Below are 281,300 nucleotides of genomic sequence, written 5' to 3' on the forward strand. Positions count from 1 at the left end.
AAACCCACACCACGTCAAACAATGTGTGATGGACGGCAAGGCGGTGGTGTCGGGCAGAGTTACTGTGTGGCGGTTTGGTTATTAATTAATTTAAGACGGCAGAACAGCCAATGACGAGAAGATGCCGCCGGCGCCCGTAGACATTGACCTCGTAAAAAGTGTACGCAGCCAACCGTGGGCTCTGAGGTATTATTATTCACGACAATCTGTAATTAATTGTAAAGTAGATTCAATTTGCCAACAAAGAAGATTGATAAATGCCATAACTTTCATTAGAATAAATATTTTCATATTTTAATTTTACTTTTATTCGGTCCAATTGTTAAATATATAGTATTTCACATAAGTTTTGGTTTGTTGGTAGGTGGCGCCATCAACCTTGGAAACTACGTTGTTATGTTCCTTGTGCCTGTAGTTACTCGTACACCAATACTAAGTATTCCTGTTTGGCGGTAGAATATCTGGTAAAATACTAAGATACGTTCACGAATCAATAACAATGAGTTACGACGATGGTCACAGTGAATAATTTCGACACCTTGATATTACGAGTATATTATGTAACAACAAATATTAAATTCCAAAGAAAAACAGGAAAAAAGATAAGTAAACCAATTTTACCTTCGATTGCATAACGTCACAGTTTGGTTAGTTTAAAAATTTACTGAGACTTTGAGAGAGACGAATGAAAACAGTGTTTGTTGATACCCGCTTACGAGTGCCGGACTCAGGTGCCGATGTCAATAGCCGAAGTGACGGCCGCCCGGTGCTAGTCGCCTACAGCGGATAGTCAAATCAAATCAAATCAAAATATATGTACTTTATTCAAGAAGACTCTTTTGTAAAATTAAAGCTACCACCGGTTCGGAATGTAGATGAACCGGTAAGCAACTCCGTAGTTACTCTTTTCCGACGACCAGTTCCACACATTATTAAACACAATAATTAAATTATTACTTATTCCGCATATAAATCTTAAATCCCCACATTTTTATCATCTACATAACCCTTTATCGATCTGTATAGGAGTGATCAATTAAATAATAAGGATATGGACAGGACAGGGCCGTTTGAAATATATCATTATAAATTAGAGTAGAGCTTAAAACTTTAATATATCTCACAAATTGTAAATGAAATATAATCACCTAATCTATAAAAATGCGCTTTAATATACTAAAATACTTACTTATGTATTTAATTTGACGAAGAAATATTTGTTAATTCATTACATTAACCAAGGAGGTCATGACCGTGACGCGGTAATCTGTTTTATCAAATGTTAAACCGAGAAAATTGAGTATCACATAAAAATATAGGTTTGGATCGTTAACTCGTAACTCGTGTTTTGTATATTCAAACCGAATAATAAACATTGCGTCGAATAGGTAATGAAACAGTTAGGTCCCTTTTTCCCGTTTCTATTGGAACGGAACGATCCGTGGGCGACGTAAATACGACGCATCCGCTCCATGATGCAGGGAACCGTAGGTTTCCGAAAACAATTGACATCGGAACCGTAAATAATAAGGATATATACATTATACACGGTTGCAAAATATAAATAAAACGTTATACTGTACATTTTAAAATTAGTAATTTTATCATTCGCGCTCTTACTAGCGATACTCACGAGTTCAGCCAGGTTACATTAAGATTATACAAACTATAATATCAACAAATATTTAATATGATATATCAGTAGATCGTTACATTGAGCAAGGACAGTAATGATCAAACAACCTTAAAACCAAAACAAAATAATACGACAAAAACAAGAGCATTACCTGTTGTCTCTCCTTCCAGAGGCTCGTTGATCTCCTCTTCGCAAGTCCTGAACCAAATGTTCATATCATAATTAGGGTAAAGCTTTTTCGTCTCCGTCATCTTTAAAGTTGGTTAACTAATGTCACCGACAGCTGCAGAGAGAAACGCTCGCCGACTGACGTTAACACCTTCGTGACCTAGAAATGAGTACTGTAACAGCCCCAGTAGGTTCTCGGTATAAGTAAACACACCGCACAAGAGCGAACGTTATAAGTACAATATCATAATAATAGCTAACTGCCGAAATGAATATGAATATTATTACTGTGTGTTTTTATCGAAATAAACGAATAATTGCTATAATAACGAATAATAAATGTATATGTAGCATGAGTTGATATGTTGAGATTATAAAGAAACTATTTCGCTGTAAAATTAACCTTATTGTTTGAATTCGCTTTTTGTATCACTGTTCCACTATCTTACTTATCACTTTTTACTGTTTAAGAATCTAAACAAAGACGTCACATCCAGTTTCACACAAAGTCGATTTATTGATTTAATTTCAATTAACCGGTGCCCGAAAAAAACAATATCCTTCCTTGGCGTACGTATAACAAGCACGCAGTCGGTGTGCGTGTTTATAGTGTGACGGATCACCAGTTACTCACTGTGAACACACTCGTGTGTGAACATCGTCCGAAAATACATCTGGCGTGAATGCCCTTAAAAATATTTCAGCGCAGTAATACGTTTCTCATTCAGGTATAAATTAAGTATATTATTTTAATTAAACAATAATCATCCCATTTCTAAAACAATTATCCATATACAAAATGAAAACTATTTTAATTTACATATTTTTCACCTATCGATCGTCGAAATTAAGATATTATAGAAATAACTGCCTCGTTTTCTCTCTACTGACTTGTAAGGTTCTGTCCGGAGTTTGAAATGTTAAGCTGAGCCCGGAAGCGCTCGTATCTGAGGCCTCGCGTCTGCTCTCTCCCCGGCCGTGTCTTTCCGTGCCGTTAGTACCTTATGAGTGAGAGAGGTGATACCACTACAAGTACAATATCTCTTGAGCAGTAATCGTAAATTTTGGCCAACGTTGCCCTAATAAATTTAAGTATATAAAAAAAAAACATTGAAAAATTGTTTTTTTGTTATAAATCAAAGTTTACTTTTCTTCTCAAACAAAGGCTGTAATTGTAGTTGCGGGACAGCAGGATTTGACTGCGATGATATCGCCCTCGAAGTGTTCATTAATCTATGGCAATAAAGTGTGTAATCAGTGTCTGATTGCCGAAACGGCGATCAGATACATTTATCTGTCTGTGATTTCATCACTTTTTTGTCTGCGAGATTGTTTATCAGTTTATCACGCTTTATTTTTTATTAGTCGCGCTCACAATTACCTTATACAAGAAACAAAGAGACAAGCGATTATTATATTGCATTTCCCCTTTGTTTCCAAGTAGTGCTGCATGTCGCAACTCCTAGCGAGCTGCGGCCGACAATGTTACAGAGCGATTGTCGACTTTATTGGTCGAAAATGCCAAAACGTATATACATATATAATCTTAGTTTAATAGCTTTTAGTTGTGCCGACAGGGCACAGATTATTTCGCCAATGACACGTAGATCACGATGCCAAAATGTATGACAACCACATAATTACGACGTTTCATCACGTGATTATCAATTGGCTCAAATTAACAAATACCATGCATTTACGTTATACCGATTCCAGCTGCAAAGTTGTTTGAAGCCGATCAGGACTGACATGATGATAATAACACCACACAACTTAATAATTACTTAGTATAATATCCAAATGCTTAAATTAAAAAGTTGTAATATATTTATTAACATGAGAATTGATAACATTAAGTCCTTAAATAGATACAAATATGAATTAAAAATAGTTACTGTATAAATCTTGACCGCGTGGAATGGTGGCAAGAATGCTAGCAGCATATCCCCGTTGAATCGCAATTCCGATCCTCTGGGCTAAAAACCAACCAGCCCTCCTGTCACCAGTGGAGGCAATAAGGCGAGGTGTTATACTTTTGATAAAGCTTTTTGCACCACTACTCCGAGGGCCAAGTGTTTCGGCAGCAAATGGGACAAAAAAGTTATTTGACATAAGACACGAATATTTAGATCTTTTTTTTTGCTTTTTCCGCAGCGGCACCGGCTCTTAACATTGTTTCTCGGATATGAGACGGGACTAACGTGTCATCGCATGTAGCGTCCCACACAAGGGCCCGTCCTCGTTCTCAGGGAAATGCTTAAATTAGTTTAATTTTCCATTATTCCAGTGACTATGAAAAGTTATTCTAAAACTGCTACAAGACTATTAGAAAAAATAATAGGGCAGGTGAGATCGTCGTATCCATTTGTTTGTCTGCGCGTGTTGAACACACTCCCGTCGGCTAGTCACACGCAAAGTACTTACTGCTGATACGGTCGTAATTGTGGGTGTGGTGCGGAACGACGCGTCTTTTGTTAATACGTCAAGTTTTGTCACTTTAATTATGATTCATTATTGACGTACTAACAAAATTCCGCAAACTCCATCTGCCTTGACTCCATGTAATATAATATCTGCGAAATTATAATTCAATTCAGGGAAAAAATCACTGGCAGGAATCTGCATTATTTCTGACTGCTATAGGGTATAATAATATTTATATATCATAACTGTTTCTTTATTAATAAATTGCACCCATGCGAAGCCGGGGCGAGTGGCTATTTTTTTTAATCTGAGCAGATATATTTGCAGTTTCAGATGCATCCGTTTTAGAATAAGATTATTCATGACTTTCATAGCTAACCATGTCACGGTATTGTGTTCGTTGCACTGCTAGACATATTTTTTCAAACGTACTTTCTTTTTCTTTGAATAAATAAAAATAAGATTATGAAATGTGTAAGCTCTGGAACAACAGCGCCTGATTAAAAAAACTTTTTCCAAAGGTACATTAGTCCAAATGATATAATATATTAGCCAATCTCATGACGATATTCGTCCACTAAGTCGTGCATATTAAAAGCTTTCACGACTCCGATAATAGTAAAGTCGGGTTGTGACTCGTGAAGAGGGCACAAATAGCAAGAGACTACTACACTAGAGAGATTCTAGATTACAATCTCAAAATGGCGATTTATAATAGAGATGAAATACCACCCAAACCAGCTGAGGAATCCAGAATCCCAGGATAATAGGACTAAGGACGCCTACCACACAAAGACAAACTACGAGTCAATAAAGAAGTCGTCATCGTAGCGTTCAATGCAAATTATTCGACATTAATTTATGATCCAAAAATTTACATTGTGGTGCGACTTGGTCATAATAAAAAAAAAAATTAGTAAATAATAAAGCCATAGTCAAATAATAATATGCTATAACAACGGACGGACGATACGTCTGCGGAGAAATCGGAAGAAAATAATGTATGGCAAAATTGTTCCTCACGAAGAGTTGTAAAAATAATTTCACAATAGCATCCGTCTGTAGCGACCACATGGTGACGGGCTGCGAGCGATGCCACCATTATATCCAGTTTGTGACGCACGAAAATAGGCGGAGCCAACGGACCGCGGAGCGGCAGTCGACTCTATCCATATCTTCGAAGTACCGCTTACATTATTTGCGAGACTTTTTTAACCGAAATGGTGTTAATTAATGTAACTCTATATTAAAACTCTGGCGCAAAAAAATAATTATCGTGACTGTCACTGATGACACGGCGGGACTAATCAGCTCGGAGGCTGGAGCGAAGGGTGTCGACGTCATATCATAATATACAATATTGGTAAAAAGAAATGTACGAAAAATGTACCAATAAAAGGCCCTCGGTGCCATGGCAGGAAATTGTATGTTGTCAACAGTATTGAAAATTATCATAATTTCTAATATTACTTTGGAGAAATAAAAAATAACCTCAAGCTAAACATCGATGTATATAAAAATGCTATATCTTGTTTTGTATCAAATAAGTATCGGCATGATTTATTTAGCTGTTTATTTGAGGATTAAAACTCGAAATTATATCTCTCAATCAGAAAACAATATAATGTAGAATACTGTATATTATATTATTATTTTACAGAACTCGGAAAACAACGATACTGAGTATTTCTGTTTGGCGGGACAGTATATGATGAGTTGGTGGTACCCAGACGGGATTACGCCATGCGAAGACGCGGCGGGTCGCTAGTAAAATATATAAATAGATATTAATTAGAATGAACACGTGTATAATCAGGGTTAAGTCGTATTATAGCTGTAAGGATGATTTATTAGCTACAATTATTATCTTTATCGCTTCTGACTCGACAAGAAATCAATTATAAAAATACAATTGTTATTTTTCTTACTATGTTGATAATTTATTTGTTATTAAAACCGTCAGACGGATTTTGCGGTTTTCGGTATTTTTTCTATGCTTTTGCTACAAGATATTCCTTCTAGCCAAATATCATGATTCTAGTTCAACGGACAGTACTCTGTAGATTTTGATTCCCTTTGAGATTGTGCGGGAAATGCGACATAAATAGACATATCTTTGTTGTTTGTGATTGTGTTGACTTAAAGGTTTGATTTTTTGACAACTTTAAGCAACTCCGTAACTTGATGGTCTGACATACAGACAACGAAGTGATCTCATACGGGTTCTTCTTTTCCTTTAGAAGTACGGAACCCTAAAAACTACTACATAAGACTTCTTATCGGAATCCTATACTTTTTTAAAATTTCAAATAGCAAAGCTGAATATGGAACGAAATACTTTTTAACAATAATTCATTTTAATACGAAATGAAATATTGTAATTTGTAAATATTATAACATTTAGGTATGATTGTATTAAGCAATGATTACTAGATATTTACAACTACCACGATTACAAGCCGCAATGAGGTGTTTTTTTAATCAAAAGCCTTCTATAATAAATACAGATTTTTTAACCTAAAATACCATAGTACAATCAATCGTTATGACCTGAAGCCGGCCGAGCATGTCACTATAAAGGAAAAAGAAATAATAGTTTGTATGAATTAAAGAAAAGTAATCTTGGTAACAAAATAATAACTTAAGGACGAAAACCGTACGGAAACATCGATTCGAGGTTCCACTTAGTACGGAACATTTAAGACAAAAGGTTTTGGTTGTCTTTATCATCACCAAACCTATCCCGAGATTTTATTACTAAAATAATTCATTACAATAATAAACGATGTAAACAAAATATTATGTAACATATATTTGCTTTAACCTAATTTCCTTAACTGAGTGCGTTAAGCAATACTTCCACGTGGTTATTTTATTTGATATCGTTCAATTTGCTTTAACGCTGTCCACTTGGTTCTGATATCGTTCAAATAATCAATTCCAGTTAATATCAGAGATTTCATTTTCATTTCGTTTGAAGTTTATACGATTCGCAGACCGAAACCATGAATTAACATAATGAGTAGGTCTTTCATTTCAATTTACCACAATTACTGACGGTTCGTTGTGATTGGAACGTCGCTTGCAGTCTTGGGCTCCCACACCGTGTCGTCGACGTACTGATTAGGTACTTTGCGCCAGACGTATTTGGAACTCCGCTAGGTTGGCGCGAAATGGCTCACTGGCCTCTTAAATTTGAAGAGGTGTACAAAATATCCACAAGATATATGCGCCTGAATAATTCTCACCCATTCATAGCCGATCGAAACAGGTTTTGGTTAATAAAGATTATATTTTTCCGTGTTATCGCCTTAGTTTGCTTCGTATTCCTTGTTAATTCAATCATAAATCACGATGTAAAAGCCAAAAAGTATACTGAAGCCATTAAGAACGGCATAATGGCAATAGTCGCAGTGACTGTGACCTTCAAACACGGTATCCTTGTGCAGCGGTATCGTTCAATAAAGAATCTCATCAGCTCAATCGATAGAGATTACAAGTTAGCAGAAGATTTATCGGATGATGAAAAAAATATTGTTTTATATTACGTAGAGAAGGGAGTCCAAATCTGTCGGTTTTGGCTCGTCGCAGCTGGGCTCACCAGCTTAATGTTCCCTGTGAAGGCGCTCGTGCTGATGGCATACCATTGCTTGAAAGACGAATGCGTATTGATCCCGATGTTTGACTTCACATACCCGAAGGGTATCAACGAGTACAAAGATGTATTGTCCGTTTATTGCGCTACGTTCCTTTTGTGTTTCTCGTTCGACATATATTCTATGTCCGTTTACATAGGCTTCGATCCTCTGGTGCCTATCTTTATGTTACACACTTGCGGACAACTGGACTTAATAAGTAGAAATCTATCCAAGGCACTCAATGAAGCTTCGACCAATCAAGAAAAGAAAGAAAAATTAAAACGCATTAATCTTAAGCTCGTTGAAATATACAGGTTTGAAATACGAGAGAAGTTGTTTTTTTATATGTTTTAATATGTTTTTAATTATTCGAGTTTTATCGAGTAAATCTTGCTTTACAGATTTGTAAAAAATGTGCAAAAGATCTTCGTCATACTCTACGAATTTAATATGAAAACTACAACTTTTCTCATACCGTTCTCTGCTTTTCAAATAGTTGAGGTAATATTATAAAATATTATCTACACAATGTTATTTTGGATCTTTAAAGTAAAATTTACGAAATACATTATTTCAGTCGCTACGTCATAAAGAAATTACATTAGAGTTTATTTCCTTCTTCTTTGGCGCAATATTACACTTCTATATCCCTTGTTACTACAGCAATCTCCTCATGGTAAAGGTGAGTAAATACTTCTTAAGTAAATTCTTCCTTATATTGAATTCTTTGAAACTTATTCTTAGACTCAAAACCACTTTCTCAGACTAAAAATACCTCAGCTCTCATAAGTTGTTATAGAGTTCAGGTTCTGGTAGTTATGCGAGGGATACTATACTATACTATTTGCTATCTCTCTGGAACCATCAAGCTGTTTGCTCCTTGTTTCAGAGCGAGTCTCTGCGCCAAGCTATATATACCTGCGGGTGGGAAATGGAGTCTGATATACAAATTCGCAAGACAATACTACTAATGCTTACAAGAACTTCAGCGCCACTGGTCATGAAAACTGTTTTCTACCCCATATGCTTGGACACGTTTGCGGAGGTATATGCGTTCAAATGACATAGTTTCTCAGACCTACACTAACTGCGACTTACTACTGCGGCACATTTAATAATACATATTGTATATTAGCTGGTAAAGCTAAATGATGTTAATATTGTTATTAATATTTTCTTTCGGCTCTATTATTCAGTTCTTGTTACTGATTTACTCACAACCATCTATTACAAGCAGACGAAATTGAAAAATTCATAACATTAAAAAAAGAAACTAAAGAGCACAGACAAACAATAGTTTTCGCCATGACACCTTTAACAATACCCTGAACTAGTTTAAACAATTATGGCGTCTTCCACTGTAATACATATTTTTGTTTGTTTTTACGGTGTCTATCTAAATGTAGACTTATCCTAAAGTACACGAGCGGGTGTAAAAACATTATTTCATTCTCGACTTCCTCGATCACCTTGGCCGGCAAACATTTTTTTTTTTTTTTTAAATCTGTTTCTTTTATTTAGAGGGTTTGTTCTATACAGTAGAATATGCCACCCCCATAGTAGCTATTACAAAATATTACATTCTACGTTTACAACCTTTATGAACCATCTTGTATAGCATCTTAGCCTCAACTGAATTTGGTGAGGCCAAGATACTATTGCAAGATGCAAAATCAAAAAAATAAGGTAAAGCAGCTTCAATTTGCTTCCTCTCTGCTTCGTTCCGTACACATTCCAGCAATATGTGATATACATCTTCTATGATTCCGCACTCGCTACAGTTAGGAGATGGAACCTTCTTCATGAGGAAAGCAAAACTATTCAGAGGGATGTGTCCGGATCGAAGCCTCATTGAAGTTATTACGTCACTCCTGCTCATATTGGAATTCTCAAACCAAGGTTTCTGCAGTAGACATGGTTGGACTGTTCTGTACCAGATACCTTTGGTTCGCGACCTTTCGTTAAAATATTCTGACCAAAGATTGAAACAGTATTGTTTGGCTAAATATAAATTTTCGGAGCAACTTGGTAAATAATTTATAACGCAACCATCAACAATAGCTTCTTTTGCTAGTTTGTCAACAATTTCATTGCCAGTAATTCCAATATGAGCTGGGATCCATTGCAGTTTTACATTAATATTTACCTTGTGAAAATCCTTTAAAAGGTTTAAAATAACAAAGGCTATTGGAATTCCATTATAACCCCAGGAGCACCTTTTTATGTGTTGAAGTGCGCTTTTCGAGTCACTTAAAATTACGAAGTTTTTACCTCCGAGAGACTTAATATACGACAGACATTCAAAGGCCGGCAAACATATTGAGCATTAATATGTTCAACACGCACGCGCATTCACCATAGAAGTTGTCTTTGGTTTCAGATGGCCCGTCAGGCTTACGGCATCTACAATATTATGAATGCGGCATGGGGATAGAAATATATTTTTAATTACAAAATAATCTACTATTAATAATATATTAAAGTATATAATCGCAACTTAATATCACCCTTTTCGTGTCACGAACCTCACTTATTAAACAGATTAGCGTGTATCGTTGTAATAAAATATCTGCAAGTTATAATATGTAATTTTATACATCTTCGTTTTAATTTTAGTATTAATATCGTTTCAAACATCCGCTAATAAGGTCAACTGTATTCAATTTGTAAAACGAAATAGCTTTATATTATTATTTAAATTTGTCTTGATAAATAAATAATGGAGCTAAATAAACTTTAATAAAATAGTAAATATTGACATGTGTTTTTGAACGTAAAAGTTGTTACTGTAGAAAATATAGACAAATGCTGTTTTACACATAGAAATAACGCAAAACATAAAGCGCTCACCAAACTATAATTCTGTCAACTGTTATTTTGTTTTACGTTTATCAATATAATGAGCTCACTCAACCTGGGTTGGTACTCGCGTGTAGACACCTGACTGATTACAACGTTATAATGTTTCATGAAGTGAGAACCTGGCGGCTGACATATAGACCAGGAGGCGGCGAAACAACTTTAAAACGTATGAATTCACAATATAACATAAAACAAGTATCCTTCATTGTAATCCAAAACACAAGAAAAACAACTAAGTCTGTTACGACTGCATTATTGCTGCCAGCTTCGAAGTCTTGGATTATTTGCTGGTGCATACATGTCAACTAAAATCATAATATATTCGATTCCCTATTTAAAAGCTACATTAAAAGTATAACTCCTCGCCTTATTGCCTCCACTGGTGACAGGAGTACTGGTTTGTTTTTAGCCTAGAGAATCGGAATTGCGATTCAACGGGGATATGCTGCTGGCATTTTTGCCACCATTCCACGCGGTCAAGATTTATACTTCAACTATTTTTAATTTGTATATATTTAAGCACTTAATGCTATCAATTCTTACGTTAATATTTTTTTTTATTTATATACACGACATGCAACCCAAAGTTCAAAATGTAAATAAATCTATCTATCGAATTGAAATCATGCAAGTGTATGAAATTCAAATGACAACACAATGATTTGGTATCATCGAAGTGATCTGCTGGCGCCAAGAAGTGAACAATGAATCTCTTCTTTGGATATTAGCAATTTAACTCTTGTCAAAGAGTCCTGTGAACTCTATAGATTTTTGTATTATACTTCCTTAACTCCTTCAACTCCTCGACTACAGTGCTGGATATCAACTTGTAAAGTTGGTTAACATTCTGCTATCAAGTAAATCTATTTTAAGACAAGTCGCTCGTGTCGTCATTATCGATGCACGTTTACTTTATATTATTCAAGTAAGAAAAGTTGATTATAATTAATCCGTCTGAACGTCTTTACATTACTTTGTGTGTTATAATGATAATTTTATTGGTTTTCTTAATAATATCATAACACATATTTTCGTTACCATTAAGAAAAACGGCACGCAACTTAATATTTATATTTTCTATTAATTTTAAATTTATTATTTTCTGAATTGTTGGCTTCAAATCTAACTAATAAAAATAACTTGGAAACTATTTTCAAGGTTTGCTGAGGCAATCTTGACTAATCTTCCAGGACTCTCAACGTGGAGGTTCACCTTGCAAGTTTGAGAAAAATTACAAATTAATACCGAAATAATTGGATTTAAGTTTTCCGATCTCAACATCAGGCTATCGCTACCACTACTACGCTACTTTACGTTTACGTTCCTTAGTACTATTAGATGCGCATTTTTTGATTTTTTGCATGCAATGCTACACAAACTTAAATTAAATTGATTTTAAAATTTAATCAATAAAAAAGTGTTTACATGTAGTTAACTTATCAATCTATTTGTTGAACATAAGACTATAATTTTTCATTTTTGGTTATAGTGTAAGTAATCGCTCATTCACGGGTCGCGGGCAGGAACCAGCCGTGCAGACACTTGGGCGCGGGCGAGGGCGTGCGGAAGTACGCGCGCGCCCGCTCCCGCAGCTCGCGCGCGTCCAGCAGCAGCAGGCACACCTCGCACTCGTCCGCGCCCGACACCAGCGCGCTCAGCACCACGCCCTCGTCTTCCTCCTGCGGTAGCTACGCTTTAGTTCATCGTCTTTCCTCTAAACTGTGTATATTTCTTGTTACTCGACCACATTTTTATTAATATTAATTATATTATTATTACTCTAATACCATACTCTGTTACCATTACTCTAATAATAATAATTATAATAAAAAAACACTAACAAAAAGATAGGAAATTTTGTATATAGCATATAGTGCACGCTTACGGAAATACGGTCCGATACGGTCTTTCTCAAAAAGGCGGCTCCTCCAACCTCCTAGTTTAGTAAGGATTTTGTTTCTTTATGTAATACTGAATACATGGACGTATAATCGATATAGGTTGCTATTTGATGGTTTACAAAAATCAATTAAGATGATTGTACCACACAAGGGGCCAACTTAGTAGTATCTTAAATATTAAACTTGAGTTAAACGAAAGTCTCCATTGGTCATGCACCAACCCGCATTGAAGAGTGTTGGAATAAGTTCCGAACCTTCTTCTCAAGAGGAGAGTTACTTTTTTAATAATTTAGTACCTTAGCGTGAGGACTGGGGACAAAGATAGGTTCACTGGGGTAGCAATCTTTTTCCCACCACGACTTCGTCTCGCCTGTCACCGTATCCACTTTGATTATCTAGAATATATTCAAATAATTAAAAAGCACGGCAGAGCAACAATGATGTCAAAACGAGATTATAAAAAGCAAAAATGACTGATGTTCATCAGCCATTTTCATTTGTTCAAACTACTCATGCGTGACAGTGTGATTTAATTTCCTAACTTATTATAGACTCATACCGTTCCAGGATTTTCAGCGTCAACGTCCGAGCTGACAGCGTAGAAATATCTATATGGTCGGCCTAGAAAATAATAAAAATAGTTTTTAGTAGTCATTATTAGTATCGATACTTGTAACTGTACTTGAAAATTGACTTTTTTATTATACAGATAGGCGGACAAACAAATTGCCTACCTGATGGTAAGTGGTCACCATCGCCTAATTGACAATGGCGCTATAAGAAATATTAGCCATTCTTTACATCGCCAATGTGCCACCAACCTCGGGAACTAAGGTGTTATCTCCCTTGTGCCTTACACTGGCTCACTCACCCTTCAAACCGGAACAACCGGAACACAAAAACACTGGGTACTGCTGTTTGGCGGTAGAATATCTAATGAGTAGGTGGTGCCTACCCAGATGGGTTAGCACAAACCCCTTCTACCAAGTAAACGACGTAGAAACGTGTCTATTTTCAATTTTGCGCTACACATATCTGTCACGATCGACATCTGATTCTGGAGATAAAGTTACATTACAAGGTGACATCCCAATGGTGGACGTTGCCGTTAGCGTCCGAAAATGTGTTTGAAATGCATTTTCGGACGGCTACGCAATATAAGGCACCGTTTTATTTAATGAAACTTCATACCATTATGCAAATCGTAGTTTATTCTAGGGGTTTCACAACCTAGATCTGCCAGCAGCTTAGGTTCCACTCTAGTCAGCGGAGGGGCGGCCAGGCTCATCTCGAGACGCTTGGGTCTGCCTCGAAACCATTCAGCGTAATCAGCATTACTTTGCATGGACTAAAAGTGTTATATATTTTTAATCCGACCAAACCAAATAGAATCTCATTTAATTTAAATTAAGTAATAATATTTGCTTATATGAATAAAAAACGTACTGGTGTGTTTCGATTTGCAGAACGAGTGAGTTACTGCATCTACAGAAACAAGGGACGTAACATCTTAGCTCACATAGTTGGGGGCGCATTGGTGATTGGTGATGTAAGAAGAGCCGAGATGGCCCAGTGGTTAGAACGCGTGCATCTTAACCGATGATTTCGGGTTCAAACCCGGCAGGCACCACTGAAATTTCATGTGCTTAATTTGTGTTTGTAATTCATCTCGTGCTCGGCGGTGAAGGAAAACATCGTGAGGAAACCTGCATGTGTCTAATTTCAACGAAATTCTGCCACATGTGTATTCCGCCAACCCGCATTGGAGCAGCGTGGTGGAATATGCTCCAAACCTTTTCCTCAAAGGGAGAGGAGGCCTTTATCCCAGCAGTGGGACATTTACGAGCTGCTAATGCTAATGCTAATGGTGATGTAAGGAATGGTTATTATTTCTCACAGCGCCAACGTCCATGGGTGGTGGTGACCACTTGCTATCAGGTGGTCCATTTACTGGTTCATTAACTGATTATATTTAAAAGAAAACTATATTAAACGGTCCAGAGATCCTTAAAATTAATATTAAGGATCTCTGGACGAGTATAGACTTCTTTCATCCCTATCCATCTTTTCTCTACTTTCGAATCATTCATTCACAAATTATTAATCTAAAGTAAATACTGGCTGAAGTTAAAGTTAACTATGTAAAGAGAGGGTGAGCGGGTACTTCCAGCACTACCGGGCACGGATGCTTCGATAAGTACCTGCACGGGATAGCGCGGCGGGAGGTGTCACCCTCCTGCCACGAGTGTGACGAGCCAGTGGACACGGCGTACCACACCGTGAGTGTGCTGCACGGTAGCATGCGAAAGCGATACCGTGGCGCCCACCGATGAGACGGAGAGGGTACCGCTGGTTTTTTTAGTGGGTATCTCGGTGTACCGCCAACATCTTGGGCACCGGCGAGTCCCACATACCCCGGGATTTATTAATTAATTAAAAAGGCTACTATTATTAATGCTCTGTCATACATAACACAAAAATGCTCATTTGCCGGTTATGTACTTATTAATTTACCTCACTCTAACATAAAGATGTAAGTTCTTTGACTGAAAATTACGTATGAATTATTATATTAATATATTATTAAAACATTATTTTCTTACTTACCTGTCCTAAATTTAATTTATTGCACAAATTAATTTTAGTGTTTTTTAACCTTTATTTGGTATTTAAAACCACGACAACATTATCACGTTTAGCGATTTAAATAATCTTGTGTAAAACTATTATTATCAATTCCGGTAGAATTGATACAAAAGGATAAAATTAATTAAACAAAAGCATTTTTTTATTATAAACAACTCTTAATAATTAAATAAGTTTGTAATTTAAAATTATTTTTTTAAATTATAATATGGGTTGCATACGAACAGGAGGCTTACCCGATGGTAACCACCACCTATGGATATCTGCTACACCGGGGCGCTTACAGGAGCATTGCCGGCCTTACTCTAAGCAATTCTTCGGATCCCCGTGAAAAACGCGGTAGAAGATGCAGAGTGATCCAACATCTCTACGCAAAGCCAAAGGATCAAGCAGGTCGGAAAGGGTTTAATCGCCGATAATTCGAGCCGCTCTCGTTGAGTACGGTCAAATGAAAGAAGCTGGTACAGGGGAGCACCTCCCCAAAATTTAGGCGATGGGCCAAAGAAAAAGAAACAAAGTAACCGGAAATCTAGTTGCTTTAATTCCCGGGAAGCCCATATGAAAGCTTCGAAAGAAGCGCTTTGAGCCATACACGATCGAAGGCCTTCGCTATATCCAAACTGACTGCTAATGCCTCCCCCTTAGACTTAACTGCTTCCGTGTCAGGCAAAATAGAAGATCGGCACCGGCAGTGCGACCCCGACGGAAACCATATTACTCATCTAGGTACCACAGGAGCTGGTAGTTAATAATGGGTTCTATTATCTTAGAGAATAAGGAGGCTATAGTCCAATAATTAAACAAAACTTTCAGCTTTTTCCGGTATGAGCCAATGACTGACCGTCCCTAAGCGGCTGACAGCAATTTCTTAAGACAGCCTTAACGTAAGACCAGAACGCTCGTGTTCCTGAAGGGCGCACTAGTCTTCTCTTTAGCAATGACTATTTTGAAGGACCTAGAGGCAAAATGATGTTCTTTTCTGAATGCGCTTGTATTTACAACACGAGACGCGGATGAGTTTATCCACAGATTTTTGGAGAGTATTGTATTAAGTTATAAGTTTATTTACAACTTTTTGTTGATGTTACTATTTATATTCTGTGGTATGATTTGTTCCGTATCGCGCGTTTCATTGGTTTGTTCAATCAAGCAATGAACTACATTGCAGATTTATAATAAGGTTTTTGTGTACCTCGGTTGTTCATTTCTCGTTATTTGATTTATTGACAGTTTTGATTCAATAATCACGAGTTTTGAAACACAGATTAAATCATTGTTTTAACAGTCTTTATTATGAACTATGATATGATAGTGTAAGACCTACTTTTGTAGTTACTCAACATTAAATTAAACACATTATATTTAATCAGTAATCTGCCCAAAGGTTGCATGGAAGATATCGCTGTTTGAGCGATAAGTCCGCATGTTGCACGCACGCGACTTTTTAATCAATTTGTAATAAATAAATAAATAAATAAATAGTACCTACATATATATCTATAAAGTATTCGTGATTATATACATATATACATATCATCACGAATATATATATATATGATGACGACTAGTAATAATACTACCTAGTATTTAAATATAACGTTGATTTCTTATCACTAGTTGTATTGTACTCACTTCGATCGCATGAATATACATCGCGTCTATAACTTTAGCGTCTTTGTAGGCGCAGACGTCGACCACAACGTTACCATCATTCTCAAAACAATTTATTATATGCAGGAAAAACAGCGTCTCGGTCCGATATCTCTTCACTTCTTTGCCGCTTTCCCTATCTAATAATACAATGTGAGTCTGTGAAAATAGATTATTATTAGTTATTTGATTGATGTTTTGTTTATTATTCGAAGATAATATTCAAGGTAAAATATTTTTTACCAATATGTAATAAAACTGGGCCTAAAATAGTATTACATAAAACCGAAATGAAGTTCAACGAATTGCCGAAGCACCGAGTATCGCCCACCTCACACGTCTGCATTCATAACTCAAACGTCCTGTTGGCCAATTGAACTGAGGCTTTTCTCGAACCTAATCCTTGGATCGAGAAGGATAAGGAATGGAAAACGGGTATATATCGCAGGAAATGGAAATCAGCAGGTCGGTGGGTGACAGGTTGATAAAGTAAAAGTAAAGTAAGCCCTTGTGATTATGTCACGTTAATCTCACCTCTGGTTCCGGATACCAGTCCAGACTCGAAGAAAGCGGCTGGTCGGTTAACTGACTCCATACCAGACCGACGAGAGATAGTGATAGCGGTTGCTCCAGTATCACAAAATATTTTTCTGTCATTCCTGCATATTTATTAACGCTTCAAACGCCTAATTATAGTAATTATAGTACAACCAACAATAATCCAACAACAATTCATAAATATGTATTTTGCATAAACAAAGTCATGCATAGTATTTTATACACAGTGACATCTTAAAAAGCTTCTCTTTTGATATCCATCATAGACTAAGTAGGTATTTTTTCTTGCAAATGCTGTTGTTTCATTGGTGATGTATTTATTATGTATGAGTGGTAAACACCGTGTATAAACATGGGTGCTATAAGATATATATTATAATATAGCAAATTAACCATTCCCTACAATGACCACCAATGAGCCATCAACCTTAGGAACGAAGATGTTTTTTATCTTGTGCTTGGAGTCAGTAAACGTTCACTCTTTAAATAAGTATTGTTGTCTGGCGGTAGAATATCTGATGAGTGGGTGCTACCAACTCTGTGGATTTTCAATAGTGAAAGTTGACAGTGTTCCTATTCCCCCGAAAGCCATAAAGTAGAATGTGGCGCATTGCCATATCTATTAAGAAGTTCGATAATCTTTGAGTATTGTTACCGCGGCTAAAATCAAAAACAAACGCAAGGACAACAATGTTTAAAAGTACAAACATATTTTGAAAATTAATTAGTTCTAATTTATCTTTATGTTATAATTGTATAGACTATTTTTAATATGAAGAAGTTAGCGCATAATTACCAAATGTGTGCATATACGCTGGATTTATCGCCCATCGTGGCTTCAAGCTGGCGACGACACGCGCCTCCGCGAACATATCCCCTAGAACCATTTTATGCTTTTATTTACTATCTCTCTACTACTTTACAAGCAATTAACATTTACCTAACCTAGCGACAAACGTTTGAATGTTTTATGAAACTTATTTTATTTCTTGTCGTTTAATAACTCTCGTATTCCTCCGACTAATTAAAATTAATACAATACCACAGATATCAATAAAGCATTGTCTTACCATTTTCAGTGAAGGGAAATTTAACAATAACGTGTAGCACTCGACCTCGCACGACGGACATGCCAACGTTGTAAACATCACCTAAAAAGATCAAGTAGGCTTAGTGCGTAGTCCACCAAATCAGGTAACCAACTCGAGATTTGCGTTCACCGCCGAAAAATAGATGATTTATAAGCACATACAGCACGTGAAAACTCAACAAGCTGACCAGGTTGAGGCTATTAAAGCTATGCTTTTATTTTCTTACCATTGGACATAACATGAGGGTGGGAAGTATGATGGAGAAGAGCTACATTTTTCGTTAGATTTTTCCTTTCCATTGTATCGAGTGTGACGGGATTAATCCTGCACAAAATAATATTTTTCTCTAAAATAATTGTTTATTTTAAAATTAAAAATAATAAACCTAAAGGATATTTTATGGCATAGGTTGGCAGACATATGGGCCACCTGCTTCATACTTAAGTAAATGAGTCCAGGAAGTTTTCATTAATGGAATAAAGTCTTCTGGATCTACATTAAAAATGGGTGTTCCACAAGGATCAATTTTGGTCGCTTTCTATTTCTAGTATATGTATATGATCTCCCTTTCTATGTTAAAGGTATTTGTGATATAGTGTTGTTTGCTAATGATACTTCACTGATTTTTAAAGTCGACAGGAAAAACTGACTATAACGAAGTGCATTATCACAGCTACACGATTGGTTTACAGTAAATAATTTAGTTTTGAATGATCAAAAAACAAAGTGTGTAGTTTTTACCATAACTAATGTTAGAAAGCAAAATTATACTATATCTTTAAACGGTGGCTGTCTTGATGTAGCTTATACTACGGTGTTTTTAGGAATAGAATTGGTTTCCAAAGTTCAGCGAAGTCCTCATTTATCGTCCCTGACAGGAAGACTCACCGCAGCATACGCGGTTAGAAAAGTTAGATAACTAAGTGATATTGATACCGCTCACCTAGTATATTGTGATTATTTTACAGTATTATGTCATATGACTTATTAATTTGCGGTAACGGGTGGAGAAATTGAATCTATTTTTATTTTATAAAAGAGATCAATCCGGTCTATTTATAATCTTGGAGCTAGAGACACTCTTCGGGATATTTTTAACAAAGTAGGAATACTCACTGTTGCGTCACAATATATTTACAACAATATAAGGTATATTCACAGTAACATTGATCACTTTGATAAAATCAATGATAATCATTGTATGTAGGATAAGTACAAGGATAAGCTTATAACACCAAGTTACCGACTATGCAAAGTCAATAAATCCTTCTTGGGGCAAGGTATCCGTTGCTGTAATAAAATTCGGTTTTTTTAACTTTGCCGTTTCGTAAATTAAAATCATTTGTAAAAAATACATTGGTAAAGAAGGCATATTCAAATTCATATGCATAGGCATACGTGGAGTGAATACATGTTGACTTCCAGGCATATAACCTATATTACATATATAATTGTATTTAACTGACTGTACTTTAAATATTGAAAAAGAGTAACTACTGAGTTTTTTGCCGGTTGTTCTCGGTAGAATCTACGTTCCGAACCGTTGGTAGCTTCACTTAATATAGTTTTTTAAATGACAAGTCAAAAGCACTTGTAAAAGCCTATTTGAAAAAAGTATATTTTGATTTGATTTTGATTTTGACCTGATAGGCTAGTGGTCACCACCGCCCATTGACAGTGGTCCTATAAGAAATATTAACTATTCCTTACATCGCCAATGCGCCACCAACCTTGGGAACTAAGATGTTATGTCCCTTGTGCCTGTAGTTAAACTGGCTCACACACCCTTCAAACCGGAACACAATCATACTGAGTACTATTGTATGTTGGTAGAATATCTGATGAGTGGGTCTTACCTACCCTTGCACAAAGCCCTACCACCAAGTATCACATATAACTATTAAAATAAGCAACTACTAACTGCTGGTGAGTAGCAGTTGTAGAAGTTTAAAATAGTATAAATAGTCAACTTATACTTTACCTATGAATGACTGGTCCTTCCGTAAAGGCATATATTTCATCTCCGAAGGAATAAAGTGAAATCATTGCATTATCTGAAATGGACTCTCCTGGCTTGAACAGTGCAGCGATCCTAAAAAATAAAAAAGAATCTAAGGCGTACTACCGAGCGTAAAAGGGATCTATTGAATTAATTCTAATGTAGAATTAAAATAAAAATAAAATAAAAAAGATTTAACTCAAAGATTTCGCTGGTATTCGACAATGCCTATGGCTTAACCTGGACGGTATGCCTAAACGCATTACCCAATGCTATAAAACAGTATAACATCCCGTACCTACATACCATAAAAAATAATAAATAATGGCATATGGATAACATACGTTCGACTTATTAGTACGTTACACTACTACACAAGGACTGCAATAATTGTAAAAATTTGCGTTTTCATGTTTAGGACATAATAACAAACCACTACCTATGGAAAATAGTGTGACAAGGATCAGGCACAGCCGCGGTGCCGAACTCGGCGACCACGATGCGATTCGCCGCGTGATTCTTCTTATACGTGTTCGATTGTAGGAACCGGCATTGATAGGTCACGTGACCGTTGTGAATGCAAAATCTGAAACAGGAGGAACTAGTTTTCAAATACAATAGAGCAGAGCGCCCATACGGTAACCATACGCTCACCTGTGCAGCAGAGCTGAACTGTCAAACAAATGCTGAAACCTCATGGAACCGACTTTAAGCGATCCGGGCCCGTTCCTCAGCAGAGTGCCTTGCAGCCACGATGGAAATTCTCCTGAAACATCAATAACTGTATAATGTAATGTGAGAAACATTTGAAATTCAATTATATTTTATTTATGACGAATCATTCAGATTTCTCACTTTTACACTTTCTTTTTACATACCACCGAGTAAAACTCGGTACTTGGTGCTTCAGTCGATCAGCCTTTGTCTATATTTACCAGTAATCAGACCATCGAGAGGATCAGTCACTTCTACCTCGCAGGATCTCAACCAGACGTTGCCGTCACAGTTTGGGTAAAACTTCGTTTTGCATTCCACCATTATTGTGCAAGCGATCTGTTTCACGCAAGATTAGTACAAGTTATTTAAATGTTTTATTCATAAATTACAAGTAATTGTAAAAATTTCATATACTTTAAATGCACTCAATTTAAAGCAAATAAAAGTACCTACTAATAACAGTACCTTTTAGTAAATAACTTGAATAACTGAAAGTGAATATCTGACAATGTTATCAGCGTCGTGAAAAATCACCCAATCCAATTAAAATTAACCCTACGTTGGTAAAACCTACAAATTCATAGCTAATTAATTATGTTCGAGACTGATGGCGATGAAAACTGATATTTATTTATTATTTATTTAATTCTATCAATACTTATAATAATAGATTGTTATTTAACAATCTATTATTATCAGCATTGATCGAATTTAGATCCTCTATATCTAATTCAATAAGATCTTAATTACTAGGTATAATCCGAGTATTGCATAGGTTACACGTGTTCATATTGGGCAACGGATGTTGTGAAAACTTACAACTATTTTCGAAACCGATTTCAGTAAGACCTTAATCTTAAACTATATATTTTTATGTCCAATAAGTAAAAAAAGGGCGAGCGGGTTGTAAATGTTGACCACCACACCACCGTATATAGTATAACAATTTCTCATATCACCGCCACCATCCTTTGGAACCAAGATGTTATGTCCCTGGCGCATCCACCGCTCAAACCGGAGCACAGTGTATAAGCATACTTAGTATTGCTTCGATTACAGGCCTTTCTGAATTCCTGACAACCTCCCACTCATATCACACTCTACCGCCAAACGGGAATATCTAGTATTTTCGTGTTCCGTTTCTTAGTTCCCAAGGTTTGCGAGGCATTGGCGATGTAAAGAATGGTTAATATCTCTTGCAGCGCCAATGTGAGTATGTGTATTGCCTACCACTTATCATCAAATGGCCCAAGAACCCGTCCGATTATCTACATAATCAACACAACCATTCTGTGGAACCAGCTTTCGCCGGCGGTTTTTCCGATCCGATACGACTTGGGAACCTTTAAGAAAAGAGCGTACTTCTTTCCTGAAAGGCCGGCAACGCACCTCCAAGCCCCCCGGTGTTGCAGATGTCCATGGGCAGTGGTAGTCACTTTCCATCAGGTGAGCCTCCTGCACGTTTGCCACCTCTGACATAAAAAAAAAAGTTAATTAATTATTGAAGTACTACTACTACTTACTACTAACGCCAACTTAATTCCTTATTTGTAAATATTAAGATTTTGAAAGGTTTTTGTTGTGTCGGTTCACAAGAATAAATTACATTTGAAAACACCACCGGTTCGGATTAATGACGAAACATACCTCAGTACTTTTCCAAGAATTAAATTGCATACATTATTAAAATAAATTAAATATAGTTAAATCTGATATATTAATAGCGTAAGCCGGTTTTTGTTCCAGCGAGTGAGGGACGACAGCTGCATATAAAAAACGCTAATGGTCTCATTTTGAAGAGCTCCAGCCGTGTGTTAAAGAGCAACCTCGATTGCAGTTTACTAAATTATTATGATTTAACAAAGAATAAATTTATGAGAGCGGAAAAAATACCGCTCTCATAAATTTATTCTTTGTTATTTATTTATCTTTGTTATTATTTATAAATTATTTAGTATAAAAGTCACTTTTGTGACTTTTTATACTTAAAATAAATACTTGGCACTTTTGTGGCAGTAGCTTAATAGAATGTTAACTGGTTTTATTAGAGTAATTTCGAGTGGTAAATTTTAATTTTAAAATTCTGTTTTTTGTGTTGTAAATTGTAAATTTAATTTAACTAATTATTATTTTTCAAATAATTTCTAAATGAAATAATTTATACAATACCAAATGAGTTACTCGCAGTGTACAACGAAATGAAATTAAAACAAAACCTGTCACAGGTTTCGAAATTTAAAAAATATCTGTTGAATTAACGCAAGTTTTGCGGGCCACCCCCTAGTTAATATTTATAATGCGTGCAGATGCGAACGAATGCGTGCTTTTTTATCGTCTATATAATCTTTTACCGAGTAATATTATGTATTAATCAAAGCGTTTTGACAGGAGATTTGTTATCATGATAATTTATTTGCTGAATTATGCCATTGTAATTATTTTACACGAGTAAAATCTAAATCAATGATGAGAACGAAAATATTATGTCATCATCCGATCAGAACCATAAAAGCCGTTTGCTATCATATACTTATAATAAATATGTTTTGGCAAATGGTTCGAACGAGAATAAAATTATAACTGCATATTGTCGAATATCAAGAGAACATGATTCTATGACTGTTTAACAAACTAATAGATGGGAAAATATTTGGTTAATATAATAATAAGTGGCGGACTAACTAGGGGGCGGAAGGGGCGGCTCGCCCCGGGCCTCCAGTCTTTGGGGGCCCCAAATGCATCCGAGTTCCCCTGATCAAATCCTAAACAAGACTAAGTTGTTCCGGGTTCAAAGGTGAGTAAGCCAGTGTAACTACAGGCATAAGGGACATAACGTCTCAGTTCCCATGGTTGGTGGCGCATTAGGTGAGGAAGTAATGGGCAAAATTTCTTACAGAGCCATTGTCCATGGGCAGTGCAGACCAGTCACCATCGCAGGTCCCATTAGCTCGTCCGCTGACATACGCCATAAAAAATTATAGTATCAAATTAGATTTTTGAATTGTTTTTGCTTCCAAAAGGTACTATGTGTATGAATAAAGATGATTTGGTTTGCTTTTTTTAAACGAGAACTTTTGCTTGTATTAACGGACTTTGGTTGTGACTATTATCTGTGATTGGTAAATATTACAATATCGAGGGTACGCGCTATTTGTATTAATCGACTATATTGAGCTGTATCCATATTCGGATTCGCTAAATTTTTCTACGTCACTTGAACTAACTTGAGCTTGCGGTATCTAAGCACTTTTTTGTCGCTTAAATCATCAATCAACTTAGGTAGGTGTAGTTGGAGTGTGATAGGATTGATGTGACGCAAATTTTATACAATTTTGGAAAAGATGAACTTCGTACAGATTTTGGGATTTTAACTTAAGCTGTTTTTCCTGGCACAAATTACGTAAAATAGGGCATTTGAATCTTTATGCCTGAGTCTGAAATCCATAATTAATGTCGCTTAAACCCCAGCCCCAATAACGTGACGAGGAACGAGATAAACTTTGTCATTGCAAATAAAAAACATATATATTAAAAGCTATCCACGTAATCAATAGTTTACTGGTTTATAGGAAGTCACCTTGTAGGAGTCGCTCTAAATATCGATTTAAAAGTGAAAGATCGCGAATCATATGGTATTGTGTAACAAACAAACAAACGCCTACAACATTCCAAGCTAATCAAGTACTGTTCCGAATAAAATGAATTGAAACTTCGAAATCAATTCACTGCTATAGAATACGAGGTGGTATTGATCAAAACACCTTCTAATCTTCTTAAAGTTCTTATACTATGACATAAAATTTCCGCAGAAGGGGCCATGTTCTTCATGTATTGTTTATCACGCTCGGCAGAGAGGGGTTTCCGTCAATAATGGCCGCCATGAAAAACCCCAGTATTCCCTATGTGGCTCACTCCACTAAAGTAAAGTCGCACGCGTCTTATATACTTTACTAACATTTGAGTGAAACAATAAAACACAATGCCTAAAAAAAAAATATAGCAAACATACGGAGCGACGAGTACGTGATCGCACTTATCTATTACTTCAAATAAATTTTCTTACACGAGTCGTAAAATATAATTAGGTACATTTGAAATAAACAAGTACGATAACGTTGGCTAGTGTGTTTTATTAATTAAACATTGAACAGCTTTTATTATCTCTACATTTTCGATGAGTGTAAGTAATAATCGCTCATTCACGGCTCGCGGGCAGGAACCAGCCGTGCAGACACTTGGGCGCGGGCGAGGGCGTGCGGAAGTACGCGCGCGCCCGCTCCCGCAGCTCGCGCGCGTCCAGCAGCAGCAGGCACACCTCGCACTCGTCCGCGCCCGACACCAGCGCGCTCAGCACCACGCCCTCGTCTTCCTCCTGCGGTAGCTACGCTTTAGTTTATCGTCATTCCTCTTCGTTTAGAATATATAAATTGGTAAACAGTAGTAAAATTGTCTGTGTCGAAATCACATAATCACACTTTGATTAGGTTAGTCATCTATGATATGACGTGGGGTCTGAGCCGGAGGACATAGTAATAATAATTAGCATACGAGTATAAAGTTAAACATAAAAGTTATAACAATACACACTTAGATGTGTGTATTTTTTTGTTTCTGGATATTTTCATATCATTTTGTACATTTATTTTAGAGGTGATTTTTGTAATTAATTTTTCAAAGGGCAATGTAAAATTTTTTTAAACGAATATTTAATTGCAATATGTTTCCTAGTTTCCTATAATGTTTGTTCGGTTATGTTGAACTCACTTGAAGATCTAATTACTGGTGAGCCAGTCGTTTCGCATGTTTTCTTACAAAAAAGCATCGTACATCAGGAATATATTAAATGTTAAGCACCGACTGTATATAAAAGTTAAAATTGTTTTATATTTCATTATTCTTATTAGAATAGGTCGATCGATGGGTAAATGGGCTACCTGATGGTATTAGATCACCAACTGGTCACTAGCATTCAATACCTTAGCCTGAGGACTGGGGACAAAAATAGGTTCACTGGGGTAGCAGTCTTTGTCCCACCACGACTTCGTTTCGCCTGTCACTGTATCCACCTTGATAATCTAGAATATTAAAAAAAAAATACAATATTACTTTTGCCTTGTAACAACTCATCTTAGTCCGTGTCATAAAATGGTAGTAACAATTGCTCAATACTTATACTAACGAATGGTTGATGATTTAGATTTTTTGTCGATGTCGGCACACGTGCGGTATCTCTTCCGTAATAGTTATGACGGCGCATGATGCGCCATCTTGTTTATTCATACTGGTTGGAAAAGAGTGTCAATGGGAGTTGTCGATGGTAGCGAGGCGGCCATCTTGGATCGACATTTACATTCAAGATTTCCCGCGCACCACGTATGCGACGAATCGCTAATTTCCAACATTATCTTTATTCGGTGATTTATGTGCGTTTGTGTATATGATTTATTAACGAATCGATATTGATGACTATTGTGAATTTATCCGTGATAATTGATTTGTTTAATTAAAAACTTATTGAATTTGTGAATCGTTCAAATATAAAATCGTTTGAATATACGCCCACCCATCTTGAATAATCCTGATATTCCCAATAAAATGTCTATAGGTACATAGAATTAACAATGTCTTATTTAATTAATTATAATATGTATCTCCTTTTTTATTTAACTTAAAAAAATGTCATCATCACAAGTGACTAAACTTAACTAAAATTCAAGTGACCGACCAGCAAACATTTAAACCTAACAAATGACACCAAATACTCATTCGATCCTTTCCCGTAAGAAATATTTATTTAAATCTCTTAAAAACGATTACAATTGTGAAATAAGCATTTGGCCACGATTCCGTGCCGAGGAGTGTATTTTACACTGCGTGTTCTCCGACATTCTACTGATTATACTAAATATGAAAGGGAATATGAAATTAATATGAAACTAAATGTAATATATGAAACTAAAATGAAAACAAATTAAAGTAAACGCAATTCAGGACTAAAATTGCAGCAATTATTTAAAACAATGCCTGCTAACTTATATCTTACCGATCCAGGATTTTCAGCGTCCACATCGGAACTGATGGCATAGAAATATCTATATGCTCGGCCTAGAAAATAATAAATATGTTTTTGAATTATAATTATCAGTACCAGCTGTTATTCGAAGGCAAACATGTTGAGAAGCCAATGAGTACAAAGCTTCCTAATATAATTTATTATATAATATATTATTTAATATAAATTAGTGGATTTTGTTATATTTCTCAAAACATATTGAAATTTAACTGAAGTTAAAATTCAATATAATTTGTGAAAATGATTTATTAATACTCCTAATTTTTGAAATATTTACATGTTCCGCAAAAACTTGTGTTCGTCTCCATGCCGAGCCAACTTGAACTAGGTTACATTACTTTCGACTATAATTATGAATGCGAATTTAATCGGATTATAAGACGCTCTTTTATTTAATGAAACCTCATACCATTATGCAAATCGTAGTGTATTCTAGGGGTTTCGCAACCTAGATCCGCCAGCAGCTTAGGTTCCACTCTAGTCAGCGGAGGGGCGGCCAGGCTCATCTCGAGACGCTTAGGTCTTCCGCGAAACCATTCAGCGTAATCAGCATTACTTTGCATGGACTAAAAGTTTTATACATTTTAAATTCTTTAAAATTACAGAAATTTAAAGAGATATTACAAGAAATTAAAAATAAGTTAAACGTAATTAAAAAAATACTTGATGCGTGCATTAAGATTAAAGCTAAACAATGAGCAATTTGTTTCTTACAAGGTGTTGACAAAAATATTATTGGGTAAAATTCGGAACAATTAGTAGGTATTTAAATTAAACGTTTACTTTCTTAAGTACTCACTTCAATAGCATGAATATACATCGCGTCTATAACTTTAGCGTCTTTGTAGGCGCAGACGTCGACCACAACGTTACCATCTCTCTCAAAACAATTTATTATATGCAGGAAAAACAGTGTTTCCGTCCGATACCTTCTTTCTTCTTTGCCGCTTTTCCTACCTAATAATACGATGTGAGTCTGAAAGTGGATTAATTTTATATTACTGTTAAGGCATACTTCAGTAACTGCTATACTTTTACGCTGAGACGAAAAATTTGCGTTTTAATCGGTTTTAACGATTATTCGATTAGACATAATTTATTCCAAGTCGAGGATAAATAATATCGAGATTCGCTTTTTGCACATTTCAATATTAACAGTTATATAATTAGGTGTATGGTTAAACGTCGTGTTTACAATAACTTTAAATATAACGAACATGTTGCACGATACACAATCCGCCAACATTTCTGTTAAGTCGTCAAAGCTCCTTAATTTCCTTTAACGTCTCGAAAAAAAATAAAAGGTCATATAGAGTAGCTCTATTTTGTTTTAATGGATTAAAAAAAAAAAATTATACATAACCCGAGCTCTCCGTGGCTCTGTTCAACTCTACCACAAACAACATCATCTTTGTATAGCTATATCGTGATATTCTTCTAGAAAAACTTAAATATTATGGAATCAAGGACATTGAAAATAATTTCTTCCTACCTTAATGAAAGAGTTTTAAAGGTTGTTATTAGGGGTAAAAATGGCGCTCTGGCGCAAATGGGTGTACTACAGCGTTAAATTTTAGTACCTCTGCTGTTTTTAATATACGTAAATAATTTACCTTATTTTGTAAATAAGACTTGCGGCAATGTACTGTTTGCAGATGATGCAGATATGATTGATGATTATTAAACTCTACAGAAAAACCTATGACGTTGTAAGCAGTGCTCTGTCGCGGGTTCTTGGTTGGTTTGACATAAATAATATTTGGTCCTAAATGCAAAAAAGACTAAATGTATTGTATTTTCCTTGGCACATGTCAAGTCAAACTCTTCTGCGGTTTGTTTGGATGTGACCTTAATGAAAGACCTGAGTTTGTTGAGTCGACGGTCTTTCTAGGGATAACGCTTGACTGCAAACTTCAGTGGGGCACCCATTTGTATGCCCTAGCAGGGAAACTAAGTAGTGCCATTTAGGCAATAAAAACAATTCGAAAACTCACGGACATAAGTACTGGGAGACTAGTTTATTTTAGTAATTTTCATAGTCTTATTTTATATGGAATTTGGTTTTGGGCTAATGCAGCAGATATAAAATAGTATTTATTCTGCAGAAAAGAGCTATCTGAACTATTTACAATATTAGCCCTAGGACATCATTACACTAAAAAAAGGAAAAAAAAATAAAGAAATAGGTGAATTAACGGTTGCTTCACAATACATGTATTTATGATAATATAATGTTTATAAAGAAGAATATACAAAAATATTCCATAAAAGCTAATATACATACTATGAATACAAGAAATAAGAATAAACTTGTAACCCCTAATTTCCGTTTGCATACGGTAACGTTTTTGGGAAATGGTATACGCATATATAATAAGATACCGGAAACACCTGGATTTCCATCTCGAGTTCCATCACAGGACACTAATTATTGTGAAAAACAACATTGTAAATCTGTTTTTTAAAAAGAGCAACTATGCGAGATTCTTGCTGTTTCTCCTGGAGGCTTTTCGAAACGGTGGTAGTGTTTAAATATTGACGATTTAACAACGCTTCATTGTGAAATAAAATCGATTTGATTTGATATGAGAATGTGTAAATCAACTGGCGGCAAGACGTCAGGTTATAACTTTCCGACGTTATCGTATTCATTACTCTTATATTTATGTCGCATTCATCTCACCTCTTGTTCCGGATACCAGTGCAGACTCGAAGAAAGAGGCTGGTTTGTTAATTGACCCTTTACAAGACCAACGAGAGACACTGACAACGGTTGCTCCAGTATCACGAAGTAATTCTCCGTGACTCCTAATAAATATGTTATTAAGGTTTCAATTGCTTAGACGTTACAACTAATGCAATTCTTTGTTATGAACAACGCTTACTTGCGAAGTATATTTCACGCAGCTCATACTTTGATAAATTAAGAAGTAGCATCCTGTTAATATCGAACCACTCCGCTCAAGTCAAATTTCTGCTATATATTTTACGAAGTTACATGATCTTTGAGCGTTCCCGAAAAATTCGTAAGCGTAAACTTGGTTTGACTATTAATTGACTATACTTTAGCATGTACATTCAATGCAGGTGTCGCTTTAGACATTGGATCTATTTCTGTTCTTAGACAATGCTTTTGTTTCATACTGCATGTATACATACCAAACGTGTGCATGTATGCCGGATTCATTGACAAACGCGGCTTCAAGCTGGCGACGATATGCGCTTCTGCGAACATATCTCCTAGAACCATTATAAATTGTCTGATTCAGAATATTAAAAATCTGCTACTGTCTAGTGTAATTAAAACATAAAAAGGAAACATAAATAATTAAAAAATCTCACTCAGTTATTCAAAAATAAACATCAGACAAAAAATATAAAAACATTACATACATTTAGAAATCATCATCTAAGAAGAACCGACGAAATCAGAGAAATATTACGCAGTTTCTCTCAATAAATGTTTAATTTCTTTTTAGAAATCACCACAAAGATGCAACTCAATAAAACCAAAACAATTCTACAGATTAGGTCAAAATTATCTCACCTTTTTCAGTGAAGGGAAATTTAACAACCACGTGTCGTAATCGACCTCGCACGACGGACATACCGACATTGTAAACATCACCTGAAATCGTTCATTTGCTATTTTTATTAGATAGTAGTAACTAGAAACAACCTGTCTTCGTTTAAAGGCAAAGGCCTATTATCTTGAGAAGACTCAGAGCATAGTCCACCACGCAGGTACTACCAGACAGAGTAAGCTGAATTATAACACTTTTACTTTGAAAACATACTTGGATTAATTTATATTTTAGTGCCTTACCGCTGGACGTGACATGAGGGTGGGAAGTGTGGTTGACAAGAGCTACACTTTCCGTTAAATTTCTCCTTTCCATTGTATCAAGTGTTACAGGATCAATTCTGCACAGAATAAAATTCCCCTCTTAAAATATATCATAATTAATTTTAACAATAAAAATCCGAGCATTCTACTCGCTGCATATCCTGCCCATAGTCAACTTATACTTTACCTATGAATGACTGGTCCTTCCGTAAAGGCGTATATTTCATCTCCGAAGGGATAAAGTGAAATCATTGCATTATCTGAAATGGACTCTCCTGGCTTGAACAGTGCAGCGATCCTAAGAAATAAAAAAATTAAAACTTTAAAATAGTATTTTAATTAAATATAGATAGTTAACAGAAGAATAATATAGAACAAACGAGGTAACTTTAGATGCAACTTCCTTAAAAATAATACCTTCAAAGGAAAGGCAACGTAAGCACAGTGATCGAAATGTTCAGCATCTGCAACCGTTCCTCGCGCCGGAGCTTGTGATACGAAATTCTCTTCGCGAAAAGGAAGTGGTGAAATAAATTCCTTCCCATTTAAATTTAGAAAAAACTAAGGCGTACTATCGAGCGTAAAAGGGATCTATTGAGTTGATTCTAATGTAGAAGTAAAATAAAAATAAAATAAAAAAAATTTAACTCAAAGATTTCGCTGGTATTCGACAATGCCTATGGCTTAACCTGGATGGTATGCCTAAACGCATTACCCAATGCTATAAAACAGTATAACATCCCGTACCTACATACCATAAAAAATAATATATCTTGGCATATGGATAACATACGTTCGACTTATTAGTACGTTACACTACTACACAAGGACTGCAATAATTGTAAAAATTTGCGTTTTCATGTTTAGGACATAATAACAAACCACTACCTATGGAAAATAGTGTGACAAGGATCAGGCACAGCCGCGGTGCCGAACTCGGCGACCACGATGCGATTCGCCGCGTGATTCTTCTTATACGTGTTCGATTGTAGGAACCGGCATTGATAGGTTACGTGACCGTTGTGAATGCAAAATCTGAAACAGGAGGAACTAGTTTTCAAATACAATAGAGCAGAGCGCACATACGGTAACCATACGCTCACCTGTGCAGCAGAGCTGAACTGTCAAACAAATGCTGAAACCTCATGGAACCGACTTTAAGCGATCCGGGCCCGTTCCTCAGCAGAGCGCCTTGCAGCCACGATGGAAATTCTCCTGAAACATCAATAACTGTATAATGTAATGTGAGAAACATTTGAAATTCAATTATATTTTATTTATGACGAATCATTCAGATTTCTCACTTTTACACTTTCTTTTTACATACCACCGAGTAAAACTCGGTACTTGGTGCTTGAGTCGATCAGCCTTTGTCTATATTTACCAGTAATCAGACCATCGAGAGGATCAGTCACTTCCACCTCACAGGATCTCAACCAGACGTTGCTGTCACAGTTTGGATAAAACTTCGTTTTGTTTTCCACCATTGTGTGACTAAATTATTTGCATAACGGTTATACTGCAAACACATATTTTCGAATAAGACATTTTAAAGATACTATAATTCAAAGTCTTCTCTAGATTAAATAAGCCATTCTGGGCTTAGCATCACAAAACTTTATTGAATAAGATTTCTAATCCCTCACAATATTCGTATGAGTAATTAAGAATTCCGATTTCTTAACCATAAATTACGAGCACTTAAATAAACAAAAATTTTAATTTACTTTGGATCCACTCAATTTTAAAATTTCACTTAAAACAATGGTCACTACCGCGGTACATACAATGTAGATGAAAATAAACTGAATAACTGGAAATGTTATCGTTATTTAGAATACAATTACATGCCAAATGCAATAATTAAAACTTGACACCGCACTTAGTAACATTTATAAGCTTCATAAATAAATGCTTACTAAAATTCACCCCCACAGCGTTAACTCACCTTTGATTAAGACAAATCCGAATATCGCATACATTGTCTAATTATATTTATATTTCCAAATTAATTGTTGATTTGATATCAGAAAACAATTCCCGGCTAGCTATTGCTTCATGGAGGAATACATTTCAAACTTCTAAACAAGTGAACAGCGCAAATTCGACTGAAATAAGAGACTTCAGGGGCTACGAACATCACCCCCCGCGACCTTCAACAAGGCTAAACTTTACGTCGAAATATGAGCGGGAACGTCGCCTACGATTCAATGAGCGAGTTTTGTTTGAAGCGATTTAATGAAACGGTGATAGAAGTGAAACAGTTGTAAAGTATACCTGAATAAAATACATTGGATTTGGATTCATATTTAATTTGACATATGATAGAACGCTAGGACTCTAGTCACACCAAAACCAAGTGGAGTCAAGAGAATGTTGGTTGAAAAGTATGTTAATGTTTACTGTAAAATAAAATCCATTAAGATATATTGCCTTAAGCTCGAACGCGTCTCTTAAGTTAACAATTTGTTGGAGATTTTCCTATAGGTATTAAACTTTAACTAATCTCTACAACAAACTTTATCGAACTCCGCTCACACTGTCACTGCGCCCTCGCTAAACTCGTGTGTCAATTAAACACGTGCATAGAAATTGTATTTTCCATGATGTTTATAAACAAAAATATCCATTAGAGATATTACAAATACACGGTGGAAAGTAATAACCGATTCAATAAATTCATGGTTCTTTAATCTCATTAACTAGTATTATATTCAATCTTATATTCAGGTACATATTTGTTATTTCTTGACTTTGTAATTCTATGAAATTTGTTCACTACACTTTCTTAATTGTCACAAATAATTGTGTAATATATTTTTTAAATATAAAGGATATTTGAAAACAAATAATCAGATTTTTCGGAACAATTTAACTAAAATGCGCACTCGAAGTAGAAGAAGTTAGGAAAGGTTACATAGCCATTGGTCGAAGTTTGCGTCATTGCAATGAACTTTATTAATTGACAGTCGTCATTGCGAATTATTATCTCATTAAACTACTATTAGTCCATTAAGTCAAGGTTTCAACTTCATTCGAGCGAGGGTAACCTAACGCCCGGACTCCCAGGAATCTGGACACGTCCTTAAAAATCTTAAGATAATATAATTCTGGCAATTATTTCAGTTTGAACAATGTCTGTGAACGCATTGTGGATACCGGTGCTGAATCGTAATTAATTTAAAGTTTAATAAAAAAACCACATAATATAGGTAACACTTTGATGTTGATTTCATAATAAAATGTTCACGATCAATAGTTAAGTACTGCTATATCGCACCGGACTGTTTTCAATGTCCTGTGCGTCAACTGGCCTTATGTAGTAATCTTTTATTCGTTTATTAATAGTTTTTATAGATGTAATAAAATAGGTAAAGGAGACAATATTTTTTGCGTTTCGTAGACACTTTTGAATTTTACACATCCTACTGAGCTTTCTGATACTTGAAATAATTTCGTTCGTTCAGAGATCCAATGGTTTTGTACATAAAATTATTCGGGTATAGTCTTTCAAGTCAATCGGTTATTACATATTATTCAATTGCGTGGCAACGATGTCACCGTGACCATTGAATGTATAATGTAAAAACAATTAGCTTTCGTATTATATAAGGGGCACAATTAGTAGTATCGCATATCATTTATAAAATACAAACATACATTCTCGTAACTTCCTATGTTATGAAGATTCTATTTCTGTTGGATCAACCTAAGCAGATTTCGCTATCCAAAACAATGATATTCATACAAGTCTGTTTATAAAACATGAACGACCTACGTCAATACGTTACAACACAAAACCGAAGTACCGCCCATTACATACCTGTCATATACATGTGTAGTGTACTACAAGTGAACTTCGAGTTACGATGACGTGTCGCCGGGCATCACAAGCCACAAGTCGTGTGGTCGGTGCCTAAAAACTTTTTAAAACAGTATGGTAAAATATTTAATAATGAGAAGGCAAAGGTCTTTTAATTAGTAAACTTTAACTCGGCAAAGATAAAATAAAAAATAAACCTATGATTTTAAATTCCTCCGTTGTTTAAATCAATGATCTAAGTATGGGACGCTCCTGACATTGGAACGAGGAAGGGCAGGAACACAGACGTAATACAAGTCATTAGCAGTAGCGTCACGTGTTATACCGACTCGTTCATTCGTGAATCGAAAATTGTCGTAAGGTTTTTAATGGGAGAAGTATAAAAATTATATTACTTGAATAACAGTTATCGTCGACGTGAAAAGAAAATCAAACTTTTTATTAGAAAATATATTATTTGCAAGGAAAAGGTGTCTAACTGTACGGCACCAAGATCAGGTACAAATACTAGTATATATTTAGTGGAATGTTTAATATCTCAGACGAATTAAAGCAAGTAACAATTTAAAAAAAACTAAAAAAAGTATATTAAAGCTTACAAAATAGGTAATAACATGTATTCGTTTTGAATGAATTATTTGCTCGAGTTGAATAGAATTAATAAAACGCCGACCGCTCAACACCTGAGGAAACGTAATCCGTTGAGGATAATCCAGGCGCAGTAACCACCGCGTCCTCCAGCAGCGGCGGACAAGGTCACGCGGCAAGTTCAATATGCGCGAATCAAACCTACCTACGTACATACGTAGGTACGAGTAGCCACCTAAACTACGTAACCGTCCTTTTTTTTACGACATTTATACATTAAAAGATTTTTTAAGCAATGTCAGCTTCTTCTTCGATCCCTTTTTTGAATAGTAGTTCTTCTAAATAACCGTCTGGTTTTGAGCTACTTGACACACTACTATTATGAATATGATGAAAGAAAATAAATTCATATGAATATGTGTGTGTGAAATGTCCTGACTCCTTACTGATTCTTATAAAGAAATAAATTTACAAATCCTCAGTACAACGACGATAAATAGTCTTAGTTGAAATAAAAATCTGTATCTAATTATAAATAAATTTATTGGCACAGGTCTTATTAACAGAACAGTTTTTATAAACGAGAGGATCACTGTGAAGTGGGTATTCATTTATTTTTTCGTCTCTTTTCGCTTTCATAGCAGGGTCTGCAGGTTTGGCACGGGGGACACACGCAGCAGGGACAGATTTTATCTGGATGGAGGCAGTACTCCTCGCCGATGGCGTGGCATCGGCCAAGATTCAACATGTCTTCCAGATCACATCTGTAATTATCAACATCAAACTATTAAAGGAATCAAAGTATTGACCACAAATAATAATTTACGGTACACGCCCCCTTTTTAGCCGTCGGAGTGTTTCAAGGTCCTACTTTCGGTTACGGTTACTATTCTATTTGTAGTATTATGCATCTGTTAATAATAAATACTATATTATACGACAGACAATCAGCGGTTCGACGTGTTCATTACGAACCCATCATTTTATCGACTGAAGCTGAGGCTCTTGTCAAAGTCCAGTTACTGATGACCTTACAGCTCGATATTAATCAATAAGGCGATGCATCTGCATTTTGGACTATAAGTTGTTCAACTTTATTTTTGATAACATGACTTCAAACGTGTCGTTGAATGATAAGCGATTTCACGACGGCGACGACGTTGCGTTGCACCTCCAGTTCCAAAGTTACCCACAGTAGGTCAAACTTACATGACAACCGTTAACACAAATTCAAGACCGACAAGACCGCGGAGCCCGTCTAGTTTGTACAATTTATGATTTCGATCAGCGGGTACATTTACTTGCTATCCTCTAAGATTCTAGTTTCGGTTTGATTAAGGCTGGGCACCGCGTACTCCACCACGCCGCCCTTACTGATGGTGACCGGCGTGGCGCAAACGCTCATGTTGTAACATTTTTCTGGGTGAGCTTGTTCGACGAGCGCACTGTCTATGAACGTCGGTTTTTCAAATAAGCCTGCAGGAAAAATCCTTAAATATTACTAATGTAAATACATATGTACATGTAGCATTTAAGCGAGCGCTGCGTCATAGAATAATTCCAGGGAGACAACCAATTACACGGCCAGCCGCATGTTGGGGAGTGACGCCTTCCCTGACGGCTCATGGACTGCAAAACGCATGTAATATCACCAACCTTCGCCTTTTGTATTACGAGAAGTATTTGTAAGTATATCCACTCCTTATAATCGGTGGTGTAACATTCTTAAAAATATCGATCGAATTACACCGACTATCGGTTTAAAATATTATAGATAAATCGTAAGAAGCAAAATCAAACCTTTCATTATATTAATAACGAATCTGGCCGTTGAAAATCCCAACGACAAGTGTCCCTGTTCGTTATTGCATTTAACCTTGCAGATGATGTCGTCCGCCTCTCGCACCAACCTCGTGAGGCAATCTACCTGAGTCTGAATATGTAAAATGAGTTAAAAATTCTGCCTACTATAAACTATTAATGTTTTTTTTATATCGTAAATACAATAATGACGTCAAACATATTTGACTGACTGTGAGTCCCGAGAAGAACCGGCAAGAGATTCAATAGCTCGTTTTTCGTGAAATAGGTACATTGCAAGCCAATCGAGAAATACCTAAATGAGCACGCTCTTCATTATCTCATTACGGCCTAAAGGCCACACGTCATCCGAGTTCTTATCCAATTAATTTCATTGCCAAGGTATGTAATGGTTGACATTGAATTTCGATACGAGTGGGCCGCAAGGGAAACCACTTCGTTTGGTATCTATTACCCTTAATAGTAATTCCCTTAAGGTTCGTAAATAATGAATTTTCCCGAATTATATAACTTAAATATCTGTATTATATGAGTATCTAATAATAATTAGTATCAGGCAATTCTTATAATTCTAGAATTATTTCATTATAAAAAAAGTATTTTGTCTGCGATCTTATCTGTTTCAATTGGATCATTTATTTATGGTCCCTATCGTATAAATTATATTGCCTACAAGTAAATTGTTATAATATATTAATTCAAATTCAATTGTAACTTTGGTTCTACCTGCTCTACACACGGACGACAATATTTAAAATAATTGTACCTAATAGAGACAGATTTAAACATAACCTGGGGGAAATTTCCAGCTTTAGCAGCAGAGAACACGGGCACCCTTGTGCATCGTCCCGTGCCGCATACGACAGGGGTGTGACACTTCGAAGGATCGGAACCCGTGATGGAGCAGAACAGCTGGTTCGCCCGCATCGAGTTGATTGCGTTCACGCCGAGAACTTTGCGTTTATTATAGGTGCGCGCTAACTGCAAAGTCTGAAATACAGGATACTTCATGCCTCTAAAACTATTTTTTTATCCTATGCCGATAATAATACTGTAACTCTTTTTTCATGTGATAGGTGGCAAACGGGCAGGAGGCTCATCTGATTGAAAGGGGGCTACCTCCGCCTATGGACACTGCACCACCAGGGGGCTTGTAGATGCGTTGCCGGCCTTTCAGAAAAACCCACGGAATTGTACCGTTGTCTCATTTTGGTATTCGCTTTTATATGTTCTATAACTACATTACATAGTGGCGATCGATTTGGTAATATAAGTATAACTAATTAACATACTAACGTGGACATAATGAAATACTAACGTGGATGCAAAGGGCGAAGTTACAATCAACCGGCGGAGTCTGTATGGCGATTATAGCGTGGGGACAGAACTGCGCGCAGGCGATACTGACCGTGCGCACAAGTTGCATGTTCTCGAAGAATAGTTCTCTATCACTAATATCGCAGCAAGGAGGCAACACGTAGTGTCCGCCGCAAATGAGAACTACGTCCGCATCCTTTTAAATCACATGAGGCCTGTCGTAGTTTATATTAAGAAAAAGCCTGTATATCTCCCATTGCTGGGCTAAACCTACATCTTATTTTAAGGAAATGGTTTTTTCTACAGTACGGATCGATGGATTGCCAGGTACTATGTTATGATTTTTATTAGACAAAATATACCGGTTTCATATCGATGTTTTCCGTCACAAAACGCAATATAAACAAAGAAATGAAATAAAACTCAGCGGTGCTCGCCCGGCTGCAGCCATCTCGGCCTTTATATTGCTTTTATTAATAATTATTATTTACTAATTCTTTTTTATATTAAAAATTGTTAACATTTAAGACAAGAAACCCCGATTTGGCTTTGCTTTGAAATTGATATTTCCAATATAATTATATAGATGTGGTTCATTAAAAAAAACATACTTCTCTGAAAATCATAAATTATTGCGTTAAAAACGTACATACGTATCTATAGTAGATACGTACCATGAGTAACTGTTACTAGATAATAAGAAAAAATATGTCACCAAAAGTTGTTTTAACATTACATAAAGAGCATTTCGTAAATACACTCTTCCTTGGTAGGCCTCCACTTCCGTGCTCGTGTCCATGTGCGCCAAGTCGGTGGCCACGCCCAGCACTTTATGCTCCGGCTCATCATCGTATAGAGCTAAGATCTTGATGACCTTTTGTTGTTTGAGAAAGAGTGAGGCGATGCGTCCCACGTCGCTGCCGGCCCCGACCACTGTGACCTGTCCGAGGCGTTGGTGGTGTATTGATAATTTATTCATATAATTTATTGCACATCAATGGGTAACTTAACTATTTATACTAATCAAAAAGCCTCATCGAATATGAAAGGTCATTGCACATCCATCACACTTCTAAGTGCTGTGATAACTACGGGTTGATACATAATTATTTATTGTGGCCAAATTCCACTCAACACATTTCGGCCACTTCCATTTTTATTCAAATGTTATGACGAATTATCAAACCTTTCTCGGAGGAAATCTTGGAACCGGGCAGAACTTCTCGCATTCTCGTTCCATCTGCGCTAAGACGTCCGACATCACGTAGTTCTGGTAAGTGGCTCTAGGCATCGCTTGGCAGTTTGGACGGATTTTATTTAAAATTTGCCGGAACATTGTTATATTTTATTACTATTTCTTAAGGTTGAAAATAATTATTATGGATTATTTTATTTTGTTTTATATATGTAGCATTTTAGACAAACATTTTGTTGATAGGACTTGGACAAGTTATGCCAAAAATATCTTACGTCAGATGGTAGCGATTATATTATCTTTGAACAAGAAGTATAAATTTAAATCTTATGGAGGGGGACCTTCTTGTTAAGAACCTACAACCTAAGTGTTTAATAAAATTCGACAATTTTTATATGATCTGATTATCGATGGGACTTATAAAATCCCAATCTTCAATTGAGTTTTACGTGATAATATTTTAAGATTTGTTTTTTTTACACATTATTTTAGGAAAATACAAAATAAAAAGGCCAAGAGAACAGACATCAAATTTAATAGATAAGTTTCACCTATATGATATAATAATATATTAATAACATTCATATTGATTATTATATTGTCTACCCATATACAGGCATACTTAATCGTGTGTACAACAACACAGGAATTAAAAATGACTAGAACTATTCAGTGTGAGAGCCGCCTAGACTTCTTTTCTCAACGTAAATCGACACGGACGAATAATGTCGGCGCAAGTACGAAACAACCGACATATTTCAATTTCATAAAAGTGGCAATCATTTAATTACTAACACGTTTATCATACAACAAGACACGAGCGATGAATGATATTATAATCTCGCAGTGTGTCCAACGAGCGTCACGTGACCATAACTCGAATAGTAGCCGACTTCTGTTCATATGTTCCTCTCTCTCTTTCTCTTGTGCGTTTCTGTGTGTTAGTTCATCAGCTGTGTAGGGGCGCGTGTAAATGTGTGAGTGTGTTTGCGTGTGCGTGTGTTTGTGTGTGTGTTTGTGTGTTTGAGTGTGTGTGTGTGTGTGTGTGTTTGAGTGTGTGTGTGTGTGTGTGTGTTTGAGTGTGTGTGTATGTTTATGTGTGTGTGTTTGTGTGTGTTTGTGTGTGCGTGTGTGTGGGTGTATTTGCGTGTTTGTGCGTGCGTGCGTGTGTGCAGGTGCCTCATGCTCCCTCTCTGTGCGTATACATTTAGATTGTTTAACTATTTATTCATAACTTAAAAACATACGTTGCCATTTGTACTTGCGTCCTCATTATTTGTCTTTTGAATATTTATATCGCATACTGCAACAAATATTGCGCAGTTAACAACAATGACCTTAATAAGTACAGTTTTAAATGTTAATATGGCAGTTAATAAACAAATACCACTTATTACAGAAACATTATCATTTTATTTTATATTTCAAAAACTGTAATACTTAAGTTTTAAACCTTTATAAATATAAATTATATTCATGAAACAATAAATCGTTCTGAATTTTTTTAATTTATGTTGACAATGTTTACATGCTTACGAAATACAGACGTGCATGCGTATTGTATAATAAATTTTCAGGTAAATATAAAATCTATTTGACACAATGTTTAAAATAAATCGAAATCAACAAAAACAACAATAATCTATGAAATGATAACAAACGTAAATCACAATAATCTAAACACACGGATGATAAATGCTATGATATCTTAATGATTACTTAATTACCAGAGAAACGCAACTCGTGTGGAAACCTATCAGTAAATAAATATATAACGTGAGCGGTGCGTATCGTTCCTGAAAACATTTAATAGTTTGTTATTATGGACACAATATCGTAAATTCCCTTAAGGGACTCCGATGTAAGTGACCTGTCACGAAGTCGTAATCGTGGAACAGTGACGTATCTGCAGATTCCAATATCACAGGACGACATGCCCAAGTCTCATTATGAGTTATTTATGCCGACTGACTGACTTTGTATCTTAAAATATTAAAGTGACCTCGATTCTGTTTACCTTCAACATAACATCGATTTAATCCGAAGCGCTAGACGGCATGGGTAAAGCCGAGTTTCCATATGGCATTACTAAAAGTATATTAACAAGTATTAATGTCGGTATGTGACCTAAGCCTAAGTCCTAACTGGCAATCAGTGGAGAATACTGCGCACTATGACGAGAGGTATATCGAGTGTATTTTAGTTCCGCAAGATTACTTCAAAATTCTATAATCATTTTTACTAAATATTTTATTAATTATTATTTATGATTAACTCAGTACATCAGTAAGTTGCAAATGTGACCGTATTACATAGAGGGTAAGGTTCAATTTCTAATAAAATGTTAACATGAACGACCTTTACTTCTTACATAGCTTACGTATTATAGTTTTGTAGATATCGGAAACGCGGCTTAGGCTCCGGTTTCCCGTTCCCCGAGCTGCAGTCAGTCTGCAGCTTCGCACGCACTCCCTTATGTTCACAACCCAACTCGGAATACTTACAAGTACATCATAAGAAGTGTGTTAATCACTAGACTCACTCCGCTTGTCTCGTTTAACTTTTATCTTTTGGAAGAGAATGGCAATAACTATTCCATTACAAAAAAGAAGCTAAGGTACGAATTCATTAGATTAATCAAAGATTTTTCTTTAGCAATAGAAGAATTGTATGTGCTACAGTTAGAATCATTTTCCGACCGAAATCAATGTTGACCGACTATACTAGCAAACTTAACCGCTCGCTCGGACGTGCAGTGACGTCATCGAACCGACAATGTGAAAATACAATTTGAGTTACATTAATTGTGCTGCCATGAATAAATTAGACTTGATCGGTTATCCCCGAAGTGACACGTATAATAGTTTTGTCCTGTATCTTATGATAACTCGTTTTGATCCTTCCTCGAAATAAAAAATCTAATTGTATCATCATATAATACATAAGTACATTCCCAGGATTTACAAAAAATGCACGAACTATTATTATAGGAACTATGAATAAATAAGTAATGTACCAACACACCTCTTTCGGAAAGCAAGCGAGCGGTTTTGTATTTTGAAGAGCTTAGACTACAAAAGTTCAGGTATATTTATATTTTCATGACACGTAGTACAGTGCAGGGATCGGAAGTGTCGTACCTGTAGCGCGTACAAGCGACGACAAGCGGAGTGGACGAATCTTAGAACTATATTTTTAATAAAATGATTATAATCTTCACAAACAGTTCTAGAGTGGACAGAGAAGCTTTGTAGAAGAGCTATAAAATCTTCCAAAAATCGCTATCAATATACAAATTTCGAATAAAAAATAAAATTTCATTGAAAGTTTTTAGTTAGTCTAGAAGTTAAGAAATATGTTAAAGTAAGTGTTCATAACTCTCGTGCCGCGACCGCACATTCGAGAGAGACATCGTAAAATATTTTTTTCTCTTGACCGAACCGGCGATATTTTCATACGATTAAAACTTCACACTTCAGCTGCGTTTAACGAACTACTACTAGAGTACACTTCCCAGTAAAAACGTGTAGAAATATGTAATAGTGAAAATATAAACCTCTAGACACGTTACGGTCTTTAAACAATTATAATATCCCTACCAATCTCCTCACGCGTTTTTATTAAACGTTTTTACGTAGGGGAACATTAAAAAAGAGCTGTCAATAAGAAAAACATATATTTATTGATACATCCGTCCCTACGTCGCGATCGAAGAGACGCTCCCGTCACTTGAAACTATCGTCCGAGGCGCACCGAGACGAGTCGCGGCGCCGGCACTCGGCCGCGGGGCGCGCGGCGCGGGGCGGGCGGCAGGCGGCGACTGCGCGGCGGCGACTGCGCGGCGCCGCACGGCTGCGAGCCGCGACGGACACGTGAGGCGTCGAGAGGTCAAAAGACCGACTCAGCAGTGAGAGTCACCGTTTATCTTATTCCTACGAGTGTTTAGACTGATGGTAGACATATAATTAAGGAAAGTAAAAATCTTTGTACGATCGTGTCTGTGCGGAACGCTTGATTTTCACATTGTCACAAAATGTAAACATAGTTTAGGAGTAAAGTTAGACGCTTACGTGTAGAATACGTATGTGTATATGTTACGAGCAAACCGAAGCTGCAGCTGATGATCTACTAGACGACGCTTACACGCTAGCAGGCGAAGTATACGACGCTATAAAATATTAAGTACTTAGATTTTTCGCAGCGATTACACGATAAAGTAAGATTACGACAGACTTGCGACTTTGTATCGTTATTACACGTGTAAAAGTTAATGTCGTCTTTAAACGCGATTTATTATCTTAGGTATTATTAGTAAATATTATAATCAAATTTGTTGCGTATAAATACTTCATGTTGTATATTCAAATATTACACGAACTAATGTTACTTCTACAAAGAGTTAACAGTGAAACGTAAATCGAGAAATACTAACGCATTTTAATCGAGGAAAATGTTTTTTTTAATTTCTCATAAGATGCGACGATAGGCAACCATCGATAAGTCAACGATTGCTTCGCAGACGACGTGGCGGGGCATACCGACGCGTTATTAAAAGAGAAAGTACCGACAGTATCAATTAGGCCTTCGATATATTTGACAAAGGAAGGAAGACTATCAATATCAGTAACAGTAATTTTACTTCGATTAGAAGATACACCATACCTACTTACTAATGACAAGTATTATTTTAATTCAAGGCAAGAACGTGTGTCGCGTACATTCGATCAAACTACTCGTAACGTTAATTACTCACTAGCTACGCGCCGCGGGTCGCCGCGCCGGGCGCTCCGCGGCTCCACGTCACGTGCGCACCGCAGCGCTACGTGCTATATTTTAAATCTCTCTTTAAACATGGCTGCCATTACTATCTTAAAATAAAAAATAAAAAACTATATAAAATAATGCGAAACCCAACGTCAACGATATAACAGTACTGTACTGTAAACTGACTGCAGTCTAAGCGACGCGAACGAAAAAATATAGTTTGAAACCAAACTCGACCAAAATACAGTTAAAACTATATCTATGTATATAGAATCCCAAGTGACTCGAGTGCCAAATTTGCGCAGAACTTATCCTCCAGTCCGTGTATCGGACACGGCTGTTTAACGAAGATCGCAAAAGTTTAAAGTAAGTTTAACCCTGACAGAGTGGGATAAGGAGGACTCGTGACAGATTCTACTTTGGTCCTCACTTTGGCCTCATTATTGCTTTTACGAAATTACTTTAAATTATGATGCGCTGCAGACATTTATACATTTAGAGAATAAATTATCACACATACAATAAATAATGATTAATCGTTTCTAAAATGCAGCCACCTGGACGTGAAGCCTTTTGTGTGAGTTGTGTTTCAAATGCTGCTGTCATACAAGGCTCCACTTAACGTGTCCCTAGCGCTCCACTCACACCCCCACACGCTCCCTCAAGCGTACGTAACATTCACTAGGCGGTAGAATATTTCATGAGAGAGCAAGAGATTCCCTGTTTTTGTTTGTTAGATTAAATAGAAATGTAAATTCGGGAAAGAATTACGAAATTGTAAATATTTAATCTCCTTTAACGTGGCACGACTTGTCCCATTACTCTAATGGCGACCCCACTCTCGTCAGCCCGCTGGCGAGGCCGCGCAGCGCCGACAGGGGTGTTCCGCTGAGCTCGCTCGCCGACGAGCCCGACCATAAATAATTATTGCAGGTGAAAATTATTTCCACATATCGCGAACACATAACGACTTACGAGTTAAGCGTGCTGTCCTCGTATTTATACCTAATATTGCCACATTTCATTTCATTTACGACGGAACTTATTTGTAAATTGATAATAATCAAGGAAACTCTATTAATAAACTAGTTAACTTATTAAAAGATTAAAGATAAGATGCCATATTATTATATCGGAATACGCGTTATTTTAATTAAATCATACAATATTACAATGTCCGCGTGATGGCTTCTATTTGTGACAATCGTTAACATTACGGGTTACTTTAAGGGAACGAATTCGAAAGACAGTCGTGACGTAGCTTATAATTATGATAATACTGTATATACAACATAATCGTACATTCTCTAGCCATCACACAAACGATCACATCGATATCCGAAGATATTTTTGTGCACGAGAATCGTTTCCTATAGAGATAAAACTTAAAATATATCGTCCTATCAATTATATTTTCACTTTAAAGGATTTGAGCAATGCATATATTATTTTAATAAAAAAATCCACTACACAGCGGCGACTGAATATATTCAGTTATATACAACACGTACAGTAGAAACAAATTTGAGTAACAACCTTTGTGACCGAAGTTACCTAAAAGTATTATTGTGCGAACGGTGGACTTTCATTACAGATATATTACACAGATCACGACTCCGTCAAACTTGTCGTGATAATGTTCATCTTGAGCTCGCGAGGGCAACATCATTGACTACTTAAGTAAATTGAACAGCTTCTAACATAGCATGTGAAATAGTAAAAAAGATACATGAGGTCACATCACTGTCCAGTGGCAGCAGTGTGTGGTAACATTCGGTCCCTCACGCGGACAAATCGGACACTCGAACTTGGGGCCGATTGCGAGTCGACCATGATATGATCACATCTTTTGTTTTAGTGATCGTTTCACAATCGATACAAATAAATTGGTTTAAAAAAAATCTACTAGTTTCTCGACTGACGTTTAAAATAACACGGTACAACTAAAAAGGTTAAAAAATCAGAGAAAGTCTCGACCTACTCACTAAAATATGGAAGCTTTTACGTTACTATCATTAACCTACGGCGCGCATCGAGGGACGACAGCGGGGACCGCGGGGGCGCCCCGCGCGCTGCCGGGCTGCGGCCACACCTGCGCCCCGGCCGCGCCGTCGGCGCAGATGGGGCCGCGATCCCCGAATGAGAACTTGTGCAAACTTGATTGAAGCGATTCCACTAAATTCGAAAGAACACTATCACTCACAGAGTCTACCGGCGAGCCGGTCGAGTCACTCGCTCGTTCCATACATACACACTATACCGTACACCTTACGGTTTGAGCTCGGAGTTCGTTTTCGAAAAACGATCAGATCTTCAGGGCAGACTAGATTTCATCGCGCGTAACGAACTAAGCATTGGAATGTCAATCTACGAGCCACGCCTACGGAACGGCTACGAAATAATATTAAACTCACACCACCGGCCACTCCGCGATGCGAACGAACAAAATGGAAAACATTCGCCGCGCCGACTCCGACTCTCGCTCCGGGGCGCGCGTCGCCGGCGGCCTCCTCCTTAGGTGGTAATATCACAGATTCCGAGACGCGCGGCGGCCGCCTACCCGTCGGGCGCGCCGCCGCACAGGCGCTCCAGCTCCAGCAGCTCCTGCGGACACGGCGCGTTAGAGGCGGGCGGGGCGGGGGCGGGCGGTGCGGGTGGGGCGGCTCGTGCGGGCTCACCTGGTCGCGGCGCAGCAGCAGCGCGTGGTGGCGGCGCTCGTGCGCGCGCGCCAGCTGCTCGCGGCGGCGCGCGTGCGCGTGCTCCAGGCGCGAGCACTCGGCCACGCCGCGCTCCACCGACTGCACACAGCGCGCTACACTCGCTACTCTCCGGCCGCGCGGCCGCCGGGCCCACGCGCGGTGAGCCGGGCGGCCGGCGCGGCCGGGGGTGAAGCGATACGGGGGGATGCGGGGCACGGGTCGGGTACCTGCGAGTGGATCTCCCTCTTTATCCTCAGGATCTCGTCCTTGTCGCGGTTGGTCTTCTTCGACAGCGCCTTGACGTCCTCCTTCCGGGAGTTCGCCAATTTGTTCAAAATTTCCTTTTTTTCCGCCTCCAGCAGGTCCTGGGGAGTGAGTAGAATGTTATCTTTGAAAGAGTTCCTTTCTTGTGAGTGCGTGTTGTCGCCCAGTGTGTCAAACTGAATACGAAATGTGCCGAGCACTAGCTAATCACATTAGAAAGCTCTAAAATTATCAATGCTACTATATTATGCGTGTGTAATACATATAAACTTTTCTCTTGATTCTCCCTATCTATCGCAGAATTCAATTTCGTTGCTTTTTATTGTGATGAAAGGCTACCGCACCCGCTGTAGGTAGTCTTCAAGCATAATATTGCCTTCCATGTTTGATAGTTATTTTTCAACGTGAGCCCTCGCTGGCTCTTACCTAAATCATTTAAGTGAGTTCAAATTCGTTATGAAATTAACGAATCATGTCAATTTACATGCGTACATCTGTCAAAGTTGCAGTAGCCCATGCGGCATGGAGCCATGGAGGTCTAGGCAAAATTGGAAGGTTTGAGATGAGCAAACTACATGACTCAGATGTACGTAAAAGTTTCCAACTCGAGTTGTGCAACCGCTTTGCTGTGCTCGATACTGCATCGGATACACTAGACGAGGAGTGGAACCGCATTAAAGTGACCTATACAGAGACCAACTCCGGCGTCTTAGGGCACAAATCAACTCATTTTCGGGAGGACTGGATGTCACAACCCACGTGGAACCTAATCGAAGATCGCAGGAATCTACATCTGAGACTGCTTGAAACCCATGAAAACTCCATGCGAGTTGACCTTTTTTTATGTCAGAGGTGGCAAACGAGCAGGGGGGCTCACCTGATGGAAAGTGACTACCACCGCCCATGGACATCTACAACACCGGGGGGCTCGCAGGTGCGTTGCCGGCCTTTCAGGATAGAGTACGCTCTTTTCTTGAAGGTTCCCAAATCGTATCGGTTCGGAAAAACCGCCGGCGAAAGCTGGTTCCACAGAGTGGTTGTGCGAGGCAGAAAATGTCTTAAAAATCGCACTGTTGTGGATTTTCGGACATCTAGGTGGTGCGGGTGATATTTGGAATTTTAACGAGATGTCCTAAGGTGAAATTCAGCAGCCAGGATTAATCCGAACAATTCCTTGGAACATTCCCCGTGATAAATTCTGTAGAAGATGCAGAGCGAACCAACATCTATACGCACAGCCAAAGGATCAAGCAGATCGGAAAGGGCTTGATCGTCATAATTCGAGCCGCTCTACGTTGGATACGGTCAAATGGAAGGAGTTGGTACTGGGGAGCACCCGCCCAGAGGTGAGAGCAGTATTCCATGTGAGGCCGAATTTGCGCCTTGTATAGTCTTAGACGATGGGCCGACGTGAAATACTGTCTTGCCTTGCTGAGCGCACCAAGCTTTTTTGATGCCAATTTGGCTTTGCCTTCCAATTAATTTAACACTCAATACCGCCAGAAACGCAAGGAAATTTATCGCAGTACCCGCAAAGATAGGAGGCAGTGGGTTCCCCACCATCCCGACTTCTCGACATCAACACGGAACCACCGACAGCCTCTGAAGTTGCGGAGGCAGTTCGCTCTTTAAAACAGCCAAAGCACCAGGACTCGACCTGATAACTGCGGAAATGCTGCAAACCGACTTATCCTCCGCTGTCGACGTTCTGACGTTGCTACAAAGCATATACAATAAGTACTTACTACTACTACTAACTTAGTCGTTCTTGACGTAATTATGCTTCGTATCTTAGAACACAGGTGCCGCGGCATAGAGTGGGGATTATCCAACGTCTTGAAAGACTTGGATTACGCTGATGAGCTATGCCTGCTGAGTCATACCCACACCGATATGCAAGCTAAGTTAAACGATCTTAGTCAGGAAGCGGCAAAAACAGAGCTTAAAATCAACATCTGGAAGACCCAGGAGATGAGAACTGGTGTGAAGAATCGCTCAACGTTGCTGATTGGCACAGGGGCAGTGGAACGCGTCCACAAATTTACATACCTCGGGAGCGTCGTGTCAGAGACTGGTGGAAGTGAAGAGGACATAGCTTCACGGATAGCCAAAGCCCGAGCTACCTTCGCGCAGCTGAGACCTGTTTGGCAATCGCAGAAACTGACCCGAAGTATTAAAAAAGATATTCGGGTCCAACGTGAAATCCGTGTTGCTTGACGGGTGCGAAACGTGGAAGGTTACAAAGGACACCTCACCCCAAATCCAAGTTTTCGTCAACCGCTGTTTTCGTCGCATTCTCGGTATTTACTGGCCCGAGACCATCTCAAACTTAGAGCTGTTGGAGAAATACCATAAGAACCCGATCGCAAGTGGAGATGGATTGGACACACGATCCGAAGGGACCCCGACCATATTCCCAAACAAGCTTTGGACTGGAATCCCCAAGGGAAAAGAAAGCGTGGCCGTCCCCGTCAAACCCGCTCCGTGTTGGCAGAGGCGGCGAGCATCGGAAGCGTGGAGCGAGGTGAAGCTAAAGCTCAAGACCGATCGCGATGAAGGACATCTGTGGACGCCCTCTGCCCTATCTAGGGGATCATTACACTAAGTCGTCTTGTAAGCACGAGCGTCACTCATACTACTGCGCACCTACGGGAGTGGACTTTCTGGTGCCGGTATACTCCAAACATATTAGCGCCAATAGCTCACCGTCAAAGCTTTCATCTGCTGCTGCTGCTCGTTGCGCAGGGTCTTCTCCAGCGCCGCGTATATGGCGTGGTGGTACCGCAGGCGCAGCTCCCTCTCGGCGGCGCCGGCGTCGGCGTCGTCGGCGGGCGCCGGCTCGCTCCTGCAACACGCACGCGCACTCGCACACACTTCTCACGAAGAGACTCCGACACGCCTAGCGAGAGATGTACCGACATGTTTCGCGTGGACAGCCTCTTGACGAAGAACTTGGCGGACACGGGTTTGGTCCTGGCGCTCTTCCGCCTCAGGGCATCCAGCTTCCGCGCCAGCTCGGCTCTCTTCTCCCGGACCACTTTGCTGTTCAGGAGCGCGTCCAGCGCCTCCGTGAAGTCCTCCTCCGTGTTTCCGCTTCCGTTCCACTTCGTCTCCGCTTCGTCTGAAATTTGATCACAAAGATGTCCATGAGTGTGTGATCCCCGGGGTTGCCGTGTATCGAGTCAACTACGCTATGTTTTGTGCGAATACCTTTTTCACCTTGAGTGTCTTTTTCGGGATCAGTCGGCTGCTGGCTGTTCTCGGTCTCGTTCGGAATCTTCTCTATGCTGGTGTCCACTTTGTTCGGGCTGCCGTCCATACTGCAATCTGGACGCGTCTGAAATACCAAACATCTTCTATTACATATCCCAGTTGACTTTGCTGCCCCTACAGCGTGCGTGTACTCACGGCGGCCCCGAGGTGCGACAGCGGGCGGCGCACGGGCTCGGCGCGCGCGGGCTCGTCCGTGTCGTCCGTGAGCACGGCCAGCTGGTGCGAGCGCTTCTCCATGTCGCTCTGGTACTTGATGGGGTTGGCCAGCGCCTCCGCCAGCTCCGACAGGCGGTCGGGCACGTAGTCCTTGACGCGCACGTGCAGCAGCAGGCTGGCGGGCAGCGGCAGGCCCAGCTCGGCGCGCAGGCCCACGTGGCGGTAGCCGGGACACAGGCCCAGCACGGGCAGCACGCGGTGGCCCAGCAGGCGCCCGCTGTCCTCGTGCGCCGCGATGCGCAGCATGGCCAGCTCGGGCAGCACCACCTGCGGCCGTCGCGACATTTGCGTGGTTACGGTACTTGCCCGATGATTTCTACTTTATAGCTTCACCGTCCTCTAGAGACAATCTTCCAATAGGAATTTAGACTATTTCCACTAAAACAATCGATCTGACATTCTGTATACACTTCTGGTACTCGTACTATTATTGTGAATTTAATTTAGTGTAGTACATAATGTTTTTTTTATTTTATGTGTATAACTTTATAACAATTTATTTTGAAATAAACTGAGCATGTTTAATACGATTAACCAGCACTAGTAACTGTATTTAATCCTGACCGATTAAGCGACATATTCATGACGTTTACCATGTTTGGATTTTTTTATAAAATCATAAATTTTTACAAAACTTGCTCTAAAATGTTGGAATTGTCTTAATTTGAAACTTTTAAAAGGCACTCCGACGAGGACGTCGTGTAACCGTCAACAATACAAATGTAAACTCTCCCCGGCGGGAAAGTTTGTGCGCTTCTGGCTTTAATAGCTATTCGCGCGGAGTATACCGACACTCGGTAAAACTTTGGAAACTAAAATAATAATAAATTTTCACAGCAATATTGATAGCAAAAATTAAAAATGTTGAAGGATGAAACATTATAACAAACTCGAATGTACATACTTTATATAAAGTACGAATTTGTAAGTAGAACTGAATAAAATTGACATCTTTAAATGTAACATCTTATCTTTGACATTGTCTCAGTTCTGCTACTAGGAAACATTTCCAATGTACACGACAAACTTTGCACGTCTACGACTTTCTTGCAAAGAATTAAACATTCTAACGATGAGCAGTATCTTCATGAAAGGACAATTTAGAATGAAAATTCTACAAGAAACTAAAAGAGCTGAATCATTGGGTTGTTTTGTAAAGGTGACAAATATTAGGTCCTTACATATGAAATTGGCGTTTTGTACGGGAGAAATATAAAGTCAATTTTATTTTGTAAAATATATTTAATTAATCAAAGTATGCACCGTTGTTATCAATGCACTTTTGCTATCTCATAGGTAGTTCATTGATCCCTTTACGAAAAAAACAAAGGGGGCGAGAATCAATAAACTTTTTGAAGGCGGTTTGGCCTGCGCATCGGAGTTAATTTTTTGTCCTTGTACGAATTTGTCCAAATTCAGGAAAAAATGGAAGCTGTAGTGAACGACACGGGCGCTAGTTCACCAAACACTCAAAAATAAGTTTTTCTGAGTAAATTTTTCGTTTAGGTTGGACTGGATCTCCAGGGTTCAGCCATTGCGACGAGCGCTTCCTATTATCGTGCAGTATCCACTTTTTATCACAAGTAATTATTCGTTTTAAAATCCCTTAATTATTGTGTCGGCTGAGCAAAGTAACACAGCAGTCGACGCGTGTTTGCAAGTTCGATTCACTCAATTCGTGAGGTCCCATCGTTTAAGTTTTTTTACTATCCCGATTTGCTTCAAGTTGATTAATACAATTTTATCACTTACCCCGAAGCCTGCAGATATCTCTGAAGCGCTTCGTGATGAATCCGCTTCCACAAATAATAAATAAATAATAATAAATATTGGACAACATCACATACATTACTCTGATCCCAATGTAAGTAGCTAAAGCACTTGTGTTATGGAAATCAGAAGTAACGACGGTACCACAAACACCCAGACCCAAGACAACGTAGAAAACTAATGAACTTTTTCTACATCGACTCGGCCGGGAATCGAACCCAGGACCTCGGAGTGGCGTACCCATGAAAATCGGTGTACACACTACTCGACCATGGAGGTCGTCAAATAGCCTTTAATTCTTCATTTTCCACTTTGGTCTCCACGGGGTTGGTTCTGAAGGTCGAAATATCCAGAACGAAAACGTTGAAAGCAAAAACGTCCCGTGCTTTGTTTTGAAACTCGAACGCCGTACACGTCATTAATCCTTCGAGCTGTTTCTGCAGCACCGGTGCCACGGTAGAACTCGTACTCGTAAATATACCGATATTTCATGTTTTCCATCGTGCGGTCATAAGCGACGCCAAAGAATAAAATAATGAGGAAAAACAAATGAATGACTGTTTTCAAAACTCAAATTTAACAGCTAAATGAATTTGGAATTCTTAACCAGAGGAGATATTTCATACCAAAGTGGTCAGTACGACAAAACGCTAATTTCATATGTCAGGGTCTAATATAAACACAGACAGTATACAGATAGTATACAACAAAGCTCACTTGACACTCACATTAACGAAACAAACTTACCTTCTTGAACACAAACGGCTCGTCTCCATACACGGGATTGATGCCATTGTTCGGAACCACCTTCGTCCGAAACTTCTTCCGGACTGTGTCGGCCGGCAGACCGAACATGTCCACTTCCACATAGGTCCCCGTCCGCTTGTCGGTCAGCAGCTGCCCGGACACCACGCTCACCGAGAGCGAGCCGGCGATTATACCGTCTACTGTACTTTCCGCGAACGGATCCAAGCGACGATCCTGCAAATGAATATAATTTATGTACCTTCGCTGCTTTGAAGTATAAATCTTTTTTAACTCTCCGATTCCTAAAATGTATTTTATAAAAATATTATATTACCAAAAGTGACCACATTTACCACATTTTGTGTTAATTTTGTTTTTTTTTTTAATGATAACTATATACCTTTCTTCTCATAAATTCCGGTTTAAGTAGATATCCACATCGACGATTGTATTCAAATGTTCCCAAATTTAGCTGCATCGCGAGGTCTAACGTTTGATAATTGAGAGCCACGAGCTGGCAACCTGCATTCCAGAATACCTTTAAAAAACATTTCAACGATTAAACCAAAACCTGAAAAATTTATCTGGAAATGAAATTAATAACTCTCTTGTTAAAATATACTTTATTCAAATTGGCTCCAAAAAGCTCTTTGGAATCGACGTTTCACAGGATTATGTCAAACCTAAACCCATTCGTAAAATGTAGATTCCGCCCATCGTATATCAAACCTAATGTTAGAAAATAACAATCAATTTTTTTATCGTGTCTGCTCTTCGAAGTGCTCTTGGTCGTGTCTCGGCGTAGCAATTTTAATTTAAACGTGTAATCTAAAGTCTTGTAAGGAAACCATGTACCGACCTGTGGCATAAAGTTCGACGAATCGAATCGAGTCCCCGCGGGGTACACGCGCGACAGTTGGTGCTTGTTGTAGTTCACGAACTCGATCGGCCGCTCTTTGAGCAGCGTGGTCGCCTGCTTCTCGTCGAACGATGACATCTCATAGAATCGGTTCTTCTCTGGTTTAAATGTATTACGACAGTGAATATGAGAGTTTACAAGTACACGAGGATAAACAGCGCAGATCGCATCCCATCCCATATCCATGTTGACTTATTTAAGCACAGGAGCCCGAAGTAATCAACTAATTCAACTAATACGCGCTGACGAACAGAGTACAAAAAATGACTGCAGCTCGATTGCATTATTTGACATCATGTTTCGTTTAAGACTTCGGATACGATCTTTTCAGATCGTCTGTTTTTCATTTAACATAATATATAATAAAGCTCAATGGTTTATTTGTTCGAATGCGCTAACCAGAACCAGTAGCCCGGTTCGAAAATCTTCTGAGAAAGACTATACACGACATAACATCACAAAACGACCGAACGGGAATTTATAAAAATGATGTCTACATAAAACGGTAAAGTTTAACCCGATGCCGTAGATTAATATTTTACATTATCTTGTGTGTCTCTAATTGAATATTCACAGAGTACGTGATAATAAGTTTACAGCACTTTAATGAAACGCGACGTGAAGTTAATTTGTAAAGTCCAAAGTGCTCAAAAACGCAGTCTCCGTCATCCTGTCACCGATCGTTCTTACGTCAAGATGTTATCCCGACGACTTAGCGGGAACGTTTTAATCCTGTGCGAAGCTAAACTCCTCCAGCTCTTGACCTAAATCCGGAGTTCCTACGAGATACGCTAATTAAGACATACAATAGTGAATCAAGTTTCAGCGGACTGGAAGCGAGATGAATCGAATGAATTAGAAAAATTTCAATTCCAGACGAATGTAATGCTGCAGCTGATTTTGTTTAATTGATCGTTCTTAGCATTATAAAGCGCCAATATCTCGTTCTGTAAGGTATTCAATCAAAAAACCAATTATCGATAAAAATACTAAATTCTGTTATGAATAATGCAAAAACGACGGGCGCGGTGTGCGTAAGCGAACCGAAACTGCACTAATTTCGCGCGGATGTTATGTCGCACACTCTATAATCAAGGACGATGGCTACAGTCACAAAGCGCTCACTCTCGGCGTTCTCGAAGGAGGAGAAGTGCACGGGCTGCACGTAGTTGACGAGCGCGGAGATCTCGGCGGCCGCGTGCGTCTCGCGCGCCTCCTCCGCCGCGCCCTCCGCCTCCCCGCCGCCCTCCTCCTCGCTGGAGCTCTCGGACTCCGACGACGACGACGACTCCTTCGAGCCCTGGCGGACCAGCTGCGCCCACAGACCTTTTTATAGCAGAGTGGAACGGGGCCTCCCAGTCTCCCCCCGTCGTCGACGTGGGAGCCGACTGAAGGATTATTGTGAGCGAACCCATTTGTATGATATTACAAAACGAACTGCACCAATGTCAACGGTCATTGAATTTTAATAGAGGTCGATTGCTTGGTATCGATTTTGGTACTCGATGTGTTGCAGCGTCGTCTAGTGAGTTACGACACATAAAAGTGGTCAATATAGTAACTTTCTGTGTACCAACATTCACGGAGAGCGCCGGTTGGTGGCACAATATAAACGTTTCCATATCGTTATGCTTTCGAATATCTATATTAAACATAAATACAGTCATAATTTTGTATAGAAAAATAATATAGACAGAAAACAGAAACATATAGAAACATGTTTCAGGCCACACGGCACACCTGGAGCGGGAGGCGATGACAGTATGTACTCAATCACTTTTCCCTTCATTGCAGTCTCTCATCAAATAACATCAAGGATTCACATTTTCGTTCGCATGTTTGTAAGCAAAGCTCTCACCGGCCCGTGCGCAATCTCTCCGTTCCCCTGCGGCACTGCTTCGCTCTTATCGCCCTCTTCCACCACGGGCTCCTCTTTCTTGTGATGGTGATGATGTTTCTTCTTGTTTTTAATTATAATTTTGTTCTTGAGCATCGCTGGCGGCGGTAGCTCTCCTCCTATAAATAAAGTTATATGAATTAAGCTCTGTTTACTTACATTTTTGTTGAGCTATATAATATTTATATAGTTCAACAAAACTATACCTGTCGGGCATATCTTTGTTTACAATAAGTACTTTATTTTAAACCGAGAAATATAAAACTTAAAGTTATATGTACGAGGAGACATAGTGACGTCATATTGATATTATGGGTTGTGGACACCCCATACGCAACATGATTTTTGTCGGACAAGTTGACCACAATTAAATTTCATTTTAAAAAAAATCACAAAATATAAGTTGTATATACGGAGAGTCATAGTGGTCAACAATTCCAGAAATCGAGCATTCGAAAACGCAGCAGCGCTGAAACTTTTCGCGTTTGAAAAGATTCAGCTCAGCAGTTTAAATTTCTATGTGTCAAAACACAAGGTCCTTGTACTGGGGCCTAAAAGCCATATTTCAGAGGGACAATATTAAATGTACTACTTATATTTAGACTGGTTTCTGGTCACTATCAGAAAGCTTATATACCGGTCAACTCCCCTAATGTATGTTTATCTATCACGTGTTATAAATGCATAAATATTTTACCTTGAAGGAAAGACGATTTCATTTGTCTGAAGAACGTACGTACGCGTAGACGCTGAAGGCTGGCACGCTTCATAAGTGCATAATCACAACCTATTTGCGTACCGTTTCATAAAACTATTTATGGAAAGTAAGGCGACGCTTCTTTACGGCTAAGTTGCGAAGAAAGTGCATTTCTTTTAATGTGCATTGTACTCTCCACGCTCTATTTAACGCTGCGGTGACACACGTGAGAATCACTTGCATATCATGACATACGCTTCACCGTATACGTACCGAATGCATGTATACACATACCTATTACGTAATCGATACAATACTTGTTTTATTTAACGTATACTACTATGAGAATAAACTAGCGATTTATATAGTTTTGTTACTATAGCCGAGCTAAACGTAGACTTACGGCCGTTTTCAATAGCTTATCTATCCCTAACTCCAGTAACTAAAGAAAAGCAAATCTGTTCTTTTGCTCGTACTCTCTTTTCAATAACCTATCATCTGTCATCTAGTCATCTGTCACCGGGAGGACGGATAGCTAACTTGAGATAGGAACGTTCATACAAATCGTGCTTACGAGCATTTCAAAAACAGTTTCAAGTTACTCTCGGATAGAAGAAGCTATCTCTAGTAACGTCATTCGCTTATCTGTCAAAATCTGCCGATAACTTTAGTTTTTCGCAAATAAAGTCTGTATAATTTGTATTAATTATGGAATTAAACAGTGATGAGGAATTATTTCGAATATTAGATTATGATGCAGACAATGATAGTGATACCGACAGCGTACGGCCACAGAAAGTGTAAAAGCCTCTTGCGAAATTTATGTCTAAATTAAATCATTCCGAATTTGCATATAGATCTAGACTGAACGACTTGCGTAAATGTATTTAAAAATCTAATACAACCCTATTTGAGTGTAACAGATTAAAAAGTTTTGTCATACTAATTTCCTTACACTTATGTAGGTAACTTATATCAGAATTCAATAATATTTTAACTTTTTCAGAAGTCATAGTATATTCATATCATCGTCAGATATTTTAGCAAAACAAACTGCCGAAAAGCAAAGTAAATCAAACGAAACTAATCTATTTATGTAATACTTTATTTGTATTTTATTGCTGAATTACTGGTTTAAAATAAGAAAAAAATATATATGTGTTACTATTCTCTACATATTATTATATGTATTTAAAAAGGTAAACTAAAGATAAAATAAGTTAATTGAGATACGATGCACACTATTACCTCACCTCGACTAAAATACTCAGCCACATAATTTACGAGACTTACGGGAAAATTAAATTATTACGGATGAAGTCGCGGGGACTTAGGTAATAATAAACACATAAAAATTTACTTAATAGAAAAACATATATAACTTTTGAAGGAATCGATGACAACAGCTCATCGGAGAGTCAAAACTGGAGGTATGGGTATAATAGTACATACATTGTACTTAAATAAATCGCTCTCTAAAACTATCTAAACAATTATCCGATTAAACTCATTAAACTTTCGACTTTGGCGAAGTTTATTTGATTTAAATCAAAAATAGGATTAGACACTTTGAAATGTTAATTTAATTCTCGTATTAGATTTGTTTTACGTAAACGATTGTAAATTCAATTCAATTCCACAAATGATAAAATATGCAAATCAAACTTCGTTACGGGAGACGGTTATTTTGAAACTTTGTGCTTCGTAAACAAGAATTTATTGGAAGCTCTTTCAAATTAACACCTCAATTATATGGTTTTAACGTAAATTTTGTTTGTTAAATACAAACAAATAATTAATCATTTAGCATTCAACAAAAATTTTAATTTTGAGTGCTCAGAAATCAAATATTTGGTTAATATTTTGCGGTCAGTTAAACCTTGCATGCCAGCGACCTGCCCCACCATCATACGAGGAGCGCATTCATTGCTAGAAAAAAACTCTACTGTACCAACTATAAATACCAATATACAATAATATGATATTTAATTAAGAATTTACAATGTCATAAATATGTTAGCCAATTTCCACCTAGTCATAAATATCAACTCTATCTAACAATTTGATACTAGAAAGAAACTCATAAACACGTAGCTGTTAAAACAAATCAAACTGTCCCTGTTTACACGAGACGACCCGCGACACGCGACACTCGACACTCGACCCTCGCAGGCCGTCTCCGATGACTCACCGCTTGATCAAACGCCAGCAGACGCACGTTTCGAAGAAAATGAGCCGTAATGGCGTTAAGACGAGATTGATTTCTATTATTGGAAACGTCGCACCTTTACCGCTCCCGACTCTAATTAAAGTCTATGTACCGCGGGAAAGGTCAAGTGTGGAGTCAGGCCGTCTAACGGATTATTCAATTCTGAATTCGATATACTATACAATATTACATCAGTTCATTGGATTTCAAAAAAATAATTAATTCCACAATTTTTTTAGCATAATTAATTAATTAATATTTACCAAATTTTGAGATATATTCATAACTTAAAAAGACTCCGTGAGTTTTTTTACTCAAAGTCTGTAACTTTAAGACTATCATTGAAATTTCAAGATTTTACATAATCAAATTACAGATCTCTGTCTGAATTTATATGTTTTATTTTATATAGGTTTGGCTTTCTTTCATTTTATTTTTATAAACAGTTAACTCGGGCGATTGAATATTGATATTAAATGACCAACTACACTTAATTTTATATTTTAAAATAAAATAAACAAATGTTTAAACAATTTTAAATCATAAAAAAACTCATGTTTCGTGAGTAAAACATTAAAGTTTTATTTTGAATAAAGATAGCGTAATATAAGATTTGTTTTAATGAATTGAAAATTTTTGGCAAACTACCGTAACAATATATAATAACTAAAGCTATTGACGCCACGGTATGCATTGAACATAAATTTGAAAGAACTTGTGTTTAGAAAAGTCCAAGTCAAAACAAACAGCGTCTCGCTGCATGTGTAGAATACAATAAATTTATTTATAATATTTATACATTAAATATTGTTATTGTATTGCGGGAGAAAGCTAAAGGTTACATTTGGGTTACATTTAAGAGGTATTAACATTTTATTCAAAAAACTAATAAAAAAATAAATAGTTTATGCGAATTTCTTGTTCAAATAGATGCTTTCTAGAAAATAATAAACCTTCCAATTGTAGTGTAGTATTTATGTTATAATATTATTATACATCAGCATTAATTCATGAACTCGGTCGATGTTTTTCTCGCATATCGATAAAAATAAAAATGTACTTTATTGAAGTAGGCTCTTGCGAGCGCTCTAGAGTCGTCCTTTTACAGGATTAAATTACACTTAACACTCCGGAACCGACGGCAGCTTTGTTTGAGCAGCTATTAAAAAAGTATTTCTATATTTAAAAATAAATTTGCCTTGTCTATGACCGTATAGAATTAAAATTCCATATTGAGCTTTAAATTATGTCCTAAGATTTTTCCACGACGCGACGGCTAAATTTCTTAGACAATTGTGCAGGAGGTATCTTGGTCTAAGACCAGATGAAGACTCTATTCTTTCACACTGACAGTCGCTTTGACCGGAAATTGATCAGACACAGGACCAAAGGTATAAGGCGCTTTCTGTGACAGAAGAGTGTAACGCAGAAAACTTTTAAGCTCCTCTTACCTCACCAATGTCCTTGGTATAAAACACAATACAATTTCCAATATATAGATACAGCAGCCACAAAAGTTAACCACTAGCCCAACGAGGCAGGACGATTTAATTCAGGTTTTATTAAATAAGCAACGAAGTATAAAAGTTCGTAATAATTCCTACAGAACGTAGTAGCGAGCAATAAACAAACATAATAGCCCCATTCTCTTATCGAAACCGACACGTGATTGAAGCACCTCGGCGCACGCACGGAGCGCCCGCACGCGCCCTGCACAACCGTAACGCACGTTACGTGCGTAACGCGCAACTTGGTTAATTCCAGTCGTAGTTCATATTTAATTAGTTTAAACAATAAATCAAATAACGCTTAGAAATCATTTATATTGTTATACCTACATAACGAGGCATAATAATTACAGAATATTATTAAAATCTTACCTGGTTCGAGTGGATGAGAATCTAGTGCTTTGTCGAGAAGCATTTCTCCGAATATATCTCTACAGTAATTGGCAATTTTGGCCTGCTGGCGCGGGTTGCAGTGGTTCTCGAAGCTCAGTATTACGGGATAGTCGGAGGTCTTGAACGCACTCTCGGCTATCGCTTCCAAGACTTCTTTGGCGCTGATCTCTGGGACGAATGTGTAGCCATGAACAATGACGGGTTCTTCTGTTCTGCCATTCCAAAAGTCCAGCTCCACGCACCTGGCAATATTATTCTTTAATATAATTATATATCTATAAAAAGTTTTTTATTTAACATTACTGAAAAATAATTGTCTCGTCTTCATCGTATATAAAAAGTACCTGAAGACGTCTGATTGTGATAGCTATCGACGATTTCTTTTTACTGTTTTGAATAATTTGACATTCAAATGAAAGCACTACACACTGAACAAGCGCTCATTTTCGGAGCTCATCGGTCCGGCGCTAAAACATGTTTGATATTACTTTATGTTACAAAAGATGCCGTTCCATTTCTCAGCTCGCTACATGCAACGGGCGACGTAGAAATTATATTAAAACATATTTTATAACACTATGTAACTCTGTCTGTCTGCTTGTCTGTTGCTCTTTCACGGTAAAGCCACTGAACCTAACTTGATGAAATTCAGTTCGGTGATGAATTAAGCTCGAACTCCAAGGAAGAACAGGCAATTTTTTTATACTTAACACCTGACGACCAACCCCTAAAATACGAGCGAAACCGCGGACGACCACATGTGTTTTATCATATTATATTTATAAAAGTTGAAATGTAAAAGAGTATTTGTTTTTATAAAATTTGATTTTTCAGATTTAAATAAATTACATTGACATTAATATCACTTCTCACATTATTTTGTTTATCGACTCGGTTTTTCAAGAACAGTCCCAAAGAATATGGCATTTCTAAAAATTCTGAAAAATAAATCTGATTTTCGCAAGTACATCGATCGTAAATAGAACAACTTTTAGAAGTCATTTCAAAAAAGCATTGCTTCTTTGAAAATGTAAAAGAGTAAAATTCAACCCACATTCACCCAATTCGCTGTCACTAAAGCAACATGTCAGATGCAGTCGTGCTCCGTGGTACGATAAACGAGAAAATCTCCGCGGCATCTAAACTACTGTTCCAAATCAAATATCGAAAAGTCATGAAATAGACATTCGAGTTCCCCATTCGAACGCCAACAAGCTCCGAGCTACGACTGTTGACAACTTGTAAGTACCAGCTTGTGTTAGGAACATCCAATTGTAACATTTTAATTAAAATCCTTTAGATTGACGTTACTTGTGTCTAAATGAAACAAATGCCTGTGCCGCGCAGACATCGTCAAAGCTGAGACATTATGATAATTTAAATTTAAAGATTTCTCGCAAAATATACATAGACATTTTTCTACCAATACCTACCTTATAATATTTTATTTTACTACTCTATACATTTGGTACATACGAGTATAATGAATTATTTGCAAAAAAGTAGTAAGTTTGCAACCGGATATAACTGTATCAGTTACTACTTGTGAGCACGCTTTGCACGCGGATAAAGCAGCTCGGAAGCGCTTTTTTTGCTGGCTTGCATTATAACATTACTTACTACAGGCAGATATGATAAAGTAGCATTCCAATGGTGAAAAAAATATTAAAAGTATCGGTTCCAGGGTTTATCGAGTTCAAACAAATCTTTTCTCTTTATAATATTAGCAGATGTGTTGTGGTGCAACAAAGTGTGTGTCACTTCCGGGAGAACTATAACGAATGATCGTTTCAAACAGCCTGATAAACGTTAAACAAGATTGATCACACATTTGATAAGATACGGGTTAATTAATAATTGCGCCCCTTTTTGCGCGGTCACACTACAGTCAGCTGATTATTTTAAGCATATCCCACATCTATTCGTGGCGCAAGTATGCCACGTTTAAGCTAACAACTTAAAAAAGGTATATTTAAATAGTTACAATACCTAATCAAATACTACAATTGTGTTAATTCTTTCAAAAGGTTTTGGTTCGCCTTATTTGCCAACGCAGCTCACCCAACAGTTTTCTTCCTATTAATAAAGGTTATATTCCAATATTTTCTTAATTTCAAATGAATGTCGACAAAATACTAAAGAAACACATTCTGTAGTATTATGAGAAAACTCGGTCTAAAAACGATAAGAGACATCTTCAAGATCGTTTGCCGACAAACCCTCTAAAATGTGTTCCCGTCAAAAGCAAATTTCATAAAACTCTCTCACATATGACATTCCTCTGCCGTAATAACGAGCACAAAAGAGAATACGAGGTCGAGGCTAACCATCGAGAGCTAATATCCCGAAATCAAAAAAACGTTACGAAAGCAATAAATATCGGCGGTAACCGATAAAAATAATATCGGACAAGCAGTTAACGCTCGCATAAAAACCGATTCAATAAAGCGAGCCCGTGTTTATGTTTACATCGCCGTCGCCGTCGTCCGGCGCGCCGCGGTAACGCGTATTTATATTAATACGTTACAGCATTAAAATCGCATTATATTCGTTTGGAGATCTCGTTCGTTACAAAATGAAAAGATAACGGCTCTGATAACGGATGCGATGCGACTGCGAACACGTGACCATGCGCACAAACTCGATAGTTAATATTATAAGAAGCAGGATTCACGTAAACCACTGATCAGATCGATATGTAAGCACATCGTAATCGTATCGTGACTATTCTGCAATTAGAGTTGTGCTCTATCCGCAGGGTAGTTCATAGTCGAAAGAAGTCGGACAAAGGCTTTAAATTAAGTTAAATATTTAGTTTCCTTTTTATTTATTTTTAAAACACGCGAAGCCAACTTAGGTTGCCAAACATCGGATCGAACAAGTAAGGAAATAGTGTCTGTGTTAGTGAACACACTTGAGCCGGTCGTCCCGTGACTGCCACAGTTTTTTGGCTACCTTTTTTATTTTACTTATTCAAGTCTCAAACACAATTCTTGCGTTTAGACAAACGGGGAAAATTAACGTCAATTTGTAAAACCTCATTAAAATAAATGACATTCAATTTAGAATAAAAACGACGACTCACTTTTTGGAGATTTTTTGTTATAATAGGATACTTAAATGATACATTCAAAACATTTAAGACCCATTACTTTTATCTTAAAAGCCCTAACAACTGCGAAATTATATCTCAACAATAATTCCACCGGCTCACTCATCATACAGATCGAACACAGCAAGACAGCGTTGATATTTGCTGGTAGAGCAAATGGCGAGTGGATATCAGCACAGGCCCGCCTACGTGAGCTCTAATGCCATTACACTCAAACATGCCATAAAAATCAACGGCACACAAATTGAAACTAATAAAATGTTCGATCCGTACAGACAGACGCCGATATAAATACGAACTTGATATTTCTTGTCTAAACGTTTGAGTCGTTAAAAAGGACATGATTTAACAGTAATTTATTGAAGCAATGTTTGGAAAATTGGGAGCCGGCGTATGAAACCTTCGAAACAGCTGATTACGGGCGACCTCGCCGGCTTGTAATCGTAACAAAATTATCTTATGTGTTACGTCTTGATTGTTAACTTTTAAAGGACGCATTTGATCAATAGTCGTTCGTGCGCACTTGCAGGATAGTCCTTCATATAATGTGTTCAAAAACGTTATTTGTGATTGCTATTTAATGTATAGGTGGATACAAATCCTATCTCTAGGTCAAACAAAATGTCATACACCTATATATACATAAACGTACAACTGCCTGGATAAATACAGCCCACTCATCATATATTGAAACAAAAAACAGCAATATTTAGAATTCTTATGTTCCTGTTCAAAAAGTTAATGAACCAATATACGAGTAACTACGGGTACAAGGAACTTAACATCTGAGTTCCTAAGGTTGGTGGCGCATCGACTATTCCGAGAAGGGTAATATTTACAACGGTGCCATGTCCACACGCGGTGGTGACCGTTTACCATCAAGTGGGCCATTTGCTCAAGTGCCAAACAGTAAACGAATCCTTACCTCACATGACCATTCTGCGTCTACGATATATGGAATAAGGTAATTACCTGCAACCCGCTAGAAGTCCCTGCCTGTAAATCTCCACACTCGACTTCCCCGTGATCTGGTGGCCCGTGAGGTACGTGTTGTGCGAGCTGTTGATGAAGTAGTGCGCGAGCGGCTGGTCCATGTCGTCACACAGGTCCAGTTTGTTCGGAGCCACTATTGGATTATCTTCCGACATTAGAAACCTATAAGCATTTACCTTGTTAGGAAGTGACCTTACGTTATAGACGGAGATGTGTTTAAAGTTACTTTGCATGCAGGTGCAAGTCGAGTAGCTTTCACGTGAAATTGAATCAAAATATACTTTATTCAAATACACTCTTACAAGCTCTTTCGAGTCGTTATTTTACAAGATTATACTGAGCTAAACTTCCATCGGTTCAGGTATAAATTGTGCCGAGAACCGACAGAAAACTCAGCAGTTACTCGTTTCACCAATAAATACTTAATTCACGGCGGTGAGAAATACGTGAGAAACGCTGTGTTTGCATAATTTTACCGATAAGCCTCAAAAGTACTCGAGGGTTGAGGTTTTTCCATCATACTACTCCGATGCGGAATATAATCTCGGGTTAAAATTCACGTATGGTTCTCACTTCTTTCACTTCACGTATGTGAGAAGATAAGACGTGACAGCGTAACAAACACACTCGCTTTTGCGTTTATATACACGGCGTTAATGTAGCTCAATATAGCTCAACGGCGTACGAGATGCCTAAGTTGTGTTGTACAAGACGCATTCGATATGACCCCTTTGGCTGTCGTCGTCTCCCCGTAGCTCAAACTCAATACCCATTTGTAGGGAAAACAGGATAACAGGAATACATTGAACTATTCAAAACAACATTACGCGCTAGTAGTCTAAAGATAATCAACAGTAGGTTTCCTTCTTGAATTATGAATTATGTTCGTAACTGACACGCCACGACTACTATTGATTGACCGCAGCTAATTGATGTCACTGATACAGTTGACATCAATTAATATATCAATTGTAATTAAATCCGGAGCACTGAGCTCTTAAGGACTATAATAAATAACTTAACGTTACCGTGACATTTAAATCTGATTCTTTTAAAACGCATTAGCATTAGCAGCCTGTAAATTTTCCCACTGCTGGGCTAAAGGCCTCCTCTCCCTTTGAGGAGAAGGTTTGGAGCATATTCCACCACGCTGATCCAATGCGGGTTGGCGGAATACACATGTGGCAGAATTTCATGAAATTAGACACATGCAGGTTTCCTCACGATGTTTTCCTTCACCGCCGAGCACGAGATGAATTATAAACACAAATTAAGCACATGAAAATTCAGTGGTGCCTGCCTGGGTTTGAACCCGAAATCATCGGTTAAGATGCACGCGTTCTAACCACTGGGCTATCACGGCTCATCTGGGCCATCTCGGCTCTTTTAAAACGATTAATGGTTATTCTTTAAAAAAAGGCAGGACAAGATGTAACATGTTACATACTATCTTACTATTAGTCTTGTAACATGACAATATATGAAATATACGTAGAGCATATAACGCAATAAACACCGCGGCTAGCCGTCTCCCTGTAAACAAACGCAAGCAAGGAGCACATAAACAATCCGGGTCGATGGTGTTTACGACTTTAATGTTATCAGAATTAAAAACACTATAGGGCACGTTTTAGTGATACTAACCCATCTTCGTACGATTAAGATTTAATGTCATTTCTTGAAGACATTACCATTAACTATCTTATTCTCGGTGCGTCTGTCCAATTTACGCCCCGACTCTATTCGGGCAGTTATTTCTTTATTTTAATAAACCTGTTGCTTGAGACATTTACGAATCGTCTAAATAATGCAGAAAAAAAATATATAGATTCCGCAAATATGAAATTTTTAATTAACAAAAGTACCGAATAAAAAGTAAAAGATAACCTTGAAAAAAAAATTAATTGTTTAATATATTTATAAAACAATTAGTTTTATAAATGAGAACAGAACCATAAAAAAGCGCAGAAAATATATCAAATTCAAGTTACGTAATTTCACAATCTGCGAAACAAAATAATTAATTTGAGACCATGCTTAATATATTTGTAAATATTTTATTTTTGCTTCTTGGCGTGTTGCGATTTATTACTATGAAATCAAATACCGCGTCACTCTGAGGTGAAGTTAACGATATTTTAATGGTAGCTTATGCTCTAGAAGGTAAAACAGTACAAGAATATAACTTTACCAGAATATACGTTTACTTGGTGTTAGGGCTTTTTATAAGCCCCTCTGGGAAGGTATCACCGACTCATCCCATCTTCTACCGACAAGAAGCAATACTAAGTGTTATTGTGTTCCGATTGGGAGGGTGAGTGAACCAGTCTCACTTAATTCTAAAGGTCGGTGTATTGACAATGTAAGGGATAATTATTTTAACGGCGCGAATATCCGTGGGCGGTGGTGATCACTTACTATCAGATGGCCGACTTACTCATCCGTCTACCTGCAGTTTAAAATAAAAGGTCCAGTTCATGGCCTGTGTAGCTACTTGTTGCTTCTTCGTAGTCAGTTAAAAATGAAGTTACGTTTCCGATATTGTTCGAACGCGGAGTGGCGGGTGTGTGTATAATGTGTATATCAGTCGCCGTTCTACTTCTAGTATCAACATGCGAGCGGCGCGGCGGTGTTTACTCGGTGTAGCATTCTTGCTTACTTTTGCCGACGGCGGCGGTGAGGATCGTCATAATCTATATTTCGTAGCGTTCGATTGATGTGTTGGTGTGTGCGATACACTTCATTTGTTTAACTTCTGGTGTGGTATTTCTATTGGAATATATTTTGTACATTAAATATACGTACATATTAAGTATACTAATATGATCGTATATTTTATACAATTTCAGCGCAGTTAACAAATCAATATAAGTGTTATATATCAAAAATATTTTTTCATCACGAACGCGCGATGTGTATTAACTATTATATATTACCTCTTATATAACTGAAATTGTTTCCGGCTGACTCGGTGAGGTTAAGCTTGGACGTAATTTTAAGCAAAAGAAGTAAGTATGACCACCGCTAAAGTGAAACTTATGCACAAATGAAAATTTTAAATATAAACTATTTCTTTGCAGAGAACAGTTTAATAAGAATAGTGAATATATAATTTACTGAGAGACATTTTATTTTTACTGGTTTCTTCTATTCGATGTTACTATATTATACATATATATAATAAAGTAACTAAAATAAATTTACAATGCCGATCCCTAAGATATCGTATCGACGTAGTCTCGCAACGTAGATCTATACGTATAGTAAAATCGTAACTGATCGGAATCTGTACATAAAATATATTTGAGAAAAAATAGTAGTGGGGGTGTTTAGTAACGAAATAGATCACAAATATGTAATTTTTTTCAGAGCCGAGATGGCCCAGTGGCTAGAACGCGTGCATCTTAACCGATGATTTCGGTTTCAAACCCAGGCAGGCACCACTGAAATTTCATGTGCTTAATTTGTGTTTATAATTCATCTCGTGCTCGGCGGTGAAGGAAAACATCGTGAGGAAACCTGCATGTGTCTAATTTCAACGAAATTCTGCCACATGTGTATTCCGCCAACCCGCATTGGAGCAGCGTGGTGGAATATGCTCCAAACCTTCTCCTCAAAGGGAGAGGAGGCCTTTATCCCAGCAGTGGGACATTTACGGGCTGCTAATGTAAAAAATGTGATTTTTAGATTTTTTTTCTGTTTGTGAGATGTTATGGAACCGGTGCTGATGAGGTTAAAACCTTTTTAAAGAGTTCCAGTCGTGTTAGATCATCCCTTTGCATTTGAAAATAAATATACTATAAGTAAAAATGGGTGCGGCGCAGATGATTTTATGTTTATGCCCCGGTTCCTTCTCAGAGAAAAAAATATCGTTTACTTTTAAGCGAGTCCAGTGCAAACGGCTAGCATTCTGTGACTCTTGTGGCTCTGTCGCGTGTTCGCAACTACAAAAAAATATTTGCTATAATCCCCGACGGCACTACATGTAATATCGTGTAATATTCAGTATGCCGTTAGACAAATACTTTTTGGGAACTACAACGCCACGAAAGACTAAGAGATACACAGATATGTCAACCACATAATACTTCTACTTTTGAGGCTCAAAATCACGCGAACGGATTCGGGGGCACCAGCTAGTGAGATAATATGTTTCGATGTGTCACGGCGACCCGCGGCGAGGTGACGCGGTGCACGAAATTACAAATCAATTACATTTTCTTAACAGTTAAAGAAACATTTAGTTTCTGATTCACGTTCTTTAATACGTTACGGCACAACCTAAAAAGCAAATTTTTTGTACAAAAGCAGGACTTAATGGTAAATGCATAAGTCGTAGCATACGAGCTAATTTTAGCAACAACAGTGTGCAACAAGTGCAACAAGTGCAACACGGACATTTGTCGAAACGCAAAAAATTAAAATAACATCTCTACTACATAACATTGTTTTATTTACAGGACATCGACCTTTCAAATATCACTATTGAAAACGCTGTCCGTCTGCGATCATATGTCTCACCAAATCTCACCAAAAGCATAGTACAGATACCACGAGGTAAAAGTCGAAGAACTGCATTATTGTATATATTGAAAGATAAACCGTACAATAATGTATTTATATGACAAATAAATGTTCAGTTAACATAGCGTTAGCTTTCTTTAATTAGATTTTTTCTAAAGTAACGAATATTTAAGCAAGAAGACCAATTATTTTTGCGTTCTACGATGCAAGGCAATTTTTAGTTGTAATTAGTCGGCGGAAAGAGTCACCACTGAGTCCCTTGCCTTTTCCCGCGACTGAATCTACATTCCGAGCGGGTGGTGGCTTAAAGGCTAATTAAATCAACGAAATGACTATGAATGACACGAACGTTGAAAAGTGCTCGTTAGAGATTACTTGATTAAAGTATATTTTATAAGATTGTATTTAATTCCAACTGTTAATACTTTCAAGTAGAATCTTAAAAAAAAAATTAAAACAGTTCCAGTCGATCGATTGAGCTGAAATTTTGAAAACAGAAAACACAGTCTCGATTCTGATGATAATTAACTTAATTACTAAATTTAATTAAAAAGGTGTGTTTCGAAAGATATTAATAATGAAAAAAATATACCTTAAAAATCCGTCGAACGTTAATTGCGAGCGCTGCTGGTGATATTTGTTGTGCTCGTAAGCCTTTATAAGATCTCTTGCTCGCTGAATATCGGCGTAAGGATGAAGAATTTCATTTAAACGTGGATCCCTTTGTACGTCGTTGAGGAAATCGACCAATTGGTTGGCCGACAAGTACGGCTTCCCGTCGGTGCTGCAACAAATACTCTGAATAATTGATAATCCTCGCGGAATGTTTTGAAATTTAAAATTGTGCGCCCTCGCATCTCTGCGTAATTCGTGCTGAACTAGTTTCTTTCTATAAAGTATTTTATTTTAGTCATCGCTATCTTCTCTTTTTATTTGATTAAAACAATGCTTTAGCAGTACTTTCCGCCAGTAGCGAAACGATAGAGCTGGTTGTAGCTATTGCGATTCTAATTTAGAGCAGCAGCAGGTACATTGTTAAGATAAAATATTAATCAACATACAAAAGGTATTTTTATACAAAACAAGTAATCACGGACCAAGTTCAGTCGACAGGCTTTTGTCGTCCGAGAAGCGGACGGACCAGGGGTAATGAAATATGGGAAGCGTACGTCTAATCAGTCTCGACGACGACGTCCCCACTGCGAGCCGGGAGGACTATTAGCAAAGGGAAACGAGACTAATCATTAATTTTACCGTAATACTCTCGAAATTACGCAATCAGTCATTTGAGTAAAGTTAACTTCTGTAATTTTACCGAATCGTTTATGAAATATCTACTTGTTCTTTCTTAGTAGAAGGCGCGAGACGGTGCAGGCATAGTGTTAAACTAGGTTACGTGATTACAAGTAAATCGATTATCATTTCGTTTTGCTTTCGTATTGCATATCTATCGATTCATAAATGAACCATTACTATTAACTTACAGATTATTAAAGATCTTCTGAACTTCCGTTCGCTGGGTGAGGCTTTTGTAGAAGGCAAAGAAATCCTCAAACTGGAACTTGGATTGACTGATGGTGTCGTTCTTCCCCGTCGGTAGCCCAGACTCGCTCAGCGCTTTTTCAACGCGCTTCTTATCTTCCTTGTTTTGTGCGAACAGGCGGACGATGCTGGCGGAACAATTCTTGTATAAATCATTTAATACTTTAAGTATTTAAAACGGGATATTTACTATGTTTATTTGGTGGTGCGTCTCGTGAACAAGACTTTCGTAGGTAATGTCGAAATATCGAGCTCCACCAAATAAAAATAAAAAACATGGTAAATGTCCTGTTTTAAATACTGTTAGTAATAAAAATAACCATGTTAATTCAAAAACATTTAATACTTATTTATAAAATTAACCACATCCACTAGAATTGGCGCAAAAAAAAATAAGAAACTAAGTTTTTTTGTGTTTCGGTTTAAAGGGACAAGGGACGTAACATCTCAGCTCTCAAGGTCGGGGGCGCATTGAAATGATGTAAGGAATGGTTAATATTTTTACTGCGGCAATCTTTATAAAGGGTGGTGACCACTCAGCAAAATGTAGCCCATTTGCCTGCCTACCTATTACTTGAAGTAAATAATAACTAAATTATCTTTTAAGGAAAATTTTATGTTTATCTGATAACTGGCCAATGGGTCATTAAATGGTATGAACAGAAAAAAATCCTTACACCATATACTCATATATGTCACCGAGAACGAGGCCCAAGATACAGTCAGGTCCCGGACCCTGTATCCTGGGCCTCGTTTTACCCTGGGCCTCGTTCTCGATCCCTTATAAAATATAAGTTATTCTCGGTTTCTGTAATTAAACGGGAACTTCTCACACAGTAACGAAGAATTCAAGAACGTCGCTATGTTATAATTTTTTTTTTCAAAAAGTTATATTTTTCAAGTTATAATTTCGTCCATACACATTTTTTTTTTAATATATAATTTAGTTAAGTGTCATAAATATACATATATTTATGACGATATTGTATTTTATGTATGCTAAATTTTTCTATTAATTAAATGAAGATACATGAGCGAATAGTTTTTTTTTTTTTAGTTTTTGAAAAGTAAAACATTTTTATTTAAAACTATAAACATTTTAGTTCAATTCGATCTATTGCCAGAAATAAAAAACCCTTTTGTTTTAAAATAGTAAGATGACTATAGCAAAAGATAACATTTCAGATTCAAATAAGGAAAACAAGTTGGCTTTAAAAGCGTCCCCATGTGTACCCTTCACCCGCCAGCCTATCAGGCTGCCATCGGGGAAATCCTTTTTAAATCGAGCTTAGGTAAATCTACCAGTTAACATTTGCATGCGAATTGAATATGTGCCGCCGAAGCGGATACGTTGGAAAAAATATTAAGGGTTTATGATCGTTAAAAGATTCTTATATGAAATATAATTATAAAAATATAACAATTTAGTACTTCAGACCAGAACAAGTAATAATACAATCGTAATATAATTGCTGAAATTTTTAATATCTCTCGTCAAGCACAAAACACACCAGAAGTAGTCAGTAATTCTAGAACACGTTAATCAGAGCAAATACTAATCCGAATGAAAAAAATATTTTCACGAACGATATTTAGTTTATTGAGGGAGTTTATATCATAATAAAATCATAATTAAAGTATGAAACAGGCATTTATAATCCAACCGCGGGTAAAACCACGTAGCACAGCTAGTTAAAAATTCAAACAATAAGCAGAATCGTTTCATAAAGTCTTTCATTTGAAACAAAATGCCTTTTTCCTTAACACCTCTCCTTAACACTTATTAAAACAGCAATGTACACCAATAACGAATTTATATATGCTACGAACCATCAACGCTACGAATCTCGTAGTAAGCAATGCTACAAACTTAATTGTCTACGAAGTTACCTCGGTAGCGAGGGGCTGTAATTGTGTCTAATTGTAAATTGCACATTGCCGTTTGCTGAGTGACTTCGACGGCAGGTTTATTCCAGAAGTCTGCTTATTAGAAGACTAAGCTTAATTTCTGATTAAAATTTATTTCGTATTCGGTGGTAAATAACCATATAGTGAGGAAATCCCCATCTGGCGGGCGAGTGTACCATTGCAGAAGCGGGGTGAAGTGAGATCCTCAAAAAAGAGAAGCTTTGCCCAGCAGGGGGACAGTTCTAATATTTTACTTTAAATGGTATTATTCACGTGGGTGTTTATTAAATGCTACCATGAATGTAGATTATATCGAGACCGGATAAGAACCTCCGAGAATCTTAAGACTTTTTCGTTTTTCGTAATGAAATGCACGGTCGACTGATTAGACATATATATACATTAATTAAAAAATAAAGTATAACAATACAAAAAAATAAAAAAAAATTATACATTAATACTTCGATATAATTTGTATTACATTAAAAATTGTCTTTAACTTGAAAATATTGCTTTAAGTAAATACTATTATTATTCATAGTCACTGGCTCCTCTCGATATAACTTTTATCGAGTTCCATGATGAAGATTTAAAGTATGGAGACTTTAAAATAAGGTTTATCCGGAGCGAATTTAAAGTGAAACTATTTAACACTAAAAAATAAGATCGTTAACTCGTTTGAGTAATACATCGACTAAGTTTACGATTAATTTCATCTCAGTTTATTGTTATTTCTTACCAAACCCGAGATTCTATCGATTTGCAGCGCGTGGACGAAAACTTTGTGATCGATATAATATATTTTATTTAAAATCCATAAATTTCTAATACATTTATCAACAAGCGGTCAACGAATAAAATACTCCTGACGGTTATCTACCAATATGAACACATCCAATTAACAATTAACGGTGCACTCAGATCGGTTTACACAATTATGGTCGGACTGAAAGGAACCATCCGCCTTACCGCGGACGAAAGCTGGTTTGCCTCACTTGTTTTGTTAAACGATAAAACGAGCGTTAGCGTTACTGCGTTTTTAAAATTTATTTAATTTACGCTATCAATTAACGTTTTTCTTTGACAAATGAAGCATTAAGTCAGAGGTTGCGAATACAAAAAAAAGTTCACCTTTCTCCAAAGAATATTTCCGAGATTATATAAATTTCATTGTATAATATGTTTATTATCAGTAAAGTATATAGTAAATATAATGTATATGATTATTGCAAAAATAAATACGGATTTTTTAGCGGTTTAATTATATTGCAAAACGACGTCACTTAAAGTAACAGACTATTTATCTAAAATATATTAATTATTCCATTCAGGTAGGTGTGTACTCAGTACTAACTTTTGTTATGATATAAAATAACATTTCCTGACTGACTGATTAATCATCGCCGAGCGTAAACTATTAAAGTTAGGGTGAGTAGAATCTTTTTATTGAGTTTATTGAGACACCCACTAAGGAAGGAATTTTGGAAATTCTATCCCTAAGCGGGTGAAATAGGGTTTCAAATTTTTATAGAAGAATGAAACTTTATTTTTGGGCTACTGATTAAAATTGAGTAGATACGTATTTAAGCGTTCCTGTATATTCTACCCTAAGAGGTGAAATACACACCAATGTTGAATACAAAAAGGTCTTAAATTAACGTAATATTTTAAGTTAATCTGTAAATATATTCAACTTCCACGCGAACAAAGCCGCGGGCAACAGCTAGCTATATCTAAATGTTCCGGTTTCACTAACGTTACCTTAACGCCAAACACGTTTCACAAGGACTACGGACTACCCATCGTAGTGGACGACAAATATTCGAAAATTATTTTAATTCACTATAAAAATTTAGTGTGTATTTCAACGCAAACGTTTAGTTTAGATTTTTATTTAATGATAATAATCATCTAAGATAGCATGTCCCTTGTGCCCGTGGTCACGAGTCAAACTGAAATACAACAACACTATATACTATATATTGCTGTTTAGTGGGAGAACATCATGAGTGGGTGGTTCCTACTCTAACGGGCTCGCACTAAGCCCTACTCATAGTTTTCAAAGTACATTAAAGCGTCAACAAACAAATGTTATTCTTAGTTATTTTATGAATGTAAATTCCTTCTTTCCTTTTATTACATACCAGTCAGATTTAGATAATAGTTCAAAAGGGTTTCAAGTGCTTAGTCGGAAATATTTTTTTACATATTTTTTTAATAATATTTACACTCCTACAAAAACCATATAAAATCAATGGGAGAGTTTTTACTTTTGATGAGAATGAGAAAGAATACAAAAAGCTACTTGACGTAGGATAACCTCAACTAATGAAATACGAATTTATAACCTACTGCGGACATATTCATATAAAAAACCATAAATATTGTTGTAGTTTACGATAATGGTATGGTAATGCGAGGACATTTAGGGACGTTAGGATTATACTTTTCACGACTGAGTCTATTTGTAAAATACGTATTTTATCCAGCAAAAAAAAATGAAAAATGTTTCGTGTATAATAACATTGCATTATAATATCAGCGTAATGTTACATATTAAATAACCAAATTAAATTTTGAATCGGAAAGTTTCTCGTGTCTCCCAGCTTCTTATAGGCCGGTCTAGCTCAGTTCCCACTGTCAGCAGTGTATGGACAGTGTAAAGTTGGAACAGCAGAAATCATAAATCATCCATGATTTCTGCTGTACCAACGTTTAAGAATCAAGATGGTCACCTAGCATCAGTAGTTAGATTATTATCAACAATTATTTAAAACATATATGAATTAAAAAAAGTCTGTATAGTATTTAATGAGACACCGTAGGCTTATCGATCAATAGATTTCAAATAAATATGAAATATACTAAAACATAGAATCCATCGAAATAGATTTAAACAATTATACATATTTTTAAACACTGATCCATATTCATTAGAATCATTTGGAATATGAAACTCGAACGAACATTAAGTGTAAAATCTTCATCCCACCATAAACATTTTCGTGTCTCATGTAGAAAAGCTTCTAACTCTATACGCTTTAACTACATTACCTAACATTACAAACTACACCTTAGTCAAAATATGTGTGTAAAAATAGGTAGGTAGTGCTTTGTACTTCGCTTAACTCGTCATGGCGGAGGCCCTGCCGTGCCACCAGATCCGCAATTAAATTAACTGAATTTTGTGTACACAAAACGTCTAATCTTAGCAATTGGACCAGAGATTACTTTATTTATTTATTGACGAACGCAAACACTCGGACAGCTGCAACAGCACCACTCGCCAGAACAAGAACAAAGTTAACGGAAAGTCGTTTAAGGTATCCGAAGTTGTTCGATCGATGAAACGAAATAGCCGGAGTCGGCAGTGGTGTGTTGTTTACAGACGGCCGCCTGTGACGATGCCACAAAAGCTATTCAAACGGATAACTCTTTTTAAACGGCTGACTGTCCACATAACTTTTTTTGTTTCAACTAAAACTAGTTTAGTTACAATAAACTTCAAGCTGAATGCAGAATGGTGGTATGCAAAATACGAGGCCCTATTTTTGTTTAAACTTTTATATAACTTATAACTTTTGTTGTTTGTAAAAGTACAGAAAAGTCCGGAGACTAGTCAATCCAGTTAGGAACATGTTTTCATTTTTGTATGGCATAGTACTTTCTCATCTGTAAATCTATTTTTATATAGTTTCTTAGTATTGGTCAGCCATCGCGAGTGTGATTAATAATGTATATGTATCAAAATGATTATGGAAAAATGTACGTAGGTACTCATTTTAAAGCGGTGATTGGCTGAGATTGTGAAATAAATTAAAAATCTAATATAAATATTTAATACAAAGTAAGACACTACTTTTAGGTATTCTATTTATTCATTTATTCTTAACCAATCTCATAACATATTTTTTATGGCATTGGTTGGCGGACGAGCATATGGGCCACCTGATGGTAAGTGGTCACCACCGCCCATAGACAAAGGCGCAGTAAGAAATATTAACTATTCCTTACATAGCCTTGGGAACTAAGATGTTATGACCCTTTTGCCTGTGATTACACTGGCTTACTCACCCTTCTAACCGGAACACAAAAATACAGAGTACTGTTATTTGGCAGCAGAATATCTGATGAGTGGGTGGTACCTACCCAGACGGGTTTGCACAAAGCCCTACCACCAAGTAAAAAGTATTGGGTTCACGCAATCTATCAATATGGGTACTTAAAACTAAGGAAGCGTTTTTAATTTGTAATGCGTACCTGGAAAACGACTAAACTAATATACATTAAACTTATATCAGAAGACGCTACGCGTTTCGGAGGAGGTTTTATTTAACAATGTTATAATAAACGGCTGCGCATCACAGTTTCACTCGCTACACATTAAGACTATGGCCGTGACAGCGGGAATTTCGTGTTCGTATTGTTTATATGTTAAATAAAGGTATATACAGCGGCCATAGCATCTTAAATGCCATGGTTGTAACGGCTTAAACGTTGTAAATGTAGTCCATTCTTCTTACAGTGGTAGAGTTTACAGGCGACAAGTTTTAGACCATTCGAAGCTACGCTTTTTCAAAATTAAAAAATAGGCAGCTTAACCATTAAAGTCATTTCAATCAGCATAAAAACTACTTTAGATTTTCGTAAAAACTTCACATAAAGAATCTTTGTCGGCGCTTCGTCACTCGACCTTGCTCGTTGTTGTTTCTTATAAATCATCAATACAATACACGAATACTTAAAAACACAAACACTTGTGTTTTCGTTTAATAAAGTATAGAAATAACAAAGATCTTCGTAAACAAAACTACGTTACACGCGACAGACGATATAAACAATACGTTCGCTTAAGCAAAATGTCAGACAGCTTACTGAAAAACAACATTAAAGATTCATCGAAACTTTAAATCAAAAGTCATTGTGCCTAAGGTTCTTATATTCTCTTTCCCACGAGACGACACGACAGACAGATGATTTACAGAGACGTTTACAATTGCATACATAAATCTTCAGGTCAGGGCAAGTTCAAGAGAAAAAAGGCGTGGAATACATTCAATAGCTTTAGTTTGCTGTCCACTAAATATATAGCACTGTATCGCGCTCACGATACCAGTCACGACATAACTGAGGTAAAATCATCACCGACCTTTTTTTTATCGCTTCGAAAACTCGTTAGGTTTTTCTCTCACGTGAAGTAAAAGGTATTTGGGATTTGCCGGAGCCTAGGATGCCAAGCACGCTTTCTAGTACACCGGAATAGCCACTATAAATCAGCGATATCCTCTCCATCTCCTAGGCGGGGGCCACGGGATCGCTTTTGCATCCTACCGTAACGCGTCACCGCCACCCATCGACTTTGGTGAAATGTTAACTTCCATACACCGTCGAAACCCCGCCACCATGGGTAAGCTAAAGTCCGTAACGCATTTAATTCAATAATTCACTTTGTAAACAAAGTCATAGCAATACAAAATACAATAAGATTTTCGATAGATTAATAGCTGTGCCTTTACCCTACACAACGCCATCGGTAACTGTTTCAAAAAACCCCAATAAATCTACTTTACTGGGTCGCAGGAAAAAGCAGATTTACTGGACGATCACTCTTAGTGAAAATTGAATAATAAATGCGAGACATCGTTTTGATGTATTCAAAATATAATCGAATCTTGCAGCGAAGAATATCAGACATTTTAATTTCAAAGTGATTCGTCATGTTGGTACAATATATAAATTTGAATGAAGTATACTATTTAATTTTTAGCACAGCCAATTAATAAATTTAAATCTCGTATAAAAAATCATTAATGAATAAAGGTTATTAATCGATAGAAGATTATTTTTACGATAAAAAGTGTTATGTTAGTATTTGCTAATTTACATGCAGGATAAATAATAATTTATCGTATTTAACTAACTACGTGCTAGTACTAATTAATATGGATTTGTTTGAAAAGTGGAATTTTTGTATTTTATATACCGGTGGTAACGTTAAATTACATTAAGACTTTTAAAATTCAATAGTGTTATATGCACAGGGTAATGAGTAGTAATAGGATATCCTTGTATATGTGCCGTTTTATAGCATCTTCAGCTTAAATTTTTAAAGAAAATATCGTGACTTAGCAAAAAAAAGGTTTTTTACTATTTATTTAGGCTAACCACTCACTACGAAACCACACCGAGCTTTTTTTAAACTTTTAAGTTTTCGCGGTTTAAACGTACCTACAAAACCATACAAAATTTCTAAATCCGAATTGTTTTCGAGTACAACATATACCACACTGAGACACTCATCAATATGTAACTCGTACCGCAAGTAAATGCACGATGCGTTTTGGTTACGCCGCTTCCATTCTGCAAATTGGACTTCGGTTCAGAGCATTAGTCTAATCGACTGACTTAAGTCAATAGTGACATATTGGACCGCATTAACATCGTGGAGGAGGTTTTATCTTAAAGTCGGAAGCAGCGTTCAACGGGAGTGACAAAACTGATTAGATTTTTCGTCAAATTAGGAAATCGAAGAGTTCCGGGAAGTGGGTATGGTATGGACTCGCTAAGCTGAAACAGTAAAAATTACACTTAAGCTCACTGTATCTGTATTTAAATTCGAAAAATCGAAATCGGACTGTCACTTATAGAAGCGGTGAAAACCCTTTTAAGAATTAATCGATGCCCGCATTCAGGATTCCTATATCAGATACATCAACATTTTAAAAATACCCCGACAGAGATAGAGTGAATTAATAATATTTTATATTTTTATTTTTTTGAAAAATGTTAATTACCTATTGTAACGGAATGTAACTGTATGTATGTTAGATAAATCTTTGGTACAGTTTCAACTAGTAGTAGTCGCAGCACAAGTGAACAACTACAAATATTAGTAATGATTTGAGAACCGATGTAACTACAGCTGCCCTTCGGCGGAGTTAGGAGCTGAAGTGCATAAGCAACACTGACAATTCGGTCATTCCATAGTCCGTCACGACGGAGAACAGATCAGGTGCAGGAACTTCGACTTTATGAGCTTCTGAAAGCTCGACCTAAGTGGCTTTTAAAAACATGATTTTAATTAACAATATTTTAAGGCATAAAAGTAAGTACCTTTCATTAGGTATTCGCTTATGGTACAGCCACGTGTAATATTATTTAATATGAGAACAAAGAACAGAAACACTCATTAAACGAAAACAAAACCCGTTCATAACACGCATAAGGGTTATTGTGGCGGAGTCATTAGGCGTTTGGAACTGTCTTTCTAATCTATAAAACATCAACGAATAGAGAGTAACATTTTAAAAGGAAAAATATTAAATAAAATACGCACGTTTACGCATAAAATATTATATTGGAAAACATGCGCCGCTTTACTGGATTTAAAAACATTTCGTTTCAGTTTTATTCATGAATAAGCAATCAGGGAAAGAGTTGCAGACACTCACGACGAGAAGAGTAAATTATTTTCTAAAAAAATGTATTTGTAAAAGTATTTGTAAAAGATCGACGGTACCTTACACCTGCACCCCTCGCCCCCTTCACACGGGCGTAACAAGTCATTACATAGTATAAAACAAAGTCGCTTAGTGCTGTCTGTCCCTGTGTATGCTTAGATCTTTAAAATTACACAACAGACTTTGATGCGTTTTTTTTAATAGGTAGATTTATTCAAGGGGAAGGGTTTTATGTATATTACATGCACAATATTGTAGAGAAACACTGTTAATTTTAGGGTGATGTGTAAGACATTCTGTAGCATTCTGCATTACACTCGTGAAGTCGGGGCGGGTCGCTAGTATTAAATATGTGATAGTTCCGAGAAACAGTAATTCGGAGCGACTTTAATTGACGCCGAAAATCCGAGACATGATCAAATTTGCGGAAGCGGCAATACGAGTCGTTCTAATTTGTACAGCAGCTCCTGATTCACGTTCCCGATCGCTACCACGTGTTCACCGTGTTCAGTATTTCACATTACATTATATTCATTAATTGTGTAATAAGTTCGCTGTTTCGATTGCAAACACTCGTCTGCATAAGCTACGAGCTTAGAGTCTTTCAGTTTAAATCATTATGTAATTTTTCTGACATCATTAGGCATACTAAGGAGAAAAATTAATAGCACTCGCGCGCGAGATGTAATTTGGCTATCCAACAGTCCGTGACGTCAAACAGGAATATCACTTCCTTTAAAAATATACTAAGTCGTTGCAGTGCTTTGTAATAGAATTAAGAATTTGATAGAATCTTTCTTTCCTATATATACACCGAACAGGCCTTTACTTGTACGTCTGAACATTCTTCGGACTACATCGGTAATTGAGAGTTCATTTGGCCCCAACACAACTGAAGGTGGACACTGCGCCCAAAGTAGCTTATAAGAACATCTTTATCACCGTAGACCCAATCCTATTACTCTGCTTGACACGTACACAGACACAGCCACTGTATATCGCTATGCAAGTAAGAAAACCACTTCCTACTCGGCCGAAAATATTATCTAAGATGTTTCATCCCTTGTCTCTTCAATTACAATTGGGCATTTGGCTCTTTCACTTCATTAGCTGAAACACAGCAATAGCAAAGTATTGTATCGAAATCGAATCACTAATGAGAATACCCGCCCGCACAAAACCTATGACGGCAGCTATTGAGACCAAAAATATTTGGACATCACTTCATTCGACTTTGTGAAAATAATAATTATTATTACCTGAATTAAATATACACGAAGTAAGTTTGTTTTGATGTTTTACTATTACGCAATCTTTGTAATGTTCTAAACCTCTTATTTTGGTACCGATCGCTATCAAATTTGGCACATTTGTTCTCTGACAATCTGAAGGAAATAAGATATCATCTCCGAGGAAAGCTTTTAACATTTGTTACACATATAAATGTTTTCTATCTCGAACTTGCACTTTCTGTTTGTAACACATTACAAAAAAAACTTTAAAAGCACTATTTTTTTGTGTTATGGATGACAAAGTAAATTACTGCTAGAAGACGTCTTACGCTATCGACTACACCGGTAACCATTTTGTATATACGTACTTGCAATGTTTTATAAATAGATTTATTTACATCATCCGAGATATGTCACCTATGTGGTCACTTTACCGTCTATATCCTTTGCACGGTAAGAAGTATACACATCTTACACAGCCAAAGGGATTTCAACCACGGTATCTAAGTGGTGGTATTTCATCTGTTGTGCCTGTAGAGATATGCGAATTTTCACAGATCTAATGTATAATAACTCAATCTATATCAAAACTTTGACAGAGTAAATTACGAAAAGCGGAAGGATGTTTATAGATCCCTCCACTCAAAGGGGTAGGCACAAAGCCCTCCCACCGAGTAAATCATTTAAATACTCAAGAATTATAACAAATAAATACAAAGAGTGTATGTATAATTACACTTGCTCGCATCCTTAAATCGTCGTAATTCCAAAAGATGGTTGTCTAACCAGAGCTCCATAACAAGAACCTAATGAAATTACACCGAAAGCGTTCATACGGGAACTAGCGTCGAATTAGATTAAAACGTTAATTGAATGTACTTAACAGGTATATTGTATCGACTTGTCTATCGACAAAATAGATTTACACTTGGATTTGATGATACACGTTTATTTATTTAACGATTATTCACCCTAATAGTTTGTTTACTTGAACGTACCGATCTCGGTAACAATCAGCCCGATTTGAATATTTATTTATTTTTGCGATAGATAGCACGTTTTTTTGGGAAAACTTATAAGGTACTATTGATTTAAGCTGAGACACTGAGGAGCAAAACATCAGTTTATAACAGGCATGTTTAATACAAATGAAACCGCGGGACCCAGATCGTTACGTTGTGTGTGTGTGTGTGTGTGTGTGTGTGTACTGTGTACTCGTCTGTTTGCTTAGATAACAGTAATCGACTGATTATATCTATTTTAGACAATCTATATCAAACCATTTCAATTTGTCATTCCGTTGTTTCACCCGCTGTGACCCTAATTTGATATCCTACTGCTCCAACGGTTGGAAACAAAAAATAATTTCCTTATAAAAAAAATATACTATCAAAGCATAAACTAAATTATATTTTAAAAAAAAGTTTCGTTCAGTAGCGTACACACAATATCGCTCCTTAATGTAATGTAAATAGGTTATAAATTACGACGTTGAATGTTCACATAAACACCGTCGGATCTAAGAGATTCAGGTGGCCCCAATAAAATTATACAAGATAAATAAATATACTGTATAGATCGATTATAGCAAATATTGGTATAAAACGAACGCGTGTCGACGATCGAGGCCATTATGTCATGCGTGCAAATACGCGAAAAAATGCGTGTTAATATTTACTCTTGTATCATTATGTATACATGCATATATTATATCGACTTAATATTATATAATCATTATACATATCTTATTTCATTGTTTAAATTATCGACTAATAAAAATAAATTAGTATCATAAACAATAAAAATATCTCGGTCGTTGCTATCCAAAGAGAAAAAGAATATCTTCTTTAACGAACTGTTTACGGCAAAAATGTCTGCGGTCAAAATGATCTAAATTGATTTCTTGGGTTCCTAAAAGAGCATTAAAAATGTTTAAACGTAAAACTTATTTGATGTTTGTTCTTATTGAAAGCGACTTAATCTTTAATGTTGTTAGTTTAAACAAGTTAAACTATTATCGATAACACTCGCGGTAATTGCAACGTATCGAAGCGATTGATTACATCTTCAACATAAACTGTTGGAATCGACGAGTAATAAAACGTATTTTGATAATAATTTAAACGAGTCTTTAAACAAGCTTCTTGTGAAAAAAAAACTATTTGAAAATTATAGCTCTGTGTAATAAAGGCAAATCAAACGGAGCGACAGGATTGAGAGAGTGCAGCGTCCCGCTCGATGCAAGTAAAAAGTGCTTCGTTTATATCATACGCGTGTGGTATTGCAATTAGGAACGTAAACCTTCGGAATTGAAATTTTGTACAGTTGTTATTGACACTCACGTGCAGCACAGGCATGTTGGTACTACCAACGTACCACAATGTACTATAAACTAGCTGCTACACGCGACATCACCCGAGAAAGATCGACATGAAAAATAAAACTTTATTCAAAAAGGCTCTTGCAAGCAGTTTTGAACAGTCTTTTTACATTATTAAAAAAAATTAAAGTCTCTGCGCCCTGCGGGTCGTAGCGTCATGTCATGCATCTTTCACCAGCAAAGGCTCTATAGAGGTCTATCTAGAGCAAAAACAGAGCGCATTTAAACAAACGAACAGACTCTTCGCTTTATCATATTACTATAGTTATAAATTATCCATCGCGCAAGTTTGAAGTGTATGCGTGCACATAAGTATCATCGTACCTGTTGCGCCCACCTCTCACAGACCACGGGGAAGTTTCGCATTAGAATATTACGTTTCAAACCAGATTATATGTATTATCCAACAGTGTAAGTTAATGTAGCGAGTGTATAAGTGGAGCAAGCGGTCTGCGCTGTATATTCGCTTCTAAGGTCTTTGCCTGTTCGCCCCTGAGTACAAACCTAACCTAGTTTTAATATATTATGCACTAGATGTCCCTCGCGGCTTCGCTCGCGTTATATGGGTTTCATCATTTTCGATTGAGTGCTTTGACTGCGAAAGGGTAATAAATATATAATATCAGCATAAATTTAATTAAAACACGAGTGATTAAATACAAATAACTTTAAGCGTTATACTACGAGTACGAGCGTCAAACATACGACATTTTATGTATAGATATCGTCATATTAAAAAATCTATTCAAAATCAAATCAAAATATACTTCATTAAAGTAGGCTTTAACAAGCATTTTTGAATCGTCATTTAACAAACTATATTAAGTGAAGCTACCACCGGTTCGGAATGTAGATTCTACCGAGAAGAACCGGCAAGTTAGTAGTAGTTACTCTTTTTAAAAATACAGTCATGTAAATAAATACAGTTATTTATGTATGTAATATATATTCGATACAAGATTATATTATCATCTATATAATCTTGTATCGAATAATATGCCTTCTTTACCAAAGTATTTTTTACAAATGATTTGAATTTATGAAGCGGCTAAGTTAAGTTGCGGAGTTTTATAATAGTTATAATTTTTATATATTTTATTATAGTATTCAAAACAATACCAAACATATGAAGAATGTATATATGGTTTTATATGGAGATTTTTAATTATGAATGGCCTACTTGTGGCACGCGGTTGCTCTCACTTTATTTAATTTTTTGATACGCGCATGTTTGGCCATCTCATTAAATACATTCGTAAGTTGTGTAGAAAAATAAAAGCACAATATCTTGTTCAGTTTGATGATTAAATTACTAAAACATAAGAAAGAGCCCTCGACCCACTGCGCCTTGCTCGCATAACGCACTTGCCTCCACTTTGCCAGATTAGTCGACGTTTATGGTTACTGCTCCACCCCTTAAGGTCGTAGCGTGAAGTTATATGGCCCGTAACCTGTCTCAATAAACAGGCCATCCTACGCAAAAACATTTTTATATCGGACTGCTAGTAACTGAAATTGGTGCGAATAATCATAACTCTTTCTTTTCACTTAAGAGTTCGAGTGTATAATATAAAAAAGTAAAATATTTGTTTCCAAACTCTGAACTGTTTAGTATAATATGTATAGTTTACAGAATGTAAAATTTTTTTTTACCATAAATAAAATATAACATTCATATCAATGTACGATGAGAGAATGTACAGGATATTCGAGGCGGGCAACGAGGGTGTCTCAACCACTATAGATACAGAAAAGCGGCCTTACGAGACTATCTATAATTTGAAGATTTTAGATTTGTATCTATAGATAATAAAAAAAATAGCCAAGCCATGGCCCAGTGGTAAGTTCCCGTGCATCTTAAGCGATGGTTGCGAGTTAAAACCCAGGTGCTTACCGATGAACTTTCATGTGCTTAATTTTTGTTTATAATTCATCTCATATTCGGTAGTAAAGGAAAACATCGTGAGGAAACCTCCATGTATCTAATTTCAATGAAATAAGACCAGCCGTGTGACATTTAAAATCTGGTACTAAGAAAAACAAATTTTGCAATTTTTCTTTTTAAGACCCAAGTCTATGTAGATCAACTGAAGTTATGTTACTAGAAAATTTAATAACCACTCATTCAACTACAAAATGTAAGATATGTTTATTATTTAAAGTCGTTTATTTTGTCGTGTGGTAAAAACTCAAAGAGTCAATTTATCAACCGTCAGTTAAAATCTGTCTGTAGAACTATTAACATTTCCACAGTTATTTTTTATTAGGGAACATCCGTCTCATTATATGTTAACTGGCGGACAAAACCCTATTACAGGTACTTTATAACATTCATATTGAATGTGATTGTCTAGAAATCACTATGATGAAAACCAAATTCGAAACATGATACCCGCCCGCGGGTGCGATCTTATACGCTCAAACTTTGTTTAAGGATTTAAAACTTTTGGCTATTCACTTGGGACGCTTTCATAGTGTGGTACAAGGCTTACAAAATAACTTTAAAAAGATACGAAAAATAGAATCTATACATATCGATATTTGTGGCGGAACCTTTTTGGCGCGATAAAGATAAATTCCTTGTACCACTTTCAGTACGTTTCTGTGTATCGTTTGTGGGAACAGTTGTCGCAATTATCGCGAAGAATTATTTTAAACAAACATTAAGCGCGAGGTTTTTTTTTTTTTTTTAATTCTAAACATATTTATTGAGGGTTTGTTCACATTTTGAATATGTCACCCTCATCATTACAAAACTAAAAAATTACAAGCGACGTTTAATACCAATTTGAACAATTTTATAAAGCCGTTTTAAAAAAGCGCGAGGTGTGGGCAAATACGTAGCACAATTTGACGTACAACACTATCTATAATAAACTACTGAAAACGACGATTAGTAGATGGTTGTAGGCTTTTCATTTTTTTAATCTTACTCCTTTTTTGTCTATTTCTAGTTTTATGTTTATATATAATTTTTATTTCTATATAAATATATATCTAATATTAACTTAATACAAATAATGCTAATACTCACTTCTTCACTAGTATTTTCCCTGATTTGTCTGCTTTCAGGACGATCTTCGTGTGCAGCTTTTCTAGAAACTTTATCGTAGGATTGTTGAACTGATTCAGATTGTACGCCAAAGTGAAAAGCTCCTCCGTCCACATCTACGGAAAAACGACATTGTGTGTTAGTTTATTCTTCTGTTTAAGTAAGGACTCTATCGGACCACCCCGCCTAACAACCACCACGTCGTTCTATTTTAGCTCGTTCTTGGATGGACCGACGTGGCCTTTGGCTTGACTTATTTATCCCTCTTGGGTGGAAAATATTTCTTTTTTTAAATTATTATACATTAAAAAAAAACTTTAAAGTATTAAACTAAGTCGATGGTCGCGTCTGTCCGTTAGCAAAATTCGTCTAAGCGGTTTACATAATAATTTAAGTGTTTATACAAGTAATGTATTTATAATAGTAGAGTAGTTTAATCGAATTTGAATAATTGATTACAATTTATTCGGAACAACAATTGATTATTATGGATTTAATATTATCTTTATATAAAAAAAATTAAGCATTCTTTTTTAAATATAGATCTCTGATCAAACTTTAACTTTATATTAAATTGTGATGACTGGGTGGCCGAGATGGCCCAGTGGTTAGAACGCGTGCATCTTGACCGATGATTTCGGGTTCAAACCCAGGCAGGCACCACTGAAATTTCATGTGCTTAATTTGTGTTTATAATTCATCTCGTGCTCGGCGATGAAGGAAAACATCGTGAGGAAACCTGCATGTGTCTAATTTCAACGAAATTCTGCCACATGTGTATTCCGCCAACCCGCATTGGAGCAGCGTGGTGGAATATGCTCCAAACCTTCTCCTCAAAGGGAGAGGAGGCCTTTATCCCAGCAGTGGGACATTTACGGGCTGCTAATGACTGGGTGGCAGGCGAACCTACTCAGACGAGCTTGTTCTATGAACTATAAATAAATATATATATATATATATATATATATTGGTTCTATTCGGAAAAAGGCCATCCGACGGGACGGTTCCGTTTGACAATCCAAACGTGGACACTGAATAGGAGATCCAATTACTAGATTTAACTCCATAAAACACATCGTAATATTCGGATGTTATCGAAGAACATGTGTGCAGCTATTAATTGTACATTAAACTGATCATTAAAATTTTACATAAAACTGTAAAATTTCCGTTCATTAAAATACTATTGATAAACAAAATGAGTGAATAAACAAAAGCATAAGATGTAACATTTCAATAATATCAATTTAAATTTGAGTGACTTCACTGTTCTTGTCTTTAGAAAAAGGAATCCTTCCAAACGAAGGCAAGGATTGTTTTATGACAATCTCAGTGAGTACGCTTCATATCCAAATGTACCTTTTTCCATAAATAAATCTCATTTTATTATATTTCATTTCAAAAAAAAATCTTGTCTATATTTAAGAATATATTCTGAAAAATAATTCTAACGACGACCTCTGTGGTCGAGTAGTGTACACCGATTTTCATGGGTACGCTACTCTGAGGTCCCGGATTCGATTCCCGGCCGAGTCGATGTAGAAAAAGTTCTTTTTTTTTTTTTTTTTATTGCCCGGGAGGGCAAATGACTCTGCTCCACCTGATGGTAAGTGGTAGCAGAGTCCAAACGCGACGACGGCTAGTGCAGTTGGGAAAGGTGATCTGCTCTAGCCGCCCCCGCCTTGCCGGCCCGCAAGATGCCTCTTCACGCCTCGCTTGAAGGAACCCAGGTCATAAGAGGAGGGGAATACGTGCGCTGGTAAAGAATTCCATGTTTTGGAAGTGCGACAAAGAAAAGAGTTGCCAAATTTCTTTGTACGCGATGGAATTGATGTCACAGTTAGGCGGTGACATCGAGAACCAGCACGCGTGGACTTGTGAAGGAAAGGGGAAGCAGGAATAAGGGAGAATAGTTCCTCTGAGCACTCGCCGTGACACATTCGATAGAAAGCGCTGAGTGCCGCTATCTCTCGACGCAATTGTAAAGGCTCGAGGGTGTTGGTGACCTTTACATCGCCAATAATGCGAACCGCACGTCGCTGCAACCGATCCAAGGCCTCCAGTAGGTACTTAGCGGAGCCATCCCAGAGGTGCGAGCAATATTCAACGCAGGACCGTACCTGTGTTTTATACAGCAGGAGCAGTTGAGCAGGCGTGAAAAAACGCCGCACCTTGTTCAGGACTCCGAGTTTACGTGAGGCTGTTTTTATAACAGCCTCGATGTGATCCCTTGGATTGAGGTCGCACCGAACGTCGATTCCCAGTATGGCGACTTTGCTATGTATCTCCAGCGTGGTGCCACAGAGGGAAGGAGGAGGGGAAAATGGTGACTTTTTCGCTGTGAGAGCGCACACCTGTGTTTTCTTGGCGTTAAACTCAACAAGATTGTCAGAGCCCCATTTAGCGATGAGTCCTAACGTCCTATCGAGCTCAACAACAAGATCCCTCCGTCTCTCCTCAGTTTCCGCCCGTCCAGCCGCTGCGCGTCCGTGGTATCCCCCGTGCACTGTACTGTCATCTGCATAGCAATGTATGTTCCCGAGAGAGAGCATATCATTGATATGCAGAAGAAAGAGCGTGGGGGATATCACAGACCCCTGGGGGACTCCAGCATTCACTACATGGGATTTTGAAGCGCAACCATCAACTAGAACGCGAAGGCTGCGCTTGTGTAGGAAGCTAGCAATCCAGGTGCAGAGCTGAACCGGCAGACCGTATGCCGGCAGCTTGGAGAGAAGACTTCTGTGCCAGACTCTGTCGAAAGCCTTGGAGATATCGAGGCTGACGGCCAACGACTCTCCACGCTTATCGATAGCTTCACCCCAGAGGTGTGTTACGTACGCTAGAAGATCACCTGTGGACCGTTTTGGTCGAAACCCGTACTGACGATCATTAATTAGACAGTGATCTTCTAGGTAATGGATCAGTTGGTTGTTTAAGATCCGTTCCATCACCTTACAAAGAACTGAGGTGATAGCTATTGGCCGATAATTTGCCGGGTCAGATCGATCCCCTTTTTTGGGAACCGCTTGCACATTAGCTTCTCTCCAAGAATCCGGCACACATCCTGTAGAAAGAGACAGCTGGAACAGGCGCGTTAACACAGGAGACAGCTCCGCTGCACACTTCATCAGCACTATGGCTGGTATTCCATCGGGACCGCTAGCTTTCCGCACATCAAGTGATTGTAGCTCTGCACGTACATCACGTTGCCTGATTTTGATGTCAGGCATCGTGTAGCCACATGAAGGAATTGTTGGTGGCAGCGCACTACAATCATTGATTACGGAATTATCCGCAAAGAGTTTTGCCAGAAGATCAGCTTTCTCCTGCGGACTGTGAGCTAGCGATCCGTCCGGATACCTGAGCGGTGGCAGCGAAGGTTGACAGAAATTGCTTTGCACAGATTTGGTCAGACGCCAGAAGCTACGGGAGCCTCTAGGTTGTGAAATAAGGTCATGGCCAAACCGCGCAATGCGCTGTGCATCCGCTCTTGTGTATGCCTTCCTACAAGACTTGGAAGTTTTATTGTAGGTTGCTTTCAGTGAGTCAATGTTAGATGCCCCACTAACGCAGCCATTGATCCACGCGCGATAAGCCGCCTGCTTAGAAGACACAGCATCGGCACATTCGCGAGTGAACCAACGGTTACGCGTACCCTTACTGGCGAGGTCTGAGTTAGGAATGTAGTATTCCATCCCCAACAGGATCTCACCAGCAATAGCAGCGGCGCTAGCTGTCGGGTCATTCTCACTGAAGCAACGCTCCTTCCAAGGGACTGACGCATAGTAATCGCGCAAACCGTCCCAATCTGCCGACTTATAGTGCCAAATGCGACGTTTGCTTACCGTTGGTGGCGGCAGCTTGGCCTGTGGCACTTTGGTAGATATCAGGCAGTGATCCGAAGAACCAAGTGGAGCCCGAACCTCAACCTGATATTCCACCGGGTGGCTAGTCAGCAGAAGGTCCAGTAGGGAAGGCGCTTGCCCGTCAATGTCTGGGATCCTGGTGGGCTGATCAACCAACTGGGTCAAGTCATGCGTGAGAGCGAAAGCATGGGCAGTCCTTCCTGCATGGTCAGTTTTGGAGGACTTCAACCATGATTCATGGTGAGCGTTAAAGTCCCCCAAAAACACCAGTTCCGCGTTAGGAAACTGCTCTTGCGCAGCATCTGCCACCCGACTAAGATGGTCAAATAGTCGGCTTGTCTCCAAGTCACCATTGTGGGATCTGTAGAGGCACACGTAGACCCGACTCTGACGAACCAAGTCCACACGTACCACTAACAGGGAGAAGGAAGGGTCCTCCAAGCAGCGCAGACGGTGACAACAAACATCCGTCCTGACGAACAAGCATACTCCGGCTTTCGCTTTGAAGGATTCTTCAAGCATGTAGCCGGGATAATTAAGGTAGCTGGTATCGACAGGACGGAGTATTTGAGTCTCCGTCAGAAACAACATTGCTGGCCGTGCTGTCTCGAGATGGTGGTGGACAGCATTGAGGTTAGCGTGGAGTCCACGGATGTTAACGAACTCAACCTCAAACAGCGTGGGAATGGTGGGGGTGTGCACCGCTGTACGACCGTCATTTCTTTTATGCACTGTCATGGATAGGGGGAAAAAAGAGGAAGAGACGTGAAGCGAGCGATGCGTTGCCACGATAAGGACGGTCAAAGTGTGGAGCTGTGTTTCCCCAATAAGTTGCCAGAAGAGAAAATAAACCGACCCGCCGGGCGGAAGGGCCCCCGAACCCTCCCGGTAGTGGCCGCCGGGACCCCACCGTCCGGTCACCAACCGGCACGACGGTCCACACCGGGATTATGCGTGGCCTGGTGGGGCAGCCTCGCGAGCTGGTTAGGAACGCTTGGGCCCCTGTACTCTGCCACGGGCGGCCAGCGGAACAACCGTTTCTACGGGTCTCCCTGACCGGCGGGTCAATATACTTTCCTCCAGCATTGGTTCAACAGCAACATCCACCGGACCAACACTTATCGCGACAATGCGCGCTCGGGCACTGGCTGTACGCCGGCTGATCTCGAAACGCGGCTGCAAGCAGCCACTTCACGAGTGTTTCACCATGCGTACGGTGGTAACAAGCCAGGCGGATGATTGACATCCTACCACCAGATGAGCAGATGGTCGCTCAGATGTCCCTTAGTCGCCTCTTACGACACCCATGGGAGAGAGAGGGGCAGTGAATTGTATTCTTACTCCGTCACTGCACGGAAAATATATAAAAATACTTAATATCATAAGAGAACTATCACTTTGTACAATAAACTACACCTAGGACCGTCGCGCGGAAGATCTAGACTGAGACATAGGCAAGATTAAACTTCCTATTTCTCCGCATAAATGCATAGTGAAAAATACTGTAAAAAAATACTGGCCTTAAATATCTGTCACTGTTATAATAAGAAATATATTATGCAATTCTATAAGTTTAAGTTCCTTAATTTCCTATGTTGTCTTGGGTCTGGGTGTTTTTGGTACCGTCGTTACTTCTGATTTTCCATAACACAAGTGTTGTCCAATATTTATATATTTATATATAAATGTAATAACTAAATATGTTTTGACCGATAAATGATTATGATACGATCTGATCTTAAACAATAAAAGATACAAACAAATTGGCTTTAATAATGTTTATTAAATAAAATATAAATGACACTTTGCATTAAAATAGATTAAATTGAACTATTTATTATTTATAACATAACCGAAAATGCTTTACAAAAAAATCGTAAATTTCAGCCCTAGATTATGTATAAATATAATTATCCAGTCTGTATCTCAATAACCATATTAAAAATAATATTTCTGGTAAAAACATAAAACAAATTAGCTTCGTGATTTTTTATCGATAAAATTGTATTCTTATCAAATTGCATGGCCGTTAATCTGGCAGACACAATGGCAAACAGGGGTCACGTGTCACGTGAATTTCATCTAATCCAGTATGGATTGTATCGCTCGTGGAGCGAAACATTGAAACCAATTTACGAATATTGAAATCAAATATTATAATAAGTTGGAACGATGCCAACTTAAGGCGCCTAAAAAGTCGCCTAACAATGTGAAGGTCGCAGGTTCGACCTTATGGACTATTGCCGACTTGGAAACAAGTACGGCGAGTGGTCTTAACGCGAGCTTTGTGCGTAATTGTAGTGAAAATGAAAATATTAGAAATTTATTAGAAATAGCCATTGCTGGTATTTGTAAAAGAAAAACTTAGCATATAATTAATCCAAATTAATTGCCATTACAACCTTTAAGCCAATGCCCTACGGGGCGAATATAAATGGAAGGAACTACGAATCTTGACAAGAGAGTCGTCGCTGAACATCATTTCACATTAGATACCCCGAGATACTGTATTTCTTATACATCGAGTATGAGTGCAAACGAAGCAATAACGACGAAATTAAATTAAAAGCAGTAGAAACAAAACTTGCTTCACTTTATCTGGAAAGTCAACGCAAGTCGAGTTACCTTTAGTGATGGTGGTGCCGTAAATCATTATACGCCTGTCGAATACGAAGACAATTATGAAACCTTTTCTTGTTCGTCTGATTTACTAAAGATAATATGGATTAAATGAGCTTGTATGAATAAACTTCTCGTTTTATTATTTTAATAATACAGAATAATGTGTATATTCATTTTGTACTGAACTAAGTTTAAAGAACATTTTTTTTAATTTCTCCAATTAAAGAACATTTTTTTTCTGTCTCCTGTGCAGATGGCTTGTCTTAGTAATTAGCGTATTCTCGGACAATCGCCTTGCCCGACTTTGATTGATTTGACTAAAAAACTCAGCATGTTTTATGACTCGTGATCTGTGCACTTGACCAAAAAAGCAATTATTTTATATATACATATTGGCATCGTGGCTATTGTTGAAAATAATCCCAATACAATTTTTGGTACTAATTAAGAGTGTTTCGTAGATCAACGATCACAACGCATGCCGTACAATATTTTCTTTCCAACTTAAGTTAATAAAGTAGTCGCTGATAAAGATGACAATCAATTCGAGAGATTAAATAAAAAGCAGTGCACCCCAATCCGAATTCCACAATCGAGCTAACAATACAAAGGATTTTCCTTAAATTGATATAAAATATACTTAACAGAGCACTCTGCGACAATAGAACAGCCGCAGGGAAAGTTTGATGGCAAACTTTTCAATATCCATCGACCGAATTCGAGAAATACTTATAATGACTTTAACACCGAGTCGTTATATCGAGTGGCTTTCCGTCTGCAGATACATTTCTCTATTGACTGATCAAGACAATAGGAGTAACAAAACATGCCTCCCAATTAATCTTTACATTCGATCTTAGTTTTGAGGACGGGTAAAACGTAAAGATCGGTCCACCAGCGGCCGTTATAATTTAGATATGACGGTAAAAACATTAGCGTTTTACCGAGCAAACAAACTTATACCAAGTTTGTATCGTACCTACTCATGTATGTACAATGTACATCGATCAATTTAGTTTGTATACGATATGGCCCGATTACAAGCTAATTCATTAAAAATATTTTTCCTTTCAGTACCAATATTAAAATTAATGCATCACCTGTCCCTACAATTAATAAATTAAAACTAAAAAAAAGCATTTATATAAATGCGCTAAATAGAAAATATAAAATTTAACACGAAAACTTTTACTGTCAGTAAAAACTTATAACGTCATTTCACATTTGACACAATTCATATGATATGTTGTTGTTTATCTTTTTAGATTTTCCTGTAAAACTCTGTATTTTATTACTTGAAGCTTAGTTTCAGAGAATTATGATTATATCCCTAGCTTTCTAAGTATCTATATGTTGAGTATTTTCTATCTTTATTTATAGCCTTTGGGTTGAATATTTTTAAATGGGACCATTCAAAGTCATACATACATAAGTTAAATGAATTAAAATCGGTTCGGATAAAGTAACACAAGAACAAACCTAGATGACTGCTTTGTTTGAAGTAGGTTCAAAAGGGGCTGTTTTAGTTAACATTGTCGTAATAATTAATTATCGACAACAGTCAGATCGAGCGAGGCACAATCATTATTTCTAATATAATATTATGAGAAGTAATATATTAATTAATATTAATACAGTCAATTTTACAAGTAAAATCTAACTGATGCTATTGGACTTTAAGTTAGAATCGACTTGAGAGTAATGGTCGACTTATAAAACTACTCTGTGAAAGTCCATATCGGAAAACCCAAAGGATTTGATCGATTCGAACTGTTAAACGTTTCAAAGCCGTTCAAACTTACTCGTGAATGAATCGTTAAGTTATATTATAAGGAGTTCATATTTATTATATTTAAACGCCAATATCGACTGACTTCGCAATCACGAGATAGAAATATAAAATACACACATATTTCTAGTTGGAACAGAGCGACTTATCAAATATAAGTATTAATAATGGTAACTTTTATTATAATCTGTCTAAATCCGTCTAGAAGTCACCACATTATCCACGCTGAGCAACATAATAATACGCTTTTAGAATTACCTTTCATTTTGCTTGCTGTTTTTTAATTTTCTTTTATTGATGTACTGAAAATTACAGTTCATAAATACAAGTTATATATGACATAGGATCTTGAAACTTTATTTCGCCTCGGAACTTCGGGGTACTTCTTATTTTTAATTATCTAATGGCTACAACAGCAAGCAATGAATTATTGAAGTAGTCGAGTTCGCCTCCTCCTCCCCATGACGTGGCGAGCAAATTCAGATTACCAGTTTCCATAACATTTCCCCATCGACTGATATATTAAAAATACATTAAACGACCCACGCGACCTTTGTTACAATGTTATGTATAGATAACAAGGCGAGACGTAGCACACGTTTCGAAGGGATTATCCTGCGATGGAAAGGCGGACGGTATTCTAAGCCGTTCATTAAACTTCCATCTCCGTTCGTTAAATTATGTATAGAGCCGAACCTTTAGAAGCTACGGAAACTTTAAGTTTATAAAAGCTAAAAAATTACTTTTGTAGCGATACACGGTTCTACGTTCTATATTCGTTCTTCCAACGAGGCGGCATATAGCGTTTAAAATGTCACTTTAGATTGCGGTAAGGTGTGCACCGTTTAGTGCCTCTACCCTCAACCAAAACGTAACATTTGACACCAAAATTAATTAATGTGACACACGCGGTGAAATATAACGTAGTCTGTAACGAATATGAGATAAATGTAATAAATTAGGGTAAGCCACGCTCTCTTCTCAAAACGACCGCGCTTTGCAAATCCAGTCTCGACATGTGATAATTACGAAAAATATGCTTCGGGACGTTTTTAAATCAGCTTGGATTATTTTTTAAGCTCAATGCACCGTCTATAAAAATTATAAAATTTTATATTCTGCAGTGTTTTCGTTTATAAGTCTTTTAAAATGACTACGTCATAGGTCTGGTTAAAACGAGCAAATATAAGTGATACTTTCGCACGCTCACAAAACAAGTTTAATATACAGCTATATGCATATAATATAGTTAGACATTACAAATGAAACTGCGACCCCGGGACTAGGCAATATATATATATCAACGAAAAAGATTTCATATCAGCTCGAAGTTATGGTAGTTGAAACTGTTACTGTCATAAACACGAAAAGCTGGGCCTGGGCTTTAATCGTTCTACACATTAGAGTGAGTGAGCCAGTGTAATCACAGGCACAAGGGACATAACATCTTAGTTCCAAAGGTTGGTAGCGCATAGGTGATGTAAGGAATGGTTAATACTTCTTACAGCGCCTTTGTCTATGGGCGATGATGACCACTTACCATCAGGTGGCCCATATGCTCGTCCGCCAAAAAATGCCATAAAAAAAAACAATAATTATACAAGTCAAAAGTCTCGGAGCGGTTTTAGCGTCAAACCAGGTTTTTAAATTTAGAAAAACACATAATAATCCAATATAAATAAAGTCCAGAGATTTCTGTTATATGTATATATATAATATTCTGGTTAAGCAATCCAACGCGCTCATTTATAGTTTGATATATATATAATTATATATATATATATATATATATATCAAATCTCTTGAATTAACAAATAAAATATATGTATCTCTCACAGAATACATTCCATTTAAAACATACAAGTAAACATAAATCGATTTTCTTTCTTTGTACCTAAAAAGTTATCAAATTTAAACTTGTGACAAGTTATAAAACTTATCTGCACAAAAAGATTAAAATTAAATATTATCAAAAGTTTAGTTTGTTTTATTAGAATTTGCGAGTTCATAAGATATCGTGACAGCAATTACCTGACAACTTTTAGTAGCAATTAATTTTATCTAAACTAAAAAATACTCGCCATGGAGACATCGGACGTCGAAAAAAACTTGTACCTACTCTCCGTTGATTACATGAGTTTAAATAATAATTGGTGAATTTTTATATCAAACTTATTTATTAGCATTTTTTAACCTTTAATATATAAATCATTCGCAACAGAACTTTAACATTGGGGTCGTGATACATATAACATACAAATAGTTTTTTTTTAGAATTTTAATACATTTAGACCAATTGATTTATATATTTTATTTAATGTTATATCTCGACGGAGAGACAAATGTGCCACCGAATGGTAAATGGTTACCACCGCCCATTGACATTTATGCCGTACGAAATATTCCCCATTACTTTCATGACCTTCGCGCCACGAACCTCGGGAACAAGACGCTATGTTCCGTGTGCCGGCACCAATGACTTTGGCTCACTCAACGAGTATTGCTGGAGGTATAATAACTGATGAATGGGTGGTACCTACACAGACCGGCTATCACAAAGCCCTGCCACCAAGTCTATAATAATTGCAAAGTTTCAGTTATCTGTATAAATACAAAGTTTCAGTAGTCTACTAAGGCATATTAACGATTTCACGTTGCACGAAACTATTTTTTTATAAATTTAGTATTGCATAACAATCTACCACTGTGTGAAATGGTTGGTACCTTCGCTATCTCCTTCCTCGTGCAGCAGAAATTCACGAAGGTGATGTTAACAAAGTCAGCGCCGTAGCACACGGTGACCGTTTTCTCCTCCAGCGACCCCTGGGATCCAATAAGGACCACATTCCGCGTCTTCTGATCCTGTGGACAACGAGATAATGTTACTTTTGTGTTTTTACTCTAATAATTCCTTTCAATAGATGTATTAACTATTTTCACGTCCATTTCACCTCATAGACATCTCGTTTGTTCGTCTACTTAACGTGTGCGAGTATATACGTGGTATCAGACTTGTCTGATATAAACGCCCCGCGGACCGTAGGGCTTAAATTGTTTTAACCCCTAGGGCTTACGTTGGGTAAAATAATCCTCTGAATGTATTATTTGAATATTTACTAGAATAGGTTTTTAAATAACTTCTCTTATGTTGACGATCACGTAAATCTGACGAAAACACACAAAAACAAATCAAGAAAGCCTAATCGATAGTCATTACATTAATATTAAACGATAAATCAGTGATGAGGCAATTTTATGAATATAATAGAGCCTCGATGGCAGTACGTAGGGCTCTGCGCGTGTCTATCTAGGGAGGTACCGCCCACGCATCACATATTCTACCGCAAAACACCTATTCCTAATATTGAAGCATCTTATTTGAAAGGTGAGTGAACTAGTCGATAGCGTTTTGGCGATGTACTTGATGCCTAACAATAAGGTTGCCTTTTTAGTCATTTATATTACGTCTACATAATATATTTATTTTTGGGGATGAAGATAACACATCGTAACTAATTCTGCAGGTGTGTATACTTAGCAGCAGAAGATCGTGAGATTTAGCGCGATAGACTAAGCCTTCATCTTGAAATGAGAGAGCAGTTCGCTGATTTATTTTTATTTTTAATTCGTCTTAGTTTTACTTGCGTTCGATATCAAATCAAAGAGACTAGTAAACTTATTTTATAGAAGGAGTGTCACAAAAGATAACAGTAGAAGCCTTTTGAAACATTCTCGGCTGAAATCAATTCTAAAATCATAAAAAGTTGAATTTCTCATACTAACTTAAAATTAAAACAAGTTTTTTGTTGGTGTATAATTTTGCAAATAAAATAATAAATGTAGTTTATTATTCAAAACTTGAACTTTGAAATGTACCCGAGAGAATGAATGTAGTAAATTTCAGTGAGTTCGTAATTTCGGCAATAGAAAAGTCTTAAACACTTGAATAATTTTATAAAGTAATATTTTAAAATTTGACGGAGACAGATTTATTTTATATTCAAACAGTAATTCTGAGATTTACAAATATCGTATAAAATCCTCAAACACAGTCACAACGGTCGCGATTAAACTCATAATTAAATGTTGACTCCGCTAATTATAAGATATGAAATCAATCCGCGAAGATCTAAGTTCAACTCATGATAAACATCAAATAACACATTCAACTACAAAATTAGTGTTCACAGTTTGTATCATACTCAGTGATGTCGAAAAACCAGTTAATATACGGAGCATCAGCGCGGTGGGAACGAGTGACGGGGAGTGGGTGGTAGTCTCCCCTGAACAAGTTAAGATGTCTGCCAGAAGTGGGACATTACCAGACTATCACTTAAGTAAAATTAGAACAATATAACCATCTACTTGGTATTCCCTGTGTTTCTTGACTACGTTGATGCAATTACTTTGTTTCAAATGAAACGATTAGTCCCTTTCATAATAATTACACTAACCCTTGTCTTTGTTATTAAATTCTTCTATCATTTACCAAAGATCATAGACAAAGCATATTATCGATGCCAATTAAATATTCAAATGTAAAAAGCGGACGGTATTCATAGCGGTTATATATATGTAGCTGTAAGTATTGTTCATAGCTTTACAATTAATTTCCATTACATATGACATTGTAAATATATTTACCTAAATTCCAAGCTCGTAAAAGCTTGTATATTTCGAATCATTATGATTATTTGCTACAAGCGCAGATTTCATAATATCAAAGCGATGTTCATTACGTATTATTTCCTGCTTGAGTCTGTCACATTAACAAAAAGTCCAATCCGATTCTAACAGAACCCTATTGAAAATGACATGCCCATCCCTTGACATATGAAATCATTTGAAAAGAGGAACCTTTGCTAATGAATGATTGCACAGGAAAACTGGCGAAATAAAACTAAAAAGGTGTATTCGACCCCAGTCCTATTTTGGGTCTGTCTTTCGGACGACAAATGGGCAACTTTGTGTACGGACAGAAAGTTTTGTTAATAATAAATTGAAAATTAAAAAAAAAAAACGCCTTCAAACAAACATTCGGAAACTATAACGCACAAAATAATTGGTAACATTTACATATGATTTCCTATCCGAACCTATAACAAACAGTGATTCTATGTAATGTACGATAAACTATTTTAACACCAACCTGATTATAATAATAATTAATCTTTAATTACCATTTGAAGTCAGTGCCTTAGATAAAACAAATACAAAATTTTACTACTCAAATACAATAATAAATGGTGATTAAAAATAAAAAAAGCGTCTTTGATAATTATTTGATAATCGGGGAAAATATATAAAAAATATTCCGAATAATCGAGAACCTCCATTTTTTAAGTCGGTTAAAAATATATTATGTAAAGATTTACAGAGTTTATATCTTATGGGAGGAGTTGATGTAAACTATAGATTTTAATGCAAATCACTATGAATATTGTTGACAATGTTTTATTACCATGGCTAGTTATATTCCATATACTAAACCTAATGACAGACTAAACGTAATACGACATTTCTATGCGGTATCCTAGTAAGATTATTATATTTCATTGACTAGTCAATTTAATAATCATTATTATTCATCATTCAGTCACCACTTTCTTACATTAAACGATCGACATCTGCGGTAAGTTTTGAGTTTTACATATGTACATATTAGCTCCACTGTTATAGGTTCGCGGTCGCAAGCCGGCTAAAACAAATTACGAAGTAAATTGAAAAAACAAATTGTCAAGTTATTATAGTCGTGTCATCTTAGTCAAAATTAGGTACATATGTATCACCGAATTCGAGATACCCAGCGATAAAACTTGTTCAAACTTAAAAGTTTTAATATACTAAAACTTGTCGCTAAACCTTTATATGGTAGGGTACGTAACTACCCTTGAATAAGGTCAAAATCACAAAAATTGATTTTTTGGATATTTTTTGCAAAATTGTCAATATCGTAGAAGATACAATTATATAAATTGACATTGACATTGATAATCTTCAGCAGGATACTGAAATATCATGTCTCTGTCTCAATTATTTACAATGCGAGATCATCCCGCCAGTTTAAACAATTATTCAAATGTACTTACGCCTTTAAGCGCCTATTGCAAACATTGAAAACAGTGACACCTAGTGTAAACTATCACGAAACTATCCAAACGTAAATGTCATTATTGTGCTTAGAGCTACAAAGAAATCGTAACGTACGAAGACATTTAAGACTTATTTTTAGTGATAAAGCAGCAATAAAACAAAAACATCTGGAACGTTGGAAGTCGTATAGAGTTTCCGGTATTTTCCTTATATTATTTGTCATTTTTTTATTTGATAATGGCAATACTTTATATTGATTTTTTAAAGTGTAATTTTATGTTGACGTTATGTTAGAATGAACATTAAACTCAGGACTTAAAGCCACAATAGAAAGCACGTCGCATCGCATAATCGCCATTTAATACGAAGCATAAGCACTTAGCTAATTAATGGGAAGAGCTCTGCTAATTAATAACAGTAATGACACAATTTCCTGTTAATGACAAAAATGTTTGTAGTGCCATAATAATACAACTTGAATTAAAAAGAAAATAATCTTTTACCGAGATGACAATTTCAGTCAACGTCTTGTATTACGTAGACAGGGCAACGTTAAATTTGGGTACTCATAGATATCAATTATATTTTAATTAATAATTTGAAAATAAATGGAGAACGGACGGCAATTCATCCAACAATGCTAGAGGAGATGTTATCCACAAACAGCTTCCATGTCTAATTCATATTGAAGTAGAGAAAAGCAGTAACAGTATAGAGGCGATATCCATTATCCCGGCCATTTGGGGAAGACGTCTTGTTATTTTCTGAACAATCGGCATTTGCGGCACGCGGAGTAATTGGACAGGAAATGACAGCGACACGGCACACTACCAAAACTATATTTTTGGCAGGTTAATAAATAAGTAGAAATGCTCGTAAATCGAAATGATAATCAGATTAATTCAAAATGAATCTTTGCAAACATTATACATAGTCATTTGATGAAAAACAAAAATTAGCTCACTGACTTAGCGTAATTTTGTTAATATTTATAAAGGTTCTTTGAAGATTCGGTCGCTGTAAGCAGAATCGCTCGTAGCTACGTGCGATGGTAATTAATAACTGCGGCTCATTTTTGTAAAGTAGCGATATCCTAAGGACATTTGTTAATTCTGTCTGTACTCAGAGACGGTAAACTTGTGACCATGTGTGTGTGTAAACTTGTGCATTAAATTGTTTCATACTTTACATTATTATCAAGTTTAATAATTTTAACACGTAAGCGGACAAAATATTATCTGTAAGCAAATTAATTCTTATAATCTCCTGCCTATTGAGGTTTTTTGTTTACTGAGTAAGACGAAGATTTCGACCTCGTATTCCTCTTTGCCAAACGATATACATTTGTTCTAAATGTTCGACATATAGAACAGTAACATAACATCCATTTAATTGCAAATGTATGATAAATCGAGTTTTGTAATCGGTTCGTGTCTGGAGGGTATTCTCGGTTATAAGATTTATAAACGTGACAACGGCAGATGTTGCTATTATTGCAATTTCATCTATTTATATGAATCGAGTCACATAGATCGGATGTGTTTTATACATGCGTCATTCGCATCGAAATGTACTCAGTAATGATATGAATAAAATACAGCATTCGTCGAGTTGATACGAAAAGCAAATGAATTATAAATAAAGAGCGAGCAGAAATTAATTCGAGAGCATAGAACAAAAGATGCGGTGAGGCGCGGTCGACGCTCGAGCGTCTTGTCTTCTGGAATCGCTTCCAGCCAGCGAGTAAACAGTACAGTGCAGTACCGGCGTAATTGTTCGCCACATATTGCCAACCGGTAATCGAGCATTGTCTAAAAAGCATTCTCTACATCATTTTCCAGCACAAGATCGAAAGATACTTTATTCAAGTAGGCTCTTACGAGCACTTTAAAATCGTCTTTTTACAAGTTTATATTTAATGCAATGCTGCCACCGGTCCACCGAGAAGGACCGGCAAGAACCTCAGTAAGCAAGGAAGTTTTCTTGGCTGGCAACGACTGCAGAAATAATTTATTAGGTATTGTATGTATTTCAATGTTACATATTGTCCTCATAAATTCCCTTGCTACTTTATAGAAAATATTATGTTTTAGTTTTCATTTCATTTGTAAATACAGGAATAATTCAAATCAAGTTCAGACAGTTATTTTTATAAATAATTGATGTATTAAATTTTTGTGATAAGATAAAATACTATGAAACTATGTTTTCAATTTTACCAACATTCTTATAACAGTCATACGTCGTACGCATACGCGCCCGTAATAGGTAATACCAAATACTCGAAATTTTCTGCTTAAAAAAAAAAAGAGGGACTCAAAAAATCGTGTAATAATCTGAATGATGAATGAAGGTGACAGGAACCTTCAATTTTCAATGTGGAAATTGTATTTATTTATTTATTAAATTATGGGACAAAATAACGATCATCGATTTTCTATGGACACATATACAATTATGACGTTTTATACCGGATGAGCACCATGGGACCAAAACAATAGTACCATATAAGATAGACTTGAATAACAAAAAATATATAAACTTTGACCAATACCGGGAATGCACATTCTTATAACAAAGTTGACCAACTTGGTCCAATACAGCTGAGTATCATATGCCTTGAGCATGATAAATGATGAAGGAAAACACGAAATAACTTGCATTTACATATAGTATGAAATCCCACCACGTATATTTCCAATAGCGAACTTGAACAGCGTATTGGAATAAGCTGCCAAAACGTCTCCTCAAGAGCTGAAGAGGCCGTTGTTCGGCAGCGGGGTATTTAGTGACGTTTACTTTAATAACGAATTAATCAACATTTTGTCGAGGCTGTTACGTCATCAAAAATGTACGTAAAGATGTACCTACACGATTAAGTAAGAAAATAAAAATGTACTTTATGACTTAATAAAAATAGCTAATTAAAACATTAAACATTTATAGAAAGACGCCGCAACGCTCCCGCAATTTCGTTTTAGTGAACATTCAATTTGAAAATAAAAATATTTGACCACCATCTGAGAATTCTTACACGAGGTATGACTGTACAGAATTTCTCCTGCGTGAAAAAAATGGAATAAGTCTCCTGCATGCAAAAAAATTCAAAATATATAACAAGTTTTTCAAACCCACCTTTTTAATCTGGGAACAAAAACTATTCTAGCAGCGGTAGGTAGAACAATCTTTACTGTAAGTCAGCGCATCCTTACCAGTTAAACTATTATAACTGTCTTAAAAAAAATGGGCGTATTTGAATCTGCGACACTCGTTTATAACAATTTATTTTTCTCTTATTTACTTTACTACATCGAGTCCGATGCATTAGTATAGAAACAGCAATAAATAAATACTCAAAACTAATACATTATGTATTCCAGACCTTGACACTTCCAGATAAGAATTACAGTTGTTCCAACGGGACCTTGGCCTCTAAAGATAAAAACCGAACTACGTAATACATGAATATCGTATTCGGTCGCTTAAGTTTAAAGGCCGAGCCCATTTCCAAAAAGTAGTCCCAGTAAGGTATCGTGACTTGATATTGAAATGGTCGCAGGTCAATACTGTGCCATGGCGAAATTATGAAAATGAAATCATCTTATTTAAAATATAGGCGGAGGAGCAAATGGGCCACTTGATGGTAGGTGATCACCACCACCCAGACAATGGGCCTGTGAGAAATATTAATAATTCCTTAAATTGTATATTATAGCCTTTGCGCCTGTTGTCACACTGACGCACTTAGCTCTCGCTTCGAATTAAAACTCAGCAAATCTAAATGTTGCTGTTTCGCGTTAAAATATCTGATGAGAGCTTAATGGTAGCTACCCAGCCTGGCTTGCACAAAGCCCTACCACCAAGTTGATTGAAATTACTTAACGCCAACGGTCTAAATATCATCATACGCGAATAGAACTTGCGAAAACCAACGGCAAACAGCAAATTATTATCGTCATAAGCTTGTCGTGGCTAAAGTCAACGACCAAAGATCAAAGTATCTTTATGACCTACTGGACAAACTAAAGGCAACAACCAACGCTAAAGTTTGGCGACCGGACGGAACGGGCTATAACACTCACGTGAATATTTAAAAGTGTCACAACAATACAAAAATATAATACGAGCTATTTTAGTAATTGGTATTTTAGTCGACCCACTTATTCATTTATCACGGTCGTGTGACATATCAGCGATGTTCCGGTCAAACGGGCAAACCACAGCCGAGATTACAAATGTGCATCGCAAATATATTTTTAAGAATTTTACTGACACAATTTAATCTATTTAGTTTCGTGAAGTTTCGCGATCAAACAAAATGTACTTCATTCAAGTAGGCTTTTACAACCACTTTTGAAATCGTCATTTTACAGAACTACATATATTAAAAGTAAGCCAATAAGGACTACACTAGCGCTATGAAAGCATGGTCCTCGAGAGGTGATCACGGCGTCGGCGCAAGCTACCACTACACCTCCTTTCATTTTCTTTAAACGTCTTCGAAGTAAAAAAGTCAATAGCAATGCTTCCTCGTCAGGTTCCACCACACTCCTTGTAAGTACGCTTCATGAATAGGTAAGCACGATCAGATATCTCTATTACTAGTTCTTTTTAAATTTATTTCCTTTAATTAAGAAAATTATCTTTACGTACACAAATCTTTTTAGTTGATTTTGTTGTTGTATTTTATAAATAATTTTAAAATGATTGAGTTTTAGATTATAATAATATACATTAGCCCCAAAATATTTAATTCGATCATATATTTTGTGTAATGTTACCCTAACTATAAAATAATTGTTAAAATACAGCCTGTATATATACATATCACGGACGCACGCAATCGAATTTTACAATAATGTATATAAAAAAAACTAATTTCTGAGTCAGACTAATACGTTTTTAAACTAACTATTTAAGGAAATTACCAAATAAAAGATTATATTAAAGATAAAAAAGCCTTGGATTAGCCTATTTATTGATTTCTAGGCAAGATATATAAAAATTTAATTGTTCTTTACTGACATACTGTGTAATTAAAATTTTGGAAAAGAGTAACTACTGAGTTTCTTGCCGGTTCTTCACGGTAGAATCTACTTTCAGAGCCGGTGTTAGCTTTAAATTTAATTCAACACTTCCTTTCAAAAGTGCCTTGATGATCCTACTCGATATTTTGATTTTGATATAAAAAAATATCAATTTTCTGAATGTAATATACTCTAGTAGGTAATATAACAAATTATTCGACCGTATCGTAAGCGGTTCGACACGAGCAAGATCTAGATAACTGAATAAATTACTACATATGTGTGAAGTATTCAGTCGTACTTCTTATATAAGATGTTAAAGCGTCGACGCAGCAAAATTATCGAGCGTGGGATAAGCGGAAAATAATAATCATATAATAAAACCACAAGCGTCCGAGTCGTTAGGCCACACTGAAGGAAATCGCTCGAGAGGCTAAATTACCGACAGAACGACGGGGGTTTTGAGCGGCAAATACTTAAAAGCAAATTAAACAAAACCAACTTCAAAAAGCATTCAATAAAATCCCGGAAACATTAAAAATCCAATTCATAAGGCGATCAAACTGAATCAGGCTCTTCGCTGGATTACGTCTTAACACTTTGCGGAATTTATTCATGAGACAGCAAAAATAATTCAGATGTTCCCATTTCTTAATCTTTAAAAATCGCATCAAAGATGTATTCGTTATGTGATTCAAGAGTTGTATTTATGACATGGACTTATACAATACGAACTTTTCCTTATACAAAATTTGAAGTCAACTTGTTTTTATGATTAATAAAAATGACTGTAAAGTTTGAAGACGTACAACAATTTCTAAGAATTATTTTTTAAAATGTTTCCACACAAAAAGAAAATGCAATAACAGCGTAATGATGTGCTTATTGTTATATCATTATGATCAATTTAAATTATAATTAAAAAATAAGATAAACCCCGTTCCCGTTCGCAGGGATCAATTGATTAAAACGAGACAGCTGATACTCACTCAGCTTCTATCGATAATTGAGTGTTATCGATCTGATGTGATACATCTAGTTCTACAGAATTAATACGGCAATATTTCAGCGGCATTGTGTTGTTGAAACGAAGCAACTTTAACACGTCTACATGTTGTTGGAAAATGTTATTCCAAATTGCAATTTCATTATAAAGAGAAAAAATAGGAAGTCAAACTTCGAACGTAAAATTTATCAAAATTCACGACTCGTATTCAAAGCCAATGTTTTCATCCGCAATTCCTGAAATCGAACGAAAGTTATTTTAATCGAGAACAATAACCCTTCGAGCGAATTGAAAGTCATACAGCGTCTTGGTCCTGTTGTATCGACGCTGCACACATTCGTTGCCGAGATAGCACGGGATAGAATTTTCTAAAATTAATTTGTGACCTAGAATCGATAACGATCACGGCTCCGCTCGACCGATCCCAAATTGCGTTTATTGCAGAAAAATCAAGCTTATTTTCTTTACGTACGATTTATTATTCGGTTTGCAAATTGCGTTTTTATTTCATTTACATAACATTTTACGTGTCAAATATTTCATCCAATCCACAGCCTACATAGAAGATTATAAATAAAATAAAAATCTATCTTTCAGCGCCGCCGGTAGTTAATATCGACATCGTCATTCTCGATGCATTTAAAATTCCACAAATACGCTCAAGTTTAAATAAACATATCAAACATTCTGATCGTACCTCCAATTCATTACTCAACGTTTCGGTCGAATCTCGCTCGCTAAACTTACAAACCCTGATGAATGTTTCGACACGAAAAAGCTTACACATTTCAGTACTACAGTTCCTATAAGAGTTTTTGAGTATTCGGAATCATTCATACTGTGGCGGCATATTTCTATCAAATCTAAGTTTAAAGCACGCGTAAAATGTGACCATTATAATAAATGTAAGAGTTTGTATGTCCGATTATTTGACACGTCATCAATTACGGTGCTCTCAGAATATCAAAAGCTTGCCAAATGTCTTTTCATTATCAACGTATAAAGATAAAAGCTTTATATGATATCATGAAAATAACTCTTCTAAGGCTGCGATTTGAAATTAGTTCTATGACATATTAATAAAGATCAAAAGAGGTGGCGCCAACAAAGAAAAATCGAAACAAGCTTGAATAGCTTAACAATATATGAGACACCTAGCGATTTAAAAGGTTAGAAAATGAACCCTTAAGCTATTTTCGTAGCCATTCTTGTCGTAGAGGAAAATAGAAATATCAATAACTCGAACGGAACGGGTCCAGACAATACGCTTAAAATAAAGGTTAAAATGTAGCGATCAACAGTTTATTCCAATAGAGCTTAAGTGCAAAACTCTACCAGAAGGCTACGAGTATATGCGTTTTTCTTTGCTATGAATAAATTACACTCTAGAGACGAAACCGCATTTAATGTGCAGATGAGTTTTGCGACAAATGTAACCTATTTTTAGAGTCGCACTATTCAGATAAAAAGCTGCTGATTTTAAGAGCACTTTACAGTGATAGAGGTTTACTTTTGTGGGGATGTCAGACCGCTTTCATAACATACTATATAATATACCTTTATTATAAAAAATATATTTTTAGCGACATTTCGCTTGGAGGTAAGTCTTGCACAAAGCCTTACCTCCAATTTTGCGAAATTTTTGAAATTTGAAAAACATAAAAATTACTTTGTCATCATTTTATTGTAAAACATACATCAAAATAAAAAGTCCTGACGGGGAAAAGACGTAAAACATCACCGATGATTCAAGAGTCATCATGAGTTCAAGCCCGGCAAGCGTCATTGAATTCATGTGGTTAATTTATACTTATAACTTATCTCGTGCTCGTCGGCGAAGAAAAAAATCGTGAGGATACCTGCAATTGGTGGATGAGAATCCACCATCAGGAACATCGTGGTGGAGTAAGTTCCAAACCTTTCCCTCAAATGGGAAGATGAGGCCTTTGCCAAGCAGTGGGACATTAATAAGCTTTAACTTTTCATCACAGACTTCAAGGTGCCAAGGACTAAATTTTTTTGTTCCAGCGAATGAGCACGAAAAATTTGTTGTAAATAAATTGGAAACAATTATATCTTCTAAAGTATTCATTCGAATGTGATATTGTAAATGACAATTTAATTATAGTAATTATGAGTGCACCTTAGGAGATAGACACATACTATCCGCGTAATTTTTGGGTAGGTATTTTATCTAAAACCTCAAATTTCTCGTTTATCGCTCTTTCTATTAGCGAAAACCGCATGAAAATCGGTTAAGTGTTTAGAAGAAATAAGCGGAGATACAGACAGAAAAAGAAAGCGACTTTGTTGTATTTATGGTTATATATGTTGATATTTGTTTTCACGTTACGATTGTATTCTCATTGTTTTTAAACTGAGCTCAAATACCGAAATTACTGACCCTTTTCGGAATACTTTTGCTGGTGACTTCAGTTCACCGAAACGATACGTTTTTAATCTTTAAATGGTCTGTTTCTTAACTTGACGTCGGAGACTTTTGAAACGCGTTTAGACTTTAAACTTTGCTTTGGTATATGAAATACGGGTCAAGAAATCTTTCTTTTAACCTTTAATATATTGCTATTCTGTTTGTTTCCTTTGAATTTTAAATAATTAAACACATTTAAGGAAATAATACTGAAGAAATATCCAGAGTTATACCTGATTTAACATACATATGTCTTTCTGACTCTAAATAAATATTAATTTAAAAAAAAACGGTAATTGTTTTTTTTTCGTTTCATGCCTCAGGGAACATATTAGACTATGGCTCTTCGTTATCAAAAAACCTGATACCCGTTATCGCTTTTAGCTGTTAATGGATCTGCCCTAATATGTTACTTGTTCGCCGTTAATAACATTACTGTACTAGTAATTATATTATGCCATGATAATTAGAGACGTCACAAGTAACAAGACTATTATATTGACAAATACATACTCTAAGTATTTGTACGCATCGATTGAATTATATTAAGCCTAATAATTATATTTTATCATAAATTTAAAACAATTAATTTCGTTGTTGTGAACGTTAGGGAGATAGTCGATTCCCCTCCCGACCAAGATGCATTATGTTTACACTTTACCGAGATAATAAAAGTAAAATAATGCGGCAAAAAACAAATACTTTAACGGCAGTAACACCTTTAAAGAGAGATATTATTTTGCTTGTATTAATATCACGCACCAAGTTTCGATGTTGATAACTATTTTTACACTTAATACTAAAAGTATAACTATTTATTTTTTATTCTCATTAAAAAGTCACAAGAAACAATAGCATAAACAATTCATCAAGGCACTTACTTCATAAATAATTAATAAACGAAACTACCCAGAAAGCGTCTACACAAATAGGTATAAATGATCACGGTAATTTCTAAAGCTTTCCATCGCTAATGGCGTAACGGTATTCTCCGACAACGTTTGGTAAATGTATCGTTGTGAAAACGGCTATAAAGACCACTCCTTGTGATAACGTCCAATGACCAACACTTCCATTAGAAAAATGCCGTAATACCGTTATGGAACCGAGATGAATTGTGGATATACATATTTCTTTCGGATGTTTGTATCAAAGAGGTTTCCCTACTTTGTTTTTATAGTGAAATGTAGTAATATAATGTACAAAACAATATTGTCGATATCGAATTCTAATCATGTTATACTTACCGTTTTATCGGGCACATTATTTACCAAAGTCGCGACACAGTATCCTTTTACCATAGACATTGACTCGATAGGTGTTGTATTCTAACAAATGAATTTGAAATACTTAGCATGAGTCAGTTATTACATTTCCAAAATATATAATGGTTATTTAAAATCAAATACCGATACGATGAATTGACTGTGACGAACAATATTATTTTAAATGAATGAAAGAATAACATCTTTCTTGTAGATTTTGATTCAGTGACTTGTTTAAATGGGACTGCGTTGAAAATACAATGTCACTCTATTGTCTCGTGTTGTGTGTCAAGGACGGCATTCGTTGAATGGGAGCTTTTGTTATCACATGGAAACCAGAGTTTATACTAGTTACTTTAAAACTATACGAAAACACGTGAACCCCCTCAGGAAAACTTGGAACATTACTTCGACAATTCTTAAATTAGCTGTTCTAGAAAACTCTGTTTTCATTTAGAACTTTATTTACGGACAACATTTTATGAATTCACGTCAAGTTTCTTATAAAATCGATAGGGTTAAATAATATTAATATAAATGAATACAAGAACTCAATACGGTAACTAATTTTTTTAGCTTTGAATTAGCTCGAATAATGTTCGAAAGATGATTGTTAAACTACAATTGGTTTTTCTTTAAGTTAGTGTCGTTAAGAGCTCCGGCTCTTCAAACATGATAACTATTTGTAGGTAACATGACTTTATTATAAATATCTAATTGACTGACAGCAATTTAATTGACGGTAAAACTTTGTGCAACTATTCACATCTAATATTCTGCCGCCAAACAATAATACTCCGTATTGTTGTATTCGGTTTGAAGGGTATCTTCCAACGCTGGTGGCAGATTTGCGATGTGTGGAATGTTTTGTGTTTCTTACAACGTTAATATCTATGGGCAATGGCGACCGCTTACCATCAGGTTACCCATAGCCAGTTCACCCACTTTGAACATAAAAAGTCGAATAAATGAAACGGTTTGACCTAGGATTTAAAAACTAGCAATTTACTTCAGGTTATATCTTATATTCTGCCCAAAAATCCATAATTAATGTATGCCAAAGATTATGGAGAAATAATTGTTGTTTACGCAGCATGCCAATCTAAATGTAATAGGCCACGGAGTGTATGCTACGACGTTTCGTTGATAAAACTAACACATAACGCTCGCCCAGAATGCAATTACAGTTCTTCATAACGATAAACTGTAATGCTAATATCATCTGTAGAGATCAGCTATTCGATTATTTATTTATTTACGGACTGAAAAATGGGCTCATTAAACATAAAATCACATGGCGACACATTGCCAATATTAACCATGCAATTTAAGATGGTATTTGTTTCTTCTGCCTAATTACAACGGCTCAATCACCCATCGAAGCAAAGAGACAGCATACAAAAGGATGTGTTTGCCGATAGAAAAACAATTTAGTTAGCAACCCTACTGATACGGCTTTGCTCTGGGCCCTACGTAATGAACACGTACGTTTTACCGCGTATGCGAAAGACAATTTTGCTTCTTTAATTTGTAGTATTTTTAGAATTTTATTAGTCATTACATTATGGAAACTCTTTTATAAAACTAATTAAAATTCACAAAACATAAATACAACACCATAAAGAGATAATTCCTTTGTTAGTTAATCTTAGTCACACGCGACACGTCAAGACAATAGACACGAATAAGTTATAAACTATAACCGTAGAACACACCGTAGTTCTTATCTGTACTATTATTTAAATTGCTTTGACCAACTGTCATATTAATGTAGCAGATAGCTTTAACAATCGAGACATGAATACCACCAGTGACTGTTATACTATTTATCAATGAAATGAATGCTGTTAACAATTATGAAAAAAACCGCCGTATTTATTTCGCAGTTCGTTTTAAATCTAAAAAAATTGTTATGTCGATTTAATCGGCGATTTTTATCACAAAGTACGCTAAATGTCAAGTTTATTCATCAAATATATTATTTAATTTAAATATTTACAAACTAGGCACTATAGTTGATGGATTCATTATTTAATGCCAGTATCAGTAAACTTTGAGATACGCCTTTAGTCCACGTTACGCGATAAAGTTCGGAATAAAATTCAAAAAGTGAAAAGAAACGGTTTCTTCATCTATCAACCGGATAGTCGTAGTTTACATCTCTTAAAAATAATAGAACTCTTTTAAACAATTGATGTTTTCGCATAACAATCAGGCACCAGCTGAGAAAACAGACAGTTGAGCAGCCGCCCATTTGGAAATGAAGGGTACTCTCTTGGCTGCTTTCACGCAACCTACATTTGGCTGCGTGAAAATTGTAAATCTGTAAGTGTTTAAAATAGGTTCTTACCACCATTGACAATTCTGCCCTTATTAAGCTCTTTAGAATTAGTTGTAAAAATAAGAAAAAAGGTAACTTAGATATTATGAGGCACTACATAAATTGGCGCACTGAAGACAATGTTAAGGGCCTCCGCGAAAAATACTGAAATCAACAAACTCTGCCTTCACTAGTTGAGCTCTACACCATATTAGGGCTGATTACTTAACCACCTAAACATCGCAATTCGAATTCCACGGGGAAATGCAGGTAGCCAGCTTGTTTAAGTCCTCAGAACTTTTGTTATTGGCATATTCAATCATGTTGTATACATATTGAGTATATACAAGATTGTGTGATCACCTTTATTGGAAGGGTATTACAAAATTATTGTTTTATCGCATTATTCGAAACTATTGTATTAAATAAATTAGTTAAGTTTAGAAAATTATATTAAATGCTAACCCTTCAGTTTTAAGACTCCAGTACCTTGATAATAAAGAATACATTACATAGTTTATATTATTATTTTGAGACCTTACCTTTGGCAATTTAGCATAAACTCCAGTTCTCACATCTCTAATGGTTGCAATGTCCAGCATCTCCACCTCCATGTTCTGATCGGTCCAGTACAAGAAAAACCCCTTAGGGTCCACTCGTAGAGTGACTGGGAGGCCCGTCCCTGAGTCCTGTATTGAATGATTTGTGATTCATTAATTGATGAACAGAAACATCCATATTACAGTTATGCAATAGTAATAGGCCTGTTTCAGTTTGTTATATATATTTTTTAAATATAATTGATTTCATTTTATGTTAAAACATACATACAAATTACATTATTTTAAAAATTTTTGTTTTTAAAATTTGCATAATAATTCAAACCACATCATACCTACTTCTAAGAAAAAGATATAATACCATTTTTATTTGTATATTACATAGGACAGAAAGGTAACTGCATATAACATGCATGTTCCATCTCAGCTAGATTATAATATACAAACTAATATATGTTTGTACTAATATTAAGTCATTGTAAAAGGTAATATTAACCTTGATCAAACATAATTATAATGACCATTGCTTTATTTTCATAATGCAATTCTGTAATAACGGTTAGTAATAAAATGTAAACTATATAAATAAGGTTGTTTTATATTAAACTAAATGTGTTCAAAAATAATCCTTATTATCTGATAGCTGTAAACCTTATTTGTGATTTGCTTGTTAATTTAATACAGAATGATTCAAAACCATTTAACATTTTTTCCTAATAATTATTTGTCAATTATGTTTATAATTTATTCATTTTGTTGTCAATTTAAGTTAATTATTGAATAATTAAATTTTTACCTTTTTTACTAAATAGTTTTCTTAATATGTCTGTATATCTAATACATATTAAAAAATCCAGTATTAATAAGTACAAATAAAAAAAAACGAATCATAACATGTTCAATACATATTAGTCAAGCCAGCTAATTAAATATTAATGAAATAACATCATAACTTTATTCTTCTATTAAAAAGACACGAAACCTTAAGTTTTGTTTACTGTTGTCAGTTAAGATATATAATTCAGTCAACATTCAAATCCTATTTCATTACTGAGATACATACCTCATCCCACTTAATAAATTTCTCTCCTTCTTGCAAAGCTTTAGGTACTTCAATCGGTTTCAAAGATACTTTAGCCGATTTTGTAGTCGTAGTCATTTTGAATAATAAACACTATTATACAGAAACCATAACACTATCGTAGATAAAAACCGTCATCTTCCTCCCTGGGCACAAATCTGTCTTAGATATCTAATGAAGGTTCACACACACGAAAGGCACGGTTTTTTTTATAGATAACACAAATGACTTAATTATGAACAACTAACTTAAATAACTACGTTTGATATAGTTTTTTTTTAAGTCTAAAACACGACCATTTCCCACATACTCTCTTCTCCACGACGAAACGGAACCACCGAAATTTCAGAAATGTCAAAATTTTATCCTATCCACTGCCATTAAATCGGATACATTGCATAAATAAATGGAATAGAAACACTGAAAAATAATGACTACCTTTTCTTTCGTCCTAAGTAAAAAAAGAATTATCTTATTTTTAAGAGAGAACAAAACAATTTTAAATAAAGTGATTAATTTTATACCTAGAATTTAACAATTTGCGTTAATTTTATAAATTTCTGGATGAAATTGAATCAGCAACTCTATCTCTTGTGCTTATTATAAACAGGTTTTTAAAGCAACTACCAGTTTTTTTAATATACTCATTTCATTTTATATTATTAGTTTCTTATTACTTTATTAATTTCACTTAATGAGATCCTAACCTTTTCTTAATTCATTACTTCAAACCGTCAATATTATGAAATATGAGAATTGTTTCAAATTGAATGACTTTGGCAAATTTAATATCATGCTTAAAATAATTTGAAAGAAAAAAACATTCGTAAAATTGGTTGAACTATGTTTATTTTTGGAATAATATTCCATAACAAAATTTTAGTATTCACAATAAGGAACATAGAACTTCCCGGAGAAGGTATCCGAAACCAAAATTGATGGATGTGAAATGACAGTTTGAAATATTGAGTTATAAACGTCATGGTCACCCGTCACAATCAGAGAAAACTAGAGTAGTATGTATCAATTTAGAGAACGAAGTGTTTTTTTATTTATATAGGAAACAATTTTAGAAATGAATTAGAGCGTTTGTTATTCACACTCATTGTTAGTGATTGAGATATTCCAGGGAATAGTTTGTTTGGATATGTTGTAAAAGCGTTAAGATCTCCATTTACGAAATGGCAAATTCTGTAAACATATCAATTGAAGCTCCGATAGAAAACCAAATACAAGAAATAACTTACGATGGACAAGAAATATATCAAGCGTAAGTATTAAAATTTGTAAAAAAACTTGTTTAGTACTTTGTATTTTTTAATTTTTGTTGTTATAGATCTTTATTAACATTTATTTAATCTATTTAAATGGAGCACCAGCCGATATACAATCATGTCTCATGACAGTAGTCAAACGTTTTTGTTAAAAACAATTAGTATACATCTTTAATTACTATCAGTGGTGTTTAGTTCGTTTTATTTACTTAGTGCAAATTCTTACAAAATCAAATGTTTACTCGAGGCTTTATTCTTTCATTCTGTTTCATTTACAGGCCACTGTCCATGTCAGAAAATTTAGCTCGTCTTGCACAGAAAATAGATTTTGCAAAATCTGATGATGAGTTCTGTAACATCAAAAAAGAAGGAGAAAGTAGTTCTGAAGTGAAGTCTGAAGAAGACAAAGAACCAGGATATCAATCAAGTCTCTGGCCGTGGGATTCAGTCAGAAATAAACTCAGAAATGCTTTAACTGAAGTATGTGTGCTTGCTGATGTGTTAAGCATAGCCAAAGAGAAAAGATACATGGTAAGCTCCATCATCAGTGCTATGGAAAACAATTACAACTCAATTTTAATATTTCAACATAGCATTGTATTACATTCAAAGAAAACAGCACTTCTAAAAATAAAAGCAATACAGACAATATTTTATCTTAGACAATAAATTTTTGTTTGTCTCAATTAATTTTTAATGTGTAATATAAAAATGAATTAGTTTTAACACTACAGTGTTATTATATTAATCATTAAATAATTATGAATTTGATTATGTATATAATTTCTACCCATTTTTAGGTCCTGGACCCAATACAACCAGATTCAATAGAAAGCCGACCAATGGTTCAAGTTTATGGTCGTAAAAAGGCTTTATCAGCAGCAGGGGCTGTTCTCCTGAATGGTGTTGAAAGACTGAGAGCAAGTGAGACCATGCGAATGACACGAAACATGCCAGACTTCCACATTGATTTACTCCGACTGAGACAAAACTGGAGGCTCAAAAAAGTGTCAAATACAATTGTAGGAGACCTTAGTTACCGAACTGCGGGTTCCAAGTATAGTCAGACAGGAGTTTTTGAGGTATACAACTACACTTTACCTATGTTAAATATTTAATAATTTAAAAAATTGCAATAGAAATTGTTTCAATTGTCAGTTATTAATCTGACTGGTACTTTTAAAACTAACTTACTAACTAAATACAATTATGATAGAATATGATTCTAACTGAGGTCAAATCAGTTCATACAAAATAAATCTTGCTTAAGATGCATACTTTATGTACCAAAGAAATTGAAATACCAAAATGACATTTCCCAAACAACATTTTATAAATTGTATATTATTAAAACATTTCAGGTAACAAAGGCTCCTGAGGAACAAATTGCACAAGCCATGAGTATGAACGCAGCTGGACCCACTCCCTCAGCTCTGCGTGTTACTGTACCGCCTGAACTGCAAGGAGTCGCTTTCATATCAGTGGTCTGTCAGAAAGGTAACTATAATGAGCTACAATTTCTGCTCATTCTTACCTTAGTTTTGTTTCTTATTAATTAATATGTGAAGAGACTCCTTTGTGCCTTAAGCATACTACGCACACAGAGTAGTGAGTAAGATTTGATATATTTTAAGTTTATATGAAGAAGGAGGGCAGGAAGATAAAATTAATATATATAAACATGTGCTACAAATACATACATCAAATATATAATAAAACATTCTAGACATACATTTACACTGCCACTAACAACACAGGTATCTAACTTGATAACATTAATGCATTCTATTACAAAATCACAGGTACTTTTATGAAAAGAATTTCAGTTTTGGTTTTTGATCGACAGAGGTTTTGTTGTTTTGTATCTCATCAAAAAAGAAATATTATAATCTCAGATTCATTTTTAGTCCACATTTCAGACCAACGGATAACCCCCAGTTTGACAAAAATCCTTATTTTTATAAATTGAAAATTTTAAGAAATTAAAAGTTTACGTAAATTGGATCAATTCATTCGTCTCTGTTGATATTCTCATAACCAATCAAACATTTGAAGATGGGCGATTAAATGACACACGTACTCCACCTCGACAACAGAACAGGAAGAGGTCGTAACGGCGACGCTGAGCTCGTCGGCGCTGAACTGCCCCGGCACGCTGCCGGGCGACGGGGCGGAGCTGCACTGGCAGCAGAAACTGGAAGCCGCGCAGAACGTGCTCTTTTGTAAAGAGTTGTTCGCGAGGATGGCCGCAGAAGCAGTGCAGCTCGACGCTTCGATACCACACATGGTTGTCGGGAATCAAATAATGGCTACAGTGAGTAATATTTGTTTAATGTTCATAGTTTGTTTCATAAAAATGAATCATTATGTGCGAGCTCGCCTTAAAGCCGATTTGATTTGACAGAATAGAGTTCAATCCACGATCCGCTCCGTACTATTTCCGTTCGTGAGGCTCCGGCTGGAGGCGGCGGCCATATGGCCATGGTGTCGTTAACGTCACCGGACACATGAGGGTGGTTGGGGACGTTTTGAGATTCCATCTGAACCACAAGTTCTCTAGAACACCCCACAATAGTCCCCATTAGAACCTGTTAAGCATAAATCCACGAATTGAAGAAATCTATTGCTCTAGGAGACTATGCGCACTATTAGAAACTATGAGAAATTGCGTTTATAGCTTACGGCGCCCCTCGGTTATACATAAAACTTGTAGCAGCACTTTGTAAGACGCCGTCGTTGAAACAAGATTAGTCCCGAAAAGGACTGTTTTGCGCACCGCGTTTATATTTCGTCGTTGAAACAAGATTAGTCCCGAAAAGGACTGTTTTTCGCACCGTGCTTATATTTCGTCGTTGAAACAAGAGTAGTCCCGAAAAGGACTGTTTTTATTATTACGTCATGTTCGATTGAAACAAGAAACGGCACGCAAGATAGCTCTGATAAGAACTGTTTTTAGATTCGTTTATCTTCATATCTCTTCAAGCATCTTCATCTTTCTTCAACACTTCAAGAACTTCACTTCACAACACATGGCGAGTCGACACGGCGATCTTCGGTGCAGTCGTCCTTTCTCCGCGCGGCGCTCGAACAAAATGGCCGACGCGACGTGCCGGAGCGTAATTTATAGCTACGGTGTCGCGGGTATGCGAACTAGCATGATGCGCGCGCAGCTCGGCGCGTGACGTCAGCGTGCGCGAGCAGGACGGAACGACATCTCCCGCCTCTTTTGTTACTTATTGTTTTTATATACTGTTTTTTAATTGGCTAATTGATTTTGCAATTTTTGTATATATACCGGTGCAATTTTCGATTAAATCATTCATTCATTCATTTCGACCACTCATCAAGAGTATTATTCAAGAAGCCTGAACTCTCCTCTAAAAACTAAACAGATTTTCTGTGGTGACACTTACTTCGGTCAAAATGGAAATATTCTTTTACTTTTTTATAGTGGTACTGCCGCGCTGCATACCTTTGGGTTGTAGCTTGGTACTTTGCGGTATGCAAGTTATATATTACAGAAGGGGGGGCGCCCGGGGAAGTACCATTCTCTCACAAAAAATCGGCGTAAACCGACAGCTAAGCTGCCGCGTTTCATCCGATAAGTGAGAGTCCTGGAGGCAGGAACCTCGAAAACCCTAAAACGTGATGGTTATGCAGAATTTCGTTTGATTACCCCAGGAGTGTATCATAAGCGATTGCAGTGAAGAAACCACTCAGGACGTATACTACCTGCACAGGGATGTCCAGGCGGCCCTTCGAATTCTGTCGATTTTGGGCAAGCGGAACTGCCATTATAACCCTTTTCACCCTCGCTGTGGACTTTTGAAACATAACGGGGCTGAACTCCAACTGGAATGCCCATCACTTTTACCTTGATGGCGAAAGCGGCCTTGCTTTTTCATTTCGATCCACTTCGGCTGATACTACTTTTATAAAGGCCTAGAGTCACCATTGACATACCTCTTCAATTAGACAACATTATTGGAATACTTGAAGTTGATGTTTCGAGCCTCGTTTCGTTAGCCAAATTAGCATCTAGAAATAATGGTGTGCTCAGCAAAGATAGACGGTACTTCACGTCAATCTATCGCCTAAAACTATACAAGGTGCATATTTGGCTTCCCAATATCAGCTTCGTCCACTTTAACGTTTTATGGCTTTATATCTTCCATATTCATTGCATTCTTGTGCAGAATTACTTCGAAACGTTCTTTTCTACGTTTTTAGAAATTGTGAAAGTTATATCTGTATTAAGGGTGTTGTTTGCATCGATATATTTAATGCAGTCCTATCACTACTTTATGTGTTTTTACGGTGTTTTCATTATTTTCAGGTTCTGCCAGGCATCCAACTATTAATAGGACTCTGTCACAACAATGGACAAAATAATAACAATTCTGAAGCAGTTAAGGTATGTCTAACATCTAGTAAGCTATAGTTTATTAGTAACAGACATCTAGAATTAGAAATCAAAAATATGTTATCAAACTAAAGTAAGGCTGAAATTTGCAATGCATTATTTTAGAAATCTCTCACGTGTCGTCTCTGGCCACCAACAGGAGCGATAAATTTTATATAATGCAGTTAAATTGAGATCACGAAATAGCGCGATCGTATCCCATTTATCGTTTGAACAAAACAAAAAAACTGAAAAAATTGTGCACAACTAATACTCGAAACCATCAGACCGACTACAGCCGCCACGGTACCCGGACGGTACCCGCATCCCGGACGGGATACGGGTACCGTCCACCGGGGCTCGCGAAACTCACGAATCCTTCGTCCCAGACGAAAGTCGTAACTAGTGTGTCTCGATGTGCTCCGTCGCCGCAGCCCGAGGAGCGCGCCAACAAGAACGAGCACGACCACGTGCTGGAGCACTCGCTGCACCAGCTGCTGCGCGCCGTGCACCACGCGCACACGCACCACCCCTTCCCGCACCCCGCCACCGGCCCGCTCGGGCCCTCCAAGCGCCGCTCGCTCGCCGGTCACTGTTATATTACTCTTGCTAGCTTTGGTCTCTCATTGTACCTATTAATGTGTCTTCTTTGCGTGGATACATTTTTAAAGATGTATTAAAAGGCATTTTTTAAGACTATAATATATTTAAATAAAAATAAACAATGATCGTATATATTTTGCAAGAAGTTTAGGTATATTCTGTCTAAACGTTTATATTTAAAACAGGCCCGATGGCAGCAGACCGCTACGAACTGTTGGATATGAGCAAAGAACAATCTCTTCTAGAGCAGATCATACAACAAGCGCAGCACTTTTTTATGCGCAGGCGCAGTGAATATGTACTCGACACTATCGCTAAAGAGGTGAGCTATGTGTTGACGATATTACTTCATGTTAGTGAGGAATTATACAACTGATAAAATAAGAAATATAAAGTAAAATTAATTTTATTTTTTAATTCTTACGTTTTGAAACAAGCAACTTCCATTGAGAGCGCTTATTCCAATTGCCGATTCTCTGTTTCTGCCATTTTATGCTGGTTGTGTGTATAATCGAAACTACTAGTCAAGCCAATCGACATAAACCCTCGTGATGCTTTTACAATTCTACAAAAAAAATACCCTAACGTTTAGACACTGATAGTTTAATTATAAATGGCAATTAGTTACGAATGAAGCCAATCTGCTCTATAAAACAGTGTTCAATTTACACTGAAATGTAGAACATTTTGAAAACATGCTTTTTAACACATAATTTGACAAATCATTAACACACATTTGTCACATATTTTGTTTGTATTTGTAATGGTTATTTAGGATTTTTATATAGATTCTATTAAGACTTTTTTACATATTTTTTTGTTTAAGTAACTGATCAATATTTGGCTCAAAATTCCTTTAAAAAATCTCGTGAATAAAAACGGCTTATGCGGCATTTTAAGCGATCTTAATAAACGTTCATTTGAAAAACTAATTTTAATACTACTTGAATATAATGAACAAATATTTTATTGATAAATTTCTATGTAAGTAAAGATATTTTATAATTATTTATATTCGGGTCAATAAGGTTTTCTAGGTATATAATATGACTCATGATGTGTTGCATTGGTTTTAGGTAAAAGACCCTCTAATAGTTTCACACTGGAACGCATTGAACAGTCCTACGCAGTCCTGTGTGAAGATTAATATTATGGCTTATGGGTAAATAGTGGCAGCATTTTTTTTTATCATTAGCATTAGCAGCCCGTAAATGTCCCACTGCTGGGATAAAGGCCTCCTCTCCTTTGAGGAGAAGGTTTGGAGCATATTCCACCACGCTGCTCCAATGCGGGTTGGCGGAATACACATGTGGCTGAATTTCGTTGAAATTAGACACAGGCAGGTTTCCTCACGATGTTTTCCTTCACCGTCGAGCACGAGATGAATTATAAACACAAATTAAGCACATGAAATTTCAGTGGTGCCTGCCTGGGTTTGAACCCGAAATCATCGGTTAAGATGGACGCGTTCTAACCACTGGGCCATCTCGATTCAGGCAGCATATTATATTTTTAACATTGTTTCTTTCCAAGATTTTTTTTTTTTCGTTTTAAGTGTATTAATGTTAATATACTTTGTTCTTAACTTTTTTTGTCGTACAAATTATATTGCACTTGATAATAGTAAAAATATTTGAAATATACAGGAACCATCCAAGGACCACTTCACTTTAAGGGTAGAAATAAAGCTAGCTCTTTTATGGTTCGTTTTCTTTCCTATTACCAAACAGATACGACGCCGTCTGCAGAACGTCATTAGTTGTTCACGTCGGGGAAAAGACACTGAAGTGCATATGTCGCGACGGAAAAGTGAGACATTTGTCTTACGAACTCCAGGAGCTACGAGACCTCATCTATTGTCAAGTATGTTACTTGTTGTATGTCATTATATCTAAGCGGGCGGGCTAATGGGCCCCCATGTGAGTAGCCACCACCGCCCAGACATTGGCGCTACAAGAAATATTTATCATTCCTTACATCACACCAATATGCCACCAGACTTGGGAGCTAACATGTTATGTCCCTTGTGCCCGCAGTTACCCTCAATCTGAAACTTAAGAAGTTTGTATGATTTTGATGACTATGATCCGAACACTGCATTACTGGAGGCTTTGTGCAAATCCATCTGTGTAGGTGTTGCGGTATAACTCAGCGGCCGTAATCCTAATCCTAACTAATATTATAAATGCGAAAGTGACTCCGTATTGTTACCCGCTGCCAGCGGACGAGCTGTGTGGTGTGGCCGCGGTCTACCTTCTCGAGTCCGTGGTTGCCGGTGCGCCGTCGGTGTATATAATTGTTCATATTATCCCACAATACAAATGTATATCCATTATGTGTTCAGTTACTACCGGGTGGCTCATTGCCTCCTAACCCTCCAATATATAAATACAATATACCTTTGTTTCCTACACGAAAGTACCACTATTTTCGTCCTACGTTCAGTGTTAGTGTTCATGGCGAACACATATGAACATGAAAAAACTATATAATCTATCCAAAATAAATACCATTGGTTCTTTGAATAATAATTTGCTCTACAAATATAATTGACAGCATAAGCATTCATGCAATTATGTTCAATATTTACTAGACTACATATCCAACTATTGGGAGGATGGCCTGATAGAATTCAACTAGCTTTTTTAAATAATGAAAATATATGCTTATATACAAACAGTGCAATTTTCTATTCATTTTGTAATAAAGCAATATTATTTAAGATATAATGAATCCACAGATATACCAGCATCAAATGACTGCAGTGCAGGCAGTCGGCCGCTGTATGGGCTGGCAGCTGCTCGCCAGCAGTTCACATCTGGGCTCCGGCCCTGTCGAACCGCTCGGGAATGCTTCTTCTTGCCTTCTCGCGTCTCCCAATGGTAATTACTTTACAGGTTAAATTAAATCTGTTTTATTTAATTTTTCAATATCAAATCTTTATATAAGAATCAACTCTGATCGATCTTTCCGAAGTATTTTTAAAAATTTTGATTTTTACATTGATGCCATATTGATGTTTTTTTTATAATTCGAATGTAATTACATTTTTTTTAACGTTGTAAAAATGTTCAAATAATTGATTATTATATGCGTATTTGCTCGCTTGCGAATTGTAGTCGTCAACACTTAGATGTCTTCAGTGAATCTGTTGGTTCTCTTAAAAATAAACTTAAAACAAAATCACATTATTTTATGTAATAATTAAATAATTAACTAATCAGTAATTACACAAGTACTGTTCTTGTTAACTAAGCAATATATTTTTTAAAGCATGCTAGGTTTACATCCAGAAGACTGCAACTTCATTACACTCTGTTTAGCTTAGATATTACTTTGTATGCACTAGTTGTAAGTCAGTTTTGTAAACTTAAATAAAAAAAAAAAAAAAAAAAAATTTATTGATGTTTCAGGTGATAGGATGATAGCAATAAGGTGCGAACCGTCTGTTGGAATCCAAGTGTTCATAGCTCAGTCTCCTAGAAAGGACTTCTTTGTTAGTGAATTAGTTCAGGACAAAAAATGGGAAAATCTCGGTGGTGCATTTAAGGAAGTAAAGTTAGAGAAAATGGAGGGCAAAAACTTTTTAAACAAAATGGAACTGCTAATGGCATGTTTAAGTAGCCCCTCATAATTAATAATATTTCTAGGAATAATTATTATTTGTAACTTTTGTCTTTTCATAAATTAAAAAAAAATACAAACTGGAATTTGTGTTTTCATTTATTTATATATAAGGAAACTTAGCCCATAAGGTGCTTAGGTAAAATGTTAAAGATATACTGAAGATTGTTCATTCATTTGCCTCGATGTTATAGAAGACTCGAGATTAGAAATTATTCCGAGGACCTGAAACAAACAAAAATATCCATTACAGTGTATATCAAATACCAACGGTAGATTTGTACTCTATTTTATCATTTATTAATTTAGTTTTTTGGTTTACAATGTTTTTTACCTAAAAAGTGTCAGTTAATTGTTTGGTAAAATTTTTTAGTGTTTTATGATATATCATACATTTTACACAAACCTGGCTTCTTATACTGTCAATTAAATAATTATTGTGTTAATAAGTGACATTCATAAAAGAATGTACCTGTGATTTTAAATGTACATAATTAATTAAGAAACAATAGATGACGCAAGGTGTTAGTGTCGCGCGTAAAAATTTGCACATTGAATAAATAGAGTTCATTACAAGTTAAATTTAAGGCTTTATAGATAAGGTCACACACAGACAGCCTAAAAATGTCAACCTAATATTATAATAATATTCAAACAAAATAATCGTTATTTATAAAAATGATGTAATAAAGAACTTTTTATATATTTAATAAGCGATAATTGACCGACATATTAGATATAAGAGTGTGTACACCTAAATTGTAGATAATATATTTAAGCAGCTATTTGCGCTTGTGCAAACATGTGCTTCTAACTTTACCAGTGACAATTTCATATTATATATCTCTACTTTATATATTTCAAATTATTGAACATGATAAACCTAACCAAAGGAAATGCTTGCTTCAAAAACTATAAAATCTCACAAATATGTAACACAAACAAGTGTGCAATCTAATTTGATGACCTTAATTGTAGATAATATAGATTATACTGTTTAACCAAGAAAAAAGGCTGTTTAAAGTCTCCAAAGCAAATGTAATACAACCAACAATGCCAATAATACAATTCATTCTTATATTCTGATGGAGAAATATGTTTAAAATGAAAACATAAAAAATTAAAAAAAAAATTTACTAGTATATGTATTACACTATTATATCAAAATACTAAGTGTGAATAAACAATGTCTTTTTCATTTTTAATTTAATTAAAAAGAGCTGCTTCTGTAATTGTTTTTAAATTATTGTACAACTCTTATATTGTAGTTAATGAGACACTTGTTTAAATAGCAGACTATTGATGCCTGAACAGAACGATAGCATTCATTTGATATGTGAGGACATTTTAACACATCTAAATTATATTTTCAACCACTTCCATTCGTAGACAATACAATCTACTACAATCTTAAGCACCGAAGTTTGTTTCACAAGTTCAATTACTTATATATTTTTTATAAGTTTATCATACTGTAGGTTTGTTGTAATACTATCAGGATATACATTTAATGGATCAAGTCGGATAATTCGACTTAATATATGACTTGACCCAGCAAACTTGATCCTGTATCCCACCCAAATGCTAATGCATTATAATTACACAATTGAGTAATAGCATAATTATTACAATCTTTGTTAAACCCTCTTAACAATTAATTCAGCTTACTATACATTTAAATAAGTCAATAACAGATGTTTTGCAACAAAGCATTTCTATTACCGCTGTGAGGTTAGACAAAATTGAGGTTATGTTTATAATGTTTGAATTAGAGCAACTTCTGTACATTGTGTTGTTATTAAATAACGATTATCTGTTTTATACACTTTTTAACTGTTTCACTTTAAATTTGTTAATTATTATAAAGACAAACATGTTGAAGCAAAGCCTTGCGAGGTCCACATTGTTATCACATTTATTTTTTATGGTATTAGGTAGGTAGAATTATTTTTTTCTATCTATTAAATCTACTCACACTCGATCTTGCGATAAAAGCGTGGTTAACCTTACTATGGACGAGACAACAAAAATTACTAGAATATAACCACTAAGGATATGTCTTTTAGTAATTGAATTATGCAATGCATATGTAGACTTGTAAAGATTTTCCTTCTTTAGGACTATAAAGCTAAAAGTAAAAAAATGTTATACTTTACCTCTAATTCCTGAGACATCAACTTCATTATCAATATTTGAAGCATTAACCCCCAGTATTAAACAGACATTGAATTTTTAACACTTGGAAGGCTTCAGATTACGATAACACTAAACCTAACTAAATGCTAGAATTAAATTAAAATCGAGAGAGTGGTGACCTAGATCTGAAATTTCCACCGTTGCCTGAACCATATCCGTTACCTTGGCTGTTACGGTTAAAAGGTCGCCCGCCCCCGAAAGATCGACCACCCGGGGAACCTCCGAATGAGCGTCCTCTGAAATTACCCCCGCGACCGCCTCTAAAGTTACCGCCGCCGCGACGAGGACCGTCTCTTTTTCTCGATAACTCTACTTTTAATGTCGCGCCTAGCATTTCAAAACCATTCATCGCGCTACAAGCGTCTTCAGCCTCCTGCATGTTTTCAAATTCAATGAAAGCAAAGCCTGGAGGGTTAAGTGCGACCCACACGGAGTTGAGCTTGCCGTATTTATCGAACTCTCGTTCCAAATCTTCTTTTTTGATACCCTCCACGAGACCGCCCACATACACGCGAGTTCCTCCTGAGCTCATGGTATTTATTTCTATAATGAAATTTTACACTATAAGAAATAACCAGTAAAGTTTGCGACGAAATACATATATACAAAGACTAAACAAGATGTCGTCACGTCAATAATGATGCCACGACACCCGAAATTATAAATGAAGTTTATAACCACAAATTTTGAGTACTTACATATTTTAAAACGTTGAGTGGACGTGAATTTTATTTAAAATTTTATGTTCTATTTTATTTTATGATACTGATCTTAAATCTATTTTTATTTTATTCAAAATATGAAAAACGGATCAATGAAGTTGATGATTGAATGGTAAAGAAAGAACTTAAGGAACGAATGAAATTGATTGACTATTGCTGGCTAATGTTGCCAGTATTATAAATAAAAATGAATGATGTTCATTTGAATGTTTAAATTTATATTTCCAAATAATATTTTTTTTTTTAATAAAAAGCTTTTGAATAAATTATATATTATAAACCCATATCATTAACTTAAAACTAAGAGCAAACATAACTGAACGGAATTATACTGACTGAGTGTAATTTAAAATAAATGAATGATAAAGTGAAAGGCGAATGAATGAATTTATCATATCGTGTGAACGTATTGTATTGGAACTTGAAGGGTGGGAGGAGGCTTTGGTAAAACAAAAAGGTAAGAGGAAGGGGAGGGAGGAGGAACTCTTCGTACAATACGAAAACCGGCCGAACTACTTTGTTCAACGGTCGCCCGGTGGCGCGTGTTTTCGCTTATTTCTCGTAGCTACAAAGCCCCACCTTTGTTTAGTTGTTTTGGTAGTACTTTATTTGACAAACACGACTACAAATACAAGTAAGACACTTATTCCTCTATTTAAATGTAGAAACAATTTCCTATCAACATGTTTTCCAAATATTGTGTACCTGTGTTACTTTTGCTGAGGTGTAATAGTTGTTAACAACTAGAAGTCAATTTTATTAGTGAAATGAATTTTAGTGTTTAATAATGTTTAAAGAAATGGGGGTGCAAAAGAGACATAGTCAGTTTAGTGACACGAAATACAAGTGGCGGACACTTTTGGTGGTGATTTTGTGTTTTATGTGGTGTAATGGTCAAGAGTTTCGCGTGGAAGAGACGGACCCATACATGTTAAACAAATCATTAGGGCTTACTGAGTTGTCCGGTGGTGTTGTGGCCGGTGGCAAAACAGTTTGGAAAACCGAAGGTAGCCCGTATCTTCTTAGGGATGACCTGCTCGTGGAGAGAGAAGCTGAATTAGTGGTGGAGCCTGGAGTAGAAGTGAGATTCGCCCCCATGATTGGAATCACCGTGCGTGGAAAACTCGTTGCTGTTGTAAGTAAAACAATTTTATTTGTTGTCTTAATCCATACTGCATTGGGATCAATACACTCGGAGCCTCGCCGATGATGGTTAAGTGTTGGACCAACGGTGAGTCGAGAAGGTCTCAAAAAAATTTTTGAGTTGACTCCCTCACCAAAACAACTTACCTGGGCGCTTATAGTACTTAAGATGGGGCCGTGTTGGCCTGTATCACTAATAACATAGCTTGCTATTTAGTGTTTATTCAGTCATAATTATATTAATAAAATAAGTTAAAAATGTTTCCTTTTGGCTGGGCCATAATACACAAATATAACTACCAACATTGGTTTTCAGTTTTTACGTAGTCAATCGGTATACAGTATTATGTGTCTTATATTTTTATTTGTCTCTTGTCTCTTATATGTTTTGGTTTTACAAAAAAAAAATATGCTTTTAAAATATATCCAGTCTTATAAAAGTCACTTTCTTCAACATTCGTTATTAGTCACGACATTGAATCATTAATTAATTATTTATAAACCTTAATCACGTTCCGTGAGACTAGGTCCCGAGACTAGCGTCATTTCATTTCAAATTCGATTCCAATAAGATAAAAATAAGACAACGTTGTAATGACTCGCTTTACCTAATCAAAACATTTTAGTGTTCATATGTGTCAAGTCGTCTGTGAGTCACGAATCACGATGCTTATTCGGCCGTTTATTTACATGAGTACAAATTTAATGATTACAATTAAAAATTGCAGAACGTGTTGTTTTTTTAAAATATTTTTGTTGTAATTTTAGCTAAAATATGTTTTTATATAATATAATATCAAATCATGAGACTAACACACAGTCCCTTCGTTTGATAACACTCGATAAATAATATGATTCCTTGATAAGGGCACGCACCGGCCCTGATAGCGGTATATCGCACGCTCTATTGATACGTTCACCTGTTGCACTAAAGCAAACACTTACTTCATATTATGGGCAAACAATTCACAATGCGAAAATAAATATTTTGCGATATTGTCTAAGATACTTTACATATTTTTTTTATTCGAAGAACTCTGAACCGTGTACATGTCAACCTTTAAATTTCTGTCTATATTAAAAAACACGAATGAAATAAATATATTTATCATTTTGATATCCTCTTACGAAATATTTATTATATTATTTCCAATACTATACTCATCTCAGGTACCTACGAATACCGATACACTAGGTGATTATACTATTGGTGTCAAAGAAGGCTCTTGGAACGAAACTTTTTGTTTTGTCACATCTTAGAATCGCCAGCTTGTGCATTTGAGTAGTAAGAACACCCCCGGTCTAAACGTTCCTAGTTAAAGAGACGTGAACTACTTAAAAATTTACATATGTGTATATATATAGCAGATCGGAAACATATTATACATACAGTAAATCTTTAGAATATACAACACAGAATAGGTATTGTAGGTACTCAACGTATTATCTAATTAAATAGTTAGGTGTAATGTGAAGACATGATCTTTACTAAAATTCGATTTGCATTTTAATTCAGTATTGCTTAAAGGAAAATAATGACCTCAAAAATTAAAAAGACACTAAAAATTTAATTACCTTATATAGATAATATAGTGCCCAAAAGTCTGCCTACACGATAACGTTGTTAAATCACATCATGAGTCATAATCACGTAGCAGATGTTCAAAGACACCGTTAAGACCCGACCTAACCTCAGCATCCTTCCTCTAATTCAATCAAGTCGGATCTTACTGACGAGTGACGACAGTATAACCTCTCTAATAGCTTTACTAAGTTGGGTGAAATGATCAAGACAATTGGATCGTGGGTTGCGATTGGTATTCCAGGAATAGATGATTGATAAATAAGCAAATACTTGCGACTTTAATAACGATCGTGTGCTTAACGGGACTCACTGACGCAGTCGTCATGGAAACAGGACATAATTAGCTTTTATGATCCTCTATCATTTACAAATTTTCCATATTAAATTTACCACTAACAGTATTTTTTGGTTGTTGTCACTTATAACAACTATTTAGCTTACGCGTTTAACTAAATAATCATCTATCTAAATCATCATCGTTATCGTTCGCTTATCCTTCTTCTTTCACTTTTCGCACTCGTTAACCTGTATCCTAGTCATGCTCGTAGACGTAGCCTTTTCCCGCAAAGCTTCGTGGTGCGGTCTTCCTCTTGTATCATAAGTAACAACTAAGGATTTGAATCATTGACATGCAAGAATGATGTGACAAAAATGCGGTACTTGTATTCTTAAGCCAAAGAATATGATCAAAGAAAAATAAATGCATTGATAATATTAATAATTTACTTACTATTAATTATTATTAGAAAAAAATCGAATTTAGAATAATGAATACGTAATTAGTAATTACATATCATTGTACCGATTACCGAGTTAGAAGCGCAAGTTTTTTTTTATGTAGTGACGTCAGTCGTAAATGAATAAATGATGTAGGTGGTTATAGGTGTAAATGTTTACAAAAAATGATACAGTTTTTTATGTAACGGCTAGTCTATTGGGATATGGCTTCATATAAAGAAAAGGGTTCCTTTCACTATTTGTCGGGGTGAAGTTTTTTTAACGAAACCGGTTTTCGATATACGGATAAAAAACCGATGGAACGAGACACAAAAACCAAGCGAATAGGAAGGGTGAATGATCACTTTTATTACATGACCAAAGAATTTCGACTCTTACTTTTTAAATGTTAACGTAGTAAACGATGAAACAAAAAATCTTAGCTTATTTTCTGGTAATTGAAATCAATTAGATTACTTGGTTATTTTATTGCTTACATTTAAGTAATAAATCGGTACTAATACATCTGGTTAATATAGTTCTCAGAAAATGCAAATAAATCGATACGATAAACGTAATTAAATGTATGTTTGTTTATAATTATTGCGTATCGAAATAAGCTGGCTCTGACACAAAGAGGTTTCCTTTGTACGAGTAACGCGTGTGTTCAAATGTTACATACCTGTCACGAAAAAAAAAATCGATAAATAAATCCAAATTTAAAGAACGCTTAAAAGAATGAACAGCCCGTGCAAATATATGTATGTTCACTCTTTTGAAACAAGTTGTAATTAAATATGGATTATAAAAAATATTTATCCTTTTTGTTTATTTTTAATAACTAACTTTTAACGTAAGCTTAGCGTAACTTTTTTCTATATTTTACATTTTATATTTATTTAAATGTTTCCGCAGAGTAGTCAGATTTTGATGAGTCTGTTATTAATCATATAAGTAATTGTTAACTTTTATAACTAAAAGTAAAGTTTACAAATTATGAAATTAATGTAAAGCAACGATGTCGATAAAGAGGTCCGTCTGCCTAGGAGTTAAAAAAACTAATATAACTTAAAATATCTAGACTAAGAAACTCGGAAATGTTATTTATATTAGTTTAGTTTACTGTCTTGTCAGTAAAGAATTCTAATGTATAAGATTACATATCTTAGTAGTTGACAAACAAATAAACCTTAATGTGAATGCTAGTTAAGATTACAAACTTTAAATACATAATACATTGAATGTTCTTTTATCAGTAAATTTATTAATTCCTGACCAAACCATACGAGGGCATAAAATATCCTACATTTTTTTCTTATAGAATAGCACTGATTAACCTTCCTAAAAATAATACTGTTACGATGATAAAAAGTTTAAGTAAACTAGTAACCAGGAGTGCCTACGTAACCACCGAGAACCACTCAGAAAACTTTTCACAAAAAAATTAACTGTAGTTGCGTATGAATTCTTGAAAAGGTACAAATTCAGGTCACGACCTTTCCTTAATATTTATTTATTTATTATTTATTGCACCCAAACTTAAAACATTGCTTAATGCTTAAATTACAATATTGCTACACAGAGTTGCATGAGGTGCAACAAATATATTATATAACAAAAAAAACACAATTGGTCATCATCCTAATCGTAAGTAAATACAGCATGGTCTTTCGGCGGCAAAATAATCTGACAACGAGCATTCCGATATGTTCCTGTAATCCACGCCACGAGTAAAACATCGAGGTAGACAAATGTAGACTTCGATGGAAACCGTATCGTCACATACAAAGGATAGAGTTATCTTTGTTTATAGATCTTGACACGATTTTGATAAAAGCCCTAAATAAACTCAACGTTGGGCATCTTCGTGATAAACGGACCGAATTTAGGTGCTTCAATAATATAACGAAACGCTTATTTTTAAATTGTTATACTTATTTGTAGGTATATATATACATTTGTCTTATGTTATGTCTAAACAGCGACGATGAATTATAATACCTTTTTATAATTATCAATTACTTCGTCGATAGCAATTCCAAGATATTTTTAGCTATTGGCCCGTGTAGTTACTTAATTAGACCACAGATCACTAAACTATATTGCTTTATGATTTGATTTTTCTGAGGCTTACCTACAAATGTCTGTGAACTCAAAGACTTATGTACAGTTAAGTCGCGGTTGATTGGTCTTAGTAATGTCTATTATCTGATAGTATTTATAACCTTGAAACGAACTGGCGCCTCTGATTCATCAAGTACGGTTCTATTATACGTCAATAACATTTCCATAGTACTTAAACATAGTTTATTTTATTACTTTATTTGTAGATGCTATACAAAGGAAGTATTAGAATTCAGCATATTCAGCAGCGGCTTTATCCATCTTATCGCCCGGATGCCTATGAGCGAAGTCGACGTCTCACATACGTGGTCCCTTTTTGCACGTCTTAAATAAATAAAGGAAATATCCGCATTCAACTGAAAATTTCAAGAAGTAAGGTTAATGAAGATTTTCCTTACGTTGAAACATTATTTTGCGTTCAATGCAGCCAGCGCTAACATTGGTGCACCTACTTCCACAAATATCTTCTCATGCATACTAAATAGGCAATAAATAGCGTGAATAAGAATGAAGTAAAGGGATACTCTGACCATATCCAATTACACGGCAAAACTCATTCAGTCTCAATGCGTAAAGTTTTTATTCCCGAAGTGGAAACCTTCAAAAAGGCACCCGGGCCAATGGCGAGGAATAATCAGGTTATGTGTGATTCTAACCCACTAAAACACTGCATTACCTTCCCGTAAATGAATAACTTCTAGTATCCGAACCGACTCTACTGCATAATCGTAGCTGTAGTGTATTCTAACCACAGAAGAACAAAATCCATGTAAATAATATATGACATGATTGATTGATGATTGACGCAACATCATTGAGATCATTTGCGACAAATTGCATTTTGAACGTCGACGAAACTGTTTTCAGAACTTTGGAAGAAAAATTAAAGATATGTTAGCCATGAACTGTTAATAGGGCACAACATAGTTGGGTTATTAGAAAATTTCGTGGTATAGCTACCTAAATCTAAGGTCTGTATATATATTTTTTTCGATTGGAGTATACTATGTGTGTTTACATTAATAGCTAGTTTGTCAGGCGGTTGAATGACTCGTATACGTTACAGGTATTATCATACTAACAACTCAATCTTAACGTGTTATGTCTAGCTACTCGTGAGTATTTCTAGCGTCGTATGCCTCACATGTAGACTCAATGATTCACAAGTAAGAGTGAAACGCGAGAGTTCATTGTTTTTCTTTTATCAACCTCGGCGTAATGAATTTTAAGCTTTGCCTTAAATTAATATCCATGATGATGATGATTTTCTTAGATACCGAATATTGAATAAAAGGATGTACTTAGTATTGAATGAGAAGAGAGAAATTAGAATGTCATATTCTCAATTACACACACACGAAGCCGTTTATATTTTTATTGTTTTGTTTTAAAAAAGTTTTTATTGATGGGAATTGGACACACGTTATTCATTACTAAAGCCGCAAACACAAAGTAATAACTAAATAATTCTCCAGATGAAATAAATATATTCGTTTCACTATTTTTTATAATATTATATTTATAATAAAAGTGAAACTAAAATCAATTGACGTGTCACTTGTCTGTTCCCGACGTCGCGCGTCGCTCCCGCGTGTTATTCCGGGACAAAAACCCACTGCGCCGATGTTGCGTGAGAGAAGTACAAACCTATAAACCAACAAACACACTTTCGCATTGACAACATTATGGTCTGTACGAATAAGACTGTCGAGACAATACTGAACGATACAGTCATTAGAATAAGACTACCACTTAATTCTTTATACATTTATAAAACACAACGAAACTTGTATTAAATAGGATTAGTAATAAATTGTAGTAAAAAGTAAATATCCTGCTCTTCTCTTAAATATAAATCTTTCTTTACCACGATGCTCTAGTGGATACAAATGTGTCAAAAAGTCTATCGACACGAAAAATTCCCAAAGTTTTACTCTACCGCCTAGGTACCAAATGTAATAAAGGCAAATTAAGCCCATTCAAACGCATTGCGTATATAATGCGTATTTCCACTGAGTACTCGCGGTTATTTTAAATTATAGATTATGATTAATTTTCTTTATTTCATAGTGAAACGATTATTATCGATATCGCATTAAATGTCATGCATGAACGCATTCTATAGAAGCCCATATTCAAACGATACTAATATTATTGCTGTACCTTATAAGAACATTTACATCGTATATACTCGTCCTATTCGGTAGCAATTCTTAATGTGGAATGAACTGCCTTGAACGTTAGGTAACAGCTACGAGTAGTTAGCGCGGTATGTAACTGTTTAAGGTATTACAAAGGCCGTTACCTGAAGTTATATTAAATGGATCTTTGTTTAATGTGTCTGTAAATTTAAACAACATTTTAAAATTACTGTAGTAAGTTCTATAAATCAGTTATTGACTAAGGTAGATACATTATATCAATTAAGAAACGATACTTTATAGCAAAATACTACAAGATTATTCTTGTACTATTTTATATCGTAATATGTAACGAATGATAACGTATTTACTGTTTAACTGACAATCTATATACTACAACATCGCACAAGCGACGGCTTATCATTCACAGAACATATCAATTATTAAATATAATTATGAACTTAACTATGAATGAAAAATAGGTGACGTTTAAAATGAGAAGTAGTAAAAAGAAACATGATTCATCCGTTATCAGCATTGTTTACAATATCACGCGACACTGACTAACTCGTGGTGTAGTGTTACTTCCTCTGCTATCTTAATATTTTATCAACTACTACTCATTTAAAACTGTCACAGTTCTTAGACCTATAAAACAACCTGCTGCGACCGTGACTTCTGAAATTGCCTTTAATGTTAAATATGGAAATGTAACCTTACCAAGAATGTACAACTTGAAATACCGTGGTACTTTTTGCGAAGCCTGTGGTTAAGTTTCAATGTGAATAGATATCTTAGGAAATTTTAACGACTTTATACCAGCTCATCCAAAATGGAGAAACGTGGAGGATAAGCTATGCATTACGACGCTCTCTAGGTGCGTTTTTGGAGTATTGTTTATCACATGCCTCAAATAGATTAGACTAACAAAGTCGACAATGACTGTGTTTTATAACGTGTCGGATTACTCCGGAAGTTGACGTATAAAGCGCATATAACAGTGGACTTAGGACATATTTTCTGACATGAAAGAAATATATTTTACTAACTAACTTACTTTCACTTGATAACGATTAAAATGATAGAGGGGCGCAGCCGTCCTGAGAGGTGAAGGAAATCGTGCTGGCGACGCATCTAACAAAGGCTTGCATTTAGAACGTCGAAACTCGAAAAACATTTTTACTTGGCGTCAGACTGTGAGCCGCGATGGATAAAGACCGCACCGGGACATTTAACGATGTTCATAAATACTAACATGAAAAATAGTAAGCGATAAACATTTATATGTAATTTTTGTACAACAAATACTGTTATAGTTATCTGATATCGAATTTTGATCTTAGAAACTTTATACATAGCAATAACTTACTAAGGTTAATGAACCCATTGTTAGCTTCTAAGGTCACTTACTGAATCCGTGCAAACGAGTACTTGCGTAAAATGTATCTTACCTCTGAATAGCATTTTAATGTATATTTCCACTTAATATTTAAGTTTATTCTATTGTTTGGACATACACACGCCATGTCATGTTCTCACATTTTTATTTCATACAAAATATACCAGCTGTTCAGTAACACTCGTGTTGAGTTGACTGTCACAAGTCCCTGTGACTTATAACAGTCAACCTATCCCGAATGCGACTTGTACAGCGTACAGATATATAAGAGCATACTTATTATGTCATGCGATATTCAATAACTTGTAATTGTGGTTGCAAACCGAAAGTGGAATGCGCTCTTAAGCAATCTTCACGCTGCACAACCGATATATTTCTAAAGGACAAATTACATTTTCCCATCATTTAAACATGGGTTGCCAATTCATTAAACGAGGATGTGAGCATTATAGAATCGATGGATGACAAGTGAAATCAAAGTCTTTAAAAAAAACACTTCTATAAAGTTATATTTTTATTAGATTGATGATCTTACTGCATTTCCCGCAATTTTAGTTCTAAAAATGATAAAATATCAATGACACAATAACATATTTTTAAGGTTATACAATAAATAATATAAAGTAGAACAGTTTTATTCCCTTCGTGGGCTGACTATTGTTTATCCAAGTTAAAGCAGTTTTCCAGTCAAAGTTAGTGCAGTGATTAGCCGCGGATAACATTTAACAACATTTTATCAAAGAGAAAATATATCGTCGGTATCTTAATCGCTTGGAAAATAACATAATTAAAATGAAAGCGGTGCGTTTTGTCCTCTGTCGATCTGATGGACTTATGAAATTCGATCGCATTGAAATCGCTTTTGAAAAATATTTAATTTTTAATTTAAATACGACGTTATCACAGGTATGTGTGCATTTTATTATTTAATTTTATCTATCTGATCACATAAGTAGAGTTGTTTATGCCATTAAATTAACTCCTATAATCATATGTAGTTTAGCATGTAATTGTGATAATTCTGCAGTAATACAGCAGGCAGATGTTTTATGTTTTTATTTCATCCGTAAGATGTTATATAAACCAGTCCACTCAATTGTCAAGATTGCCATCCGACTAGTTTTATTGCAACCAAGGCTCATCCAGTAGAAAGACTGCAATTACACCGTACATCGAATTCTTATGTACAAAACTACGCCTACGAAACACTCAGTCTTAATCTTTTGTGTCTAGTTGTAAATAAATATAAAGTTGAATTTCGTTGAAGTAATTCGTAGTAATATGCTCGTAATTAAGACATATAAGTTGAAATGATATCGTATCAAGTGTAATTAAAAATAGCAGCCATGGTTTCGATCTTTCTCGTTTCAGACATTACGCAATGGTGTTAATGATGGTAACCGGTACAAATAAGGCCAATGCCCAAAGATATCTGCGAGCGCGATCTTACTGGAGTGCTATTAGATTCGCTTCACGTTTCCAAGGCGACGCGACGCGTGGGAGGCGCCGTCTACATGTTGATATTGACATTGACATTCAAAACTATTCCATTTATAAAAAATAAATCAATTATTTTTCTTTTTAAATAACAATATATAGAATCATGGAGAGAACTATCGATGCTTTTAGTAATATTTATAACTGTCTCTTCGAAATACGACCGCCAACAACCTGAGCGGTCAGAATCAAACAGGCTGTAACATGTTACAGCAAAAAATATTACACAGTCATGACTGTGTAATATTTTTTAATTATATAAAAGTCACAGACAGCCCCGCGGGCTGGTGGCTGGCAATGAAACGAGACCGGCGACAGGTTGACGTTGCGTAAACCGCGACTCGGTTCGTGCAACTGCAATGCGACTGTTCTTTTGTTACTCGAACTGTGGTTCCTCTGAGTATCGACTTTCGAATCGCTTGTCTTTATGCCTGATTTGTCAAAGGTTTCTGCTCGCAAATTCATTCAGTGTACGTCTTATCGCACAATGATTTGAACTGTGTTGCTTTTGAAATTATAAGATCTTGCAGATGCTAAAGTACGCACAGAGCATCTATAGTAGGATACATTGTTGTTGTATTTACTATCACGAGCAACAACATTTGAAGATGATGTCATCCTGATTGATTTCGGCCATGGTCATTTCGAAGTGAGACTGGCCAGCTGTGCAACAGATATTGCAGTGCACAAGTGTGTGCGCAAAAACAATACGAGTGCACTCTCTATACCTCACTCTCATAATAAAATCCTGCGCGACCGGAGTGAGTTGAAAGTTTGGAAAGACTCCAAACATGCTTTCCACGGTACGGTTGTGTTTATACAAATAACTTGGCATTGGAAAAAAACAGTAAAGACCCGACCTTGAGTTTGAACGCAGGACTTTTGTATGTGCAGTCAACCAACGCACGAGTGAGTTAAGGAGAAAACAATTATTGTATGTAGCTGTTAACAATGACTAAGGGGAAAGTAACAAAAAACTATTGTTAACTATCTTAATCGATGGCATGTTGCTGTCATATTTATTAATCGCACCCCTCACAGTATTTTTTTTTTCATTTCTTGGTAAATTACCCTTACCCTGATCATTTGGGGTCGGCGCAGTAAACAGTATTAAAAAATAAGTAATACTATGTGAATATCATAAGAATAAGTTTAATTAAAACACCTTTACTAACAAAAGCTTTCATTTCATCGCTGTTATAAACCAAAAAAAATATTAGCTTACTAGTTTATACTTTGCGCCATCTTATAAATAAATATTAAATTATAATGTAAAACCTCAAGGCTAGGATATCGTTTGAAATGTAGTATATTTGAATTCTAAATGGCTCATCTCTATGCTAAATGTTAAATGACTTGGTCGTGAGGTTGTTAACGGTGTAGGCATCGTTGAATTGCGTAGATATAATGCCGACGTGGCATTATTTCTTATATATTTCATATACATATGTATGTACAACTTACCTTGTGCATTTGATATAGGTCAAAATTGTCTTCTACACCATAAAATTCGACTTTACACTTTAGAAAATGCCAACGTGTCTTATATATGCAAGGACAAAAAACGTTCATACGGAACGGGTGTTTGGATAACTGTCTGTAACAATAAAATTACTATTCATATTTCTCATTTATAACAAACTTATAGAAACGAATAAATAAACGTTGTAAAATAAAAACGCCTAGGAAACTACTTATTGTTAAAAGCATATCTCATATTTATTATTAATAAATTGCACTCGTGCGAAGCCGCGGCTGGTCGCTAGTGTTTTCATAATATAAACAAGTCTTAATGCAGTTGGAATGGTTTATTTGTACTAGTGTTTATAATAGGATGAAATTATCGCTGGATGTATTCATTTTATAAAAAAGGTTTTTTTACTATGACAGCGACATGGTACTGCCATGGTGTCACAAACATTCGGTCCAAGAGATACCATCGTTTCGCTCTGCTTGTGATTGTGAAAAGCGTGACATCTTTGTTTAGATAATAAAATACAGCTGTACTCAACCTAAATATATAGAAGTAGTTTTTTTTTAAACTTTTTATGTTTAATTACGAAATATTATAAGCATCAATTTGTGAATGCTTCATTGGTCTAGTGGTGCTCGTGCTTTAGATCCGGAGACCCTGAGTTGATATTCCCGGGTCAAGCCAATTAAACCGTAAAAGGTTTTTCTGTAAAGGATTTCGCATTAATCAGTAGCAGCCCGAAGTTTAACATACCAATAGACTTCATATTGGGAAGTTAACAGAGTTACTATTCTAAAAAAACAAGTCTTATTCATATAAAAACTCAAGCCCATTATAGTCTTACAATGTTTATAAAATGTGTTGTCCTTAAAACATATATTCACTGTATCATTCGGATAGATCTATTATTAAATAAAAGTAAATGCAATCGTATATTGCATTAAGCACTCGGGTCATTAACCTATTGCATGCGACGACTAAAGTCGTGACTAGCTTGTTTAATTATTCTCACCTTGATAATAGATGTATTATATAATATCACATAACTAATCACATTCATATACAGCTGCGTCTCCACAAGAGACATTGCTTACTTTTGTGTTGTCCACACGTGTTCGTTTAGATGTGTGTTAAAACCTTAAGTAGTCAGTAAAATTATTATAAACATTTGTAGTTATGCAAAGTTCAAAATTGCAACGAATGAATTTTTAATAGTAACCAAAATCAGCGTTTTTTAATAAATCTGTAACTCTGCATTCCTAAATATTTTTACAAAGCGTTCATTTCTTTTATTAAATTCCCGCAGGCATAAAATATGTAGAGTCATGCATTTCAATGTTATGTTAAAACAATATTAATGTACTTATAAGGTACAAGATTATGTTGGTTACAGAGATTATATAACGTTTTTGTTATACGATACATAAAACGTAGTCTATTGGTTGGTTGATAAGTGCAATTTGATTTAATTGTATCCTCCATTTTCAAATTGATTGATTGATTAGTAATTATTTCTATTATTCCAATAGAAAAGCACCAAAACAGTCCAGTGGTTGTAAAGGCTGACGTGAGCTTATAGTATAAACTATAATATATTTTTAGAATACCTGATTATCAACAAAAGTATTAATTTGTCTAATAAAAAATTGAACATCACGTTTTCGTGCTTCAGCGTTTCGAGCTAGATAATTTAGCAGAAAGTCAATTGTGATGGAGAAATCGCTCGAATCACGACCGGCTTTTCCAACCGAACGCAATGACCGTTTAAGGAATAACATTACGATGTTTGTGACGTAGTGATTAAACAAAAATAGCTTGGGCTATGACATGACAAACGAACGTCGATTATATTCAAATTGTTAATATTTTCAACGACTGAGCAGTTAACTTATTGAATAACGGTTTTTTATTTTCATAATTGCTTCATTTAAAATGTTAAAATTGGATCCTCAGATTATTGGGAATCGTGTTCCACAAATATTTTAGCTAATCTTTGATATCAATGTCAACAAATCTCCAATACAGCCCAAATATTGGCAAAGTGAAGTGACTGGATGACTGAGTGAGTGAGTATGTTCCTTTTAACAACGCTCATTTAATATTCTACGCGACATGCCACGGGGATCGCATTGTTTGCCGGAAGTCCAAACGACTTGGAATCTGTCGGCCATTACATGCTCGATGCTTCGCAGGTGCTTCGAATAAACGTTCAATTATAAAGAGGAATATATGTGTGTAATTCATGAAAGTAATTATGTAATATAATTATTTATATGTTTACTAAATGAGTTCAAAATATTAGCAAGAAGTAAAGGTGGTGTGCATGACCATAAGCTGCAAGATGCCAGATCCCTTTAGCCTGTTACGAATACCGTCTATCATCTTTCTAAACGAAAATCACACACACCGTATTCCTGACTGGTTGGAGAATGATAGGCTCATCCACCTAGGCTTTAAAAGGTCCTTAAACGAAGATTGCAGCTTCAAACCTTGTCATACATGTGTTTTCGTGCTCGGCGATGAAGGAAAGCATCGTTAGGAAACTTGCATATGTCAAATGAAATTTTGCCACGAATACTAACAAGTATTGAATTACCGTGATGTTGTAAGCTTCACAAACCTTCTAATGTTGCACGCGCGCAGCATATTTACAAGCTGATATTTTAGTTAATGTCGGAAAATGCTATAATTGCGTGTCGCTTTTCTTAATTTGTTAATCGGATTAGTTTACCTTTGTCTCGAATATTTGCGTATGGATTCCTAAGAGAACGCACGTGAAATAAGTAAACAATGAAGAAAATAACAATTTATGTTTTTTGAACTAATTGAACTAGTAGGCAGAAAATCAATAACAATTACATAACTTGGTAACATTATTAGTTGACAACAGATTTACAGTAGTCACAGAAACATTTTTCACCTGCTTATATTTATAACAACAAGCTTATTTTCTTCTCATGTAGAATGTATTAAAGAATCTTTAATCTGCTAGGCATCTAACGAAATATTCCTACTCAAGCTAGTATTATATCCATCGACCCGCCTGACTCATGACACTCTCTGATACGTCCTTGCGATGTCCTCAGCCCATTCGAGTCTGTTCTACTTGTCTCGTAGGGTTGCCGACCGCCCAAGTCTTTAAGAATCAGTTATAACTGTCTTATGTTAATATTTAATAATCAATACGCTACTTCGAATAGAGTAACGATAGAAAAAATAATGAGGCTAAATATGGTTCAATAAAGTTGTTGTTTTGGCGATATTGTTATATAGCTATGTCCCGAGACTTCGTCTGCATCAACTTTATTTTACCCGCAGATTCAATATTATTCTTATCAAAAATCGGGCGATGTTCTTTCCAATAATTTTAAAGTTGGTTCATTGATATTATAGCTGTGATGAGGTAATAAATGGATAGACTGTTACTTGCGCATTATAACATTAGGCTGTAATAAAATGTAGCTTATTCCATACATATACAGGAAAAGCCAAATAAACATAATTTGACATGATCAATCAATTGACGCTATATCGGTCGGTCGAGAGCTTGAATAATAATTTACGATATTCATTATGAATTTGCGTTTTGAACATCGACAAAAGCTGTTATCGGAACTTTGGAAATAAAATTAAAGTAGTTAAGTAGAATAGTGTTGTGTTGGAAATAAATATATAATAATCAAGACCTATTAGCAGCACTATATAGCATGGAAAAGGTAAATCTAAGTCTAAATCTCAGTTTGCTTCTCTTCAATCCTTCTTCGTTCGGAAATGACTATACAAATAATATTCGTCCGAGGATTATATTCACCTAGTATATATATAGTTCCTTATATAAAGTATGATTTTGTTAACCCTACACGATATCAGTCAGCCGCGATAGCTTAACGGCTATCCGACCTGCCTCAAAAATTACACTAATGACAAAATGATGTCTACGAATGTTCTTTTTTCTGTGGTTGAACTTACTCAAGGGGAACGTTTATAGAGCCGTTATAGTTTTGTATACTATGAAATGGTACTACGAATTATAATGTAACTAAACGATTTACTCACTATTCAGTTGTCATAATATAACAATATGGATGGTGCAAGCGAACAGCAATAATTACATGACTCATCCGAGAAAGTTGAAATTCTGAAAACCCATACCAGTATTCATCTAAATCCTCAAAAACTCGAAACTTTCTCTTTCAAAAAATATCGTATCGAATCGTTTTATAAATTGATTAATAATTTCTGTAGTAAAAAATAATAATACTATATTTCGGATACTTCTTACAAACTACATACATATAAATGGACGGAAATATTATAAATGCAAAAGTTTATTTTTTTATATATTTGTTCCTCGCGGTCAGACACAGCACGGTTGAGATGATTCGAATCGAACTTGCTATGTTTTTGGAATATATCTTAGAATACGACGGGGGACACTTTGTATTTATTGATTTGTTAGCAATAGCAACATCAGTAGTTAGTAAGATTCTCTATGATAAATCCCTTCAAAAATATGTCATGTACAAAAACATGTCATCCTATTATAAGCACAATGTTCTTTATATTTTATACAAAAATCTGAAATAGATGAGAGTCTATTATAATTATGACACATACATTCTCCAAATAGTCCGGTTTTTTTCAACCTGTCTATGATGAAGTTAAAATGTACTCAATAAGGTCGCTGTGAATTACATTATGGAGGAAATGGAGAGTTGATCAATATTAAATTTATTATAAATAACATAAACTTATAAAAATAAAAGCTTAATAATGATGTCATACATCTGTTAGTTGCCTGCGCACGCGCAGCCCACGTATCCATGCGCCCTTGCACTTCACGTGTATGGCTTCCTGCCTTTTCACAATTCCCATTCATACCGTCACGAACGACTGACCCCTGGTGCTGATGCGTATGACGAAATATTTGTAATGATTCTTAAAGGTTTCACTGATAAAGTTGAATTTACAAAAGCACGTGCACTGGACTCAATCACGCTTTAGTTGAGTTACATTCCTCATGCCAGATTTATTCACCTATGCCTAATATCATAATTTATAAAGAAAATCAAATCCATATACAACCGTAATCTTATGTATAAATAAATATTTTTATAACGTGGTTTTTAGATTATATAATAGTATGGATATTCTTTCAAGACTGCTAAGTACTGTTTTATAGATAAAATATTTATCGCTGCTACAGTCGCGTTCTGCAAGACCTAAATTCGATTAATCGGGTGATGTAAAGCGGGGGCGATTCGTATCGCGAATGGGCGGACGTGCGAAACGGAAACGTTCCGTTCATAAACGATAGTTTGCAAAACGTAATATTGTTAATAGAAATGGCCAAACAATGGGAATAGAAAGATCATTAAACTTAAAACAAAAACGCAATGTAGCGATACTTAGTCACGGCCAGTTGCTGTTTTTGAACGATATTTATTAAACCATAGATACCAAGCTTAAATTTTAATAAAGTTTATGCTCGGTTTGTATTCTAACTTGTATTTTATTCAAACACTACTTTTGCATCGCCAATCGCTATCGTATACACAAGTATTTAATTTTGAATATTGTTTTTCAGGGAGAGCCTGGAAGGAGTATAACATTTACGAGTACAGAAGAAACTCAAAAACAATCTAAAGCATTTCCAGACATACGTCTTGTTGACGGCCCATCTATATTAGCTGGCAGAGTTCAGCTTTTACATCGAGGACAATGGAGATCCGTTTGCTCAAACTCAAGAAAGTAAGATCATGCGATTGTCTATCTTCATTAGTTCTTCAAATAATTCCCGTTGTTAGAATTCAGAACTTCGAATGCTGTTTGATTTAGACGATGTATAAAATTATTTTCTATTTAATTCCAGTTGGACCATCAACGACATGGAAACAGCGTGCAGGCAATTAGGCTTCATGGGCGGAACGTTTTACAATTGGATGGATCGACAACCAGGCAGGCGGGCGCGACTGTTACTTGAGGAACCCAAGTGTAAAGGCACGGAATACGACCTCTTCCAGTGCGATTGGAATTCTAGACAACTGGGCTCAGGCGTATGTGACTACCACCCTGACCTCGGTATCCAGTGCCAACCCCATCACGACGATAATGAGTTGAGAAATTCGGGTGTGCATTGGAGGGGTATAAGATTCGAAAACGCCGTTTATGAAAGGTTACTTACAGCGGCTAATACTCTTTACGTTCCAACATCGATGTCAAAATTGGTACATATAACTATTAAAAATGCAGGTTTAGGAAGAGATAATAACGCAACGAGCACTTTGGATATAATAGGCGTCCCCCCTTTAATGGAAGATATAGAAATATCAAATTCTGCCTTTAACGCTATAAACGTGACATCACCCGACGCTCCAATCATAATAAACAACTGCACAATACAAAATAATAGAGGTTACGGTGTATATGTTAATTCTACGTACGGAATGACAAAGATCGAGAATTGCCTGATTCACGACAACGGCGGCGACGGGGTCAAATACGTGGTGCACGAAATGAATATAGATGAGAAGTTCGATCGCAGCGAAATCTTTGATTTGTGTACTCTCGCGTCTACACCCAGTCAAACATTCCCCATTCAAATGTCCATAGAGCAATCGAGATATTCCAATATGGAAAGAGATTGCAATCAAAAATTTTACACGAGACCTGACCACGTCCTCACGCTCAGCTTTATAAAGCTATTGACTAATAAAAACGATACCGGGGAAATATTCATATACGACGGTTTAACGGCAAACGATAAACTACTATTGCAATTTAATATACGAAACCACACTCGGCCACAGAGTGTCACATCCACGAGAAACAGAATGTACGTGAGGTTCCGTGCCAATACACGAACGGATATTGTAGGATTTTTGAGGTTAATGTCAGGAATAAGTAAAACTTACGATTTGAATGTAACTGACACGATTATTTCCGACAACAATGGCAGAGGTGTTGTTATCGAGAACCTTCGTTCTCAAATTCACATCCACCGAACATCCATATCTAATAATAACCACGTAGCTGGTCTTCAAGTACTGAACGGTGCAGGAGATGTTAACGTAACGGAGAGCAGAATCTCTTTCAACCAAGGCGATGGCGTTAACATCACTGTGACAGGAGGCAATCGAAACATCTCAAGAAGTATTATAAGTTCTAACCAAGGTTATGGTGTAGCAGTTTGGTTGAACAATACTCAGGAGACTGAATACATACCAATAAACCAAACCACCGTCGTAGAATATTCAGAAATTTTTAAAAATTTAGATGTTGGTATTCTCCACGGAAACTTTTGTGGTGATAGTTGGGTGAACGTAACCGGAAATTGGTTTAATTCTAGCGTGGAGAGCACCGTGGAAATAAACACATGTTGGAGATTTAACGATCCGATCAAATTGCTCTACTTACAAATAGGGCACAATAGATTTTATCAAAATCAACGAGTGCCTTTAAGAATCCAACCAGCACTAAATGTTATTGGAAGAATTGAATATAATTATTTCGAACATGGCGAATATGGTGCAATTGCTATACTAAATAGAATCGAAGGAAAATATCTGGAAGAATTCGAAATACTACCGGCTAGATTCGATATACAACATAACTATTTCTATGGCAATAGAGGACCATTCGTAGTAAATCTTGGACTTTCGCCATACAGTGATATTCAGTATATCTTGTTTACAAGAAATTATCTTCGCGAAAATAAAGCAAGAGAGCCATTTGAACCATTGGAAGGTTTATCGTCCCGACTTACTCCTAGAAGTAGGGTCGCTGCAACTATAGTTTTAGCTTCAAGTAACATCGACGTTTTCAGGAATATTATAAATAATCCCGAGGCACAATATGAAATTGGTTCACACGTCGAAGATCAAAGTAAAATTCTAAATTGTACATTTAACTGGCTCGGATTTGGAGAAGAAGAAAAAGTTTATAAGAGATTGTTTCATAGAAAAGATAGGTATAATTTAGCTAAAATTATTTATATGCCCTATCTATTGCATAGTAGTAATCCTGGTGCCACCCAAATTAATTATAATTCACTGCACGTACCGCAGTTTAATGTACCTGGATCTTCCACCGTTGGAGGTGAAGTAGAAGGAATTGAAATATTGAGACAAGGAGAATACGATGTGGATAAAGACATCAATATTCGTCCCGGAGGCAGGCTGATTTTGCAGTCGGGAGTCACGTTGAAATTTCCACCTGCAATGGGAATGATGATTGCTGGAAAAATTGAAGCAAAAGGAAAACGGCCCAATGATATTACGTTTACCTTGAAGGAAGAAGTAACTATGACTAATGATAGTGTGTATGAAACAGATTCAGAGTTAGAACCGACTACTCCAGGCTACCAAGAGCCAATCGTCCCAATAAGACTTTTAGGCGGCAGAACACCTCACGAGGGAAGGTTACAAGTTCGAATAGATAATAAATGGGGAACGATATGTAATTATCGTTGGAATATTGTAAACGCTGCATTGGTATGCAATCAACTTGGTTTGGTATTAAATCCTGATGATTGGTTTTTGGAACCTAATGAAATTCCCAATGCTGGAATATCTGAAGATATTGTTCTCTCGAATGTAGAATGTACAGAATTTGATAATGATATAACTAAATGTAAGGCTGAAACATTAGAAAGCTTTGAAAATTCTTGTACACATGAAAATGACGTTGGGATAAGATGTTATGAAACAAGTTGGGCTGGAGTAAGATTCAGTGTCATCGCTGAAAGAGCTGATCTACAGTACGTAAGCATAGAAAAAGCTGGACTCCTTGACTATTCCTCAAACTCGTTCAAGCCTGCGCTTCAGATCGATTTTGCTCGGCATAGTCTAGATAGTGTCAAAATCGCCAACAATTACCACGACGGCTTAGGAATTTTATATTCTGATTTATACGGAGCTGACGCCATCAATACAGTCAGAAACTCTGAATTTAGCAACAATAAAGGTAGCGGTATTAGTTTCAAGCAGTTAGGTTTGAAGGTTTATAGTTCTGTTATAGAAAACAATGAAATTGCTGGGATTTCTCATAATCCACATATAACCGGTCCACAACAGAGAGAAATATCTGGATGGTTTAATCTGGATCCGAGTTTCGACATGAATGAGTCGAACTATCATCCTATAATGGTGCCTGAGTACGAAACAGATATATCCCTAGTCAATGGAGAAACTAGGCATATCGTTTTTACAAAAAATAACAATGAAAATATTGTCAAAACTTACAATATTAGATGCAACCCTGGCTATGTACTTGGACTTCAAATTTTAAATCCAATACATAATTTCTCAACAGAAAGTATATGTATATATGATTCACAAAATATTAATGAAGCTAGCACTGCATGGTGTCTCGATCGTGACTTGTCTACATTTCCAACAACGAGTAATACTTTCGGTGTCGTATTGAAATATGAAAGCGGTGCCAGAGCTTTAGGTGGCGTAGTGCTAGTAGTTAGTACAATTATAGCACCGGTGCAAAATATTAGGAACAGAATTGTAAAAGGGCCAGTTCCAACTTTGCTGGTTACGAATACAAAAATAAAGGGAAACACGAAAGGAGTAAAAGCACTCTATTATAATCGTTATTTAAACGAAATCGGCGATCACTTCTTACGTAAAGCTAACGAAACTATTAAGTTGATCAATTGCGAAATAGCTCACAACACAGAAGAGGCAATCTACATTAATACTCCGTTTTGGGATATTCATGAAAGCAACATTACGGAAATAACTATTATGGTAAATAATAGTTTAATTACGGATAACGGTAAAGGTATATTTCATTTTGCTAGAGATTTGAGAAGTTCCAACAATTTGTATCATTACGTGCTCCAAGATAATACGATAGAAAGAAACAAATATGGAGGATTCGATATAGGCTTGCCTTATGTTTGGCAGTACAATGAAAACTTCACTCATTCTACTTATCTACATAATAACACTTGGCGTAATAACCAAAACTTTGCATTTGTTGTCGACGGTCATTTTGCGGAAGTTAACATTACGAAAAATGTGTTTAGTGATAACAATTGCAAAAACGGATTGATATCCATTCGAGGCATGGAAAAGAAAATGAAGATAGATGGAAACTTCATAGAAAGAAACAATGGGCAATATATGGTGCAATTCCACATGGATAGTCAAAGTGAGATCATGGGATTCGTTTTCGCCGTATTCGTCTATAATCAAGTTAAAAATAATAAATATATGGCGCAAGTAAATCGTGGAGCCCTTCTAAGAAGCTTCGATCCCACTTATGTTATTGGATTTAAAGGAATTCAGAAAGTAAAAGTTAGCCGAAACCTGTTTGGAAATAACGCCATTCAATATACTTTACTAGCTGGTATCAAAACTGCGAAAATAAATAATCTATTAGATGTTACAGAAAATTGGTGGGGAAGTTCTGATGAAAAAGAGATTAGGAAACAAATATTTGATTTCGACGATTGGAATAACCACGCTGTTGCCACATATTTACCTTACTTACTTGAAGATAACTTTGATGCAAGTGTATCCATAACGTTCAGTCATGACAGTATGATTGATCTAAATGAACTTGGAGGGCGTCTAACGTCTGATCTTACATTGGACGCTCGAGCAACGCCTTACATCGTGAAAGCTGATATTACGGTAATGCCAGATGTTACACTCACGATTAATCCAGGTGTCGTCATGGAGTTTGCTCCGAATGTGGGTATACTGGTTATGGGTATCCTTAATGCCATCGGTCACGGACAATTACCTATTATAATGAAACCGATGCCATACACCTCTGAGGTAGAAGTTAACAAAATTGAGAAGAGAGATATCGGACAATATTCACCTGCTCACCGCAAACATAAGCGACAGCTGGAAACCATGACGCTGTTAAATTCAATTCGCTTATGCACGGGTAGAAACTGCTCGATCAATGACAACAATAACGAAAGAGCCAATGAGGGATTTTTGGAATATTATAATAAGACCACATTGCAGTGGGTGCCGATGTGTGACAATCGGTTTACAGAAAGAAATGCTCAAGTAGTTTGTCGCGCATTAGGTTTTGACCCGATAAACGTATTTTTTGCGCACGACAGACGAGTAGAATACCACAGCAGTTCCCTTTCTCGCATATGGTCTTGGCCTGAGCCTTTGCAATGTGTAGGTACCGAAGACCGGTACGAGGACTGTCCCATTCGACTGAATGGTCAATTATATGGTCACAGACATGATTGTAAATGGAATTCAGAATTCGTATTTATTCACTGTGGCTCAAGAAATCTGGATGAAAATCTTGAATATTGGGGTGGAATTCGTTTTGCTAATCCAGAATTTGAATATTCTATGTACGAACATAGAATTCACGATCATCATACTCACGAAACATTAAAAAAAGTTGAGAGCAGGTTGCAGCACATGCAAATTATTGGCGCTGGAATATTACATAACGAAAAATCGCCCGCTATTCAAAGTATTATAAAAAATCCAATTATTGAAAATGTTAATATCAGCAAATGTGCTTACCACGGCATCAACTTGATTTCTCCAACAGATACAATAAATATAATGTTTAACTCAATAAGTAATACTTTAGGGGAAGGGATCAGCGCTATCTCCTTAAACGGGGAGGGGAGGGAGTCTGAAGAATCCAGTTTTACTCCATTGAAGGACCTCAACCTACCTTATCACTTATTTTCACTAATAGACATTTGCGACAGCACGAAAGTTATAACTGTTGAAGAAAGAGTCATTTTGTATTACAAATATGATAATAATCCAGTCAATTGTGTAAAAATATTCAAAAGTATGTTCAGAGTAAAACCGTTTGGATTTAGGTTATTACAATTTAACTTATTTAACCACACTCTCAACTACGGAAAGCGTGACTCGCTGACGCTCTACGATGGCGATATTTACAATATAACTGCACCTCAAATCGGATACTTGGAAAACGGGTCACCGGAAGAGAAGAAACTTTTCAGAAGCAACGGAGCTAGCTTAAGCGTCAAGCTGTTCGCTAATGGTGCGGCGTCTGTTCACGGGTTCATTGCTGAAATTGTTACTTTACCTATATCTGCTATTGGATTTAGTAAGTATTATCTATTTGTACCATTATTTATACTCAATTGTTTTACTTTTTTAATAAATGCATTATAAAATTGTTTTCTTATAATGCTTCTCTTTTAGATCGTGACGTTCAGCATAACATATCAAGCAGTGAACTCACCAACAACCGCGACGGTGCTATCACCTACCAATCCGTCGGAGAAGTGAACCCCCTGGTGGCGATCAACAGGAACGAGATCACTCACAACTGTCTCAAGCTTTACGGGAACTTCACCACGTGCCAGGCCGCCGTCAGAGTCGATGTGCAGAATACACAAACTTTAGTATTTAGAGTAAGTTGGAAAAAACTTAAATTTTTACATCCACGTCTAGTATATTTTAGATACAAGGATTTGGTTTGAGTCACACGGACGATAACCTGCCTGAGTACCAACGCTTAGAATTGCACTTTTGTGCTTTGGTTTCACGACACCATATCTGATGCTTTGTATTGATGATGTTTTATTTTTTGCGCATAATTCTTCGTACTTTGGTTCAAAAGTAATTTCTAACGCAATTTTCTACAAATTTTCAGAATAACTTAGTACGAGATAACGTCGGTGGCTTACTGATACGAGCGGATTCGAGAGGCTCGGCGACATCTCTACGTGGATGGATCCATAATAATTTATTCCTCGCCAATCATGATATGCCGTGTCTCCAAATCGAGGGTAACCTACCTTTCCAGAAATGTCAGAAAAATTTACAACGTTTAGGACTCATTGCATAGATTTTGAGAAGTTTAAATTCGAATAAATCTCGACGTATTGAGACGAAAATTTATGCCGTCTTGAGTTCCAAATCGTGTTTAAAGAAATAGTCTGTGCGAGCATGTACGTACATCGTACATACATATATTACACCTTCGTCAAAACATTTCGACAAAGCGTCACCAATTCTATGGCATTTCATCGCGCCACCACCCCGCAGGGCGGCAGTCGTCGCCGTACCAGGAGCTGACCATCTACCGCAACTACTTCACGCGCAACCGCGTCGCCTTCCGGGACGTCATCGTGCTGCGGCAGGTGGTGTCCAACTTCTCGCACAACTACGTGCACGCCAACGCCGGCCGGCGCATCCTCGAGGTGTCCGGCTTCCACCGCGTGCGCCTGCCCATCTACCAGACCACGTCGCACAACGGCTTCTACAGGTACCAACCCCCCCCCCCCCCCACTCAAGTCAAGCAAGTCGGGCTGGCGGCGCCGGCGGTAGTGTTACATGTTCCGGTGTCGTTTCCAGGAACTCTGCCTCGGACCGCGAGGGCCGCGCGACGGTGGTGGCGGGCACCGCCGGGCAGCACTACGTCGATAACATATTCTTTAACCCCGATAACGATTACGAAATGATCACCGTCAACAGATCCATGTGAGTGACATTATCATTACATTACATGTTATTATCTTAAAGGGAGAGGGTATTCTTTGTGGGTTTGTAGTCATAATGGACTCCTTTGAGGTACGGTCTTAATTATGATATAATCATACTACAGAATTGTGTAATATGACTTCGATTAATAATTATAATTTCAAATATTATAAAAAATATAAAAATTATATCCATATGCATTATATATTATATCTTATGTACTTGCTATTTTTATGCTTAAAAGTAAAAAAAATCATTAGACAATATATTAAATAAGAGTAAATATGTATACTATAGATTGATATGTAAACTAATATAACATTTATTTGACTTGCATGTTTTCGTTGCATGGCTGGCCGGATTCGTAGCTTTGTTGATTATAATCCGAATGTAATAAGGTGAGTTGCCATAAAATATATAACTTTATTGAATAACATGTCAACAACAATCAGTAAATTTACTAACAACGAGTAGTTTAAAATGTTCTAAGAAAAACTCATAAGTTAATGAAGATTCATTAGTAATCGTATTCTACAAACATTCGAACGATATATAAGTTACTACTGCTAGATAATCAGTCAATGACAGTTCGTTAAATATTTTTTATTCATAGTATGGATTAATTATTTCATTTGGTTTATTACTTTCTAAGAAAAACGACTGTTAAGTATTTATTTTTGTTTATACGGGTGATTAAAAAGTATAGAGATATATATGGAGATAAGATCCTCACGTGTACTGCAATAAACGTTATTTAAATTAGCTTCGAACAATGCTTTACCCAAATATAGTTAAACACGCTCGTTAGCAACGAAGAAAAAACCAAATTTAATAAAAAAGTTCAGTCGAAAGATAACTGTAGCTTCGATTTGATCGCAAGCATGTCTAATGTGCACCCTCCGCAACCCGCATGGCGCCCGCGCAGCGCGCTGGACGTGTGGCGCTCGCGCATCGACGCCAAGCACAACTACTGGAGCTACAACGAGTCGCTGGCCGTGGCCGGCCGCGTGCGCGACCGCGCCGACGACCCGCTGCTGCTGGAGGTGGACTACCGGTGACCAGACCTATGTTACATATGTACCTAACCTAATCCACGGGATGCCTTTGGCTTTATACGATTAGTCTAAAGCATTTGATTGCGTGGACCATACTTTTTTCTAAGTACATTTAAAATATTTCGGTATTGAAGCTAAATCTTGTGATCTCGTTGGTTAGTACATCGAGTCAAGATTACAACATATTTTCATGTGGCTACCGGAAATGTTCTTGGACTAAAAATGGGTGTTCCACAAGGAATTATTTTAAGTCCTTTTCTACTCTTAGTATGTATAAATGTCTAAGCTATTTGTGTTATTGACATTATTGTGTTGTTTGCTGATGATATTATTCTTTTTTTAAATGAAAACAAATTAAACATGACGATGTAAACGATTCATTATCACTGATACTCAATTAGTTTACAACAGCGATGTGATCACAGTAACAGAAACATTTTGTTTTTAGCATTAAGTTTTAATCTTAGTAGCTCGATAGTAGTGATGTTCGAGTTACGAACATTGGAATGTATTATAAGAATAATTTTGGAAGCACGATTGCAGCACGCGTGTCAAAAAAAATTATATAAATGACATAGAGCATGGAGTCAGTGTTAATGTATTGTCCGCCTCGTTCGCAGGCCGTACCACATGAACAACCGCTCGGTGCTGGAGGGCGGCAAGTGCCCGGCGGGCTGGGCGGCGCTGGCCGACACGTGCTACATGTACGTGGGCGCGCCCATGACCTACGACGACGCGCGCGCCTTCTGTCTCGTGAGTCACCACCCCCCCCCTACATACCACCGCGCCCCACCCCCACGCGGGAGCGGCCTCGTGGGATGCTCAAATAATGTACTGTTGCAGTCCGACAACGCATCGATGCCATACGTCAGCGGCAAATACGAGGCCCTGTACGAATTCATCCATCGTCAGAACCAGTGGTTCCAGTACGGGGACAGGGTGTGGGTCAATCACATCGACTACGTCAGCCAGTGCACGTCCTTCGCGTTCACCGCCGTCGAGATCACGGACTGCCGGCAGAAGAACGCCTTCATCTGTGAAATGGGTGAGCCGAATCGGTCGCAATAACTCCGAGGTCGATCACACCCGACACACACCCGACACACCCGCCAATCCAACGCGCCTCTGCCCCCAGACCCGCGGGTGAGCATCGACCCGCTGTCGTGGCGCGGCGACGCCGTGTCGGTGGCGAGCGTGGCGGCGCTGGCGCTGGGCGCGCTGCTCGTCGTGCTGGCGCTGCTGTGCTGGCGCCGCAAGTCCAAGCACAGGTACGGGCTGCGAGCGGACCCTATTCATTCTCCTAGAACTCCATCGGCGAGCACCCCCCTCGTCGTTCTCCTTCTACCGACTCGTCGGTCTAGGGGCATAATGTGAGGCCGCCGATCCCGAGTTCCCGGATTCGAATCCCAGGGCGGGCCGATAAAAAACATATGGGGTATTTAAATTTCGGTGGCTCCCCGGAGTCCTGTGCCTGAGCTCTTTCCGGTCGTGTCGAATTTGCCGTCCGATCGGATTATGAGAAAGTGCGCCCGTTTTGCGCACACACTCGTGCACTATATGTCCTGCAGTCGGCCGGCCTCCCTTGAGATTTGTCGCCATTTTCATTACTTGTCTTGAATATATTGCCCGCACGTAAACGCGTCGTACTTTAATTATTATTAAAGTTCGTTACTGACTTTAATTTATATATTTATATAAATATTTTTTAGACACATTCAACGGCTGGAGAGGAGAAACTCGATACGACAGTCCTTGCACTCTGTGCGGTCTATTGGTAGTATAAATGGTGGTTTTCCTGATACGCCTTACAGGAGAAAAATGACGACCCAAATGGTGAGTGGCATTGCTGAATATCCATAAATTATTCTTAATCGATAAAAAACTAAAACGAGTCGCGGCACGCCGGGCAGATTTAAAACATCCAATGTTATAGAGTCGCAGTCTCATTTACTTATGACAACGCGTCACCACACCGTATTAGCCGTTTCATATATGCTATGAATAAATTTTTCACGTCAAATTTGAACTTTTAAATTTAAAATTATATCTTAATGCAATTCCAGAGTACGCGCTCTACGGACACTCTTACCAAAGGATCAGATTACCGTAAGATGTTGGCTTCGACGACATCAATGGAATCGATGGAAAAAAGCCAATTCAATTCATCAATCGAGGACAATCAAAGTTTCGATATCTACGAAGCTCACAATCCGAATAACATAATTCAATTGAAACACAGCACCTTCAACAGAAAACCCGCCTCGCCAGAATACAGCGTACCGCAGAATAACAACACGAGACCGTTCGATCTTGCTTATAAGAATGAAGGTTATAGAGAAAATTCAGGTGCCAGTGGAGCGCCATCTATGAATACGGTAGCGACAGAGGAGTTGCCTATAATTCACCACCCAGGAGGCCTCCAATCCCCGCAGGACGATGACACAATATCTCCTCAAAGTGAAACACAATACTTCACATCGGACACGTTACCTTTACGGGGCATAGACAAGTCGGATGATCCGCTGTTTATGAAACGTGAGCTGGAAAAAGAAGGGAAGATGTACGGCCCATATGGAGCCCCTAATCACGGTGGGCAACCAAAACTCTCTTTTTTGATGGAGTTAAGGTCGAAAATACCAGAGCAGCCACAACCTGGAGCTATGCCTACCACGACATTTGGTCAGAGAAATATTCCAGGTAAACTTGTTTTTTTTTTTATCGAGCAAAGGATTTTATTTAGATGTCATCTAATAACACTAAAACTGTTTGCTTTACAGATGAACCTCAATACTTCGACGATCGGTTACCCAGTCCTCCCGGATATTCCTTCGACACCAGTTCCATGAACTCACCCGACCCCCCTTATACACCTGATCTACCTTATTCGCCTGAACTCCACAGTCGCTCCAGGTCCGAAGCGTTACTAGAGACTAACTTTGACTTCGAAAATTCACAAGGCCATCCAATATCCGAAGACAGCAGATCGTATAGTCAACCATTAGAAACAGCTATGTAGAATAAATGAAATTACCAAAAAATCATGTAAAATTAATTTTTAATATGACTTGTTAAATAGCACTTATTAATATAAAAAAGACTTCATAGAATTGGAACAATACGAACAAGTAGTGATAATAGATTTATTAGAAACTCGAAAATAATTATAGTAATCTATAAAAATGGATACTTTTAATGTAGGATGTACGAAATGTCTGAATGTACCTTTACGGATGCTTCAAATACTTGCATTCCATTATATGTCTGTTAATATTAAATATTTGCCTTAAATATTACTAAAAGTATTTTAAAAAGTAAAAGTTTAACAACCGTCCAATATGGTGGCCTTATTATGTAAATTTAAATATATTTATCAGATTCTTCAAAAAATCGTGACAAATTATAGATAATCGTAAATATAAGAGGCGTTAATCTTAACATGTGCTCTGGCATTTACTACAATTTATTTTTATAAATAATTCATACTTGCTATACATTTACTCGTTTCCATTACAATATTTTCGCTTTATCTTTCATTTTATTTAAAAAAAAATATATAAAGTAGCATGTAGTCTATATACCACGATCTCATAATTTGTCATTTTTATTGTTGGTAACATTATGTGTAACAAAATCACAGAAAATAGTTGATACTATAATTAATTTACGTATTATTTACATTGTTACCTGGACATAAACAATTTTAGTGTTGTTGGTGTTATTGTGATTTCTGTTTATTGATTTTACAAAATATATAAACAATTTATGACAAGTTAAATACAAGATATGTACTTGGTAAAGAATGTGTAGTTGGCATGAACTAATATAATTAATTATCTTTAGTTAAAACTTAGTTTTATTACAATTGTAATGTAAGAGATCATTTATAAATTAAATGAACATGTATGTCCGTCCCGTATGTAACATAGTTAAGTAGTCAAATAATACATAGGCTAAGATAAAATTTATACTTTTTTATTTACAAAATATTATTTTCTGATCTATATCTACTTGAAATATTTATGTCTAAATCCTATTTATCTGTTTAAAAAATATATTTTCTAAACTTACTTACATAAACTGTTAATGATGCTTTAATTATAAAAAACGTACAAAATTAGGCAGAATGACAAAATAAAATTATAATATTTTCGTATTGAGTTTTATTACCTTATTATAAAATAACAAAGTTTTATATGCAGAACACAAGAATGGGAAATAATTGTTAAATAAGCTTAATAACTTAAAATATAATACAAGATTTTACACAATAGGATAAAATTTTAATAAAATTTGATACAGTAATTTCTAGCCTGTTTCGTATTTTGTCATCCAGTGCAACTTAATTTTGTTACCTCAATTTATTATTTCAATTGAGTTTTCCATAATCCAGCTCAATATTATAAATTCATTCGCACACGATCAGAATGTGATGTGACCTTTTGAAACTAATACGCACGATCCACGCTCTAGCGGTAGCGTCAGCAAACTACATATTTTAATTACTTAAAAGGGTAAATTCTTATTAAATATATATACATATAAACATTCTGACTCGTATATATTATCACATAACCACCTAAAACTATGTCCCATTTTTTGGTTTTGCTAGATTATTCAGTTCAGAAATTATTTGCTGAAGCTCTTTCGCTTTAAAACTAATATTTTACGGTATAGAAAACATTTCCGCCTCATTCACATTTCACACAGCACGCGAACAGTAAAAGCAATTTTTTATTTCTCATGAAATGCCTCATGCTGTTGGCCTTAAGGGCCTCTATAGCGTCACCGAGCTGTGACGACATTTTTGTCTTGGTTTGCTACCTTCTTTTAAATAAAAGTTAACATGTTATTCATGTCTTATCAAAACATGGCCATCCTGGTAAGATAAATATTTTATGCTTCACGCTACGACCATATGGAGATATATTTAAAAGGCAAAGGTAATGTTAATTTAACAAAGATGGTATTGTTTATTAGACATTTTACTTTAATTTCAATCATTTTGTGAAGCTTTTGTATTATATTGTCTTAAATATTAAAGACCTGTTACTTATATGCTTAATATTTGTAATGGTAACATTGAATCTTATGTCAAAAAACGAAACGAAATGTTGATTGCAGCTTGTAGAGTTGCACTTCGTCGTGATTTTTATGATGAAACCACTCAAATTAAAACAGTTTTCCACATAAATTGATAAAGCGATCACGTCTCAATGATCGTTAAATATACAAGTATTTATATTCGTTGATTAACGAAAAAATCGAGTACAGAAAAATACCACGGTTCAATAACATGGATGTGACAGGATCGATTAACAATGAGGAGTGTATTGAAAGTGTTGAAAACGAAGAAGATGCCGACTATTCGGAAGAAAGGGAATTAGTGAACGATTCCTGCTCCACAAAAGTCTTAGATACTTGTGAGGAGCCTCGAGACAGATATTGTATCGTATACATCTTGTTTTATTTATTTGGAGTAACATCTCTAGTACCCTGGAACTTCTTGATCACAGCAAATGATGTGAGTTTGATTTACTTTAATATCTTCTAACACATAAAATATAAGAAATTGATAGTAATAAACGAGTGGAGTTATTTTTTATGTAAAGGAAATTAATAAGAGCTGTTTTGAACAAATATTAATAATACTAGTCCATCGTTTTGTGTTTTTTTTTTATGAGAATTCTAACAATGTACTAATGTTAGGCCATAAGTCAGATACAGTCAAAAGTCAATGTATGTTAGTAGTTAGCCTAAGTAATGGCAAAGAATATTTAATAACATTTTTTGGGCAATATTATTTTATAGTTATGAAGAAAGATTTTGCTAATGTTGAACAATAATATAATGTGTGAAAAGTAAATTTTGATCATTGTCCAAAATTGACCAAAAAATGTGAACTACACAACCAAATGTAATTAGCAAAGCATTTTTTTTAAACAAAGTGATAACTAATAAAGTTGTCTGCGAACCTGAGTCACCATGTAGATAACAAAGACTCATTTATGGTGAGAGAGTTATATATATTACCGTAGCATTACTAATGAATCTGTATTTACTATGATTATGTATTTAATCTTTAATATCCCAATGTATTAGATACACTTATCAGATAATTAATTACTTTTATACAAAATGATCACTTTCATTGAATCATTGAAATTATCAGAATCGGTTATTGTGCTATTTATAAATTCATATATTAAAATACTGTAACAAAGAAACTTATAAGTTGTAATTATACTAATGTTAAAACTAATATCTAAATATTAAATAGTTTATTTTCAAGTAAAAAGAGTTTGCAGTGCTTTCTTACATACATGGGCATTTAAGAACTCAGTGATTAATTTGCATTATGGATAATATGCTAAATGATAAATAATAAAATAACTCATTTTGTAGTGAAGCAAACATTAAAAAATGCATGCACAGCCTTCTTACTTGTTTTCACAAGAACATTAAAGTAAATGACCATTTAATGACATCATTTGTAATGGGAAAAAATATTTCTTTTCTATTAAAACATTAGTAACAGAGTTCTTGACTTCATTAAAGGCAAAAATTAACTCACTTGTATTGGATGTTTATGTTGTTTTGTCACAATGTCTTTAAACTTTAATTGAGTATGGGTAAAACTAAATTACAACTGTTTATGATTAGATAAATGTACATTGGTTTCTTTTATATTTTAATATTTTGTTTTAGTACTGGATGTACAAGTTCCGCGAAGTCACACCCAACAATGTTACGATGTTTGTGCGCAAAACACAGTTTCAGGCTGAGTTCACATCCTACCTCAATGTGGCCACTGCTATACCCAACTTGATATTCCTCATTCTGAACTCCTTGTATGGGCATTTGTAAGTATATTTTCATTTTCAAACAAGTCTTACATTACACATTGTTTTTAAAAAGCTTTATATTCCTGGGAAAGTGTCAGTCTAATATTACAACTAAAATTTTAAATGATTTGACATTTCCCACACCTTATTGGTGGCAATACAATACAAAGTATATTAGACATATTTAAAAGCTTGTTTCTAAAATGTAGTTTAAATAAATTAAAGGCAGGTGTATCAGTTTTTAAATTTATGATAAAGTATTTTCAAGGTTACTACAGCCTGTTAAGTTTATACAAGTAGGCACACCTGTCAGGTGTGTACTGGTGTACAGTTTTCCAGCTAAGTTGACGTTTATCTGCTCTGCTTGTTCGGGTTGCTGCCTTCATTTAAGTCTGCAATAACAGAAGTATTCAAAGCAAAAGTTTTTTTTAAAACACGACTGTTCATTTATGAGATTATCGCATCCTACAATGTAAACTCTTCAGCCGCGTTAAACGTTACTGCTTTGACCTGCCTAACCTTTCTCAATGGCTACAAAAAATATATTATTAAATATCGCTGGTACATTCTGAGTCAAACGCGTTCAAATAAACAAACACACAGATTTAGTGTATGTACATTCATAACTATAACGAAATATAAATGTAGATAAATATTAATTTAAGGAAAACATGCGGTAAGAGGTTTTTAGATGGTAGATAAATAAAAATAATTACCAAAACAATAAGCTTTACACGAAACTTCGGGTTTTACTAAAATAGTATAAAATACGATATATTTTATTGAGCATCATCAACATTTTTTATATTACGTTTGATTGAAAAAAAATACGATAATAGTTGAAAATAATATGGTTTTGTTTCACGATAACAGCTATTAAAATCAAATATGCTGTAATCAAGGCCGCAAACATCAGACAAATAAAAAGCTTAACCTCCCCTTGAGACAAATGTAGGCCAAACGACTGCCGCTACTGTTAAACTACATATCTTATCAAAATACCAAAATTAGTTTTAATATAAAACTCCATTGTCCACTACTGAGATTATAAAATAGAATGCAGACCGATAATATTATTTACTATTGGCGTATTGACAATATTACATCTTTTGATTTTATTCGCTTTTTTTGCTTCATTATAATGTTCCATCTGCCTTTTAAGCTCAGTTTTCCTGTATAATGTGCGATATTTGAACTCTTTCTAAGGACAAGATTAACGTGTGCTTTTTAGCTTAACATCATTTCGATTATTTCTTAAATCCGTTTGATAAATATTTTATTTATATGACAAATTTATCCGCAAGTGTGTTGACATGAAATGATCCTTCATATTATTTTATTCATAAGTTGATTTTTATAGTAAAGCAGTTACTGTAGGCCTTGAACTCCTTTCATACCTAAAATTAAAATCATACGTTCAACGTTTTAATCGTAAAAGTGTGGCCCATAGACAGGACTTATCATCGCATGTAAAATAATAATTACTTTATATGTACAAGGTACAGTAGTAACACGTGAAATCCATCCCGTGTGAGAAAGCGAGATCGAGTGAAAGAGAGTATAATTGAGACGTCGCTGTCCGTGTACACGATACCAAATAAGTATTTTTTTAAGAAGAGCAATGTCAGTTTTAATTATTTATTTTATAATAACTATGTCATCCTCAATAAAAAAAAACTACTTTCAAGATTTAAATATTGTGGTCCATTACAGAGTCACGGTCAAGACCCGACTGCAGGGCTCCTTGATAGTAGTCACTCTGGCGTTTCTCGTGACCACGTCGTTTGTACAAGTGGACACCGACGAATGGCAGAACACGTTCTTCATAATAACCATGGTCACTGTTGTTATTATGACGGGTAAGTTGTTTCCTGAATATTTCGTTCATATATTGTATCTTGCAAATGCAGTAACCGTGTACGAACCACCAGAAAATCAGAAACAATTAATTACACGACACTGCGACAATGTTTGTTGACAACTTCGGTTTCTGATCCAACTTGAAACCAAATCATCTCATAATTTCAAATGTGTGACTCAACCATTTAGATTTTAAAATATATATCATTTGACTATTGCCAGGCGCCTACCAAGACCGGATTGTACAGTCGGTAAATTAAATATTATATTTTGTATTGCAATGGTTCGATTTAAGTGGTGTGAGCCAGTAGGTACAATTAAAGGCACGTAACACAGAGATGGCGGCGCATTGGCTACGAATGGAATGATAAATTTTATTCACGCTGCCAATATTTAAAATGTCTTCGTCAGCCTTCCTGCGTGGCAAGTTCACGGCTGACATGACCTTTAAAAATGATAAATTGTCTATTTGAATCATAATATATAAAGTATTTTTTGTTTACTGTATTGAGAAACCTTTAAATTTTATAAAATAATGTAGTAGACGTACTGATCATGACATATTATAAAATGAAGTCCTTCCGCCGCGTCAGTACGCGATAACTCAAAAACAACCAAAAGGCTTTTGGGCGGTGATTCGTGACTGAGGTTTAGGTGTATGATTAATTACGGTTTTGTGTAAAATATGACTATTTTTTAAGCTGTCTGAAAAAATATACTATGACATAGAAGTTTTGTGTAGACCCTTATTCTACCCGTGTGACACCGGGACGGGTAGCTAGTTATAAACATAAGTTACAATGTATTCGATTTATTATCTAAATATTTATTTCGCCGGGAACTCCTCGACCTGTTATAAACAATTATAAAGTTATTTTCGATGAAATATGTATGTCTTGTCTTAATGTCACACAACACTGACATTTAAAATTAATAAACAACTAAAAATAAATTGTATAATGTGGGTTCGATGACACACGGATCTACCATTTTAAATAACTTGAAATCCCGAAGCATTATGTTATTTTATTTTTATCTGTATCCTTTTATGTGGAGCTGGTTGCTTAAAATCGCTTCGAAAATAAGTCATTATTTTCCGTAAAAAGTAAAGGATAAAAAATAGTTATTGTGGGTTATCCCTAAGAGATAAATATACCATCGCGGACTTTTTTGAAGACCTTTTTAATTCTATTCTAATCTATTGTACGTCACAATATTGCAGTACATTATTTTGATCTATGATCTATCTCGTAGGGTGTTTATTTACGGCTTGACTTTAGAAACCTCTAAATTATTAGTGTTTCTCTACTATACTGTGCATCTATTAAACATATAAAACTTCCTCTTGAATCAATCTATCTAAAAAAAAAACACATCAAAATCCGCTGTGTAATTTTAAAGATCTAAGCATACACAGGGACAGACAGCGGTAACCGACTTTGTTTTATACTATGTAATGAAGATGAATCACTAGTTTTTATTCTATACTTAGTCCAGATGCTTTGACGAAATGCAAACTCTTATGTCAAGTTACTCTTGATTGAATGTACATAGCCGCAGTTTTCATTAAATTTTTCTTAAAAATGTGGAGTGCATTTAGAGGCTATTTGAAATAAGTAATTTTAATTTAGACAATACATCGACAGTAAAAACGTAATTATTGCTCGCTTCACCACGCGTATAAGCTGTAAGGCTTAATGTCACATTTAGATGGTTTTAAAACCTGCTACTTAACCGATATCAACTTATGTGTCATGACTATTATGTTCTTAAGGATAACTAGTAGCCAGTTTATGAATCTTTATATATACATATTTAACTGTTTATTAATTATTGGTGTTGTCCTCGCGACTGATCGCGTCCACGATAGACATCACCGAGAATTAGCCGACTGTTTTAAAGTATTATATTGTATTCTATTATTCTCATTGACCGCTGAGACCAAATCGACAAACTTGCTACCACCAGACTGACAACAAATCCTACCCAGTAACTTATCAGTCCGATTCAGGTCAAGCCCGAAACTGAGGCTACTAAGCTACCACTTCTACGTCGAAGAAGAGAATATCATTATATACTTATTCACTATTTGTAAGTATTAAAACAAAAGGTTGGCAAAATACAGTTGGGCGTGTGGTAATTGTTGATGGCGAATTCTAGATAATTTTTAATTGTATCATTAGATATTGTCGTCATTATCTGCGCTTGTCTTTGTTTTATGAAACTGGGTCATATTCTTACTTATTCTAGAGCCCGTACAGAATCTTCTGGATAAAGTTTTATTTACACACTAATAATTCAGCTTGACCGGTATGACGCAACGTTTCGCATCAGAATTTTTTTTTAAAGGACCAATGAGTTTTCTTTACAACAAGATATAAATTCCGTCGTAACATCCTACTTCTCATTGTTGTCATCTCCTATAATCTCTTTGTACATTTATCGAGAGAACACTTGCTCTCATCTTCTAAAACAATACAAGAGCACAGCCTGTATCGGTGCGTCAGCCGATATCGTTAACACAATATTACAATTTCAAGACTATAATTGTTCAAAATATTATTGATTTGATCAAGTGTTATCCGAGTTTAGATAATGTTTGCGTTTGTATAATGTTTCGCTTTAATCTGACCCTCTATGCAAATGTCGCGGGTCTGATGTAGGTCATGCGATTAAATTTACTGCAGTCGCTCGATTTTACTATTTTGTATGTGCAAGTTTGATTACGTAAGAGATACCGATTAGGTAAAGTGTAAGGAAAATATTAGGAACCTTAGAATACCTAATACCAAAATTTAATTTATTTTAAAGCAGTAACATTTCTACCACATATTTTTTGCTGTCAATTTGCTGCGGTAGTATCGGTTGTTTTCTAGCCGTGTGGACCTTCCACACTGCCAGAGGAGAAGAGTCTTAAGTGTTACACTATTAGATCTCATCAGCGGTCTCTGTGGAATGATACCCCCTCTTAACTACCTAATTTTCACGTTGAGTGGAATTGCTAGCAGAAAGATATACCGCTGACTCATTGCAAATAGTGTAAATTTATCGTATAAGGCTTTTAGTTTTGAATGTATCATTGATTTGGTTATAACGATCGTCATAAACGAAGGACACACTAGCTAGGTACTTTACAGAGTGGATCGCAGCTTGAAATCATTACTACTTAACTACGCAGCTGCGACGGTTTAAATATAATTATTCATTATTATTATTTTCATTAATTACGTATTAAGTCGACCACGTGTATTTTCTTACAAAAAACGTGTATTTTCTTTAAAATTAACGATACAAATACTAGTGTACTAGAAGCAAGATAAAAGTAATTTACAACACGAGCAAATTGATCATTGACTTAGGTGACTGATGATCACAACTATTCCCTAAATATTCAATGCGATGCGAACCGAAAATTGACGCATTAAAAACGCAACATGAGTAAAAAGACAAATAAACAGCTTTGATATGGAATTACACACACCACACTCGTGGTGTTAGTTTTATATTAAAATTAACTTTGTAAAATCAAGATTCAAAAACACAAATGCCTACACGAATGAATATTTTGATTAAAAATAAATCGGGTAATACTTTGAAACCACTTTTCTATCGTTATCATTTTATACAGTTAGTAGTTCCGGTTTAAATGTTTTCTATCCAATATTTAACGTTGTATTTAACGCGCTATCACTATTCGAGATCTTTGAATAATTTAAAGTGTTCACTATGGAAGTAGATTCGCGAAGCAATACGTTTTGAATGTCAGAAATATGGAAGTATAATTAAAGTGGTTATAAGTAGTTGAGGTGAAAGTGTTGTATTGTAAACTCTCTGTAGTGCTTAATATGTCGCTGTTAGCAAATGCATTGCATATTCTACTGGAGAAGAGTATGAGGATGCAACGAAAACAAAAATACAGACGAATTGATAACCTCCTCCTTTTTGAAGTCGGTTAAAAAGCCACGCAAACCGAACGAGGCATTTGTTTGGAATTATGAAGAAATAAGATTTTCTATTTTCACATAAAACTGTCTTTCTATGTCCATAAAGTAGAAAAAATGTAAATAACAGGAGAAGAATCGCATCTTATTCCACCACGCTGTTTGCACGCGGGTTGGTGGATCATACAAGTATATAACAACAATAAAATGTAATAATTTTTACAATTGAAGTCTTAAAATGCTTGAAAAGATAGGTGCCCTGACTTATCATTTCTTAATTGTTCGGACATTTAATAACGAATCACAAGAAAAACAATAATTGTTATTGATTATTGATAAATAATAATTTCTTATTTCAGCTGCCAGCGCAGTGTTCATCGGCGGACTGGTAGGTATCGCCAGCAGATTCTCCAAGGAGTACATGGCAGCCGTCATCAGCGGACAATCCCTGGGGGGGATCATCGCCGCCGTCGCTCAGATCATATCGCTCGCCTTCAAGATATCGCCCCTCCACAGCGCGCTCATATACTTCTGCATAGCCGACATCATGGTCATCGCGTCCTTCATGTCCTACGTGCTCCTGTACAAGATCGACTTCTTCACGTACCACATCCTGCGGGGCTCCGGAGGCATGGCCACTAACCGCCACCGCGAAGTGTCCATGTTGCTGATTTTGAAGAAGATCTGGGTGTACGCGTTTAGTATATTCGCCGTGTTCGGTATCTCCATGGCGGTTTACCCGGCTGTGACTGTACTGGTCGAGTCCCATCCCATCACTTCCGGAACCGACTGGAACAGTGAGTATTGCACAGATTTTAATATACAACTTCTTACTATCTAAAGTTTTAGAAATTTCTATTGATAATTCGTGGACTTTTTTTTTTTAACTTTGCGTTTGAATTTAAACAAGAGTCTACTAAAATATTTGTGCTACTTTTTTTACCTCGAATAGGAGAATATCATTTCTAGGGGTCTGGACGGCTTAGAACCCGAGCGACGTTTACGAATGTTTGTGTTATTTTAGACATATTCTTCGTGCCAGTCGTGAATTACCTGATATTCAACTGTGGAGATTACGCCGGACGGTTAGTTGCAGGATTCCTGTTACGGGTAAGTGTTTATTCTGATTCGAGATTGAGATCGCATATTATTTGTGTAATTCACTTAAGATTACCAAAAATATCGACATTCCAGCCCAACAACCAGTGGGTCATAGCCGGAGCGAGCGTGCTGAGGATCATCGGCATACCGATGTTGATGCTCTGCAACGCCCAGCCGAGGAAGCACCTGCCCGTCGTGTTCCTGTGGGACTACGAGTACATCCTGATCATGATAGTGTTCGCCTTCACCAACGGCTACCTGACCAACATCATCATGATCAACTCGACGAGGTGAGTTCGTCGACCGTCACTCGCGAGTCTCCCACTCGGCGACACTAACGCACATCGCGTAACGCTCGGCAGGGCGGTGGAGCTGCACGAGCGCGAGAAGGCGTCGTCGGTGGTGGCCGCGCTGCTCAGCGGCGGGCTCACGGCCGGCGCCGCCGTCGGCATGCTGCTCGTGCGCCTGCTGTGAGCGCGCCCTCGCCGCTCCGTATGACGTATACGTTATAACTAGGCTAACGTTTTTATCATTTCATTCGGCTGTGTACACTATTAATATATTTTAAGATTTTAGAGACACGGAAACACGCCGGTAATTTTTAAAATTTGATTAGTCTCTTAGTGAGTATGCTGTGACATGTAGATATTTTTGTATCGCTTTATTATTATTATCTCTGAATCGTTTTCAGATTTAAAATGTTATCGTTTTTAATTCGTTTAATTTGATAAATCATAATATTTAAAATTGTAGGGTATAGGGCTGACCTCTCTAATATTTTTATTGGCAAAATAATGTTGTGTATATATTATATGGGTGTGTTGTCGTATAAATACGCAAATATATAAAAAAAGTAGTATCTTAACAATATTAATAGTATAGTATAGTAATAGTTTGAATAAAAAAGTTAGCTTCAGCTCGATCCATGTTAAGGAACGGTTTGTTGAATGTAAAGATTATTCTTGAACATACTATGATTGTACTTGACGAAATGCGCATTTGAATTATTTTTTGAAAATTCATTTCGTTGGAATTGACATATGTCAATGTCAACGTCAACGTCAACTTGACTGTCGGTACTTGGTTATTTATTCACTATATAAAAACTAAAAATAGTATAATGTAATATTAGTAGTTAATACTAACTTATAATATAAATAATGGCCTTTGACTATCCTTTATGGTGTTGTTGTATATTGATCATTTTTAAACAAATTACGATTTGCGGCCCGCGAGCCGACTCTATTAAATTTCTCCGGTCGGCGGCTTGTAACTACTCAGACCGAAATGTAATCTCTTAGTGAATAATTAAATGTAATCGTTAAGAAAATGTAAATATAGATAAAAATTCAAACGCAAGCCGACACTCTCATACAAATATAAAACGTAGATTGTAAATATTGTAGACTTATGTTGGTGTAAAATAATCGTTTAAAGTGCGCGCCACACGCGCGTGCGAAGTAGCTCGCGTGTTGGCATCGGTGGCTTTAGGAGGGACTACTTTTGTTTGGTTGACCATGAGGTGAACCATTTGCGAGTGTGTTTTACTAATACAGTTAAAAAAAAAGCGTTCTATTTTTAAATCTGTCATCACCACAGAATGTGTCGGTACTGTCATTTTGTATGTCACGTGTGCCGTTTATTACTTTAACTCGACCTGCATTTGAAGATGAATAAGTTTTAAATTATTAAGTCAGTAACGAACGCTTGCAAAACATTTGATAACGGTGCTTTCTATGATTGCCAGCAAACACAGAACACAATCGATTTTATTATTTTTTAAGACAAACGTATAATCAAATGTATGTGTATGTTTTTGTTTAATCGATATAACGACGAGACGTGCATTGACGGCGTTTAAAACATTCGGATCACATGTAAATGTATACAGAATGCTACGACTGTAATTGTATGAGTTACAATAAAGTCGTAGAACACGGCGCTAAATGATAACGTGGACTTATTTGGTTTGAAGGAAATCGTAACTGTTTTAAATATTGTTATATTTCTAAATACCCATTCCGTCTTAGAGTAGTATTAAATAGTGTGATTGTATTTTATCTAAAATGTATATCAGTGCATTGTGCATTCGTAAGATGTAGATCTCAAATTTTAACATAGACCTTATTCCAAAGTGGAAAATGACATTTATGAATAAAATTATATACATATAGTATAAATATATAATAATTTTAGATTTGATTTTAATATTCATCGCTGAAAGGAAATATTATCGTCGTGATAATCACGTACTGTGACGTATTTGTAAAAAAAATATATTTATTTTTTCTTTACGAATACATTCCAATATTTAAGCGCAGCTTTTGGTGTTGCTTGAACAAAAATAAAAAACGCTTTCGTAACAATAACTGTTTTACCAGTATTTGGAATTTATTTTTTATAATTTAATTACGTGTTGAATTCGTTACCAAAATGAATAGCATAAATAATTTTAAGTTTTAATATAAGTTTATTACCTCTTTGACGAACTACAAAAGATCAATACCTCGTTTCGAATGATCGTCTCAAATATTTGTATATACCTGCCAGGTGCTCCATCGGCGTAGTCTTAAGCAAATATATTTTTATTTTTTACGAGCCATTATTAATGTCTTTCTTTACATTACTTTTTGTTAAATAATGTATCGAAGTGGTTTTCCATTTTAAATATCTATGTTATGTAATAATAATTATATCATATGAATGTAATGACATATCCGAACGTTTGTGTCAATAAAACGTTATATATTATGTTGTTGTATTATTTTCTTTATATTACAGTACACCATATACTCAATACTTACATTCAATGCGACGACATTTGACGACCCACTCGTCAAATATTCTACCGCCAAACAGCAGTTCTCGGTATTGTCGTGTTCCGATTTGAAGGGCGAGTGAGCCAGCGAACTACAGGCACAGGGGACATAACATCTGAGCTCCCAAGTTTGATGGCGCATCGGTCATGTAGGGAATGGTTAATATTTCTTACGTCGCCATTGTCTAAGGGCGGTGGTGACCACTAACCATCAGGTGGCCCATTTGCTCGTCCGCCTACCGATATCATAAAAAAAATACGGAATTCTGTATTTAGGCAGCCGTTTATAAGTAAACGGCTGTTGTTAAACGTTTTTGAATTTCCATCCCATAGGGGAAATAAATAGGGGGCAAAAAATTGTCTGGACGTTTATTTTTTACGTATGATGTGAAATTGGTGTTTGGGCTTCTGCTTATGAGTAAAAGGCAGTAATAAGTGTTTTTGAAAATTCGTAACTAAAGTAAATTCGGGATAAAAGTTTGAAACTGCCCTGGATATTGACGATGAAGATTTGCACACTCCCTCGGATGAATATGAGGATTGAAAAAACTATTATGAGAAATATTTTATTTAAATATTTATAATTTAATTTGTCACACTTGGGTATTGATTTTTATTCCAACCGTCTGTTTAAAAATATGATCCGCTCGAGTGGGTATTTAGATACGGCCATTATTGCGGTTATATTAGATTATTTTTGCATTTTCAAAAATTTGCTACCAATTTGCGTCACTTCCGAATCGTCAGTCTTTTGAATGAAAGCATTTATAAGGTCCATTTAACATTTCGTCTGAAAATCTGACGCGTCTGAATTTTTTCCCCTATCGTGTAGCCCACTTCACCATGCAAACACTATTTTGTTATCAGAGGCACAATGGGCACTTAAACGATAATAACTAAAGCGGCCATCGTATCTGACACGCTCAAGTAATCCATGTAATTTCTTTAAACCTGTAACTTCCCTACTGCTGGAAGGTAAAAACATTATATAAACTTTTATTTTTCTAATCATGTTATTTGCAAAATCCAATTCTTCTCTTCGGGGAACATTACTTTTAATAAAACAAAATAGATCAGTCAATTCCTTTAATAAATTATGTCATGTAAAAATAAAATCACAATTAACGACTATTCAGAGTGAGAATGATCTTTATAACTATACTACGATTAAACATTATGTGTAGCGATAAGTAATTACATGTCACCAAACATTCCAGGCACCATTGGTCAACGACCACTACAAAATGTCCCTCGTCGGAAGTGAGATTACGGACAGCAGATGCTTTATCCTTTCCCCGAATATTTAGGACGAGTCTCCAGTTGTAGCAAACGTCCTCATCTTAAATACACTGACTGTATAATTTAGTTTTAAAATATTGTATTAATTATAAAAAGATTTGGAACGATATATTTTACATCATAAAGTTGTATCCAAATTAAATATATGTTTAAACCTACTGTCGACAACGTGCCGGGAGTCGCGCGGCGTTTCGTGTTTAGCGCGTTAAGTGATGACGTCACGACCTGCCGTTCACATTATGTCTGATACACTCGTAATTAATTTATTTCTAATTGTATATCATAAAACACACATGTCAGACACGCAGACCGATCTATTTCAATTATATATTATTAGTGTCTGTGTTTGTATTTAAATATACAAGTATCTCAATTTAAGAACTATTAATTAATTATTACGAGCACCCTTAACATTTTCATGGAAACAGAATTCCGTCGCGAGAGAACATTTTGTAGCGATACAATAAATAATAATTAAGAACATTAACATTGTACAGGTGTACACAACGCGCTCGCGGCAAGTGTAATTAAGCAACATTTGCCTACGTCTTACTCCTAACGGTGACCACACTCTATATACCGGAAACGAATATCCTCAAACAGCCCTTACTTCCCACCTTAACATGACATACTTGTATAGAACCAACAAAACATTTCAAGCTGTTTCGTTTATGTGAATATACTTGGTGAAACATAAGCGAATGGCCACCAATAAATAAACCCCGTCCGGTTCCGCGACCGGGCCGCCGCCCGCTAATCACACCGATATATACCGGTATATAACCCTGTATCAAACACAAATATTAAATTACTTTTTGTTTATCGCAACGATATGTTTCGATCGAGAATGATCCAAGGCGCGCTGAGATAAGCGGGGTCGCTTCCATGGAACGTTTCATACATTATATTTTAATTCTATCCCCATATTACAGTCCCGTCACATTATATACATATATATACGAGTCGCCCCACACGGGCGTATCCGGGGTCAGGCGTCCTGCCCCAAACGTCTGTTTAAATTTTTATCAATCAATGATACTATTTTTTACACATTATATGGGCACACTTCACCCGGATTAGCGTAGTCATAAAAATATTGTAGCGATTTATACTAGTTAAAAAAGTAGAAGTAAATGTACCACGAAAAAATCGAATATTAGAAAATGAAACAAAACAGTGAGCAACGCAACCGATGGCAGCGCACTCGCAGAGCGGCCTCACGTGTCGGCGCGGCGCCGCGCGAGGCGGAACAGCCCGTTGGCCAGCGCCACCGCGCCCGAGAACAGCCGCAGCGGACACTCGCTGCGGACAAACGCCTCGCCTGATCAATACTGCGCTATTCGGCTGTTAGCGAGTTCGTTTGATGTTAGTGAAAAGATCTTTCTTTCCCTGACCCTTCAAATATAATCGACACATAATTGAATCAGTCGGCAACAAAACTCACCTTCCCGTGACCGGAGTAGCTTCGTTCCCGCTCAAAATAAACACCGGGAAGAAGATTGAGAAGACACAACCACTGAAACAAAAAAAACAATAAACATGTGAACCGCAGCGAATCGATTTTCCAGAAGTGTTCCAAAACATAAGCGAATGTAAGCTGATACATCATACTAATATCCCCATGTCGTTTGCTCGCATGTCAACATAATCCCCTTGAAAGATACTTATAATTTATATTTTTGATGTGAAACATCTCCTGGCGCGCCTTGGGCGGTGAAACAGACTCGTAAGCGTTGCCGGAAAACGGCGTGCCGCTCTTCTATGCCGTAATGATTCCTCTCTACTGCGGGGTCTGCGGGGTTTGGCCATAGCTCGTACCAATATAAATAAATACTCCCGTATCTATAATTTGTGCTTTCATGTGAACACCTGACCGTGATGAAACTCGCATTGTTCGTATAACCTTCAGTGACAAGTATAAACTATACAACTCTTCACTGAATTCTGCTGACCAACAAACCAACCTTCGCAGTTAAGATGTTAAGTCCCTTGTGTCTGTAGTTACACTGGTTCTCACTCTTCAAGTCGGAACACAAAAACTAAGTATTGTTACTTAACAGTAGAATATCTATTGAGTGGTGGTACCTAAAGTAGCCAAAGTACCCAACTGTCCTATTTTGAAGAGGACTTTTGGCAAGCTGTGAGATATTGTACTGATTTTGGAACAGGTATTTTACGCAGCTTACGGTAGAGTGAACTGGCAGAAATTGTCACGTGACGAAAAGCGTTTGCCCCCCCTCCATGTTTCCTTCTCTTTCTCTCTATCTCTTTCTATCGTATATGGTTTGATATAATATTCACACGGGATTTTAAGAACATTTTTCATTGTTATTTAATTATTCTCAAATGTTTTTAATTTATTTTATTGTCTGTTATTTAGTACATAATATATCAAAAGCAAATTCGTTCCATACGGCTATCTCACGATACCCCTGTTATTTTATGGGTATATTTTTAGTGTTACCTATACACATGTAGGTATTATTTATTAATTCAATTATGTATATTATTAATTATTAATAGTAGAAAGTTAATTACTCTGAATATTGCTGATACCCGGTAATTATTACAATTACGATAAGATACGAGAGCAAAGTACATCACTTATCTAGTACTGAAGTACGATCGGTGTTACAATCGGCAGTTAGAAATCATAGTGGAATATTTACTAGCGTCAAGGTTGTCGCACGCGCCACGCACTCCGAGTATTCATTTAACTTGAATTAATTTTTTGAAGCAGTTGAACTAACGAATACGATTATACACAAACACACACATATGTATGTTAAACTCGTATGTAACGCGTGGCAGAATATTTATGGACCATCGTGAAATTATTATATACTTAATCAAATCAATGACACGCTATTCTTTATTTTATTTAATGATCTCGTGTGATCTATTGATCATGTTTGCCAAATACATATATATAAATGTAGAATGTTTGTATGTGTATTTGTGACTGTAGTTACACGGGCTAACTCGCCCTTCAAGCGAACACAACAATAATAAGTATTGCTATTTCGCGGGAGATTATATAATGAGTGGGTGGTGCCTACCCATAAAGTCCTATCACTAAGTATGCCACTCTTATTATCCAATCCGACCGCAAATCCTATCGGAATGAGTTGAGCTACAGGACTTACGGTTTTACGTGCTTTTTGGAGCATCAGAAGGAATTTTTGAAAAGCATTCTAAGGGGATTCATCTATACGGATAAATTGGAGTCTCGGGCTGATTTCAAAGAAAGCAGTAACTGCATTACATTTTTGACTACGTTTTCTGAGCCGGTCACCAAATATTTTTATTGTGAAACACAATAACACGACTATCCTATTGCATCGGCTGATAGTGTCGGTATCGCTACGGTGTATAAATTCTCAGAAGGAATGCGAGAGGTGTTAAATTCATTCATAAAAGTTGAGTTGTTACAAGAAGCGTCCCTAAACTAAAATTACTTAATAAAATTTTAAAGAAACGGATATAAAACGCACAGCCTGAGTCGGTGGGTCAAATGGGGTGAAATATTGCATTTTTTTTTCTGTAATGTAGGTGAGCACTAAAATTTTATATTTGAAAATTCATATGATACGGGCGTTAAATGGCGGATGTATTGAAATTCGTCGCTTATAATATAAATCGGTGTTTAGGGTTCTTATTATGAGTGAAGCAGAGCGTTACAGCGTTTTTGGAAATTCAACACCCAACAGGCTGAGTTTAGCTTAATTAGGGGGTAGAAATGTGGAAACGTCACCTTTTTTCAATGTTTCAAATATGGAAACCGGTTTTAAGTTTCTAATTGTGAATAAATATAGTATTTTAGAAAATTCAGGCCTTAAGGTGTGGAATAAATGTTTGTATCAAAATTCCCCATTTTTTATGTGAGAAATATTGAAATTTATATTAAGGCTTAGTCATCATAGCACTTGTGAATATTCATCAAAGGTGTAATAGGGGTTAAAAGAATGAAAGGATTTAATATTTATTATGAGAAAACCACCACTGGTTTCTGAATAATGTTTCCGATGGAATATATCATGGAGTACACAGCTACTATAATTATCAACTTAACTCTTAAAAAGCTTGTTCAAATACTTTTGATTGTAGTGTTGCATTATTGTGTGTGTGCATTATTCCTTCTCCAGCGAACATGAACAATGAATACGTAAATCATAATAAAGAGATGTATTGCACTATGTTCAGATTGAAAATTTATAATTACCAACTCACCTTATTATATAAGACTGGGGAATCTGTGTCAGCACAGCTAATGGTAGACCGAAGCCCAGAAAGTACGGCCAATTGGTTTCAATGAATGTAAGTCTCTTGTGTAGCTCCCAGCCCATGTTGAACCATTTGTATTCAAAGGAGTACAGAGAGTACAACAAACACATGTGTACCAAGCATAACAGCTCACCGATGTATGTTATGGGTAACATACTGACTAGCATACTCTGGAAAACAAAACGAAACATATTGGTAACATTTATATATGTATTAACTACCATCATCTCAACATGGTGTGGTAAGTGGTCACCTCACCCGTGGATTGCTATGCTGGAAGTTTCAGCCAACGTATAGACATGTATCTGTCATTACACTAGCTTAGTTGGTTGGGTAGGCAAAGTGTTAATATGTAACTTGCTTAAACAAAGGCTTAGGGTAAATCAAGTAGTTACATACAAGTTGTGTTCTGGGAAAAGATGAAGATGGTTGATGATGGTTACAAATATTACCTGAACTAGAAATAGAGCTTGCACCAGAAGACTGAATAGTGAATCAGCAATTATTTTACTGACACTTGACATGAATTGTGGACGACCTCTACGATGTCTATATGCTGAGTCTGCTATATCCTAAAAATATTGTTATATATATGTAATAGAGATAAATAGGACATTAACAAATTTTTTTTTAATTATTATTTTGTATCTATATAGTCTTATAAGAGTTAAATTATGGCAGAAAGATAATGATAAGTTAGTTGCTGTTTTCAAAGAAAACTAGTGTATTGAAAAATCACATAAAATTCTTTGCCTACTTACTTGAAACCACAAGCTATTGACCAGCTTGCTCAGGAGAAAGAGAGGTAGCACCCATATCATCCTGAACGTCATGGAGAGGAAGGGTTGCATCCAACCCCACACATTGTGCGCCACACCGGGGTTGTGACCAAACACTAGTATAACTAAGTACTTCACTGCAGGTAGGAGGCCATACTCAAATATGAGTATGCTTAACAGAAATATAAATCCGTTGAGGATACATGATTGTAAAACCCTAGTAAGTACTTTTGATTCCCTGAAAAAGTAAATTAAAATGAATTTTATCTAGTCAACCTGATGGCTAAGTAGGTAGTTAAATCTGTTGATCTACACTATACAAACCGTAACATTAAAAATTATGTATTAAAATTGTTATGATTTTTTTTTGAGATCAACAAGACAATGAAGATGCACTTAAAGTAAGCAAGTGTAAACACTCAAATGTGTGATTTCTCTGTTTTACTAATTCATTATAGCAAAAAAAACTGTAACAATTATTATAGCTTATACTAATAATTATTATATCATTAGGTATACATATTTTATATAATTTCAATGAATGATTATAAATTTTATAATAAATATAATAAAATTATATTTTTATATATAAATAAAATTGTGTTGATGTTAATTTTAATTTCAGGATCCGTAATAATAAAACAATTTAGTTCCAATATAAGCTACATAATGTTAGAGTTAAAAGGTAACAACTGAACCAGAATAAATATAAGTAACTAACTGTTTCACTTTTGTTTGCTTCTGTTTACTGTTTTCAAAATCAGCTGGTGGCGATCGACTGAGAGCTCGTTCATTTATTTCTCTATCTAAATACAATAAGACAGTGACTCCTCGTAAACTATCTATAAAACCTTTGATAAGCGATACACAAAAATTCTGAAACAAAGAATACTTTTGTTATTACAAAACATAACACTTCGATTTCACAAAGGTTTGTAAAAATTTAAAAATATAGTTACAGTTACGCTTTCCATTTTGTAAAAGTTATTATTGCAAATCTTATTGCTTCATTATAAACAGTATTAAAAAAAAAGTTTTGTTACATTATGGAGAAAATATTTGACGTAATATTGAAATATTTGTCACTTTTTGAACTTTAGTCTTATATTATGTGCAATCGAGCTGGTGTTACCAGATTCGATTTCACGAGGTAATAATAATTATATGTTATATTACTAGACACTGCATTTGTGCATAAGTTTCAGTGTATGATTTCAGTGCACCCGTATAAAATAAATAAAATAATAAATAATGTTTTATTTATTATTTTGTCTTTCAGGACTTTTGGTTATCTCACTGCGACTGAGTTGAAAGTTTTCCATAATTGAATTTTGTGTATGATTCGAGAAATAACGACTTGGTTTTTATAAAACTTGATGCACATATGGGAAACTGTCTCATTATGACTGTGAAAAACATATCTTGTTAGTATCGAAGAATATTAAACAAATTCCTTACGTCACATAAATATTTTAATATGTTTAAATATTTAGTTTTATAATAATTGAAAGTTGTTAGTCAAACTTTTGCTTCACAATTTAACTACTGTAAATATGTACTATGACTAAGTATTAAAGTACGTTTCTCCTTCTGTTTCTTAAAGAATAAATTATTAAAATATTGTTAAAAAATCTGCGTCAATTTTACAATTGTTTAGTGTGTGTACTCTATAAATCTTGTAATTCCAATTGTCATTATAAGGCATAGATTAAACAATAAATATGACATTTAAAAGTCACACAACACAATATTTATATTTAATCTATAGCAAATGCACGCACTATTTGTTTTCATAGTAAATTTTCATTATAACATGTTGTGTTGCGAATGTTGTGAATTGTGATATTTTTGAATTAAAAATTACATTGTGGTTTTCTGGTAGTATTAAGTGTTGGTTCTCTAGAAGCTATAAGTGTTATGAGCTTGGATAACGATGGATAGCAAGTTTCTTCTGAATAACTTTGGGTAACTATTTATTACAAATCTGAACGTAAAAGTTCTCGACGTAGCCATTTCTCATGACCTCTTTAAGAGTATTATTTGCTCTTTACCATTAAGTTCATGTTATTTGTTAGATTTTTTTAATAAACAATCTATATACATTTAGATTAAATCAAACCCCTTAAAAACATGACAAAAATTATCATTACAACAATTATTGTCAAAGTATGTACTTATTAGAAAGTTTTTGTTGATTTTAAGCTGTGGTCGTAATTGTATATAAAAAAAACACCAAAAAATTATCATGTTCACATTTACAGAGATATTTATTTTCCGAAATCCTTAATTACCTTCATTATTAACACTGAACTTTAGATGCTATAAATGAATCTGATGAATCTTTAAGGTATAAAATTAAATTCGGGTTGATTAAAATAGTCGTACAATATGTTACTGCCTGTTTATGGTATAAAACTTGTTTATAAGGTATACAAGATGAATGGCATTCTACTTGACCTTTGTCTTTATAAAACCTTTGACATACTAATTAGTAAAGTCAATGGAAATCTGAGACATTTATATTTTTCAATGTTAAAAACTACATTTGTACTACCAGTTAAAATAAATGTACTTCATCTTTATTATATATTTGCAGCGGTAAACTGAAACCACTTTTAATAGATTTAATTTGTCTTTATTAAGTAGGTCAAAGTGGCTGATATATCAATTTTCTATAATATAATATAAACAGTTGCAAAATTTTCATTACAAGGGTTAGTGATATTCGTAAAAGATTGAGTTTTAGATATACAAGTTTTAAGCAGCTGTTAAATAATATAGGAAATAAAGAAACTACAAATAAGTCCAAAGTTGATTTTTATATCTAGTTAAATTTGTAAAAATGTCATAATAAAATGGTGTGAATGATAATTTTTATTCTAGTGATTAAAAAATAATCATCAGTCAATGATTCAACTGATTTGATTTCAACATAATGAAATGAAATCTTTTAATTTTAATAATTACAAATTTCTTAAATATATTGAATCATTGTTTATATAAATTGTTTTATAAATGTACGAAGCAGCAGAATGTCTGATAATTGCATGGTTCAAACGGGATTACTCGAAGCTCTACCATTAAGTCAGTTGTATCCTAATTAGATGTTTTATTGTTTATTTGTCTATGTCACACTTATTCATAATTTTGAAGAAACTCTTATCATTGAATAACCCAATCTTTACACTGCTCTTTAATTTATGTTTATATATAATTTATGTTAATATAATATATGTTGATTGATTGTTGGATTCCAATCCTGTCACATATTTTTGCATTTACTCATTTTGGATCATGTGTTACCGACGACAACACTACATATTGTTTTAACATTTGTTAGAACCATACATATATTTGGCATAATGAAACTAACTTAACTCATTCTAAGACCAAAAAATTTGGTCACAAAATTACCTCAACTCAAAGTGAGTTTAATAAATAATTATTTGTACAAGCATATAAAATAGATATAATTTGTGTCAACAGTAAGTTGCAACTACTTGTAAAAGATTTTTATTAGATCAATATTACCATGACAATTTATTACATCTAATAAAAAAAAAATCGTTCTAATTAAATTATTCTATAATGTGACGCTTTAAAAATGTAGGTATTTACTTCGTAAAAAAATAATTTTCATCGATATAGTTGTGGAACCCTGATAAAACATATCCGCTGCGCCGGCGCAAAGTTCAAAACTCCACCGCGACGTCACTCAGCTCGCCCAACCACTCAGTGTGTGCGCGAGCGTGCGGCGTGTCGCGCGTGTATTGCGCTTGTATTTATTTCCTTTGTGACGTAGGAAATGAGAGTTTGACATCTTAGTTCACAGCTCCATTGTGTAAAATATAAAAATGAAAGTTGACAAAGAGGCATGCCTCACACTCGAGGAATCTAAACCGATGATATCCGGCAGGGAGGACAGCCTGAAGGTGACCATCACCCCAGCGCAGCCGAAGACCCTCACACATCTACCCAAGAGACCGCCAGTCGATTTGGCTTTCACAGACCTGACCTATAGGGTCCAGGAAGGGAGAAAAAGCAGTAAGTATTAATATTTATACAAGGATTTAGGGTCTAGTTCGGATATCCAAATTGAATTTTGTAGTTATGAATTTTGTTAACTAGTTGTAAGTTATTTTGATAACATGCGCTTTGTGATATTGTATATCTTTGTTTACGCAGATAGTTGTTTGTATATATGTATATAATATATTTAATCGTTGAAGTTGAAAAATCTGTAGTACAAAAGATACGAACTTTGATCATTCTTTGTTTCCACTTCATTTTGTTCGCTCGAGGATCTTCTGCCGACGGCTTTTCGTAATCGTATTGTTTGACGATCATTACGCCGAGATTTAGAGTTATTATATATCTTAATTATGTTTAAAGAGGTTTTTATCGTTATTCCAGTGAATAAATATTTAGTAGGTAGGATCGAAGGTTTATTTTTGTGATTGTTTTTTTTTTAAATTATATATTAATAAAACTAATTTAACACGAAAACGTTTCGGTTCAATATGTAACAATTATATTTAACTGTTGCACGTTAACTCAACTAGTCACTTGAACATGTCCTTACACGAAGAAATAATAATTCGTGTTTCTTACCGGTTTTAAACTAGCTTCCTTAATAATGCTCGTCTTAAAATCAATTAACATTAATTGGTTGTTAGAAGATCATTATTAAAATGATGTTAATACTTAAGTAATTAGTAGCTGACAATCTGTAAATAACCCACTGCTGGGCTGGAGTTTATTTCACCTGACGGTCCAGTATTGGTTGTGGCGTAAGTTTGTAGCAGTATTTTCCGACCCATGAGATTTCAAACGACCCGCGGCGTTTTCCTTTAGAGGAGCACGAGATGAATTATAAACAGAAATTACGACTGCCTTGACTCCCAACGAATAAAATTATGATTAAAGTAATATTGTAAAAAAAAAACAAGAATTAAATGTATTAATATCGGTCGTGTTAATATAACACAAATTGAAAAATCATAAAATTTTCTTTCATTATTATTCCTGATAGACAAATGACGTCACTTTACACTAAACATATGGACAGTTGATTTCATTGTTTGTAAAAGTTTTCATTAGTGGTAAGAAAAAATATACTAGAGGAACGTACATACGTTCTAATACTTACAACTTTGTACTTACGTACGTTTTTTAAGTTGTATTACTTAACGACAAACATCACAAGGATTGTGCCTTCTGTTGGTAATAGATCACCTTCGCCAATAGACATTGCCAATGCGCAGCCAACCACGGCACTCGCAATCACTCAAGGCTCACTCACCCCTCAATCCAATTACTGATGACTGATGATAATAGTTCTGTTCTGTTCGAATGCACTCTGTATGTCACTTGTGACATGTTTCGATGCGTGTCTCCAGCACCGGAAAGAGAATTTTTCTCTTCCACCGGTGTTTCAATATTTTTACCAAATAAATTATTTTAATAAAATAACTGTATGAAGGGGCCTCCATGGCCGTAGCCCAGATGACCTCCCCAAATTGACCCTTTTTATCTCTTATAAATGTCATACTTATTATAGACAAAGTGGCATATAACTTTCTGGTATTTCACGCTAGTGTTATGCGGCACAATTCGAGTTTGTGTTTATCGAATAGGCCAACGTGATGATTCGCTTTAATCCCTAAAAGACTAATGAAATAATATTAAGTATTTCAGTTTACATATTGAATACTACACTATTTAGTAATGAAGTGAAAAAGTCGTTCAGTCGTTGAAAAAGTCACGCTACTAGTACTTGTTAGTATTCTCTAATTTAGAGTTAAGTAAAGTTCGACGGATATTGCAAAGCACGTTTTTAAAATAAATAATCCAGATTTAAATTTCACAATATCCTGATAATACATTTTGTCACAATTGGGACGTCTGGTATTCCCATCAATGACTGCGCAAAACTTTATAGCGTACATTTGGCACGTGTTAGTCTGAATCACGGGGAATATGTATATTTGTAAATAGTTGAGGAAACCAAAGAGGAAAATATATTACGATAAGTTATTTGTTCCCGATAATGTCATGAAGTGGCTCACTTTTTTTAAATTTATTCTTGAGATTTTGGGACAGAGGACTTTGAGGAAAATACGCCTCTAAAAACGACTTACAAGTTTATGTTATCACTGACAATATCAGTGTTGCGGTTACTTCCTCATTCTATAACGGAAGAAAAAAAAAAGTTTAATTTTTAATTACACAAGTACCTATTTTTTGTTTTTAATATTAAATATATTTTTATTTATTGCAAGTCATCACGTAAACATTACACGTCCTTTTTTTATAGCGCTGACAGACATGGGATGCAATTTTCTTGTCCTTTGTTCCTCAAAGCACACTCAGTTAAATCGTTGGTATAATTATTATATATTTTTCAATTCTTACGATAGGAAAGTCTAATATATTTTGGATAATATTTTACATTAATAAGTAATTAATCGGGTGTTCATAGTTCCGAACCGAGATGGCCCAATATATTTAAAATGATTAAACTACTGATCATAATTGCAGAGTAAAAACAAAAATTTTGTTTAACATGTTATTTTTTTTTAAAGAATTCAAATCTTATGCTAAAAACCTTGATTAATAAATCGAATTACTCGATAAAAGATTATATCGATGATAAAAAGCGTGCATTCTTCGATTTCCATACATTATAAATAATAATTCAATAGTAATTATTTTTTGTTATCTCTGTATGGTAATCGTCGGAAAAAAGACTAACAACTAAGTTTCTTGCCGATTTATTTCAGTAGATTCTACATTCTGAACCGGTGCCGGTGTCAACTTTAAATTTAATTTATTCTTGGAACGAATGTACGAAATAGTTCGCTACTTAAAATGTTTTCATTTCGTTTTTTGTAAATATTTTAGTTCGGAGAAGGCTTGGATTGGATGAGATGAACTATAAACACAAATTAGGCACGTGAACATTTAGTAGGGCTTGCCCGGATTTGAATCGGCCATCTTCAATTAGGGTTCACTCGGTCTAACTTTACAGAATACTAAGTACCTATTGTATGATAATGATTTTCCCGCTGTTCTCTATTAGAGCCAAGTAACATGCATATAATGACTCATTAAAAGTAATTGAATGATTATAAAATAATAATAAACAATATTTTTTTGCTCTTACTGGCGCTTCGACACGTAGTTATAAACTGTATATTGTTGGACAATAATATATGTTATAAGTAGAATAAAGTTTGTTTATGTATATATTTTTAGAAGATTGTTTTTTCACCACCACCACCATTTCTTCACCTACGGGTAACCACCGCGATTGACATTGTCGCCGTGAAAATATTGCTCACTCCTTATATCGTCAATGCGCTACCAACTTTGGTAGCAATTATGTTATCTCCCTTGTGCCCATAGCTACGCAGTCTCACTCACCCTTCGGAGCACAAGACTAAGTGTTGCTATTATGTGGTGGTATGTTGACGAGTATGGCTCCTACCCAGGCTACCCAATTTACTCAAAGCCATACCATCAAGTAAGTTGTTTGCAAGGAATTTCTAATATACGTAATAAGTGTACAATTAAGCATAATTTTTGTGTTAAGAGTGGTGTAGTAACCCTTCGGTTGGGATTGAACTATATTACTTCTTATCGCTAGGTGGTCCTCATACCGTCGATCTATTAAGGAGTTATTCAATAAAATATCCTAATTCGCAACTACGAACTATTTCCATTAAAATAGTTGGCAATCCAAGTTTGTAAATGTTTGCAAAGAAAATCTCTACACTTAAAATAAGTTTAAAAGAAGTCCTAACCGAGGAAAACTTTGAACAAAACATACATGTATTTCTCCGTTGCTAACCGCATTAAATGCTAACGTGATTCTTGACATTTATCTAGGTACAAATGTTGTTATAAAAGGGAAAAATTGAAACATCACCGACTCGTACAGACATCACAAAATATGCTTATCTACCTTTTATAGATACTCTTATGATGTACGATAAACGTTTCGATAATGTCGTATTATACTTTAGAAATTGAGTTAAAATTGACAGGGCAATGCTTAAACGCAGTGGAATTTCTTGGTTACTGAAACCTGACATTGACAGAACTGGCTCGGCTACTGCCGCTGAATTAAAGATTGTTTAAATGTGCAGTAATTCCTTAGGCTCGCTTTGCATATGTATAAAATCATGTGGCACGTTATCCTTGGTTCAAATTTCAAGGTTTTTTAAGTAATTACATTAAGAGGAAGTGTTGCAATGATAAGCGATTTTCATCTTTATGAATATAAAAATAAAGTTTGTTATAAAATTGATTTCCATAAATACGTTAATTTCTGTTATCATTCCTTTATAGGACCTTTGGTTTTTTATTATTTAATAATATTTATATTATTTTCTTTGAATTGTAATTAGTATTTATAATAAGATAGTGCAATGTACTGCATAATAATCCGTAGCGCGTCAAGTGGGGCCCGTGTTTGATAAGCTGTATCTCACAAAACATGTGACTATCATACTAGTTACAACAGAGCCAACCCTTAAACTTACATAGGCTTTTAAGGCTTTCGTAATGTGAAGAGTCAATGGCATAGATTTACCGCAAATACGGAAAACGAAAAAAGTGTACGTACCTATATCGACAGATATATATAGATACAGATATAAGCTATTGACCCTTGATGGCAATATACTTACCGGTTTTCCTCATCAGAACTTATTAACAATGCCATCGGTCCACGTAATCTCAATTTGAAAAGGTTAAATTGTATTCAATGGATTTTTAAACTTGTATAATTTGAATGGTACACGAGTTGAAATTGTTCATTAAATTATTATTTACATTATCGATAAGTAGTGAAAAGTTTTTTTAATGTTCAAACGGGTTAGCGTGGTACTTATTATTGACATAGACACAAATATGCTCATAAAAGTTTTATGTGTAAGGTAGCCATTCGTCGTGTGGTTCGTATTGTAGTAATAAAGTGAACCAATCAGAGCCCGTGGGTGTCGTAAGAGGTTTTAACCGCATCCATCCAGTTTCTTGATCTAAATATCGTTCTGCAGAAGTATACTAAGAGTTCGTAAAAGTCTACCAAACCTTGAGTTTCAGGCGCTGCTCGTATGGGCCCTTGCACACTGCGTTGACCCCTAACAAATGGGATATGAACAAGCGAATAATGACGTAGTGTATACATTTAAATATAATATCGTATACACGTGCATACATACAAGTACGATTTCATTTCTATTACTAATTATGCGGTAACGATTATTTTCGTACTTCGTGATTAATAAAACCATAATGTCTTATGTAGATAATGCCAAACGTGGAAAATTTTAAGTAACGATAATATAAAAGCAAATTGAAATACAATACTCAGATTATTTTAGTGTCATTTCTGTTATGTTCATCTGAGGTCTGAAGAATGGCAATGGCAAATAGCGTTTAGATATCAATTCACGTTGGTGATAGTTCATGTAGTCAACAAAAATTGTTACAATAAGGCTTTCTGAAATTCATTAATTCATTCATGTCAGCCGAAGGACGTCCACTGCTGGACATAGGCCTCCCCCAAAGATCGCAACCACGACCGGTCTTGTGCAGCCCGCAACCAGCGTCTTCCCGCGACCTTCACCAGGTCGTTGGACCACCTTTGTGGGGGCCTACCCACGCTGCGTCTTCCGGTCCATGGTCTCCACTCGAGAACTCGTCGGCCTCATCGGCCATCGGTTCTGAAATTACAAACACATAAATTGCCAATATTTTTATTTTTGAATACGCACATGAATTTTCTTACATTTCACAAGTGTTCATTAATCAACTATTTTTACTTCACTAGCAATATAACTCTTCTTATTCAGATTATGTGTGTTATACGGTTGCTTCGGTTCTTCGCGTAATTCTATCCGTCCTCGAGCGATATGTTATTAAACGTGTTCATACGTAAGATGTATTTAAAACGTTTTAATTAAACGTTGCTCACGCGTTCAGTGATCAGAGTACCTCTAGCTCCGTCATCATTATATGGCAGTTGACTGAAGGCTCATTGTCACGCGCATTATTACACACTATTTGTAGTTAAGAGTTAGTAGGTATTTTTAATGGGTGGTTTTAAGTACTATACTGGTTGTAGGAGTTTGTGCAAGCTTGTCATGGTCGACTTTCGTCTCACACAAGTTTAAACAATGGACGATATCTAAGGTTCCATAGGGAGTGTTAGGTAATATTTTAATGTCAAAGGGCGTTGGCTAAGTATTTAAGCATCAGTTGACGTATTTTCTTCTCAATTTTCGTTCAGTATTCCGTGGACCATTCTCAACTTTACGTATTGCCAAAAGTATAACAATCTTATTAAAACATTTCGTATCACGACAGCTCTATTAGTTTAGTATCACTATCCATACTGATTTAACAATCTTGAATTCTTATACATATATTAATGACAACCTGTGTGATTTTTTAATTTGTCTTTTCAGCTATGACATGTTGAATTGCCACGTTCAACAAACATTAGATTTCCGTTTCACGTTACGGGTTGTTATGGAGATAAAAAATGTACGACTTTATTATGTTTTTTTTTCAACCGCAAGACCAATCACCTCTGTCGGTTCGAAGTGCCCTTAAAATAAAGGTCTTTAATGTGACGTCTATTACCTGTTTTTCCAATCAAATTAATCATATAACATTTAAAAAGGCTATCCAAATTATTAATGGATTTACAGTTCGGACAAGATTATCCGTTCTGGACGTGTCAGAAATGGAGAATTTCTAAAGGTAGATATTAGCCTCCTAATATCTACCTTTAGATTATCAGTAGATCGAGAAGTTATATATATATATAGAGGTTTATATATAAATATTACAGACTTGTCTTATTGTGTGCGCTTCAATTTTTACTTTTTTATGAAAGTACATTAAAAACAGCGATTAAGTTAGTATGTTAAGGTTTATGATTTATAAAATTCAACAATTATACGAGTTAGGAACATGTTTCACTAATAAATTATTCAAGAATTGCTAGTCGTGAAGAATACCTACATCAGTTGTACAGCACGTGATTACTGCAAGAAACAAATATCAAATTTACTGGTTTGCGTTTAGGTATTTATAATGTAACGTTAATATTACACCTGTATTCTATCTATAGTAAGTATCAGTTTATTTCGGCAAAAGCGAGGCAAGGGCTTCGGTACTATATAGATATGACAATTTAAGATGTTGCTCTTGTAATATTTACATCGACGTCTTTAATGTTATTATTATTACGTTTTTAGTAAGTTAACATACCCTTCTATTGATGTAAATTTCACGTTTTTGTTATATAAGTTGTAATTCATATAGTAATCCCTTCTTCATTACATGCAGCATCAGCCGGTATAAGTGTTAATGTTCAGTAGTTATTTCCATTTAGGAATTATAATCGTCCTAATTTATTCGTTTATATAGATTATAAAAGTAGCTTCGCTTCGCAGTCTCAACCAGATTACAGTTTTTTCGGTTCAGACCGTTTTCAAACTGGTCACGACAAGCTTGAATATTATGTCGTCGTAGCTTGAAATTTCCTTATTGATCTGTTGGTTCAGTCATCTCACTGAAGTCGAGGATTTAGTGAATGGATAGAGAATTAAAGTGATATCGCAATAAAAACGAACTTATCCGATGTTATTAAAGTCTTTGCAATTTAAACCGCGTTAATGTCACTAAGAATAAATAACATACAGAAGGTCGTCTAAGAGGAAATACTGTGTTATCTTCATTGATAAGCCGAGCTGGCCCCGTCGATGTAACCCGTAGATGTCAACCGAAGGTCGTAAGTTCAAACCTGGTCACGCACTATTTGTTGTATGGTAAATTTTGAATTTGTAATTAATCTTCTTTTCGACGGAGAAGTTTGTCACAAATAAACCTGTTACAAGAAATTCTACCTTAATTTTATTTTTGCATGATTATATTTTTAAATTGAATTCGGGGTTTTTACAGAGATCGACAATGTAGTGCCAAATAATACTAAATGCCTGGTCGCGGTTAAACCCGAGTATAATTAATAAAATATATAATTATATAATCACTATATCAGAGCCGTGTTGATTTATTAGTAAGATCACGTTAATCTTAACTGTTCGTTGTGGGTTCGAACATGGGCAAGTATGACTGAATGTATATGAAAAAACATCGTTTGGAAACCGCGTGCCTGATGGGAGTCTGTCACATGTGACTCCAAACATACTGAATTATTGCAGTAATACTTCCCAACACGTTAAAATTGCTTAGACAACCCACTCCGATTAAGGAATAGAATTAATTAAGTACCAAATGCTTATGTTGTGTATATCTCGATATAGTGTCGCAATATAAAAGAAATAAAACAGACGAACCAACTTTATTGTCATGGCGTGCGTGACAGCTTGTCGTGACTTGACACTCGCCAAACGACGTAATAATTTACTAGTGTGCCTGTACTTAGTGGCCAACTGTTGGCCACTATTTATTTCGAAGTGTTTTAAATTTTTTTAATCTACCTAGACTATAAATAATCATAGACTAAATGTATAAAACAACATCGAGATATTAGTTAAAACATGCGACTTGGATTAATTGTGTGTTCGACTTCGAATAATACATATGTAAATGTTCATTAACATTGTAACATGTACGTATATTTCCAAATGGAGGCCTTTGATCCGAAACTCGAAACCTGTAATAAACGAGCTCGAGTATTGAAATAATAATTTAAAGATTGATTAATAAAGTCGATCTTACGGAGTACTTAATGCTTTTAGCATATTTATTTTTTTAGCATTAGCAGCCTGTAAATTTTCCCACTGCTGGGCTAAAGGCCTCCTCTCCCTTTGAGGAGAAGGTTTGGAGCATATTCCACTACGCTGCTCCAATGCGGGTTGGCGGAATACACATGTGGCAGAATCTCGTTGAAATTAGACACATGCAGGTTTCCTCACGATGTTTTCCTTCACCGCCGAGCACGAGATGAATTACAAACACAAATTAAGCACATGAAAATTCAGTGGTGCCTGCCTGGGTTTGAACCCGAAATCATCGGTTAAGATGCACGCGTTCTAACCACTGGGCCATCTCGGCACTTAATGCTTGGTAGGATAAAATGAATGTTTGTATATTTGTCGTCTACGCGTAAGTGTTAGTTAATCATTCATCCGAATGTTTCTTTTTTGTACTTCAATGTCAAACGTTTTGAGTAAACCCTGGGTGATAATATAATTACATATTCATATGTTATATCCAAAATTCATTGCACGATCACTATATTCGCTTGTAATTGTACACGAAAACAGAGTTTTCATGTGAGCAACAAAATTAACGAGACTTTTTGTGATGTGTTTATAATAAAGAGGAATTACATTTTTTATATTGTTCATTTACATGTTTTTAAGTATATTATCGAGTGCAGCCATTTTGAATGTATAATTTGTTTTTTTACAGTCGACAAAGGTACCTCTGTGTGCTAGGGATTTATTTTCGAAAAATGTACAATGGAGAACGTTACTTGCATAAACATTTAATTGATTTTTAATTTGGTGTACGACAACGAAATATGGCTGGATGAGAAAATAATTCCAGCATACAATTCGGCTTGTAACAAGTATGTTTTCGTGGTTTAGCCATGATTCGTCTCTACAGGCAAATTCTCAAAACTTTGTTCTAAACTTGAAACTCAGATTACTTTTAACAGATCAATACTTGTTTATTAATAAATAATTATTTAAATATTTTTCTGTCTATTTATATCTATTGTCATGAGATATATATATATATATATATAGGTATTAATAGACTAAAGAATATTTAAATAGTTCTTAACTTTTTTCTTTTACTAATAATATTACTTATTAAATTTAGACTAATTTGTTTCAAAAAAAGATTTATAATTATATATAAAGTTTAAATAAAAATATTAATTAAATTATTAATAATATTATTTTAATACCTCGGATCATTAATGCACGGTTTATTTAGTAATTAAAAGGTAATTTCAATACAAAAATACAAATCAGTTCTTTTTTTATTGGTTCTTGGATGTGTACAAAAGGCTGTTTTTATATGAAGTGATTATTTTCAAAATTTCTACAATCACGGGCAAATAAGTACCAAATATTATCTGTGAATATAATTACTGATATCATTATTGATACAAATTACTTAGCAACATGCTGTCCGCAAGAACGAAAAAAACATAATTGGGTAATTAATCCACTATGTATACGAGTTGAAATAATTCGATATGTCAATATCAAAATAATCGAATCGATGAATGTTTCTCTCGTGACGTTTCTGATATCTTTTATTAATCTCAACGAATATCACGTCCGTGTTTATGTATTTTATAGAATTCGAAATACGAATAAGAATAACATCATTACATCTACTTCAAATTAAAATATATTGAATTAACTGACTGTCATACAACGTACAACCGAAACCGGATGGTGTGACGGGATGAAATTTTGCACAGGAATTCTTAAAATTAATATCCTAATGGGATGAAAGTTTTATTCGTTATTTCAGATGTTAGAAATATGAAATTGCAGCCTTTCGTCTCATGTTAATAAGTTAAAAAAAGCTATTAAAACATATTTGGAAATTCATCACCTAAGAGAGCGAAATTTAGGATTACAGTCGTTTTTGAAAGTTATAAATATGGAAATCGGTACGTTACGTTTATGAGTAAAAAACTACTCTTATGCCGGTTTTTCGTTACCCAGGAGGGTAAATTTAAGGATGAAAGTTTGACAAGAAGTTGACCTTTATTGCTGCTAGAAATATTTAGAAACAGTATGAGTGTAAAACTATTTTTATCGTTATTTTTATATCATCTAAGAGGGTGAAATTGGGATTGGGTTGTCTGAAAATACCGTGATCGGTCGTATTATAGTGTATGGTGATGAAGGTTGCCACAAAACTATTATTTAAGAATACTCGGTGGGCTTCTTAATAATAATTCTGATGGGATTTCCTAACGAGTAGGAGGCTTGTGTTTTTGTATGTATATTTTGAAGTTCAAAATAATATTATAATAACTGATTGATAAATGTTACAATAAACATTCATGGTTTATTTTTTTATTTTACAGCAAGCAATATTCAGGTTTAAATAAAACTAGTCGTGCATCGTAAAGTAACGTATAAAGAAGTAAAACGTATATGATAAGATTTAAATTTCTTCTTCGACATCACGATTGTCACATTGCCTCGAATTTAACGTTCCATTTATTTAGCCGAGACAGTCCAGTGCTCAGAACACGTGAATCTTAACCAGTAATTGCGTGTTCAAGTCCGGGACAGCACCAATAGTTGTCATATATTTTTTTGCAAAGGTATCGACTTGACAAGAAGCGTTGAACCTCGTTTCGTCTGCTCTGCTCAAATTAATTTCATCCGACACGTGCCAGTTATCTCTCGACGTTACCTCTTCCCCGCCGATCCTGAGTTTATAAACAAAGAATAATCATACGGTAACTCGGTGCTGTTTGTCGTGCGATTTTAAAACGTCACAACGTTATGGAAGTCATTACAAATATCGAGATATTCAATTTTGATGAGTATCATGTGTAATAGAAATGATTTTGTTATCTTTATCTATTAAATGACCTTTACTTGATTGCGTTGGCTTGTGTTGATAAATAAAAAACTCTATTTACTGATACGTTTTCATTTGATTTTAAATTTCCTAACATTTTTTTATGGTGACTACCATATAAGGTTTTAAACAAGACTAGTAACATTAAGCAACTAAATGTTACATTCTGTATTAGATAAAAAATATTTAATGTATAGTATCTGTAGCTGCTATCTACTACATTTCGCAGCTTTGCAGTTGAGTAGTGTGAAGTGGTAGGTATGATTTGTATTACACTGGCTCACTCACCATTCAAACCGGAACATAACAATACAACAAAACCTTTACCACAAAGTAAATTCGATTTGAATAATTGTCTTTGTGTTGTATTTATTATCCGATAATTGAGGAAGATAATAGTCATAAAAAACAACTATTCTGTTAAACTGTTGAGAAGTACTCGTCTCGTGTCTCGCGTGTGATGATATGATGTGCTTGTTAGAGATTTAAACTAATATTTTTGTTCTGGTGTTGCTATATAAAATATATAAGACCGAATTGTATGAACCTTGTGCTGATTGTGCTCGGTAAATGGAATGCGAGTGTGACTAATATACTCCGTTTTCAATGAAATATGATGTACCACACAATTAAAAAAAATGTTAGTAGTTTATAGATGTATGCAGGTATTTATTGATTATTACGAACAATTTTAGGAGTTTCGTTTCGTTTTTCTAAGATAAAGAGAAGAGTAATTCATCATTTTATAATAAAACCTATATATTGTACTAATATTCTTATTATTATTTACAGATGTTAAGACAATACTTAAGTCGGTTTCGGGGAGGTTGCGCTCCGGCGAGCTGACGGCCATAATGGGCCCGTCAGGCGCCGGAAAGTCGACTCTTCTGAACATTCTCACAGGATACAAGTAAGCGACCTTGAATAATTACCCTTTATCTATTTGGATCGGATTTTTTTATTATTCTATTTAAGAGATTATCGCGTATATCTGTGTATAGTCTAGTCCCATCGAATGCGATTTGATAATAACACTAACTACTCTTAATTTAGATATCTTTATTTAAAATACAACGCTATTCCACCTGACTACTTATGTACTCTAATTTTACTTCCAAAGTTCCGATAACAGTTTCGTCGACGTTCAAAACGCCATTTTTTCACAAATCCATCCATGTCAAATGTTAATGTCTCGTGGTTGGAATATACTATAGTATATATATTTGTTTGTATTTGTGATGGCTTGAAAGTACCTTGTCGATGCCACCCGAAGATATATACAATATATAGAATGTCAGGTGATCACTACCAAGTACTTACTATATTCTGCGAGAATTGTAGATTTCCGAAATCGTTTCCGAATGTCGCGTGAAAAGCATATATTGCACGCAATTTTAAGTGCATTTTATATTTATGTTAATTAAAATAAGAAACTTGTTTATGACACAGACATCAAGTGTAACCTTGTACTTTTACCGGCTGTTGTTAGCTTCCAAATTGTGTGTAAATATGTATATTATTTATATACTGCCTACATAATGTTTATTTCACGTAAATTAAAAAAAAAAAACGCATTCAAAGCAATAAAGTGATACATGCACTAGGCACAGTAGGCACCTTTCCGCTTCAGAAAGTGTAGTAAGTAGGCGTGGGTGTAGAACCTAAACTAAAGGTATGTTAGTTAGTATCAACAGTATACTATATAGTATATATATGTGAAACGAGAAAAACGAGATGGGCTTGACAATTCACAAACCTTGTTACCTCGTGAGAGGAGGGCTGTGCCTATCAGAGGGACATTTACTATGACTTTACATTTATACATATTCGTATAATTTAGTGTATGTACACTGGCTCTGAGGTAGCGAGCACATCGTTGTGCTTGATGGAACATTGCGATAACTGTACTTGCTGTTTTCACTTCGGCGTTTTGTTGACATGCTTCTGTCACACTTTCTCTTCATATCGCAAAATAGCCTAAAGTATCACAGCATCTCGAGTGACGTCTTACTTTTACTGTAACGCTTTGGATTAGAAAATAGTCAAATAATTTGAGCAACGAAGTCTCAATAACATTAAATGCATCTGGTTCGCCGAGCGATCTGTTGCAGATTCAATCTCAACTTACTGCCTGACAATTTGAAAATCAACGCCCAAATATATTGACTGTCTATAAAAAAACGTAAACATTCTTATGATCAATGTGTCGATACTCAACGTGTGGACCAAATATGTCACGTCCCTTATGCTCTACTATAAACCATGGTTCGGAAAAAAATACTGATTTGACCCAAGGATTTTTCAATTTGTGATTGTTTATTTATATTCAATATAACGAAGAAATAGCCAGGAGCCAGCCATCTTTTTATTCAGATTAATTATAATGATTCACTCATCGTTAAGCACTGGCGTACAGTCATGCAAGGCAAACAGTTTGGTAGTAAAAAATCAGGTATATAATAAATAGTCACCGGCCGCTCAAATTACACGCTACCTTAGCCGGTATCGTGTTACGCAAACCGTCTCAGCTGAGCCTAGTCTGCGCAATCTTAGTAAACATCACTTACCACAATTTAGCGACGGAACCGCACGGAACCATACACATTTCGCAAGATTAAAACTACTTACCATTGTGATGAAAGCCTAGCCGCCAGACACCATATAGCTAACATAATATATTCTACATCATATTACATATGTTAATTCGCAAAACAATATATTTTGGTTTTCACAACAGAGAGGGTTCCATATATTTGCAAATATTCCTTTATATGACTTGCATAGAACGTAATGTCAGCATGACGAATAAATTTATTCCAATCTAGTAACGCATGGCTACGATGCAATGCCTCTTTTAATGTTCCAAGTAAATAAATATCGGACACGATTTGTGCGCCGCGCACCCTATTCCAATCAATGAAGGTGTGAAGATAAACAAACTTTATGTTTACAAATTGCAAGCGGGTTGCTTGTATTATGCACTACAGATAGTTCTTGATTAATGTATCTTTAGTAACATAACACTATATCATTTCACGTATATCCACTTTAATTATTTCCTAAGTTCCGATGATAACTTCGTCGAAAAGTCAAAAATATATAATTTATATAATAGATTATTTAAGATCTCGACCAATGGTTGCGTTAATTTGATGTCAAAGTTGTTTATTTTGCTTTACACCTTTCGTGATTGGAGTCGTCTAAGCATATGTCGACTATACTGTAGCGGATACCGTTGTACATAGTTTCAATTCAATCAGATGGAAGGCAACGCATCCAGCTATATATACATATGTGGTAGGTATATCGTATATGGTTCTGTTCACTCACAACGTTAACTAACGGTTGCGAAAATGTTAGAAGTATTACAGAAACAAAATATAATACGTTTGTCTTTTATGGATACTTATGGATTGATATAACAAGAAATAGGACTGGAATATTTCCGTGGCTAGGTTTAATCAATTAAATCATATAATTGTTAACAGCGACGGAAAGCTGTTTTTTTTTAATACGGTAAACAGGCAAGGTGAACGAGAACAAGGCGAAGGCCGAAATTATTATTTTAAGAAACGACTCGTTTAACATAATGTACGTCTTTAATTGAAATATTAACTTTTAATTTAGCGGGACTCGATTACGGCAAGAGTCATGTGGAGACGTAAGTTACGGGACATCGTCAAAGTTATTTGCAACCGGATCCTTGTTATCAATTAGTTACAATTAGGTCACGCGGTCAATTGGAAGTTATACGCAATGTAATAGACGCCTCGATGCTATCAAGGTATTTATTTTGTTATCACACTAGCTGCTCTCCGTGAATCCGTCTGTATTCATTTTATTTTTACCTTTGACAGCGGTTTTTCTAAATTCCGTTATCATTGTAATCAAAATAGCTACGTTCTTATCCAGATTTCTTCCTACTCGTATGTCAAAGTTTCGTGACGTTCGGTTGTGGTCTAGTCGATAGATTTCAGATGTTTACGAATTTTGGTTCTATTGTTGTCCTCTGGATTGATATCTTTCCTTTGTTACGATATCGTTGACATGTTTCTGTATCAAATTTTGTTTGTTCCTCAATCTTACAATGACATTATGCCATAAATCGAATATCAGATTATTTATTTTTCGTGTCATAAATGTTATACTTGAAATTTCTTTATTTTAACGCTAAGTTTAATGAGCGAGCGCTGTTCCATAATAATAATAATTTTCTTTTAAACTATTTCCGACCACGGTGGTCAATATGAAAGACAAGATACCTGCTCTAGTTTTACCATATTGCTCAAATGTGTGTGCAAACTCGTTCTTACTTATGCTCTCATAACTGGATAAAAGGGAAAATCTGATGTGGCCGGAGATAGATAGATAGAACTTTAAATGGTTTAACATTTTATTCGAGACATTTTAACTACGAGCTGCTACGGAAAGTTTTTTTTACAAAAAACGGTACCTCAGATTAAGCAGTCGTATAAGGTTCTATGAGAAGTAGGTATAATATACTACAAGATACCATTTACTTATGCACGAACTTCTTAAACTAATTTTCTATTTTGAGTATTTATGATGGAATAATTTTTTGATGTACGATTTTAAATAATACCTCACATTAATATCGTATAAAAAAACCATCCGTAAGTTATATTATTCAGTAAGTACTTGTCACACAGGGCCTCCAGTACGAATTCTTCACTGTTTGCTATTGAATTGTAGCCGACATGTTGATTTTAAGATTTATAAAATTGACGTTTGAATGTTATTTACAAACCAAGACCATGTCAGAAAATATTCTTAATACTTTTTGATGTATGTGTATTTTTATAGCAATGTTCAGATATATCAAATGTATGTGAGATATGGGTATAATATCGAATACTACGAGAAGTAAGCACCGTTTATGGTCTTGGTCGTTTTGCGTTCGCATCACATGGAAGCTCTTGAATTTTATTGAATTTTAATATTATTTTATAGTTTCTGTTCTACGTTATATCATTAAAATAATATAAGTGAAAGTAATGTAATAATTTGAGATCTGAGATGTGATATAAAAGATATGTTATGTGTAATAAAATAGATTTATGCCATTAACTTGCGTAATCAAATCATTTCTTGTTAGACCGACGCGACGTACGACGTGTATTATTAGATATTTTTTACCAACTAAATACGTTTATAGTGTCTGTTGTACTTTTCGGTTGCATCTTGGATGACCAGATCGGGAAATAGGTTACATCTCCCAAAGTTTCGGCTTCAAATTCCGCATCGGAAAAATAAAATCTATTGTGTTTTTTGTCAAGTCATTTTCAGTGTCATCCCGAAGTTTAGAATTTGGGCAGTCCCGTGACAATTCCTTGCTTCAGAGAGCACGTAGAGCCTTTAATTACTACGGCACTTGTAATCGCTTTAGTCGTTTCGGATTTCCGTCCCGTAGAACTATGAATGAGGAAATATAAAGTTCGTCTGTGTCTGTATTTACTTACACTTCAATAATTTCTGCGCAGTTCGCACCCGTTAAGATTGGTCACTGTGTTAAAAATCAATCAAGACAGTGGTTTACTTTTAATTAGTCCATGTTTTAAGTGCCTGTAAATTTTAGTTTTCTTTTAATAAAGCATATTTTTATTTAGATATTTAATGTTTCATCTTAATTCATTCATTTATCCTGATTGTAAAATAAACTTGTTTTAAATAGATGGAGGGGATTACAAAATTATTTTGTATCATCACAGATAGTATCTAAAGTTATCATAAAGAATGCAGTAATTAGTCTCAATGGCTGAACATTTACTATACGCTTCTAGTTATAATGACGGAATTATATTTTTCAATATTTAGCCATAATAGTTATTCGCTTGTTAGATGTATTTAGTAATGTTGATCGAAATGTCTGCTTCCGTAGACGCCAGAAATTGTGTTTACGCAAACACTAGTGCTCTGTAATATTAAGTCTCACGCGTATGGTTAGTCTCCATTAAGAATGTCCGAAATCAATCAGAACACCTTCATGATGATGATGGTGTTTGAAATGAAAAAAAAAAAACAAATTGTGAACCTTCGCTATTACATTGCTTTCTCATAATCTCGCGAATCACTCTACGAAGTATAAATAACTAAAAACTCAACAAAAACAAATACGATAAAAGTATTGTGTGATAAAAAGCCTCGCGAAAACTTTGTTTTTTTTTTTTTGTTTTTTTAATTATAATTGATTAAGTAAATGGGTGACATGAACTCAAAGTTATATTTAGACGAATCTAAAAAAGGCGTAATTAATATTTGATATATTCTCATTATTATAAGATTTAAAAAAAGAACAATGCTAGTCTTCAATTCTGTGTATCATTTTTTTTATCAGTTTTGTGTCAATTTAATTAATGTTTGTCGTATTGGTCTATCCATTCCTAAATGTTCTTTCAACCAGAAGTATCCCTAGACATTAAATCTACATGCGATTTTATACAAACGACCGATGTATTATAGTCGTATTGTGAACTATTTGAAGTCCATAACAATCGAACTTTTATAATGATGATGGTAAATATAAATGATTTAGCAAAAAAAAAACTCTGTCAAAGGCCTCGTCGACTACACTAATTGCCTTGATAAATTGTAAGTGTACTTTACGACATTGTTCGAAAGGAATTTAATTTAATGATAGCAATTTAAATGTCTCGTTTTCTGACAAGTTTCCTTATCCACTCGAAGAAACCAAGTTAGTTATTAAAACGAACAAAAAATATATTATTCTATTCCGAAGTATTAATAAATACCTTTGTCAACTCACTATAAATGCGAGAGACTGACGACTGACTAAAGAAACTCTATCAATATCATCACCTCTGGCTACAAATCTGGAGATTACCAACTATTTTAACCTAGCTAGCTGGGCAAGCCTACCTGTTAGAAATATGGTAAAGTCAATCACTGTACTTGTGTTAACTATGTTTTTTTAAAACATATTCGGTAGATGAGCTTCTGACTCCTTTCACCATAAGTATTGCAATGCGCCACCAACCTTGGGAACTAAATACTTCGGTCGTTTATCAGACAATTTAAAATGTATATTCATTATCACGATTAGATATATAAGCTGGAGCGGGGCCGGTCGTATGATTTATTTTTATATTAATTCTATAGGATTTTATTTCTTTGTCATTTCGGTGATAATTTGGATCAATTAATCTTTCAAATTCAAGGCATTAAATTGGGAATTTTTTATACTAAATAGTAGGTAGGTATTTAAATAAAAAAAAACGTATAAGATTTATTTGCGTACGTGTGTCGGAGAATGGTAAAAAGATACATTTATTTCGTGGTTATAAGGATTCTTATATAAAAATTATTAAATATTTATCTCGCGGACTTTAGCTAAGTTGTCAAATTATATTACGGAAGTTTAATTAAACCAAGAACCTGAATAAATTTAAATTTATTTTACGTTTTGCTTTTTTTTAAAGTAGGTTTTAGTGTCGACGACAAAAATTCAAGTTTTTCTTTTTCTTTTATTTATTTTAATGGTTTAGGTTAGCGGACGAGCATATGGGCCACCTGATGGTAACTGGTCAACACCGCCCGTAGACGATGGCTCTGTGAGAAATATTAAGCATTCCTTACAGCGCCAGTGCGCCACCAACTTTGGGAGCCAAGATGTCATGTCCCTTGTGCCTGTAGTTACACTGGCTCACTCACCCTTTAAGCCGGAAGACAACAATACTGAGTACTGCTGTTTGGCGGTGGAGGCAGTAGGGCTAGTTAAACATAAGTATAGTAAAATATATTTTTTAACGATATTCTTGGGCGTTTCAAGAGATCGCTTCTCAATGTACGTAACGTTCATATATTTTTTTTATTATTCTAACACATACATACACACATACGTCTAAACCTCCAGAATCCCTCCAATCGTGTTAGCGCGATTGTGTTACAAATATCCAAACACTTTTTCATTTACAAAATCAGCTCGATAGATAGAGAGTACAGTAGAATATAACGTCGAGTCGATCGTCGATAATTGTAATTACGAAATGTACTATTGTAGTATAATATTACTCGCGCTGAAGCAATCCCTGCTAATCACCAACAAGCTGATATTATAAACGTGATAATTTGATTTTGCAATCTCGGATCAGCGGATACGATTACACGTGTGAAGCAAAAGGATCCGTGTGTCCATTTATGTACGCGTCATGTTTTTGTTTCAATTTTGTAATTTGATGTGTATGATTTGTAGCAATACGCCAATAAATGGGTCACCTGACGTAGTTACATTCGGCCGCGAGACAGCGTCTACGGTGCTTACATATAAATCATTTTTCTATTGTTTTATGCTTATCATATTTTTAACATTGTACCTACTTTTTAAACTGGAGGCCATTAAGAGCCGATTGAATGAAGGTTGTTTGGTTGGTACTTAGAGATATTACCTTACCGGTTCACGAGCCGCATAGCGATGAGAAAGTCGGGGGTCGATCCCAATCCCTCGGGTTGTTATAGCCCCCACTCCTAGAGCACCCACTCTGCCCGAGCGAGGGCTTAAGCCTAAGATCTTGGGATCTTAGGCTTAAGCCCTCGGCCTTATGTCCAGCCATATAAACGAGGAAGACTAATAACATATTAACTGTATATATACAGCATTGTTAAATTTACTCGTTCAAAGTATATAGCTGTAGGAAGTTGGTTCTAAGGTGGCCCAGTGGATAACATCATTGATCGAAACCTCAGAAGATCGAAGTACGGTTAAAATAAGGATAGATCAAATTAAGGTTATACGGGTTATAATTTGTCTCGTGCACAGCGATAATTCTCTCAAGCAACCCGTGAATAGTTGCAACCGCTCACAATTATATAATCATTATAACTGATTTTTGTATACACGAAAAAAAAAAACTACAATGAAATGTTACCTTGCCAAAATTTATTGTCTCATGACTTATGAATATGCAATAATTTATACTCACGGCATATATTGTTTGTTCCGCTGGCCTTGGTCGCTGCGATTTCGACTCGAATCGTTTTCATAAATCCTTTTTTTTTAATACTCTAATTGTTAATTAATATAATATTTTAAATAATTAAAAGGCAGATAAAGTATATTATATCTATAGGTATCTGTAGTCTTGCATTGTGCACCGCTGGCCATTTGACTTGACATTTGACTTGTGAATTGCTCACGATGTCGTGTGAGCGACAATTTCATATTTGTCTTAAGCAAAATCATTACGAGTATTCTTTAGCGATGATGATAAGGAATACAATAATATAGGGTGTCTTTAGTAAAAGTAACGTTTATGTAAATGTTCTCAAATTAAATATATTTTTATATAACAATAATGGTATTCGACTTTAGTCATAATTAGGACAAAAAAATATTCTGAATGTAATAAAATACTTTTTCTTTTAAATTTCTTATTATTTTTTTGGTCTACTTAATTTATATTTAATAAACTTTTTGGTTACCAGGACATCAGGGATGGAAGGCAGTATAACAGTGAACGGTATGGAACGTAACCTATCCAGTTTCCGAAAGCTGTCGTGCTACATTATGCAAGACAACCAGCTGCACGGCAACCTCACCGTCGAAGAGGCAATGGCGGTGGCTACGGCCTTGAAACTACCCAGTGCCACCACAAGAGAGGATAAAGAAGAAGTGGTAAGCTTATACTCAATATAAATAAATGTTCTTATGCAAATATGCCTTACGTTATGTGCAAATGGCCTTAGTTGTGAGGTCAAAGAAATTGACCCCATAACTTACATTGTTCATCTGATTCATGATGATATCTATGATGTACCTCACATTACTTGGTGGTAGGTCTTTGTAGTCAGAACCTGCTAAGCAAGTACCACCCACTCATCCTTTGTCAAATAGCGATAACTTTTATTGTTCTTTTCCGGTTAAAGGGTGACTAAGTCAGTGTAACTATACTCTTAAAAGACATCTGAGTTCCCAGGTTGGCGGCCCATTGGAAATGTAATGATTACATTTTTCATAGCGCAAATGTCCACGAGTGGCGATGACTACTTATTAAAAATTATTACTTTATAAAAAAACGTCTCTTGTTCCTGCAATTACTCACTCTCCCAACCGGAACACGTCAATAAAAAGTATTCGTGTTTGTCGCCGTGACTGAGTGGGTGATACCCACCCGAACGAAACCGAACCGATCCGTCTACAATTGTATAATACTTTAGTTCAGTAGTTTTCATATAATAATTGAATTGTGTTTACAAGGTGCGAAGAAATGTGAAATGAAATTAAAGGTCAATGTAATTAAACATATATTTCTGGTGAGGTCATAGGTAATGGTGGTGATGCTCTCGTTGGGTACTTTAGCTTGTATACATTAAACTCAAAATACTTTATTCGGTTGCACTTTTTACATAAAAATAATAATTCCTAATAAATGTAAACATAACTGGTTACTGGTGAAACAAGGATATGTTTCAACTGAGTTTTCATTTTTAACTCATTAACTTATTAACTTATTAATACATAAATATACTTTCAGATTCAAGAGATATTGGAAACTCTAGGCTTATCGGAACATCACAAAACGATGACATCAAATCTATCAGGCGGTCAGAAGAAGCGGCTCTCCATAGCTCTGGAGCTGGTCAACAATCCCCCAATCATGTTCTTCGACGAGCCAACATCAGGCCTGGACAGTTCCTCCTGCTTCCAATGTATCTCCTTGCTGAAAACTCTCGCCAGAGGCGGAAGGACGATCATCTGCACCATTCACCAGCCCTCCGCTAGATTGTTCGAGATGTTTGACCATTTGTACACGTTAGCGGACGGCCAGTGCGTCTACCAAGGCAGTACAGGGAGACTGGGTAAGATAAATGAATAACTCCCCTGTTCACAAAAGCGATACCTCTTACAATATAAATTAAGAAAACAATCCGAAGGCAAGTGTCTGCGTGGAGGTGGCGTAGACCGGTAGCGGGCGACCCGGCGCTCTCTCCACGGATGCGTGTAGCATAAGAACAACATATATTTAATTATATTTAAAAATCAAAGGTCATGTCGTTTTTAATGAGTACATATATGTCGTTTTAATGAATAGCATTCACAAGACAGATAAGATATACGTAAAATAAATAATATAACGTCATAAATTATAATCAATAGATTTGCATTAATCAGGAAATCGGCTCTTATAAAAAAAAACAAAATTTTAGTGGAATAAATGTCTACAATCTTGCGAGCGGTAAATATTTGCGGAAGGAAAAGTCTCAAGTTTAATTGTATCGTAACGGGCCGAAGAAAACTTTATATGCAAGTACCAATATCGAGTTATGATAGTAAAATATTTAGACCTTGCTGTCTCTTATTGTTCAAGCTGCTGTTTTCACTTTCAAATTATATGTATTTATCACCCGTTCGTAACATTGAGTAATATTATATCTCCATATATATGTATGGGGATTGAAGTCTGTATTGATAAGGTTGATGTTGGTAGCGCGTATAAGGAATATTTCTCATAGGTATGATCTTCTATCTTATAATCTTAGAAATAATAACGTAACGGTTCTAACACATATTTCAGAAAATTTGACACGAAAGCTTCAAAGACATCACGTAGCAAGGGAATTTTTACTCTTCCTTTACTATGAATTCCTGTGGGTATCGTCGTCCCTCAACTGGAGGGGCGTGGCAATAGTAGTATAGTAATTCCTTAAAATGGGGTATTGCTAGTGTTCTCTTCAAATTCAGTAATAATTCGTAAAGAGCATAATCGAGTGCGGTGTGTCCGCAGTGGAGTGGCTGGGCAGCCTGAGCCTGCAGTGCCCGTCGTACCACAACCCGGCCTCCTTCGTCATCGAGGTGTCGTGCGGCGAGTACGGCGACCACACCGGCAAGCTCGTGCGCGCCATCGACAACGGCAAGCACGACATCCGGTGAGCCCCCCCCCCCACCTTACTGAACATGTCGAAACTTTCTGTGATCGGTCTTGAGATTAAACGTCACACTTTTAGAATGACTTACTTGATCGTTCGTATTTATAAAACTATTTACGGTTGAAGTTAATTTAAATCGTCACCTGTCGGCGATAGACATTAGTCTATGACGTCACTGTGTGCCATTATGTATGTGCATATAATCGATGGATTCAATGTTTTGTTATATTAAATATTTCATAAATAAATATGGAGAAATTTTAATATGACATTTGTTTAGCCCGTTTTATATAATTCTGTTACATATTGCCTTTTACAACATTGAATTAACAATAAAGCAAAATATACTGACTCTTGCTTGTGGGTGATGTACCCCTCCCCTTAACATCTTAACGTTACCAACCATTTGGGCTAAGATTTCATGCCCCTGTGCGCGGTACTACTGCCTGGCTAAAGTGATACCATTTGGTGGTATGTGTGGTGGTAGTGGATGATTGTAAGAATATATAGTTGTAATATATAAGTAACACTATCACTCATTTGTAAAAACGTAGGAAGTTACAAATCATAGCAAAAATTTGGTCATGAATTATATAATATATATTTGATACATATTACAGAACGGGATTGCCTCTACCGAAAATGGCGGAATACAACAACAAGAAGGACATGGAGAATTCGCTGAAGAACGACTGGAACAAGAATGACGCGTCGCAGGTGCAGGACAAGATGGACGCCAACGCGGCCAACGGGGCCAACGGGGCCAACGGGGCCAACCTGCACAACGGGCTCATTCAGTTCGCCGCCAACGAGATAGCCAAGGGCAAGGGTGAGTCCCGGTGCAGATAGCAGCAGCATCACACATTTTGCTGATCTGTAATCCTCTTCGTGCGCCTCATTTGTGCTAATGTCGGCTAATGTTTGGTGGGACAACATTTTGAGGAAATCGACATCTGTCAGATGAAAGTTTGCCACGTCAGTATCCACCAACCCGAGCCTTTTCTCGAAAGCGGGATAGGGGCTGTTCCAGGCCAAGAGCGAGATCTTTATATCCTGTAAACATTAACTTTCATGAAATCATCATCTTATAAGTAAATGATGTCTAGCGTAAGAAATTGCGGTATAAATGTCATTGCATAAGAATCCTAATCAAACACGGCGTCTCCAACCATTCAAATAGTGTTAATTATTCCTATAAAGTTTACCGGCAGTGTTTATTTTTTTATTTATGGGGAAGGGATAAGGTCAGGATCAAATTCCAAAGAAATCATTTATACAGAACCAACATTAAGAACCCATTCAATTCAGTCTAATAGTGTGATATTTAGACTAAACTATATTTTTGTCTGAGATTCCAAAACACAAACATGGCGTCCGTTTTTTACTCTATTATGACTCTTATAATCATACAAATAAGGAATAACCTTTTTAACGAAGCGGCTGATAGCGAGGTCAGAGTAACAGATAAGCTTCCTGTATGAGCAGCCCTCGAATAATGTTTATTAAATATGTATGTATTCATATGAAGTTTGTTTGTGTTAAAGTTAAACTATTATGATCAGGGCCATTTTTTGCTTTAGCTATAATATTTTATGCCATTGGGTTTCGTAATATTTCTTCAAATAAAGAGTGATAAAGGTGATACGAGGCTGGCATATTTTAGTAATAAAATTAAACTTAAGCTCAATTTAGTACATGAAATGGTTAGATCGTATTCGTCAGAAACTTTAAATATAGAAATGTAGACCATAAATTCTTCCATGTAATTTTAGTCACATCGCTTCCAAAGAAGTTTCACTCCAATGAATTTTACATAAATATTTGAAAACAATAGTGTGACGTCACTAATAAGTTGGAAAATAATGTTAATTCCAGGAAAAGAATTATCACGGCAAAAAGTAAAAGTAACAGCCTGTTTATGACCCCCAGCTGGGCTAGGGCCTCGTATTCTTCTGAGGGTCTTCGACCAGTGATTATAATTTTTCGTAACAAGAACTGTGTCGCGTTGTCTGAAATATAAATAAATCTTTTTATAATTGTGGTCTATAGGTATTTTCTTGATTACCAATTCCTGATATTCGTGATATTATCTCCATTCATTTTGACGTCATTAGCTATATGTACAAAAATATACTCATACGTTTGGTATTATGTGTGGGTCAGCACACCGCCATTAAAGTAACACAGCTAAAATCATTCCCAAGGAGTGGTTGAAGTTAGGCCGGCTTCTAAAGTCTGCCAATTCCTATTTCCTTCAGATCACTCCACACGTCGACACAAAATTTAATAACAGGTGAACACAGATAGTAAAAATTACAATGCCTTATTCACATTAACCTAAAGCTATTAAGAGTGTACCTCTGTAGGGTAATTATTTCTAAACGACAACAATATATTTATTTTATGCTTTAAACATTAATAAGTGAATAACCTTCCATTGTTTACTTTGGTTATTGAACTTCGAACTTACACGACAAATATTTGTCTGATGTTCGAGACTGTATGGATTATTCACACATATGTATTTTTAAATAATTGTTACTGATAATGCATAAAAAAACATCAAGGAATTCTTTTATCCTAAAAGAAACAATGCTGTTTCTCATATAGTACACCGGTTTAAATAACCTTAGGCGAAATAATAAAAAGCAAAAATTGTAAAATATGTAGAGTACAAAAAATGAGAAAAATGTTAAACCTGATCTACTAAAAATAAGAAGAGATAAAATGCCACCTTGCGGTACGCCAGTTATCTATTTAGAAAGAGATCGATTATATACATACTTTTGAATTTTCACTGAAATTGGTGTTGTTTCATTCTTAACTATTTCTTTTGGCACACCAGTAGCCTTTCCAAGTGTTGCTTATTCTTCTTTCGAAAATTGGTCTTTTTTAAATATATGAAATCATCAACATGTTTGAAAACATCCTATCCTATTTTCATTAAAGCATTTATCATTCTTTCTCTGGATTCATTGATGAACCTGCTTCTTTGCTTTTATTATCTAAGTGCAGTACAGTTTGTAGTATATTTGGTTTCTCTGCGAATAGCACAATATCATTCGCGAATCGTGATTTAGGTGTCCCATTTACTTTTATTTCAAATTCTTCCCAGTTTAAAATTTTTGGGGAAACTGGGTCATACTCTCTAAAAACTCTCTGCTTAAAAAATATCTCCTAGATGTTTAAGTGGATTTTCTGCCGTAGTTTTAGTATATTTCTTTTAGGATTTTTATGTATTTGCTTTCTACACCCTGGTTTTCTAGACTTTTCCAGATATAATAATGACTCAGAGAATCGAAAGCCGGCATGTAATCTACGAATGACACGTAGTAGTGTTGGCATTATCCATTAAGTTTTTCGATAATCTCACCACGTGAATGTAATCGATGGTAGAATAATCGGTACTATTACTCACATCTAAATATTAGTATTCCTATTTATGTCTCGTCACTACGGCGACACCGTATGAGATGCAAAGAGAATCAGGCAATAATAAAAATCCGATGTATCGCGGCCAGGCGAGCCGATGGTGGTCCAAGTGGACTCCGAGAAGCAGGACAACGCGGAGGTGGCGCTGCTGGGCGCGCCGTCCCCGCGCCGCTACGCCACGTCCGAGCTCACGCAGTTCTGGGTCGTGCTCAAGCGGACGCTGCTGTTCAGCCGCCGCGACTGGGTACGCGCCCTGTGTTCTGTTGCCGACAAGGTGCCCGATCGCTCTCGGTCGGGCGACAGTTTGTAGCTGAAATACCATACCTTCCAAATATATCGATTTAACTGATTGTTTTGATGACGTTACTTTAAATTTTACAAGTCTTTGTTTAACTTGGTCTTAATATGTGTGGTTCAAGTTATACGAAGCTGAAATGGAAATGTTTCGTAATAAGAAACATTTCCATTGAAGTCCTTTAGTGAGCATAGATCTTAAGAAATGCCGGCTATATACATATAATCCACGTAAAAGATCTAACGAGTGTCGGTCCGCAGACGCTCATGTACCTGCGGCTGTTCGCGCACATCCTGGTGGGCTTCCTGATCGGCGCGCTGTACTACGACATCGGTGACGACGGCTCCAAGGTGCTCTCCAACCTCGGCTTCCTGTTCTTCAACATGCTGTTCCTCATGTACACCTCCATGACCATCACGATCCTCAGCTGTGAGTGCACTTAACACTTAACACACAATTCAATGCAAATTTAGCTCCGATTTACGTTTACGTTACTAACGACAGTCTCTGAACTTGAAACCGCACTGCGGGTAACTTTGATAGGAGAAACAAAAAATATATTTTATGACAATTGTATATATTTTTCTTCTTCTACGGCAATATAAAACTTACTTAGCTACTATATACTTAAACATTATATCTAAATGTATTGTTATAACAATTATTAGCTATATTATTTAACGCATAACAATTATTTATTACCTTTCATTACAAATAATATATGATTAACGTTCCAGTTCCTCTCGAGATGCCGGTGTTGATAAAGGAGCACTTCAACAGATGGTACTCGCTGCGCTCCTACTACCTGGCCATCACCGTCTCCGACATACCGTTCCAGGTGACGGCTTCGCCCCGCTTGTTTCTTTTTACCTTAAGCTTACCGTTTGGGGAGTCCCGACTCCACGCTAGAAGCCCCCCCATAACGGTGACCGTCTTTTCAGGCCATATTCTGCATCATCTACGTGGTGATAGTGTACCTGCTGACGTCTCAGCCGCTGGAGTGGTTCCGCTTCTCCATGTTCCTGTCGTCGTGTCTGCTGATCGCCTTCGTCGCGCAGAGCGTGGGGCTGGTGGTGGGCGCCGCCATGAACGTGCAGGTGCGCCCCCCCCGGACACACCCCGTGCACCCGTCGCCGCCTCCACAAACGCCACTCTAACGTAACGCCCCCCCCAGAACGGCGTGTTCCTGGCGCCCGTGATGTCGGTGCCGTTCCTGCTGTTCAGCGGGTTCTTCGTGTCGTTCGACGCCATCCCGGTGTACCTGCGCTGGATCACGTACGTGTCGTACATCCGCTACGGGTTCGAGGGCACGGCGCTGGCCACCTACGCCTACAACCGCACCAAGCTGCAGTGCCACCAGGTGCGCGCTGTTACTAGTTCTTTTTTCTTTATTCATTTTTTTAACTTGTAAAAGCATTTTATTCCATTGCATCGACACGAATCCAACGACGTCCTCCCGTAACAGAACGTGTGCCGCTGCCCTTTGCATTTAAATGAATTGAACGAAATTAAATTTGACTCGCAGGTGTACTGTCACTTCAAAAACCCAGAGACGACGTTGGAAGAATTGGACATGATAAACGCCGACTTCACGCTGGACATAGCGGCGCTGTGCCTCATATTCCTCATCCTGCGCATATCCGCCTTCCTGTTCCTCCGGTGGAAGCTGAGGTCCACGAGATAGGTCCCGCGACCCAGCCGATGTGATAATAGGTGGCTTTCGAATAAGATAATATAGTTATGATAGTGATTCGTGTGAAGCTGAAATTGTACGTAACGTGGGGCGGCGGGACATGACAAATGGCGCGCCTTCGGAGCGGAAGCTGAACGGCAACAAAAGACTTAACTCGTTTTTATATTTTTGTTAATTTTATTCGCAGAGCAAAGATAGTTTTTTATCGACTTTTGTGGAGTGTGATTTTAATTATACATGTGCCGTTGGGATCGGGTGCTCCGTCCGGGTCGGTGCCGCTGCGCACACCATATTATATTTATCGACGATCCAAAACTTTATAATCTGGACTTCTACGGTAACAAAACCAAATCTGACGCAGTTTCGTTTCGCGTTGCCGGTGTACATGTGTTCGAATTATAATTTAACGCGTGATGACATTTTCAATTATTGCTCATTTAGTATCTTGCCTGTGCGGTGTGCCTTATAATTTTTGCCTAAATATGTGCAAAACGATAGTCAAATTGAATATATAAATAATTTATAAGAGACGAATTTTACACAAAACTATATAAAAGTGATATTTTAATTAGAAAACAGTTATACGTGTAATTATTGTAACGTTAATTAGGTTTTTATTTTGTATATAGAAAAGAAAATATATATATTAAGGCTTTATACTGTATTTTTGGGCTCAAAATTACTGATAAACAATATTTAAAAAAAGAAATCAAGGATATTGCTAGTGCGAAGAGGGTTAACTCAATGATAATGTCGGAGGAGTATAGTGTGCCTGATCGGAGCTCGATTCTTTGACTACCGTGTTGCATGTGACACAGACGGAAAGACTTAACTAGGGATCGGTTATTGTATTTGTAGTTAGTTATATAATCGCATAAAGAAATTATGGTCCAATAAATATTACGGTTAGATGGTTTTAGAGTGTATGAAGTTTCTATATTTTTTATTAAATGGTTTTAATATAATTATCGTTTTATTCATTTGTTTTCTATCCTTTTATATAAAAATATTTTCAACTGTTTTTCGATGATCGAGGCCCTTTGGGAGCCCAACTGATGTGCGCGTACACACATATATACACACACCACACACAAACAACACACTTACACATATACACAAATTCACAAACACCACACACACACACACACACACGCGCACGCATGCACGCACACACACTCGCATGCAGTCTCAAGGAGAGAGCGCGACGGGCGAGTGCCGCAGGCAACTTATTAATTTTCGGTTGCCATTGAACTTTTTTAAATTAACTCAATAATGTAGGTACATTCCTATTGAATATCGAACTGAAAAATGAGTCTCATCATTGGCAGCCGCACCAGCTAAGCGGTTATCGCTGCTTTAATTCAAAAATGTTGTAGCAAAACTCACTATATACATACAATACTATTGTTTGTTTTGAGTTTGATAGAGCCAATAGAGTTGATACCGAGTGACAAGCAGGAAACAAGTAAAATGACAACACAATATTGTGAAAGTAAAAAAACTTTATGGGGAGAATAATTAAATATTTACATTGTACATATATTAAGTAAATAAAACAAAAAGACAAGATATTAAATACATTTCTTTTAAATATAGCTTTTTATATTAAAACTGACATACAGAAACAATTTTTTCTCATATTATAAGTAAGAATTGGTTTACTTTAAAAGATGTTTGAAAATAAAATAATTAGAACAAGATTTACTCAGAAACTGTATTAAATAAGTAATTTATTCAAACGACTCGATAATCGCTTATGAAAAAAAAATAGTTCTATCATAAATAATTAAATATTAATTTACAAAAATGTTGAACAAGCATAATATGTAAGTTTCAAACAAGAATCCTCATGTAACATGGCAGATTATATCAAGTGCTCGTTAACGAAAGGCTACAGTCACGATTTGCATAAACAATGTCTAGATTCGATTGATAGCAAGTTACCTTGTTCTGCTCTGAGAGGTGACATCAAACAGCCGTGAGAAAAAAACGATTAAACAATTTATAATAATAAACTACGACAAAGTTACACATTTTTACTGCTATTTATAAGAGGTAGGCAAACGGCAATTACGAGACTCACAAATCAATAGTTTTAAGACAATACAACAACATTGTTTGTACTAATGTTCTCTCTTGTCTGTTGTCATACTGGCAACACTGTCTTACTAGAAAATTGTTCTGCTAACTTTAGAAATAATCAATTATTTGATATTGTTATTACACAGTGTTATACAGTGGCTCACTTATTATTTAAATGCAAAATATCTGTTCAGTCAAATATCGAACTGATCATTGGGCGCGTCCTCCTATGTTAAATTTATTTATTATATATGAAATAAATTTAATTATTATAGGTAGGTACCATCCTCTCATCAGATATTCTACCGCCAAAAAACAGTACTCAGTATTGTTGTGTTCCGGTTTGAAGGGTGAGTGAGACAGTGTAACTGCAGATACAAGGGATAAGATGTTATGACCTTAGTTCCCAAGGTTGGGTGGCGCATTGGCGAAAGGAATGGTTAATATTTTTGACAGCGCCATTGTCTATGGGTGGTAGGGACCACTTACTATTAAGGGTCTCTATAATATGCTCGTCCACCGTACTATACCATAAAAAAAGTCAACATCTTGTAAGCGCGAGAGTGACTAACGCAACTGATGCGCGCCGATAAAAAATTGTGATGGAGGAGCGCGCCTTCGTAAGTCTTATAGATCTATAAATATATATATTTGTATATGAGTTATTACAAGTTCTAATATTTTTGTCAGTCTATATTATACTAGTGACTTGGCCCGCCTTCACTCAGGTGTAATTTATTAATAAAGAAAATAATATGATATGAACATAATTTATACCCAATAGCACTCCGGAATAGTGTAGCCTTCTTCCAGGAAAAATTTTCATTAGTTCTGATTACCCCCTACATACAAACAAACTAATTTTACCTGTTTATAATATAAATAATATATACATATATATTATTTATATTGATTGTATTTTAATCACAACACAGTTCATGAAAAAGTACTTAATTTCTAAAATTGGTAAAGTATTTTGTTCGAAGATTAACCCATTTGATAAGTATTTCTATAATTAATATTCCAACGGATATAGAATACCCACACATCAGGATGTACCAAGGTACAGTAATATTACTCTTTCTTATATTTTCATTAAAGTTGTACCTTAAATTGTTCTTCCAATACAAATGTCGCAGATAACTTTGGACGAGGCCGTTCTCCCTCAATCGTAGGGTATGCGTACGTAACTTATCGAGCAAAGGAAATCCTTTGTACGTGTAAATCGCATAAATGATTTTACTAAGCGGACGATCAAACGTATAGATCATTGGATTCCCAGTTTCGTCGTAGAAACTGTGCTTATTGTACGTATATATTGAATGTAGGGTAACTGTATACTTATCATTGTCTTGGCTGACGGTATGTATACTTTTTAACAATCTATCGCAGTCCTTGTTTTGATATTGCTCAAACGTGCTATTCTCTACCGACAACGTGAACGTCCTCATGACTTGACTGATACAAGGTTTAAGGTGATTTTTTATAATGTCCATCTCGTCAGATATTTGGTAGGTCATGATGGGATCCGTCACCAAACTTACTAGGCTCGATTGGTAATACGAATTGACGAGATAAGCGAACCAAACCCACGCGATGAACAGGTACCTTGTAAAACAGCGTCCCTTAATTATGCTACTAACGAGAAACATAGAGGCCAACATCTTCAGGAACAGCACGCCTATATCTTTTGGGCGAACTACGACGATAAAAAATAAGAAGTACAGTATGAAAGAAAAAAACAGGGTGATCCATACTACTGCACTAAACTCCAAGTACAAATTCTTCCATGGAGAGACAGATGTCGCTTTTTTGACTTGGTATCGAACATCTTCAGCGAAAGCTAAGTGTCCGTCTATATAGTCGAATACCACAGCTCTGGGGTGTGTGAGCAGCATCCCGCCTATTATTAAGTCGTTTAATCCATTTTGCAAGGAATTTAACGGACCAATTGCTGACATATTTTTATCAATCACTGTAAACAATTCACTGTCTTCGTGACTGTAGAAATAATCAATATTAAAATGTTCTAAATTACCTAATACATACAGTACATATTGCTCGACTCCAATCATACTTATGGAATTGTTTATTGGATTCATGCTGTAGGGAGGCCAGTGCAGGCATTTAACTCTTAGAGTGCAATTTTTAAGACCCGTTACAAGTTTGTTAGGGTATAAATTTTTGTTACGTGATTCTGAGCATTTTCCAAATTCATCTATTCGGTCGTAGCGATTACCACACGAGAAGTTATCGAACGGATTGTAGCTGTATAATAAGGAATCAAATTCGTTCATCACAACTACGTTTATAATATGAAACTTTAACAAAACATCAAAGATAACTTTAAGGTCTTCTCTCGGTATATCTTTGATGAGGATTAAATACCGAGCTTGCGGATTCCACGAGGATTCTCTCACGAGATTGGAAAAGGTATTATTGAAGTCGGACGTGTTCCCCGCTGTCACAAGGTAGCTTTCATTCGGCACTGATAGTTTTGTTTTCGTTGTTTTTGATATAACTGATATAAATTCAATCGAGTTTACAGTTTTAATTACTTCCTGGTTGTCACCATTCGTGTCGATATACGTCAGTTCCTTATATTTATAAAAATACATTTTCATTATATCACTTATGCATATTTCCAATTTTTCATTTCGGTTTGACATTTCCGCATACATTTTGCTTTCATTTAAAGGAATTAGAGATAAGAACACTGTGACAAATACGACCAACATCCTGACCAGTTATTATACGATTGATGAATCGGTCGGACATATTATTGAACACACGAAAATGACAATTAGATAATTGTAATAGTCTTAGGTTGAGAGATACCACGCGAATATAAGTATTATTGTATTGATTCGTTTCTTTAAATATTTAAATATTGAATAAAATAAAATTATAATGTAAGAAATAACAATTTATTTACATTTTTTTGCTAGCCGACAGGTAACAGCATAAATGTTGCAATATGCAATTATAATACAGAAAGTTCTGTGACCTTAATTTGAGATAATATCCAATTATATAATCATAATATGAAATATTTGATGATGTCCTTCTGGCTGAGTTTAGCCAAGACAGTCACAACGGTAAATAGCTCATTGAGCAGTTTATATCATAGTGAGATCAGAAGCAAATATATACATATTTCTGAAACATCGATAGGTATCAGATAATATTTGATAATTATTCTTACTACAGTAAATATCAAAATTTAGGGAGATTTAATTTTAAAGAGAGTGATTACGTAATAAAGTGTTAATCGGTTGAAATTTGTCTAACTAAATTTATATATGTGATATTTATAAACAGATAGATTATTTATAGAAAAAATACTATCGAGCGTAAGTCATTAAACTTGCTTTATCAGGTGGAACGACAACCGATCAGCTCAAGTTGTCAGGTTAAAATCTGCGTATTTTACATAACTAGGCGGCCCATATGAGCCCAGAGAAGCGGACAATAAACGGCATATTTGAAACACAGTAGTGCAATGCTATCCAGCTCTTTGACTATATTAATAAATGTTTTATCATTTAATCTCACTTGTCACTTTTGTTTCTAATGCTATAAAATGCTTTCTGTAATTAATCAGTGCACATGACAGTAATTGTTATTAATTTGTCAGACTTGTAGTCCATTCCAATGGCAGCAGGAGGCACGATAAATAAACGTCTCTGACCTTGAATTGACATGACATTCAAGTTTAAATCGAAGAAGGAATCATAAATATATAATTTATTTGATTATTTTTAAACAATTTCAACGATGGGTAATATGTCAGATATTAGTCATTTCAATGCACCCTTAATTATTGCTATTGTAATTGTGACTAACTAATAGTAAGGTTTTGCGCAGGGTATACAAAGAATTATTAGAGGTATTTACTGCCTCGCATGACCACTCTTCATGGGCCGTGGTAGTAATTTTCCATAAGGTGAGCCTTTTAGTTCCTCCTAATCCTCCTGCTACTTAGCCAAACATTACACAGAAAAATAAAAAAATCCGCTAAACGGAAAAAAATTATCTTAATACCTTAGTTTATCGAAGCATAGCCGAATAGGCAAGAAGCCAAAACCACATACTTAATCATATATTTTACCGTCAAACAGCAAGTTCGTAGTACTGTTGCGTTCCGGTTTGAAGAGTGAGCTAATGTAACTACAGGCACAAGGAACATCCTAGTTCCCCAAATTTATTAGCGCATTATTGATGTAAGGAATTTTTAATATTTCTTACGGCGACAATGTCCACTTACCATTAGATGTTCCATTTTCCAGACCGCCAAACAATGTCATAAAGACAAAGTTAGTTTAAAGGTTATAAAAATATGATGAATTTAGTCCTGCATTATCAGCGTAAACGAAGATGACCAAATTATATAAATATCATCATGGTGATTAATTTATTATATAATTATTTATAATTCCTATTGTCCTCCTCGAGTGTAATTCGGCAACGCATCTGCAAGTCCCCCGGTGTTGCAGATGTCCATGGGCGGTGGTAGTCACTTTCCATCAAGGTGAGCCTCCTGCTCGCTTGCCACATCGAACATAAAAAAAAATCTGCCTATTTATTTCCACCAACGCACAGCAGAGCAACGTGATGGGATAAACTCGAAAACTTGTCCTTTAGAAGGGAGAAGATCTTTGTCTGACCGTAGGAGAGTGACGAGCTGCTAAATTTTAATACATAGACTTATAAAATAGAATTCAAGTAAAGTTTAACTTAACCTAGAATCTTGTTCTTTACATTTTTATTTATTTCCTTTAAAAGTTTCGTATCTGAACACTTAAGCGATTTAATAAGTTAATTACTGGAAAGACATTAAATGATTAATAGCGGTCTCTTTATTATACAAGTGATAATTAAGGGCGCTATAGCCGGTTCGGATGAATTAGAATTAAAAGGTATTTTTTGTAAGCTTTAAAAATTTTATTTATTATTTTTTTATGTATTATCTACGTAGAATATTTTCAGATAAATCAATAAAATATGTAAACACTGGTGGTATAGGCTTAGTGTGACAAAAGAAAACAGCGATTATGTTTATACCAAAATAATAGATTTTTATGATGTGCTGAGGATTTTTAACTTAAGTACTTTAATGTTGTCTTAGATTTTCGCGATTATTACACATTGAAATAAAACTAGTTTTTAACGGATTTAATCGCGTATATTAATTATTTTAACATCCCGACGTTTCGAGCACTTTGCAGTATTCGTGGTCACGGGCAGACTCCACGAATACTGCAAAGTGCTCGAAACGTCGGGATGTTAAAATAATTAATATACGCGATTAAATCCGTTAAAAACTAGTTTTATTTCAATTAAGTACTTTAACTTGTACAAGTTTGAAAACTGACTAAGTCGTGTATCTGAAACTGTCGCATGGAGTGAAGAGGTATTGGGAAGTAGCTCATATGGTCCTCACGAGAAGAGTCTACTTAAACGTATGCAACAGTCTAACCTTAAACTGCCGGAATGGCGCTACTGTAAAATGAACATAGCCGAGATGGCCTAGTGGTTAGAACGCATGCATCTGAACCGATGATTTCGGGTTATAGCCCAGGCAGGCACCACTGAATTTTTATGTGCTTAATTTGTGTTTATAATTCATCTCGTGCTCGGCGGTGAAGGAAAACATCATGAGGAAACCTGCATGTGTCTAATTTCAACGAAATTCTGCCACATGTGTATTCTGCCAACCCGCATTGGAGCAGCGTGGTGGAATATGCTCCAAACCTTTAGCCCAGCATTGGGAAATTTACAGGCTGCTAATGCTAAAAAATGAACAATTGTTAAGAAATAATCTGTTCAAAACATTAATCTTTTTTTCTTGAAAGCAGCGAACACACGAACGAAACATAATTTGTTTTTTATAATATTAAGACAAATATAACATAATAATTTATGATTCATTTTAGAAAAATGTATTTTTAATAAAAATAGTAATTGCATTTCTTAACGAATTTGTCAAGAGAAATCTTTGTTTAACTTTAATTAACGCGTTCATTTAAATTCCACCCTCCAACTCCAGCAGTGCTATCTTAATGTAATGTATTTTGAGTGTCATTTTTCATACACAAATATACCTTCTCCTTACACCTACTCTCTATAAATTGTATGAATGATGGTAATACACATCTTCGAAGAACTACAACAAGTATTTTACATCACGCTATCAGCTCCAATGTGTTAATACGAGGAGGAACAGGTTTCGATCATTTGATTACTGAAATTGAATCTGAAGTGCTCTTCAAAACATTTTTGACAATACGGCCTGCTTTGGAACCTGTTGTCTGCTGATGACGATACTACACTAAATTATTGTGTTATGAAATTCGTGATAACTTCTACAGTAGTTTTTAGAATTGTTACTATATTTATTTTAATACAATAATTGTCAATCAAAATGCGGTAAAAAAAATGAAAACATGCACAGTAATTGCTATTTACAATAGTGGGAGGATTAAATAAATATAATAGATAGATCAGTCAGACGGCGCAGTTTTGTTACAGTTAGTTGTCACTGTTCGATATTTTCTTATTAATATTCAAAAGTACTGCGGGTATTACGGCACTATAAACAGAATTAAAACATGTCGGGTGCTACGTATCCTAACTCCTTTTTTGTATCCCCGGCAACCCGTATGCAAAATTTCATAATGATCGGTCGTGTAGGTAATACCTGAGCGCGTAACAAACAAACAAACAAACTAGCATTCCATTTTTATTAATTTGGAGGATAAACTTCCTCAATAAATGGTCCATTCTAGTCCATTCAAAGTAATTATTTTAAGCCGAACTGGTAAATATATAAGGTATTTCGCTTGAAATGGCCTGTAGCCGTTTTTTTGTGTAATTCCCAGGAATAAGGCGGATATATATTCATTAGCACAAAAATTTTCCTTATCGGGTTTTTTGTTTTTGATTATTATCTGGAAACTTGTTACAAAAGCGTATAGACTGCAGATATATTTTGTCCCACAAAATAATAAACAAGTTTCTTGCCCTATTTAATTAAGATGTTTCAAGTTACTCTTGTTACTTGTTTCAAACGACAGTTTCTGAGAAAAACTTTACGCTCTTCACCTTATGAAGAAATGATAATATTCAGTGTTAAAATTTCTGTATTTCTTTCTCCGGGATATATCCGCAGAAAAGGAATAATGGCAACACGTGAAGTAGTACTACTTCTCATATTATTGTAACTTAACGTAGAAAGATCCATTTACAAATCGCATAAGCAAACGAAACGTACCTCTGTACTTACTAATCACTAAGTAATTCAATAAATTTCATTTAAATATTTTAGAATATTTATTCAAATGTCGATAGAGTATTACAGTCTACAATTTTTCTTTACAATGTAGTCCCTACTTACAATTCGAGTGTTGCTTTTACACAAAATTACAAATCGATATTTACATTTTCCACACGTTTCCAACTATAACGTCATGCTTATTGTTTGCTGCGGGTTAAAGGCCGTTTGAATTAATTAGGTATCCAGCGGCTGCACTCAGTTCACATTCTTTCTAACCTCGGATCCTATGTCCTAAAATCGCTAAATACGAATATATTTATATGAAATTTTTAATTAACATAGTTATTTTTATTACTACAAGTATTTAAAACGGGATATTTACCAGGTTTTTTATTCTTATTTGGTGGAGCTCGATATTTCGACATTATCTTCGAATGTCTTGTTCTCGTGAACAAGATATTACCTATAAATATCCTGTTTTAAATACTTGTAGTAATAAAAATATGATATGGTTGTGAATGTATGTGATAAATACACTGCTCTGATAACCAGACAAGTGTCAAATCAATTATCATTATTTTTAAAGTGAATAAATATATATATTTAAACATCTTAATATTTTGCAGTATTTTTGGCATAAAATCTAAAGGAGTTGGATGGATGGCATTGCTCCACTCCCGTGGGCATCTAAAGCCGTGGTCTGGACCATTTCTGTGTCAGATTACTCTTCGGTCTAACAGTGCACTACATATAGGAATTCCTTACGTGGCGCAGTTAACCTGTGTAACCCAGGATACGTTTCTTTCTTTCATAATAGATAAATATAATGATTTGATATTAACTGACGATATAACATTAAGTCCTTAATTATATGAGGAACATACTGAGTTTTAAACCACTGCTATCACTTTTATATTCTACTGGCTGCCACCCCCTCCCGCTTTATTAAATAAACTTGATAAAAGGGGGACGGACCAACGAAATCAAAAAAATAAATAGCTTATAACCATCTTCAGCCGATTCCGTGTTTATTGGGACACTAAAAATAGACACAAATTAAAGGTAAGATACACCAAAGGCACGGACAAGTTATCTGTGGATCTACAACAATAACAAGTAGTGTAACTTGTGAAACAATGATAATCATTACTAACGAGAAGCAAACATAACCTTGTAAAACCAGGAATCTGTCGAAAAGTCAAAACATACATTAATTTGTTTAAAATTATACTAAATGTATGCAGACATTTTCAGCATTAACAACAAACTAAAATAATAACTTCAAATGTGATAAGAACTTTAATAAAACAAATGTTATACGTATTGTGCATTAATTCAATGTTATTTGAGATTATTTATTTTTGTTTCGGTTTTAGGTTGGCCGATGGTCTAAAGCTAGACCATCGTCGGCAATGCGTGGCGCTAGGGATTTTTGTGACCCCTACACCCTAAATTTTGATTGATAATTTAACTTAAACTGGGCCGGATTTAAAGGTCCTGAGGTCGTAGGGCATCAAAGACACAATGTAATGGTGCTTGTCCGGGTTGAACCACTGGGCCATAACCACTCTATCTATATTTACTAAGATAGATATATTGTTCACCCCGGGAGAAGGCGGGGTGGGTCGCTAGTTTATAGATAAATTGACGAATAAAATGTGCAAATTTATAATGAGGTTATTTTTAACATGAGTAACATTTATAAAATGAATTACTCCAATAAATCATATTTTAATAAAGTAAAATTTACATATTTATGTTAATTTATATATTAATTTTATTTTCCTCATAATCCCATTTAAATTTGCGTAATCAAATCAAACAAAAACACAAATGTGAGATACTAATTTAGATTTGAACTAACTAAAAGTTACTATGACTTTTTCTTTATTTCTTAAGATTGAAGATTTTCAACTACTTGCACTTAACACAGTGGAAATAACAATTCTAAAATCTATTGCCAGTATTTTGCTCGTATCTGTTCTCTGTGTGAGGAGTAAGGCCACAGACCACGCTGGTCAAGGCGGTAAAGTGCTGGTTGAAGTCGATAAAGGTTTTCCAACTCAAAATTGACACATTTTGGAGAACCTTTAGACATATAGGTTTTACTTCATCGTTAAAACCAACAAAAAAATTTAATGAATGCTGAAACTTTGAAGTGCCGTGCGTGTGCCTTTTGCGTTTAAGAAAACGTCTCCTCACCTAATATGCGATTTAAAAAAATATGTGCGGTTGACTGTTATTTATTTTTTTAAATTAATTACGTCATAATCGAATCGAGATATAATTTAATAGAAATACAAATAACAAATTGTATAATACTGTTGTATAATCCTATTATATATATATCGAATCCTAAAAAAAATCTAACCAGGAAATATCAGTAATTGAATAAAAACTAAACCGCTTCCGGATGCAGGCAGTCAGGCACGTTAAATTGTAGTTTATTGCGGAAAAAAAGATGCTTCAATATTTAATACATAAATGAAAGCAAAATCATGATTATATATATGTCACACCTTACGGAAGGGAGGGAGTTAGTGGCGCGAAACCAAGTTTTAGCGTTTCTTTGGACTGTATGGAGTATACAAAAAAGATTATGACCTACCCATTTCAAGAGGGGTACATACTTTATTATTTCCAACTAAATCTGACCAATTTTACTTGATTGTATTGCTTTACAAGCCCTGGGTCTGAGCCGAGATGGCCCATTGGTTAGAACGCGTGCATCATAACCGATGATTTCGGGTTCAAACCCAGGCAGGCACCACTGAATTTTCATGTGCTTAATTTGTGTTTATAATTCATCTCGTGCTCGGCGGTGAAGGAAAACATCGCGAGGAAACCTGCATGTGTCTAATTTCAACAAAATTCTGCCACATGTGTATTCCGCCAACCCGCGTTGGAGCAGCGTGGTGGAATATGCTCCAAACCTTCTCCTCAAAGGGAGAGGAGGCCTTTAGCCCAGCAGTGGGAAAATTTACAGGCTGCTAATGGGTCTATACCAGCCACTTACCATACATTCTACTCTGGTTAATAATGTTGTATTTTGGTATGAGGGGAGAGTGAGCCAGTTTAACTATAGACATAAGTGACATATCTTAAGTCAGTAATATTTCTTTCAGTAACGATGTCTATGGGTGTCAGTGGCGACCACTTCCTATAAGGTGGTCAACGACTGTGATGTGCCCGTCCGCCTACTAATTTGACATTAATCATGATAAACAATATCCTTAAATTACAGAACAAATGACGATCAGAGACGTGAATTACCACTCGGATAACATACCCTGATAATTTGATGTATGATCGGAGCATTATTTTGAATCATCTTCATAAATATTATGTACATCTCATAGAGCAATCTATCAATTCCAGACGAATAATTCATACATAATTATATTTCACGTGACTTTAATATGGCTTAAAGAGTTATGCCAGCTTTCATTTTTGAATTTTCTTGTACAAATCAACCTAGGAAATTTGACGTCGTTATATTTGCTAAATGGGTTTCCAATATTAACTTACGATTAGAATACACGCCGAGATTCTAAATAGAATTTACTAACCGCACCGTAATGTGCGCAATGATATAGGTGTGAGATAATGTCGTGTTTTATTACAAATCTTATGTTTTGACATATCATTATTAATTATGCAATAATAATTTAAATCGTTACGGTCTTCTTTTATTATCTCTAAAGTTACTTGAATTACAAATTTATTTTTTTGCGTGTTTCGTATTTCTGACTTATGTTATATATTTATTATATATTTATGAAATAAAATAAATAATGTTATGAATAACCTGGTCGAAAATTATAGAAAAATGTGTTGATATGGGTCGTATGTGGGCCACCCCGAGAACCTCCTCTAGGTGTTGGTGTTGGCGTCCGCCGAAAGACGGAGAGGGTTGGTTTTTTTAGTGGGTACCCGGATACCTGGCGTACCTGGGCGCACTCGGCGTCCAGGGCTCCGGGGAATCACCCCCCCTCCCCTCATTTTCCATCACGTGGGGGAAGCGCGTAACGCGTTTTTTCAGCGAGAAAAAAAAGGGCCTCTTATGTGGGCCGGTAATTTTCAATTTATTTAATTTGTGCGATTATTCCTATAAAATCTGGCAATTTTTCAGATCTTATGGAAACATTAAATGTGGTATGACTATGACTGATGTAACCAAATATTGTTGAGTACGTTTGATAACGAATGATCAATATCAATTGACAACTAAATTTGGAAAAATATTTTTCTACTGACATGTCACAATTTTTGTGACAGTTAAAATAATTATATAGTGTCTAGTAGTATAATACATATCCTCAGAAAGTTGCTCAAAAGGCTGAGAATTAGAATAAATAGCGTATTTATTCTTTATATATTATTTGTGTAAAACTTATAGTTGTAGCATAGTTTTTCTACTAATGCAGTAGTTGTAGTTACATATTCATATATATTTCTTGTATCATGAGACTGAATTACTAGCTATTTTATCTCAAGCTTTTACATAAGATAATCTTTGCGTTGACGAGCCCTCCCCTCAACATTATGCCGATATACGTTGGCCTGCATTTAGTATTGGCAAAATAGGGACTAATTTATTCTTCATAGAACGGTAATACGGTAATTCATCACGTTGAAAAGCTATGCCAGCTAAGGGTGCACATAGTTCCATTAACGGACCACGTTTTAGTAAACACTAGTTTTGTCTGATTATCTCTAAGTAGTAGTACGAAAACAAAGCAATGTTTTTCATATCTACAAATTTACACTGGTGCTGCAGTGGTTTCTAGCAGATCACATATAATTATTCAGCATCTAAGTAACACTAAAGGGGCCCCTGGCGGTGATGAAGGTATCAAATCACAGCGAATACTGCTTAGGTATGTAATTTGTATAAATGATAAATCAAGAAAGAAGTTCGTGTCAAATATCACGAATGGAAATGTTAATGTTAGTATAACAATCTTTAATTATTTCTTAACGACTTAGAATTAAAAATGATAAAGTATTTGAGGTTGATATCTAATATTTTACTCCTACCGCTAGACTAATGGGACTTTCTGATTTAACCATCATGGATCTTAAGCTGATAGTTTTTATGTAATACCATAATTATGTTCTTATGAGCTATACATTATGCAATTGTCTCGTCGTGTTAGTGGCTAGCTTTTTTGTGATCAACATTCATGTATATAAATCTGTTCAATAGTTGTACGAAGTAAAAAGTAATCAGTAGTACACTCCCGAACCTCGTAAGCACGTATTTCTTTCCTTTTTTTCTTTTATTTTCATATTTTTTATTACCAACTTTGAAGTTTCGTATATATTTGAAAAAAGTATGTAATGGACGTTTGGAACTTATATTTATATTAAAAATAATAACCCGCTAAGTTTTTTTAATTGCAAACACATTTTTGCTGTTGTTGTAGTATGATAAATTAATAGGCAATAATTAATATACGCATAACCTTGAGGAACATCTCTGTGTTAAAGGATATTATAAAACTGAAACTTCTTAGAAGATAAACGTACATTGGGAATAAAACGATTGCTTTGATGCAAACATGAAAAATAAAAAAGATATAACAAAATAAGTTTCGTTGATTTTAGCCAGTTTTTCTCTACTTGAGGTATTCAACTGAACCATTTCCCTGACAATCTATTCTTATAAAATTGTATCAATGCGCAGCCAACTTTTGACTCCAGAAAGTAAAAATTTGAAACACAGGTTTACTTAGAACTCAAGTAATCATCCACGGAATGAAGGGGGGACAATATAGGACGTATCTGTTTATGAGTTTTGGGTGGCTAGTAATATTACAGTACATTCCAGGATTTAAAAAGTCAATCTCCATCACTGAGCCGGCTCGGCTGTTTATATAAACACTTAGATGATAATAATTATAGTAACAGAGATAATTTAATGGAGGCAATAAAATTAAATAAAATGACTTTTATGAAGTGAGAAGGCTTATTAAATCCTAAGAATGAAGCTGAATATGATGAACATTAAATAATTATTTTAAATTGTACAAAATTGTTACAAATATGTATCTAAACATGAAAAAGATTTAGCGGAATTATTATATTAAATTGGCGATTGAGTAATTAGTGACTAGGTAAGATTCTTTTTTAAACCACTGGAATAACATGAATGCTTCTTTCCACATGAAATGGGGTGTGTGGGGCTTATCCGTGCCCAGGGTGCCTAGAGCGCCTTAGTAAACCGGAGTACTTACTACAAAACCAGCGGACCCTCTCCGTCTCTTCGGCGGGCGACACGGGATCGGGACCAAGTCAAGTCTATTTTAATAAAGAATGTTTGATTTCATATGATAGCGCCTTCAGGATAATGTTTAAGTCATAGGCTTTGTTTATATATGCGTTTGATGCGTGTAATGAAATAATTATTATACAGTCATGTGCAAATGTACTTTGTTCAAGCGCAGGGATTAGAGAAATCAACACCATACTAATAATCCCATTATAAAGTCATGACCCACTCATATGTTCCTAGTTTGTTGTGTACTTTTATATGCAAACGCAAATTATATACTTTTAATAAGCTTTTAAGTACAAAATATATTCGTCAGTGGAATGGAAGAAATTTTTTTGAAAATTGTAAAATTTACTAAAAAATAATAAGATTTCTTCAATCTAAGATCTATAAATAAGTCAATTTCTTTTATATTCTATTTTCCCTAACATATTTATTTATAACAAAGAATAAAGTAAAGTTGACATCGAAGTTGAAGTTCGATATGATTTTAGTTATTTAATTATTATCATTAGTTAGATATTGAAAATATTTCTTCCTTCTGCATGATGCAAATTAATGTCACTCATGAAGTTAAAAGTTGAATTACAGTTAGCTCTCAATGACTAACTCTCATCTAAACAATAGGACTTGAATCACAAAAATAATCAGATAATCAATCTTATTTCACAAAGATAATAAGAATTTAGAAAGTCTAACATAATACAATGAATTTTAATTAATTATAAGGATATTTATTGTTAATTATTTAAACTATTACATATATATATCGGTTTAATTATTTGTTTTTGATATTAGATAAATTTATATCTGTTGACTTTTGACTCCGACGCAAGTCGTCCTTGAGATTAGCCGTTGTGACCTAATTTCGGTCAGAACTTCTGATATATGAAGGCTATTTTTATTTTCAAACATACAATAATTTATAAATTATCATAAAAATATAAATTACTAATTTTTAAGATAGCCAATCAAGTTTATTATTATTCTATACAAAAAGTATCTGTAAATATACCACTGTTGGACAATGACCTTCTGTCCTATAGAGGAGTTTGGGTTTTGTTTCACCATTCGGCTCCAAAGCGGCTCCGTATCATGGCAGAAATTCATTCGCCAGTTTCCTCACTACGTTTTCTTTCATCGTCAACAAAAACATTGATACTTGCCCGGACTTGAACTCGCGACGTTCGGTTAATGTTTACGTGTTCTTGTTACGGATATCTCGGATCATTTAATTCGATATCAGAATTGAAAGATAAAAAAAGTAACCGGTGTTTATAATAAACGTAAATACACTGAACAGTTAATACTTGCCAATACTGTAATAGTAAGGACTGAGTGTTAAGCAAGTGAGTTAGTGAGGCGGCCGTTACTCGCTAGTTGGAGTTCAGACTCGGGCGCATAACGACGCGTGTTCTGTGGGTGTATGTGATAGTATATGTTCAATTGTTCGTGTATGAAATAGGTAGGTCCATGTGATTATTATTATTTTTATTTTATTAAGCCAGACGTTAACCTAAGGATTGTTAAAGGCTGAATATATTTTTTAACATGTAATTTTTTGGCGGTAAATTTAAATATCGAAGTCCTTTTTGGTGTGGGTATAGAAAAAAAATAATGTTATTTTTAATTTAGTTTATATATTATAGAAATGGATTAAAGTATAATGTTTTGTTGTTTAGTTTTTTTTTTTAGGTAAATAATATTGTTCTTTAAGCATTAGCCGATTTGTGCATCACGCGAAATTCTTCATGAAAAATATATTATATTAGTACGAAAATAAGGGCAGACTTATTTTTTAAAACCTGGAAAAATGTATGCATAAATAATACGTATATTATTTATTTTAATAAAAAAACGAATTTTGTTACGTCGGTGTAATCCCTTATATTTATTCCAAATATGTTGGCGCGTTGGTTATATTATAATTATCGGGAACGATCGATAATCTTATATTACCAATGTCTATAGGCAGCGGTGACCATTCACCATGAGGCAGTACATTTGCCATTGCGCTTACCTGTATGACATAAAAAAGCAATAAAATTTTCATGGTTACACTGTTTTTATCTGATTATTGTGTCCAGTTGACGTCCTCGTGAAACTCAGTGGAATTCCGATTTTTGGGCTGATCTGGAGTGTATTCATGATGGTACGATGGGGATTATTTCAATTATAGTTGTAGTCTAGTTGTCTTTATGGTAGTCGTCGCTTGTGTCTAATTCATTAGTTTCCCTGCTGCGTCGTCACTTGCGTCGGTGTTATGTACGAAGTTCAAGTTTCAATCGTTTCCATTAGCCTAAAGCCATTTAGACTTCATATTATCCTTTCTTAATGTTCATAATGTCTGCCTTCTGTACAATCTTTCAACTTCTACGTCTTTCTTCTAGAAAAACAATTCATAGAATCAATCGTCTAAGTAAGTATCGACCTTACCCTCGCTGGATTCCATACCCGGAGCTAAAAAGTTACGGCTAACAATAACATTTCAGTCGAATTGTGTTTGTATACATAATTATGTTAATACTTATATGTATATAAACAAAAAAAAAGACAACTTCTAATGTTGTCAGAATATTTATATATTTTTTATCGTTTTTGTGTATTGAAAAATCGTAATCAAGTAGACGTGTTTATCAATCACGTGTATAATTAATCACGGATTGAAATCAATTTGTACTACCGCGTGGAATGTTTTTGTCACCATGATGATAATGAATATATAAATAAACCTGCCAAATTATGTTAAAGTAACGTTAAACGTAAAATGTGATATATAACCCTTATTTTACTTGCAAATATGTATAACAGAATGTGTGTAATATGTATTTTTAATAAAATTGTATTATTTGCTATAGAGAATATGTGTTATATTGATACAAGCCCCAAATCCCAGGTCGGCCTATCCGAAAGCTATTGGGTCTGTCTAAAGCTAAGTGGTCACCAGGGCCCGCATCCGTTGGTGCTGTAAGAAATCGTAACCATTCCTTATATCGACAATGCGCCTTGACAACGCATGTGCTTAGACTGGCTCACTCACCTTCTCATCTTCAAACCGGGAGAACAATACTAAGTTTCGCTGTTTGACAGTAGACATCGTGATGAGCCTGAACAATAGCAGAATTAAATTCCCGTACCTCTAGCACGAAAATCATATAACATATGTCCTGCACAGTTGGCTAGCGTTACTTAAGAGTAGTGCTGATGGCCGTCGTATTGGACAAGACGACATTAACATCATTACTCATCGAATATAAGTCAGTTCTAAAGGCGCTCATCAAATGAGACAGCGCCGTTTAAAGATGAAAACTACGACCCACTTTTCATGTTTTGTTTATACTTAAGGGATTTTTTTTATCAAATACACGTTCCTTATTAAGAAAATATTCCAATAACAATCTGTATGTTATTTATATTTGTATCTTAAATATCGAGTTAGATACGGAAAAAAATAGACGAATTGATAAATGAAAAGATCGTTTAGAAGTTGGCTAAATCAACATTAATACGTAGATGTGGATCTATTTGGTGGTAGGGTTTTGTGCAAGCATGTACCAGCCTACCCAGACATGCTTGACATACCTAATATACCTACCCAGACATACCTAACCTACCTGAAATCTTCATATATTTCTTCATTAGAATTGTTGTGTTCCGGCTTGAAGGGTGAGTGAGCCAGTGCAACTAATAAGAGACATAACATCTTTATTTTCCAAGGTTGGAGACCTGGTGGCTCAATATTGTTGAAGTTGTTAATTGAAGAATACTAACAATTGAAACTCTGTAGTTTAAACTTGAAGTGTTTACAAGTTTTGTCAGTCTTATGTTGTACCATTATAATGTCATAAAACGAATACACGGTTCAAGATGGTCCAACCCTTAGTGTTTGCAACAGAATTGTTTCACTCGTACGTTACACGTAGACACGTTGCACAACTTGTAATTTATTGAAATAGTTTTTTTATTATTTAACATATTCATAAATTATAATTAAATATAAAAGTCAAAAAAACATCGATGCATTATTTAATACATAATAATGCTTTAAACCTTAAAAGTAAAACTTGCGAGTTAGTATTCGTTGATTTCTTTCGAGTGGAAATAATTTATTTAATTGTATTTAATTAAAATACCTGTAAAATTGATGAAAAAGGGTACTCACGTAACCATTGAGTGGTCGGAAATAAATCTTCAGTCGCGACTGAAATCAAATACAAATTTTCATTTATTCAAATAAACTCATAAAAGTATTTTTAAATCATCATATCGTATTGAAGTAATCATCGAATCACATCAAATGTATTTTATTCAAGTAAATTTTATAATAAAGCGTTTTTGAATCGTCATATAAAATTACCACCGGCTCTGAATGTGGATTTTACCGAGAAAAACCGGCAAAAACTCAATGGTTAGGTGAGTATCCTTTTCATTAATTTGACAGGACTCACGACACGAAAGATACGACTGCAATGACAGTGTTTTTCCTCACCTTCAAGCGCGAGAATAGTTTTATTAAACACAAATTAAGTACATAAGTTTAGTTACTTACTAAACTACACACAACTACATCCCAATAATACACACATAATAATATAATACGTATATGTTATATATTTTTTAATAGGTTTGGCCGCAATCTTCTCTTGGGCCCTACAATATATCGGTTTCTCTTTAAAATGACTTAGTAATGACAATTTTAGCGGACGCAATAGATTAGAACCTTCACCTTCAAATTAAGGTATGGTATATATTCATGGTATTATGAACACTCCGGTGACACCAAAGTGGGTTCACGATCACCATTCGAGCATTGTTCAATATCGTGCTAATGACGACTCATTGAGCGGAAATTGAATTTTATTCACCGAGCGATTTTTTTTATTTATCGTCAATAAGAAAAAAAAATCGTCAACATATTTCTCAAATCCGTATAACCGTATGTGGAGTCATTAATATTCAATGTCACACGCGGGAAATCAAGAAAATCTGTGTCGTTATGATGATTTTTAGTAAAACTATTTTCAGTCTGTGCAATTAATACGTCATAGACAAAAATATATCATAACACATTCGGGCTTATCAGGTGTTAAAAAAAAAACTTTTGTATGGTAACTCAGTCGACACTATGACCTCGTTGACTGAGTTCCCAAAGGTTACACATTCGCTAAAACTAAATCGATTATCTTAAATAATATTGCTTGAAGTACATGTTTTATCTGTGTAAGTGTGTCTTGTGCGTGTTTTAGTATTAAGGTCTCGTTTGAGCGTCAAGTCTCAGGAGTAACTGTTTCAATGAATATTATGTTACGGTGGTCATTAAATATGGATGAAGGTAGTCGCTACTTATAATCAAAGGATAGCAGAGCTGTATTGACATAAATATATATAAATAAAAACCTCTGTGGAACTACAATATAAGGTTAATCCTTAACCGAGAAGTATCCTTATCGATCTATTATTGGAAATTATAGTTTTTTTATTCTATTGGAAATAGTTACTGGTATGTGTTTGAAGGGATATCAATAATTTTTTATTTTGATATTTATCTCATTGCTTATATTGAGGTTTAAATTGAAATCACTGCGCTGCTAGCACAGAGCACTCGTACGTCATTTCTTTGGATCCGTTAAAAGAAAAATTATAGCAACAAATAATTTACAGATGGTTTAAGGCCTCTTCACCAGGAGAACATTTGGAGCTTATTTTACAATGCAGATCCAATTCGGCTTTTGTTTATTACTATTATATATGTTAGTAGTCTCTAAAAAAACATTCTTATTTGGTTAATCACTCAGGGCGAGTAAGCCAGTGTAACTACAGACACAAGAGACATAAATTTTTATACTCCAAGGTTGGTGCGCATTGTCGATGTAAGGAGTAATTATTATTTCCTACAGCGCCAATGTCTCTGGGCGGTGGTAACCACTTACCATGAGGTGGCCTATATCACAAAAAAAAAACGGTAAAACTTTCATTTCTGCCTGCTGCCATTATTGTTGTATATTACCTTCAAATTGCCATATTGTAAAGCTACAGTCACACAAAAGATAAATAACATAATAATATATAATTTACACAACAATTGCCCCCATGTGGGGCTCGCAACACTGAACATGCAACATTGAAGAGTTTGAACCGATGTTTTGGTTCGCAAATACAGTCCTTGGAGAAGCGCGTTATGTATCATAAGAGACTGAGTTATATACATCAGCATATCTTGATATAAAGTAAATCTAATTACTGACGATAACATATGTCTTAAGCCCGGATCCCGATAAAGATTTGATTATGCATATTTTGATTTGTGATAAATGAAGAATTGTAATGAATAATAACGTAGTTTTAAGTAATCAAAATTAATCAGTCAATTAGGCGACGATTGTAAATTTTCAATCAGTGCACAATGGTCACCTTTAAGGAGTATTAGTTTTGGATATACACATGTATCAGATTTTTATCCTACATATTTTGCGTAAAGCGTTTTTGTTAATACTTATTACAGTTCGCTAATATTTACGTATTACTCTTTGCAAGAGCGAGAAGACAAGGAAGAAGCAGGACAAATGATTTTGTGCAGTTACCTCGTATACCTCGGGTATTAAGGTAAAAGTGTCAGCATGTGTTCCGTTATAATTTCCGAGCAAAGTAATGCGCGTGCGACGACTGTATAATGATTAATCCATACGCAATATGAAATAACTATCACTGGCGTCTACAAACACTTCACAGGAGCGTCGTGAAGGTCCTGACCTGTATTTGTTTTCATGTGAACTATTATTCATTTACGGGTATTTTACGCGCAATCTATGTTGACCGGTGAGAAGTTAGTCACGAGTGGCGGCGCATAATTTAGAAACAAAAGACGGTAGAACATGATGTAACTTAGACTATAGACGCGAATAAGCATGCTCGGATACAATTAGGTAAATAGTCGATTATCGTTATTTTATAACTTTTTACGTAAGCATAAGTCTCGCAGCTTTACAGAGACTGCAAGTATTGTTATCCATTTAGTTACGCATATTTTAGTTTACGCGAAACTATTAAACGTTTACGCCGGATAAACAGTTAATAATTAAAATGAAGACTTATTTTTAAACGAACATATTCGTATCTATTTAATATAGATTGACAGGTTTTGAGATATTTGTAATTATAGTTTTGTCAGCGATCGTTAAAAAAAGGCCTTGAAACCAATGTCTTTTCCACAGATCGGTGATCTGTGTTTTTTTCTAACATTACCGTGACATAATCAATATATTAAGTATTTAAAATAGTTTATTTTTTTTGATAAACAACAATTCTAATTGTATTTAATTAATATATCATTGAAAATTGGCGAAAACCAACCAATGGTGTGGCTGAAAATCGCTTATTTTTCGATGTATCTCTATAAATAAAATATGCCAGGAGTGGGAGTCAATTTTGCTACGAAATTGTCACTTTATCGCAATACAATCGAAACGTAATCGTTTTCGTTTAGCCATTTTTCTTTTCTACTAACACAACGCTCCAGTTTCGTTCGGTCGAAGTTGTATTGGAATGCAATCGGTTACTTACGAGTTTTATTTATGTGAGAAATTGTCGAAGTTGAATCGGAATAGAGTCGGAAACGTATCATAAATGTTATGTGTTAATAAATTGGGCCATTGGCTGGAGTGATGAATTTGCAAGGGGTTTATAGCTGAGGGTATGATCAAAAATACAGAGGATTGAAAATCGTTCAATATATGCAATTAATTATAACGTATATAGTTGCAAATTGTGATGTGTGTCAATGGTTGAATATCACAATAACATAACATAAGCAGCCTGTAAATTTCTCACAGCTGGGCTAAGGCCTCCTCTCCCTCTGAGGAGAAAGGATATTCCACCACGCTGCTCCAAAGCGGGTTGGTGTAATACACATAACGTGGCAGAATTTTGTTGAAATTAGTCACATGCAGGTTTCCTCACAATGTTTTCCTTTACCGCCGAGCACGAGATAAATTATAAACACAAATTAAGCACATGAAAATTCAGTGGCGCTTGCCTGGGTTTTTGAACCCGAAACCATCGGTTAAGATGCACGCGTTCTAACCACTGTGCCAACGCGGCTCTATCACAATAACAATACACGTAAATCGAAATTGGAACTCCGATATAACTGTCATGCTCTCGTTTCAACGGCGATAGCGACACATATCCTATTGGCCTCTCAATGACTCTAATAGTCATTACTTCCTTTACAATCTTTATATATTGATATCGTCCAGCCGTATGTCGGGGATGACTCACAAATAGCACTCTGACGGACTTTATATTGGTGTTTTTTAAATAAACAATCGACTGTGAATTTTACTTGTGTGGATGGATTCTGTACTCTCCAATGTGACTTTGTAGACTTTATTCGTTTAAGATTTCGTTTAGAAACTAAAAAAAAAAAACAAATTTCTAACATCTAAACTTTAGATGTTAGAAATTTAGTTTTATTAGTTTCTTTCGATATGTCAAAATGATGCTCATCATTTTTTTTTTTTCATTTAGAATTTGCTTCATTACAGCTGAATCAAAAATCAAATATTACACAGTTCGAGTCGAAGCGGCGTGGTAGTGATTTATTTTTGTGGCCATTAGCGATTAGGCCTTCGAACTTCTGATCAATAAAAAATAAAGGTGCGTGTTCTTGTTAATGCGCGTGAGAAGACCTACTTCTTCGGCATAATTAAAAAAGTAATAACTTAAATGCATGCGAATAATTAATTACATTCAAACAATACTCATCTATTTATTAATAATAAAAATATTATATTAATGTTATTTTTTTCCCACTACATAACGCTCACTTACAAATTTAAACATTCTCAATTTACGTTTGTAATAAAATAGACAATGTAACACAAGATGAGGTGTGAAGTTGTCTATTTCGAGTGAGGTGACACTTAATTGGCGATTTAGCGAGCAACTTCATCGTGTAGTTTCCAAGGCACCCTGTGCGCACGTGTTCATCATAAAAAAACAATCTTATATCTATTTAACAACGCTCGTTTAACTTCACCGCTGAATTTTCAAGTGCTTAATTTGTGTTTATAATTCCTAAAAAACCTGCATGTGTCTAATTTTAACGAAATTCTGCCACATGCTTATTACACCAATCTGAATTGGAACAGCGTGGTGGAATATGCTCCAAACCTTCTTCTCAAAGGGAGAGGAGGCCTAAGCCCAGGAGTGTGAAATGACAGGCTGCTAATGTATGTTTAACTTCAAAAGTTTTTGTGGAGAAAATTAGCAGATCTAAAGAAAGAATATTTTAACAGATAGATGGAAGACAAACACGAGAGATATTACTACACTGGTCTCGTTTTTTAACTTCCCTCTTTTATCACATCGGGCTCTTTGTACGTTTGTATACAAAGAAGCCAATGTCTACAGACAATGTCAGACAACCCAATGTCATCCGCGTTTACATTCTTCACGAATGTTTATATTTAAAAGATTAATAAAAAATACGAACACTTTACGACATTAAATAACATGATATTACCTTAAGCACTTCAGTAAGGAAAAATATATTTTTAACAATGTAATTTGCTCGTAGTCAAGTCATAATAATATACTTTATGGATCGAGATAAGGAAAAAATTGAAGAAGTAATCTTTAACAGTGTTTCTTGGCTGATATGTATGTATATTTCAATTTTATCAGCCCATAAGTGATGCACTGTTCCGAAGAGGCCCGCACTTCTATTAAACCATTTCCGGTTAGGGTTTATTCCGCTATGCTGGTCTGTTGCGCATTGAGGCAGAAGTGACAAAATGTCATAAGACATGTGATTTTTTTGTACAATTAATACCTATACTATACTAATATTATAAATGAAAAAGTAATTGTCTATTTGTCTGTCTATTCTGGTCTTTAATGGCCAAACCGCTGAGCCGAAATTGCTGTAATTTGATATGAGGGAAGCTTGAATTCAAACGAAGGACAAGGCCTTTAACAACTGGCGACCAACCCTACTCTGGGGTAATGCAGCTGACATGAATACCATTTTTGTACTGCAGAAGAGGGCTATTCGTGCAATTTATAACCTGGGCCCAAAAGATTCGTTAAGAGGTAAATTTAAAGAGATTAAAATAATGACTGTCGCTTCTCAATTTGTTTTTGATAATGTTATGTATGTACGCAGAAACATAAATGATTTTACCAGAAATTGTGACGTACATTCAATTAACACTAGGAACAAGAATAAACTTGTTACTCCAAGTACCCGATTACACAGGGTTAGTAACTCTTTTTTGGGGCAATTTTTGACAATCAGTAAGCAAGTGTAAACACTTCTATATTGAATAAAGATTTTTGACTTTGACTGCGGACGACAACTAGTCGACTATAGAATTCGATAATTTCAAAACCTGTCTGCGGCTTAACAACTGTTCGTGGAGCATACGAGCGAGAAACAAAAACAATAATTAGTAATTTCTAATAGGTACAATAGCTCGCTGGGGGTCAAAAGTGTCGGTAGTATTTAACAATATGCACATAATTGAGAATGTCGTTATATAAATGCAACGCACGGTTGGACTCACCTTTTAGGTGTAATTGACTCACTTCGCACTAAACGTAGACCTTTGGATGCTTATAAAATCGTTATTTATAACTTCTTTAAACGAAATGACGATTATTGAAGTTGAATACGGCTGCAACATTTTATCTATATGTAATGCGTGCGTCAAACTTTTCGACACAAAAATATTTGACTGAAGTGTACACTAATTGGCACGTGTTTTAATTCAATGAAAGTAAATTATTTGTGTTTTTTTTTTTTTTTTTTCGTTATTACCTCTTCCCTGTCGAGACCTGAATTCGTTCCGATGAGCGGCACCTCCACACTCCGCCTGTTTAATGCATATCACCTTTTAACACAATTAATTTTATTCTTTTATTTGGTCTTCCTATCTCTCTCCCTCCATTAAATATGAATTCAAAACTCTTTACCTCACATGCCAATCATCCTTTCTCATATAATATATTGACAGTATGAGATATAAGAGATATGTGGAATTCGCCCCTCTTTATGTGGAGGAAAGGTATTTCAATTTCAAAAATTAAATTTAGATTTAAATCGAATCTATAATCCCTGTTGAGATTATGTAATCTTTGGAAGTCGTGCAGTAATTAGGTTTATGAAAATAATTAGTTACTCGCTATTTATTCTCATAAAACTTATTTTAATTATACTATAAACATATATATTATATTTCAACATAAGATATATAAAAATTAAATGAATAAATTTGTTGTTTAGGTTATTTCAAAGATTGTAAATCATTCATAATTAAGGCGTATTATTATTTTTAATATGTTAAGCGTGTTTATTAATTTTCATACAGAATGTACTATATTTGTTGATAGATGTAGTATGACCGAGGAAAAAGTGTGTTGATTTGAATATAGTAAATTTTTGATGACGATTTTTATATCGACTTATTTGGCGGTAGGTAAGGCTTCCTTGAGGGAAAGGATTGGAGCGTATTACAACACGCCGCTCCAATATCGATTGGTGGATACATATGTTTGCGGGATTTCATCCAATAAATGTAGGTTTCCTAATGATGGTTTCCTTTACATATAAATATATATACAGCGTATGCCCTTTTTGTAACAATATATTTTGTGATTGTATACAATATACCAGGTCAATAACCTGCAACGCAACATAAGTTTTTAGATTAAATATTCAATCAACTTATTCAACTTTAACATATGTATTGTTGTTTGATGGATTTTTTTTCATTTATTTATTTACTTTAGTGTTGAAAAGGTAGAATCTACATTCCGAACGGGTGATAGCTTTACTTTAAATAGTTTGTTAAATGACGATTCAAAAGTGCTTGTAAAAGCCTACTTGAATAAAGTATATTTAGATTTTTATTTTATAACTTTAATTTTCATGCTAAGTTAGCCAACAACCGCTATATACTTTGTAACACTGTTTTTATATACGCGTTAAGTCAATGTATTCTTAGTATATAACGTCGACTTCCTAATAAATAAATGACCAATGATGAATAGTTGTGTGACTACAGGACTGTCGTGCCGCTATGAACGCGTCGTTTATAAATATGTATATAGCTTACGTCTATGTGTTATTGATCGTATTCTTATATGAATGTGCAACGCATATTGGCACAAGAATGGCTCATAAATGGAAAAAAAGTGTGTGTACTTATACTCTATTTCAACTATAACAGGAAAAAAGCCAAATAAACAATTTACAGCAAATTCACGATATCATTGAGAGCTTTGTTAATCTATGACGTATTTCTGTTGCCCTTATAATAACAAATACTAAAAATACAGAATAAAATAAATATTTGTATAGCTTCCATACAACAGACATGATTTTTTCCCGTTTTTTATAGATAATGGTACGGAACCCTTCGTGCGCGAATCCTACTTGCACTTGACTGGTTTTTCTTTTTGATTCTGCTTTCCTCCATTTCCATTTCAAAGATTTTTATGTTGATTATGTGCATTCGCTTAGTTTTAGATTAATCTGTTGTATATTCTTATTTGATTATATATATTATCTTATTGATAATTTGATTAATATTATTTTAATGTGCCTGCATGGTTTTATTGTCAACACACACAGTCTAAATTTTTGTTTTGTTGATTACAATTAGACTGCATAGTAAGTGTAATATTTTTTTTCAAATACGAAGTAATGGAAAGGAATTTAAAGTCAAAATTTCAAATTCAATAGTCTTTATTTTTAGTTAAGTAAAGATACATGCAAAAATAATAATTATGATTAATTGCATTATTTTAATAATATCGCACAATCGACACAAATAATATATATAGTACACACCTACTTAGTAACTTGTAAATAAAATGGGCAAGACTAATTTTCATCCCGTGACGTTATTTATACTTGTATTTACTACTGGTTCGGAAATACAAACCTTGTGCCTGAGAAGAACCGGCAAAATAAATAAATAAATAAATAAATATAAATAAATATTGGACAACATCACATACATTACTCTGATCCCAATGTAAGTAGCTAAAGCACTTGTGTTATGGAAATCATAAGTAACGACGGTACCACAAACACCCAGACCCAAGACAACGTAGAAAACTAATGAACTTTTTCTACATCGACTCGGCCGGGAATCGAACCCAGGACCTCGGAGTGGCGTACCCATGAAAACCGGTGTACACACTACTCGACCATGGAGGTCGTCAAAAGAAACTCAGTGGCAATTTTTTGTATTGTATTTTACTGGTACAGTTATCATGATATAATAACTAAAATATTTTCGCTTTTGAAACTGCCTGGAGGCTATCATATAATTCCCAAGGTGTGCAATCAACTAAGAAGTTATTCGTTTTGTAATATCCTTTAGCACACGAACGCTCTCGAATCGTTAACGATTCTATTAAAGAATATTTTTGAACATTTTCTGAGATCCTGTTCTAAATACATACATTGTCCCACTAAGGAGTTCCTAACACTAAAGTTCAAGTTACAATTGCAAATGTTTTATTTCACGGAAGTGTTAATTCCCCAACTCCAATGTTTTAATTTAGTATTTAAGTGCAGAACCTCGAAATTCGCGGTATAATTAGCCATTAGACCGAGCCCGTTAAACATTGTATTCGATGTAACGATTGTGCTCAGCGACCAGAAAAGATTGATCTGTCGCCCTTGATGCGTAATTGGTTAATATAATATGTATGTCAAGTTAGTATATCGAAACATTCTAATTTAAAGCGTCTTGTATGTCACTGTTTCTAAATCAAACAGGTTCAGAGGTGACATTACTTAATGGATTTTTTGGGCAGATATACTCCAACAGCTAGATCACGTGATCATGCTTTCAAACCCAGGATATTATTATTGATTTTTCAAGTAATCAACTGGTAGTTATAATTAATATCGTTCATAGAATAATATAAAATTTTAACAACATAAACCGACTTCATATTCTTATTAAATAAATTATAAATAAATTTCGAGCCCATAAAATATTACATCACGTATTTTTTCACCCTTAAGGGTGGTATTGTTTATGATATTTAAATTGCGGAGTTCTGAGCTCCTCTTTCTTTTTAGGGCTGCGTAGCCAAATGGCAAAAAACGGAACCCTTATAGATTCGTCATGTCTGTCTGTCTGTCCGTCAGACCTTTGCCCCCCTTTGAGTTAGCTATTTTTATATCAAACAATAATTTCTCTCAGACGTTTGTGCACACGTTGACAGCTATGTATGTTTTCGAAATTGCCTGATTTGTAAGAAATACCTTAGATCTTTATCAAAAGTATAATTACAATAGTGGATATTAAATATTGCAAGCTATAGAAGTGCTCTTCATTCGAATAAACGTTACGTATTACCGTTTTACTCAAATTCGGCCTTGATTGACCTTGACTCTTGTGCTGTATTAAAATCAAAGGTATTTGTAAGGTCAGCAATATTGATAACCTTCTTTTGACGTCGGCTAATGAAGTCATGATAAATGTTGATTTTTTTTTAATCATATCGTATAAAAATTAATTTGCCGGTGCGTCTGTACGTTGTTAATGGTACTCGGTGCATCGAGTCTATAGTAGCGACAGGGCCGGATCTACCATATGGCTTTTTGGGCTTCAGCCCAGGGCCCCGTGGATCAAGGGTCTACCCAGGTCTACCAGCTAAGTCAAGTCAAAGTCAAAAATAGACGATAATGCTAAAGAATTACCTAATTTTATTAGATTAAACAGATCGTATGGTTTGCAGTCCTGCGAATCTTGCAATTAATCAAACCCATTTATTTCAAGTGTACATTCAGCGGTGTCTTAGGTGGGCCCCTAAGTAGTATTAGCCGAGGGCCCCCTAAACTCACGGTCCGGCCCTGGGTAGCGAGGAGCCTTCTGGAAAAATCAGAATGTCACCAGGGCACCATTTTAACGACCATTCGCTATGTAGTATTTAAATATTAGAAGATTGGTTTAATTTTGCTTAATAACTGTTATTGCGAGATTGTAATACTTTTTGAGGAAAATATGAGTTGAATAATATGTTTAATAGTCCACGCATCTACAACCGTGGTGAATTTTTATGGAGGCCATCATGCGTCTTTAAATTATTATTATACTAATGTAATTAATCGTTTTCTGTTATAGCAATATATGTAACTACAAAACATATTATTGATGACAAAAAAGTTAAATATACAAAGATCGAACTTCTAACTAATACTAAACCTCTGGTATGAAACTTTACACAGAAATTGCTTGGAACATAGGTGAGAATAAAGTATTTTTTTAGAAGGTTAAATGGCGCATGACAATTTGTTTGGTAAATATTTATTTCTTATGATAAAGATATGAAAATCGGTATTTAATTATTTTTAATATACTCGTACATCAGCTAAGAGGTTGTAACTTAGTATGAAAGTTTGTATGTTAAAAGTTAGATTGAACATCGTTTAGGCATCTGTTCATGAGTAAAATACAGATTTTTCGAAATATTTCCGTAAGACGGTGAAACTAAGGATGAAAGTGTGTTAGTTTTGAGGTTTTTTCTATTAATGAGTAAAGTTATAAGTTAATGAGACTGTTCTTTGTAAGTTTTACGTAAGTTACACGCTTAGTGTGTTAAATAAAATCCTGCTGGATTATATTTGCGCTTCCGAATAGCGTTTAGGAAAAAAAGATGAGATAAGAGATGTTATTATTTTTTTATTTAGTAATCAACTAAATATATTTATAACCATATTTGTAAATTCCTCTGATTTAATCTGCATAAAATTTTATATCGATTTATATTGACATTTACAGGATAAATTTAATACAAGTCATTTAAGTTGAATATAATAAATAAAGATTAAGATGTCAAAATTATTTCATTTAAATACTAAAATTAGTTAATATATACTGTTATTATTACTATTTTTTAATATTTATATTATGATATAATGCCACAATGTGTAAAATTATTTGATATTATTAGTCAAATGGACTTTCATCTTTGACACACTTAATATTTATCAGCTGTACGCCCACTGATTTATTTTTTATCTATTTTGTTGCAATTTATTGACGTTTACTAATATTTCATCGAATTTTTAAAATTTATAAAATCAAAATGTTCTTTTTTCAAACAGGTCCGTGAAACTTCATGTTACAAGAAATTTAAAGTAAAGCTGCCACCGCGAAGACTTGGTAAGAAACTCAACTGTTACTATTTATACTGTTCTCAAATGGAATACACAGTTTAATATATGTATGTAATTAAATCAAGGAAATTAAACAATACAATTTCCATTATTTATAATTAATGTTTTTTAAAACAATAATATAAATTTATTATCAGACAAAGTTAATGATATCTGTGGAATTTTATTATTGAAACTCGATATTAAAACATTACCTTCACTTCCGGTATTAATACAACGTCGCTCTTGTAATATCAAAATGATCTACATTATTGGGTATATACATATACATACATGCTTGTAACGTAAATAGTTTAAATTTAAAGCGAGTTTATCCCCGAAGTGGAGCATTAATAACAAAACGTCCCCTGTATTATTAGTATAGTATATACTTAGTACATTGCACATCTTGGGAATGAAATAAACGTCTCATCGCTATTTATTTCTATTATATATTATAATAATAAATGAAATTACAAATATTGACCGTAACAAAATGTCGCTGAGTTTTTATTATCGGCGTTTGTTTTCCCGGCGCTATTCCCAGAATTTGTTTTACGTCTCTATAACGAAACAAAGCATTTCGACGAATTAAACTATGTTATATTTTAGGAATTTGGGCGTAATTATTCAAAATTGGTTACGTTGTATATGTAATAGATTTCTCGATAAGTTTAGGTCATATCACTTGACATACAATATTATGTTATTAAGATAATAGATATTTACTTATTACATTTAATGATATAATAATTATAAACGTTTAATGCAAATTTAAATTATTGTTCACGCTTTATAATTCGCACTATAACTAATAAATCGGTAAGGTTAGATGTTTTTAAATAGGTAATTTTTAAAAATGCGTCTGAAGAGGAGACATTTTTGTATTACTTAACTGAAGAAAAAAAATTGCTAAGCAAAAAATAGATAAAACGTATACCAGAAGATGTAGCGAGTTTTGGAGAAAAAGTTCATAATACATAACAGACAACATCTTGTAATATAAGCATGTATGTTAGTGGTATTCATGATATTGTCCTGAACGATTTCGATAACTGTGACAAGTCTCAAGGGACATCAGTTAACAGTGTACTTCGATCAATAATACAAAACTATACGAAGCATATAAAGACTGCCCACTACAAATCAGGTGCGGAGAGCATGGCACGGACTATTAAGTCCACTAGAATAGGAAAATAAGAAAAATCAAGAAAAGGCCTACCCCTTCCCCCCTGTTTAATATTTATTACGTAAGAATCTAAAAGAAACATTTTTTTAAAAGGTTTTATTTTGTAAATCGGCGATCGACAAGGATGTCACGATTAAAACACAAAAAAGACATTCATTGACAAACAATAAACTGCAATATTAAAGCATTAACGCAGTAACGACTGTCGTGTATTGAAACAAATAATGTCTAGTTCAAAAGCGGGGAGTTTCCGGGAAAGCAGTGCGTGTAAAGGGTACGTTGCTATGAAATTACCTATACGCATCCGAGCGCACCTCGATACTCGCACGGTTGACCGCGCTTTTTCAAATCTTAACTTCGCGTATATTTGTAATCTTACGTGAGAACTATCAAGGCTCCACACCTTCAATTCACCCACAATTTCACACACCCTTGTAAGAAAATTTCCACCCTAAATCGTCTTATGTAATAAATTAATGGCCCCAACAGTGTAGTGAGCATAATAGTCTTCCTTTATGTATAAAGTCACAAGTCTATGAGCAAATACATAAGCACCCATAAGATAATAAACTCTATTTAAATGTAGGTTTCTATCTATATGCAGGTATTTGTTACCTATTTGCTATATTATATTGTAGCGTAGGTTCATGTGAATATAATGTTAGTAGTACAATACTCCTCACGAGTATTACCTAGACATAAATTAACAAAGTCTAGGTAAGGCAATCGAATAGTGCATTTTGCAAGGGACTTGCACAATTTCGCTGTTTAGCGAGCGAGCGAGTGTGCAATCCTTTGGCAAATACGTGTTTCAGTTAAACACTTAAGTATCGGTTCCTTTGACTTAATGTATTAAACATAATCGGCCTTACTTTTAAATGATTATTTTTTTTAAAAGGATTTTTTTTTATGTTTGGGTTATCGACCTATTCGCTTCGACTTTTTGTTTAGTTTTTTTTTATTCAAGTAAGTCTCGCGCCATCTATTTCAAAACAGCTGTACTAATTCGTAAACCGTCGCGCATGCGTATAGCTCGCCGCTGTTTCATCACAATCACAAAGGATAAACAGAATAGGAACACAGATTTCATACAAAGAATCATACGTTCTTAGTTAATGGAGTTAATGTAAGTTTAACTATTTACTATAAAATATTTCTTTATCTAATTTTTTACAATAATAGTTAATAGTAAAATGTTAACAAAATCGCATTTATAAACATTTTTACATTAATTACATAACAGCGCGTAGTGGTGCGTTGCGTTTCGCTTTTTATTCTTATGTTCCTTGAACGGTTTGGGATATTTTAATTTTAAGTTAAAATATGGACAAGAAAAGCAATTTAAGGAAGGCAGATTAGCTAGTGTGGTCTCCTGGTGGTACGTGGTCTTCTTCGCCTAGACACTGGCACTGTAAGAAATATAAACCTCTTCTTACAACGTCAATATCATATTATTCAACGGATCACTTCCCCGTCAAACTGAATCCTGGAATTCCCAAGGTGTGCTATACATGTGCTTAATTTTTTCTTAATAATTCATATTGTACAACTTCTACCACATGTGTACACCACCCCTTATAAGAGCAGCGAGGGGAAATAAGCGACCAGCCTTCATTCTAACAGGAGGCGAGGTCTAAGCCCAGCGGTGGAATGTTTCTACGCGGTTACTGACTTTATTCAATAAAAATGAATTAGAAATATTTATTGTTTATGAGTTAAAGTTATAAAAACACCTTAGCTTTGCCTAGCATTCGGTGTACCGAAAGGTTATATTAATATCAAAATTTGATTTTGTAAGATATTTTTAATTAAAGCCCAATGTTTCGGTACTGGTGTTTGATCTTCTCTGTCCGTAATATCTAATTTGCATTTGACATTTTGATGTAACATTTATTTACTTGAAAATCGACGTCATAATCTTGTTAAGGTAACGCTAGACGGAAGGTTTTTGTTTGAATGACATATAAAACTTTAAAATAGCGTTCAGTAAACCAACAGTCCGATTGACAATATACAGCAATATAAAGATTGACTAGGGATAGACTAAAATACCTAGGCTAAAGCTTCCTCTCCTAAGGCAAACAAACACACAGGCTTTTTCCACCGGGATGCTTCTTGGACAAGACTAAGCTACGCTCATTATTAGATATTCTGTGGTCTAGAAATATTTTCAAACTTCCAATTGTAGTTGCAACCAAACATTTTATATTTATATAATTAGGAAGTAAGTATACATCACAAATGTGACGCAATTATGAGACATGGAAGTTACTTTCTTTTTCTTTTATATAATTGAGCTAATATTAATTTAAAAGATTTAATATTTTTATCTATAAATAGAATAAAAAGCAGTCTTCGTTTTCTTTCTGCATTTCCGCCATCTTCTAAACCACAAAAAGAACGATAAACGAGGAATGTTTGTATATACATAAAGTATTACTAATATTCTTTATTAATAAATGATACCCGTGCGAAACCGAGTACGTCGCTAAATGGACATAGGTACATAAAAACTTCATAGTTTGCAACCAATTTATTCTTAAAAAGCAACTGTGCCAAATATTGAATTAATTTGCATAGAAAGTGAAAGTCATCAATAAGAATGTTTTATTACGTCTAATTATTAGATAACACGTTATTATTTTATTATTTATATTTATAAAACTATATCTCTAGATGACATAAAACAAACTTCCCGCCGTCTGTACAGTTGGATATTTAAAACTACGCAACGGATTTTAATGCAGTTTTGATCAATAACAGAGTGATTCAAGAGGAAGATTTATTTGTATACTACATGCACATTAAAGGAGAGAGAATTTCATATTTCCTGGCCGGGAATAGAGAAGTTTTTTTTCTTGTAATGTATGTTTTTAATTGAAAAATTGTATATTGTGGCGGCGTGCAGCCGAAATTTGAATCGAAATATTTTAGGATATACGTATAAAAAAATTACGCTAAGTTATACTTTCGTAATTCGAAGATTTTTACATCAGTTTTATGATAAACCGTACGAAGTTGAATAAATTTTCAGAAGATTCGAATTACATGCAAATAATTAACAAGAGAACTTGAGATATATGACAGCAGACAAAGTAACAGTAAAATACATTTATGTCCGATCACAAGAAGAACAATTCGTTATAAGCCTAGAATAGTGCCGTCATCATGCCGTAAATCTCGTGCCGTAAAAAAACGTACAGGAAAAATTTTAATAGCTCGTTATTTATAACTTTAAAAAAAAGTATCCGTTTCTACTAATAATAATAAACACAAGCGATAGCGCGAAAAAGAATTGCATAGTAGACCTCCCTACGACTTAGATCAACCGCACGTCGACCACTTCAAATAAATGTTTTGAGTCAAACACATCCGAGCCGAGCCAGCATCACACATACACAAAAAGATTACACACACCGGCATAATCGGCTAACCAATAATATTCACAAACCAACAGTCTTAAAGTTAAGTTAATAAGCCGCACTCCATATCTATATATGAATATGTGAAGCAATAACTTTCTATCCCTTTTTTTTCAAAAAAACGCGGACGGAGGTATATTAAATTTGGCTCTATAAAGTTTATGTGGAGAAGGAGTGCAGCGAGATCACATTTTTAAAAATATGCATTAGAAATACATTAAAAGAATCTTTACACACAATACGATACGTTAAATACATACAAGTTAATCTACATAATACTTAACATTAACAGTTTACGTTCATACTACGAAAACACACCTCATGTCAAAGAGCAAAACTTTTTTTTTTTTTACCGTAGTAATGACAAAGTATCGTTCAGTTGAGCCTCATTTTTCCCCACGTATCTTTCGAATCAACGCATCAATGGGCCAATGGGCGACCACTTGTCATAACAAAGTCGCTTCCCGCTGTTTGTCTGTCCCTGCTTAAGCTTAGGTCTTTAAAACTACGCAACGGATTTTGATGCGATTTTTTTGAATAGATAGAGTGATTCAAGAAGGAGGTTTCTAATGTGATGTCGTAAATAAATACTTTATTCAGTGTTTACATTGCAAACACTGGCTGAACCCTACGAGATAGATCAAAATATCAGCATTGCACCCGGGCGAAGCCGGGGCGCGTCGCTAGCTATAAATAAATACCTCAACACATATGAAAATGCAAACTTCAAACTATATTATGATCGTAATATTTTGACAGGTAACATTTTAAACAACAATGGCTGCCGTTGTTGTTGGTTTGAGTTTAAGCTCAGGATGGATTTGAACTTTATATTTAGCCACTAAACCGACGAAGCAGTTAATAAATACGGCCTGGGTATAAAATGTTGAAGAAACTAATTTCGCTAGAATTTTCTTTTTTTTGGTTTGTTGCTCTTACCAACTCTACCAATGAAAAAATTGATTCATGTACGAAGTCCATAGTTTAACGAACTTAGAACAATACTAAGGGCAAGGCTAAGGACACATACTTACACACACGTGTATACATACACAGTATGATACTCCATTCTGATTTATATAAAAAGTAAGCATTTCTGATTTATTAAGAGTTTTGTATTCACTTTATATTACATCTGTATATATTAAATTATTAACAATAGTTAAATTGCCACCTTCGAAGTCATCGAGGAGTCCATGTTACAATGTATAGTTGACACGGAAAACAGCGCGACAACAGTTAGATGAAGAGCATTTAAGTCGTTATCACAATTATTCACAATGAATTGCGATCATTAACACTTATTACGGGTTACGTGACGAGAGGACTGATTTACTTCGTATGTTATGAGCGTCAAAGGCAAAAAAATAGGCGTCACTAAGTCGTGATAGAAACTTCATCATTCGCTTGGACTCCTCTCATTTCTTATTTTTGGATTCACGTAATAATCCCTTTCAATCATTTCATCTCTACTCATATTCGGTCCTTTCCTGTATCATCCCTAATTTTTTTACATTTTTACATTAACAGCCTGCAAATTTCCTCTACTAAGGCCTCCTCTCCCTTTGAGGAGAAAGTTTTGGAGCAGATTCCATCACGCTACTCCAATGCGGGTTGGTGGAATACACATGTGGCAGAATTTCGTTGAAATTAGACAAATGCAGGTTTCCTCACGATGTTTTCCTTCACCGCCGAGCACGAGATGAATTATAAACACAAATTAAGCACTTGAAAATTCAGAGGTGTTTTCCTGGGTTTGAACCCGAAATCATCGGTTAAGATCCATTCGTTCTAACCACTGGGCCATCTCGGCTCGCAATTATCCCTCATTTAGTCTATTATTTTCAGTATGTACTTTTCTTACCCTGAAAAATCCGTACACTCTTTTCGTTATATACGAGAAACACAAAAAAAAAATCCAATCCCCATTTATTTACAGCTCTTGGTGTAGACTCGCTTATAAAATTTGTTACGTACAAGTACAGCTAATAAAAGTGGCTAAGAATTAAACCAGTCACTTACTTTTTCAGGCGAAGTGTGATTGTTTCATGTCAAAGACAGCTTTGTTTATGTTATTAAATATTTATTTCCGGTTAGAGCATTCGAACAAAGTTTAAGGAATAAATTATCAAGTAGGAAGTAATTCAAAAGTTTAACAATACAAAACGTTTCGTACTCAAACTTACTTAATATAAGGATATTATGCAAATTTTTTTCTTTTTAAAAAAAACCACATTGTTTAATTCTAATAACAACTGTTTGTTGCAGAGAAGTAAAAATGTTTTCGTATGTTTTAACGGAAACAAAATGTAAATTATACATTGTTTCGAAAAGCGCATTTTAAAAGTTGTAAATAAAATATAATACAGAAGCGGGGTTTAAAATTAACTCACAAGGCCAAGAGTAAGTGTTTGTTATTTTAGTACTTGTTCAAAACGTCCTTCATTGTCGAAAGGTACGGCGCACGTTCCAAGAGAATGAACTAATTAAAATTAAAACGCTTCAGTGTAATATAATATATAAACTGAAATTAGAGAATAAGCCCCTAATCGCAGGAAAAGTCATCCTCGTACCGCAATTCATTGTCAACTGGGCGCCAATTCTACTCATAAGTTGTCACTTTGTCCCAATCGAATCGGAAGTAGGTTCCTGCTATTAATCCTCAGTTGCAATTCGGTCGAATTGTAATAAGGAGAATTGGTCCTCAGTTAAGATGAGACTTATTTTTGTGAGGAATTGTTAGATTTGGAAATTTGATTCGATTTGTAAGGATTTGAAAGTTGGCTTGGAATAGAATCGGGAACGTATCGTGACCGTTAAAAATTTGTAGAATATTCCGCCCTATTAGGTGTAGTTTACGGTAGTGATTCTTATTGATTTAACTATTATTTACGTAATTTTCACTATCCGGTCGCTGAGAATGCGTCGAGTTGCATTTCCACTGGCATTTTTCGGATACCTACAGATGATCAGGAGTAAACAGAAAAAGTCTCGGGCATACTTACATAATAGTGCTGTATATTTCCTGTATAAGCAAATCAACGGTTCGAAGAAACAAAACTTTTCTAGCATACTTTTGTAGGTTTCCTCACGAAGTTTGTATTCTTGCTTTTACAAGAGATATTTTAAAGCAATAATTAGGCTGCAATTTAAAAGATCTTTATCAGAATTTGATATCTGCTTGAACAAATTAAAATAAATTCGCAATTTTTGCGGTATGGCGTAGTAACTTAGGGTCGAACTGTGGGTTAGTTGTATATATATTTTAAGTAAGTCGAACGCAGTATGATTTAACTATCATAAATCAGGACTTAAAAAACTAGGTAATAATAAAAATATAAAATTTAATATATAAAACAATTAAAAATTAACTGAAATATTAAGAGTTATTTGTGTATTTTTTTACTGACATGAATTAATAAAGTAAAGTATGTTTTAAGTTTGGCCTCATAGCAGTTCAACGATTTATAATATACATAAGTCAAAGTCAACATCGTTTTGGTAAATTATTATCAACAATTTAAGTAACACTCAATCGTGACCTTGATGAACAACACAAACAAGTTTTACTTTATTCAATTTCAACACTACCGCTATCCTTTCTTTACAACTAAATATTTTTTCTGTAATTATACTTGTACCGTTAATCTTAATTATACTCTTACATTCGATAAATGGCATAAAATAAAGTCAAAAACAAACACTGACGCTGTAAACAATATTAACCCATTCCCTAGATTGACAATGCGCCGCCGCCTTGAGTAATAAGTCTATTCAAATAAATATGTTAGTTTACATAAGAATTATTTGCATAAAGGCCTTAATTAAATCATGACCGCGTGGAATGGTCCTCTCGTGTCGACGGCGGAGGCAATAAGATGATGTGTTTTACCTTAAAAAATTGTAACAATAAAATTTGGACCTTGGCAATTACAATTATTCAAATTAGAATCTATAAGCCGTGGACACATTTCATATATTTAATAATAAAATTAACTTCTCAACACATTATTCAATTAAACTATAAAAACTCACAATTTTGGCGACGGCGTTGTTATGGAGCTCCGTAACTGTAACCGAAATTATCGGATATCCGAAATAAAAATCTGTCCGAAACCGTAATCGAAGCCGATATTTATTATAATTTAGTTTTTCCATATTAATATACTTAATTATCAGGAACTGAAACTATCCGAACCAATCGGATAATCCGAAATAATTTCGTATCGGTAACCGTATCTGAAACCGATAAAATATTATTTATTAGTCATATTCATACATTCACCCATTCATTCATCATTAACCGATGGCACTGCTATCCAAAACGAACGGACATAAATAAAGTCCTGTCTCCCGTGAAGCTCGCCCTTGGCTTAGAACGTCATCGTCATAGCAGCAAGGACATATATATACGTGTGTTATAAATTTCGTCGTCATACGCCTAACCGTCTACGGGTCGTTATGAATGAGGGACCTCGACCCGCCGTCGGGGTCTGTGTGTGTTATATCTGTTTCCTAACAATCGTGCATTGTCAGTAGACAGTTTATCGTCTGGGTCGTTAAGGACGTTTTGGAGACTCATAAGATTTGGGTTTTAAAATGGGCGACAATCGCAGCTAGCGCGAACTTGACATTAAAGGTGGAAGATAAATGCTAGTTTACCTGGTGGATTAAATGTGTTTATAACTTCTATTCTATAATATATATATAATATTTAAAATGGGATATTTACCATGTTTTTTGTTTTTATTTGGTGGAGCTCGATATTTCGACTTTATCTACGGATGTCTTGTTCACGATATTGTTAGTAATAAAAATAACCATGTTTAATAGTATAGCTGTATTACAGGGATTCAGTCCTATTTAAATTAATTTTATTTACAGATATAATTGTCTGTATTTTCCAACGTGTCTTGACTGTTGTAGATTCGAATAAAGTATAAGACATTAAATAAAGGCCATAACTCTAGAGTGCTTTAAAATTTAATTTTATTATTTCCTGTGTAAAGGACTTATATAAAACTGAAACTGGTTACCTTGGAATATTACAGCCTGTTGGGTCTGGTGGCTAACTTATAATGCTTCAGTTACTAAAGTCCAGAGTTCAAGTTCGGGCCATCAAAAAGATTAGGCATAGGCAGTTTAACTCTCCGGTACATATACTATACTAAGCACGGGAAGTCGTTGGTCCTGCTTCTGACTATAATTCTATCATATTTGATAGTTAAATTTTATACTATATTTATATACATATGTATATATATAGCTATTTCTTTTCTCAATTTGAAATTTCCAAAAACCCTTTCTTAGTCAGTGTCAATTTGAAGTTGGACCTTTCGTTTTGGAGATCTCGTAATGAGTTGTATTTCGCTTATATATTTACTAAATGCCCGTGTTAACTTCCTTCGGATGCAATAATATTTTTATTTGCTTCGCGACTGCGGCGCCACCTGCCAGGCCAAACCAAATCACCCAGGAACCCACTTAAACATACAAAAATTACATCAAAATATACATAGTACAAATATTATATAATAATAGATAGCAATCTTGCTTGTCTTTAACTTTCTATCTATATATTATTTTATAATCTTGAAGGTAATGTTAAGATTCAACAAAGTATTTTAAAATTATTGTTGTTAATTTTTATCGATATTTCTATTGGCCTTTGAATTACTAGGGAACTCTACTTCTTTTTATTCTCAGGGCCTTTAAGCCTTTAAATCTGACCCTGTGCTTGAGTCAAGTGGAGTCCTTTTCTAGTTAGTAATGCTATTCTGATATCATAAACAGTCGCGATATATAATTGTGTAAATATTACAAGCACGTACACAAATATGATATCTACATAATTACGTATTTATACATAGTACCTACCTTATGCAATTTTAAAACAAATATCGATGTTTATATTGATATAAAGATCCTACAAGTAAGACTGTAGCGTCTATAAGTTTATGTTAAAATAATTATCGTATAAACAGTAGGCATATATTAATGATATTTATTCAGGACAGACCAACGCTGTTAATATAACCTTGCAAAAAATTGAATTATTATAATTATAAGGCACTTAGGTATGTGGTAACTCGTATGACTGCCAATTTCGGGTTTTAATCCCGGCCAGGGTCGATAAGAGTTATTCGTTTTTTTTTTTTGTCAAAGAGCCCTCATTTAAAGTAGCTAAGGAAGCTGATGGCATTACATTCTCGGTCAGGAAGGAGTCTGTGGGGGGTTATTAACACAATACCCCTTTGATTAATACCCCAATTGATTTATTTAACGCAACATTTATGAATTCGTAACAAATATTTGATAGCAACAGTTACTATGATCTGACCGAGAAGGGGTGACAATAGTGACACGAACTTTTGTGTTGTGGCACAGACTTGTGCATCGTACTAAGTCGGCTTAGTTTAGTAGTTATATTTCCAATGAACGAATAAGACTTTAAATTTTTTAGCATTAGCAGCCTGTAAATTTTCCCACTGCTGGGCTAAAGGTTTGGAGCATATTCCACCACGCTGCTCCAATGCGGGTTGGCGGAATACACATGTAACAGAATTTCGTTGAAATTAGACACATGCAGGTTTCCTCACGATGTTTTCCTTCACCGCCGAGCACGAGATGAATTATAAACACAAATTAAGCACATGAAAATTCAGTGGTGCATGCCTGGGTTTGAACCCGAAATCATCGGTTAAGATGCACGCGTTCTAACCACTGGGCCATCTCGGCTCATTTAAATACCTTTCATTAATCAAAACAAGATTATGCACTTCAATATATTTTTTATTCCTACTTTTTATACTCCAGTATACGTGAATCTTATTCGTTGTTAATTAATTTTTGTAATACATTTCGTTTAACAAGGTGATGGAAAGGAGGAAATATGCATATGTCGAGTGCAATTCTAAAATAATTATATCCATGAACTCGCATTGGAGCAACCTTCTTCTCTGGAGATGACTTAGCCCAGCAGTAGAACAATTACCTGCTGTTACCTTACTACTTCTTATATTGAAATAGCTTACTTACTAGTTGAAAGTAAACCGTGAATGTTCCTTTAATCAATAACTGCCGAAACATAATAAATCAGACGAAATAGTGCTGACGTCATGCTTGTTTTGCAACCTTAATTCCGTTCGATATCTGTCATTGGATATTATTAAACCAGGGGCTCAATTCGACAAATTTATTACGCTTATGTTTCTATTCCGAAGCAACTTTGAACCAATTGGATCCTTGTTTTATAAAAGTAGTACAATGTAATTTGTTAGTAGAAGTTCCCCTAGCTTTACTGGAGTGAATCGCCACAGGGTCAGCTATTAAAACGTTTTTGTGTTTCAAATATTATTTTAATATTGGCAATTATATGTCATTATAAACGTATTATAACGTGACGACCGGGCACCGTTAATGCAAATTGTATAAACCAAAAAACTAAATTCTATTTTGTGCACTGTAGTTATGACTTAACATTATTTTAATGATAAAATACGATTGATGGCAGCCATAACTAAAGTCTAGGGATTTGCGTAAGTTATATTGTTGTGTTTCGGTTTCTATGGTGAGCCAGTGAATTATAGTTCCCATGGTTCGTGTGTGACGGTAAGTAATGGTAAATGGATGTTGTTAACTTTGAATAATTCTAAAACCAATATCTTAATTATAGTGACAGAAAAAACGCTATTCATTTTATTTTTAAATAATTCTCCACTTATATTTAGATTGGCATACAAAAAACGTTCGTAACCTTTAATTTGCTTTTGTTTATTTTTAAATGAAACATGTGCTGCTTCTAATTTTATGTCAAATTTTATGTCAAATTCTAAATTAATGAAAATTTTTTGTGTGTTTTTTGTAACATGTTTAATTTGTTGTAATGTTTTGCTATTTAAAACATAAATATTTTTAATATAAGATGTATGTGTATTCTTTGTTCTTAATTTTGTTAATTTGTTTTTTACATTATTAGCACAAAATTAAATGCATATTAATAAAAACTATATGACAGTTACATACCCTACGCAGACAGTGATTAGGCTGAGTCAGTTATTAAATGATAAAAAAAAGTATATTTGTCGTCTCAATACTTTTTATTACCTACGTTGTTGATAGCTCATAGATATTGAGGTTTCTTATCGAATGGTTAGTGGTCAGTACTGGCCATAGCTATTGGCGACGTATGAAATGTTGACCATACCTTACATCGCCAACACGTCGCCAACGGCAACTAAGATGTTATGTCTCGTAAGCTTGTATTTACACTGGCTCACTCAATCTTCAAACCGGAACTATTGAAGATACTAAGTATTGCTACTTGATGGTAGAAAATATGATGTGTGGATGGTACCTACCATTAAGTATTAAAATAATGAGCCGAACCAGTGAATAGAGTGTGAGTGATACTAACTAATCTTGCGTAGATTTAGGTTCGTGTTTATGGGTTATTATAGTCCATTATTCGGTCAAGACTAAGGTTATTTACTAACAGATATCTTTGTTGTATACTGTTAACTGGAAACAATATTTCAACACAATTCTACAAATTATTTGATTGTAGTTAATTTAACGTGTTACTATAAACACTGTTGTGATTGTTAATAATAAGCAACTAGAGGTTATAGTTGGATAATAATACTAATAATAATGCTAATGTCGAAATACGACTACAATTTTGCACTCAAAATATATCTATCTATCTATCTAAAATCGGGTGGGAATGTTAAAAGGGATCGTGATTACGTTTTGATTCGAGGCCGTTTTGTTTATGGTTATGGAGATAAGTGAATTTTATATTAACAAGCATTTGAGAACGATATTATAAAGTTTCGATTAGAATTAAAGTAAAATATCCATACTAGATACTCAGTCGAGACGCCCCAGTGCAAATAACACCGAGTTTTCATGTGTTTTATTTGTTTTTGTAATTCATCTCAGTCATATAAAAAAAAACTTGTATAACAATAAAGGAATAAATATATAATCATACGTTCGGTTATACAATAAGGAAATAATAATTATAAACCAATTTTATTGTAAATGTACACATATAATTGTATATTTTAACAAGTGTATAATTACCGACGTGACAATTTTTAATTGCTGGTATCGTTTATTTATTTATTGTTAATGCACACCAATACTTAAAATGAAATTTGACATTTGGATTAACAGAAGTTGAGGTGCAACTGGCGGCTCTATCTCTAAAGCATCAATCTCTTCAACCTTTGGGCAGAGTACCGGTTGTTTTATCAATAGGACGTTGATTCATAAATGACATAGCCCAAGTAGTTCAACTCTTCAATAGTGTAAGGCACTTGGGCTGTTGTTGTCGCCAATACTAGTACAAATTTGACTCTTCTATGAAGACAAAACTGTGAGACGTGGTGACTCATAGATCTATGAGCTTAGGGTTTATCTATATTACAGATAAACCCACATCCATCAATTATCACACTTCTGCAGTAAATGTCACCCCTTTAAGAGTGATTTCTACGATAAAAACTCTCTTATGTCCTTTCCCTCAACTATCTCAATACCAAATTTCATCTAAATCAGTTCTGCAGTCATCACTCATCGTGCACTCATAGAGTAAAAGATAAAACGACACTACCTATCCAGACAGTATGTTAATATGGTTTTCAATAACGAAATCTACTCCATGTCTTTATAATATCGTCTATGCGTTATTCTAATATATCAGCTATGTTAATGCAAAGTCTTATTAAAATCCATTCAGTAGTTTTTGCGTGAAAGAGAAACAAACATCCATACATCCTCGTATACTTTCTCATTTATCACACTAGCAGGAGAATCGAAGTTTCACTTTAATCGATTCTTAGATATAAACACATTGTATTATAATTTATAATACAATCATTATCAAGACAAGTAACATAACCGACAAGAAGATTATATCGTTATATGTTGTTGTAAAATTTATATCTTAATAACAAACAATATTATCATAATTATGTCTTGCATATCCCAAGCCTTATTTTCATGACTATAACAAACTTATAAATTGTAATTATTATGAATTTTAATAACATTGAATACTGTCCGACATATACCTATATGTATAAATGATATAAATATTACAAAAAAAAAACCTTCAATGTTAGCAAAATATACTCAGCTTTATTCGCAACTATAACCTCAAACTTATAACCTTTATATTTTTGTTGTGATTAAGGATTCAAATTTGTTTGTACGTTCGTTTCGGTTCAACGTTTTTCTATACTATATTAGAAACCTAAACATCAACTTATATTACAATTTGTTACAGATAGCAAAACAGTCCAGTTTCATCCAGCAATGTCGAAGTGAAGCAATGAATAAAGAAAACATGGAGGCACAAAACGCAGCCAGGACTTTGGGAAAGGCGCACTTGTCGCATCTGCCGCAGAGACCCCCAATTAATCTCGGCTTTCAAGATCTATCTTACACTGTCTCAAATGGAAAAAGTAAGTAATGCCGTGGCCTATTATTTAAATGAAGATGTAATTTATACCACTCAAAATTCCATACTATCGCGATTTCACAGTGAATATTATAGGTTCTTCGCGATCTCGAACAATGACATCGCGTCAATTCTTCGTCGATACCTTACCAGGTGGTAGGGCACCATCCACTCATCACATATAATACCGCCAAGCAACAATACTCCCTATTGTTGTGCTCCGGTTTGAAGATTGAGTGGGCCAGCAAAACAGGCACAAGGGATATAGCATCTTAGTTCCCAAGGTTGGTGGCGCATTGGTGTATGTGATGCAATTTTTATTATTTATTACAGCGCCAATATCTATGGGTGGTCATAGATATTGGCGTCCATTCCATCCATCCATTTAGCATCATCGTCCATTTGACCGTCCGCGTACCTATTACACAAAAAAAACTCATCTTTGGTTGGAATAGGTTTTAGTCTTTGTTTTTTAAATGCGGAGTCTTTTCCCTCGAATCAGTAATTTGTTTAAGGTTATTAGGACCGGCGCGTGTTAAAATCAAGTTGCTTAAGAGGATCCTAATTTATCTTTGTAATATAAATCATCTTCGGCGAAAAATATTTATGAGGAATTATATTCGTATATATTATAAGCACGCCAAGGTCATCCACATTTGTTCCAGTAGTTATGACAGAATAAAATCTAATGTTTGAATTTATTTATGACTTAAAATTCTTTTTTGTTTGTATTATTCGCTGGCGCTCCTTGGGGGTAAAACCGACTCGCATGTCGTGACGGCACGTGACGGCAAGCGGCAAGACGCTCAGTCCGCAACCGCTCTCTGCATATTATGGAAAAATATATTTATTTAATGAAATTTGAAATTTTAATTATTCGATTTCTTTAATTATAAATTATGTCAATAGCTGTCAATTCGATGCTAATTAATAATATAATTCATTTAATATATATATAACATACTAGGTCAACGACCTCTGCTTAAAGCAGATCTATCCTATGATCAGTTGCAAGGTTTGTAGTTGAGTCGTAATTGCCGCTTGCTGCGTGCATTGGCCAACGGTTTCGAAAGCTCCGTAGTGTTGTACCGCGCTATATTTTAAACTGTGATTATCGATAAAAAGATGTGACTGTTTCCTAATTATTGTTTTGAAATAATAACTTATACGTCCGAATATTTGTTATGTATGTAATATATGTAAATTGTAAATTTTGTCTAATGATGTTTAGGAGATAGTTCGCTGTAAGAAAGGTACTTGCATAATGTAAATTATAGTTAGGGATTTATAGGTGTTTATTAAATTTTGTTTAAAGCATATATTTTTAATGAAATTATTATTTCGAGCATATCTTGTACATTGTAAAACATTAAAAAACAATAATTGATTCGGATATAACAATGATTAGATAAGCTTAATTAACTCTTTTATTTATTAAAACACAGCACAGAAGAAACGCTGAAGGACATGCTCAACTTTCGAAATTGTATATCTTACATTTGCAATGAATATTTGTAAAAACTATAGAATGATAATAACACGCATACGGAGGAGTGAGATTTGGCATCGTTAAAGGTTATATACAAAAGGAAAACAGTAAACTAAAATTAATATAACATTATTATGCTAATATATACATTTTAGTGCGTTGTCATCCTGCCAATAAAATCACACGTGTCAAACTTAAAAACCGGTAACGTGTATTTGTTTCATTATTTTTTTTTTTACTATCAAAATCAGAGGATTTTAACAAGCTAATAGAGTGTCCTAGCATAAACTCAAATATAGCAGATAGCAAAAAAATACGGTCGAAAAACTCGTGGGCGACCACTATTAATAATAATTATTTAAAATTACAACATAATGGGAGGTAAAATATAACTAAAACTATTACGTGAAATATATGTAAGTATGTTGCAGCTTACATTCAATACTTGTAGCTGTAATTAATATTATAACAATTATTAAAAGATCCCAGCAAATTTAACCTTTATTGGTTAAAGTAATATATTTCTTTAAATAACGTATTTATATATTGATAAATAGTTTTTAAACATTATACTTTTATATCAACGAGAATATCGATAGTATCGATATATATGACATCGCTAGTGCTGATAAGCACGTGACTAGCGACCGTCCTGTGGCCTAAAACCGCCTGCACGTGAATGCACCGTGAAACCGTGCCATTGGCGATGCAATACTTACTTCGCCAGACTCTGAAAAAGTAAATGTTTGTTTAATTATTTAATAGCGTAGTAATCCTTGGGGATTTGGACATGCTACATATTAAATTTGCGATTGTAGCAATCCTTAAAATTAAATGAATATCGATACAGAAGTTGCTTCGGTTCTAATCGAAAGCATTTGTCTAAGGCCGTGAATTCATTCATTTATTATACCATTAACTTTATTAATTTTCGACGTTCGTGTTCGACTATTGCACTCGATATTAATAGGCTATTCGTGCACTTTATAACTTGGGTCTATAATATTCGCTGAACTGTCACTTTTTAATATGTATGTGATGATGTATGAATGTAAACAAAAGCATTAATTTTTTTTAATGTGACATACTTACTTATAATTTCTAGTGTTAATAGTGTTCATACTATTAACACTAGAAGCATAATCTTGTTACTATGGTTACGCGATTCCACAAGGCTAATATAACGTTTGTTTATTACAGAATATTACAGAACTAATAAATTTTTAGACGATTGCATACTTTGGGAATGAAAATATAATTGTTATTTGATATTGTAATTAAACTCATAATTGTTCAATTTAACAGTGAAAAAATGTAAGTTTCTTTTACCGTTTTTTCAGCTATCAATAAGCAAGTTAAACGCTTTTTTCGTTCCTATAACATTCCGAATGTTTGCGGAGTCGGAACTTTGGCGTTATAGACTTAACTAATCTATCAAAAAGATCAATGTCATTGTGGATATACATAATAAAGAATACGTTGTAAAAAATAGTCCCGAAGGAAGTTGAACTCCTTGAGATAATTAAAAGACCGTACAGTTCTTTTTTGTAAAACGAAAACAGATTCAATGTCTGTATCGTTACCCCAAAGTAATATGCCACCAGATTCTTATGAGAATCATCAAAATATAATCGAGCAATATCCATTCAGAAACATTTCAAACCGCGCGTTTGCCGCGGACTGAGTCTTCGTGTCGGGCGATAATTTCATAATGTGAATACATAATATATGTACAGATTACACATTCTGTTCGAGCTACGATATATAGTAATTATAAGTGATACTGTCTGTAGCGTCTACTTTGCAGATACTTCTCTAGATTAGTTCATTGTGCTCACCTAAAAGAGTACGTGTATTTAAATTAGAGAGCAGTAGGTCCAGTTTTATGTTACATATTATTCTAAAAAACTTCGTGTAATGTTATGCTAATTAATGCTCCATTAAAATCAGCATCTACTTGTCATTTTTTTTCTATTTTAACTTTACTTTTACTAATTAAAACTTGAACACTTTCATTATACTACGGGTACAACATAATTCGTTCCCACTTTCGCTGTTATATCTGCCTATTTTGAAAATGGGAAGAATTGCATTAAAAAAATAGTCAACTTAAAAATAGCAGAATAATCTCTATTTTGTGAAATATAACCCAAATGCTAATTCAAAAAGTTTTATCAAATTATATGTAAATGATGTAGATATTTTTTAACAATCTTTATTACATTTTTAGTAAGTTTATATTTAGCTAAGTTTAATTATAACTTGCAAATATACAGGTTTTTGTATATCTATTCGCGGTTCGCTTTTCGCGAAAAAAATAAATTAACATGCCGCTTGATATTATAAGATGTATTATGAAAATATATATCTAGTAACTTCGCCGTTTGTAATAATGCATGTACATAGTTGTATGTTATGAGATATTTTATCTTAAAAAAGTGACGTAGGTATCTTCTCAAGCTTAATGATTGATAAGAGGAAAGGAAGCTTTTTAAACCGCACCGCTACTCTTTATCTTTTCTTGGGTTGAACTTTGGAACTTATTTCACCATGATGCTGCAAAGCGGATTGGTCAATACACAGGTATCCCTACAAAGTTTTCCTTCAGCGCCGATCACGTTATAAATTATAAAAAAAAAATAAAGACATGAAAACTAAACACGGTTTTAGATAAGTTGTGGTTTTTTTAGAGAAAGTTTTATATGCATAATACATGCACAAAATAGTAGAGAAACACAGATAATTTTAGAGGTGTCTGAAGTGATGTCGTAAATAAACACATTTTTTGCCTTTACATTGCAAACGCTGACTGAAACCTACGGGATAGACCAAAATAATGTACTACAGTATTGTACATCTTAAAATGGTCTTCAAAAAAGTTCGGGATAGTATATGTCTATCTCTTAGGTATCCCTAACACACGCCACACAACAACCATTTTTTATCCTTTACCTTTTACGAGAAATAATGACTTATTTTCGAAGCGATTTTAAGTAATACAGCATTAATCCTTATCCAATTAAATTCCTTAAATGCATTGTACATTTAATATAAATTAACATGACCCTTTACAGCATGTAATTTAAATGAATATTTTCGAAGATATTACAGATTTAAAACGCACGGACATAGTGTTTGGTTTGCATTGCTGATGACTGAAAACTGTGAACGTTGTAAGACATTCTATAGTATATTTAGTATCAGCACTCGTGTGAACCGTTATAATATAAGGCCAAAGTCTACTAAAAACAAGTTTAATTTTTTTTTATCAAAAGGGACCTTCAATCGCGGGCCCCGTAACATAATACAGATGGTAGATATAGACCTATAAAAATATACATACATAAATTTATTTGCAAATGTATTAATGATTTATGTCATCATTAATTTGCTATTCACAGTTTATAGTTGTAAATCGTTTCTATGGTATGTAAATAAAATATATAAATATAAATGTTGACATCAAATCGTAGTTAATTAAATAAATAAATATTGAACAACATCACATATATTATTCTGATCCCAATGTAAGTAGCTAAAGCACTTGTGTTATGGAAAATCAGAAGTAACGACGGTACCACAAACACCCAGACCCAAGACAACATAGAAAACTAATGAACTTTTTCTACATCGACTCGGCCGGGCATCGAACCCGGGACCTCGGAGTGTCGTACCCATGAAAACCGGTGTACACACTACTCGACCACGGAGGTCTTCATTAAACCTACTGTTTAATTTAATCGTTATATTGATAAGTTGGTTAGGGAAAAAATTATGATGGTGGATTGGTTAGTACAGGCGGAGGACGAGGCTCTCATGCTTTTCACGCAAGAGCTTACCGTACAACTTCTTAATTCTGGGCTATATTTACTATTGAGAAATTTTCATAAAGTTTTTTTAACGACTCGGGGTTTTATGAGCCAGTCACTAGACGAACGAAGCTGTCAAGTTACACCGTTGGTTCAGATTTTGTAGACCGCGAAGAACTTGCAAGTACCTCAGTTTTACCAATTTAAATTCATATATTCATTATTAAAGTTAAATAATTTTATTTCAAGGCATAAGAATTAAGATTTTACCTTGAAATACCAAATTTGCTCGAGTCAAGCATGCACTCAACTATTTATTATTTAATTTAACATTTAAGTACAAAGTTCCATTTAATTTTCATTATAAACTAATATAATACACACTACTGTTAATCGTTGTAGACGATGCGTTTGCTACACACCGACAAAACGAATGCAAATCAATCAGAATGAATATAATTATTTATTGTGTAGCGATCATTGACTTCTTTCGTGACATTATATAACCTCCAAAACACCTTTCAAAATGATATTTATTTTATGTTTAACGTTTGGTTAGTAGATTGATAATACTTTTAACACAGAAAATCGTTAGAAATTCTTTGAAATCATCCAATCAGATCTGAGTTTACTGTTCTAGATAAACGTTAAATGTTTTCTGTATTATTGGTAACAGGAAGGAAAACTAATAAATGGTCAATATAATGGTCACCGTTGCTCTAGTTGTACATATGTGATTACATAGACGTTGTGATTTATTATCTTTGTGTTATTTATTGAAGGATTTAATTTTAATCTATCTTCTGCTTGAATATAATGTTATGTACCACAATTTACACCAGCTCCGGTATTCTGAGGGTATTTGCCGACTGGTTCTATTGTACTGGAATGGTGGGGCAAGAACAAAATCGAACGTAGGCAAGATCAGGGTTTTAACTTATTCCAGTGGCTTTTTTTGTTCCCGTTTAATTTATATTAAAGCGGTACCTACTTTGCAAGATTTTTCAACTATCCTAAAATTAGTTAGCATCTCCAAAACAAGCTTTACCCTTAACTATGGAAGCTCCTTGTAGGGGGAGTGCGAGGACCCTTTGACCGCGAAGCCGTGGAGGGTTAACACTACTCCACCTCTACCTGAACCGCTCCGGTATGACAAATCCGTCTTGTCTTAGGTTAAACTAATAACAATACTATGAATTGATTAATGATAATTGAAACATTTTTTATGATTATTTTATAAACGTGTTTACTTTTATGTTCTTTTTGAAATGTGCGATGCTTTTATCGAGATAAACATTTTTAAAAACAGTTATAATTGAAAAACCCGGTGATGAACTTTGCGTAGGTTCATTCGGGTACCACTAACTCGTCGTTTAATGTAAACCGAACATGTTTTTTTTATTGCTGGATTATAGTTTGAAATTAAACTTACGTAGGTATTAAACGCACACGTGAATGATTTTATTACCACCGTCGATTATTGTTATTTTAGAAAAACGATTATCCTGTCATTTACGTTTCGTTACACGTAACGTGCAAATGCGACGCAATGATTGATTTAAGACAAGACGTATTAATTATTTATAGTCATTAGATATTATAAAAATTGTTTTTTAGTAAACTACCTACGCGCGTGCGTTCAAGATGTAAAAATAATTCGGATTTATTTTAACGTTTACAATTACAAAGCATCGCATTTACATTTATGTTTAAAAAATAATGTTTCTTTTTTTTTTATTAAGTTTGTCTAACTGTCATATTGCTAACTTGATGGTGAGTGTTTACTAGCGCCCATTGACATTAACTATGGATACAGCGCCACGAAATTTGTGAACTAAGATGTAGAATATTTAAGTCAAAGATTAACAAGGAAATTGCTACCATCAAAATTTAGTTGACTTTGCTATGTCAACCGTACCGATCAATCTCATTCGTGTCTTCTCCATTCAACGTACCTTTGGCGAAATAATCTGTGCCCTGCCGGCAACTAAAAGCCTTAAACTAAGAATTGATTTGAATTAAGACAATAAATACTAAGTATTGCTATTTGGCAGAAGAATACGTCGTACTCACTCTGGCATGGAAAGCCCTACCAAGTGAAATATACTATTATATGTTAACAATCAGCCTCATATAAACCGCTGAATTGATTTAAGTTGAACGAGATATATAATAAAGACGTTATAGAAATTTATTTAATAAACTTGGTATTAATTTAACATTAGGTACAATAAAATACACGCTAAAAAAGCAATAATACATTGTAATTGAAAATATTTTTGAATAAATTAAAATAAATATCAAATTTGAGTTTAAGGTTAATGTGTAAAATTTTAACATTGAAAATTATCGCATATATTTCGAAAACTATACTTTTATATGTATAGATAATAATTTACACAAAAATTTGCTTCATGTCAAAGATTATTTTTTACTTATTACTTTTTTTTCAATAATTCAGCAACCGTCTCGTTTCGCATACAGCCAGCTGTCGACCTTGGTCATGTTACCACAAATTTAAAAATAAAATAAAATATTAATAAGAAACGTATTCGAATCGAAGAAGGTACAAAGATAAACAAACCTTACAATTACGTAATTCACGCGATTTGCTAATAAATCTGCTTTATTGTGCTTTACAAACAGTACCTACTTGATAAAAAAAAAACATTTATTTAAAATACCATACTATTCCATTAGGCAACTTTAATTTTACTTTCAATGTTCCGATAACAACTTCGTCCACATTTTTTTTATATCAATCGGAGCGCAAATCCGTAAAGAATATTATAGATTTTATTCAAGTTCTTGATCAATGATATCGCGTCAATATGATGTCAAAGGTACTTTATCTGTTTTCACATATCTTGATGTTGGAATAAATTATAGAACCGTTGCTGAGCAAAAGCCTTCGTTTAAAAGTGCTTTTATAATATCCTACTTGAATTAAATATATTTTGATTTTCACACAGGTGTGAATTTGTATAAAAATACGTAAGTCTTGATATATATAAATTTACCATTTTTAATCTTTTATTAATCGATCAGGTAAATTTTATAAAAAACGTTGATAATTTTTTTTTTTCTGCGAATGATACTCTCTTGACTTCCTGTTAAATTGAACACCATTGACCCCCTGACTATTATATTAAAATTACAACTATCACAAAACGAAGAATTATATCTGTAATAGTTTAAGAGCAGTGTTAAGTAAATTTTATCATTTAAAACCAGTATTAAATAAGCACATGTTAAGAATAGTGTTTTTAAATTACGGACTTATAGTATACGGACGAACGTTTAAGACATATTTAAAATAAGTATATAAGAAAGTTACAAATAAGACTGATCAAGTTCCTAGTTGGTAAAAATGTTAAGAAAATATGTAATAGAGACTATGATAGGCTTTTTCATATATGCAAAATATTACCAGTAGACAACAAGGTAGAATACTTATTAGGATTAGAATATACAAGGACGAATATAAAGTATTAGTAAAAATAAATATAATACGAGAAGAGTAACTGACAAAAAGTTATATCAGCCAAAAATAAATAATTACTATGGGGAAAGAACAATTAAATATACGATACCAAAATTATTCAATACAAATGTTATGGAAAGACAAAAAAATTAAATAAGCAGAAAACTGTTAAAGATTAAGTTAAGGGATTTGTTTCTCGATGAAGAAAAAATGTCGCCATTGTGATATTTAAGCAAATATTTATGTGAAGTGAATACTGTATTTGTATTTATGCTAAAAACGTTTTTTTTTCTGTAATAACGAGCGCGTCTCGCCGTTAAGCATAACAGCTTGGCGAGAACTAATTTTTTTGGAAAAACTTTTTTTATAATAAATCAAAAAAAAGTGAAGTATACTGCAACACGTAGCCCATTAAACTCCTACTTTAATTGCTTTAGATAGAGCTGCCTTTAAATCAACTCCATATGCATAATATTATTAATTGTGATTATCTAGGAGTTGAATTTAGGAGGTAACTTGTGGTTTTATATCTTTGCTCTGGATTCGTGTATTTAATAACCTGATTAACATAGGTTTCGCATTACAATTTTGATGTAGCTGTACATTCAAATTTTGAATTAAATTTGCACGAGAACATACACATACTATGTGAAAAAAAATTGACCGACATACTTACTGGCTCAGTTCATTATTATTTTTAATACTTAGTGGTAGGGCTTAGTGCAAGCCCATCTGGGCTGGTACCAGCCACTTACTGCCGGCAATAATTAGTATTGTTTAGTTCCGTTCTGGAGGGTGAGTGAGCCAGTGTAACTATAGGCACAAGGGACATAATATAAGTAATATTAAAAGTGGTGTCAACTCACCATCAGAAGACTCATTTGCTCGTCCGCCTGCGTAAGGATAAAATATATATTTACGTAAACTTAGGCGAAATATTACATAAACCTTTACATTGGTAAACTTAAATAATCATATCTTTTCCACTAACCCACATTGAAGCAGCGTGGTGGAATTTGCTCCAAACCTTCTCCTCAAAAGGAGAGGAGGCCTTATCCCAGCAGTGGGAAAGTTACAGGCTGCTAATGTAATCATATCATTTGTGCCTGTGCCTATCCTGTGTGTTAGTAGCTGATATTAATTAATTATTTAAACTAGTGGTCTGTCTTATTGGTAAACAAAATAGAAGATTGATTAAAAAGATAGGAATAATGAGCTTCAGCTGGTCGTTATTACAATAAAAAATACCCACATAGAGCATTGACTTTTAACTTTGACATCACGTGTGTTGTCATTGGTATGAGTATGTGTGTGTTACAAAGGCAGGGTAGAGTGTGTTATATATTTTTGTGTAATTTTTATGAATATTATATAAAAATATTAGTATATTAGTATATCTGCGATCCATTCTGTATTAACTTTTCATACTACTACTCGTAATTTAAATAGCAAAGATTTTTTATATATTTTAAATGATATATATGTACTCCGTGTACGTTTTTCTTTTTTTTAATCTTGATCACCACACGATTTGAGACTCCATTCCAAAGACATAGATATTATAATTACGAAGAAAGGAACGCAAGACACAAGCTCTCGCTTGTTTTATGACGCATGCTTAAAGTTGTGGTTCTTTGTGAGTAGTTCTTCACCGTGGTTATTCTCCCAAGAAACATGGCCGGTTTAAGGCTATTATCATTTGCTAAGTCTTTGAGCTATGTGAGCTATGTCGTAGGTCACCGTATAGGAAGGCCTATGCATAAGCACAAGCAACAGATGGATTTAAAAGAACATCGATAAATATTTCTATTAAGAATGAAAGTAGATATCTGCTGATATATTTCATCCTAGATTTATTCTCTTAAGAAAAATATTTCCAATAGTCGACGTAATAAAAACGCTGAATTAATTATGACATGTTTATTGCAGCCTCAAAACTTATACTACGTGGAATCAACGGTGAATTTCGCTCCGGGCAGCTAACTGCCATCTTAGGTCCGTCAGGCGCTGGCAAGAGTACACTGCTTAATATACTAGCCGGATACAGGTAGTGAAAAGTTTACTACATAGCTAAAGTATTGGTATGTACTCCTATTCGGAACTATTGTCATTAGTAATTTCAGCTATGACCAATACGCGTTGTTGAGATTATATATACACTGTACTAACTTTAAGTGCTGATGTTTTAAAGTTAAGTTTCAGTTGGAAGGGACAGTGAGCCAATATATTATTGCAGACATAACATTAAACGGCCAGCGGCACATTGACGGTGGTTTTTATTAATTGCAATTTCCGTGTTTATGGGAGAAGGGGACGTTGCTAACTGAAGCTAAGAACCGATGTAATTTACTCCTTCTACTCGACTTTGATTGGCACGTGTAATTTTAACCGCATTAGCGACGTTATTACTGTCAGTAATTATAATAATTACTTTATTAAAATTATAATCTTAGTCGTGTGTCATTAGAGTTAATTGGGTACGATGCGTTTTTTTTGTGATTATTTTTTAATTATATTCATAATAGAAACAATATTAAAGACTTTTGGTTTTGCTTGATGGTGAGGTACTGTGCTAATCCCTCTCGGTAGCCAACCGACTCCGTCACTATCACTAAATAATATTATTTAGTTCCGGTTTGAAAAGTGAGACAAAGTTAGTGGCTCATTGAAGATGCAATGGGTAATATTACTTACAACGTCTGTGTATGGGCGCTGGTGGTCAACTGTCCCATTTGCCAATCTATTACGAAAATAGATGATATTTTACTATAAATATGGTGCCGCTCGCCAGTTCTATTACTTGAACTTGTCTGACACGCTACCGCGTATCTAGATAATGAAATAAACTTTGGTTGACTGCGTTTATGATTCTTTATTTTTATCTTTCCTTTTTTATAAACTCACAATAACATATTTTTAAAAAACCAACTACGAAAATATTTTATTTTTAACATCTACGAAATGGTCAGTTTATTTTGCAATGTATCTTTTTTTGTTTGCAATTATCTGATACGATTCAAACGCCACTTGTTGTGCGTGGGTGATATGTCAGTAATATTCACACAAGCCAGAACCATTGTTTTAATTTAATGGGATTAACGGCACCGAAATGCACAGCATTATATTCCAACATAAACAAACACATCATTTATGATATCTAATTTAAAATCTTACAATGAAAATTTAATTCTGTTTCTCTGCATTTGTTTGAAATTTTGCTCTTATTTTGGTCATAGTACAAAATGTAGAAGCTTAAGCGTATGACGTAAAACATAGTACAAAGTACCGTCTTTTCTATAAGGGCACACATACCACGGACCATAAGGCAGTCAAAGTCCGAAATATTCGTTTGTACTGTATTGTTTTCCCATTTATTAATATAGCCCAAAAAATATTTAGAAAGTAAATAACCGATATTACCTATAAATCTGGTCAAGTGCGAGTTTGGTTCTTGTCGTAATATTCGACTCGATAACACCAAATTTATGGTACGGAACCGAGTGTGTGAGATTCCTTGATCAGCTTTTTACTTTCCGGGCGCCGGAATGGGCTAAAAGCAAGGGCACAATATTGGTCGTAGAAAGTAAGAATTATTTTTAAATCGTAGGGTAAATGGCGCATCCGGACTTATCACAACGAACGGGGAGCCAAGGGACTTACGACTGTTCAGAAAGTTGTCTCGTTATATCATGCAAGATGATTTACTGCAGCCTCTCATCACAGTGCAGGAGTCGCTGACGATGGCAGCGGACTTGAAACTCGGAAACGACATGAACAAAGAGAGGAAGACTATCATCGTCAGTACGCTTTGAACATTAAATTTAATTATTAGTATTATGAGAGCCGAGATGGCCCAGTGGTTAGAACGCGTACATCTAAACCGATGATTTTGGGTTCAAACCCAGGCAAGCACCACTGAATTTTCATGTGCTTAATTTGTGTTTATAATTCATCTCGTGCTCGGCGGTGAAGGAACACATCGTGAGGAAACCTGCATGTGTCTAATTTCAACAAAATTCTGCCACACGTGTATTCTGCCAACCCTCATTGGAGCAGCGTGGTGGAATAAGCTCCAAACCTTCTCCTTAAAGGGAGAGTCCTGCAGTGGGAAATTTACAGGCTAGCAGCCTGCTAAACGCTAAAAAAAATAGTATTATTATTATTTTGTTTTAATTTGAATATCTTATTTCACTAATTAGGTTGACATTGATTGCACACGTCATTTGTGTTTATAAATCATCTCGTGCTCGGCGAATATGTTTTTACTTATAATAATTGAAACACGTCCGCTCTCGACTAGATCAGAAATTGAATTTTTTAATTGAAACAACACTAAGCTAAAAATGTAATTACCTTTACTTTTACAATATAATTGGTGTATGTTTTGTAAGTTGTCCTTAATAATAAAATAAAAGAAATAGACTTGCATATTATCTATGGAACCGAGAGATGGAAAAAAATCCCAAACCCATTTTTAAGAGGAGAAAAGTGTTAACTCAAGACTTATTACTGATTTTGTCACATTTTTTTTTCTTTAGATATTATCTGGTGGGAGACGTGATAAATTTCGGGATAAGGCGTCTTAATACATATATTTATTTAAGTCATGTCAAGAAAAACATTCAAACATCGCTTATCATTGATAATATCTGCAGCAGAGTATTAGGATTATAATCTTAGTCACGTGTCATTAGAATAAATTGGAAATTTTACGTTATTTATTGTGATTATATTTTAATTATATTCATAATAATCTGATAATGATCTGAAAACGATATAAAGTATATTGTATTGTTTTAGTCAAAGTCATTTTTATTTTTAGTGTTTATCTGCGAACTAACACCGATCTGTTAATTTATCCACAATGATATGACGTGTTGAGGTTTTATGAATAACATTTATATTGAAACAAACATCGGTTTGTTTATTTAGAATATTAGTTTCGAGTCACAATCGGTGTCATATTTCCCGATAAAGATAACAGACGATACACAGAGCTATTATTTCCTTAAAAGGTAGTTTTTTAGCGGTTACTGCTTTGGAAACATTTAATATATCGTAATAAAGCATAATAGTTGCACATGTGGGTGTTGTATAATAAAAAAATAATTCAAGCAGTGAATGATAAATTTAGTAAAATATTTTTTTTTTTTAAGAGTATAAATTCTATTACTTGTTTTGCAAAATGTCCATTTTGTCTAAGACTCCCTTGAGAGTGGCCTCCCGTGCCGTGGCCCTTATTGCTCAGGACTAAATCGTCATATAATCGTATAACTATTCCGCGATCGAATTCTAGGTCGCAGTTTGTATTTGTTCTTACAGAATATCTTCACATATATTCACCGAATACGTCAGTAACATGGAGTTTTTCTCATATGTAATAACGAATCTGGTTTTAAATCAACATTACACTGAATTACTAATTAGATTTAGTGGAAATAATTTTTAAATATTGAATATATTGTTAAGCAAGTATAAACGTTTAAAAAACATATGACAGACGACCATTATCCTGTGAATTAGGATTTCAAAATTGGAATAGCGATTATTTCTTCCCTCGAAGCTGGATCTGGAGCATTCCTAACAATGCTACTCCACTGTGAGTTGCACATAGGTGAGATGTGCAAGATTCGTCACGATATTTTTTATTACCGCCGCACGAGATAAACTATAAATACAAATTATTAAGAATTACATGAAAACCAGTCGCGTTTATTGCGGTGTAACAATTAATCGTCTGTTAAGAGTAAGGTGTTATAAACGCTGCTCTAAATCATCACACAATGTATTATTTAAAAAAATATTTTCCTAATATTCATCACAGAATTTATATCGTTAGCATTCTTGTGAGATGTTACTGTTTCAGGTAGAAGAAATAATCCATTTGTTAAGATTAAGCAAAGCACGGAACACGTCGAGTGAGCTTCTGTCGGGCGGCGAACGGAAGCGATTATCCATTGCTTTGGAACTACTGAACAACCCTCCCGTGATCTTCCTCGATGAACCCACAACGTTAGTGATTAGATACGATTTATATTTGCTCGGTAGTAGGGGTTTTGTGCAAGCTCGTCTGGGTAGGTACCCTACCATCCGCTCATCAGATATTATACCATCAAACAGCAATACGACTATAGGCACTAGGGACCTTTTAGTCCCCAAGATTAGCGGCACATTAGCTATGTTACATGTATCTTGTATATCTATAGTCAATGGTGTCCACTTAACCTATATTATAAAAATAACTTTAAAACTAAAATATATCTAATTCGTTTTGGTTAGGTACCTTTAAATTTCACACTCTATTATAATTCTATGGAGATATTCGGACAAACATTTTGGTAAATTGAAAATATTTTTATGACTTCTGTGTGTCGATGTATCGATTTTTATGGCGTTTTTTTATGTTTTGTATTTCCTATTTGTAGCGATGATGGCGATCGGAATATCGCTATTAATCTTTTTATTGTGATGAAAGATTGCAAGTCAATTAATTGTATTTTTGTTATTCTTTGTTAAAGAATTTAAACGGTCTCTTTTATATTTGAAATTGAAGTTATGTTATTATATTTTAAATAAAAACATATATATATATATATATATATATATATATATATATATATATATATATGTTTTTATTTAAAATATCATTATTTATACTCATCTATCTAAATTCTTTAAATTCTTGCTGTAAGTTTTTAAGTAGACCGTATAATCTTGTTTAAAGATCATATATCTGATTTTGCTTCGGTAGCGTACAGATACTCCATGAATCTATTCAGAAATATTGAACAAGTAATAATTATATGTTTAAAATATTACATTTACGATTGTGATTATCAAATAATCTTAATCTTGTATATTCCAGTGGTTTAGATGACGTAGCATCTTCAACTTGCGTGTCACTCCTAAAACGAGTTGCTCGAGGTGGTCGAACTGTAATATGTTCGTTACACACTCCATCTGCAAGAATATTCTCTGTATTCGATCACGTATACGTAGTGGCTGACGGCAGATGCGCGTATCAAGGCACGGCAGCTGGTGTCATACCATTTTTGAAAGAAATAAATCTGCCTTGTCCGACAACTTATAATCCAGCCGATTTTAGTAAGTACATTATCCTCTCTGTAACTGTTGTGTTCAACAGCTGATTGTTATCTGATCTGGCCTCAAATCTTGGCTATTATTTGCTTTAACTTATGAACAATTCAATATTACATAATTGTAAGTTGCTTCTTGTTTTTAATTATGATAGTTCTATCAGAGTAATCGTCTATGAATATACTTATCATTGTTCATTGTACAAATACTTACAGCAAGATAAAAATAAATGTAGATAATTATTTGGCTGATTTGTTTAACCATCGCATAGGATTGTTCATTTTAATAAAAATGTTAATTACGTTTTAGTAATAGAAGTGTCGAGTGGTGAATATGGTTCTCACATAGATCAGATGGTAGCAGCAGTTGACAATGGTAAATGTCAGAGATGGAGGAGTTATGCAATGGAAGAGGATAATGAGGATTTGGAGATAGAGGAGTTGAACACTGGAGTGGTGGAGAGACATAACTACAAGTATGAGAGCACACCGTTTCAACAGTTTTATGTGCTGTTAAGACGGATGATCCTGCAAACTTTAAGAAATAGGGTATCTATCATATTCTAATACAAATGTTCTATAGTCATAACAACCTTGGGAAAACATAAATTCATACTATTTTCAAGAGTAGATTGTCGGATAAAATCTTTAGGGCTTTATAGACATTCCATTAATATAAAAGTACTTTTTCTTACATTAGAATATTTTTCTCCGTCAGGACTATCTCTGGTTACGAATAGGACTCCACGTGTTCCTGGGCGCAATCGTCGGTGCTCTATTCAATGACATGGGTTACGATGCTTCTAAAACTTTATTCAACTTCGGATTTTGTTATGCTTGTATCATAGCTATGTTGTATACGACGATGATGCCTGTGTTATTAGCGTGTACGTAATTATTTCGACTTTTTATTAATTTTACATTATTTATCGCTTATTATCCAAAACAAAAACATGCCCGTCTCTTAAAACATTAATGTAAAACTCAGACCAAATTATTATCGTTGAAAATTTCAGTTATTTTTATACTGTATAGAAAAGTTAAATGTTACTGTACATTCTTCTAGAGGTTTTCTTGATCCCTTTAAATTTATTTCTAGATCCGACAGAAGTGCTGCTAGTCAAGCGCGAATATTTCAACAGATGGTACGGCTTGAAGCCTTACTATGCAGCCTTAGTTGTCTCTCGGACTCCTCCCACGATTTTCTTCTCCCTCATTTACCTTGCCATCGCATATCCTTTGACGTCACAACCGATGGAATTTTCTAGAGTGTTGATGTTCGTCACTACCTGTATTCTGGTAGCATTGATATCAGAATCGATGGGGACGCTGATATCGTCAACGTTAAGCGTTGTGGTTAGTAATTTTAGTATTTTGTGAAATGTCATCGAGAAAACGAGCTGTCTAGTTAATAGTACCTATATTTTATAAACATTGCCATTACAAGAAAAATTATCAGTAACATTTTCATCAAACATGGCCATGAGTTTCATAGCACAATATTGCTCAGGCCAATTTTCTCTATCCAAATTTTCTGAATGGTACTTTCTATAGTTCAAGTTACTTTAGTTGTTTGTGTGTACTAGAATCTAACATTAATTTTTAAATCTATTTATGACTTACCTTAGCATCTTATTATCCATGGAATTAGATAGGAATTTGGGGGGCTTTTACGAAACAATAAATTCGAGTAACATAAAAATAGTTTTTCAAACAGATCACAAACAAATATTATTAATAAAATTGTAAAATAGCGATTAAATGTGACTTTTGTATATAACAAAAAAAATATTACTTAATATTACAAATGAATATTATTTGTTTACGCTTCTATCATTGAAGTCATGGATGTACTGATATATACTCTTTGTGACAATTGGCTTAGCTCGTGGACTACATTGCTCTTATACATTCCAGAACTCAATGTTCGTGGGACCAGTAGTTGCAGTGCCCATGATGTTGTTAGCGGTATACGGTATTGGTAGTGGAGACGAAGCTCCGCCTCTGATCTGGAGGTTGGCGCGTTATTGCTCATTCATGAGGTACGGCCTGGAGGGCCTCATCATGGCTGTGTATGGACCACCGAGGGATGATCTTATTTGTCCTGCTGATGAGGACTACTGCGAGTATAAGAATGTTAAGTGAGTATAGAATTAAATCGTAACATGTCATTATAGTTTATGTCATATACATTTATAACGATAAAATTATTTTTTTTATTAATAAAATATACTTTTTGTATTAAGCATAACAGCGTTAAAATATTTACCTTTCAGATATTTCGTGAAACTAATGGGCATGTCCGACGTTTCAATTACAGTCGTATTTCTAATGCTATTCGTTTCGTTGCTGGCGATGAATCTTGGAGCTTACTACCTTCTAAGACAGAGACTGTCACCGAACTATGCCTTCCGAGCCATCAAGCTTATTGGAAGGTTCATTAAAACTAAAATGAGCCTTACGCAGTAGCCGTAAGTTAGATGTAGCTAATGTAGTTATTAGAAATAGCGATACCCACCCTAGTGGAAGCGACAGAACATTTTCACGAAGACAAATCTACCGATCACTATCTCACCAGACAAATAACATATTATATTATAATAATTTCTTAAATTAATGATGGTTAGTATGGATTAAGTTGGTGAAGTAAATAATACCAGTAACAAGTACTCTTGACATTCATTGACATGGCTTCAAAGTAATATCGATATCGTGACAATTTTTCAAAATATAACAATAACATATATATAACAACATACCGACATGACAATAGTTTTTTTTTATAAATGACAGTTGTTTTTTTTTGCATACTTTTTAATTTATTTGTCTGTGACTAAACTTGACTACATTTTGACAATATTTATTTTTATTTGATGCCCAAATCGTCATATGAGTTATAGTCGTACTTTGTAATTAAAAAAATATTTTATTTTTATGTGGTAATATTGTTTGATTTCGTTTCTAAAACACTATTACTAATCTTTAAGCATAGCCAACATGTTTTTTTTTTTTATTAACAGCCCAGCTCAGTGACTTTGGCATACACATACAGCCTGTTAATTCTTAAATTTTAGATTAAGAAATATGTTAATTATATTTATTCCAGTGATTTATGAAAAGTTAATTGATGGATATTATAATTAAATGTGATATTTAGTAATAGCAATTTAGTAAAGTTTTTATACAAGTAATATTACAAGCATTATTGAAAATTTATTCTTTTAAAAATTAAATGACAATGACGACATGTTCTTTATGTAGAAAGTAAAAGAAAGTTTTTATGTAAAATTACTAATCCTAACAATAAAAACATTTATAATTGTAAAATAGAAAATTTTATTTTTAATTAGAATTATACTTAAATTAGTGTCTATTGTTTATTTGGTAGTGTAATAATAGCTTCTAAGAAGGAAATGCCAAGTGAAAAAGAAAATTGCCAGGTTATTGGTTATTAATACTGTTTTTATAAATGTACAAAAATTTTTTTTCTTACTGTAATTTAAATATATTTTTTTATCTAATTTATCCTAAATGGTGTAAGACTGGATTTTTTTATAAGTGGTGTAAAATAAACATATTTTTTAATTGAAGATTTATTTTATTATCTTTATCATATCATACAAATACCATATGTTGTTGAGGGTGTCCTCTTGACCATGCCTTTGGAGCATAATAGTAAGCGAATAGAGTACAATTGTGGGAGGCAGAGGCACTGGCCTAAATTAAAAGAACATCATCAAACTCAAAGTCAAATAAATAAATTGCTTCACTCAGATAGGTCTAAATAAATCTAAATAAATCTTCTAATCTAATCTAAGTTAAGCCTGTGTGTTTGTTTAGGCTATTCCAATCAAAGCAAGAATAAAGATAAATAAATCTTAGATTTTCGAATTCCATGCGATATGCTAATATACAGATTGACTGGTGAATTACTATCAATATTTAAGGAGAATACTCGGTACATGATTTGCATTCGAATTATGTAAAAAAATAGGTACTTAGTTTTTGATCAAATGTCCATAAATTTCTATTTAAATAAATGAAGTGTGGACACATTGCTAGCCATGCCGGCACGGGCGGCGCGTGCGGCGTGCAGCCCGCAACCCCCGCCCCGTGGCTAATTAGGTCAGTAGGGCAAGCGCCACCGTAAGGTTCGTATGTCCATCTACCCGCGCGCGCGCCTAGCCATCGATCCTATGCGTATACCTAATCTGTCGTGTGTGAGTTGGACCCGTCAGTAGTAATTAGGAAGGCTTATCAATACACAAATGCAGAGTACATGGACATGCGCGTGCGAATGATAGCTTGCCGGGTGCTATCAATTTTTACTGGGAGATGTTCCCCAATCGCTGAATACCTACTGCCAACGTAATCAAACGACTACGAGACTTCGGACAGTTTCGTATTCCACCACCTGCCCAAGGAAACGTCTTGTGTATGTTTTAGAGCATGTAACAGATAGGAGTTGAAATTAAAAATCACCAGTGCTTTTGAAACTGTTAAAAGTGACCCATTCGTGTTAAATCGAGTGAAAGACGACATGCGTAAACTGTGTATCACTAAAGATGGAGCTCACTTTGAACATGTCTTAAGGTTAGTGTAGTTATGTAGATAAATAGGTAGTTTAATTTTGAAATATTTTGGTAGTTTTGCCCGTCCTAAGCCAGGATTAAAGTATGAAAGGGGATTGGGTCATACTTGCTTATCAAAGGTAGCCTGCTACCCTGTTAAAAAGCGGCGGCGTTTAGACGTAGGTAACGCGCGATAACTAAATGTAAAACTACCTACATAACTGTTTTGTGTTGACAGCACAGCTAGGGTGACGACACGACACGCGTAATCATACAACTGTTGATTAACTTTACTTAGAAGTTTATTAATATTTATGTTATATGTATTTTTTTCGGTCATATATGTTCGTCAAATATCACGTCCTTAAATATCGATAGTATTCAAACAGTCACCAAGTATATTTAGATTTGTATCATATTCTACTTAACTACTTATATCCACTTTAATTTTACCAAATCGCAAATCCATAATTAATATCATAGATCAATCAAGGTCTCAATTATATTGAGCCAAAAGTTATTATGCCTTAGTCCTTTTGTGTTTGGTACAGGCTATACGGACCACAAGAGGCACAAATACAATCCGCAATGTGATCCGCTTATTGATTTGTATGTTTGGTCTTGATAAAAAACGAACATGTTAATTCATACGTACTCCAAATATTCTTAAACTTTGAACAAGTTAGTTTTAAGAGAACAATGCAAGACTAAAAAATGAAGTAAGAAGTAAATAAGTCATTTCATTCAAAATGGTCGTCAAGTGTATATTTGTACTATTTTCTTGAAAATCTTACTGATCGAAGTTTGATTTTATCGAGCAAGATATCATTAGATAACTGATGAAAACCTGTGCTTTTATAAAAGTTATTTTATTTTACTCTTTATTTTCACGCCTTACAACGCCTGAGCGTCAACGCCGACGTCGGGTAATACTTAAAACAAATTAAGCATATAAGATGAGCAGTATCCGATTTAAGCACGCAGTATTTAGCTTATCCAGGTTTTGTAAGCCATAAAAATGTAAAAGGATTTATTTACTATTTTTGGCGGATAAATGGTAAGTGGTCACCATCGCTCATATCGTTCGCCAATACGCCACCACTTTTACTTACTTACGTGGTAGGGCTTTGTGCAAGCTCGTCAAAGTAGGTACCACCCTCTCTTCAGATATTCTACCGCCAAAAAGCAGGACTCAGTATTGTTGAGTTCCGGTTTGAAGGATGAGTAAGCCAGTGTAACTACAGGCACAATTGTAACTATTTGACGGTAGAATATATGAGCAATCGATACCTACCTAGACAGACCTATACAAAGCTCAACCACCAAGTAATATTTGCCACATATCTGATGAGTGGCTACCTTGCTGGACATAAAGCACCGAGTATATTCTTTTAACAATGAGGGAGTGAAATATAAATAAAAGGAAAATTATGCAAATATCATTTAATAATCAATTCAATATTCTCACTAAACGAAATCACCTTCTTATAAATAAAATAATTTTTCGTATTCACGACTAGGACCGTCAACGTGTTGTTGTAACTTTTTATAGAAAATAATCATATTATTCTTTTTTTCAGATCTCTTTGTTGGAAATAATTCAATTTGTACCCGACGATTTATTAAGTAGTTTGTTTGGTTAAGTTCATGTAAATCTTCAAATCTACTTATATTAATGTATATTAACATAGTGTTAATCGTCATTCGTGTAGTTCAAAACATTGCCGAGGACAAATTAAAATATTTTCAAATAATGTATTGACTATATAAGTTAAAGTTTTCGTTAAAAAAATCGTAAATAAACATAAAATCCAATGATATTCCAGCAATTTAGAAATAACTGTACTTAGAAATATTATTACGATTATATTAGTTTTATTTAAAATTATACTATAATGATATACAAATTTATTCTATCGATAGGTGAGAATTTAGTAGTCATTCTCAGATTATAAAACAAAACGTGCCCGATGGAGCGCAGGGAACATTATTTAATTAACAATTCGTTAATACATCAATAATTACAGTGACAGCACGTGACGTATTACCAAAAAGAAGCGTTTTTTGTTCTCGGTAGTGCAAAAAACGCGTCTTTTGATTTTGTTGCTTCACTATAATGTTTCGTGCGCTCCATCTGGCTTTTGTTTTTTAATCTGAGTAGTTATTATTGTTAAGAATCGAACACAGTAGTGGCAAAGCGAAGCGAAGCGTTCACGGAAACTTCAGTTGAAAGCTACAATAACACAAATCAGTTCTAGCACTGGATGTGTTCGATCCTTTATACTAGTTTCACAGAGTTACACACACAGTTAAAATTAAAAAAAAATGGAAATATCAGTCAAGTTTTAAACTCACCGCTGAACTCGATTGTAAAACAACATTTATACCTTCGTAAGGAGACATGCATCAAAATAATAGCATATCGCCGAAGGTAGAGTTCTTACTGAATGCTGCTAATATCGATTTAATTTTTAGAAGCGTAATATATTCTTTAATTGAATTTATTTGTAGCCTAAGGTTTTCCTAAGTGTCATTATCATGAGACACGTTTGGGTTGATTAACTTAGCTAAGAAACGCAAAGTAAGTACGAAATATAAAACCATTAACTTTAAGTCTTCTTTATCGATGTAATATCAAAAACAACATATAAATTTAAAACGTTATGGAATGTTAGTTTTTTATTTAATAAATCAGAATTACGATTTTAAATAATTACCTACGTGTATTGTATTTCGAAAGACGCAAAAGAGAAACATTAAGAAATTAAAATTGTTATTTTTTAATTCAAGACTTAGTATTATTCTGTAATGGCAGTGCTTGATTTAATAAATAATAAACTTGCAATGAAATCTTCATGCTTATCTGGAAAAGTTTTGTACTTAATCTATTCATCATTTAACTTAGACACTTTTAAGATATTACACGAGTAGAGTCTAGATTATGTTACAGAATTACATAAACTATTAATAATTACATAAATTATTCGGATAAATTTGTTCGCCTACAATTCGTTCCGTAACGATTAATATAATTCATACATAAAACGTCAAAAAAACTTATATAAATGTAAATGATATAAAACAACAAAACTAAAAAA

The 281,300-nt window shown here is 35.1% G+C and overlaps 14 protein-coding genes and 1 long non-coding RNA gene across 23 annotated transcripts in view; 6 read left to right on the plus strand and 9 right to left on the minus strand.

Annotated features, from left to right (window-relative positions):
• LOC125066303 (carotenoid isomerooxygenase-like) overlaps positions 1–2,435 on the minus strand; it is a 10,045-nt gene extending 7,610 nt beyond the window's left edge. The window contains exons 1-2 of the mRNA XM_047674337.1: positions 2,208–2,435; positions 1,788–1,964 (exon numbers count right to left, since the gene is read on the minus strand). Coding sequence (XP_047530293.1) covers positions 1,788–1,887 — 100 coding nt within the window. The 5' untranslated portion in view covers positions 1,888–1,964; positions 2,208–2,435. The remainder of the gene's footprint in view (positions 1–1,787; positions 1,965–2,207) is intronic.
• A 4,966-nt stretch (positions 2,436–7,401) lies between these two features.
• On the plus strand, positions 7,402–10,377 carry LOC125066305. The gene is made up of 5 exons (XM_047674340.1): positions 7,402–8,180; positions 8,268–8,367; positions 8,444–8,548; positions 8,756–8,911; positions 10,247–10,377. The coding sequence occupies exons 1-5, from the start codon at positions 7,402–7,404 to the stop codon at positions 10,298–10,300; spliced, it is 1,194 nt and encodes a 397-aa protein (XP_047530296.1). The 3' UTR covers positions 10,301–10,377.
• A 1,853-nt stretch (positions 10,378–12,230) lies between these two features.
• On the minus strand, positions 12,231–21,611 carry LOC125066379 (carotenoid isomerooxygenase-like). Its single transcript, XM_047674440.1, has 13 exons — positions 21,509–21,611; positions 21,228–21,339; positions 21,013–21,159; positions 20,556–20,666; positions 18,801–18,898; positions 18,554–18,634; positions 18,280–18,360; positions 17,460–17,584; positions 16,908–17,084; positions 13,821–13,977; positions 13,189–13,250; positions 12,926–13,024; positions 12,231–12,407 (listed from the first exon to the last, which is right to left on the minus strand). The coding sequence occupies exons 1-13, from the start codon at positions 21,609–21,611 to the stop codon at positions 12,231–12,233; spliced, it is 1,530 nt and encodes a 509-aa protein (XP_047530396.1).
• A 3,789-nt stretch (positions 21,612–25,400) lies between these two features.
• LOC125066302 (carotenoid isomerooxygenase-like) lies at positions 25,401–33,395 on the minus strand. The gene is made up of 14 exons (XM_047674336.1): positions 33,159–33,395; positions 32,595–32,729; positions 32,314–32,425; positions 32,099–32,245; positions 31,398–31,508; positions 31,190–31,287; positions 30,911–30,991; positions 30,523–30,603; positions 30,047–30,171; positions 28,163–28,339; positions 27,773–27,929; positions 27,334–27,395; positions 26,267–26,365; positions 25,401–25,662 (listed from the first exon to the last, which is right to left on the minus strand). The coding sequence occupies exons 2-14, from the start codon at positions 32,695–32,697 to the stop codon at positions 25,486–25,488; spliced, it is 1,530 nt and encodes a 509-aa protein (XP_047530292.1). The 5' UTR covers positions 32,698–32,729; positions 33,159–33,395; the 3' UTR covers positions 25,401–25,485.
• A 2,780-nt stretch (positions 33,396–36,175) lies between these two features.
• On the minus strand, positions 36,176–40,099 carry LOC125066304 (malate dehydrogenase-like). Of its 2 annotated transcripts, none has more exons than XM_047674339.1 (7): positions 39,946–40,099; positions 39,496–39,692; positions 38,761–38,955; positions 38,235–38,432; positions 37,422–37,554; positions 36,923–37,097; positions 36,176–36,385 (listed from the first exon to the last, which is right to left on the minus strand). In XM_047674339.1, the coding sequence occupies exons 1-7, from the start codon at positions 39,986–39,988 to the stop codon at positions 36,229–36,231; spliced, it is 1,098 nt and encodes a 365-aa protein (XP_047530295.1). In that variant the 5' UTR covers positions 39,989–40,099; the 3' UTR covers positions 36,176–36,228. The 2 variants fall into 2 exon arrangements, with proteins under 2 accessions (XP_047530295.1, XP_047530294.1); XM_047674338.1 differs by having other exon boundaries at positions 39,496–39,699.
• A 3,648-nt stretch (positions 40,100–43,747) lies between these two features.
• Positions 43,748–115,890, minus strand: LOC125066301 (1-phosphatidylinositol 4,5-bisphosphate phosphodiesterase classes I and II). Its single transcript, XM_047674335.1, has 20 exons — positions 115,559–115,890; positions 114,478–114,624; positions 98,518–98,655; positions 87,496–87,629; positions 71,424–71,609; positions 70,532–70,723; positions 65,395–65,577; positions 61,290–61,552; positions 56,465–56,622; positions 55,732–55,918; positions 54,547–54,704; positions 54,088–54,225; positions 53,688–53,921; positions 51,090–51,437; positions 50,892–51,018; positions 50,601–50,802; positions 50,388–50,526; positions 47,645–47,782; positions 47,397–47,516; positions 43,748–47,322 (listed from the first exon to the last, which is right to left on the minus strand). The coding sequence occupies exons 1-20, from the start codon at positions 115,652–115,654 to the stop codon at positions 47,275–47,277; spliced, it is 3,336 nt and encodes a 1,111-aa protein (XP_047530291.1). The 5' UTR covers positions 115,655–115,890; the 3' UTR covers positions 43,748–47,274.
• Positions 115,891–116,565: 675 nt separating this feature from the next.
• LOC125066259 (mediator of RNA polymerase II transcription subunit 17) lies at positions 116,566–125,521 on the plus strand. Of its 2 annotated transcripts, none has more exons than XM_047674262.1 (12): positions 116,566–116,846; positions 117,129–117,381; positions 117,651–117,932; positions 118,212–118,347; positions 118,947–119,164; positions 121,187–121,264; positions 121,642–121,840; positions 122,041–122,177; positions 122,932–123,017; positions 123,586–123,718; positions 124,596–124,737; positions 125,269–125,521. In XM_047674262.1, exons 1-12 carry the CDS (start codon positions 116,758–116,760, stop codon positions 125,487–125,489), a joined length of 1,974 nt encoding a protein of 657 aa, XP_047530218.1. In that variant the 5' UTR covers positions 116,566–116,757; the 3' UTR covers positions 125,490–125,521. The 2 variants fall into 2 exon arrangements, with proteins under 2 accessions (XP_047530218.1, XP_047530219.1); XM_047674263.1 differs by having other exon boundaries at positions 121,687–121,840; positions 125,269–125,520.
• A 39-nt stretch (positions 125,522–125,560) lies between these two features.
• Positions 125,561–127,773, minus strand: LOC125066260. The gene is made up of 2 exons (XR_007119664.1): positions 127,636–127,773; positions 125,561–125,704 (listed from the first exon to the last, which is right to left on the minus strand). It is a non-coding gene; the product is annotated as an uncharacterized LOC125066260 (long non-coding RNA).
• Positions 127,773–128,207, minus strand: LOC125066380 (RNA-binding protein Rsf1-like). Its single transcript, XM_047674441.1, has one exon. The coding sequence runs from the start codon at positions 128,205–128,207 to the stop codon at positions 127,773–127,775; it is 435 nt and encodes a 144-aa protein (XP_047530397.1).
• Positions 128,208–128,884: 677 nt separating this feature from the next.
• Positions 128,885–159,119, plus strand: LOC125066635 (protein bark beetle). 3 transcript variants are annotated; one of them, XM_047674829.1, is made up of 15 exons: positions 128,887–129,532; positions 146,065–146,228; positions 146,350–152,564; positions 152,663–152,874; positions 153,117–153,252; positions 153,512–153,731; positions 153,821–153,946; positions 154,315–154,344; positions 154,872–155,000; positions 155,622–155,754; positions 155,845–156,046; positions 156,137–156,269; positions 156,711–156,834; positions 157,065–157,698; positions 157,779–159,119. In XM_047674829.1, the coding sequence occupies exons 1-15, from the start codon at positions 129,185–129,187 to the stop codon at positions 158,015–158,017; spliced, it is 9,045 nt and encodes a 3,014-aa protein (XP_047530785.1). In that variant the 5' UTR covers positions 128,887–129,184; the 3' UTR covers positions 158,018–159,119. The 3 variants fall into 3 exon arrangements, 2 of the variants coding, with proteins under 2 accessions (XP_047530785.1, XP_047530786.1); XM_047674830.1 differs by lacking the exon at positions 154,315–154,344; XR_007119689.1 differs by lacking the exons at positions 153,821–153,946; positions 154,315–154,344; positions 154,872–155,000; ... (1 more) ...; positions 155,845–156,046; positions 157,779–159,119 and having other exon boundaries at positions 128,885–129,532; positions 153,512–153,563; positions 156,202–156,269; positions 157,065–157,204.
• A 987-nt stretch (positions 159,120–160,106) lies between these two features.
• On the plus strand, positions 160,107–169,424 carry LOC125066316 (equilibrative nucleoside transporter 3). Its single transcript, XM_047674358.1, has 7 exons — positions 160,107–160,522; positions 161,707–161,861; positions 163,557–163,702; positions 168,004–168,441; positions 168,669–168,754; positions 168,839–169,035; positions 169,108–169,424. The coding sequence occupies exons 1-7, from the start codon at positions 160,295–160,297 to the stop codon at positions 169,217–169,219; spliced, it is 1,362 nt and encodes a 453-aa protein (XP_047530314.1). The 5' UTR covers positions 160,107–160,294; the 3' UTR covers positions 169,220–169,424.
• Positions 169,425–172,634: 3,210 nt separating this feature from the next.
• On the minus strand, positions 172,635–179,025 carry LOC125066483 (etoposide-induced protein 2.4 homolog). 2 transcript variants are annotated; one of them, XR_007119674.1, is made up of 8 exons: positions 178,885–179,025; positions 178,647–178,801; positions 177,908–178,163; positions 177,599–177,718; positions 177,093–177,316; positions 174,307–174,378; positions 174,028–174,164; positions 172,635–173,995 (listed from the first exon to the last, which is right to left on the minus strand). XR_007119674.1 is itself a non-coding variant. In XM_047674570.1 (7 exons), exons 1-7 carry the CDS (start codon positions 178,897–178,899, stop codon positions 174,080–174,082), a joined length of 927 nt encoding a protein of 308 aa, XP_047530526.1. In that variant the 5' UTR covers positions 178,900–179,025; the 3' UTR covers positions 172,635–174,079. The 2 variants fall into 2 exon arrangements, 1 of the variants encoding a protein (XP_047530526.1); XM_047674570.1 differs by having other exon boundaries at positions 172,635–174,164.
• Positions 179,026–179,735: 710 nt separating this feature from the next.
• On the plus strand, positions 179,736–211,820 carry LOC125066152 (ATP-binding cassette sub-family G member 4). Of its 2 annotated transcripts, XM_047674094.1 has the most exons (13): positions 179,736–179,890; positions 181,842–181,969; positions 194,327–194,444; positions 202,994–203,183; positions 204,043–204,367; positions 205,294–205,435; positions 206,056–206,264; positions 208,957–209,111; positions 209,423–209,591; positions 209,900–210,000; positions 210,104–210,259; positions 210,337–210,522; positions 210,688–211,820. In XM_047674094.1, exons 1-13 carry the CDS (start codon positions 179,859–179,861, stop codon positions 210,844–210,846), a joined length of 2,070 nt encoding a protein of 689 aa, XP_047530050.1. In that variant the 5' UTR covers positions 179,736–179,858; the 3' UTR covers positions 210,847–211,820. The 2 variants fall into 2 exon arrangements, with proteins under 2 accessions (XP_047530050.1, XP_047530047.1); XM_047674091.1 differs by lacking the exon at positions 179,736–179,890 and having other exon boundaries at positions 181,653–181,969.
• LOC125066382 lies at positions 211,058–215,618 on the minus strand. Its single transcript, XM_047674443.1, has 2 exons — positions 214,045–215,618; positions 211,058–211,133 (listed from the first exon to the last, which is right to left on the minus strand). Exons 1-2 carry the CDS (start codon positions 215,616–215,618, stop codon positions 211,058–211,060), a joined length of 1,650 nt encoding a protein of 549 aa, XP_047530399.1.
• Positions 215,619–227,828: 12,210 nt separating this feature from the next.
• On the plus strand, positions 227,829–277,179 carry LOC125066505 (ATP-binding cassette sub-family G member 1). 3 transcript variants are annotated; one of them, XM_047674602.1, is made up of 12 exons: positions 227,829–227,955; positions 242,623–242,680; positions 257,579–257,756; positions 268,464–268,581; positions 270,142–270,331; positions 272,401–272,546; positions 273,400–273,638; positions 273,942–274,180; positions 274,350–274,518; positions 274,731–274,987; positions 275,549–275,772; positions 275,908–277,177. In XM_047674602.1, exons 3-12 carry the CDS (start codon positions 257,624–257,626, stop codon positions 276,098–276,100), a joined length of 1,908 nt encoding a protein of 635 aa, XP_047530558.1. In that variant the 5' UTR covers positions 227,829–227,955; positions 242,623–242,680; positions 257,579–257,623; the 3' UTR covers positions 276,101–277,177. The 3 variants fall into 3 exon arrangements, with proteins under 3 accessions (XP_047530558.1, XP_047530560.1, XP_047530559.1); XM_047674603.1 differs by lacking the exon at positions 242,623–242,680 and having other exon boundaries at positions 227,869–227,955; XM_047674604.1 differs by lacking the exons at positions 274,350–274,518; positions 274,731–274,987 and having other exon boundaries at positions 275,908–277,179.
• Positions 277,180–281,300: the final 4,121 nt, after the last annotated feature.

The sequence above is a fragment of the Vanessa atalanta genome, chromosome 9 (assembly GCF_905147765.1).
Source record: "Vanessa atalanta chromosome 9, ilVanAtal1.2, whole genome shotgun sequence".
NCBI classification, from domain to species: Eukaryota; Metazoa; Arthropoda; class Insecta; order Lepidoptera; family Nymphalidae; genus Vanessa; species Vanessa atalanta.

Coding starts and splice junctions, on each gene's coding strand:
- LOC125066382 (XM_047674443.1), bottom strand. CDS start 215,618: ATGTATGCGGAAATGTCAAACCGAAATGAAAAATTGGAAATATGCATA. Junction 211,134..214,044: donor TATTGGAAGAACAATTTAAG/GTACAACTTTAA, acceptor TGGTGTGCGCAG/CGGCACCGACCCGGACGGAG.
- LOC125066302 (XM_047674336.1), bottom strand. CDS start 32,697: ATGGTGGAAAACAAAACGAAGTTTTATCCAAACTGTGACAGCAACGTC. Junction 30,992..31,189: donor CCCTCATGTCACGTCCAGCG/GTAAGGCACTAA, acceptor GAACGATTTCAG/GTGATGTTTACAATGTCGGT. Junction 28,340..30,046: donor ACTGGTATCCGGAACAAGAG/GTGAGATGAATG, acceptor ATCCACTTTCAG/ACTCACATCGTATTATTAGG.
- LOC125066304 (XM_047674338.1), bottom strand. CDS start 40,095: ATGTTCCGGCAAATTTTAAATAAAATCCGTCCAAACTGCCAAGCGATG. Junction 37,098..37,421: donor CGTTATTAATATAATGAAAG/GTTTGATTTTGC, acceptor TTTTTCCTGCAG/GCTTATTTGAAAAACCGACG. Junction 36,386..36,922: donor AGAATCTTAGAGGATAGCAA/GTAAATGTACCC, acceptor TGATAATTACAG/ATGTGATCTGGAAGACATGT.
- LOC125066259 (XM_047674262.1), top strand. CDS start 116,758: ATGGCAAATTCTGTAAACATATCAATTGAAGCTCCGATAGAAAACCAA. Junction 119,165..121,186: donor GGAATCAAATAATGGCTACA/GTGAGTAATATT, acceptor CATTATTTTCAG/GTTCTGCCAGGCATCCAACT. Junction 123,719..124,595: donor GAGACCTCATCTATTGTCAA/GTATGTTACTTG, acceptor ATGAATCCACAG/ATATACCAGCATCAAATGAC.
- LOC125066305 (XM_047674340.1), top strand. CDS start 7,402: ATGGCTCACTGGCCTCTTAAATTTGAAGAGGTGTACAAAATATCCACA. Junction 8,181..8,267: donor AAGCTCGTTGAAATATACAG/GTTTGAAATACG, acceptor CTTGCTTTACAG/ATTTGTAAAAAATGTGCAAA. Junction 8,912..10,246: donor GCTTGGACACGTTTGCGGAG/GTATATGCGTTC, acceptor CTTTGGTTTCAG/ATGGCCCGTCAGGCTTACGG.
- LOC125066152 (XM_047674091.1), top strand. CDS start 181,780: ATGAAAGTTGACAAAGAGGCATGCCTCACACTCGAGGAATCTAAACCG. Junction 181,970..194,326: donor CCAGGAAGGGAGAAAAAGCA/GTAAGTATTAAT, acceptor TATTATTTACAG/ATGTTAAGACAATACTTAAG. Junction 203,184..204,042: donor GAGAGGATAAAGAAGAAGTG/GTAAGCTTATAC, acceptor ATATACTTTCAG/ATTCAAGAGATATTGGAAAC.
- LOC125066379 (XM_047674440.1), bottom strand. CDS start 21,611: ATGGTGGAATGCAAAACGAAGTTTTACCCAAACTGTGACGGCAACGTC. Junction 18,899..20,555: donor GAAGGACCAGTCATTCATAG/GTAAAGTATAAG, acceptor TATTTTGTGCAG/GATTAATCCCGTCACACTCG. Junction 13,978..16,907: donor TGTATATTCATGCGATCGAA/GTGAGTACAATA, acceptor TAACACTTTTAG/TCCATGCAAAGTAATGCTGA.
- LOC125066316 (XM_047674358.1), top strand. CDS start 160,295: ATGGATGTGACAGGATCGATTAACAATGAGGAGTGTATTGAAAGTGTT. Junction 161,862..163,556: donor AACTCCTTGTATGGGCATTT/GTAAGTATATTT, acceptor GGTCCATTACAG/AGTCACGGTCAAGACCCGAC. Junction 163,703..168,003: donor CACTGTTGTTATTATGACGG/GTAAGTTGTTTC, acceptor TTCTTATTTCAG/CTGCCAGCGCAGTGTTCATC.
- LOC125066505 (XM_047674602.1), top strand. CDS start 257,624: ATGAATAAAGAAAACATGGAGGCACAAAACGCAGCCAGGACTTTGGGA. Junction 272,547..273,399: donor TTCCTCGATGAACCCACAAC/GTTAGTGATTAG, acceptor TGTATATTCCAG/TGGTTTAGATGACGTAGCAT. Junction 274,181..274,349: donor TGCAAACTTTAAGAAATAGG/GTATCTATCATA, acceptor TTTCTCCGTCAG/GACTATCTCTGGTTACGAAT.
- LOC125066483 (XM_047674570.1), bottom strand. Junction 178,164..178,646: donor AAGCAAACAAAAGTGAAACA/GTTAGTTACTTA, acceptor TTACTTTTTCAG/GGAATCAAAAGTACTTACTA. Junction 174,165..174,306: donor GCTACTCCGGTCACGGGAAG/GTGAGTTTTGTT, acceptor GTTTGTCCGCAG/CGAGTGTCCGCTGCGGCTGT.
- LOC125066301 (XM_047674335.1), bottom strand. CDS start 115,654: ATGACTACGACTACAAAATCGGCTAAAGTATCTTTGAAACCGATTGAA. Junction 51,019..51,089: donor TGTCGCACCTCGGGGCCGCC/GTGAGTACACGC, acceptor TTGGTATTTCAG/ACGCGTCCAGATTGCAGTAT. Junction 47,323..47,396: donor TGCTGCTGCGCCGCGACCAG/GTGAGCCCGCAC, acceptor CCGTGTCCGCAG/GAGCTGCTGGAGCTGGAGCG.
- LOC125066635 (XM_047674829.1), top strand. CDS start 129,185: ATGTTTAAAGAAATGGGGGTGCAAAAGAGACATAGTCAGTTTAGTGAC. Junction 146,229..146,349: donor GTTTGCTCAAACTCAAGAAA/GTAAGATCATGC, acceptor ATTTAATTCCAG/TTGGACCATCAACGACATGG. Junction 154,345..154,871: donor TATAATCCGAATGTAATAAG/GTGAGTTGCCAT, acceptor GCGCCCGCGCAG/CGCGCTGGACGTGTGGCGCT.
- LOC125066380 (XM_047674441.1), bottom strand. CDS start 128,207: ATGAGCTCAGGAGGAACTCGCGTGTATGTGGGCGGTCTCGTGGAGGGT.